At 40.4% G+C, this 288,358-nt stretch overlaps 6 protein-coding genes and 1 long non-coding RNA gene across 35 annotated transcripts; 5 read left to right on the top strand and 2 right to left on the bottom strand.

Moving 5' to 3' along the window:
• The first annotated feature begins 22,078 nt into the window (after positions 1-22,078).
• On the top strand, positions 22,079-33,452 carry HIKESHI (heat shock protein nuclear import factor hikeshi). Of its 8 annotated transcripts, none has more exons than XM_030042613.1 (6): positions 22,079-22,197; positions 22,620-22,728; positions 22,984-23,221; positions 28,538-28,689; positions 31,220-31,338; positions 33,219-33,452. In XM_030042613.1, the coding sequence occupies exons 3-6, from the start codon at positions 23,071-23,073 to the stop codon at positions 33,271-33,273; spliced, it is 477 nt and encodes a 158-aa protein (XP_029898473.1). In that variant the 5' UTR covers positions 22,079-22,197; positions 22,620-22,728; positions 22,984-23,070; the 3' UTR covers positions 33,274-33,452. The 8 variants fall into 8 exon arrangements, with proteins under 8 accessions (XP_029898473.1, XP_029898479.1, XP_029898478.1 ...); XM_030042619.1 differs by having other exon boundaries at positions 22,080-22,197; positions 23,039-23,221; XM_030042614.1 differs by having other exon boundaries at positions 22,083-22,193.
• A 10,527-nt stretch (positions 33,453-43,979) lies between these two features.
• EED (embryonic ectoderm development) lies at positions 43,980-62,651 on the bottom strand. 2 transcript variants are annotated; one of them, XM_030042919.2, is made up of 12 exons: positions 62,491-62,651; positions 59,548-59,700; positions 54,051-54,143; positions 51,926-51,991; positions 51,052-51,177; positions 50,852-50,933; positions 49,158-49,249; positions 48,035-48,168; positions 46,808-46,913; positions 45,865-46,023; positions 45,342-45,415; positions 43,980-44,305 (listed from the first exon to the last, which is right to left on the bottom strand). In XM_030042919.2, exons 1-12 carry the CDS (start codon positions 62,611-62,613, stop codon positions 44,179-44,181), a joined length of 1,335 nt encoding a protein of 444 aa, XP_029898779.1. In that variant the 5' UTR covers positions 62,614-62,651; the 3' UTR covers positions 43,980-44,178. The 2 variants fall into 2 exon arrangements, with proteins under 2 accessions (XP_029898779.1, XP_029898780.1); XM_030042920.2 differs by lacking the exons at positions 49,158-49,249; positions 50,852-50,933.
• A 2,218-nt stretch (positions 62,652-64,869) lies between these two features.
• On the top strand, positions 64,870-74,648 carry LOC121232454. The gene is made up of 3 exons (XR_005930909.1): positions 64,870-64,960; positions 68,528-68,653; positions 72,829-74,648. It is a non-coding gene; the product is annotated as an uncharacterized LOC121232454 (long non-coding RNA).
• A 39,912-nt stretch (positions 74,649-114,560) lies between these two features.
• PICALM (phosphatidylinositol binding clathrin assembly protein) lies at positions 114,561-184,050 on the top strand. 12 transcript variants are annotated; one of them, XM_030043173.2, is made up of 24 exons: positions 114,561-114,924; positions 143,117-143,259; positions 145,494-145,569; positions 146,838-146,940; positions 148,910-149,003; positions 149,528-149,639; positions 151,040-151,146; positions 152,353-152,394; positions 153,075-153,160; positions 154,274-154,397; positions 154,734-154,870; positions 157,241-157,341; positions 162,299-162,448; positions 163,915-164,019; positions 164,368-164,448; positions 167,092-167,199; positions 168,130-168,261; positions 168,349-168,379; positions 169,219-169,318; positions 170,901-170,924; positions 172,971-173,030; positions 175,225-175,329; positions 181,565-181,667; positions 182,611-184,050. In XM_030043173.2, the coding sequence occupies exons 1-23, from the start codon at positions 114,795-114,797 to the stop codon at positions 181,655-181,657; spliced, it is 2,244 nt and encodes a 747-aa protein (XP_029899033.1). In that variant the 5' UTR covers positions 114,561-114,794; the 3' UTR covers positions 181,658-181,667; positions 182,611-184,050. The 12 variants fall into 12 exon arrangements, 11 of the variants coding, with proteins under 11 accessions (XP_029899033.1, XP_029899034.1, XP_029899037.1 ...); XM_030043174.2 differs by lacking the exon at positions 170,901-170,924; XM_030043177.2 differs by lacking the exon at positions 163,915-164,019 and having other exon boundaries at positions 114,562-114,924.
• A 289-nt stretch (positions 184,051-184,339) lies between these two features.
• CCDC83 (coiled-coil domain containing 83) lies at positions 184,340-219,005 on the bottom strand. Of its 6 annotated transcripts, XM_041118576.1 has the most exons (13): positions 218,789-219,005; positions 217,647-217,673; positions 207,491-207,605; positions 204,499-204,583; positions 202,407-202,575; positions 201,538-201,705; positions 198,675-198,766; positions 197,410-197,478; positions 194,804-194,925; positions 193,671-193,756; positions 192,001-192,185; positions 189,995-190,171; positions 184,340-184,701 (listed from the first exon to the last, which is right to left on the bottom strand). In XM_041118576.1, exons 3-13 carry the CDS (start codon positions 207,571-207,573, stop codon positions 184,669-184,671), a joined length of 1,269 nt encoding a protein of 422 aa, XP_040974510.1. In that variant the 5' UTR covers positions 207,574-207,605; positions 217,647-217,673; positions 218,789-219,005; the 3' UTR covers positions 184,340-184,668. The 6 variants fall into 6 exon arrangements, with proteins under 6 accessions (XP_040974510.1, XP_040974509.1, XP_029899045.1 ...); XM_041118575.1 differs by lacking the exons at positions 217,647-217,673; positions 218,789-219,005 and adding an exon at positions 210,716-210,878; XM_030043185.2 differs by lacking the exons at positions 217,647-217,673; positions 218,789-219,005 and adding an exon at positions 208,806-210,289.
• Positions 219,006-219,215: 210 nt separating this feature from the next.
• Positions 219,216-282,104, top strand: SYTL2 (synaptotagmin like 2). Of its 5 annotated transcripts, XM_030043171.1 has the most exons (21): positions 219,216-219,334; positions 229,629-229,633; positions 234,294-234,741; positions 247,649-247,797; positions 250,984-251,116; positions 257,395-257,467; positions 258,050-258,149; positions 259,194-260,075; positions 260,821-260,892; positions 265,970-266,071; positions 267,058-267,111; positions 268,347-268,394; positions 269,512-269,606; positions 273,190-273,309; positions 274,308-274,477; positions 275,059-275,161; positions 275,581-275,751; positions 276,911-276,989; positions 277,960-278,059; positions 278,818-279,023; positions 280,044-282,104. In XM_030043171.1, exons 3-21 carry the CDS (start codon positions 234,641-234,643, stop codon positions 280,187-280,189), a joined length of 2,904 nt encoding a protein of 967 aa, XP_029899031.1. In that variant the 5' UTR covers positions 219,216-219,334; positions 229,629-229,633; positions 234,294-234,640; the 3' UTR covers positions 280,190-282,104. The 5 variants fall into 5 exon arrangements, with proteins under 5 accessions (XP_029899031.1, XP_029899030.1, XP_029899026.1 ...); XM_030043170.1 differs by lacking the exon at positions 229,629-229,633 and having other exon boundaries at positions 219,223-219,334; XM_030043166.1 differs by lacking the exons at positions 219,216-219,334; positions 229,629-229,633; positions 234,294-234,741; ... (4 more) ...; positions 259,194-260,075; positions 260,821-260,892 and adding an exon at positions 260,903-264,489.
• Positions 282,105-282,363: 259 nt separating this feature from the next.
• CCDC89 (coiled-coil domain containing 89) lies at positions 282,364-287,041 on the top strand. Its single transcript, XM_030043189.1, has 2 exons — positions 282,364-284,060; positions 285,318-287,041. Exons 1-2 carry the CDS (start codon positions 283,963-283,965, stop codon positions 286,390-286,392), a joined length of 1,173 nt encoding a protein of 390 aa, XP_029899049.1. The 5' UTR covers positions 282,364-283,962; the 3' UTR covers positions 286,393-287,041.
• Positions 287,042-288,358: the final 1,317 nt, after the last annotated feature.

The raw sequence follows: 288,358 nt of genomic DNA, 5'->3' as shown, positions 1-288,358 counted from the left end.
AGCAGATCAACAGTTTGGAGCATTTGCAGATGCCCCTTCACCTGATAATGCACATGCCCTTTCCAGGCTCTTCCGTTATGGACAATGCCTTCTACCCAAGCTGACTCACTGTCTGGCAATGATATTTCCATAAGACACCATTTTCACAATAACTGAGAAACTTACCATGCATTTATCCTCACAGCTCCTTGCTGAGGTACAGAAATAGAACTAGTCCCAACTTTACAGAGAGAGAAAGGTAGAATGAGGCTAAATAATCTGATCGAAGTCCTAAAGGAAATGAATGAGAAGTGGAATTTTAATAGAGCTGGGTTTGTTCAGTCTCAGGAAGGAAGGCAAAAGGGAGATGTTATTGCTGTCTACAGCTACCTAATGGAAAGGTGTAGAGATGCTGGAGCCAGACATTTCTCATAGGTGCACAGTGATAAGACAAGAGTCAATGGACCCAGGTAGAAACATGAAAAAACACAACTAGATACAAGGAAAAACATTTCACCAGGCAGTGGTCAAGCACTGGAATAGGGGGCCAGAGAGGTTGCTGAATCTCCATCCTCCATTTTGAGATTCAAGTCTCAAAATGGATAAAACCCTGAGCAACCTGACATGGGTAAGAAGGAGTTCGGACTAGGTCACCTTCAGAGATGCCTACCAACCTACTTGATTCTGTGCGTGGCAGAGCAAGGACGGGGACCCAGCAACCCTGTGTTACAGACCAATGGGGTCTGTCACCCACCAGACATCACTTCCCTGCGCACAGGGATCACGAGGCTTCCTGAAACATTAGTAGTCATTATTTCAAAGGGTATTACACTAAGTTACTAATGGGTTAGTGCAATATTTGAGATCTTTCTAGAGTTAAATTCAACTGTAAACCTACCAGCAAAACCCTCAAAGTCATGTAGGTCTAGATTTGAACTGCATTATGTGAGAAAGAAGAGATATACTGAACTAATAAGAAGTATTAGCACTTTAAAGAAATGAGCACAAGAATACTACCTCACACGGTTTGGGGAAATTCTTGCAATTCATCATAATTTGGATGCCAAATTCCTTAAGATAAATGGTTGTCTTACGTGTGAAGTGTATTTACCTACACAATCAACTTGTGGAAACTACCATACTGTTCACTTTGTATTGCTGAACTTCCACACACAGCTCTGTATTTCCCTTACCTACTATCACAGTTTATAAACTCAGATTTACACGAGCTTCTCAAGATCTACAAGGAACTTGACCTGAGAAGCAATTCTGCTGTGCTCAGTAAAAACGTTCTCAGGTGGCTCCTCTGTAGGATTCGTGCTCCACTTAGATAGACTGAGGGATATGGTTTAGTGGTGGACTTGACAGTGTTAAGTTTACAGTTGGACTCGATGATCTTAAAAGTCTTTCCAACCTAAATGATTCTATGATTCTATGATTCTGACCTATACATAATCCCTACAAGTCTCTGAAACCTCATACAGTGTAAATACAAGAAACGGCATTTTTCCTAGTCATTTTCATTGGAAAATAGACAATGTAAAAACACAGGATTTTATGGCAGTTTCCTAGTCCCCAGATGACTTGCAATTGTTACCCACATCTATAAAAAAGCAAACATTAGAAGCATCAGGCATCAGGGAACAGTCTTGTATGACTGAAACCACGTAACTCCCTTGACTCCAGCTGACCCATGCCAGGGTTGTATCCAGAGAGATCTGCATCCAAATATCTCAGCACATTGTCGGTTAGGCCACTCTCTAATGTCCTTACAAATGGTTGATTGAACTTCAGAGTGAAAAATAAAAGAAAATTTCTAAGCTGAAATCAAATGTTGGCTCAGAAATTTCCAAAGGGGATTTCCAGTAACGGAACCGAAGCATCTGTGAGGTTATTTGACCAACAGCTAATCACGTTAAAGAAAGACCCAGGGAAGACCAGAACAACAAGAGGGGGAGGACTCCCAGTAACCACTGAATCACCTACTCTGAGCCTTCCAGAGAAGAAGGATTAGACCTGGTGTGAAACCCTCTAAGACAAGTCAGCCAAAAAAACCTCTCTCCCCGGAAAGCTGAGCGAACTGAAAGGGGTTGTTGCCTAAAGCAGGGTAGGACTTACTACGAGAGACATGGGGATGGAGCAGAGAAAATTTGAGGACCGTGTAAAATTTACTAGAGGACATTTTAAGCGGACTGTGGAAAGGTACAAAACTTACTATGGGATGTTTAGAGGAAAGATCAAAGGTGGGGAAAGGAAGGGAACGAGGTGGATCAGAAAGGAGCAAGTGTGTAAAAACAGAGGAAAGAGGGGACACAAAGGGCCAGCTGCATGAAAAGCAATTGCTGGTCAGTATTTTGATCCAATCCCCACACCTGATCCCAGCAATGTCACAGCTAAACTCTCTTCTTAACGAGCTGTGTGAATGTGCTCCCTGTTCCCCGTGTGTGCATGATCCACTAGCAAACTTCAAGTTCGCCGGTCCTAGCTGATGTCTGCCAGCCACGAGCTTGAGGGGCTTTTTGGTCTGGGTGCCAGCAACTGGAGGAGGTCAGGCTCTGAGGGACACTACCTGACAGACTGAATGTCCGTACTGTGAGCGTGTGTTCGCGTGCGCATGTGTGTTTGCAACATCCCGGCGCTCAGACTCGCTGCCAGCTGGATCTCAGGACCCGGCCCGTCTCTAGCAGACGAGGAAGGCAAATCCCTTGAATCCCAACATCTACATGATCTCTGACAGCATCATTTCTATGCTAGCTCTTCCTTCAGCTTACATCGCCCTCACACACGCACAAAAGTGCGCCCTTTTTTTGCACTCTTCAGAAGCCCTGCAGAAGAGTCCCTAGATGCGAAAGACCTTTTGCAGCTGCAGTGGGTTGGCATCCAAGGGATTCCAAAATCCACTGGCTGTGCAACCTGCAGCCATCGGGAACCCAGAGGGTGGGGAAACTGCCTGGCGCATGTGCCTACGCTCTAGGAAACTGGGCTGCTATCCTGTTTGTGGGTGTTACAACAGCTAGGGATACAAGCAATAGTGCACCAGTTGAAATGAATGCATGTCTCGATATTTTAGCCCTGATGAGCCTTACCTCTGTGTTGGTCCAGTCTAAAATGTGAGTGGACACTGGTGATCTAACTGGTGATCTAAAACAGAAAGCAAGGGCTACACAGGGTTGAGTGCAGTCTGCCATCCTAATTCTTCCTCATGGCCTGTGTTACCTTCTGTACACTCAATGAGATTTGGATTTTCTGGATTCTTTCCCTAAATGTGCCACAAACTTTGTGACATCTTGACTCAAACACTTGCAGCCTGATACAAAGCTCACTGCAGCGAATGGAAATCCTTTTGTGTCTCACTTTTCCACTTGCAAAATGAAGATAATAGCTCAGATTTATCTCATCGATAGTCTTACCTGTATAAACTTGTCAAAGATCATGAGGAGATAAGAATCACGGAGCTACAAGTGCACAAATAAAATTAGTTATAGAGATGTGCATATTCATACTATCCTATAGAACCAATGAATCAAAAGCTGGGTAGAAGGGGACCAGCTTTCCTAAGAAAAAAGGAAAAAAAAAAAAAAATTCTGCTCAGGGAACAACTCACAGTAACTTTTCACACAAAAAAATTGCAGGACAGCATTCCACCAACGTCCTTATCAAAATAATGGGGAACTATCTATCCAAGTTTTCTATTGCAAAAAAAGCACCCAGTATAGCAGATCCACAAGGACACTGGAATGCAGCACTGAAGTTAAAATGAATAGCTTAATTACCTGCCATAATTTATTGGACATAGACAACTGGTTCCATGGATCTCCAAAATTAATTCATGATGACCTTGAAACGAAGAAACTGTGTGAAGGACTGTCAGACTTCCTTTTTTTTTCTCCACAGACAAATTTCCAAAAGTTTTCAGAATTCGTTAAACATTTTTTCATGATAGAAGAGGAGATAGTCCATCTCAGAGCCTCCAGATGTCCTATCTGATGCCCATCTGTTTAGGAGAGCACATGATCCATGTTCACACCCTTTTATCCCTCTTTGAGGATCACAATTAAATTACATAGGTTCACCATATAAAAGGTATTAAAAGACACTAGTGTTTCAGCCTAATTCACTTAGCTGGAGATGTCTACTGCTTAGATCTCTGTTACCTGAGCTAGTCATCCTGGGTTAGCTTTGTAACAGGTGGAAAGAAACAGGCGCTTTATCTTTGTGGGGTATCACATCCTATAGCAAATATCTAGAATAGCTCAGATGAAAGCACATATTTCCTTCCATTAGCTGTAAAGACAGTCCAGTCTACTGAGTCCAGTGACTCAGTCAATATCTGCATTTGGTCATCGTGATGGATCCCATGCAGTTGCCCCAGCATTCACAGATGTCTCTGATGGACCTGGTAACGAACTCACACCTCCCAGGACCCAGCTGTGTAATGTTAGCTCACTCCTAACTTCAGAAGAGAAAACTTTCAGAAGAGAAAACAGTGCTGACTCCTGTGATGTTTCAAGATGCCGTACTTTCCTACTGAAACAAAGTCACTTCCCTTTTGAAATAGCTGGGAACCCAACAGGCAGAAAAATCCACGGAAGAAACATCATGACAGAGAGAAATCTTTTTAAAGAGATACCCATCTGCTAAATGGGTTCTGGAGGAGACCTAGTCCTTCTGAATACTTTTTTTCCTCTAGTCTGTTGTCTGAGAGGAATTTTAACTAGGGTTTCCGCATTTCAGAGCTTGATAGTATGAGAAAATTGCCCAGGAAAGCTATTCTGGAGCACAGGGGCAGGGGAGTCACATCACTAAGGAGGTGGAAAGAAGCAGTGCCACTACTGCATTTTGTTGCAGTTTTCTGACCCTCTGTAAATACAGGCCAGTCAAAATACACAGGTGGATGATTGCTCTTCTACACTATCTTCCCTTGTGGATTCCTTATTCCAAAATAAAAGTTTCTATTCCTGAAAATTGATTCTGTTCTGGGAGCAAACTAAGTATCTGCAATGAAATAATTTTCACCCTGAAATAGGAGTATCCCCATAGTGATCTACTCCAGGACTGTTCCAGTGGGAGAACTGTTCTGCTCAGGTTCCCCATTCAGCCATTTTCCACTGTGTCTGTGCTGAAAAACCTCCCCCCTTTCAAATGAAAGCTGAATAGGATTCTCCAATTGCTGTCTAAATCTTGCTCTTTCCCCAGTGATTCTGCCAGCAAGGAAAACAGACAAATGGTCTGTGATTACATTGGTCACACTTTTCGTATTTTTGTACCTGTCCTCGTTCATATGCAGCCTTCTCAGAGATGCAGCATCCTTCTCATCTGTTAAAGATTTTCCCTCGATGCCAATGGAGCTTTAGCGATTTGCATCACTTAAGGATCTGCCTATCTGTATTTTGCATGGGTCAAAATAGTAAGAGAATAAGTCTGAAATTAGTCAGTATTTTTCCTGTGCCCAAGTGAGATGATAGTTTGAAAACTCCCCTGGCTGTGGGCTCAGTGAGATCTGAACAGTTGCCCTTGCAATGGATAAACACTTTCAAGGGAATCATCTCTCTGAGGGGATCCTTCCTTAAATTATTTCTGTCGATTCTTAATAGCTCGGGCACATCACAGCACTTGCATAATAAGCCTTCTCTGACTTGAGTGTGTCACGTCCATGCAGGGATCAGCAGGCTCGTCCAGTCTGGGCTCCTGCATAACGATCATCTCCTGGAGAAGTTTCTTTAGTAAGTCCAGTATTCACGGCTGAGCTGCAGCATTGCCTGCAGAGAAGTATAAAATCTTGCTTTAAAGACTTCCATAGAAATGATCTAACACAGCCCCTAGCAAGGTATTCCCGTAACTACGCATTAAAAACATGTGCCTTATTTCTCCAAAATGTTTCTTGTGTAATGTTTGGCTGTATTGGGTACAGACCATGACCAAGGCACAAACAAATTAGCTTTATACCGCTACACGGTGTTCTGACTTTCCCTACAGTAGTTTCCTCATACGAATATCAATTTTTCACTGAATCTCCTGTATCAGCATTCCTAGAATTGGCTTAGCTTTACATTTCTCTCCCAATCCCTTGCTATAAATAGCTAAGTCTCATATATCATTTAAGGAGAATAAAACATTACTCCTTGCATTCATTTCTTTGATTTTACAGCCTTGCTTGTATGTTAATCAAACGCATAAAGTGCTGAGGTGCATAGGTGCCAAGTAAAAGTCAATATTTTACCATGAACCTCATTTATCTACATTAGCCTGAAACAAGGTAGATCTGTAAATTTGGAAGTTATTGAATTTAATGACAAAGATCAATTACAACATCTTTGACACGACAGGGATTTGTCAGATTAGGGGGAAAAAGCATCACTTCTTCCTAAGGGAGCTTATAAATGCTGGCTGGGTGGGACTGTCCATCTCTTCTAGTGGACTGATGCATGCAAATGTTTAAATAATATTAGTTGTATTTGAAATACAGACCCACAGTTTAAAAGGAGTGTAAAACAGACTAAGTTATAGTGAGCTCTCTGAGGGATTGCTCAGCAGGATTGGCTGGATTACAAGAAAAAAGAACTAGAAAGTGTCTTCATGGAAGAGATCCACAATTTGGCTGCAAAACTGAAAGCAATTCTGAACTCAGGCTGCTTTTTTCTGTGTCCAGTACACAAATACCAACCAAACTGTTTTATGAGCACCGTGGTACTGCGGACTGTTCATCACAAAGCTCCCCAGAAGCACAAGCACTGCTTTTCTGAAGGAAGCTTGGGAAAACATGGACAATAACCTCCCCTGATGGTAACTGCCACATCTCACTGAAGTCAGTCTCTAGAGACATATAACAAACACTTCCTACCCATCCTTCAGCCCTATGCCCTTTCTCCAGCATTGGGTAGGAAGCATTAGTCTGTCCAAGTTGCTAATACACCATTCACCTGGTAAGATGATGGTGTTTGCTAGCGGCCACTTACAGCTTGGCCTGACTGGAATGCAGGTAAGGTTTCCAAAGGAAAAAGGATTTTTTTCCCCCTACTGATTTTCCAGACCTCCATCCAAGGGTTGCTGGGTAGCATCACAGCCTTTGAACTTACCAGGAATTAAAAAAGTTCAACAGGTCTCAGGATTGGCCATGTATCTCAATATGGTTTTCCAAATCCTGGAAGCCAAGGCTAACTGCATTCTTAATGCATATTTTTAGTTAGCAGATAGGCAGAGATTAGTTATTATGGATCAAGTCTTTAAACATGCAAATCCTGTAACCCTAATAGAACTTCATGAGACTGCTTACACAAGGAAGGGCTACAAGGTTGTATTCTGTACTTTCACTGGAAAGTCTTAAGTAACTACCCCTCAAAAAAGCAAGGTCCCTTGTTAAGAAAAGTTCTTTCAGGTTGAAACTTTTTTTTTAAAGTTTGAGGGGTTCTAAAATGAACCCCTACAACACAGGTCACTTTGCCTTCCTTTACATTTATCTTATTAAACAGCCCAAACCACCCAACAACCAACTCAGCTTGAGATGGCCTAGAGCATGCAGCTCAGACGTTGATTCTTCTACATGGAGGAATCTCACTCAAAGTTTTTAAAAGTACTGCTGCTTCTCACCAACTGCTCGTACATGAAGGCCTTGGATTCAGCCTCTCATCCCACATTTCGGCTTGCAAAGATAGCAGTACATGTATTGTGTAGCATCGATCTATTAGCATGATAATGAGAGTAAGTGCTTTTTTCAGTTACATCTGCCCTTCCTGGAGGTATTCCAGCCCACATGAATAGCAACCTCCGATCCTGAATCCAGGTGCGCCTTGGCTCAAGCTGACACTGATCTCACTCCCATTGTATCTAGTGAGATGAAAGTGAACAAAAACCACTTGGCCAGTTTTGAAATGCAACAGGAGCTTCTGGACATTCGGGTTAGCTCCACCAAGAGAGCAGCTGTCTGCAGTCACGAGTGAAGACGGTAAAAACAGTAGCAGGAGGGATGTCAGCAAAGCTGAGGATTCAAAGCACAGCCAAATGACCATGCAGAGAGGTTCTCCATTCTGTCTGGGGAAGCAAAAAATAGTCAAGTATGATGAAGAGTTACTACAGTTTCTAAAAGCAGGAATTAACAACCCATGCGGTTCACTACTAACTGTACATTGACAAGGCTTAGTCCGCTCCATACGCAGCAAGCCAGCAAGCTGGCATGTGTCAGTTGAGACATACAGCTGTCATGGTCTACGTGACTGCATGCTGTAAAGTGAAACACAGGGAGGTTATCTTCTCATCTGGGACAGAATGAGCTCAGAAATGGTCAGCTATGTTGTCTCAATGTCAAGCTGTACCAGACCAAGAGAGGCGAAGTCAACCACCTGCAGTCCTGTGAACAAACCCTCAAGATCAGTTCACACCCCACTTTCAAGTAGCTGCAGGTTCCTCCCACCTTCTCCCAGCTCCAACAGTGAACACAGTCATCCTGGTGTAGAATTTCTTATTCATTCTTTTCTTTTCAGACCTGAAAGAAAAACATGGGCAATTTTGCCCACTGAATAGCAACACCAACAGCACACAAGATGGAAACCCCCTGCTCCTAGAGAAGCAGTTTTCTTCACTGAGAAAGAGCCATGCTGTGCCCATCTTTGATGTATCTAAGCATCTCAGGCATCTAAGATCTGCTGGCTCATGTGAATACTCCTATCGGGGGAGCATCATGGCCTTGCCTTCATCAGAAGCTGAGTAACGGCATTTAATGAGCTGTACATGACAGGACAGTGCAAACAACAACTAAGGGTGAGGAGCCTTGGTGTGCGCTGCAGTCCAACAAGTGATAGGACAACAACACCTGAAGCTGCAGTGTCACATTGTCCGGTGTTTCTTTTACCCACTGACATGTTTTATTCACAATGTGTCCAGTTAGCAGAGATCTAATATTGAATCTGTATAAACTATTCCAGCTTATTTTGCCCAAAACGGTTTGGGGAATGCTTATCAGGCAACCTAAAGAAGCAAAAAGCTTTAACAGGAGGAGTGATGAACATCTACGGTTGGGCAGAAGACATAACCTATGGAGCTAGCACAACTGGACCTAGAAAACTATGTTTGGACAATAGCTTTGGTGTCATCCATCAAAAAAGTCCAGAGAATTATGTCTTGCTTATGATATAAATCAATCCAAACTTTCTCCTTAAGCAGTTGTATGCTAGTTTCTTTTTATTCACATATACAGGAAGGAGGCAAAGCAACTTTAGATGAAATAGAATTAAACTGATGTTAGTAAGTTTGGGGAAGCCAGACTTGGCTGTTTGAAGTGTTTAAGAAAAGCCGTGCTTAGAGAGACACTCAGACAATGTAGGTCTCAAATGGGGTTGTGTAACTTAGAGGATTTTACATAAACAAATAGAAATGTCTTCAAAAAATCCTTACATAGTCATCTACAAAAAATAATTTTGCTGTGAAGTTGATTTTAAATTCTAAATGCAGATGGCAAATTAAGCACTGGGATAGAATACCCAGAAAAGGTTGGTTTGTTTGTAACCCAGACCTTGGGGTGGGAGGGGGGACACGTATCTCTGTGTGTGTGTGGCAAGAGGGGGACTGACGCTTCTTGGGATTAGCTGCAGAAAGGTGTCTGGAATTCTACTGACATTCCGTAAGGGTCTAGCACTATGGTTTATCTGTTGTATTACTAGTTTGATCCTGAATGTATAGTTCACCGGTTACCAGTTAATTACATGTCATTACTACATTTATAAACTGTTTCATCCCGATTATGGTTTAAACTGAACAGAGCAATTTTTCCCCTGAGATACAATCAGAGCCAGTCTCAACTTCTGACATGAACAGTTTGGTTTTAATAGGCCAAACCCTGGTATTTTATCACCATCTGCTGGAGATAAAGTGTCATTCACTTAAAAAATGTAAATTCAGCCTCAGCCCTAAAACTTTTGACTTCACGGACAAAATAATCCTATCCATAAAGATTCAAAGATCTTAAAGGCAGCAAGGACGTGCGAGACCCCTGTGGAACTCAGGTCCCAAAGACTCATCTGAGGAACAGACAGAAATTACATGATCTCCTACATTCTCCTACAATTAATCTGTTCTGTCATTCCTAAATCTTTCACTGAACCATAGTCAGGTGCTGACAGATACTGCTGTCATGACAAAGGCTTCAAGGTTGTTGGTAAGTGAAATAAAATTCACAGCACAGACACCGATTTCCTCTCTATCACTGGAAAATAAAAGATCCCGCAAGGGCAGTAAGCCAGGCATTTTTTCACCACTATAAGGCCAGTGATCACCTCTTTCAGTTGCCCAGAGCATCTTAAAACTGTTTCTCAAACCTCAAAAAAGCAGCACTACTGAAAAGTAAACTATATTCTCCCTCCTTCCCACCCCTTGCTGCAACCTAATGCCCTTATGGCTTCCCCCAGTCCCACTATTCCTCCTTTCCTCTCTTGTACCTCCTCTCACACCTAAACACCAGCCCCGAGACCAGCAGAAATGATTGGATTTATCCCACTTAAACTTCAATGTAACTGCAGCTCTCAGTTAGAAGGCTGTACCACCAAGATGTCTTCTGTAGTTTACTGGCAACCAAGATGCTCTTCCAGAGGAAAATTTCTGTCTTGGAAGAGCCAGTATTTAGAAAGAACAGAAAGAAACCATGTTTTTAATTTAGGTACTTCCTTCAGGTTGTTAAGTTAGATGAGAAGGCGTCGGTACTCCCTTCTTGGCTTGGTGCTTATCCTAGAGGCAGCTACAGAGGAACCTCTGCAGCCTCCAGCGAGACCTGTTCAGCATGGATGGAGTCTGTGGTGATATCTAAATTTCTCCTGAGCATGTACAAACTGGGATTCTTCAAATATTTCTTACATAGATACAGGTGAGCTTATTTTCTCAGCATAATTTCTGACTCAAGGCTACCTGCCACCAAATTGCAAGTCCCTCCTTTAAAATATGAGGGAATTAGGGCTTCTGAAAGAACAGGTCATCCAATTTTTTTATTTTTTTTCTTTTAGCTTGAGCAAAACAATGTGGTGTTTGGCCCATGTCTTGGAAACAAATGAAATATTCTGGTTGAAACTTTCACATGTAAAAAAAAATAACCTAAGGCAGGCACTCAGTGAAAAGAACTTTAGTCCTAACAGTTAAAGTGTGGAAAAGTTGAGAAGCAGCCAAGGAAAGGTTATGATAATGGCAAATTATAATGCAAATTAAAACCTTTTAATATAAAACAGTGCCACCAATTGCACCTGTGTTCACTGTCTCTGGATTTTGATTGCTTTACACAGTTATTTGAACAGACCCAAAAGAACATAGCTAGTCTGCAGTTAAGTTGGGCACTTTGGCTCTTTTTTCCAGTCTCCAAGTAAATACTCAACCTCTGCAGATTTATCTGGTAATTTTTCCTGATCACTATTTCTGTAAACAAAATGTTCACTGGCCCCTAAAGGGTGAAGATTAATACCACTTGGTCAACAGCACTGAGGAAAGCAGCGACACAACAAATACAAGCCACTGCCCAGCAGAAAGACAATTAAAATCTCTTTCTGAAATGACCTTAGAGTCACTGACCCCGAACCATTCCATGTCGCATTCCTGCATGCTCCATTTAGCCTTGTTCTTCTTCTATCCCGTGAGGCAGCTCCTTCTTCACCGTTACATAATTGCATCCTTCCTATCACATATTTTCATTACCCCAAATGCCCTCAGCCCTATTACCTCCTGGCACCAGGGTGTCTCTACGCCAAGAAGCAGAGCTCTGAGATACATCAGCTACATCGAGGAATCAATTCTTGAAACATCGCAGGCCTGTTAAGTCAGGGGAACCGGTCAAGAGTCCATTCTTCAATAACATCTGACCTCACGTGGCCATCAAAGGCAGCTTTACCACCTTCCTGAAATGGGAGAGACACCCAACTGTGGGTAGATCTGGCTAGTGCCTATCTGACTGCTGACAGCTAGAACTGGCTACAGACTGCTCCTCTGCAGTGAATCTGGGGGAAAGAGACCACGGGCAGCTTGCTCAGCCTAGATCCGGTAGATAAATAGTCAGGCAGTTGCAGCTGCCCGAAGCACTGTGAACACTAAGAAGAAATTGTCCCCGGTTCCCTCCTCACTTGTAGAGCAGCAGAGGGGAAAAAATCTCTGTCCTTGGAAAAGCAGATGCAAGGCCCCAACTTCCTTGCGATCAAGAAATGACAAGAACGATCAAAAATATGGAACAACTTCTGCACAATAAATTACTACATAGGCTAGGACTCCTCTGGTTGGAAAACATGCGAGTAAAAAGGGATGTGACATAGGTTCACAAACTCATTAATGGCCTGGAGACTAGACTGACAGCAGAAAAATACACTGGCAAACCAAGAAAAAAAGGTATTCAGAGAAGGAGGAAAGGAGACCTACAAAAAAACCTACCACACCGGTCTTTTACAAGCTGTTGTTGCTTTTGCAACTGTGACTAATTTGAAAAGACCAACCTCGAAATACAAGAAAATTATTCTTTATTCAGGAAAAAAGTTACTTTTCACAGCTCTTGCTCATCCAGCATCCACACCTCACCGCGCCCACGTTCAGATACCTGTAGACGCTACTGGTCTGTGTGTTCAGGCAGGATCCCAGTACGTATTCTGGCACACCACCCACCATTGTATGGGTGAGGTTTTGTATAGGTCTGGACTCAACTTGCCTGGGGTTTCTTCCTCTTACTCATGCCTTTGCCTCACCCAGGAACAATTACCTTCTTCTCAGAGGTTCTCTACACGTAACTGTTTCCTGCGTTGTGCCGCTATCTGTTAATATCGAATGGGAAATACCTTCACTTATTGCACACAGGGAACACTCCTGCTCTGTATGACCTTCTTTTACCCAAATGGCACTAAGCCACGGATCTTAGTAGGGGTTCAAGTGGAGAGCAAAGTACATTCTAGGGCAACATCACAGCCGGGCTGAGATTAGCTTTTGGCAGGGGGAACAGCAACAGCTCTGCTGCTGTCCTTGCATGGAAAGCTCAACAAGTTTTAGGCAAATACTAAAGAATTATGTTTAAATTAAAAATTTAAATTAAATAAAAAAAAATAAAACTCATGCCTCAGCAAGAGTGCATGAGAGCCCTGCTGAGATCCGGCCCGCAAGATGGGGTTGCCCTGCACCTTTTAGACATGGTGTAATCTCAGAGGTCTGTAGCAAATTGGCAATGTGAGATGAGCTCTTGCCTAATTAGCAGATTTCTCGTTGTGCCTCAGTGACTGCACTGCAGAGCCTGGCCACCCTCCACTAATTTGCAACATCTCAAGCTTTAAAACACTTTCTTTCATTCCAGTTGATCAGGGCCAGCTGGAAAAGCACCTGCCAAGCAGAGAACTCACTTGTAAAGGTTCACATCCAAAATGAGGCCTGGGACTTGGGCAGTTCTGCACTACTGCCTCAACACTTCTCACACCTGGGCTTCTTACTAAATCCAAGAGGTGAATCAGACAGAAATACTTATTCCGTTTTGCCCATACAAATGACAGTGGGCTAGCACCAGGATTTTTAATAGATCTTGCTTTCATAATTCCCACACATAAACACATTGCAAGGCACAGGTTGGTTACTCCATCTGGTAGCAGGCACGAGGGTCTTTATTTTGTATTTTTTAAGTTTTCAGTATTTGGAAAGGCAGTGCCACCCTTTGCTAACAACTCTACTACCGCAAAGCGGGCAACAAAAGCAACCCTGGGACCTTCCCCAGTGACAGGCCTCTACCATGAACCACAGGTGCAGCGCCCTGCGCCTGCCAAGGCTGTGGTGGAGGGCTGAGGACCCTGCCCAACAGCAGAATCTGTCCACCAGAGCTGAGCCTGGCTGCAGGAAGGACCCCAACGTTTCCTACAGGGATGGGTCTAATCACAGATTTCTGAGCCCAGAGCAGCACCCTGGCACAGTAAAAAGGGGGAAGTTTTATAGAGCTTTGTAAACTAACTACTACAGCAGGTATGATTAAACTGAAGCATGAATGAAAATACCTGTGAAAACACCAGAAGAAACAGCAGAAAAAGATTTAAAAGAATGGCTTCTATAGAAAGCGCAGAACACTTCCCAGTCAAATTGAGGAATGATTTATTTCCATCTAGCCCAGACAGCCTGTGCTCTGTCACCCAGGAGAGGACAAACAACGAAGCACAGGAGCTTCCCTTGACCAAAAGAACTTCGGTGCGGTTTAACAATTATTGCACTAACTTGGGAGAGAACTGCCCCATGAACAGAGATTGAAACTCAATCCTTGTGTCCTGAGCTGTCCTTTCTCACCCCTCCAAAGCTTACACTCTACCCACTCAGTATTTTATTTCCTGTCAAGAGAAGGTGAATATCAATTGAAAATTTGAAATCTGTTTTATTTAAACATAATTATCACAGCAATCCTACAGAATATATCTTTATACAAAAAGGTCATTGTTGATCAGCAGTGATAAATAGCAATAAGGCATATTATTGATCATATTATTACAGCATTGCAAATTCAAAGAATGACCTAATTCCTTGCAAGGGAAAATATAAGAGGTAATGTGCAGGATCTAGGGTTGTATTAGTATCTTATATTATATTCTCCACTTCAGCCTTGTTCATATCTCATTTACATAACCTGCAATACCTATACCTTTTTGCACTTGTTCTGTAGGTGGATCTTCCCCGGAGCAGCGAGGAATTTAAAAGAAAGATGTTAAGTTTTAGGTTTTAGGAGAAAGGCAGAGAAATACCACATGCTGATTTCAACCCGTACATCTTTATTCTGCTTCATATGAAGTTTCAGTGGTCCCTGTAGCAGGATACAGGCCCCTTGTGTCCAAGCCAACAATAAGGTAACATTTGCTGCTAAATCACCTTGAGGCTAAACAAGACAGAAGCTGAGACCATTGCCTAAGCAGGTACCAAACCTGCTTTCCATGCTCTGAGAGAGGAAAGACAACCTACCCAATTTGAAAAGGCAGAATGCAACACTTGATACTGACAGAGAAGCCTGTAGCCATCAGCTGCCTGTAACTGTTCTGTGTTTTTCAAGAACCACATGAACAGGAAGGATGTCTGTCTCCAAAGCCTGCTGATGTCCCGTGAGGGATGCTGCAAAGGTTCTTTCACCAAAGCAAGCTGCTTAGAAGGAAGGAAGGGGTTTGGAGGAGAGGGGAATCTTTATCATAATTTATGGAGATTTACCAGATGAACAGCTTCTCTTCATCTCCCTGTTCATTTTCTTCCTCTGCTTTCTGCTTGATTTCATCCCACGTCTAGATTGCATTAACATGGATCTATCATAATGAAGCCTAGCTAAAACAGAAAGGAAAAAGACTCTCTCATACCTTGGCTCAGAACACTCCTACTTCTGCCTGCCCACAACCCATGGGGTGGAGGAACATATACACCTTCTAATTTGAACCCACAAACATAACTTCAGAATGAGTTTCTCGGATGCATTTGGGCAGAAGTCCCTAGAGTGAGAGTCTAATTCAGGTGATCCCTGTGTCTCAAGCAACCAGAGGAATCTGTATCATTCTCCAAAGCCCAGCAGTTTTCACTCCTGGCACTTCTGATGGGTTTCTGCCACCCTACTTTTCCAGTGCCAAGTGGGTCAAGTGCATGCACACTTACTTATCCAGTATCCTCACCACCAATCTTGTTCCTTTCTCATTCGTTCCCATGGAAGAACAGAAAGTATTATTTTTCTTCTCCCTGTTTCATGGCACTTCTCACTTTCCCAGGCATTTCACTGACTTCTTTTTCTCAATCACATACTTGTGAAATAGGAGTGCTGACTTAGCTTCATCACTTGCAATTTTCTGTACAGCAGTTCAGTCTGTAGGGCAATTAGATGAAGATACTGCCCTGGCTCTAACCTCTCTCAAACACTTTGAAAACACAGCAGTCAAGAAGCTAGTGATGAAAACAGCTAGCCAGCCATCCAGCCCACATGGTCTATTTTGGCTTCATAAAGCCCAAACTAATTATTCCACCAGCCATGGACACTTCCATAACAGTGGGATAACCCTAATCATCTCCATACAGTTTTCATAGCAATGTCACTGTTTGATTACGCTTTCTCTCCAGTTTCCACTTGGCGATCCCTGTATCCTTCTGATATCACTCAGAACATCATAAACTACATGAGGTGACTGTCATCTGCATAGCAAAAATCAGAAAATGAACCCTACAGTGCGTTTTGGCAGGTCACACAAAATGAACCTAACAACTCTTTCTGGCCATGGACTCTACCTTGGGCTCACTGCTAACTGGCTAATTGCTGCTTCTCTAGAAAGAGCCTAGAAATTTGGCCTGTGGACAAATATGCCTTACTTGAGCAGAAGACCCACTTTGCAAGGTTTCTTTGCCTGTTATGTGGATTCTGAGAAATAACTCTAGAGCTGTGACAAAGAAATTACCAGGAATTTTTTTTTTCTTTTCAAAAACAGTTCTAAACAAAGGATCTCGGTTCAATACATATTATTCTTTCTTGTCAGCTAAGCAAGCTTCTCATCATACAACCATACTCCCTTCCTTTTCTCTTTTTCTGCCAGCATTTCCATCTATTTTGCAAGTAAAAAAATAATAATGCATTTTAGGTGGAGGTGTAAACACAGAAAATACCACTGAACAGCCTGAAAGTCATTTAAGTAGAGTATATCCATTTTCTGGACAGCCCACCTGGAGCCTCCTGCCAGAGGATGTCTGCCTGTCCAAACGAACTCTCTCTCTCTCACACAAGCATAAAGGCGCAGTGTTACCCTCCACTGTTTCCTCAGGAGGCTCCTCTAACTAAGGACTCTCTTCTCTTGATTTTCTCCCTTGGTCCTTCCTTCATCTCTTTCTTAAGCCTCTAGCTCACCTTGGCTTATTCTAGGCAGAAATTAGATTGAGGGTCTGTCATCATGCAGTACCAGAGCATAGTGACGTTTGTACCCCCGTGATCTGAACAGGGCAATTTGTACCCGCAACTTTAAGCTTAGGATGAGTTTCAGCTATGATCATTGTTTGCACAGAGGCACTTAAGAGTTAGGGTTTCATCCAAGTTATTTCTACGTGTTAAATAATCGGAAGAAGGAGCACCAAGCCCTAGAGCTCAGTGATTTATGCTCTTGGCACCTTCGGTGGATTAATGCCACTGTCCTTCTTCAGGCCCTTTGAGGAGATAGCAACCTTGGTTTTGAGACTACTGCAACGTGCCTACCAGTCTGTCCTTCACTACACGAAGGAAGAAAACATCCTGCCTCTTTTTATCCACTGATTCCTTCAGGCCGTGGAAGAGCCGTTTGTTCGTTTTTTTTTTTTTTCTCCTGCAGGTTTCTTATCAGCCATTTCCTCCTTCTCAAACAGCTGCGACGAGTCACTCTCAACCAGTGGCACTGTCTCAGGCCTCACCTCAACCCGCACTAAAACCACATGGCTTTACCCAGTTCCCCTCACCAAGATGCTCTGGTGCCGCCCGCTTCTCTCCCTTTAGCTTGAAGCAGAGTGGTTATTAAACTTCCCCTCGGCACCAGTCAGCACTCTGGAACCAGAAGGCTCTCGCACCCCTTCCTCAGACGGAAAGGCGGTCTCACCCGCACATGGCGGCGGCCCCCTCACAAACGCCCTCAGGCGTCGCTGCCACCAGGCTCAACCCTGAGGAAGAACACGAGGCAGCAACGATACAAGAAGCATTGGTCGCCACGGCTGGTTTTTTTCATTTTTATGTAAATATGGCTTTTCCGTCACGTAGATGCTCTTGCGTATGACCGGTTGGCATAAGCCAAGCTGCCCCGCTCGGTATTCAGCGTTATTCCCGCTGGCGTCGGGCACAAACAAGTTGCTGCACCCGCTGTCCCTGCGGCAGGCCGCCGTAATTTCGAGAGAGGGACGTCTCCTGCACCGGGTGCAGGGTGGGTCTGGGGCAAGGTGAACCCCCCTCCCGCCGCTTTCGGGCACCAGGTTTCCACAGGTGGGTCGGGCACCTCGTCTCCGTCAGTCGTCTCTTCGCCAGGGGCAGGTCTCGTGGGTTTAAAACACAAGTTGCCTGCCTTCGTTGAGTGTTGGAGGTCCCTTAGAGGGAGTAGTCAGGCAAAATCTGACCATTTCACCTCACTCCCAAAGCTGGTAACGCCATTAGTGTGTTAGTTTTTAACTTGAATGTGGTAACTGATCTTGCCAGGAGTATAATGAGATCACTTCTCTGGTGAACTGCTCCATGGATATGACAGCAGTGATAAACAGGCAGGAGAAGGGTCTTGGTGTGGTCCGTAAACAAGTGCAGGCCCTGCTAGCACCAAATTAAAAAAGATACTAAAAGGCCTGCAAATCCTGAGGGCTGCCTCTCTGCTTGAGCCTCGGCTGCCAACCTGGAGTTGGCCAATTAAAACAACCTTAATCTTTCTTGAGCAAAATGTCCCGTGGTGGTAGTAGTTAGTAGTAGTGGTGGTGGTGGTGCTTGTGAGTGCCGTTTTCCCAAGGCATCCAGTGAAGAGAGCAATCATCCGACCCCAATGAAAATCTCTTTTTTTCTCCCAGGTTTGGAGCACGGATCAGGAGCCCTCGCTCCCCTCCTGAGAGTGAGCTCTGAGCCAGCATCTCCGCTGAAGCAGCAGGTGTTCCACCTCTACACTTCACGTGAAACACCTAGAAGTTCACCTTTACACTTTGTGTAGGTGATGGCAAAAGTTGGCTTCCAGCTTCTGCTGCAAGCATTGGATAGTCTTCAAAGCTTAAATATCTGACGGGCTGCTTTCAGCACGAGCAAGGCTTGAAGGTACAAAGCATATACCTAGAAAAGAAGTAATGGGCATCTATTACACATGGAAAAAAATGCATTAGAGCCATAGCATTCTTTTGAAAAGCTTGTCATTAACTTAAATATCTGCAATGATGCTACTCATTTGGGCTTTTAAACTTAAACTTTCTTAAACAAAGAATCAGTCTTTTTTTTAAATGAAGGAGAAGGCAGTATGGCACCTCTTTTTTACAGAGATTAGTATCTGTGAATAGTGCCTTTGAGGTAGTCCATGCATGTGTGATTAACTCGTTGATTAATGGACAAAGTTTTGAAGAATTACATTGTATAAATGGATTGTTACTTTCCATTTTATTTCTTTTCTGATCCTCCTGAGTGACTAGGTCATTGCCGACCATAATCATGTGGGAGCTCTGGGCTTCTGTATCTGCTTAATTAATCCTGTTCAGAAAAGACATTGCATAAACGTGAACTACAGACTGTATTTTCCCTTAGAGGAAGTCCTCATCAATGTCTCCCTGTTAATTCTCTCCTGGTTCATTAATCTTGTTCTCTGTTGTATGTTGTGACCCAGCTACCACAGGAGGGACGTCGAGAATCATACAGAATCACTTTGTGATAGGTTGCTGCCTTGGGGAATCAGAGTAATGCGTTCAAACCACCTCAGACTGAGGAGAGCCTAGAAACCGTATCTCCTATTTCTGAACAAGTGTGCTCCCCTGCAGGCTGCTGGACTGGCTTTCTTGCCTTCCGTCCTTTCTTCCCTTACTCAGTCACACCACCCCTCAGGAGGATGTTCAACCCGAGAAGTGCCCTCAGCATGTTGAATCCCAGACAAATAAAGGCATTACTACTATATAGGGCCATTCAGACTCCTCCCTGCACGTAGGTGTTTCTGTTCATGGGCTCCAGGCAGAGCAGTAAATCCTCCTGGAAAGGCTGACCTTGTGCAATCATTAAAGAGACATGGGAATGCCAGCAGAGTCAGTTACCTCTCTGCGTAGCCTAAGGAGCTTGGAGATCAGCTTAGGGCTTTGGATACCTGATCTCTGACCCTTCTGTTTACGCACTAGTGTTCTTGTGCTAGGCTCCTTCTGGAATGTATGAACCTATTTCATAGCCTTCATCCAGGAGGAGCTAATACTTCAACTGCCATTTTCATGGTGACCTTCCTACTGGTGTCAAAATGAAGTCAGGAGACATTACTCAGATATAGTAACCACTGGTTTCACCAATTCCAACTGATTCCCCACTTCAGTTTAACCATACGCTGCTCAGTTTTCAGTGCTTAGCCAATGCATTTATTAATTGGAACGCGTACCAAGGACGTCTTCTTGCTGTCTGGATTTTCTGACTGCAAGGGTAATGAATGACTACTTGAAGAAATTTCAACTAGTATTCTTCCAAGCAGAACATGTTCAAAATATTTTCTGATCAACGAGAGATGCATTTGCTATTTCTGGGATTTCCTCATTAACTCTGCATATTCTAAAGTGTAAAATCAAACTGAACCTAATGCTTATATAAAGGTTTGCCTTTATTTCTCAAAGCTAAGGGAAGGATATGGGATAGAGGTGGGATACCTTTACCTTTTAAATGGAAGTTCATGTCAAAGTTGATGAAAAATTGCTTTCAAGGCTTTTGAAGCTGCTTTAGCCTCCTTCAGTTAAATCAAATTTGGTAAGGTCTAGCTTTAAAACTTGTGCGGTAAATGGAGTCAGCAACAACGTGTGCTGAAACCGCCCCGTGGAAATCCCCTGTTTTCAGTTGCTTATTTCTTTAACTAGACATTAGCACTTTGGAGGAAAAAGAAGCATTGTGGTATCTGTTGTATTGTAGTTGTTTGTGGCATGTCTTTCAAAAATACCTAAAACTGGGGGGTGGGGAATAAAGGTTGGGATTTGGGATTTACGGAATTGTGTGAGAAATGCTGCCAGGAAAAAATACAGGTAGCAGGAAGGCAGTGGAAAAAATGAGATTCCCAAGATGGAGACTGAAAGGGATGGCAGAAAGACAGAGGCTAAAAGAAGGGATAAGAAAGGGATAGCTGTGAGTAACTGAGAAAGATGAGGAGCCCAGGAAGGGTCCTGGAAGCAGACTCTGGATGGACAAAGCAGCTGGAAATGGTTGTGGACAGAGGTTAACAAGACACTGCGGGGTGACAGTCTTAGGAAAATAGGGGAGGACCGGACAGACAAACTGAAAGTGTGCCGAGACTTCCCAGGACAGCAGGTGGGTCTGCAGGGGGAACCTGGGGCAGAGGCAGAAGAGGGGACTGAGCCCAAGGGGAGTGAGCAGATGTTTCCACCCACTAGAAGGTTCTTCCTTTTAATCTGGCGCAGAGCACACGCTCTGACGCGTATCACCTCTTAGCTGCGCAAATGCCTGTGAAACGCCAAAGCAGGTTTCTGGCCGCCTTCCACTGCCACGTGGCACTGAAGTTTTAAAGTCTCCTGTTGCTGTCACGACCTTTCCCCGGTTTTGCAGGAGTTGGAAGACGTGGAGAGGCACCGGCAGGCAGAACGGGACGATGGCATAGCGAAGACTGTCTTTGCGTTTGCCCCTGGAAAACGAGGCTTGTTTGTGCCTCTGCGTTCACAGGTGACGTTAACCAGGCCATCGGGCTGTCTCGCAGGCGTCTGCGGAAGGTTTGGTGTCTCCTTGGAAATCTCGCCGGTGGAAGCTGCTACCGAAGTCAGGAGGGTTGTGCTCCGGGCACCAAGCGCAGTCTGATGGTCGGTGCTCTGACACGGCACCGAAGATCAGAGTAAGCACACGCGGCGCGTCCTCTTCTTCTTCTTCGGCGTGAACCTCCAGCACCGGAGCGGCGTCTGCGGGGACGAACCCGAGTCTCTCGGTAATGCAGCGTCATAGTCTGTTACAGCAGCTCTCTCTCGAGACACTTGGTGTGCGACAGCGCGTTTAAGCAGGCAGTTTTCCTGAGTAGCTTTTCCATTCTTTCTCTTTTATTTCTGAATGCAGACTGTACTGGCTCCCAATTGCTTTGGCCAGTTTTGTCTGGCTTTAAACACTTTGGGTGTAGGCCTTTTACTTCCGTAGCAAGACTGACTTTAATTTCTAGGTACGGAAGGTGCCAAATTGCCTCTGCTCTTCCGTGCCCGGAGGAAACGGGTCACGTTTTAACCCCGACGAGAGAGGGAGGGACGTCAGCCTCGGCGGCGTGACGCGCTCTCCGCCGTCCCCCCCCCCCCCCCGTTACGTTCCCTGGGTGCGGTGACGCGAACTACATCTCCCGTCACGCCCCGCTCCGCCCCGCGCAGCGCCCCGCCCCGCCTCGCCGCGCGTTGCACCACGGGAGTTGTAGTCCACTCGCGCCTCCCCCTCCCCGCCGGGCCGCGCTCCGGAAGTGACTCGACGGCTGCGGGGTGAAGGGGTGGGCGGGGTGCGCGTTGAACTTCCGGGAGACGGCGCTCATGGAGGCTGCGGAGCAGGGAAGCGTCTGAGGGGGTTCGGCGGCCGCCGCCATGTTCGGCTGCCTGGTGGCGGGCAGGCTGGTGAGCGCTGCCCGGGCCGCGGGCGCGGCCCTCGACCCGCCGGGGGCCCGGGGTGGAGCTGCCGCAGGGCCCGCCTTTGCCCTCAGCTGGGCTCCGCTTGGCGTTGGCCCCGGGCAGAGGGGAGCTCGCCGTCCTCGTCACGGCTGCCCGGCGGCCCGGCTGGCCGCTGCCCCTCGTCCCCGGAGGCGGCTGCGTTGTAGAGCCTCGCTGCCTGGAGGCGGTTGCCGTGCCCTCTGTTAACGGAGAGGTTTGGGCTGCTCGGAGACGAGCTGCGAGCTTGAAAGAAGCTTTTTAAGGCTAGATCGTGCGTTGGCTGCAAGGATGTGGCGTCTCGGGTAAAGAGGAGGGTATCTTTTTGCTCTGGCGTTTAGCCATCCTTCCGCTGCCTGTCTCAAGGTCTATTGTATTTCCTATGTGAACAGGTTTCCATCATCCTGGGGTTGTGCCAGCCAGGTGGTCAACAGGCACTGCTTGTAGACTTGGCAACCTCTTCTGCACCCTATTTTGCTCCTACACACATGGGGAGTGAAGGTATTCTGCTCCTGTAGTCCTGGGTGGGATATCGGTTTGGTGCAGGTAGAACGAGACTGTTGTGCCTTTTTAGTAACATTTTTTGCAGTTGTTCTTCTGCTGTGTTTGACTTTTATCTGGCTGTTTGCTATTTAGGTTAGTATGTTCCTCACTTCTTGTTATGTTCCACTTTAGGTGTATTTCTGTAAAAGGAAATTCACAGTTACGTTCAAAGATGAAAACCAATAATACTAATAAAGGTTCTGTTCTCTTTAGGTACAAGCAGTGCCCCAACAAGTGGCTGAAGATAAATTTGTATTTGATTTACCAGACTATGAAAATATCAACCATGTAGTGGTCTTCATGCTGGGAACTATACCATTTCCAGAAGGAATGGGAGGATCTGTCTATTTTTGTTATCCGGACCAGAGTGGGATGGCAGTGTGGCAGCTGCTAGGGTTTGTCACTAATGAGAAGCCAAGCGCCATCTTCAAAATTTCTGGTCTAAAATCTGGTAAGACTGGTAAAACGTAACGGTCAGTTAAACAGATGTGTTCCTGCATGCATAAGGGGATAAATGTTTGAGGGTGGTTTTGAACAAAAAGCTACTTGAAAAGGCAGACCACCGTGTGTTTTCAGATAGTCCCGAGCAGACGTGGTACTAGAAGCAGTCTGTCAGCTTCGTGGACATCTGTATGTTAATGTTCCTACTGAAATTTCTCACTCATCTTCTCTTGTACGTGGTGTTGATCTGGAAATTCCTTTGAGCAGGCTTGGCATGTGTTCCAGTGCTTCTGCATAGAGAACCTGAGGAAGAATGACCCTGTAACTTCCCTAGCATGGTTTTTAGGCATTTGTCTAGACATGCCTGCAGTGTTTTCCTTCAGCTTCCACTGTTAAGCTGCTGTATTCTTTGTAGCACAGAGACAGGTTTTGTGATGAGTAAAGTCTGACGCAGTGATTTCGGACAGCTAGCCGCTTCCCTTTCAGGTGCGTTGCACTATATAATTGTCCAGTAGAGGGGGTCGTCATGGGAAAGCAGCTTTCCAGATGTTTTAGTATTTTTGAAATAGACCTGAGTCAGAGAATTGTGACTCATGTGGGAGCCAGGGAATGCTGGTGCTACCTGAAGTAGGTGTGGGTGTGTCTCCCTAAATATATGGGAGTTTTGCCATGCGTATTATAAAAATGATGAAGCGCCCCAATGTGTATTGGTGTACACCTTTGTCTTATTAAAGGGACAGATATGTCAGTCAAGCAGCTTAAACTGTTATGGTGATAAAGTAATACACACCTTTTATAGGCTTCAGTGTAGTCTACAGCCTTAGCTTGAATCTCTATTTAGGTAATTGTTGAGGTTGCTGTGATAAAATGTATTAATTCATAACGTGGCATGCTTGCTTTTGAATCCATCCTGGATGGCAGTGTGACATGAGATAAGGGCTCTCAAGGTGCAGAGCAAAATGAATTCTGATCATATATGTTCCTCAAAAATTTGGGCTTTCTTCAGAAGAGAGAACAGCCACAGGAAGGGTTGGCGGGGGGGGGGTGGAGCGTGCTTTTGTATATTCCAAAGTAGTGTTGTTAGTGAAACAGTAAAGTGTATCGTCGGTTCTTTTGCCATATGTTTCTTATGCTTGAAAGACTTACCATATTACATATGCTTTCAGACAGCTTTGTAGGAAAACACATTTTCAGATGCTTTTTGCATGATTAGCCATAATGCCCACGTAAGGGCTGCTCTCAAGGAAGAATTCTGTGACATGCTGTGCTTGATCCATACAACAGAGACCTCCACAGATACCTGATATTGTTTTCTACAGCTTATCTCTGACTGTAGAGTCAGTATAAGCTACACAGCCTTAGTGTCCATGTCCATAAACAATTCTTTGGTGGAGAAGACAATAAGGCTGTAGAAAGGGGACACCAGCAAGGGATTACAGAGAGCTGGAATCATTGAGAGACATTACTGACTGTTGAAATCTGTGTTTTGGGTTTAATCCCTTGTTGAGAGGAACAAATTTGTGTCCCTGTTTGTCAGCTCCCTGTGAAGCTGTGGTTGTAGCAGAGTTTCTTGCTGTGTGAAGAAGAGGACCAGCATGTTTCTTATGTGGACATGAGTGGCCAGCTGGAGTGTCATAATGTTTTATTACGCAGACTTTGGGAAAGGTTTAATGTATCATTTGTAACTTTTATGTTTATGGTGTATGACGTGCCCTGGAACTGTACAGGTTTTGTGTTGCGTATAACTTGCCCACGTTGCACATTGTTGTAAGGACTGGTTGGCTGTTAAATACAGTATCTGGGGATGTGGTATTAGACTTCTGGACTATGAAGGTCAAGTAAAATGGCATTGCCCCAGTTTTTTTTGTTTGTTTCTCTCCTTCCTGTCCCATGCTCACTTGGGAAAGCCGATGCGGGTGAACATTGCCGTGTTTCCATGTGGGATACCAGAAGGTTATCTCAATAGGTGAACTAAAAGGGGAAATCGCTTTTGTGGAATACAGTCCTCGTGAAAGTGATTTGTGGAGTAGCTACTAAATTATGGACCTGGACACTTTTTCCTTGACTACAGGTGCTATTTAAACTCAGGTAACCTTCTTTGAATAAGAGTTTTCCAGATTAGGTCTTGAAGGTGTCTCACAGGCACCTGGTCATAGTACCCTCTAAAAGATTCCTTTAGAGCTCCTTTATAATCAGGAAAAGTTTGTTGAATTGTATTTCTTAGTAGTCTCGGTACAAACTTAATATATCTAAAAGCAAGCTTTTCTGTTGTTCTCCTTGCTAACTTTTAACTGTTCTTAAAAGCTATGCTGTGAGGCTAGAAATATAAGTGCTTGTGTAGTTTGTGGCATTTTTGTGTTTGGTGGTTGTTGTTGTTGATGTTTTGACCCCTTGATTTAGTGAGGGAAGTCTTGCATCTGCTGACATTGATTGTAAGTCTAGCAGTCAAAGGCCTGAAGTGTTCAGCATTATTACATGTTTGTTTTTGAGAATTAACTATCATGTAAGATGGTGTCTGGCTTTGCAATAAGCATTAAATTTGAGTTGGTTTTTTTTTCCTCTTCAGATGCAATCTGCATGTTTGCTGGAAATAAGACTATACAATCACCACCCCCAACCCCACCCCCTGCCCCAAATTGGTAGTTAGATTTCGTGCTAAAAGCTGAATAATGTGTGTTTGTGAGGTTTTGGGGTTTTCTGGTCATTTCCCCATCCCCCAGCGGGATGACAGTCAATGTGTATTCTTTCAGTCTCTTACTGTTCCCATTTCTGGATTTTTCATTACAGGTGAAATGTTTAACAGCCTGTAGTCAAGGCAGAATAGAATATTTCTGGCTTTAACAAAGATGAGTGGCTTCTTTAGTGCCAAGAGGAATAAAGTAGCAATATACCTTTGTGAACGAGGCTGTGTTGATCTCTTGAAATTGTGCAATTTCTGCACTTGTGTAATAAGCTACAGCTGTAATCACATGTTGTAGTAAGATCCCTTGGTGCCTGTTGGAGCCACACTAGTAGTATTCATTCATTAAGGTCACTGGCATTCCTAATGGAATTGCTGTGAGCTTTATTACTCAACAGAAGGAATTGTGGTCAGGTCTCATGGTATGACCAAAGAGTTCAAGGTTTTTGCATAAAAAAGGGGCTCAAAAATACTCCTTGCCTTGAAATTGTAAGGTTTTTTTATTTTTCACTTGTGCCTGAAAGCGTGGTAGAAATAGAAAACAAACCTTGGGCTGGGATTTTGCACCCTTACTGGGAGTACGTTGACAAGTGGGATAAAAGTTACAGGATAGCCTTTTCTGTTACAGACTTCTGCTGCTGCGCTGCATGCAATGATGTCTGTGATGCTGTTTTCCACTTAAAATATACCCTCTAATATAATGTCTGCATTTGAGGCATACACATGGGTAAGGTTTTTGACATGGTTGGGCTGAAAGGTAATAAGGGCTTGCTATCTTGATTCAAGGGTTCAATGAAAGGGTGGAAAAAATATTTTTCTGATTGCAGTTGCTCTGGTGTGACATAGTACGTTATGACATGGGACTCTGTGGGAGTGTAGGGTCTGAATGTGAAAGCCTGGGCTTGTATTTCAGTACCGATTAGCATACTGTGTTCTCCGTGTTTGTAAGATTTGGAGAGTTAATTGTAGGAGCCAAGGACTGAAAATGTGGAGTGTAATTCAGTTGGTCTAAAGATGGCAGGGGATGCTTTTCTCTCACCCTTTTAGACAGATCTCTCTCAAAGAGAGTGGTTCCATGGGAGTGCATGCAAAGTGACAGAAGGGATGTATTTTATTATTGAGATCATGAGTGTCTTTCTAAAGTAGTGATATATTCTGATGGAGCCTGTTGCTTGAGGATGTTCTATTTTTATTGTAAATGTCAGCTTCTTGGGTGAAGACATTACAAGATGTAAAATTTCTAGCAGCTCTGTTGCTATTGGGTTTTTTACTAATGAAATTGTGTGATATTTGGTTTCTAATAGCTTTTCTCTTTCTTTCTTAATACTTTAAATTTTACCTTTATCAAGCAAGCATGTATCTACAGTAAAGGTTGAGATCATACAGCAGTGGCATTTCTCAGAAGAGCTCCTAAATAGCACTTCAGAATAGAATATTTCTGACTTTAACGAAGCTGAGTGGCTTCTTTAGTGCCAAGAGGAATAATTCACACGGTCAAGTTTCTGAGATCTTCAGTCTTAAGCCTGAGTTAAACTTCTCAAACTTGTGCTGGTTTTGCTGGCTAAGTTTTTGACCATGGAACTAAGTCAAATGGTGCTTTAGACTTTAGTTAGACTTTCTTGCAACTCAGTATGGTGTTGACTGCTCTGTAGGACAGCTCTTGATTAGCTTTGCTTTCTCCTGCTAGTAAGAGGCTAGAGTGCTACTGAAACATCACTTCTGTGTTAAGAGGGTACTTGTCTATTGTGTTCGCTCAAAGTTAGGTGGAGTATTAGTATTTGTTTACTAATAGCATTGTGGTGCCCCAGACCTTTTTCCTGTATTTTCCTTTACAGATGCTGACAAAGAGGAGTGCATGATTTAAGTGACTCTAGGTGTCTGTCATTGTTTGCAGAGACCCTAGCTGAAGCTGGGAGTGAAAGTGCTGGTTAATACTCAGCTGAGAAAGGTCAGAAGTGATGGCAGAGGGATGGGATGATGCCTGTATGAGTGGTATGCAATTAGGGACTGTTTTTCTGCCCAATTCATTTTTTTTCTTTGTGGCTCCTGCAAAGTCAGGTGCCTTTCTGTTCCATGGCTGTTTCTTTGACCTTTGCTGCTGTTGGTGGCTTTGAGCAATTCAGATGAGACCTGGGGCTGCCCAGCCCTCCACAGGGATAGCTTTGAGTCAGAGTGATCTTGAAGTAATGTTCTGTTTTTCAGCACGCAAACAGGTTCACAAGCGCCTGGTTTGAATGAGTGAATCAAACGATTCTGCAGCAGTGCTTCGTGTTTCCTGTTTATCTGCAGTTGTTACAATGTGAATTAAAGTCGTGGTTCCTAAAGGGAAAGGTTCTGCTGTCTTTTACTCACAGATCGTATTCCCTGTTGAATCCGTTTACTTCTTAGGGAGCTTTAAAATTGTTTTTCCTATTTTTTTAGAAACTTGCTTGATCTGCTGTGTGTTTTTAAATGTACTGTTTCATCTGTTGTGCTTGTGTGTACTTGTGCCTGTGCTTGGACTGTGATTTTTCTGTATCTCTGAGATAGGGAGAGCTCTCTGGTGGGAGTTGAGGAATACCTTGTACAGAAGAAGCACAGTAATTTAAGTAACACAGTCTTTACATGTGTGCCAAATCTAATGTGTGCTGTTTGTGGTGCTTTCAGGGAAGGGAAGTCAACATCCCTTTGGTGCCATGAACCTCCCTCAGACGCCAACGGTGGCCCAGATTGGAATCTCAGTGGAACTGCTGGAGAACCTGGCCCAGCAGACTCCTGTCGCGAGTGCTGCTGTGTCATCAGTAGATTCATTCACAGAGGTAGCTTGGACATCCTGTTTTCGGAAATTCTCTGTACTACTAAAGTCTTAAGAATTAAGCCTCTAAAGAACTAATTAAAAAAAAGCTGCTATGGGTAGGGCTATAGGATTGTAACCAACCTAATTGTTGTCATATCATTTGGCTGGATGCCTTGCTATTTTGAAATAACTTTTTCTTACACTGGAAAACTATGACTCCTGTAAAGGATTGGATTTTGCATGCTCAGTGGAATCAGGCCAATAGACTCACTTGTCTTGATGTCACTCTACTGTAAAAATATTTATGATGCTTTCTTATAGGAACAGCTATGGCTGAATGCATGTAAGAGACAGTGGATCTTTGGTGATTTGTAGGTGCTGGAACTCCAGTGCATAGACTTACAGAGATGGTCAAAAATGACTCAAAAGTCAAGGCAGACACGGGCATGGGTGCAGATAGATATGCAGGGGTACCACTGACCCTTGAGAAATCCTTCTGATGTAGTTTTGCCGAACTACAGAATCATGCCCTCTCCCACAGAAGGATGTATTTGTTTTTTTTCCAGTTCTTTCCTTGTGGACCAGGCCTTGGGCTGCAACGCTTGCCATTTTTTACCCAGCCTGTCTGTTAGTTTGAACCTCTGGAAATCCTCAGCCAGCACTGGCAGTCAGTTGGTCATTTAACAGCAGTTCAAGGCAAGCTAGATCTGCATGGCAGGTCTTGATTTCCTTATCACTGATGGCTCTGGCATTATCTTTTAACATTTCAGCAGTTGGTGAGGCTTTTCTTGAGGCTTTTTTTTTTTCTTGCTCGCTTTCCTTACAGATGCTTGCTGAGGTAGATTGGTAATTGAACAGTAATCCTGATAATGTACCTGATGTCCTTTGACAGTTTGTACACATAATAGCTCCAAATAGGTAAGGTCTCTTGGAGAAAGTTATCATGACTAGGAGTTGACCAACAGCTATTTTTGTATAGTACGGTTAATTGAGCCTTTCTGGAGTTGTTAGGGGAAATGACATCTAAATATTTCTGACTCCACCAATTTTTATAATAGCACTAGTTAAGTCATGAGGTAATAATGTGCTGCTTGAGGTCATTTGCAGGGTGGCTGGTGGATTTTTCTGGCAATAGTATTTAAAGTAGAAAACCACCTCATGATTGCACAACATTTTTACAAATGTTATTTCCAGTTAGGTGAATTTTTCTATTAAAAAGGAGTAGCATCTTAACTGAAATTGTATATTGCTTTCAAGGGATGCAGCTGAGCCAAAGGCTGAATTAATAGTTATTCCTGTAGAGAAAATGTATAAAGTCATAGCTGAAAGAAACCTTTGAGGGAGTAGGTAGTAGAGGAAGGGGATATGACTGGGAGCATGTTTGTGAATGCTAATGGCTTTTATTTAATACTTGACATCATCTCTTTGGAAATGCTACGTTATAGCAGTGAAAGTATTTTTTTAAAGGCAAAATCATCTGTTGCTCTAAGTTAAGGGGTTGCTCTCCCACTACATTTTTAGTAAGTTTTATGGAGCTTTATGGTTGTGTGTGTATATTTTTTTTTTATACATATAGTTACATTACAAAGAAGTTGTATGGAAAAAAGTGGGACAAAACCACAGAGCTTTGTATGTGAGTGGGGTGAGACTGAGGGTAGGCTCCTGGGTTCTAGGACATCAGTTCTTCCAATCCTTATGTCAGAGCAGGTGGAAGGAAGCACAAGAGTGTGCATATATCGCACCAGGTTCTGTTTTCCTTCATCATTTCACTGTCTATGAAAATAGTTTGTTCTCCCACCAAAACAATGCATACTTTTTTAAAAATAAAAAGAATAGGGGAAAGAAGGAGGTACCATAGGCTTAGGTATTTGTAGACTGGCTGGGAATGTTCTACAGCTTCATTCTCTGCACACAGGGCTTGCTACTTCTTGGCTTCTCTTTCACTCTTTTACTTCCTTATTCCTACAGTTTAGGAGTTTCCTATGCATCTTTTTCATGTTTTCCCCAGCAAGATCTTGTGGCAGAGGATACCAGGGTAGCAGCTCTTCTGTGGTGAAAACTAAAGGAAATTTTCCTGTCGCTGGAGTCGTGACGAGTTGTAACGAGGCAGACTGGAGACTTTTCAGCTGGTTTAACAACTAGTGTTTTCCTATGAGCTGGAATGGCAGCTTTGACCTGGTCTACAGTACTTCTGATGGTTTAATTTGGAGGAGAGGGACAGCTCTTGTCACTGCATCACTTTGTCACAAAAGGAAAATGTTCTTCCCAAAGCTGTTTATCCAATTAGATGAAATTGGGCAGGGAGAGGGCAAGCGAAGGTTCTGAAAATGATTTCTGGATGCTGGATGGATATCAGGGCAAGACCAAGAGTTTTGATCGATTTTAAAATGGACATCTCTGGACCTACTATATCCACTTCCCCACTGTGTTTTAGATGATAATGCTAATTTTACTTCATGTAGGAGTTGTATATCTGTTAAACTTTCGCACAAAAATTCAAATTGAAAAAATAACTTACTTAAAATGTCTTTTTTTTTTTTTTTAAATTTCAGTTCACTCAGAAGATGTTGGATAACTTCTATAACTTTGCTTCCTCATTTGCTGTTACTCAGGCACAGATGACCCCAAATCCTTCTGAAGCTTTTATTCCTGCAAATGTAGTTCTGAAATGGTAATGGCAATGATCTCTAGTAACAAGTGTTCTTTTTTCTAGGCGTTAAACCAGCTGATTTCTAAGTATTGAACTACTGTCATGCTCTTCAGTGAGATGATGCAAAAATGTTTAGAAGTGTTTGTTGTTGTTTATCTCAAGTATAGATAAGGTCTATCCACTGTCTTTATTTGTCAGCATCTTCATATCAGCTTTTTATTAGAAAAGTGCTATAGAGCATATGAAATTTTTTTGCTTCTAGAAATGCCACCCTTGACATATGTGGATTTGCACTGTGTTGCTGATTATGCAAATGCTCTGGAGTCAGGGGAAGACAGAACACGCTCATACTTGTCAATTTGTGCTTACTTGTTATGCTTGGTCTCTTCCTAGACATAGTTCCAGCAGTTGCTTAAGGATGTGGGAGAGGTGGAGAAATCATGTTCCTAGTTGAACTGGTTCTGTCACCAGACCCTTAAGCACAAATACAAAAGTCTCTGAGAGTTGTTTTCTAGGGACTGGTTTAAGATATAACTGTCTATGGGGATAGCCTGTGTAGTCTGGAGATAAATTGTCAACTGCAGGCAGTCCTTTAGGAAGTCTGAAAAATAATTCCCTGTAGTTTATCAGTTTAGCCCTTTTTAACCTCTACAGTATTAACCTAAACCCTTTTCAAAACAGTATTTTTGGCGCTCTGAATACAGTTTTATCGTTAGCACAGATCTCATGAATATGCAGGCAGTTAACGTAAGCGATATTTTTGGGGGGACTTGTAATTTGTAACTTGATGCAGATCTCTTCTGTTTAGAAGGTAACTCTACACATGCCATGAACATGTGTGGGTAAGGTCTCTGATGAGAGAAACCACAGGGAAGGCAGGCTAAAGCAGCAGGGCAATGGCTGGTCATTGCCTGGATGATGCTGAATTTGCTTGTTTGTGGTTTGTTTGTGGTTTGCTTGTTTCTGTGAGTATGGAAAGTGAAATTAGGACAGCATGTGTGCATATGTGATTCCATTATGTGGTAGAGAATTAGTTTTCCTCATTAGATTTTACTAAAACATTACTGTATATAAAATATGTGGAAGTTAGAATTATTTGGTGAGGGTGGAAGAATAATGGGGACTACTGTGTCTCAAGGTTTCTATTAGAACTACAAGGCAAATCGATGCATAGCCTTGAGTGCAGAATTGCCTGCAGTCCCCTCTGCCTTACCTGTGAGCAGGTTACACGTCGCCTGCTAGGAAGCGATTCTGGATTGGAGGCTGTGGTCTCTGTGCAAGCCTGCTCGAGAATGTCAAGCTTGCCTCGCTCACATCCACTGTCCCGTGAACTGAGAAGTGCTAAGCTGGCTCTGTGCATCCTAGATGGAGCAGCACCGAAGGGGTAGTACAGGGACAGCTGAACTGGATTCAGAAGCTGTGGTGTTACCTTGTTTTTCCCAGTATTACAGTGTATCCTGAATGGCACCAGACTTTCTTGGTCTGGTTTTGCTGGGGTTTCTTCTGTGAGATACGTGGCCTGATTACTAGGATGATGGGCAGCCTCAGACTCACGCTTCCACCTGCCTGAACTTTGATTTCCTAGCCCAAAAAATGTTATGCACAAAATAGCCACTTTAATTCACTTACAATTTTACTAAGCTTGAATGAGCATCCTCTGGGATACCACTTTAATGAAATACATATTGTTGTTGAAATACACCAGTCTCGCTGTGAATATTCTTGATATGGAATCAAAAAGGAGGACTTTGGATTTACTCCCTGGTGTGGAGTGGATGTAATTTATCGTGTTCTCTGCATAGACTGAATTATTTGTATCATTTTTGAAGCCATTTTATTTGCAGCAACTTTGGGGTTTTGATTGTTTGTTTTTTGTTTGTTTTTTTTTTTTTTTCCCCTAGGTATGAGAACTTCCAGAGACGTCTGACACAGAACCCTCTCTTCTGGAAAACATAAGCTTAAATTGTGTCATTTGAAGTGCTTTCTAAACAGTGTGACCTGAAAGATGCAGCAAGTAACTCCACTGAAGAATTTGAGGGGAGAAAAAAAAACCAAAACGATTAGTCTGAATAGACAAACTTGTAACTTTTGTATTACTCTTGAAAATTATTTAAAATTAAAATCCGTGAAAACTACTTGCCTACGCATTGGGTTTTTTTAATTGAAGTACTTGGCTGCAACAAGAAATCAGTGTTCCATGTGCATGCATAGAAATATCCTTTTGAAACTGCATTTAAAGTGGAAGAAATTACAAGATGAAAAATGGCAGCACAGTTTCATACTTGTGTGATGTTTCAGGGTGTTTAGTTGTAGACAAAATAAATGTAGTTTTTCCTTCTTTACCTCATTCTGAAGGGTGATTGGGTGACTGAGAGTATGCTGGTGGTTTTCCTGCTGGTACTTACGCTGTAAGTTCTTTTACTTTGTGCACAACCAATATTCCTGTCCCTAGCTCTCATATATGGTACAATAGTATTTCCCTCTTTTTGGTGTGAAGACATGATTGAGCTTGATCTCGGGGTACCTGTCTTTAATTCTCCTGTATGAAAGTGTAATGAAGAGAAATCTTTGGGGACTCTTTCCCTGCTGCAAGTCAAATAGCTTTGAAATGGCTATTACAGGCAATTCAGAGTTGTATATTTGTACTTTGCAGCCCCAGACTGTTCAGTGAAGTGAGAGCTGCTAAATTACTGACTGTGGAGTTATTTGATGAATTTGTCTTTCTCTTCAGCTTTCTCTAATTATGGTATGAAGAATGATGTGGAGGAGGAGAAAAATAAGCATAATGGTTCTTAGTATCTGAAAGACTTCTTCCATGAGGAAAATGTTGGGGTGTGCCACAAATCAGATTTTTCTGTAAGTGTACAGAAAAAAACAAGTCCAGCTGTAGCTATAATCAAAAGATCAATGCTGTCAGAGTTTCCTCTGTTCCCCTCTAGCTGAAGGGTGTTTGCACTACTTTTATGTCAAACCCTTGTCTGTGTTCCTTTTTCCTTTTCCACTTTTAGAGTGTCAGAATAGTTGGGCTGGGGATATTCGCTGTTCTTATGAAGGAGCTATGTATGGGACAGAACGATTGTTTGCCTGTTCAGAGACCCATATTTCAACTGTCCAATGTTGTCAGAAAGACTCTTAACCTTGACCATGCTAGAAGAATTTATCCCAGTAAGAAGACAGAGTAAAATATTGTTTCCCTTTGAAACAGATGTGGGATGTCTGATAATGCTGTCTAGGAGTGGTCACTGGCCCCAAAAGCTGTCACGCTTGCTCATAAATTCATGGGATTTTGAAGTGGTCTGTGTAATTCTCAGGAGTTCTTCTCTTTTGCTTCTTAATTGGAAATGTTTGACAGGGCATGCTAAGTCTCTCAAGCCCTCAGTGCCTGCAGAGGCAGAGTGGGCAGAGTTACGATGGCTTTATCATGGCACTCGAGAAGACCACCCTGTAGCAAGGCATTGCCTGCGGGCCTGAACGCTGCTGAAACTTGACTGCAATTAGTGTCTTTGCTCCTCTTGCATTGCTTAATATATTCTACACCAGCTGTCCCATTGGACTATGCCACCATAGCCTTGGAGACATCAAATCCCTGTGACACTGTGGAAAGCTGTGTAAGTGAGACCGTGATGCATCTCTGTTGCTGCATCTTGAATAGACTGAATGTTGATTTTGTTTTCCTGGACATGGGTGTCCTTTTTATGAGGCAAAAGCCAAAATGAGGTTTTATGAAAAATTTCTTCTTAGCCTGGATGCAATGGGAAACTTTAAAGAAGTTGTTAGCAATGTAAGTCTTGCTGGTTTAGCCATGCTACTTACAGTATTTCAGGCTGAATCTCGAAGGCCTGTTGAACTGGTGGCCCCTGGCATGCTGTGATTTGTCTGACCACTTGGCCTAGACGTTATGTGCAGTAATAGAGGCGCTCTGTAGATTTATTCTCTTGTCATCAATTGTCTTGATGACATGTAAGATCCAAAGAAGAGCTGTGTTGGGTCAAATGAAGGATCGATCCAGCCCAGTGTCCTGTCCCTGAAGGCTTAGGAAAGGGTAGGAGAACCAGTGATGGTGGCACTCGCCCTTAACGGCTAAGTGGGAAAGCAGTTCGGTGCCTGGCTGAAGGATTTGCCCAAAGCCCTGGAAGAAGCTGTGCTTGCCTCCACTGGGTTCTCTGTTGGTCAGGAATTTGTCTCCTGGTTGAAGCTGTTGAGCGTCACCCTTGCAGAAAGCCTAGCACTATTAGTACCCAGGAGCAGTTCGTAGCAGGAGTATCTCTGCTTGTTGTAAGGAGGGGCTATAGTTAACCGAAGAGAGCTTCGCTGGAGAGCTTTGGTGAGGCAGCTGCTTCTTTTAGCAGTTGAAAGGTTTGCTGTCTTCGTTAGCGACGTGGTTGTTGCCTTGGAATCATCTCACCTGTCTCTGTCCCTGTTGCAGAGGAAGAAAGGGATGATGAATTGGGTCATTCCCCGGGGAGAAACTGGAGCACCTGACCTCCTGTTTCCCAGGTGAGTAAGGCTGCTTTTGTCTTGCCTTGACTGATGATGTGAGAGCCTCTCGGCTCCTGTTGGGTAGCACTGCATCACTAGGATTTTTCTGCCTCTCTTGAGGTTGAGGAAAAATTCACAGGACCCTCCATACTTATTCTTGCTTGGGTTGGAAGATGTACATCTTCACTTGAAGTAATATAGAGCAATCACTTGATTGCTTTTTATGTCATCAATCATGCTAAATCATCGTCATTCGTTAGAATTTGTGGAGCATAGAGAATAATATGGGCAACATCTTCAAGTTTCACCTGCTTTTTCCTCTTTCCTTTGAGTGAGACTATGAAAAGACAGGAAAACTACAGGGGAAATTAAGAAACGTTCCTGTGCAGAATTTCACACTGAATTCTACATTCTACGGAACTATATGTGATAGAAGATGGGATCCATGTATGTCGTGTTTGTGAAATTCCCATGCCTTTTGTGAGAATTAAGTGAAGAAATTGTATCTTAAATGCCCTCTTCAGGAGTGTGGGAGAAGTGATTTCTTGGCAAACAGGAAGCCTGTTTGTAGGGGGATGTGTCCCAACACTGCAAAGGAGCTCCGTTCGTGACCCCAGTGATGGAATTCCCTCTTTACAGATGCTGTGATATTAGTTAGGGAGGGTATGTACCCAAGTGAAGGGGCGGGCGAGATTAAAATTCAAAGTGCTCTTGGCATATCGGAGAGCAAAAGGTCTCCAGGTACACTTGGGATAAGGGGTGATGGATGGTCTGCATTCGGAGCAAGGAGGATTTGCGTTGTTAGACTCAACTTCCTAGCAGTAAGGATTAGGGAGACCTTAGAAGATGCGGCCAGAGCTCCTCCAGGCACTGGAGTCCCTTCCCAGGTAACTGGGTTTCCTACTAAAGCCTTCGAGGCTGTGGAAGGCAATGGACTGCAGACTACTTGTAAGATATGTCTGTGGCAGGATGAGGGCATTCATGAAAGCTGCAGAGAGAACGTGGCGTCCTTCATGCAAACTGGTGTTGTCGTCCTTTCTGCAGCCTGCAGTGTAACGCTGAACGTGGAGAATTTTTTCTTAAATCCCTCTGCGAAAGACCCACTAAATCTCCCAAGGAGAAGAAGCAGAGAGATTATTTTAAGGAGATTGACAACAGGAAAGGTAATGTGAGAGCAGACTCCTGAGAACACCATGTTTCTTTTTGTCCTTCTTTCTAGGTGCCTATGGCAAATGTTAAAAGGCCCCAGCGTGGCACAGGGTACAGATCCATCTGTTGTGAATCTGCTCTCCCTGGTGAATCGCAGGTGAAAACTGTTCTTTCCTTTTCGAAGTTGGTTTATGCACCAGGGAGTAAACATTTAGGGAGATCCTTCAGGATGCCGAATACCAAATTCTGCCAATAGTGGTGGTGTTTCTCTCATGGAGCCTATTTGATTTCTTCTGAGGAGAAACATCATCTGGAGATGGTTGTAGAAAAGGTTCACCACCTGAGCCAAAAAAGAACTTCACTTTTCAATCTGGGAATTCCAGCCCTTTTTCTTTTTTAATTGGTCATGAACTTCCCCAGAAGAATGTCTGTGGGCTGAATATATCAGCAACTTGAATTTGTGCAGGCAGGGTCAGTACTGAGATCCTAGACTCTATGAAATAAAATTGCTCCTCCAAAAGAGAGTCTGCTAGGTCTCCAGCATCTCCCAACCAACTCTTCACAACAGGGACTAGATAAAGCAGGGAAAAAACAGTATCACCAGGAGTAATACTGATTTGCAGGAACAAGTTGGACAAGTTCCAGTGTTCGAAAGGGCCTAAGAATAGGACAGATGGGGAATTAATAGTCTTAGTTGTTTTTATGACCTGACTGAGCATGTCTGCATGTCATTCTCATGTGATTCCTCACCAAGATGCTGTTTTAAGAGTGGTGGTATTTCATGCTCACAGGGGTTCTCCCAGCTTTTCCTTGCAGTGGTCCTGTGAAAGTAAGGGCAGTTGATATGAAGGAAGGACCAAGGGAGAAAAATCAAGAGGAGAGTCCTCAGGTGACCCTCCTGAGGACACGGTGGAGCCCGACACTGTGCCCTTGTACTTGTGTGAGAGACAGACTGTCACTCTGCTGCTCTGTCTTCTCTCGTGGCTGTAGTAGCAAACTGCTGCTGTTCTGACCTGGTCAAGACTGCGTTCTGGTTATTCCGTGGGATTCCTGTTTGGGTTTCAGGAAGCCAGACTAGACCATGCGGGTGGGATGGCTAAGTCTCTCCAGCACGAGCTTTGTGACTGCTCTTGCCCTGGCTCCAGTCTTTAAGGCTGTAAATGAATATATGTAATCATATGCATTTTGAATAATTCAGCAGTGTGTATTAAGAACTTGTCCCAGCGCTGTAGCCACTGTGGATTCCAGGAGGTGTTGTCTCTGAGCTTAGTGAATACGGTACACGCTTGAGACCATCACTGTAAATTACTTTCCTCTTCTTTCCCACCTGCTGTGGCTGAGCTTGCAGATGGAAAACCTGCAGAAGGAAGACTCCGTGCCCCTTCAAATTGTATCGGAGAGGTGCCTTTCAGAACTGCTATGAAAGTAAGAGCTCATTAATTTCTATGGGTTGTTTGTTTGGACTGCCAACTGTGCTTCTCAGGCATAAGTGTGTTTTCTTTCTCATCTGCGAAGTGTATGATTATGGTGGGTTACTGCTGAATTTCACTGGCTGTGTGAGATCTGGTAATACAATCACCACGTAGGATGCTTGAGGCAACAGGCATTTAGTTTATCTACAGAAATTTAATGTAAGAAAACTCCAGGGTCTTAGAGCAGCAGGTTTTTTGTCATTCCTATTTCTGCCTGATTAATTTGGGATTTGTCTTCAGGCTGCTAATCATCTTTCCCTGTGGATTCACCATCCTTATGAGGAAAGCTCAGAGACAGTCAGGCAGAGGAAAGGAGCAGAGCCAAAAAGACGGGAGAGGAATGGGCGGACGGACACTCCTGCGGCGACGGCCCGTACCTTGCTAGAGTTGTGGTTACAAGACAGGTCACCAGCCTCGGGTCCGGGCCGCTGAGGGGCTGCGCGGACCCGCGGGAGCTGCAGCACGGGCTGTGCTGCAGGGAGAACAGCCCGCTCTTGCTTGCTCTTCTGCACCAGCCGACTGACGAGCCTTACGTGCTTCAGCAGTTGCTGTATTTTCTACCTTATCCAGCTTTTGTTCCATATGGTTTGTCCCGAGAGATATCAAAACAGTCTTTACTATTTCTTTGTGATGAAAGGGATAACAAAGATTTCTTGGTCTGCTTGCTAGAACAGAGAAGCATTTCCTTGTTGAGGAATGGAATAAACCTCTTGCTGCATTTTCCTGTTTCAGGATGAATAAAATGTTTTAGTGTCTTTTCTCTCCATCTTTCAGATGGGAGATCCTGGGAAGGGATTAGAGTTTGTGCTATGTCTTCATGATTGAACAGCCAAACGCTTCAACATATCTACAGTTCTTTAACATATCTATCTCTATAGATATGTTAATCTCCCACCAATACTTAAGAGTGGTTTAAAATGGGAGGATTATTTAGAAATAGTTCAGGAATAAGCCTAAGGAGAAACAGAAAGATACAATGCATATACCAATCTATCCTGCCTTTTACAAATATATTGATTTTTTTTTTTTTCCCCACACAAAATAAAGAAGTCATTCCCCTGGGTACTTCCAGAAATGTAATAACTTTAATAATAACAACCTATATGTAATACAAATTATTTTGTAACAGTCCTCCTATGTTGAAAGTATTTTTCCCCTTGTGCTGTTCCCTGTTTCTTGCTAGTAGGAGTTCAGGTCTCTTAAACCCCCCCTAAAACAAACAAAAAGACTGTGTCCTGCTCATTAGGCTTTGAGGTTGAAAATGCCCTGCCATGGCAGACTCAGAACCATCACAGAAATACTCATCTCCCTCTGTTTTGGGACATTTTCCCAATCATTTTTCTTCCCAAGTCAATGATGTGACTTGTTAGTCAAAGTGGGGATTCTTTTCACAAGGGCCCTATCTGTTTCTGGGTCTGCCCTCACCTCAGCACCACACCCAGAGGCAAATTTAGAAATACAGGAGGCAACAAGTGCATATACTGCTACTGGTTTGTGCTGAAACAGATGGAAAATGCATGAAAAGTAGTCAGTTTTAAATTATGCAGGGTTGGGGGGTTTTTTTTTGTAGTTTTGTTTTTAAAAAGAATTACAATAATGAAATGAACCAACTATTTTTCTGGCACACAGATCATGCTGACAGTTAAGCATTCTCAGGCGAGCCTGAAGCCTTCCTTGCAGCACTCGAAGTAGTACTTTTCTGGACTTTCAGCCATGGCACACGAGCTCCCTGACATAATCAGTGGTGAAAAAAACCCAGGAGAGCATGAAACACACCAAAAAAAACCATGCACTCCTACATGTACAAGGAAGGGCAAATTCAATCCACATTTGCATTAAATTCTTTGGCTTAAAATTAGAAGCATCAAGAACCACCCGACTTAAAATTACATTGTAGTAACATTATTTTTTTTTAAATTCAGTCACCACCAGATGGAGCAAAACCCCAGCAAACAGGGCCTTCATCTCTAGGGAAGAAAGACCCTTCTAAGTGAACTGCTGATTTAACACTCAGGAACCAGTTTTCTACTTCCACGTGCACTACAAACTTTCTTACTGACTCTGGGCAAAGCCTCTGCCTAAAAATTAGGATTGTAGTCCAAGCCAATCATTTAGCCAATTTCTAAGTCTTTGAAAGTTGGTGGAGAAAGACAAGGACCTGCAGGTACTACTTCTCTCTCTTTTTTTTTTTTTTATTTTTTGATGAAAGATTAATCTCCTTTTTTTTTTTCTTTTTTTGATAAAAGATTAATCTCTTTGGAGAGATACTCAGCATGCAATAGATGGAGGAAACAGTGCCATTCAAATTTTGTTGTGCTCTTCACGCAGAGTTCACACAGAACAGACATCTGCAATGCTTGCGGTCTCCTGAAATGGTTTCCTGGCTGTACTGCAACTGTCCAACAGGAGATTGGAGCCAGGCAGAGCCTGACTTTACCTCTCCCTCCTCTGCCTTTTGCTGAGATGGGAAACAGAAGGAGCCGATTACGGAATTTGCCAAAGAACAGAACTACAGGTGGCTTGCAGACAATGGCAAAGAAGCAGTTAATGTCTTTTGGGATATTTTTGCTAGGTTTCTCCAATACTAGGGTCAAACCATGCTGCTTTTGCTGAAGGACTTGAGCACTGGAGCTCTTAAGGTATGTTACAGGAAAGTATATATTAAAAGGTTAAAAGGTTTTGGAGAATATTAAACTCTTTAAATTCTTTTGCAATGATTATAACTCTACTAGCTCTCTATCCTCCAGAAGACACCCAATAAAAATAATCTGATTTTTCCCCCGTTTTTAGTCTAGAACTAGGCAACCCTACAAAGAAAACACCCCAATGAAATAAATACACAACTTTCACATTCACTTGAGCTTTATGGGTCTGAATGGTGACAAGGTTTTTTCACTTGTGGTGCATATTCAAGCTATTATTAACCCTATGAGCAGATAGGGCTGGCTGGCTGTTGTAAAGTAGAATTTTTTCTTCCCTGTGGCTTGTTCCAGCTTTACTTTTGCAAGTTCACATTGTCTAGTTCTTCCCTTCATTGACACCCTGAATCTGATTTCAGCTCCCTCCAGGTTTCTCAGGGCAAACCTGCTGGAACATTTGTCTGCATTTTAAGAGAACAGTCTTCAGCACACTGATAAGGTAATACAAAAGTTAAAGCTGACCCTAATTGTGTTAGGCCTCTCTCTAGTCAAGCACCACCCTTCCTTTCCTTCCTGTCAGAGCAGTTCATTTGTCAGAACGTACCACTTAACATACCAAAAAAACCAACCGTGGCTGAATAATCCCTGCTGCTTTTGTGCCCCGCTTCATTCTCAACCCTGGATGTGGGAAAACACAGAAGACGTAGTCCAATGGCATGCTACTGTAAAGCATTTGCAAAGGCTAAATGACACCAGCCTCCAACCCAAGTGTTCTCAATATAGTTTAGCTCATCTGATCAAAGCTCTTTCCTCGAAGGCTGGAGGAAGCCTGAGCACTCCCACTGCCTTTTTGGAGTGCTCTCCCAACCACATCCCACCCCACAAGTTTTCAGACTCTGCCAACCCCACATCCTTTCCACAAAATGAACTGAGGTGCACAGGCCATCGCTGTTGCGTAGACGCTGCTTCGTACAGTGCCAGCAGTTCTGCAGATGCAGTAGGACTAGAGGTTAAAAACTACCTCCAAGCTCCAGTCTCACCTGTTGTCTTCTCCTCTAGCTAATTTGGGTTCAACTCCACCAGTATTTCAGTCTCCTCTCTCCAACACTCAGGCTTGTGCCTGGTTCTGCCCGACTCTGGTTTTACACTTGGCTTCCTGATCATGTCCCCATGACCACTCAGTCAAGGGCACCCCTTCCGAGAGTGAGCACCCCAGCCACTTGGCTTGTGCAAGAAAAAGGTCCAGAATCCAGCTCAGCTGAACACTGGTTTTAGACAGACCTGTGCTACAACGGTACTACCCCACCTCCCCTGTACTAAAGACAAGGATTTAAAAAAGAAAAAAAGAAAAAAAAATAATCATACATTACAGACTAAGACTTGTAAACTACTTGCCAGTTCCAGACTTCATTTTTTTTGCAGGCTCCCAAGGACACAAATCAAAACTGACTTAGTCCTATTACTTCAAACTGAACAGGTAGTTTATCTAAACAGATCATTTACAAGCTTCCCAAACTTTAACAAACAGGAAGAAGCAATATCCCAAATTATAAAAGGCAGATATTCACTTAAGAAGGCAGTAGCAGACAGGACTACTTAAATACTGATGAAAAAAGCACTATTAATGTTGCAAATGATAGTTCACTTGAAAAGAATTTGTTAGGATATTACATAAATACAAGTAATATGTTATGGTGAAGGATAAGAAGAGCACAGTAGGAAAAAAAGTATGTAAACAGCTCAGCTTCAGTAAATGTTATTAACCTTCTTCCTCATCCAGGTACATACAGCTATCATGCAATGTCTTGGACCACTTCCAGAATACAAACACTAACTTTTCAGCTATAGGCTGACAAGATATACACAAGTGTTTTGAACACAAATTATCACCGTTAATGATGTCTGCCATCTATTATAGCCTGAGAGAGTTGGGGTTGTTCAGCCTGGAGAAGAGAAGGCTCCGGGGAGACCTTATAGCAGCCTTCCAGTACCTAAAGGGGGCCTACAGGAAAGATGGGGAGGGATTTTTTACAAGGGCATGTAGTGACAGGACGAGGGGTAATGGCTTTAAACTGAAAGAGGGCAGGTTTAGATCACATGGAAGGAAGAAGTTCTTCACTGTGAGGGTGGTGAGGCACTGGCACAGGTTGCCCAGAGAAGCTGTGGGATGCCCCATCCCTGGCAGTGTTCAAGGCCAGGTTGGACGGGGCTTTGAGCAACCTGGTCTAGTGGAAGGTGTCCCTGCCCATGGCAGGGGGGTTGGACTAGATGACTTTTAAGGCCCCTTCTAACCCAAACCATTCTGTGATTCTAACATCCATTTTTCCCCTTTCATTTTTATTAATTGTACATATTTTAAACCAATACTATTTCATATAGGTTTTAGAATTCATTATTCCTAGGGCAAGTAAAACATTGATGAGGCTATTTGGGGATACTGACAATAGAGGCAATTAAAACACATTTCCAGTAACCGACTTTGATTTAAAGATAAACGTAGTAACTAAACAGCCTGAATCCAAAGAGTAGAGCAATGGGATACACTAAAGAAAAGAAAAAAAAAAAAGCCAGTAAAGTTTTTTCCCCCCTAATCAGTAACAAAAATAGTGAAAAGCACATCCAATTTGAGATTATTAAAACTTAATCAATTTCAATGGGCAACTAACTTAAGGAATGAGTTCAAAATTTTTAGCAATGAGTTAACATTTATTTATACTATATTCTTAAGTGTAGTATTTCCTTTGTGTGGTCCCTGGATAATATTCAACAGCTTCATTAGGTTTTCAGTCAAAAAGGCACAAATACAACCACAAGCATACACATACCAAACTTCCAGCAAGTTACTGTATACTGCAAAGCAATTTCATAGGCCATAAGTTAAAATGTATTGTGGGAAATAATTAAAATGGACAATTCAGAAAACTTTACAAAAATACTTCTTTTTATTAAAAGCAGCAATTTCAAGCAGAACAATACACAGAATGTAAACATCACTAAGTTCAGCTCCAGCCTGCTGAACCTTCGAGAAAGTCTACACTAAATGCATCTACCATACTAGCAAGTTAACAGACTATATTATAATTTGAAAATATATTTTCTACTTTGAATTAAGAAAAAGTAATTTATCGTAGTCTGTCCCAGCGCCAGATACTGGCATCATCACACACAGCTATAAGGATACTACTATCCCTGCTAAAACTGGTTTGTCGAATGGCAGCGACACATTTAGGATGAGTGAGAGTCGTACACCTATAAATAAAAGAAAATTATTGAGCTGCGACGTTAAATCTGCACTTGCTACTACATTATGGAGCGCTGTTGCACCAACCTCTTACTTATGTGACCTAGGAGGAATTGAAGGGCAACAGGATTATGCCCTTCATGGTGTACTTTGTATTCCAAATGTGGACTTGGGAAAGCAGTAATTTCCTGTTCACCCACTGCCATTTCTCATCCTCCCAGTTTTCACTGAAGCACTAATTGAAAGCTTATTGAATCACATTATTTAGGACTTCATCAGTGTTCTTTCCCAGTGGTTAGGAATAAAATATCATAATTGGGTGATTAAAGACTGCAGCATTTTCAGGAACTTTGTATATCTATGTATATATATATATATATACACACACACACATATATTTTTAATACATATAAGCTATGTAAAAGTATAATTATATAGTGTATATACAAATATAATGCATATATTATATACATAGTGTATATATGTTTTATACACGTAATGGAGGAGGGTTGGGGAAGGGATGGGGGGTGTGGAGGTTTTTTGCATTTATATGTTTTTATATATATATGTGTAAGACACACAGTGAAATTGCCTGGCCACACAGGTGAGGAACTGGAAAGCCATACTGTTTTCTCCACATTGTGCTCATAGCTAACCTTTATACTCTCATTACTTTAGTCCTTTCACCTATTTCTCCTTTGTCATGTGCTACACCCACCTAGCGCATCTTATCTTAATTGCTCTGTAAATTTTCCACCTAAATAGTTTGTAAGCTCTTTGAGGAACAAATTGTCTTTTACTGTATCTACATATGGTACCCAGCACAATCTGATTGGGGCCTCTCGGCACTACTGTAATATAAATAATAAATCAGTAAAAAATAATAAATGTTAACCTTCAGGGGCTCAGAATGTTTATTTACCTAGTAGTTAAAACGGAAAATGACTACTACTGTTAAAGAATTTCTATAGTTATCAGTAAAGGAAAAAGGGAAATACCCCAACTCCCTGTCTTAAAAATAAAAGATAAAAAAAAAGTACTCACTTGGCTTTATGAGGATCCTCTATTTCTAAATCCCAGACGTAAAGTTTGCCAACCTGATTGCCCAGAGCAAGCATCTTTGAAAGAAAGCAGAGGATATAGAAGTTTTAAAATACTATCTCAAAAAAATGGAAGCCAGAATTTTATAAAGGCTCTATAGCTGGTAAGTTGTATGTGAATGTTTGAACATGACTGACTTAATGAGTTTGTTGGAGGGACTAGAAATTATATAAAACTTGCCTCCTTTCTTCCACTTTATTATCCATCTCTGCAGATGGGGGAGGAAGATATCAATAAACATACCCTTGATGGAAAATAAGTATTTATTCAGTGGAACTTTTTCCACCAGGCAGAACCCAGAATGAAAATCTGGAGCTCCTCCAGTTTCATATAAAGCCCCTTGCAGCAAATAATTCTGCTTCTCAAACATCACATCACATGAACCAAGACTTCCTATGCCCATAAATATTGAATCAATGGAAAGTTACGCACCTTCAAATACAGCAAAGTAAAAGCTCACACATACCTTTTGCCAGAAATCCATTGAAAACCTCATGTACCATATATCACACTGGCTGTAATCAAATCTCCCAAGTATGGTCACATTTGACTCACTGGGCTTGATTTTATCTATATCATCTTCCATTTTGCCAGGTTTCCAGCACACAATGGCATTTTCACAAGACTGGGGGGAAACAATGAAAAAAAATCACCTATATATACAATTTATACTGCACATTCACAACTATAAGTATAACCAAACATTTCTTCTCACTGCTTTCCCAATTACATTAAAAAAAGTACAGTGGAAAATCTCACCTCTGTCCTTAGATCACAGCCACATCACCAACAATACATCGCTGCCCATCGCTGGGAGCCTGCTGCCCTCGCAGCTTTGCCGAGCAACAGGACTGCAGGAGCCCTCCCTCACCCGCTTCAGAGGAAGTCAGCCAGATGTGCTCAAACGCACTTTCATGAGCAGTTTAAATTAACCTCAGTTTGAGGATTGTTCACCCAATCCCTTCGACCAACAGGACTGCGCATGCACCAATTTCTGGCAATGGGGCAGTTGGACCACATAATTTTATACATGCAAGCAAATGTTACTACTGTACACAACACATTAATCAAAGTTACTCCATTACGGGAACCCTCTTTTCTCCCTTTAGCAGCAGGACCCCTCATCAGTAGCTATATACTCTCTTTCTGTACATTCCATGCAGATTCTGGTTAGCTGGTATACCTGTACTTTTGGCAGAGGTACAGCCGTAGTAATAATTTTACTTTTTAAGTACAAGCTGCTGATCCACACATCCTTACAGTTGACAAAGTTCACAAAACACTCCATAAAACCACTTGACACAGCATAGCAATTTAACCTAAAACCCCATGCTAGTAAAACGTCTATTGTTTAAGATCCTCAAAACAAGCAAATAAGAGTAACGCAGCTGAAAAAGCTGCAACATTACCTTGGAAAGAATTAGATCTCCCAACCATCGTACACAGTCAACATAGTTTCTATGTATGTCTCTTGTAGAAAAGTCAGGAAAGTGTATTTTCTGGGAAATAAAAGGCCTATGGAGAAAATTGCCAAGTGAGGTTCAGAGAAACACAGAAGCACAAGTCTAATTTTTAATGGCCGGTTTTAACATCTTGAAGTTAGAAGGACAAGCCTGTCTTTTTTAACAGTTATACAACAAAGTAGATTTTGTATGACTTTTTTTTTTTTTTTTTTAATAATGGGAACAGACCGTTTTCATCCTCATTCCTAATGAAATAACTAGTTTCCCATGTACAAGTATCTGCAGAGACAGCGCTGAGCAAAACCACTCCTTCAGACGCTGAATACAGCTCCTGTTGCCAAATACTTCAAGAACCAATTAAAGCTCAGTTTTCCTGATGCTGCGTCTACAACATCTAAATTGTTACATCGAAATGCACACTATAAAAAAAAAAAAATCATAATTTTAAAAAAGCATGCTAAAAAAGCATCATTTAATATTTGGTAACACTACCAAAAAAAGTGAGAGTATTTTCACAGCTAGTCTCATTGCTGAACATGTTCAGTGTGTTTTAGACTCTTCAATTCTCTCAATGGTCTAACTCGAAGTTAAGATTAAAAAGTTGCGGAACTTCATAAAGGAGGATTTATCTATCATGTATCTAATTGCTATGTTTACTTGACAATTGACTCATATCTGAGGTCAGAGAATGATGAAAATTAAGGTTATTACCGTGTAAACAGTTTTGTCCCCACCCCAAAGTCAAGTAACAGATACAATAATAATAACTACTCAATATAAAACTATTTCCTACATTTAATTACACAGATTTGATTCCTTCCTAGAAATTTTGAGGTGAGAGAAAGAAAAGCCATTGACACCTTGAAACATGGTGAAATACAAGCTTTAATTAAGAATGTAGAAATAATAATCCCAGACATTTTCTAGTCAAGCAGATAAGAAATAATTAAGATATCTAAAAATAAAAGTGTCAGGAGTTTAAATCTGAATTCAATAAAATTCTACTGAAGCAAACATCAATAAGACACATCTTCTAGAGAGATTCAGTACCGGCACAATCCCCAGGTCACTCGCTATCCCCAAGAACTCCCAATTTGGATATGAATTAACCTGGGCCATTGATAAGAATATTCATGTTTTGCAAAGACAGCCAAGAAGATGAAGACTACGTACCTGTTGGTTTTATTTGGGTTGTACTCGTAAGACTCTTTGATGGCATTTATCATTCTCTTGGAATTAATTCTCCAGAGTTTTAGAGAGTGATCCATCCCACAGGACATGATTTTTTCACCAAGAAGATCATAATCCTATGTATATGAAATAATTTTGAGGACCCCCAGCCTAAGCTGCATTATATCAACTCAGATTTTACTCCATCATTTCCATCAAAACAGCATTTTTGGCTTAGAGAATGCAATAAAACTGTGTATTTCAAATAGAAAAATACTAATAACTTAATCCTGCTCACTGTAAAGAAGCACAGTATCTTAATTATATTTACTCTCTCTCAAGAAAGAGAGGCATATTCAACAGCACTGACAGACAATGAATCTATTGCTAGTGCTCCCCCCTCACTAAATTCCCTAGGTTTCATTTTATGGAGCAACTTTGGCAGAATTCCAGGGCTACAACATGGGTGATGACTATTCAGAACCAACTTTGGCAGAATTCCAGAGCTACAACATGGGTGATGACTATTCAGAACCACAAGAGAATAATAGTGTCAGGTTTCATATAGATGCACCCCTCACCTTTCAGGTCACACAACAGGAATGGAAAAAGTTCTTAAGAGCAGTGTATTAGAAGTCAACTATTGTAGTTGCTATTTGCTGGGTACCAGCAGTGCTGGTCTGTCTGTTCACAGCCACTGAAAAGCAGCATAACTCACCTGAAATAACTTACTTCCTTCACTACCATGTCTCTCAAAGCTTATTTGTTCTTGCTGCTTTGGCTTGATAAGACCTCAAGAACTTAAAAAGTGGGACCATCGTGAAAACTTTTTACTCTTTCTAGCCCCACTGAGCTGTTTTGTTTGCTTCTAGGCTGCACTGTGAGAAAACTAGCTACTGAAAGACACAGAAAGTGAACACCTGTCCTGTATATTGAGAGGTGGCCAGATCAATCAAACCACCTTAGATTTAAACTTGTCTATCCCCTTAAAACAGTATTTATGCACTTCAGGTTTTTTTTAAGTAGGTATAATATCAAAACAGTGCACAAGAGGATAAAAAGTTGCATATTGTAGGCTTACTACCCTTTGTAAATCTAAATCACTGCCCCACAGTCTTCCACTTACTGCACTTAACACCTCATCCCTGTGCCCTTCTACTCCTCCAAATATTGCAACCAGCGTGTCTGTCTGGATGTTCCACAGTCTCAATGCATGATCTATAAAGAACAAATAAAATTACATGCTGCTTTTTATATGTACATATGAATAATATATTTCAGCTTAACTAATTTCAATAACAGGTGTTCATGTAAACATCAGAAAGGCACTTAATTCTTCTTCACTTGTAAGAAACAACGGAACTGCATTAACTAAAATTGCCATTACAACTAAACTGTTGTTAGAGGACTTCTGTAATTGAGAAAGTGTGCCCACCCCCCTCCCCTAGGGACAGCTTCTAACAAAAATATACTTGGATCTTTAGATCATCCGAAAAGCAAAGAAGAGTCTAATCTTGGATAAGTGTGCTTTCATTCAGCCTTATCTCAAAAATAATTGTATATATCAAAAATTCTAGAATTCCTTTCAGCCATTCTTACATCAGCATTCAGAGAAGTTTTGATTTTCCTTTTTTTTTTTTTTTTAATCTTTAAAATATTATTCTTTATGAACCACTGACTGTAGCGATGGAAGAAACTGTTTCTATAAACAATATGTACTCCAAAGCCAATCGGACTAATCCACTTACTTAAAGTTTTAACAATTTCTAATGAAGAACTTCTACTGTATTTCCCATTTGGAAATGGGAACCTCTAGTGTATTTCTCTTTTGGATTCCACAAGTACACTGCACTGAATTACAGCAACATCAACTGAAAAGCCACACAGTCTAAAATATTTTCCTCTTTTCCTACTCATCTCTCAGCCAAGCAGTTCTGAGACTCCAATATTCTCCTGCCTCATGCCCTCTCAGAGGATAGCACCTGGTCCAGAGATTGCACATTAAAACTTGTAGTACTATGGCTCATGTCAGAATGTTATTAAAAAGAGAACCTAAAAATATATATATAATATATACAGAACTCAAAGAAATTCAATGTTACAGACCCACAGCACAAACTTGACAGCTGCAAGAATCACAGAGGTTCCCAACTCCTATTCTTGTGTAGCTTCATCAGTAATACCAAATAGGCTAAAGTCAAGTCTCCTCATGTTAACGTTTCCAACTCGAGCATTCCTGAAGGCTTGCTCTTGCGGCAGATCAAATATTCCCTTACTTAACAAAATAGTCAAGATTAGGAAGTTGTGACTGTTTAGACGTTCTGGACAAGCCCATAAGGCACCATACCAAAAACTCACTTCTCCCTTCGCTAATATGCTTTTTACACAAAGTCCAGTTAAAGTCAGAGCTGCTCCTGAGCGATAGAGAATCGAAGTTTTCCCCGTGAACACAACGGTGAATGCTGTCTGCGACATTAAGACATCCCCACTAGATGGCAACATGATTCAACAACTGAAAATAATTTAACTCGACTGTTGGAAAGGAAAGAGCAACGCCAATGCTCACGTTTCTTCTTTCCTAAAAGCAGCACTGTTCACAATCCCTTTGCACCACAGGTGGAGTTATGTTTATTGTAGGCCATGGATTTAATATGTACAAGATATATAGCCATAAAAGAGCAAGATTTGCTCTAGACTTTCAAGGTAAACTTTTCCAGTGCCATTCATAAAAAATTCATGAGGTTTTGGCCATTTTCAAGACCAAAATCCAATCCAAAGTATCCTGATTTAAACAAAAACAAAAGAGGTTTTTTTCCTCACCTTTGCTTACAGATAAAAGGAGATTTGGATCTCTTGGATGGAATTTCAGTTCATTGATTGCATTTCCATGGCCCACGTAGTGCTGGGATAGAATTCAGAGACCAAGTTATCATTTCCCCTCATGTTTACAGGTATTTAGAAGACATAAGTTTCATGCCTTACTGAAATGCAAGCTGTATCTCTAAGTTTGGAGCACTCACCTTTATGCACTGCATTGTAATAGGATTAATTATCCTAATAATACCCCTGGACCCTGCCACAGCCAGAAGAGGATGGCTTGTATTGCTATCATATGTCCACGCACAGGTATAGAAATTCTCATCTGCCTACAACATCTCACATTAAGGAACATAGAAGAAACAGATTTTTTTTTTAAAAAATGTGGGTTTGTTTGGTTTTGGTTTTTTTTCCACTTAAAATGCTATTTTATGCAAGGTCCCAGGAGTCTCTGCTAGACCCAATAACAAAAAGATACGTATTTGATAATACATCTGCAAATACAAGCAACATCACCTTTTCTATAGATGTCAGTTTCCCCACTTCTGTTCCTTAGCATACAAAGAACACCTTTTTTCTCTCGGCATCACTTTTCAACCTCTTTCTCCAAATCATCCCAAGACTGGGAATAAAATGAGGATGAATCAAGACTGAGTTCACAAGTTACTGACTTGTGTACTGCAGATGATCAGTACAAGTTATTACCACTTCAGACCATGAAACATTATTCTTAGGCTTTAAACCCAGTTCCAATTCACAGGGAAATGGAGACCACTGTAAAGCAGTGAATGTAAAACATTACACAAATATTAGCATTGGGAAAATGAAACAGATGGAATATCAGTTTTCCAATATTTTAATACAGCATGGACCATGAGTCTGCATTTTTAATACTTTTTCAATAGGAGGGTCTCTAGGATGTGGGAAAGTGCTAAGACTTGGACCTAACATAAGGAATGTGCCACACGAGCAAAGTATTAAATCACAGACAAAACCTTCATATGCTTTTTCCTACAAAGGCTCTTCGTTTTTGATAAACAGGAAGCAAACAAGTGGCTTTTTAACTTAAAAGGATACATCAGCATCCACATAGGACTGCAACAGACGGATTTCACCTTGGGAATGACATTCATATAAAGTAACCTGGAGGGGGGGAAGAAAAAAAAAAAAAAAAAAAGTAGGAGCAATTGCTGCTTACTTGTGTATTTCAGAAGGAAATCACATGCACCTGTGTATTCACTTCCTGATGGGGAGAGGTAGTGTGCCTTTATGGTTCAGATCTCATCTATCATGTTTGTTTCTAACAGGTGGAAATGGTTTGATAAAAGAATGCTCACAGCAGTTTCAGTAAAGTACCACTCCAGGACTTGTCAGCAGTCCTTCCCAGATATTTAAATCTATTATTTGAATAGTCTTAGTAAGATTAAACTCTATTTGGAATTACTTACTGCAGCCATCTGTATTGGGTTTGTGTGGCAAGGTTTTGGTAGCAGGGGGGCAACAGGCGTGGCTTCTGTGAGAAGCTGCTAGAAGCTTCCCCCATGTCCGACAGAGCCAATGCCAGCCGGCTCCAAGACGGACCCGCCGCTGGCCAAGGCCGAGCCCATCAGTGATGGTGGTAGTGCCTCTGGGAGAACAGAGTTAAGAAGGGGAAAAAAATTGCGCAGCAGCAGCCAGAAGAGAGGAGTGAGAATATGTGAAAGCAACAACCCTGCAGCCCCCCAGGTCAGTGCAGAAGGAGGGGACGAGGTGCTCCAGGCGCCGGAGCAGAGATTCCCCTGCAGCCCGTGGGGAAGACCATGGTGAGGCAGGCTGTCCCCCTGCAGCCCAGGGAGGTCCACGGGGGAGCAGATCTCCACCTGCAGCCCGGGGAGGACCCCACGCCAGAGCAGGGGGATGCCCGAAGGAAGCTGGGATCCGTGGGAAGCCCACGCTGGAGCAGGCTCCTGGCAGGACCTGTGGCCCCGTGGAGAGAGAGAGGAGCCCACGCTGGAGCAGGTTTTCTGGCAGGACTTGTGACCCTGCAGGGGTCCCATGCTGGAGCAGTCTGTGCCTGAAGGACTGCAGCCCGGGGAAGGGACCCACGCTGGAGCAGTTCGTGAAGAACTGCAGCCTGTGGGAAGGACCCATGTTGGAGAAGTTCGTGGAGGACTGTCTCCCATGGGAGGGACCCCACGCTGGAGCAGGGGAAGAGTAAGGAGTCCTCCCCCTGAGGAGGAAGGAGCGGCAGAGACAACGTCTGATGAACTGACCCCAACCTCCATTCCCCATCACTCTACACTGCTTGGGGGGGAGGTAGAGAATTCGGGAGTGAAGTTGAGCCTGGGAAGAAGGGAGGTGTGGGGGGAAGGTGTTTTCAGATTTAGTTTTTATTTCTCATTACCCTACTCTGGTTTGATTGGTAATAAATTTAACTATTTTCCCCAAGTCTAGTCTGTTTTGCCCATGACAGTAATTGCTGAGTGATCTCTCCTTGTCCTTACCTCAACCCACAAGCCTTTCATTGTATTTTCTCTCCCCTGTCCAGCTGAGGAGGGGAGTGATAGAGTGGCTTTAGTGGGCACCTGGAGTCCAGCCAGGATCAGCCCACCACACCATCTCTAACATGACTTCGTCTTTTAATGAGTCATTGATACCTTGTTTAATCTTACTTTAGCATTCTTGGTAACTGCCAGGTGGAACAAACCTGGAAATTAAAGGCTTCTTGTTTATTCACAACACTTGCATAGAATGCACTTCAGGAGTTATTTTCAAGACTGAAATGACATAGATCCTTGTTCAGAAAAAGCCTGTAAATTCATTCCACACAGGCCATTAGTTTAGCTAGTGAGCAGCGTGGCATTATTGCAGACATTTCTCATCCCATTTTAGCACATATGACCTTTTGGAAACAATAACATCTAAGAGTAATTTTAGCGAGAAGATACATTTATGCACCTCTCTTCCTTACCCCACATTTATATTACCAAAGGATTTTTTTTCTTTAATATATAGGCTAATTCCCAAATAGCTGACACATGACTTCATAAAACAATCCAGAGGATGCAACTCTCCCAGATAACAGATGCTACATACTTCAGAAATAAAACTTTCCATATGAAGTATCCTGTGTCTGTACTAAACACAGGTAAAGGGGTTTGTTAAAAAAAGAATGCAAGCAGAACCACACAGAAGGGCTTATGGTTAAAAACAGATTACTCACCCTGTTGCTGCCTACAGTAGCAAAAACAAGAGGATCACCTTCTTTACTGTGCCAGTTAAACTGGACTCCAAACAATGGCTGACCATGGTCCTCCTGGAGATGTAAAGTAAGATTAGAGACAAAAAAAAACAAAACCCACAGGCATATTATTTCTGTGAAATTCAGCTGTGGTGGTAAATAGTTTAATTGATATGTTTTCCTCCTCAAACTACTGGGTTTGCATCTAGTATACGTTCAGATAGTGAACAGTTAAAAAGAACAGTTTTGTAACATCACATTTTAACTTGGCTGTCTTAAGGGAGGTCAAATGAACATTCTGACACTCCCCCCTTTTCTTCCCCCACCAAGCTTTTAAAAAAGTGAAGGAGAAGAACTTCTGTCTCACAGTTATGGCCAGAAGCTGGCAGAACTCCTGACTTGTATTTGCAGCTCTACTACTTTGTTTTGCAATTTTCAGCAAGGCAACCTCTGCATCTAAGGCCACATCTATATGCATTTTACATTGTTCTAACTACTTCCACACAAGGGTTTACAACTTTACAGAGGAGAATTATCAGGACACAGAATTATACTGGTATAAGGGTGGAGAAGGGTCACATTTAACTATTACAGCACAGTTAGTTCTTGCAACTCTATCACAGACATGACAAACTCTCTCCAGCATGTCACAATACCGCTACAAAGTTCACGTCCACAAAGTGTTTTCGGATCGCCTTCACAAACAGTTACCAGAGAAATGCCAAGTATTATTTTTATACAGCTTACATCAGTTTAATAGAGAAAAAAAAGAAGCAAATATGTTTATGAATATGGTGGTGCTTGTTAATAATTGATAACAGTATTTTGGCCTGTCCTGACAGGATGTTTTCAGTAAGAATAATGTTCATTAAAGTGCCTCCCCACAGGGGACTGTCTGGGACAGTGCAGGCAGGAAGGAAGTGTCTCATGACGGCTGTTAAGCAGCCTTCAAATGGCAGTGCTTCTCAGAAACAACATGAGAAATATTAGCCCTGGCAGCTCTGGCCTATCCAAGAACCAAAGAATAAATTTGAGGAGGGGGTGTGGGTGGGGAGTCCAACACTACTCAGAAAAAGAAAAGTAAGGAAGTCTGGAAGAATTTAAAATAGCATTATTTACTGAGAAAGGCAGTATCTGTTATTAACAGAAATAGCTAGAAGAGCTAGAAAAAGAAGGGAGAAAATCTTTCAGAGATGAAGGCCCTCCTGCACTTCTTTAAGAGAGGTAACAACTTTCAAAGTTGAATACAGATTAAAAAGAATAGTTAAAAGTTTAGCCCGAAGTATTACCCACCATAACATGAAAGAACAGACTAATAGCTTTATGTGATGAGGGATATGGGATATTAGCAAAGGAAAAAGTAGCATGGTTATTAGTGACCCCAGGACAGAAGGAAAAAGCAAGTATTCAGCATCTGTAAAGCATTATAGTTTAATTAGAGATTAAGAATGAAGAAAACTGTATGCCGTAAAATTGCATACACAAAGCCATGATTTTTAGTGTCCAATAAAGTTATGAATTTTACTTTCTAGGCTTATATTTTGAGTGTTTTTAAGTCTTCCTTGAAAAGAATGGCTGAGAGGTCAAATATAGAATACAAAAAAAAAATTCCACTAATAATTAGTTGGTTTTGAATTTCTGTGTGAAAGAGTTCATGCCGGTGAATACTGAGGGCTTTTGACATACCGCATGAAGATAGCACAGGTAAAATGCATGGATTCTTACTCCTTTATTACAGAGATATATTAGCAGGTTTCAAGTTTGTTTTTCTGGAATAACCTTGTTCTCTGTCATGTGCACCGTTTCTGATAAATTTAGTGAAATGGAAAAAAAATTAAGAGGAAGAAGCTTTTCCCCTTCAGGATAGGATATTTTTCCAGCATAAGTTGAGATAAGTTTGTGATTTTCTAGGTAGGACCCAGACTAGGGTGATACGTAGTAAGTAGAGGGATACAACAGAGGGCTATACTGTTTCTATATTTCTATATTTGGGTACATACCTGAAGTACTTAGTAAGCTTTTTCAAAGACAACCTATTTCCCTGGAAAAATTACTCTGCGAGACAAATGTCTTTAGACTACTTGCATCATCTGCACTACATTCCCCACGTCAAGTGCTACAACCTCCAAGAACCTGACTGTACACATTGCAGTCCTTCCGGTGTTTAATGGATAAAGGAGTCAGGCAGAGGCTCTTGCAGGAAGTCACTTGGGTATCTGCAGAAGTTATGTTCACTTAATTTAAACTACTGTCATCCTCACTGGTCAGAGACAGCACATAGCTATTTTGATAATACTTGTCCACCCTAATTTTTGACCCAAGTTCTAAACAATGAAGCAGGTTTTTAAAAACATTACGGTTTATGTGCTGCACATTATGGTTATTCTGACATGCCAAGTATGTCATGCAAATCTGACCACTAGTTTGTACAGACAGAAGAGTGACCCAGATGCTGGTCCAAAAGTAGACTTGTGAAATGCCATCTTGACCCTGGTATGAAAAAAGGGCACAAACCCCGAAGTACTCAGGTTCCTCATGCACCAGAGAAAGAAGGCAGAGGAGAAAATAGACCTACAAGTGTTACAAAAGCAAATAAATAAATAATCAATGGTTAGTTCTGCCCTTACTCACTCAACGTCAACTCAGGTTCAGTCAGAGAATAAGACTAGACCTGTTTTTAGACTGAACGCAGTGAAGTAAATACTATGCCAACACAAAAAATAATCACCTGCAACTACAGGAAGACATTTTAATATGCTGTCACCCACACTGCCAGCGGGGAACCAACTGACCACACATGCATTTCCAGTTCCAGAAGTGGAAGCAAGCCATTATTGGTAGTGGTTTTAGTTACCTCTCCTTCACCCATCAACAAGCTAGAGTCTTGCATGTGGTTGGTTACCAATTCCCAGCTCAGGGGACAGCGAGTAGAAGCTGAGTGACAACACTGGACTGCTAACAACCACTGAGCCACACCCTAAGCAAGAGCAAAGGATAGGGCAAATAATAGTATTGTTTTAAAGGGAGAACATCAACACAGAACACACACAGTCCTTTCCTGAAAGATCTACACGCAAAACACGTATGGATCTGTGAGGATGGGCATCTGTTAGCTGTATATGCTCATTTACAAACTACATTTCCATTCAGCCCATAGAGAGCAAAGACTTCTCAGTGTACCTTATAGCAACACAGTACTACAAAAAGGAAAAAAAAAAAAAAAAAAAAAAAGAGGCAGTTTTTTATTTCCTGTCATTTTCCAAGTTATATTTTTGTTTCCCTGATGCTTAAATTTCACCCAAAATAACTTCCACAGTAGTGTTTAAAAAGCATATTTAGCAAGCACTGAGTTTTTCAGGCTGAATCATAACCATTTAACATTCAAAGCAGACAGTAATGGCCATATTTCTTTGTTTCCCCAAGGGGAAAAAAGTAAAAAGCAAAATAAGAGGGAAAAACAAGAGTAGGAAAGTGGAAAAACACATAATTTATACATTCCTAAAGAATATTAAAATTAATTTCCATGTCTTTAAATCATGTCAACTCTTCATTAATTTCAGTACATGCACCTTACAGCATAGTTCAAAGACATATAAACTATGGGATATGTAACGTGATATCCACAGAGTCACAAGTGTCTTTCTGAACCCATATACAACATTCAATAGAGTTTATCTCCACAGTATCTGCAAAATTAGTATGGAAGAACAGGAAAAAGAAAAGAGAGGCTTCCTCAAACATGAAGTAAAAAGGAGTTACCAAATTTGGCTGCTACCTAGTCTTTGTACTAACATGCTCGTTTATTATTATTAGCATTAATTTTAGTTCCAAGAGAAATGGGAAAAAGAAGATAATAAAAATACCCCACTTAGCTGAAATGCTACATTTACTCCCTCACAGCTTGACTCCACTTGCACAGGAATCTGTTCCCAGGCCCTGATCCAAATCCACAGAAGTCAGGGATTGCTTAACTTCATACGGTGGTCTTTTGGGTGACCCCATATTGGGGCCTGGGTTGAAGTTGGGGTGAGGGAATATTCTGTTTTCCCAGAAGACACTTGAAAAGTACTAACCCCTTTGGAATATTTGATCTGCAGATAGAAAACCAATATGCTTAGAAAAACTCAGAACTTGTTAAACATTTGGGTTCTGAAAGGCCTGCGCCTGTGTTTGAAGTATGACTTGAAGCCACAAAAGGCACTATCTGCAGGGGCGATTCATGCAAATCACAGGAACAGCTGCCTACCTAGGTGAAAATGAAAGAACTTCCTTTCCTCCTACACCCTGAAGGGACTGGAAATAATTTTTATACTTCAAAAAACACAATAAGATCAACTTGTTTTCCAGATACTTTTGTCAGTATAACTTCCTATCACAATTTCTCCAGTGGCAAAGGTCATTTAGGAGGTTTCCATGCTCCAAATCTCTCATAACCTCCCGCTCTGCTACCCCAGCATTTCAGTGAGGCAGTCTGAAGCCAAAGTTCGGAAACAGCTACATCAGCACAGCTCAACTGTTAAGTGTGGAGGAATAACAAAAACCTCTCAAAGCAATTCTGCAGAAAATAATATCCACTATGGAGCTGCACACATCCTCTTGATAACTAAATATAAAGTTTAGCAAAACTCCCGTCTTGTTCCAGACGCAATCTTTTCTTTATTTAGAAATCTTGTAAAAATCAATCAGATAGCATATTTACAGCTTTTACCACATAAATATCCCACACAAGGCTGAGGAATGAAAGAAACAACATCCTGACAGTGTAAAAGAATCAAAAACAAAATTCATTCAGTTCACCATAGTGTGTCACCAGTGCCGATGAAAACAATAATACCCTAAAACACAAGAACAGGGAGTGAAGACCATGAATCCACATCCCTTAATACCATCAGGTATTATGTGGGAAGATAAATATGACCTAGATCTGGTGCATAATCACAACACTCACGATAAATTAAGGAAATTGCACTATATAGCATTTATGACAATTGCCAGAGGACAGAAAACACCTGATCTGGTAAGTGTGAGGAAAAAGCTATTTCAGGATTGTTGGGTTGTTTTGTTTGGGGTTTTTTTTAAATACATTTCAATGAGTAGAAAAATCTGTACAGGTTCTGTGCTTTGCATCAAGTTGTCACAGGTTTTGTTTTATTTGTATTTGTTTATCCAGTTTCTTATCTCAAGCAACTACAGCTTCAATTAAACATATAAGTATAACACATCACACACAACTTTGCAAACCTGCACAAAAACTGGGTTAATTGCAGCACTACCTACTGTTTCCTATTTCTGAGTATCCTTTCTCTTCAAAACTTCAGCTATTCCAAATAAGAAAGGTACTTTCTTCAAATGACCACGGAACATAATTGTATACAGATATTTAAAAATATCTACCTTGACACTGTCTCACAGTCAACATCAACATCACTGTCAGCAAGTGGTACCCAGCGTTCCCATGTTGAAGCTTACACACACCTACCTTTAGGCTATTTACACATTTGAAGGAATATTTGCACTTCTTTGACTTCCATTTTCCTTTCCCCCAGCTTTTTCTTCCTGGTGCATTAGGAGTGTTTGTTGGTGTGTCAGGGCGTTCGGTGTTAGTACCGCTTTCAATACTAACAGCATCATCCTGAAAACATGCAAATTATATAGAATGTAATAAAGATATCATTAACTGCTGTACAAATTCAACTAATTTTGCAGCACTTGGCCTTTTCACTTTTCCTTCTCCTCCATAAGAACAGAAGATCTCTGAGGACTTGGTGTTATTTAGATTCACGTATTTAAATCTATTACTAACATAACAGCATTCCTCCCTAGAAACAGAACATGAGTCACATGAGGACTAATCCAAGAGGGAGAGACGTGAACTATGATCTAGTGAAGTTTCCTCAGAATACCGGTAGCTGCTCTTAAGAAAATGTCGAAAGATAAAGTGGTTGCTTTCCCTAGAAAACATCTTTGACGTAGACGAAATGAGTAATTCTGAAGTAGTGAAGGAAGAAGTTGTTTGTGTAAAAACATTATGCTTAGCCATACCAAGAATCTAACCGTTCTGAGACTTCTTCAGTACGCCCTCAGCAGCATCAGGCACAGCACAGTCCTGCAGTAAGTCAGTACTGCCACTAGAAGAGGAAGTCCCACATCTCCCTCCTGCTTTTTCCTACAGATACTTGCTTCAACTAAAAGCTAAGTTAAAAAACAAACAAAAAAATTAGTTTGCTGTCTGATCAGCTAACTAATCCAACTGGCCCTCCAACTGTCAGCAGCCAAAGCTAAGGTAAGGATGAGGAGAACTGAAAAAAAAAAAAAAAAGGGGGGGTGTGCAAAACAACCCTCCCAGTCGCTGAGCAGTTTTAGATCAGCTTTGGACAATTAACAGAAACTACAATTTCATATGCAGTCTGACTGCAGGACACTACTCAAAAGGACATTTCTATTCCCTGCATCACCCATCACAGCGCACCTCAACTTTACCTGCATCATAACCGTCAACCCTGTGCTTCCATATAAGTTCAGCTTGTTAAAAATCAACTGTTTGGGTTGGTTTTTTTTTCTGGCCAGGTAGTCTGTTCACTTTCTATCAGAGTAGTGGGGGGGAAAGAACTCATCCCAAGGCAATGTGATTTCTACAGCTGAATTGAGGGAGACAGAGGCAGGCAAGAGCCTGTCACTAGAGGAGATTAAGTGTAACATGAAGCTGCATCAGGAACTCCACTAGGAATACAGAATAAGGTCAACTATAAACATTAATACACCAATTCCCACCAAACATTTATTCTTTGTCCCAGTTTCATATCTGTATCATCCGAAGCTGGTAGAGGTGTACTGGTCTTTGTTTGCCCAACAACTCTGAAAATCAGGACATTGAGAGGAGAAAAAGGAAGAAAGACAACACGCAAGCCTGTAAGCCAACTGCCCAAACCTGGAGCGATTCCCTTCACGTTGCACCCCTAAAAGAGCCAACCCTCCCCTAATATGCATAACCCAGTTTAACAATTTTTTACATTTTCCAGTTTCTTCTCCTTCACCCTAAGAAATTTCAGAGCTTGCCAAAGTCTTGTCTCCGAAGCGTACTTGCTAGCCAGAGTCGTAATACTTCACAAGACTGAAGTTTTCTCTGGACTAGTTAGATATTGTCAATATAAGAACATCAGGTACCTGGTATGATGCAACTACACGGGGTATCTGCAGCTACAACGTAACTGACAAACTTTCACCCAGGATACTGGTGGAACAAAACGCACCCTTTCTCCAAATCAACGCTTCATGCCAACTTCAAACCCAACTCCCGTCTTTCAGGAGTTGTGAAGTCCAGTCACAAACTCTTGTAAAGGGAGTCCTTTCACCACTGAGACGGGTCACATTTTCAGTAACCAGACAGCCCACATCCACGGTCACTGATAGCCTACAACGGACACCAAAGCAAACCTGAACGCCTTTGTCACCAAATTACACTTGGATTCACAAATGCTGCTGAGCAGTAAAAAAATTCAGTGGCAGTGGTGCGGAGCACCTTGAACCTGCCTGTTGTCTCACAAGCAGCACTTCCACAGGTTGTGGGAGATGTGGTCCAGATCCCTCACTTTCTGGATAAATGCTCTAACCAGAAGAAAACCCACACTGCATGAAGCTAACACCCCTCCACTCAGGAACTACATGACTGCTAGATACCTTAGATTAAACTTATGTTTCAAGTATAAAGCTATTCTGTATCAATCACATTACCTTTGTTCTGAACACTAGATTTCAGCCTAACTTAGAGATTACAGTGCTCGTGCCCCGCTGCCGCCTTCTGCTGACAGAAGCTTCCGAGCACCATCATTCACTATCATTCATATTCCTCATTCACCCAAGGGCTGCAGACATAAATTTATGCTGCATGTTACTCTGCAAAGTGACGGTGAGGGCACACGACGCAAGACTGCGAGAAAAGATGGAAAAATCCTGCTCTTCTGCAGCAGAAAATAAAGTCTGACATCCTGAAGCTGACTTCGACACAGAGCCCGGGCCTCAAATTCTCCCTCACCCACGTGGAGGAAAAGCGAGTGCCTCCCAGACCCACGCTGCTCTCTCTCACGCCGCCGCCTCCCTTCCAGCGGCCCGCCAGCCTCCAGCACCGGCCACCGAGCCGAGGCGGGCGGGCTGACACCCTCCTCTCCCGCCCGGGATGCGCCCACGCCCCGCCGGGCTCGGACGGGGACCCCGGGCCGCGGGACAGCCTGAGGGGGCCGGCCCGGGAGGTCTGTCTCCTCACAGCGGGGACCGGAGGGCGGGCGGGGGCGGCGGCCCCCCCTCGCCTCAGCGCTCCCGCCCGCCCGCCCGCCCCCGGCGTGAGGCCCCGCTCCCGCCTCACCGCCCCACGCCCCCCCCCCCGCCCCCCCGGCTCCAGCCGCCTCACTCCCCCGCCCGGCCTCACGTTCTCGTCGCCGGACAGGTCCCCGGGGTTACTGTTCTCGTCGCTGCTCAGCTTCTGCTTCTTCGCCGGCATCTCTCCCGCCGATGCCGCCGCCGCCGCCGGGGCTTCTCCCCGCTCAGACATCTTCCCCGCCCCCCAACCCCGCCACGCAGCCGCAAAGCGCGGACGGGGAGGTCGAAACGCCTGCCGTAAAGCAGCCCCCGCGCCCCGTTCCCCGGGCGGGGGCCGGCGAGCTGCCACACTGCTGAAAAAGCGCTCTTCCCGCGCCCGGCGGCGCGCGGCGCCTCAGGGGGGGGCCGCCGCCGGCTGAGGGGACGGCGCGGCCCCCGCTCGCCTCGGCGGGGCCGGGCGTCAATTTAACCCGTCTTTTAACAGCTGGTGGCACTTTATACCGCTGCTGGTAGCGCGGCCGCGCCAGGCAGGGCTAGCCGAGGACGGGTGTGAGGTAGAAACGAGCGGTCCCTGTCGCCACGGGTGTCAACGGTCCCGCTGCCCGTCTTCCCGCGGTTGCCGAGCGGCGTTTCGTGCGCCTAAAGGGGTTTTTTGTGTTGTTGTTGTTCTCCTCTTGCTCTGCAAAAGTCCTTTAGTCTGAAAACGGTGTTTCCGGAGAGGGGAGATGGGCTCTGCTCTGCTGCCTGCTCCTGTACACCCTGGCAAGTTCCTGCTACAACTACAAATGAAATAACTGCGGTTGCCAGATTTGTATTTATTTATTTCAGAAACCACAGGTCCCAGAGTCATAATAATTATGCACAGTAAAAAAACTTCTACCAAAGGGGAAAAGTAATCTGCCCGCAGGTACAGCGTCTTATCTGCTTTTCTTGTAGGGGCAGAAACCAGTCTTTCCTCCCTGAGGGAGACATTCCAGTCTCAAAAAGCCATTGCTTTGGGAGCAGTGACAGAGGTGAGCCATGCCCTGTATGTAAAACTTAATCTCACATAACCTCCAGAGATGAAGAGGAAGAGATATGCTTAAAATGCTGCATGTACTCTAGTGTTTTTAGCAATAAACTGTCTCTCTTTTCATCTGCAGAACTGTAGGCTCCAGTGAAGCATTGCATAATATATAGCAAAAGGTTGTAGCTTACAATTAATAAAAGCTCTGCTCGGGTCTGTGCTGTAAGATCAAGGTTGTGATAAAAGTGTTTGTGGGAAAATATACAAAGAAAGAACAGGCTTGTTTTTAAAATATGGCAGGATGTTTTTAGACTGGCATCTTAATTAAGACTAAATCATGACCGTGCTGCAGATCTGTTGAAAGAAGGGCAGGCACAAAGTTTTCAGAGGTGAGGGTTTTTAACTTCTCCCCGTGGGTGCCCTTGAGCTACTGGAGAGAAGACAGCTCCCCTTCATTTCGCAGCTGTCAGCTGACATCCTCCAGATGGCCAGCTACACATTCAACTCCACCGCGTTTCACTGGCTCATCCAAAACATAGGGAAAGTGAAAGCCTCAGCTAGCCTGTGCTTCTTGGCCTGCATGCAGGAAAGTTCCCCACCCACACCCAGAATCAACCCGTTCAGTCACCGCCACCAGCTTACTAAGCCCAGACTGGTCTATGCCTTCGCCTATCTTCTGGATGCTAGAGGACTTCCTTCTCCAGGTGACAATCCTGCTGGTTTCTCTAGACAGTTCTTAGTCTAAACCACTTGCCTTTTTTTGCTTTCTCAGAAGACATGAAAGGCTGGTACACCAGGGGAGCCGAGTTTCCAAAAGCCACAGTACACTTCATCAAGCTTTATTTGAAGAATTAGTCATGTGGTTAAACACAAGCTTGAAAGTTCAGAGAATTTGCTTCAATTTGTGCTCTGCTGAGATTCTCTTTGGAAAACCTCCATGCTTTTCTGTACCTCAGTTTCTTGACTGTATTATGGGAGAAGCATTTCTTACATCCCAGGGGGGTATTATGAAAAAATACATATGTTACAGTTCATGATTTGTTTAATTAGTATGATACTGCTATATAAATACCATACATACATTAACTAGGAAGTAGTAGGGCCCTTGACTTAGTGTGTAGAGGAAAATGGGAGAACAATAAAATATTTTTTAAAAATCTGCAGTCAGCTTCAAGTAACAATGATTTAGTGGTATTTTAAAAGCACATGGTGGGTACTTGGGAGGGCTAGATTAGATATATATATAGGAGGATTTTGCCAAATGTGAGTTGTCATAAGATTGCAATAGTAAATGTCAGAAAAAAAAAAGAATTTCTGGAATGCCTTGAAGACATGGGGTCTTAAGAGATGAGCTGGTTTCGAGTTTTTTTTTCCTGAATATATCGGGAATAATATCCCAGAATATTTCTGGATCATTCAGGGACATTGAAATACTTTTTATATATGTGGGTTGAAAGTAAATCACTCTCACTCATTTCGTTCATTCTCTTCAAGGCACACTTATTCACAGAATCATGGGATCATGTAGATTGGAAGGGACTTGCGAAGTCATCACCTCTAACCCCTGCTCAAAGTAGGGCCAGTTAAAGCTGGTTCCTCAAGGCCTCGTTGAGTCCAGTTTTGAATACCTTCAATACAAGAGATTTTGCAGCCACTGTGGTCCCCTGTTTTCAGTGTTTGACTACCCTTATGGTAACCTTTTTTTCCTTTGTAATGAGTCAGAAATTCCCATGCTTCAGTTTGTGTCCCTCGCCCCTCATCCTCCCCTCTCATCCTTTCCCCATGTGCCTGTTTTCTCTACATCCTTTCATTAGGCAGCTGTAGACAGCAATCAGCTCCCTTCTTATCTTTCTCTTAAGGCTGAACAGACCCAGTTCGTTCAGGTTCTCTTCATACATCATGAGCTCCAGTCCCCTGACCAGCCTGGTGGCTCTCTGCTGGGCTTAATCCAGCATATCAATCTATTTCTTGTACTGGGGAGCTCAAAACTGGTCACTTGTAAGGTATGGTCTCACAAGTGCCAAATAGAGGTGAAGATCCACTTCCCTTAACTTACTGGCTACACTCTTGCTAGAAGCAGCCTTGTGTGTGGTCAACCTTCTTTGCCGCAAGGGCACTCTCCTGACTCGTGTTCCACTCGCTGTACACCAGGACCTCCGAGTCTTTTTCCACTAGGCTCCTTTGTTGACTCCTAACCTTTACTGTTGCATAAAGCTATTTCTCCCCCAGTGCAGGACTTTGCATTTGCCTTTGTTGAACTGCATGAAGTTCCTATGAATCCATTCCACCAACCTGTCTAGGACACTCTGCATAGAAGCCCTGATCTCCAGCTTATCAATCATTAACCCCCAGTTTAGTATTGTCTGCAAATTTGCTGTGATTGCGCCCCATCGCATCATCCAGGTTATCAGTAAAGGACATGAAACAGTACTGGCCCCAGTAGCAATCCCTGAGGGATGCCAGTAGTAACCTGCAGCCAGTTGGACTTTGTACCACTGGCTCTTTGAGCCAATGGCTAAGCCAACTTTCCACCTGCCTTGTAGTCCACTTGCCCAGCTGTATTTCAGCAATTTGACTGTAAAAGTACTATGGGAAAACATGTCAAAAGCTTTGTAAAACGTTTACAGCATCCACAGCTCCCATTTTGTCCACACAGCCAGTGATGTCATTGTAGAAAGCAATCAATTTGACCTGGTAAATACATGCTGGCTGTTCGCAATTACCTTCTTCTTCATGTGCTTGGATGTGGCTTCCAGGAGGATTTGCTCTGTCACCTTCCCAGGGACTAAGGTTAGGCAGACTGGCCTGTCGTTCCCTGGATCTTTCTCCTTGCCCTCCTTGAAGACAGGTGTGACCTTTACCCATCTCCAGTCATCAGGAACCTCCCCAGATCTCCGTAACCTTTCAAAGATGATAGAGAGTGGCCTCACAATGACATTGGCCAGCTCCTCCAGCAGCCTTTTCTGCATCCCATCTGGTCTTGTGGACTTGTGTATGTCCAGTTGGCTTCAGTGTTCCCTAGCTGCTGTGCCGGGTACTGCTTCACTCCCACAGACTGCTACTAGGCTTGGGGAATTGAGAAGCCTAAGGGCAGACCATATCAGTGAAAACCATGGCAAAAAAAGCAATGAGTACCTCAGCCTTTTCCATGTCCTTTGTCACTGTGTCCCCTGCTCCATGGAGCAGTGGACCCATATTTTCCTCAGCCTTCCTTTTGCTGCCAGTGTGCCTACCGAAGCCTTTCCTGTTAACCTTCACCTCCCTGTCTGGTTTCAACTCCAGCTGAGCTTTGGCTTTCCTCACACCAGCCCTGCATGCTCAAGCAATGTCTCTCTATTCCTCCTGGGCAGCCCATCTGTGCTTCCATTTTTTGTACGCTTCCTTTTTGTGTTGGAGCTCAGCTGGGAGTCCCTTGTACATCCATGCTGGCCTCCTGCCATAGTTGCTTGATTTTCTGCGCATCAGAACGGACTGCTCTTTTTCTTAGAGGAGGTTCTCCGTGAAGATTAACCAGCTGCCCCTGGGCCCCATGCCCTCTAGGGCAGTCTCCCATTGGATCCTGCCAAGATGATTCCCGAGTAAGCCGAAATCTGCTTTCTTGAAGTCCAGGGTTGTGATTCTACTACTTACCTTGCTCATTTCTCTCAAGATTTTCAACTCTACAGTCTTGTGTTTGCTGCAGCCAAGACTGCACCTTCACATCTTCAACCAGTTCTTTCTTGTTTGCAGCAGGTCCAGCAGGACATCTCCCCTGGCATCTTTCTTCCTTGATATGCTTCAGGTAGTCTATATAAAACAGAAGGACCTCCACCCTCCTGCATTCTTCTGGTGCTGATTTTGGCAATCGGCTGGTCGAGGCAGCCCAGTACTTTTTTTTTTTTTCTCCAAGAGTAGGCAGTAAAGGATATTTAAGAAAGAATGTAAGAAATAGAGGTGGTTTAAAGAATTAGCTCAGGGTTTCTCAACTGTCTAGGTAACACTGAATTTTGCCATCCTAAATGTGAAGGGGCTGTGCTGTGCTGGGAAAGGAGGATACTTCAAATAGAGAGCTAGTGGGCAGACAGATCAAGGAGCAGAGCCCTGGAAAACTAAGCTTGTTGTTCCCACTGCCACAGGGAGCATGGAAAAGGCTGGAGGGGTATTCTCCCCAGGCAGTATCTGTTGCCCTCAAACCTCTCCCATTACTCAGTGGAGCACCTATGAGTCTGAGTTTTTAGAGCTCCGGCATTTACAGTGGGGCCCTGGCCTTTGGGCTGCCCCTGATACCGTGCTGCCTTAGGTCACGGTTATTTTACCTGTGTACAGAGAGAGCCCTGCACCTAAGTTACCTGAGGCTGGCATCTGCTATATAAAAAGTGTTCCTTCTTATTGATATTAACTGTTTTCTATGTGTGTACAGGTCAGAATTGCTGAATTAACTGGAAAAAGTAATTTTTTAAATTCTGTTAGCTCAATGGGAAGACATAGCCATGGCAACTGAGGTGGATTCTGTTCTGCTTCATGTATTGTCAAGAGCCCTGTCAGTTAACCTCCAATTACAGAGGCTGCTTTACTAGTATTTCTATTAAGAATCTGAAAACACAGCCGGATTTTCAGAACACCAGTTGAGTTTGTAAGTCTGACAGCTAACGTCGTAGGTTTTGCCTTATGAAAACAGCAAATTTAGAAACCAATGAAAAAGCATTAACACAGAAACCCATAGCATCCCTTCTGCATAATGGGAATGCAACAGCCAGAAAAGGCTGCAGTCTTTTTTCCCCTCTCACTTTTGAAAGATTAATGGGTCAAACCTTTAGCTGACTCATGCTCTGAAAGCAAGGAACAGCTCACACATTTAAATCTTGCCGCAGAAGTTCAGGATGATATGGATAAAAATCACATATTTTATCCATCAGCTAGAGCTAACAACCTGCATAAAAATGGAAGGTGTATCTGAATCAGAAGGTGAGACAGCTGAGGTGATCTAACAACACTACTGAAGGAAGGATATCCAAACCTTCTCCATGTTCCCAGTTCTGGTTTTCCACCACTTCTCTTCCATGGATTCTGCTTTTCAAAAGGCTGTCAATAAGCCAGTTCATTTTTACTAACCCAGAAGAAAACTGATCAAGCACGAAGTAACTTGCTCTTTTCTGTTTAGCTAATGAACAAGACCAGACTTCTGCAAACTCTCTGATGACCACCAGAACTGGTGCAAGGGAAGGCTGGAAGTTGCAGCCAGGAGTGAAGGATGGCTGAGAAACAAGATCTCATCCTGATGGTAGTGGTGAGTTACAGCTCAGCAATCTCCTGAAATCTCCCTGTGTGCCAGTTTAGTTTGTGGTTTGTCTTCAAGGGTGAAAGAGTTCGACCCAGGGTGTAGGACAGTCTGTGCCTCTCCAACAACTCTGCTGCTGTGATGAGAGAGGGGCAACAATGTGCAGTTAGCATCAGTAAAGCCTACACTCAGTCTGTGGTTTCATGGTCAGCAACAGCGCTGCTCAGGCAGTCCCATCCCACCCCATCCATCTAATTTCTTCTGCTTCCACCTGCCCTCCTGTTCTCTGCCAGGGAGTGATTTATATAGCTGTGTAATGAATCACACAGGTCAAACGATCTGGTAGAAGAAAACAAATATTTCTCCATTTTGCCTAGTTGTATTAGATCAGTTCCCTTGTTTGTTCACGATGTAGCTACACAAACAGTTCTGCTGGCGCAGTGCAGGGAGTGGCACATGGACAATTGGTGGGAAGAGAGGGAGGTCGGAGGAAAAAAGCCAGAATTACTTAAGCCAGAATCGTCACCAAAGAAATCCTCATGGACCCACAGCTCATGTGAACAGAGCCTTTAGTCTAGTTTAAAGTGACCTTTCTTCCAGAATAGCTTGTTCTGTGTGTGAAGGAGCTCTCACTGAACCAGCAAGGCACACTTACAGTTTTTGAAGCATATTTCCAAAGGGACTTTAGACCCCAGTTTATGGAAGAAATGTGGGGATCTGCAGCCCCACACTGGCTCTGTGACAAAGTCCAAAAACAACGCAACCTCCATCATCAACAGGAATTCAGCTGCTGGTGTAGCAGATATGCCTGTATCAGCAGCAATTAAAAATGTCCTAAATGCTCAGGGTTGATGTCCATCCTTTTGGCCATCCCAGCACTTGTTCCTAGAAGTACGAATGGTTAAGTACTAAATCTATCTCCGTAGCATCAAAGAATCTGAAAGGCCAGTGTAAGAAACTAATGTTCAGATAAACTGTATTTCACTTGCCCTGTCTGTATAGTGAACAGAAGTATGTGCAGCTACCTCCCTAGAATTTTCTCCACAGATTCCCAAAAAACACTGCAAGGATGATCCCCACCATGATTTGCATTCAACTTGGGAAAGATGCAACAGGTCAGGACCACCCAGGGAAGACCCATGCCCTCTTGGCACCTCTTGGGCAGGCTACCCTTGGCCTGGCTCCCTCCTTAACACCAGGGAATCCTCTTAAATAAACAAACCTGTTACACAGCCAGTCCATGGGGAAGTCCGTACAGACTCAGGCCTTGCACTGCATTGTCTGTTCTGTGTGAGCATCACTCATCAAAGGAGCAGCTAATGCAAAAAATATATGGATAATTGAATACAATTTTGCAAAATGTGGCTTTTGTCTTTTTCTGTTTGTATGTAACTTTTGCCTTTTTTCCCATGCCCCACCCTAGTTTTTCTATGTAATTTACCATGACAATACACTTTCCCTTAAATATTTTTCTATTGAAATAGCCACACACAATGCTTAGCCCAAAATATTTTCCACTGAAACACACACAGCCATGATGACTGTGTTGGCACTATCTTCAGGAGCTACTCACAGTGCTAAAATATCAGTGCAATGATTAGCTGCAACAAAATCTGATGATTTAGAAATGCCTTAGAGACCTACTTATTCTTTCTAATTCAGGCTTTCTTTAGCTGCATGGTGCAGGAATTGTTTTCTGGGAAAAATGGTCTGACACCTAAGGTTAAGCTATATTTAAATAAATGGGTTATTCTTTCAGCTCATATTTCAGTTTAATTTTTCAGTAGTTGTACTGGAAAAACTCCAAAATAACTGTGAAGCCTCATAACAGGGTGTAGGCACAGATTTGCCAGCAGCTCTAAGGGGGCAACAGTCCACACTAGCAGCTGCTGGAGCAGCTCCTATGTCCTACCACCTCATGACTTTGCTGTTGCTCTTTCTTCTCCCAAGAGCCCCACTCCCCAGGATCTACCTGTCTCTGTGGTGACTGGCAGCTTTCTATTCCTGAACCATTCCTCTGGTCACAGCAGTTCCTGTAAACTTGTTAACTCTCTACAAAGAGGAAAGTCTTGGGTATTACTGGCTTTTCTTCCCACTTAGAGTATGGTTTCACCCTATTCCAATCCAATGCAACCACCGTTCCACTGTCACTCTCCCTCCTGCCTCAGCCATGTGTTCCCTCCCCTCCATTACACATGATGGCAAACCCATCTGTTAAACCCATGAATTTAAACTGCATGGAACTGCACTGATGCTGCAAAGATAGTCTAAGACTGTTGTTGCTAAAGCAAGGGGGCTGTCAGGGATTCCTGCCTTCGACGCCTTTCCCCTGTTGCACATAGCATGTGGGGGGGACAAGTTCACCTGCACAAAGATTTATTAGTGGGGTTCATAGCTGAGGGCATACATTGAATCTAATAGTGAAATAAAGTAAAGAGAGAGAAATTGAGAATGAGAAGGGAAAGGGAGAACTCTTCTAAGTGAGCAGGTGAGAAAAAAGTGAGGGGGGGGTGTCCCAGAAACCATCCTCTCCTGGGCTCTTCTCCAGGGCTCCCCCGTAGCGCTTTTGCCATAGTAATGGTACAATGTTTATTGGGACCCACCCAAATGCTATTGGTTGTAACCACTTACGTTGCAGGTGCTGCACGCTGGATGGTTGTTAAGCTTTATGCCCCCTGTAATGTGAACTAAAAGCTACAACCAAAGGGTAGGAAAAGGGGGGAAGAAGGGGTGATTCTCACACTGGTGGCAATCGCTTCCCATGAGAACCTGCCGAGAACTCTATCGGGGGTTTGCAGGTGCAAGGTCGTAAGAATAACAGCATGAGAACAACAGCATGAGAAAAACAAGGGAAAGGTACTGCCCAGACGCTCTGGGAAACATTGCCAAGGCAGCTGGGGTGAGAGGACATGGAGCTGGGGCTGGAAAGCAGGTACGGAGTTGCAGATGGAAGGCCCTTAGCGATACAGAAGGCTAAGGCACCTAAGGCACTGGTGCAGCAGCCCCAGGACACACTGCTGGTACTTGCTGTGTCCTTTCTATCAGTCACGCAGCAACACACTGAGGTAGTGGAAGGCATAATAAAGGAGAATCTTTTCTGGGCCAAAACATCACTTTAGCTAGATGAAAGCCAGGCAGGAACCTACTTTTTTAGGGACCTCTCTCCTATGTCCAACATCTGTCTTGAGCCAACAGTACTGACTGTTTAGGTATGCAGTCAGCCAGATCAGGGATCCGATCAGATTGAAAATTAACCAAGCCAAAAAGAATAGAGTAGTTCTAAGTACTACACCCAGCGCCAGAGAGAAGACAAGAGCAGAGAGGTGCACGGGACCATTTCTCTGAGCAACAGCAAGGGCTAAGTTTTTCTTAAGCGCGTTGTGAGCATACACTTCCAGCTACACTTTCCTGTCCTCTTCCTTGTGTGGGCACAAGCTCCACGGTGACCTGGTTCAGGGCATGCTCTAGCCGTGAGCTATACTTCTTCTCTTTGTGCTGTTTTAGTTTTCCCCCAACCTGGCTTACCACTTGGCTACACAAGTAGTTGTGTTGGCCTGACAGAAGAGGCTGTGCAGGGGTAAGAGCAAGTGCCAAAGGGAAGGTAGGGAACAGAATACATAAGCTGATGCTGCTTTTAAAAATAACAGGTTAAACCATAGCCCAACATGGCTTTGCGCCATTTTTCCACTTGAAGACCTTAAAAGGTTTGGAAATGACAAACTTGGTCTGTATCTGTGTTGGGTACTACCAGACTAGCACAGTGCTGTTGCAATTGTGTTGTACTGTTCCTTGCTGCCATCCTTTATTGGTATAGCAGCATTACCAAGTGGGACTCTCCCTCGTTAAGTCTTTTTCAATCTAGTCACTAATAATTTAGCTGTTGGAATGGAAAATGGGCACATTCCACATGGAAATGACAGAGGTGGGAGGGGACTGAAAATACACTGGGGTATGGGATTAGAATTCCAAAAGCTCTTTGCATATTTCTAAAAGGGTCTGAAAATAGCTTTTTAGTGGGGATAAATTCGAGATACTACACTTAGGCAGAAACGTTCAGCTGCACGAGCATGGGACAGAAAACACACAAGTAAGGACCAGGTTTCAGGAAGGAGGCTGAGGGGATTATAACAGATAGAGTTGAATAATGTCAGCTATTGCAGCTAAGGTCTCATCTGTTTATCCAGTTCCAGGCACTACACTTCAAGAACAATATGAGTCAGCTGGAGAGTGTCCAGAGAAGAACCAGCAGGAATGATGAGAGGGTTGAAACCATGACCTGCAATGGAAAAATGGAACAAACTGGAACTTCTTACCCTAAACAACAGAAATCTGAGAAGAGATATGATAATAGACATGAAAGAAATGAACGGCCATTGAAAAGAAGAAATAATTTATTTTCTATAGGACAAAAAGCAATGGGCTTTAATTACAGTAAAGAGGATTCAGTTTACGTATCAGAAACTATACGAATAGATAATGAATAGGAATAGATTGCTGTGCAGGATGGTATATGGAGACTTTAAGGTTAGAGAAATGTCAGTCAGGAATATTTTAGGCATAACTGATCCTATATAAGGCCAATGAGGTCAATGACCTCTTGAGTTTGCTTCTATACAGGCATGTTCCAGGTGCAGGGCAGACAAGAAGGAAGCACAAAATTAACAGGGATTAGTAGACAATACAGTAGTCAACAGATTACATAGCAGCAGAATCAGGGGAAAGTCTCATTGGCCTGTTTCCTTTACCTTTAGTGCCATGGTAAGATTTGAGCTCAAGGTAGCTACATATTTCTGCTAATCCTTGAGAAACTAAAAGTTATTGTTTCTGTAGTGAGTATGTTGGCTTATTGCTGGGAAGTGGTTTATAAAGTTGGCTGGTAGAAAAATATTGACTGCAAAAACTGTGGAGCCTTCAGATCCTTTCTGCGTACTATGCCCTATACTTGGCTGTTTGCTGTGACTCTCACGGATGAAAACAGTGTTGTAAAACAATGATAGGAATAGCCTTCTTATTTTTTTAGTTCAGCCTCAAACTGAAGGCCTGCTTTTAAATTGTGTAGCCAAGTGCACAGACAGTCCAAGCGCATACATGCTAACCATTCCTAATCATGGTTTCACGTAAATAGTCAGATGGCAGGCAGGCATCCAGCTTTGTGCATGCGAAGCAGCTGCAGAGCTGCATGCTGAATTTCAGGCTGAGCATCAGGCACTTCGCATCTACTCTTCTCCCACCTGGTACCACTCATTTGCCATTGGGCTGCACATTACCCACGCTGCTGGCTATGGATCGACTCTTAACACCTTAACTACATCTAAAGGAGATGTTAAATGGATGGAAATGACACTCCAGAGGGTACCAGAAATGTTTACAACCTTTAACTATATATTGTCTGTTGTTCGACTATATTTGGTGGAAGTCATCAGGGCCAGATCCAGCTATGAGCAAGAGAATCCCTTAGCCCGCTTCCTTCAGGATTATTATCAAAAGACAACCACAGAAAACCCTTTTAAGAAAATAAATTGGGTTTCTTGTAATAAAATAAAGATATTTGTATACTTGTAATCTTGTCAGATACCTATCTGAGATATAGACAGCAAGATCACTGTCACTAGTTTCTGACTAGCTATGGACAACTTGCTTTTTTCACTTCCATGTCTAAAACTGAAGGAAATAATAATGCTGATTTCTTTGTTAATTGACTTTGGACCCTATTGAGGGAAAGTGCTCTTTTAAGAGCTGCTTTATTATTTTCAGGAGAAAAAAAATCAGATTTTTAAGGACTCAGAGAGCTTTTGAGATGACTTGCTGAGAAAAATTGCAGCTCTAAGACTGCATGAAAAGCTTGTTATTCAGCCTTCATTCACATGTAGCATCTGTTGTATCTAACTAAATTTGCTTCTTTCTACTTACCTTTCACTTGGTACTAAAGCATACTTCTTTCTCCTGTAATTTGTAGTTCTGCTTTTATATAACACAACCTGAATTAGATGCAAAGAATGTTGAATTGGAGGTAATCATAGCTAAGGGGCTTCAGGGAGGTAATCATAGCTAAGGGGCTTCAGATAGAGACAGGCTGACCTCAGAGGAGGGTTCAGCAGAAGTAGGATGCTGTCCTGGACACTAGGTCATCAGGAGCTGCAATATTCCAGCCAAAACATTGCCACTGACAAGGAAAGCGTATGAACGTATACCCTAACCTGTTCCATAGTGGAGCTCGATAGCTGTTCCATTTCCACTTCTCAGACTTTTAAGAATAGAAGGGGTATTATATCATTCAGCTTGACCTCCTGTTCCATAAGCACAACAGAATTTTACTGAGTGAGTTAGTGTTGAGCCCAAAATCTCATGTTTATTAAAAGTATTTTCCACAAAGACATCCAGTCCTGAGCTGAAGACTTGAAGAAATGGAAAATCTACTGCTTCCCGTGGTAGTCTGTTCCACTGGTTAATCACTCTCACAGTTGAACAATTGTGCCTTACTTCTCATGTGAAATTTGCCTGGCTCCAGCTCTTACCATCTCTTCTTGCTATGTCTCTCTCCGCTAAAATGAAGACACATGGTATTTCTTCCCTGTAAGAATAGATTTTGTTATCAAGCCACCTAGCAGTCTGTCTCTGGTTTTTTATTTTTTTAAAGATAAAACACACAGGCTCTTTAAGGGTAGAAACCAGCATGCATATTGTAAACAGCTATGACCGCAGGAGTACTTGCTGCAAGTACCCTGTGTACCCAGCCCATCAAACCTCTTGCCATCTTCCTCCCCCGGAGGTTCCTGTCCCCTGTCTGCTGGCAGACCTGTCTCTCAGTCCCCAGTAGTTGGGTTTCCTTAACTCCTGTAGCAGTAAGTGTCCTGGCTCACTGTGACTGAACGGGGCAGCTCTACTGGCAGATCTCGGGCGATAGCACCGTTTGGTGGGAGGACGCGGGGGACCAGCAGCTAGCACAGCTGGGCACCGGAAAGGGTCTCCATCCACAGCCATGGGGCTCTGACCCACAGTGGTTGTCCAACTCTGGTCACAATTCTGTGACAATTTAAGCCAGTCTAATTGCCACAGCCCCGATGAGTCCCTGGCTATACGATCCCGTCTTGTTCCTAGTGCCAACTCTCATGCTCATATGACCCTCGATGACCCACTCCAAGGCAATAAATCAGCAGAAAGCTTTCACGTTTTTTCCACCTGAAGTAGTTTCCTACCACTTTGGTGCCCAGAACCAGCTCATCAAGGGACTGGACAATTTCCAGTGTCAACACAATGGAGGACATTGAAATCTGTGTTCATATTATAGGTGTCAGCCCCCACAGCCGTTTTTAATCTGCCTGTGACCGTGAGTCACAACCCTAAGTTTCTCTGACCTCATAGCGAAACGCCACAGTTCAACACCATTCTCACAATTCATCCGTAGAGCTAAAACCACCTCAAAGCTGACCATTCTATTTATAAAGTCAAGTTTCAATACAATACAGACACATGGAAGAGGTAATATTAGGACTGAATTTTCAAATTGTTTTTGGAGGAGCCCTGCCTACATCTTGGACTACACACTACAAAGAAAACTGGAGGTCAGCATATTTTCGAGGTCCCTGAAGATACCCACTGGAATGCAGCCACTTTGTTAAAGACCTGAACAGGAGGCCAGAGGTTTAGGGAGAAGGTCCCAGTTAGCAACCTTGACTAAATCTTCAGCAGCTGCACATCAGGATAATGTATAGGCCTCTGCCGAACAGCATTATTTTACTCTTGGCTCAACAATGAGATGTTTAAATACTGGAAAAGAAAAGAATGACTGCTTTGTTTTGGCTTAAGATTTGTAACAATGGTGATCATCTAATCTAGCCTTTGTTTTCTTTTACCCAGGGAATGGCACTTCACAGTTAAAGAAGGTGTAATATCTTAACGATACTCGTGCTCGTACACAGGTTCCCATGGCAGCTGAACAGGCACCGGCCGTCAGGCTGCTGGTCACGATCGTCTGTCTTCCCCTTGTGCATGTTCATTTCATAGGCACTATAGTTTTGATTCATAGCAATTTGTAAAGTAATAAATTCCTTACCAAAAGCTGGTGACACATCCTCCAGAAGGAGAAGTCTCAAAAGCTTTTGAGTAAAGAATATAATCCACGTATCTCTGTTTTCTAACATAATCCCAGGGATTATTATGGTTTACATTGGCATGGCTTTATTTTTTAAATAGATGTTGGAGTACAGCCAGCTGACACAAACAATCAAAACAGAGTTATCTACCTTGTTTCCAGGTTGAAGAAGTGTGTCCAGTACTAAAACCAGAATGTACTTTGCTTTACAATTTCACAGTAATTAAAGATATGGATGACTTTAAATGCATATGCACACGCTGTTATTATATATACAGCATTTCCGCACCTTCTCAGCTGTAATTACATGCCGTAGTTCTATCAAAGAGTTTAACATTGTGCTGAGTTTGCAAAGACAAAAAGGCTAGAAGGAAATCGAGAACTCCCAGCAAATTCTGCCTTCAGTGGGAGCCTTTTTTTGCATCGAGAGTGTACCATTTCGGAGATGTCTGAAGACAAAGGTTTTATTACACGCATTTTTCCCATGTAATAGCTACAGCACAAGACACTTCAAGTGTCACTGTAGTGAGAGGGAGGATCTGAAGGTCTTTTACAAAAAAATTACAAACACTGCATCAAGATTAAGCAGATCCCACTATCTCATCCTGTTGACAATCAAAGCCAAACAAGGTTATTCAATATAGATGTCTAAATTTTTCTGACATCATCTTTAACCAGGATGCCCACCAAAGTGTTGGTGCTTGCATAGGAATTATCATACTGGACCTGAATTGTGATCTCTTTACTTAAGTATCCCCTCCTTGGTAAAGGCCAGATCCTATGAAACCAGGTGCATGAATACTTGCAGTTAGTGGTTTCTCCCTGACAGTATCACTTACAGTTCAGCTACATTCATGCCATGGAATTTTAGGGTTTATATCTCTTCCATACCATAATTCGATCTCTATTCCTTTAAGTGGGGATGTTTGCATTTTTCGTGAAAATAGTCAGAAAATACTCACAACAAATTCAGAAAATACTTTCTTCAGCCCAGCTAATCTCTCACCCTAATACCTTGTAAGTCAGTGGAGGTCGTGTAGTATTTGAAATAATATTTCCCTCCTTCCTTTCACGCTCACCACTATTCTGTTTCAGTGAATGGCTTCTTGTGAAAAGCACATGAATAGAAGAATCCCAATGTGCCTCTTTTAAGCATTCATTTCATGCATTTCATCATAGTCTCCCCTCGTTGTCCCGTTTCTAAAATTAAGTTTCAGCATTTTTCCTTTAATACCCATGGTTTTCCATTCTTACATGATTTTTTTACTGCCCATCTCTCAACCTTTTTCTTTCAGCTATATTCTTTATTTGACACAGTGGCCAAGCTGAGCACATTATTCTAGAATATCCCTTCAGAAAGTCTTTGCTCTGTCTCCAGGTCTCCCCTTCCTTAAATAATACTGACTAGTCTGCAGGTTTTGCCTCCCTACTTCTCACCTCTTTTCCAGCTCAGTAATGAACATTCACAAATCCATGGACACCACTCCAAACAAGGAACATAATACGAGTAGCCCCCAGATGGCAATTTTACAGATAATAATACAAGTTGTTTTTCTTATTACGTAACCAAGAGTTTAATTTGGGTAGAAAATGCTTTATTGATGTCTGGTTTATGATGCTCTTCCTTTGGAAGAGTCATGGCAAGTAAAAAGAGCATTCGTACTCTCATTTAATCTTTCTCACCAGAACAGATGTGGGGACAGCTTTGCTTCTGGCATTTATGACAGAGTAGGTGACACTGTCCCCATCATCACTTCCAGGTCTGTATAACGTTATTACAGCAAAAGTGCAAGTACGTAGTAGGAGACCAAGCTGTGAGGACTGGGATGTCTCCTGCCATTCAGCAGTGTGGCAAGGCTGTGCTGAGTAGTGCGGCTTCTACTCTGAACTCTTGGCTACTCAGTGTTAACTCTTGGCCGTGATCAACGTGGGTGGAGTAAGTACTGATTTCTCCCATCTCTGGCCTGTGATGGTATTTTACTCCTCTCAGATAGCTTAGTTATTCCTTGTAAAGAACTTGTTCAAAGGCTCACTCAAGTCCAACTCTCTGTGATCTGATTCTTCCCCTCTCCCTATTTCATTGATGGATTCAGAGTACTATAATGTAAGGGTGAGACATAAATTTCCTTTTCAAAAGATGTGTAAGGATTGTCATATTTTCATCATCTCTCTAGTTTATCATTCCATTTTGAATTGTAGCTTAACCGGTATTCCAGGCACCGAAGCATGGCTTTGCTACTAGCTGTGTACATCAGCTGCCCACGTTCTTTCTGAATAGTAGGCAGTGTTAGTCTGTGACCCGTTACCTTCCTCCAGATTCAGCTGTGACACTGGAAGAAGTTCACTCTCAAATGATGTTCTTCACTGCCTCTCTTCCGTGGATTCCTGACCCCTCATATCTGTCAGCTGAGTTGTTTTTGTAAACACTTCTAAACCCATCTCTGGCAAAGTGACCTAGAATGTGAAAATGAATTATTTAAACTTTCTAAGCCAAGTTGGCTGCTTTTCACTTAAATGGGTTAGGAAGCATTCCCACTGCCTCACCCGAAGAAACCCATGGAGTTGATATTTTAAAAAAAGGAAGAAAGAATAGCAGCCTTGGTGGGGAGACACAGTGACACAGGCAGAAGTGGTCACTTCTTCCACCAACAGCTGGCTCTGGAAGAGAACATCTGTCTATAGACTCTGGCAGATGGGCTGTTGGCCTGCGGAGCCTAAGACAGTAAGGTCTGTGGCTGGGACTGAGAGAAGAAACCCCAGGAGACCCAGGGTGGCGAGTTAAAAGTAGACTTACAGGACTCGAGGGCAGTGGCCCACATGTACCTGCCAGATACTTGTCCTGGAACATACACAAGGAGAGGGAAGTTAGCTGCTAGGTAAAGGAGGCAATTTGATCTGCTTAGCGTTTGGAGGGCTCTGCAGCGGAAAAGTTTCAGGGACCTTTAGCCCTTTGAAGAGCTTTTTCCTTTGCTCTTACACAGGAATGATCTAGAGGTGACACTGAATTGGTATTACCCTACTGATTAGCACAGGGACTCTCAGTTCTCAGCTGGGAGGATGTAGCCCTGGGGAACATTCACAACTAGGCAAAATAAGTGCTTTCTAACTTCGCACATTGCTGGGTAGAACACTTATAGCCACAATACATCACTTTGACCAATACTTAAAGATGATTCTATGAAAAATTAGACACGTACACGCATTCCAAGGCTATCCAGACTTACCATTGGCAAGGCCAAAATAGATTTTTGGAAAGAACATAAAACATTGTGCTTCAGATTTAAACCTAGTAGCTGGTCTATCAATATGACTTTCATATGGGATGCATTTTTCTACTTCTGCTTTCTGCAGGGCATCTTCTCCAGAAAAATGATAATGGATAAGATCAGGAACATCTCTACTATACAGATTTGCAAGTATGGATCAGCACTTACTAGAGGATGCTCTACACCATGCTCATCTGCATGATATAGACAAACATTCAGGAGGAGAGTGTGAGCTAGAGGAGCTTGATCTAAGTCCAACTAGGACGTGCTACTAAAGCAACCATGGGGCTGACAATGCCTCTGTTTTACACCTAAGAAAGCAGTGAAAGGTTAAATGAAGCACATATTGCTGATGCTCCTTTTCAGAGACCAATATTGGAGTTTCCAGACACAAAATAAACATAAATTCCCCTGTCCTTTCAACACTAAAACACTGGATGAGCATTCACAAGCATGCTATATAGTTTTATTGGCACCTTATTGGATCTTAAACACTTTCAAAGCTCTACAATGACTATCCACGGTTTTTGAGTCATGCTACCGTTTATTCTACACTCCCATAACTTCCTTAGTCTTTGCTAATAACCTCATTTTTCTCCCATTCTCTGCCATTTCCCAGCATGCTTTGTGAAGAAAACTGATGCTAAAAAATAACCTAATTTCTTTGCACTGTCTTCTCATCCTTTACCATTCCACTCACTCCCTGACTGCACCATGAACAGGATTCACAGGCAACTTACCATCATTACATTTCCTATACATCCTATGCAAAACATCATGTGTATAGGTTGGAAAGCTAAACAGATGCCAGATGGAAGGTTGTCCTGATTCCTTCCTCCTGTGAAATCATTCTGTACCCTGTTCTGTGGGACAAAATAGCATGTGATTATGTAAATAAAGATGTAATCCTAACATACATGCTATAGTTGAACAACTAGTACCCTTATTCCTTAGGTTTTCAGGGAAGAAGAAAGAAATAAATATATTACATGTAGAACCATCGTGAATCTTGACCCACCTGCTTGAATGCTCAGGCTGCTTGGACTATAAGGACAAATGATATTTATTGGCAGTACAAAGAGGTAATTGTCCCATAGCAACTGTCAGCATACATACTCTGTGCTGGAACACAGTTACTCAAGTATTTTCAGGTATTTTCAGGCAATTTAGATGGGATTCATTGCCCCCAGTGCCCTGTGTCCATAGCAGAGATGTCTCTGTCTCAGCTAATCACCTTGGGGTTCAAGTGCAACCAGTGGAGGAGGCAGCACCATTCATCTACTCTGGTTTAGACATTTACTTTAGGATGGGGAGATTTCTGTCCTATGTGTTTTGCTAAGAATGTAGTAAAGCGATGCAATACAGTCCAAGACTATTAATCTTACAATTGAAAAAGAAATAAAAAAGATTAGGTTAACTCAGGGCTTAATATTACAGTCTTTAGTTCTTCTCAGACCACATTCATACCTGATGTGAATAGGCCCCTGTTGAGCGGATCCTATTAAATAAAGTCTGGAATTTTCAAGTGTAAATTGAAAAAGATTTGCTTTGAAACAGTGCTGTGTTACATAGAAAGGTGACTAATTTCACAGTGCTGCACAGACACTGCATCAGATCAAGACACTGGTGAAGAGAAGTGCCAGTGCCTGGAATTGTAATAGAGAAAGTCGTGTGCAGATGTTACCAGAATGTCAGGATCAACAGATTTGAAGCAGCAGCAATCACTGCAGTCAAATGACTAACATCAGACAAGTTTACTGCCTCTCCTAAAAGTACTTGTGTGGATGGTGAAACACCAAGCTGAAGATTAGGTCCTCGTCCACAGACAAAATAATGAGTAGAGCACAAGTTGCTGCTGCTGAGCACAAAAGGGAGTTAGAAAAACTATTAAGCATATCTCTTGTCCTTGAGAAAAAGAGGTTTATTTCCATTCCACCAGGTATTCTCCTCCCTTTTTTTTTTTTTGAGAACTGATATTCTTGCATCTGGAGCCCTTTCTTTATCAGAATAAAACATTTTTGCCCATCTGCAAAAGCTTTTGGGCATCATGCCAGATCAACAGCATTTCCCAACGTATAAGGCATGTTTAGCAGAGAGGAGAAAACGGTTATGCAGAGGCACAGGGCACACAAGACAAGGCAAAGCTGTTGAGGTGCCTACAAAAGGCTTGGCAGAGTTCAGCGGGAACGCTGACTGGTTGCACTGAGCTGGAGCTTGTAAGGATTTCTATTCTTGATGAAACCCCTATAGCCATCTATATCCATTTCTGAGCGGCTCCGTTCAGCCACAGCCTGCATTGACAGATGCTTTAACCCTAGAGCAGGCACAGATAGATGTTTAATGGTGACAGGCACCTGAGCTAGTTCCCTGATAAACTGTTGTTGCCTTCTGACAGGGCTCAGTTTTCATACATTTGGGCAAAACAAGTTCAGTGAATACATAGTTCTCACCTCTCAAAGGTAGTTGCATTATTAATTACTGCTGTGTAGTAGTTTAATACTTCCACCTATTATCTCCTCACCTAGATTTCACTGGAGATAAACCAGAAATGAGACACCACACCAAAAAAAAGACCTGAAGAAACTGCAGCTCTGTAAATGACACCCTAGTTTCAAACATGAGGGTTGTTTGAGGGTAGGACAGGAGATCTAGAAGGACTTTTTCGAAGCAGGATATTTATCTCATAAGACTGTAATCACAGCTGTAACTGCTCTGTGTGGGTTCCAGGCTAGGATGGCACTTGTTAGCCGCTCCGTAAAATCAGTGGTTTTCTTTCTGTTCTGAAGGAATTCCTTATGAGGTGTTTAAATACCTCTTTCAAGAACTCCATCGGCTTAAGCACAATAGCATCCTTTGGTAAAAATAATCCTTAGATTACTGATGTAGCAATGATTGTCTTCTTTCTAGACTAAATGTAGTGGTATCTCAGGGCTTGGCTGTATATTACACCTTTCCTGGTGCGTTTTATCTGTTTCTTGTTTCTGTGGCATGAGAGATGTTAGACTATTTTGTATACATTATATTTTGGACATATTTGGGACATAAGAAGGGCTTATATTCTGGAAAGTTGTCTAATTTTTCAGGTTATACCAGCTGGTCTAATAAAAAAAATTGCCAATAAACCTTGTCTCACCAATACCCAGCTGAAGTGTAACCCTTTCTGTTTGAGCAACAGATGGTAGAAACCTGCTGCAGCCTGGAAGTTTTCTGCCTCCCTTGGGCATATTCAAAAAGGTAGTGATTTTTTTTCCTAAAATGTGGTAATTTACAGACACAAACAAAATAAAAGAATTCTACCAAAAAAGCGCATGCTTGCAACAGTGTGTTGGCTGCAGAACCTAGCTGAAGTTTTTCAACTAAAAGCATGAAAGAATCAAAACCAGAAGAATGAAGAATTTATAACAAAGGAAGCCCAGTGGCAGTGTTTATGAAAGAGGACAGTGGAAATCTCCACAGGGAAGTTTTTGTGACAAGTTATTTACCCCTGATTTTTCAAAATTTGTTTATCTGACAGTTATTATTTACTCATTGTACTATGGTGGCTCGGGAGCAGTTGAGCTTAGCAATGTATACACATGGGCAAATAACTTTACAATCTAAATCCAAGACAAAAGACAACAGACCTATATGGAGAGTGAGGAAACGATGCAACTGCGTTAGTCAGCAAGACAGCATGTATTGCCAAGTATTTTCTAGGCATCAGGGCCAAGGAGAGCTACGAGGAGGAATCTGAAGGAGAACAATGAACGGGGCTGATTGATAGTTATTTAATGGGAATAGTTTTTTCTGAAAACGTGGCAAATATGAGACAGAAGCAGGAGCCACTCTCTCAGTATGGATGATAGGAAGAGATAGGAAGGAAAAGTTGTGGACCTCAGGGAAGGTGAAGAGATACAGCTGAGGTTTGATGAACACAGAAGGAGAAGCCAGTAAAATAGTATAGATGCGGCTACGCATATAATATATGGATTGTGCAGAATAACTGCGTAGTTAGAGTTATCCATATTCTGAGTAAAGTTATCATGAGTTTCATACTCTTATGTAGTTTGATTGCAGACAATTTCCCCAGCTTGTTCATGAAAAAGTCCTAAAGCTTGCACAGAATTTTTGCCTGTGAGATGCATAGGAAAGACTTTATCCTAGAGGAACCTAAACAATTGAGACAGTCTGTATTTAAATAAATTCAAAAGAACTCAAAGAAGTCAAAACTGATACCCAGCATATGGGTCTGACTGACAAGCAAGATCATGGTACAGTACACGGTGATTGAGAAAGCGATAAACAGGTTTTGGTAGCGAAGGCTGAAATGTCTGCCTTAGTTAGATGGAGTATAAACCCACTACGCATCTGCAAAAGATGTCAAATCAGGGTGAGATTTTACTTTGAACAGAATGTTACGGCTCGGACGTCACTACAACATGTATGTATACATCTGAGCCAATCAATCACCCAAGCTCCCTTTATAGACAGTGAAGATCTATTAAGTGTTTTTTAGGGCAAAATCCATTTCATCCAGGCTAAATATCTGACACAGACCGGTTCTGAATAAAAAGGTCCCTAACCTTGGTCCCTGAAAATGCCTGTTTCTCTCCACTGACTACAAAAGGCAATTCAGATGGCTAGTTTAGCTGTAGACATCTATGCTACAGATGCCTAATGTTAGGTGAGATGACTCTCAAACCTCCAGGCAGATGTGGAGCAGAACTGGAATTCTCCAGAAAAGAACTGGTAGATTAATATACATGTGAGCGTGAGGCTTCCCAGAGATAAAGTGCAAAGAGAAGAAAAGTCTGTATGTTTTTGTGTATATGTGCTGCTCGTCAATCTATCACATATAAAATTGTTGCTTTCAGAAAGAATGGAGAAGTTCCTGCTCTGGATGGAGGCTCACACTGCATTGCACACTGGCTATACTAGCATAAGGAAAGCAACAAAGTGATTTCCCTGATGATTACAGTTAAGCCGAGTTCCAAGAATACTGTCTGTGTATCCAGCAAACTCTCTTGGACATGTACATTTCCTTTGGCTCTGAAGTACTAGGGCTACAAAATACCATATAAGTGCATGAAAAGTCCAGAGTTTTTTCCTTGAAAAGAATGCTTTCGTTGTTGTAAAGCTGAGTGCAGACATTAATATACATCTCTTTTACTGCTGGCAAGGACAGGTGGCCGTTCTGTGTACATGGCACATCTGCAAATAAAGCAGATCTGGCATGCAATTTTAAGTTCTCTCTTATTTCCCACCCAGATATCTCACAGCTGTGAATGAAGGGTATTTGGAGATAGGCATGTTTTTAAAATAGTAACTTTGATAAAGAAAGCCAAAGCTCAACATTTGAATTAGAATCTCACCACTGCAATAAACTGAATTGTGCCAGGATGAATCCTTTGAATGGATAAATAAGAATTGTGTGGAAAAATAAAACAATAAATGCTGTGAGGTAATAAATCTAAAGTCTTTGGTTGCATGGTAAATCACTGTATTGTGCCTATATGCAGGGAGAGGATGAAAACACTTTGTGACTTTTGGCCTCTAGAAGTAAATAAAGATTCATAAATTACGAGCAAAGGGGAGAAATAAGAAAAAGAGAATTTGTAGCTGCACTAATTCCTGTGGTTAGAAAGTATTTGGATAATGATGGGATATCAATAATAACCAGGAAGCAGAACAACAAACAACATAAAATAGCAAACTCAAAGGCAGTCAGCCCAGAGTTTTCCATCAAAGTCAGCTCAGGGGAAAAAAAAAAAAAAAAAAGCAGATTTTAAATAACTATGGTGGGTGAACTCACCACTGTGTTTCTGCAGGCTGATGACATGATGACTGCTGTGATTTCAAGGTGATGTAAAACCAGAGCAGCACACTGTTGACATGGACCCATTGTTTCATACCAGCGGAAATGCTGTTAACGGGACAGGTCCTGACTGATTCAGACCAGAATCTGTGATTGGAATTAGCCAACCGAAGCCGATTATTTGATCCTAGTGGAGACCTTTTAGTCCTCTAGCTTCCCCAGGCTGTAGATAAATCAAGCGTCAGGTAGCTGATACGGTGAAGGGCCAGAGCAAAGAGTGGCATGCGGAGGCTGTAATGAAATTCCTGAAGTCCATCAAATTTCTCCTTGGGCGGAGACAATACAGGACCAATTTATATATAAGTCCTGTGGGATCTATCCTGTAAGGTCATAAGCCTAAATTTGTGCAGACGACAGTGCGGAGCCAGGGTGAAGCAGTATGCTACAGCAATTGAATGTGCAGGTCATGTATCTGCAGCGGGGATGGCAACACATGATAATGCAGAAGGAGACAACGGATGGTAACTGGGCAAGAGATCCCTTGCGCCAAGACTCATGTCGATGATGTCACACCCTTGGCAGAGCTTTGTAAGTACTCTCAAATGCCTGTTTGGAGATGCAGACCACAGCTTTGGCCTGAGTTGCCTTCTGTTCCACTGAGTTATGAAAATGGCCTCAGGAAAGAGGTGTCCCCTGGCAAAATCTCCTGTCGCAGCACACTGGCTGCCCATCTCCACCCAAAGGGTGCTGTATAGCAGTAGCCCTGCCTACATCACATCCCTTCTCGAAATTGTTGAAACAGAAAAACTCCATGTACTTACAAATTATTTTATTTATTCTGTTAGAATAGCAGATTCCCTTGTTGCTTACGTTTTAATACCCATCTATGAATTTGAAAAAGTCATAGCAATTTGCCCCTACATGAAAAACTACCAAGCAGGGTTTTCTTTCCAGTCATCTCTGCCCCTTGTCCGAAGCTTGAAGACATTGGATTCGATACAGCATTATTATTTAATGATGTATTCTCCTGTATCAAGGCCATTAGCAGATTATGTAAGTACCTAAATGAAGCTCATGAGCACTCCTAACATCTTACTGAATTAACATTCAGTTAAATTTATGCTAAACTGTGTTAAACTGCAGAAGCCCAGCATCAGAAATAGGAACCCCTGGTTCCTCCTGTGCGTACTAGGAAAGCGCTAGGTCCCTTTCAGAAAGGAAATCTAAATTCATCCTGAGCATCATTTGGACGTCTGAGTCAAAGGTTTAGTAACATGTCTAGCCAAGCCACAGAACGTTTTCACATCTGGATGTGTCCCATTTGCTAAACTGCTTCAGTCTGTGAACAATTCCAAAATACACTCGGCTTTATTATTGTAAAAGAATGTAAAGTTATATAACCAAACGTGAAAGCACATATTGTGGAATATTTCAGAAAGAACAACATGTTAAAACTGCACTTTTAAAACAAGGTTTGAATTTAACGGAGAAAATGGCCTCAACTGGTCTGCATATGTCAATAGTTTACTTTACGTAATCGGCTGAAGGCAGAGCAGACTGCCAGGAGAACTGCTTTTAAAATTAAAATCACACCGGTGGAATGGGAGTAGCTTTCTAACCTTCAGAGCAGAGATGGGCCTAAGCCGCAAATGTCAGATCTGGGTTGTTCAAAAGCTTGAAGCACTTAGATCCTGGGGTATTGCCCCAGTACAGCTTTGAAGCAGATTTAGAAGTTATCCTCAAGGAATTATGGCTCTGTCTCTCTTTACAGTATACAAAGAAATCCTGAAAGGTTATAAAAATAAGATCTTGGGATGAGGTGGATTTTCTATGAAATATTAGCAATATCAAGGCTGACTTTGTCCTGGTTTTATTGAATGCCTTCTTAGGCTCTGAAAAGTATCCTGAGTGCTTCTTCATCCTTTACTTCTAAGTTGAGGGCTGCCAAAATATCAACAAAGCTCATTCCAGGCCCAGATATGTAGCTGTGTTAGGAGGGAGATTGTGGTACCGTGGAGAAATGCCAGCCCAGACCTTTCAGAGACCTTTTGGAAAGGCCTTTAACTTGCCCATATCTCAGATTCCTGCCTATAAAAAAGAGAAGTAGTCTTCCACCTTAGAACAGTACTGGGGGAATATGTGAGAAATATGTCTTTGCTTGCAAAAGGCACCACTTACTGACAAGACATCGTGGTAGAGAAAAGGTGTTAAAGATTTTCATACTCAGGCATAAGCACCAGGTTTAATATAAAAGAGAGGAGTAGACACCAGAGAGGACTCCTTTTTAATTCTTTGAGGTTTCTTTTATGTATCATAAAGATGGACCATCTGTAAGCTGTCTGTTTCTCTGGAGTTTTTATTATGCTGCAGAATTGCCTTTTTTTTTCTTTTTAATTTGGAGTTTAATAGTTCATCAGCTAATTGTGGTCCTCTCTGTCACTTTCTAGGCTTGACGAAAAGAACCCTTGTTTCCTGGATGAAGAACGGACAACTAACAATCCCCAGGATAACACCGCTCCCCATTTCTGCACTGCTATTATCTAAGGAGGATACCAGCATGCTTAATAAACCGTGGGCAAACTCTGCCTCCTAGATATGCAGCTTCCCTTAGATGCATTGAAGAGTATGAATGTGGTTCTCTTTGTGCAGATCTCTCTCTCTGGTTGCATTTCAGTAGCAGGCAGTCTCTGTGGTGGGAAACACAGCGGCCTTTCCCATTCTGTGCCACCAGGATTACACAAAGGAAGGGAAGTGAGGAATACGTCATCCAACTGAAACTACAGAGAAAATTCAGGAAGAAAGAAAAACATCTGAGTTGGAATGTAGCCACGTCTCAGAGGTTAACACCCTACTTCTGTGAAAAGTGCCATAGTCGTAATGACAAAAAAGTGGTCAAGGCCTCATGTTTCATTCAAAGGAAGGTTTTTCAATACAATTTCCATTTTAAAAAAATCAAAATTCAGAGCAATGCAGTTCTTTCTAGGCACACTAAAGTTATGGGTAAAATGCGCAACAAATAGGATACCTTTTTTGGTTAGGAAATCTTTAAAAATGTGGCATGTGTCAGAATCCAGTGAGTACATCAATTAATAATTCTCAGCCTATGGTTTATTTGTGAATCATTTGTTTGCATACTTTGAATTATGTGAATAATTCATGAATACATGAATTACTCATGTTGTGTGGCCGATTGCTTAAGGCTTTGTCTTCACTGCAAAAGGGATCTGTTCTTCACTTGGAGGTACCTGGGCCAGACCAGCTTTGATCCCCTCAGCTGCATTTCTCCTTGTGTTTGCAGAGATAGAAACCACTGTGCCTTGCTTCCATTAGGATTTATACTGGGATAGCCAGCTGGAGAAAGACAGCTATTTTAATGGAAAAAACCACTGGGCTTATGTTTGTTTTTTGTTTGCTTTGCAGCGAACATGTCATTTTTGTCCAAGACATTGTTTCAGCTCCCTAATTGAATGACGGAAATTTTTAAAGCAGAACAATGAAATGGCATTCTTCTGAAAAAAAAAAATCTGGTTGTCATCCAACTATTTGCAAATAATTCTGATTGCAGAAGCCAGAGTAAAACAAACTCATTAAAGTATTTGTGAATACATTTGGTATTTTTCAATAGATTCTGCTTACTACCACACTTAGGCATTGCTCTGCACAGAGAAGGGAATCCTATTTCCTGTCCAGCAACACCAGTTTCTCACCCATTTGATCCTACTCAGTAAATAAAGTCATGCACCATAGCAGCTCAGCCTTCCTCCCTCTTATGCTCCATGAAGCTTTAAACTCATTCTGATAAGAAACAAGATATCTGGAGGTAAGCAAGAGGCCCAGCTAAATATATAACTGAATTAAAAGCTCACTTTTTGAATGCCTTTCTTGTTATTTAAGGTCTGCTTGTCAAGTGAGGTGACATTCAGCATTGAGCTGGATCTCAGAATCTCAGCCTTAGTCATTTCTGCTTAATGCAATAACCTCTTGAATGAAATAGTTTATTTCCTGGCAAAGGGCTTAACAGAGAAATTAGACTGTGCTCTGGCATGGCACTTAAATTGGCTTCCAGAAAGCTTGTGATTATCTTCTGAAGCTGGCTGAGCCAAGAGTCTGTTCTTTATCACTGCTTCTTGGTCTGTTCTCTCCTTTTCATACCAGTTCCGCACAGAACTTCAAGCTAATGATTGGGACTGCTTGGGAAACTGCTCTAATTTGGTTCAGGACATCACTTCTAATTTTTTTGGAGCTTCATTTTGCTGATGCAGCCTGTGTCTTGTGCATATGTAGGAACCTTGATCATCATCTTCTGAAAAAATGACTCAAGCTCTTAACCAACTGCTAATAATCTCAGTTATTATCGATTATTCTTGCACCCATCTTTCCTTTCACCCATCTACTGCTCCACCCACTTACTCTTCCAAAGTCAACGTGCTGAACTTCACAATTTTCTTCTAGTCTAACACCCACTGAAGTCAATGGAAAGATTAATATTGACTTCAGTGTCTCTAGGTTATGGTCTAGGTCTAGAAGGACATTTTCAAGTTATGATACTCATCATAGCTTAAGTCATAAGTGCTTACCTCCAGGAGTGTAATTCACCATGCTAAGTAGGCACTTACTTAAAAAATAGAATTATCTTTTTCAGCTTCTGCAAAGAGAATTGTGTCTCATTCCAAGTAGATAGGTACCATTATCATCGGTCGAGGACACACTAATATCTCAACAGAGAAGCCAATATTCAACCAGTGTATTAGTGAAATTATCTTCTCTCTCTGAAAGGTTGTCCCTCCAGAAAAAGACTGGAACATGTGGGATGGAAGAGCTGTTAAAGCTTCCATTACTGCTGTTTATGCAATTCTTGTTTTTAATAATGTCCAAGAAGACACATTATTCTGTAAACATAAGCTTATCAGATGGACAGTCTGACCATGTAAAAGAGAAAACCACTTTCATTATCAATAGAATAAATCAATCACAAAGGACCATAGAATGACTTTCTTCTGTCTTTGAGACATACCCTCTATAGGTAAAGTGGTAGGTCATCTCCCCACCATTCATTTTTTAGTCTATTAGTTTGGAAATTCCCACAAACTCACAGACAATGCCAGGCAGTATGAAGTCTGTGACAGACATTCCCATGTAGGGAAGTGGGACTGCAAGTGTGAAACATTTTTCAGTGTGCTGCTGGCCAGTCTTGAAATCATTACAACTTGCAGTCTAGAAGTGAGTCACTAGGAGGTGAAAAACTTCAGATCCCTTTTTACTAATCCCTTGAGCTGATCAGGCCCTTTCCTCTCTTGGGCATGAATGAAAAAATTAATTTTCCAGACTGCTTAAAACAACATCTCCATCTAAGTATTTTTGCATATGTGGGCAAAACATGCAAAACCATTAAAGCAACAACAGAAAAGTCCAGGGAACGTGAGCTATTTTAAAGTGACCAAATGTCACAGAGGATCCTTCTTGAAACTTAGGCACTTTGCTGGAGAAAAAGACCCTTTCCATGGTTTGTTCCATCATCCTGGAGAACTAAGTCTACAACAGGAATACAAAACTGTTTAATTTTGGAGAGTGATCAAAAGTAGGAAGAAGCTCATAGAAACAACTTTTGCTCTATTGACTAACAACGGGATATTGAGTTAAGGGAAGAAAAATGCAGGAACCACTGCTTGCATGGTGCCATAAGAAAGGTGCTTCAACCCTGATCTGAACTGCTGGCAACTCCCAAGAAGTTTAGGTGTAGTTGGTCAGCACCAGGTTCCAAAGCTGAAGTCTACAGAGAAGTTACTGGCAGTGTGCAGGGAACTTGCTCTCCTCTCCCTTGCTTTCCAGCCACTAAATTGCTTTAAAGGAGAACCTAAAAATACAGAAAATGCTTCCTGATAAATATTTTTCCACGTACACCATTTCTGTACTTGTCATAGGGCTGTTATGAGAGTGAAATGTTCTACCCGCCACTCTCTCTGCTAAGAAGCCCAGCACATAATGACTCCGTTTGAGAGCCGGGAATTTGAATGTCAGTACATCCAAAGCAGAGGAAACCCAAAGAACTTCATAGCTCTAACAGGGATGTGGAAAAGCTTCCTGGTTTAAAAAAGTAATAATAATAATAAAAAAGCCTGTGAAAACTGGTAACTCCACATTTACGCCTGGTGTTATGTGATCCTTCCTCCCTTTGAGTTACAGTGGATACCTTGTTCCACCTTCAGAAAACATCCGGCTCAGTGGAAGGAGGATGTTTGTTCTGTTCTTCTGAAGAAGTTTGAAGCACAGCCCAGTCTGGGGCCCCGATGAAAGGATTCATGATGCCACACTCCCTTGAGGAGATTTTGAAGGAATCTAATTTGCTGTGAGATACAAATGAAACCGTTTACTTGAACAGGTTTTTCCCTTTTGTGTGTAATGCAATCCTCCTTTTAAGCTGGTGGATTCCTGTCGTCCAGTTTTGCTGAGGCACACACTGACCTGTTGTGCATATCCAGTTATAAGGTTTAAAAATACTGAGTGCTCTGACTAGCATGGCTGGGTTATTTGCAATTACAAATTACCAGAATTTTCAAATTTGCTGGCCAAATTTTTGGCCCTAGCAACATGTTTCTCAGCTGATAATCGAGGTCACCCGGATATTTTTAAGGCTGATGTCATTCTTTGTTTCTTTATGATGACCGCAGAAGGTATAAAAAGAGTTTCTGTCTGTCTGTTTTACATTTATCCTGGAAAAGAGATTGGAGAACTTGCAAGAGTCTTATATAAAGTAACCAAAAAATTAATCTTAACAGGACAAAGTATTTTGTCCACTGTTTAAAGCATAGAATTTTCATTTATTTCTGTTGTTGTTACCCATTAACTCCAATTTCTGGCACATACCCTGAAGAAAAACATACCTGTTCAAGATCCCATGCCTTATATTTATTTAGCAGAAACTGCTGAAAAATTCTCTGCTGAAACAAAGGAGAAAGCTGATTTCCAGATTTTTAACAGACAAACAACAATCAAACAAATTCCCAGACAAGAAGATTGTGATGCCTCTAAAAATACACAAGTGAAACCATGTCTGTCTCAGATGCCTGGTTCTTATATTGTTAAAACCAGGGCAGTTTATCTTCCTACACTGCACCACTGTGAGAAGATCTGTGGTGCTGTGTGCATCAAATTCCCCTGAAACTGCAATCTTGTCCTCTTTATCTAATAACTGGCCAACTGGGGCCATGCTTGGCTGCTATTGACATCAATGATTCTACTGAAGCGACTAAATAAACAGTTAAATGCCAGAAGCGCTCACCCACAGAAAAGCATCCCTACGGTCAGAATTACTTTAGTTTTACAGTAGCAGAAACGGAGTCAGACACTTGCTCCACATCATTCTCATCCATGCTAATGACAAGTTCACTGAAGATGGCAGCTTCTGCCTCTAAATGCAGGATGGAAATAAAACAAAAATTTTGCCTTCCAAGGTTTTTTCAGACTACATATTTGGCTTCCAGTGCTGGTCCTTATGTCTGTACTCCACTCTGGTGAGACCCCACCTGCAGTTCTGCGTCCAGGTCTGGGGTCCTCAGCACAGAAAAGACATGGACCTGTTGGAGCGGGTCCAGAGGAGGGACACAAAGATGATCAGAGGGCTGGAGCACCTCTCCTGTGAAGACAGGCTGAGAGAGTTGGGGTTGTTCAGCCTGGAGAAGAGAAGGCTCTGGGGAGACCTTACTGCAGCCTTTAGGCTTAAAGGGGGCTTATAAGAAAGATGGGGACAAACTTTTTAGTAGGCCCTGTAGCAATAGGACAAGGGGTGATGGTTTTAAACTAAAAGAGGGGAGATTCAGACTATATATAAGGAAAAAAGTGTTTACAATGAGAGTGGTGAAACACTGGTACATGTTGCCCAGAGAGGTGGTAGATGCCACATCCCTGGACACATTCAAGGTCAGGCTGGACGGGGCTCTGAGCAACCTGATCTGGTTGAAGATGTCCCTGCCCGTGGCAGGGGGGTTGGACTGGATGATCTTTAAAGGTCCCTTCCAACCCAAACCATTCTGTGATTCTAAGATTCTATGATTCTATGATCTGTTCAGTAGATGCCAAACCCACTGCTTAGAAAAAGTCAAACTGTTGCCATGCTCTGCCAGTACAGCCTGCTCCTGTAAAGCCACTTCGGAGCGAACTTGTATCTACCACAGAGCTAGAAAGGCTTAAAAGCATTTTTATCAGTCAGGCTTCTTGTTTGTTAAGTAGCAAACGAAGTGGATCAGATTGTTTCAGTTCCAGCTCCAGCGGGTACAGCTGCTATTTGATCTTGGCATGTTCCTTTCAAGCCTCGCTGTGTGAAAGTGGTGACATTTTTATTTGTTTATTTGCAAAAAGTCCTTGTGAACATATCCACTGCTCCATTTGGGGGTAATTTCATGGTGTTCAAATGACTTTTAGTTTTTAATCCTTCTCTTGCTCCCACACGGGAAGCTACAGAAAACTGTTTTCACTTCTGACATCTCAAGCAGGAACAGTCCACATCTGGGTTTGACTTCTTTTGACGACATTCAAGAAATTCCATTGCTAGAGGAGTTCTGCAAAGAAATACAAGGAGACAAAATCATCATTACATAATGCCTTGGTCTGGATGTCTTGGACCAGGGAAGCTAGCCAGAAATACTGTCTTTGTTATATGTGACGGACTCAGACCCCTTGAGCTCCACTGATTTTTGGACCGACAGGGGTGACACAGGTGTGCCTCCTCTAAAAATCTCAACCCCAAGAGCAACTACAGCCAGTCTGGCCTCTAGCATAAATTAAAGCAAACTCAGTGAGACATCAGCTCTACTGCTCATTACTCCAGCAATACAACCTTACAAGCAAATTTCAAATTTGCCTTTAAAAGAGTATTTATAAAGAGCATAATGTTGTCCAAGTGGTGTAAGAACACCTTGAAATAGCCTCTATGCATTATATAGGATGAAAGCAACTGATTAGATACCCTACATAAACATGCTCTTGGCTTTGTGGTTTATCCATTACAGCACTAAAAAAATGCTGTGTGAAAATTCACTTTAAACATTTCATTAACCTTCTTAACTCTGACCCAGCATGATGATACATGCTGAGAAACTAACAATATATTTTACATAGCAAATATATGTCTCTGTCCCAGTAGTTTATGAGCACAGAATAAATAAACGTGGATTTTCCAGTTGTACCAGCTGAGGAAATTAAAGACCCTCCTCAGTAAAGCACTTTTAGCATCTCGTTAATTTGAATAGCTCCCAGGGAAAGCTCTAAGCAAAATAAATGACCCCTTCCCTTAACAAGAAGTTAGGGGCAGCAAATAAGCAAATTTGCATATGGGAAATACTTATTCACCAGCACTAAATGTTTCCTGTTCAAATTAGCAACAGAGAAGAATCTTAAGTTTCTATAGTGTTTTACTGAGGAGCTAGGAAGTTAATGGGAGAAGATACTACTCATGTGTACCTCAGAAAATAGGCTAAAGCCAGCACTGATAATTCTGCTGAAGTACTCGCATGTTCTATATTAAATGGGCTTTTATTTGCTTGTTTAAATTAATATCTGAATAAGATAGGTCTGAGGAGGGTGCAGGATTAATGCAGGTGGATTCTAGTAATACACCTTTGCTGGGTCTTTTAAAAAATATATATAGCAACTATAAGGGCAAAGATTAACTTTGCCAAGATTTTCAGAAGTGTCTATGATTTTTTGTACTACCCATTTACATTGTGACAACTGAAAAGGGCTCAATTTCACAGCTGAGGAGCACAATTTTTCCAAAAACAGGCTTTCTGAGATATTTCAAGGAGGCTGCTTGGATATTAAAGATGTTAGTGCATTCAGATCATCAGTATCTTTGGACAATGTTAGCCACAAGGGAACCAGCTTCTTAATAATGTTGCAAGTTGTGTGAGATAACCAGCTTGGCTTTACTTTTCTGGCTAGCTCATAATGCAGCCCCTTCTGAGAAAAGCAATGAAAAGAGTTTGCTTGAAGTATTGCAAGAGGCTGTACCATTAGGGAAGCAGAAAAATCTTATATTCCTCTCACTGTGTGACAAAATCCAACCAAAAATGCTCAGATGTCCTCTTTAAGTGACCTAAGAGAAGCTACCTCACCATTTTGGCAGCCATCCAGAGTATGCATTTTATGTCCAAAGTTGGGGAAAAAAAGGCCATAGAGGCAAATGATTTTTCAGGAAGATTGACACAAAAAAAAGCAGTTGGAGTATTTTTAAGAGAAGCAAATATTTCACACAGGTTTACTTTCAAAGGCCTGGCTGTGGCTTTTGTTTAGTTTCTTTTGTACTTGGCTAGATCCCAGTGTACGATTTGCAGAACATGATCTGCCTTTCCTGTACCTATGGGTTTTTTGGTAGCTCAGGATTAGCATCTGTTAAAAGCCGCATCTTGGAGATCTCAAGGCAGCACATTCAACTGCACTTGCCAATACCTTATGTTAACAAGATCAGTAGCAGTGTGGGGGTTATACGACCCGGGCAATAGCTCATCTTGGGCACCTCATCAGTCATTAGCAGTCACTGTAAAAGCAATAGGTTTCCAACGGTGACTGAAGGTGGATATCAAATGTAATAGCAGCCAGAATTAAGTGTTTTTAGATTGGGGGGCTTTTGTTTAAACAGCTGTTTAGATGACATAAGACTGGCCCATTGCAAATAGGTAGCTCTTTCACATGGAGCACTGCACATACAAATAATACCATAAAGTAAACCTAGAAAAGTAAGTTCTGTCTTTCTCAATTGCATGGGTGCCCCAGTGCATGTTGGCTGCCCTATTCCAGTGATGCACTGCAGCCACAAATCTACTGGGATGCCCGATGTGATATAAACAGCACAAGGTAGCAAGAACGTGCTGGTAAATCTGACTCAGAAAAAGAGGGCACACACGCATGTATAAGGGATGTGAGGACAGTCTGTAGCTTGGTTTAAGAGCCGTGCATTTAAATCTGCAGAGAAAGCATGTGACGCAGAGTTGTGTAAGGAGTTTGAAACTCCGCTATCACTATATCACTGCCATTCCATCTGTGTCAGCAGGAGCATCCCACTGCACTAGACAGAGAGTCTGGCCTTGGTGGGGAGAGAGGTGGAGGAGAGAAGAAGGACAAAGCTGAGAATGGAGTGCAGAGATGAAGAAAATGTCTTCATGTCACCTCCACCTCTGGCTTTTATTTGAGCATTGTCTTTATCCCCCTTCCTGCATCCCACAAAAGCTTCATATTGTGCTGTCAGCAAGAGAACTGTTCTACGCTGAATATCCAGCCTAAATCACACAAAGGCTGAGAGCTCCTCAAAGACTTCCTACAGTTCCTATGTGACACTGAACAGCCAAGCTCTTTAGGCCACTCTCCACTGTCTCTTCCACTGCAAGAGCATGGGGCCATCGGGTGAAGCTAGGAGAGGCCAGGTGTGGAACAAACAAAAGGACATGGCTCTTCATTCAACAGTTTGGCCACCGTCCCTTTTGTCTCTGTGTTTTAGGGACAGGAATTAGCCCAACTCTGAAACAACTTCAAAGCCCTCCCTCAGAGACGAACGAAAACAAGCCTCACAGTCTTGGGGATCAGTCAAGCTTAATCCTTCTGTTTGTTAACACAACAGGCTGACTTGGCCAAGGCCAGAAGGAGGTGGGTGAGGAGGTCCCACAACGTGGTGGGGTCTTAGTTGGGACAAGTGTAAATAAAAAGGTAAGGAAAAAAGTGCAGCCTCAGGAAGAGATTCTGGGGGAGCAGAAAGAGGGAACGCAGCCTAGAAAACTTGATCTAAATGTGTGTTAGGCCTCACCTTGCAAAAAAGGCCTAAGTTAAGAAACATCTTGAGCTGCTCTCTGAATATATTTGTGTCATAGAACCATAGAATCACAGACTGGTTTGGGTTGGAAGGCACCTTAAAGATAATTTAGTTCCAACCCCCCTGCCATGGGCAGGGACACCTTCCACTAGACCAGGTTGCTCAAAGCCCCATCCAACCTGGCCTTGAATGCTTCCAGGGATGGGGCAGCCACAACTTCTCTCTGGGCAACCTCTTCCAGTCCCTCACCACCCTTATCGTAAAAAAATTCACTGCTTGAGTGGGAATTTTCCTTTTTATGTCCATTTTGATCAGAGGGATTACAACAGAATATAAACCAGAAGACTGGATACGAGCCTAACTAGGATCAGTGAACAAGAAAATATGAAGAGAAGAAGAAATCTCACTCTCAGGACAGAACATTTTGGCTAATGATTCCCCTGGATATAGGAAGTGAAGGCACAGAGATACACGAATGGTGACTGGACTTTCTTTGCATGTGTTTTCAACAGAGCTTGGCACTGTTACCAGTACAGTTTTGGTAGTGCAGAGAAGTCAGGGATCGTGGCCACAGGGCTGCCAGTGCTGTATATCCAGCAGGCCTTAGCTCTCAAGTCCACAATGCACACAAGAAACAAGAAGAGACAATAAACAGATGGGGAGACTTTAAAAGAAAATGGTAGGTTAAGGAGGGAACACCTATCTGTCTTATCCGTGACATTTAGAAGACATCTATCACCCTGTTTTCTAAACCCCAAACCAAATTACAGAATTGCAGAGTTCAGAGGAACCACATATTTCTCTCTGCTCCTCTGGAATGACAGCGGTAGGTGAACTGAGTGTTAAACAGATGATGGATAGAGGCATCTCCTTCCTTTTCTGGAAATTGGAGTCATTACTGAGATAGACGGCTGGATGGAGGAAGACCAGTTTGTGGCATAAACTTAAGTGCAAGAACACAGATTTTTTGCCAGGCACCAGCTGTTTTGGAGACTCATTCGGATGATTTTTAAGTACAGGAGTTGCTTCATCTTACACAGAATTCATAATTCTCTTGGGGAATCCTATCCAGCTCCCCCAAGGAATGCCTTGTCCTAAGGGAGAGGGGAAGATACCTATCACTATGACATTCACCCACTAGTATATAGTCTTCCGATTAAATTAGAGGCCCTGTTTTGGCCCCCTGTGCTTAGATTACATATCTTGTTCACTGGGAGTTACGGTCTTTGCAAATGCATTCCAAATTCTGCTTGATTTAATCAGCGTAATTTTTTCTTTCCTAATGGATTGGCCTTTCCCTCTGTGAGCCAGGAACATTTCGCTGCAGCAAGAGCAAGGAGGGCTCGCTGGTGTCACAGCAAACCTTCCACCATCCTGCTGTTCACGGTGTTTGTTCCCCGCTCCTTTACCAGCAGCTCCTCCTCTCAAGGTCCACTTCAGTTCAGTGAACTTTGCAAGAAGCCCTGTCACTTCTTACGGCCACCTCGCTGCCCCTGTAAATACAGGCTCCTCATAGCCCTGTGTCACCTACTGGCTGCCTCCTGTCTCTGCAGTGACAAACTGCAACCTTCAGCTCAGACTGATGGAAAATTTATACCATCACAAAACTCCCTCTTACCTCCCTTTGTCATGCCCAGGACCTCACAGAGACCTGACCTCCAAAGGTTATGACAGAGCTCTTTTAACAGGCTCCAAGGAATGGCAGGAGTTTGCCCCAGACCTGCCCCCACATCCTGACTTTCCTCCCCAACCTTCAGCCAAATTTTAATAAATTTGGCTCTTTTCCAAGAATGGAAACAAAGGAGAGAATATCACCTTTAATCTCCATGTCTTGCTTTCCCTACTAGTAAAAGAAGGATAATAAAACACATTTGCACACCTCTGAGGGGTGTTGTGACGGATAAATTAGTCTGTATTCTGTAATTGCTCAAAATGTTATAATGAAAAGTGTGAGCAGCATGTGAAAAAGGGATCACCTTCAGAGCCCAAGTGATGCTGAGCTGAAGCCTTACAGAAAGAGCCATTTTAAGAACAGCAGCACTGTATACTGAGCTCACTCTTAATGCTGATGAAACCATTGTATTGAGGAAAGTGAGAAAAAGCCACCACCTGTAGGAAATGCCATCCACATAGGCCTAAAGCTCTTCCTTTGCTCAGAAGGAAAATGACTAGTTGTAGAGGTGCAAGCAGTGCCTACCTGACATGACTTTTGAGGTGTAAGCAGGTATCAGGAAACCTGTTGTACTGCTATTACACAGCACAAACCCTGCGCTTGGTCTACAACCAGATGTGAACAAGTCTGTGGGACTATGCAAAGGACATTAAAAGAGGCACTATCAGCAGCCCAGATCTTAAAACATCATGACTCAGATTTCATTACCATGAAATTTGCTTAAAAAGCTCTACATTTCCTATAGGCAGCAATTGTGGAGAGGGGTTCCCCTTCCTTGTAACTTCCGAGCCCTGAACTCATAAGTCCTTTCTTTGCAACTCTGAACACTAGAAACCTTCCAAAGAAATAAACAGAAGTTGAATTTCTCCTGTAACCGCTCAATTCCAGAAGCTGGGGTTTAATGTAAAATGCAAAGAATTATAAATGTCAACAGCAGAGCTAACAGCTTGGCAAAGTAACCTCTGTTCTTGGCAAAGGCTTCCTACAGGTGGCAAGTTTGGGCACTGGTCTGTCTGCTTCTCGTAACGCACAGAAAGGGGCAGGTTGAGGGAAGGACACCTGTCACAACTTGATCCCTTGCCTCTATGCAGTGAGGACTACTGCTAAGGTATAAAGGCTACATAGATTTGTACTGATTTGCTGAGCAAGTGACTTCAGAAATAGGTATGGCTTCTATCTGTCCTCACATTTTTGAGTCATTAGCCAGCAAGGCTGTGGCTCAGTTGCTTTCCTGCTACATGAACGGCAATATTTACAGCACCCAGAAATAGACTGAGGAGGCAAGACACCCAATCAGTCTGAAAGCCAAAGAGCTTAGCCGGTACCATAATTATGTTTTAAAATACCTGCAGTCACATCTGGAGAGCAAAGCAGGATATGTATTCTCCTCCCCCTTCCTCCTCCTTTCCATGTGAAAGGTATGGTGCTATGATGCACTGTCCGAGGGCTAAGGTCATGTTTGCTTTGATCTGATAACGAATTGTATAATAATAGCTGGTTGGCATTCAAGAAAAAAACTGCTTGTTTTAACTTGTGGTTTATCATCAGAAGTGGAAACAAGGATTACTTCTTTTCAGGGACATGCCAAATGAAGGACAATTTGCAGGAACAAAATTCCAGACAACCGGTCCCCTCTGCAGCAACAACACAATAAACCCCAGCTTTTAATATAGCTTCCAGCTACCTCTTGTACAGGAAATTTTGACAGTTGTGAGGTGGCATGGGCTTGAAACCCAGCAAGTCCCAGGATCTATTCTTACTTCTGCTACAGGCTTGCTCTGCAACTCTTTATTAGTTTCCAGAGAGGAACTGAAGAGTTCAGTCTTACTTAAAATAAATTCCAGGGCATATCACCTTTGGCAAGCTTCTGTATGGAGATAATAGTGTTTACTCCTTAGCTTTACAAGGGTATTGAGGCTGTTATTACAACTGTAGTACTTTGACCATGTAAATGCTACGTTGTCATAATTTTCTCTCCTTCGCTCTGTTATGTCTAAAACAGGACTTCGAGATTTATAGGTTTCTCGGTCATCCTTCTTTCCTGGGTGTCAAAGACATCAAGAAATCATGCTCGCCTGTGACAAAAGCTTGTGAGTCAATATTAAATACAGCTGAGGCTTTGACTCCCTTTTGGAGCTTGTTATTACATCACTAGAAGAAAAGGTAATGTGTCTAGAAGCCATAGATCAAGGATGCGTAATTTATCACCTGCTCTGTGGGTACCGATGGCACTCACAGAATCGTCTTCTTGGAAAAGCTGGCCCTCTGACACCATTGAGTTTCTTTATTTCAGAATCAATATTATCAACAAACCATTATTTCCTCCTTCAGAGGCAGATTTTTGCTGCAAATAAATATGCTTCAAATTCTGTCATCTTCAGAACTGTAACTCACATTTTATTGCTTGGAATAAAAATGCTATTTTCAACATTAATATCTTAACTAAGTCAAAGCGTACATTTACCTACGAACTATCTCCAATGCCAGTACAGAACTCCTATACAGCCCCTTGGATATGGGCAGAAATTCTGATATATAAAACACTCATTCAATTAAAAGGTCACTTAAGAATTCTGGGTTTTAAATGCTTCAACTCTTTCTTGCTATTTGAAACCCTCTAAAGCCTCAAATGAAGATCTCTGTCTTTCTTCCTGAGCAGAAGTCCTGTTGCCTTGCTTAGTCATTTTGAACGGCTGAATTCTCACCATTTTATTTAGGAACGGGGAGAAAAGCAGTGGAGTATTCTGTTTCGCATTTGTTAAATACATAAATGAGATGATCAGCCGCAGGGGACTGGGAAGGGAGGAGGGCTGGAAGATAAATCACAGTGGAAATTCAGTAACTGTATTTCTCTTTTAAAATAGCCTTGCAATAGTTTCAAAAGATGTTATTTATAGAGCACCACATGCAATAACAGTTTAACAGGCAAGGCAGACAGAAGGTTTCAGTCCCAAAGCGTGGTTCAATATTCAGCCACTGGACTGCCAAAGACCACTTGCACAATTTTCATGTCCCTGAACTCCCACTCTTGCCTGCATGTTCCCACCTCTCATTGCCTTTACTCTGTGCTGACACACTTTGGAGCCACACCACAAATTGGATCAGGAAACTCTGATCCAACTGAAAAAGTAACTCTGCAAAAAAGGGCCAGCAATATTTTTTGGTCACCCAGCAGCACAAATGCTGCATGCACAAGGGCAGCACGTGAGGAAGGGATGGCCATAGAGGGAGGAGGAGAGGAGTGTCACAGTGTCTGCTCAGGCCACCAGCAATGCCAACAGGCTGATTATTAAACTAGTCCCCTGGTGCCTCCACACCGATGGTCTGAGGACAGGCTTCACTTTGGACATGGTGAGTCATTCCCTTCACTAAATGGCACTATTCACAGCAAAGAAAGCCTAAGGTTGTCCCCAGTTCTTGTGATCTTTGTGGGAGCCTGGAGTCATGTTACCCATGTGAGAATCTCAGCATCCCTTTGGAAAGGTCAGTTTAACTTGAATCTCTCCTGGCTGTAGAGGAAAAAAGCGTGAAAGTCAGATCCTTACAGCTCAAAACGCTGAAAGCAGAGAGAAGACTCTCACACCCATAACAGCAAAAACTTAGTGACTCCATAACCCATGCTACACCAAATGTATGGCTTTTATTTGATTATTTTTTACTAGCTATTTTGTTTGCTGTTCATTAACGGAAAAGCAGCTTTCAATGCAACCTACTTCAAAAAGTGAGTCCCAAGAGGACAGCAGCAGAGTGTAGATCAGGATTGGGGGCAGAAGAAGGCCGAGGGGCAAACAGATTTGGGAGGAAGGTAAGGGGAGAGAGGGAAGGAAGAGAAGGGCATAGGAAGCAAGGACAAGATGGAAGAAATGTCAGGAGGGAGACAGAGGAGACCTAAAGGTACATTTACTCCATACAGTGAATGAACTAGCTGGGTTGCAGTACATACTGCAGGTATTCTAGCTCAGCAATCCATCTCATTACTACACCTACCTGCTCAGTAGGCTGCTATAGCATGCTCTGTAGGTGTAGCCTGAATTGTATTGGCCTTGCAAAGAAAAATAAAGACCTCTGGGAAGATGCAGGAGGCGAGGGGAGACCAAAGGCAGGCCTTTAAACTGGGGGAGAAGATAATAGCTGACTGAGCAGATGAGATACATGGATTTTATGGCTGGTTTCAGCTAGATTATGGGGAACAAGAGAGAGTTTGGGAGGGTCATTAGAAATTTTTTTTCCTGTGTTTTGTCATGCATGGGCCACCCAGCTATCATAGCTAGATACTCACATGTTCTGACCAATGGTACTTTTTAATTAAATAGTAGGTTGCTTCAGCATGATGCTGTGCAAGCTTCAGTTTCAATCATCAAAGCTTTTTCTGTTCCTGTGCTACAGCAAATGCCCTCGCAGCTTCTTAGGGCTCGGATAAGTGTCAGCACAGTTCTAAGGCAGAGCATGTGATTCCTGAGACTTGTGTCTTGCATGGGATCAAAGTTGTGTCAAAAGCCCTGTACATGGGAAATCCTCTTCATAATTAACATTTATATAACGACTCCTTTACTGGCCAAACACATGTTTACATTTCTCCAGTCTGTTTTTTTAAGAGACAGCGCTGGCCAGAAGTTTTTGCAAGAGCACTGGAATTAGGTCTTTGTTTTCAGTTATGCTCCAGCTACCCATGAGATGTTTAGCAAGTCTCTAAGGCAACAAATGCTCCCACACATCCCTTTGTTCACGAAAGAACCTGGATGCATTATGCTTTTCTTGAGAGTACGTATCAGGGAGAAGTGACACAGAGCTTGTGGGGTGACTGAGCCATCCTACCTCCTCCCACCAATGGGATATGGGGGTTGGGGTAGAAAAGAGATCTGGGGATCTTTGAGGAAGGATGCCCAACAAATGCTTCTCACCTAAAGACGTTACAGATCTGTGGAGTGTGCTGCAAAGTGAATCGGTGGCTCTGACTTGAGGAAAGGCAAGATTTCTACCTCACCCTCTAGTCTTCAGGGCCTGTCTTGTCTTTGTGCCTCCTGTCTTGGTGCTCATTGTCTGTAAAACGGATGGGCTATAATAATCGTCACTCACTGTCACTATCAGATACATCTTATAGACAGTCTGATGGGTATAATCATCAAAGTCTCAAAAAGATGGAAGCTGGTACAAGAGTAAGATGTGGTCCAGTTGGCTTTTGAGTAGCTCCTCTTCTGATTGCAAGGTCCCCTTCAATCTGGCTCACAGCCCCAGAACTATCGAAACGATTTAATTTTGGCTATAACCACAACCTCACTCAGGGCTGCTACAACCTCATGAAGGGTCAGAAGCCCAAATTTGGGAACTATTGCCTAAGAGTGCTCATGTTCTATTGTGGTTTCTGAAGGATAGTTTTTTTAACAGGCAAACCATCTGTGCAGGGGAAAGTCAGTCCTATGAAACGATGAGCTGTCCTTTCTAGGAAACAAAATGATCTGGATTAGAGAAACACCAAGAGACATGTTCCGTGATGCAATTTTGATGAGTTCTTCAGGTAACTGTTTCTTCTAAAGCTGTGAAATGTCACGTCTCGGAATGAGGCAATCTTCATAATTAATTTCTTGAAAAAATAATAGTAAGCATTTCTAAAGACAGAAAAGGCCAGTAAATGGAAATTTGGCAGCTGTCTGCACATAGCCCTCTAGTATAGGGGACAGTGTTGCTCCCAAACTGAGTTGGGCTGTGTACAGAGAAATGAATGGTGAGAGCAGCTGCCCCATGCACTAATTTATTGAACATCCTTCATAACCTTACTGGCAGGAGTTCAAATTGCAATTTAGAGGAGTAAAACTTTGCAGGGAGGGTTGCAATGCCCCTCCTCAAGGAACTTCTCTGGATTCAGTCCTCACTGCTTCAGGAAGAATCATTTTTACCTTTTTCTAACAGGACTGGTTTTAAGCCTGCAGCTGATTTCATCAGTGGCTTTCTTACTGGACTTTTTGTAAGTTTTTCATGACTCTTGAGAGTATCTTTGCTTAAGGATGTGTGTTTGAGAATGACAGAATTTTGCCCTTAAATTTGCACAAGAAAGTATCTGCTTAGTAAGATGCTGCAGTTCCATCATGCATAGGCAGGGACTACATCTAAGCTAGATGTTGTAAGCACTAATAAGATGTTCACTCAGTTGATGTTTGTTCCTGTTTAATAAACAATTTATCCCATGTTAATATAATACCTCTAACCTCACTGAAACCCATCGTATGCAACTGGGCACACAGAAATTAAAAAGTGGTGGCTTTTAACATCTTAACATTTGAAAATATTCACTCAAGTTGAAACACCTTGCAATTTCATTTGCGATAAAAGACTGGATTCCCAAGTAAACAAAACTATTCATAGGGGATGATGTTACTCTGTGTCAGTAAGAATGCCAGGGTTTGGCAAAAGGAGATTACTGATTTCAATATGTAAGTAGTTTTCCTCAAAATCTTCATGTCACTGATAATCACTTTCTCTAGATTTTGTTTCTTTCAGTAGTCCACAACTTTAAAACTGTGTCTTCTGTTCTGTTAAAATATGTGGACTAATCTCTGGTAAACCACCATATTTGATTTAGTTGAATATGCTTTAATAACATTTTCGGTTACCATAGTTAGTTCATGTGCCAAGTATTACATTTTTTCATTCCCCACAAAATCAGGACAAACTGTACGTCTCCTGCTGTGTCCGAAGCCGATTTGGCTAACTTTCAGCTATGCTAATTAAAGAATACAGCAATCCTATTTTTATCTGATTTTAAAATACTACAGATACACTGCTGGCAATTTTACTTGTTTTGATGCAAAATTAGTTAATTGCACAAAAAGTTCAGTAGTTTGTTTTCTGCTATTCATTTTCACATCCATGCACAGACCCATGCTCAGATACATGCCATAATGCTAAGAGATGTCAAACAATTACAAAGATTTATCAAATCCACTTTCAGGATAAGGCTTAAGAATATAGATTTGGATAACTTCAGTAAACAGAATGTCATGGAACAGAGGAGAAGGTAAAAGAAAGAGAATAGCTATACCAAGGTTTAAAGAGCTTTACTGAACAGAACTTCCTACAATACCCAAAAGTTCTGTTTTGAAAAGGATGTTTCTAATGTTTCTGAACACTTTGTTTAACCATTTAAAAATATTTACTAAATAATATTTATAAGCATTAAGCACTCCAGCCAACAGACTTTAAAATATTATGGACCTAAAAAAAATGATTGATATAATGTCCCAAGAGTAAAAGGGTTTTGTTAATTTGAAAATAAAAGTGTTCAGATCAGGCAGGCACTAAATTTGCAGTACCAACTCCCTCCTCCTCACCTACACAATTCATTTCTATACTGCATTGATATTGCTGGCCATACTCTTAGCTTACAGGGACAAAACCTATTCTGTTTGAAGTCGGTGGGCATTTTGCCATAGATTCAATAGGAACAGAATTTGGCATCTGAAAGCATGCTGCATGTGCTGAAATGTGGACCTGCAAAGTATTTGATCTGTGGTTTTACCTGCCTACACTACTGTTTTCGTTGCAGCTGTTCTTAGTTAAGTGTTCTTTTAGGCATCTGATCTTGCAGATCAACAAGCTGTTGCACAAACTACTTACCTTCTCCTATTTCCTCCAACTGGGTTATGTAATCTGAATCAGTTCAATGCATCTGATACTCATTTTTGCTCTTTATCTTTCGCTGTTTTGTAGGTTGTGAGGGCTAAAAACCACAGGTGCACAGAATGTTCATCAGCATCTTACTTTTGCAGGTCTTCCTAGGTTTCAGCTGCTGTTCCAATGCACAAAGTCTTTAGCAACGAACAGGCTCTTGGAGAATGTTAAAAGTGAATACCAACACATGCAGGGTTAGTGTTTGACTTGAGAATATCCCAGTGCAATTTGAGAGACTATAATCCTTTCTTTTGGATCATTATTCCTGCTTTATTCCTCCAGTAGCAAGCACTGCCAACATGTCTGGCTTTCCAATGAAAAGGGACACTGTATGAAAAGGCAAGGGAGGGCTTAACTGATTAGTGAAAGCACACAGAAGAAGTGGTCCAAAGAGAAGAATTGGATAGGTGGATGCATTAGAAATGAGATACAGATCATCTACCACTCTTCGCTCCTGCATTCAGATAAAAATGACGAGTAAAAATTCCGGTGATTTTGTGATCTGTGGAAAGCGAGTTTGTTGGCCTGCAGCCAGTTGCCAGTGGAAAGGTCCACATCACACAACTTCCAACACAGTAGGCGTCTTCTGATCTGAAGTCACAGAAGTTTGTTGCCAGATTCACTTGTAGCTTTAAACCGATATGGATTTACCAGGAGGCTACCAAGGAAATTTTAGCCTTATTGTAGCCCCTCTCCCACTCCACTGCTGTAGCGCTGGCAATTCGCTTGTTCCCAGCGTATCGCCTCATCCTCTCTCTGGCACCTCAACCCCATCTGCAAGCGGTGGGGAGTTGGAGAGAAGGCACAACCTGAGGCAGAACTGTGAGTATGTATTCTCCTGCATTTGGCCCTCCAATGTGGGTTCTCCCCGAGGCTGACGAGCTGGCGGAAAGGTGGGTGCCTGACATATGGTTGTGAAGGGAGTGCTGTGTCCCTGCCATTCACATCTGGCCTGCATCTGTCCCTGGCCTCAGTGGAGGAAACAAGCAGAACATATAATCCAATCACTTCTAGACAGGGGTCGTGGCTGAAGCACATTATCAAGACAAGCCTGCACCACTGCTACTCAGAAAGTATTGCTTTCTGAGCTCTAAGAAATAAAACTAGGAAACATGGGGTGACAGAGAAGGTGATAACGGTCACTCCAATATTTCTTGTAATTCTTTGCTTCTCAGATCCTGAAAAACAAAGCAATTTTAAATACCCAGTTCTTTTCTTTTTTTATGCATTTCTTCCATTTCAGTGAATGGAAAGCAGTTTCATTTATGTACTTGTGTGTACTGGAACGAATTAGGACAAATCCTCTATTGATTTTAAGATTCAGAATAGCTTATACACCATCAGAAAGTTGGGAGGCATTTAGTTAATACCCTTTTCAGTGCAGCAGTTTGATTTAACCAGCATGAAGTCTGCCCACGTGTAAATGCAGTCACTGACCCCTGAAGCACAGAGCCAAACACTGATAGCCTGACTCACTCCAGTGGGCAAGATTCAGATCTCACCTAAAGACCAGGGAGTGAGACCTACCTATACAAGGCTTGAAACCACCTCATTGGCATAAATGGATTTATTCATTTGAGGAAGGGAACCAGGATTTACTTTTGCTGCACAGACCCGGTCGTGAGAATACTTTTCACACATAGGTTTTCTTTTGGGTGAGAAGCCCCATTCAAGTCAGCATTGGCAGGACTGGACCCAGCTATTTACTCTCTATAGTTGGCATTGCCAGCATCAACATTTTTGTTTCAGCTCCACATCAAAATTCATGTGGGTGTAAAGCTTTCCCAGACACAGAGCATGAGCACATGAGCTTCAACATTAATGAGGGAATCTATTAAGCTCTGCTGCACGTATGTGTGTGCAAGAGTGTGAGCATAAGTACCAATTATAGCTTGGCAGCAGGTTGAAGTGGCTGTTCCATTCGTACCCTGCATTTTTGTTTGCTTATAACTTTCCTGAAAAATACTCCTTTGGGGCTGAAGCGTGTTATGCTTGCTTTTGGCTCAAAGGTGACTGACGAAAATTATAGGAGCCGCTTCTGAGCTACAGGAACCCAAAAGGAATGCAGTTCCTCCTGCACTCACCCTGCTGGCTTGGTGCTTGTGAACTGGCAGGGAAGTGAAATGAATGACAGTGCCCTCTCAGAAGTGCCCAGAGAAGGATTCTTATCAAATGCTATCTCCTGCCAAGTCTCACGAACACTGCCAGCCTGGAATGATGGGGAGAAGTATTTGGCAGCAAGGCCCTAGGTTTTCGAGATGAAACTAGGGGGAAGGGATGGAGACAGTATCACTAGCTGGGACCGGGCCACTTGTTTTTCCTGCATGAAAGATGGTCTCCAGAAATTTTAGGGAAGTGCATTGGTGCACTTATCATGCTGGTAAGGCTGTGTTGCAAGGTTTGTTTTTCCCCTTGGAGCATCCGAGTGAGTAACCGTGAGAATGCCCACTGCCGAGGAAGGATGTGTAAAAAAAAGTCCTTAGGAAAGAGCAGCGGGAGTGCATTAGGAATGCTTGCTGATGGGCAATGCACGGCAGACACAGGGGACAGCGTACCTCTCACTCTTCAGAGGTGTCAGCGTTTGACACATCCACTGGAAAGTGCGAACAAAATGTGAGGGAGCTTGTTTCCTTTCTATCTCACACACGAAAAGACATTTGTTACACACATTTGTCGGTCAGGTAGCAATCCTGGTTTTGAAGGCATTTGCTTATAGCATTAATGACACGATCAATTTTGCAATGTGCAAGTTTCATGTCAGGGCAAGAAGAGAAAGGTGTTATAACACACAACAGAATTCAGAAGCATCACATTTGTTTTCCACCTCTACTTAGATCTTCTCATATGGCACGGGAGCTCCTACCCAGATATCCTACTCCTAAGTGAATGCAGTAAAATTAGTTCTGATTGCTCCCCTCCTGTGAAACGGTACTGACTCACTTTTCTCCCTTCCTACCTGCTTTTCGCATGTCAAATTTACGTTAGCTCTCAGGCAGCTGCTTTCTTCCTTGACAAAGGCAGCTTCCTTTTGGGGGACAGAACAGCAAGGGACACCAACTACTAGTTAACTGGAGCTGCGTGACAAGGTGACACAAGCTGCAGAGCTCAAAATACTATGTATGAGGAAGGATGTTGCATATTGGTCTTACATAGAGAGGCACAAAAGAGGAAATGTGAGAGGAACAAAAGAAACGTCAAAGCTGTCACCATTCCCACAAAGAGGAAAGAGAATTAAAAAAGACATGTCTGATTCAATGTGGATTTGAGGAAGTTGGCTTTGTCTGCAAGGACAAGATTTGGACAAGATGTGAGGACAGTGAGGAGCTAGAATAAAAGCAAGTCCCGTAAGAGGAATGCAGAGCAATAGGTGATTTCAGCAGGAACATTCTGGATAGGCTCAAGGTGGGTATTTAGATGGAAGAGGGTGGTGTATTTGAGGCAGGAATGAACTGAGCATGGAATAATGATCATTAGGAAAGGAAGGAGCTGAGTACTCAAAGTTTGAAGGATCAGAAACATAATTTCATATAAATTGGATACAAGAGAAGCAAAAGTAAAATCTGGCGGGTCATCATGTTACGTGTGGGCAAGAGGAATGTTGGAGGTGTAAACAAGCACATCTGGAGTAGTGGAAAAGGCTATCAATTAAAAAAGTATCCCAACTCCCTCGTGTGTTGCGGCTATTTTCGCGATATTCCAGCAGTCCTCAATGGTCATGCCGCCTCCTCCCCTGCCCTGTAATCTGGCCACTTTGCATACCTCTGCTGGCTGCCTGATCGCGTCGGCAGCATGAATGAGTAATGAAAACCACACTCCTGGGCTACTTTATTTCACTGTGCCACTAACAAGTGTTACTTTGACCGTAACTTTTCTATGTCCCAGTTTATCTTCTTAGAGGTGTTACAAGAACAGATTAATTATTGTCCATAAAATTATTTGATGAAGTTGCTATGGTGATGCAAATTATATTGAATTCTTATTGTAGTCAAGCTGGAGTATGACTCTAAATGTCTTTCATAGAAAAGCAACATTGGGTTAATCTTTGCTAAACTCTTTGAAAATGGTTTTGAAACTATTATACTGCAGTTAAATGGGCAGAGTTCTACTAGGCTGGGCAAAATTAGGCTGCTCAGAAATGCATCAATAACCTTAGGTTGCTGTATACAGTCAGTGAGCGGCCTGGTTTTAGCCATGCAGCTGCTCTGGAGTTCTACATTGCCAGAGGTGCACGAGAAATGAACCATATATTCCTAAGAGGCTGTGGACACAGGCTTATGTCATAGCTAGCTACACTGGGGAAGCCAAAGAGCTGGTGTTTTCTGTTTCCTACAGTCTATTCTACATGTCTCTAACTCAAACAGATGCTAAATTCCTGGGGCTGACATCAAATCCACCTTTCCTTAAAAGCTGGGGAAAACACTATAACCCTTAACAGCAAATGAAACTATGGTGATCCTTGAAATGGGTCATGGGAAACATCTGGATTGTAACATGTTGCCAAATCATTTATAGAACACTGAAAGAGTGTTTCCCAACCTTATTCAGGTGGCTTCACTGCCTCTGGTTTTCCTCCCCATTGCCTCCTTGCCCCATCACTGTCCCTCTTACCATTCCCTTCAGCAGTTCCATCGGCCCAGCCCTATTTTGAATTTTTTGCCTCTCTGCAACTTTTCTTCATCAGCCCCCTTCGCTTCCCAGATTATGGTTGCTGGGGTTTTTTTGTTGTTATTTCCAGATACGCCCTCAAATCCTTGGTAATGAGCCTGCTACAGTTTATTAGTGTGTGCTTAGCTTTGTGCCCCAGCAGTTTTGTGCCCCAGAAGGGCTGATTTCTAATAGACCTGAAATTCAGCCAAAACACCTGTTTTAAATCTGAAGCTACATCTGATTAATGGTGCCCCCCGAACCCATAGCTTTTCTAATCGTTTGCAGTAGTATGAAGCATGGAGGAAGGGCATGGATGCCTGCAGCACTGTGAACACCAAAGCACCCAGTCAGATTGCAGGCATTACAGTGGGACAGGCACCACACAAGAGTAGAAATGACACTGTTGCAAGAAAGTGATATACATAATAAATTACAGCGGTCATGCCGAGACAAGGTTTTCAGCGCTATACAATACAGATGGGGAGAAACAGCCCTGTCAGCTTGTCTGTCCTTCCAGGATAGCTGGATGCCAGTGAAACACCGACACTTTTGGAAGCTTGTGAATGCAAGATACAGCATTTTTGCAGGAGCGGGATCCAGACTCTGGGATAACTTTTCACAAGGGAAAAGAATGTTGTTTAGGTTTGCCAGTTCGCTAAATATAGGACTCCTATCTTTGTATTAGTTTCTCTTCAGATACGTACTCCTTTCTCCTTTCATTCTCAAGCACACCCAGGCACACAAACAACAAATGAGTTATAAACTAATCAAACTTGTTTTCTTCAGGTTGGAAAGGAAAAGAGATAATATTTTGATTTCAACTTCCAAATCTTTGGGAGGTGCTCAGATATTATCTATCACAGCGCTTCAAGCTCCTCACAGTAATGGTATCAAGTGGCTCCCAAGCAATTAAAAAGCAACAAACAACTAAAAAAAATACATTTTCCCATCGCTTCTCTCTCCCATTTCTGCTTATGAACAAAAACAACGAGCAGAATGTTTAACTGTGGGGTAAAACCATGAGGTTTCTGTGCGTATGAAAAGCTGTAAAAAGGCTAAATTTATTTTTGGTTTTGGACCTCTAAGACCAAGGCCACTTTTTGTCCCCTTAGGAATGAGATATTTTGTCCAAATCTGGTCTCAGTGACTTCTAGAGTCGCAGCCTTCCTCTGTTTGGATAGTTTCACTGTTCCTGGAGAAAGTGATGGGCATAATCTGAGAAGAACTGAGGGAGCCTAAATTACTTAGGCCAACTCCATGGAACTTCTCCAAATAGCAACTTGAAGTGGGGTGTTGAAATCCTGGTCCTAGCTGAAGTTAGCATAAAAAATACCAGCAGTGTCAAAATTATATATCTCTGATTTACAGTATAATTTGGAATCAATACAAAAAGATGATGTATTCACAGCAATATGTGTTGCTGTATCAATAGCCTATAGCAGTCTCAGTGTTTTCACAGTGCAAAGCTTTGTGCTAAAGCTGTCTTATCTCAGAGTCCGCTGCTGTATACATCAGTGATTTATTTCCCCAGCATGGATGTTCGGGACTCCAGAAGCAGTTCAGAAGGAGCCAAGAAATACAAACACGACAGTATCTTCAAAGAGCCTGGCATTATGAAGGAAGCAAGTTCTACATGTGCAAGCGCTCCTTCTACACGCAGCAATGGCATTATTTGGGTTCAGCTTTCACCAGATGTCCTTCCTCTAACACCGTTTTTCCTTATGCATTATAAACAGATAATCCTACTTATATATCCTGTCAAGCAGACAGAGTCGAGTATTATTTGTATACTGCTTCTGTTGAAGTTGCCTAATAAATATTTCAGTGGCTTCATGGATGAGGGACAGTTCCAAGACAACTTCTCAGGAGACACTTCTGGGAGAGGAAGAACATTTGTCTGCTGGAATCCTGTGGTTTCGCTGTATTATTCGCTGCCGTGCGTTTGGGAAGGAGGAGAAGAGCCCTGTTGTAACAAGTAATGAAAGTTGCAGATAGCTGGGAGGCTGTGACTGCACTTCGGCAGTGCAGGCGGGAGGTAACGACTCCAGGAGCTGTTCCTCGTTGTCTGCCACTGAGTCTGGGTCGTACAGGTACCAGGCTTACAGAGGGCACGTTAAGGGACAGTTAGCTAACTTTTATGAACAGAAACTTTAAGTAACTTCGTACAAAATCCTAAGAAGCCAAGGACAGAGCCACCGACTAAGTCCAAGAGCATCCTGAGAAGCATTTAGCTGAGTAGCAGAACAGTGGGAGGCTAATCACGAAAGACCTGAAAACCACCATTTTTTTTTATGCTTGCTGCGATGTACGTTTGGGGAATTTTTGGCAAGCTTCCAAATAAAAGTAACTCTGAGGAGAAGCAAAGATCGCAGCAACCGCGCGGCTCCAAACTCCTCGTTGCCCCTGACCGGACTGTTCCTTTACGCTTCACATTGCCTAAGGCGACACTGAAGGAGTTCCCACAAAACCCTCCAAGCTAAGAAATACAAAAAAAATTCCTTCGGGGGTGGTGGGGGAAGACACCCCACTTGCTGCACGAGATTTTTTACACAGCGCCTCGACCCGCCCCGCTGAACCCAAACAGGGGCCCACCAGCCCTCCCCACTCACTCACCCACCCACCCACCGCTGCCTGCCCACGGGGAAGGGATATCCCTCCCTCAGCTTTTGGCGGGCCGTGCCTGCCCTGCTCCCCTCAGGAGACCGACCTCTCACCGACACCCCCCCACCCCCGGCCCGCCACACCCGCGCGGGGGCTCGCGCGCGGCACCACGTGACGCTCCCCCCCCCGCCCGTCCCCCCCAGCTCGCCGCCGCCTTGTTACACGGCGGAGCTTCCCGCGGGGCGCGTGTCACGTGGGGCGGGGCGCCGGGGATCACGTGATGCGGGGCGGCCCGGCAAGATCCGAGGAGGAGCTCCGCCGCCGCCATTTTCCTTGCGGCGCCCAGTGTGTGTCCCCCTGTCCCCGGCCGAGCGGAAGGCGCGCAGGGGGGAGGGGACGGCGGCTGGGGGAGGGGGGGCGGGAGGAGGAGGAGGAGGAGGAGGAGGAGGGGTCCCTGCTCGGGTGACAGGTCCGTCCCTGAGGGCGGAGCGGGGGCCGCCTGCGGCACGGCGGGGTGAGGAGTCCGTGCAGCTCCGTCCCCCGGCTAGTCCTCCCGTCCCGGCCCCTGAGGAAGGAGCGGAGCCGCTCTCGGTTCCAGCGCCGCCAGCAAACCGCCATGTCCGGCCAAAGCCTCACCGACCGCATCACGGCGGCGCAGCACAGCGTGACCGGCTCGGCGGTCTCGAAAACCGTCTGCAAGGCCACGACCCACGAGGTCATGGGGCCCAAGAAAAAGCACCTGGACTGTGAGTACCGGGGAGGGATGGCGGACGGAGGGCTCTCCCCGCGCGTCCCGCCGGGCTCCCCCCTCTCCCGGGGTCCTGTGGAGCGGGGTGCCCGCTGTGGGGCTGCCTGCTTTCCCACCGGCCTCGCAGGGACGGGAAGCCTCGTCGGGCGGAGGAGCTCTGTGTGTTTCAGCATAGGACGTTCTCATGGAGGGGGGGGGGCGTAGGATCGGGGACGTGGCGATGGAGAGCTTGGGAGAGGCTGTTCGGTGTATCTGCTCTCCAGAAGGGGCCTTATTAGCTCTTCCATATGCACAGGGCCCTGGGGAGTGCGAGCTGCTGAAGGACAGGACTTGCCCCATACCTCTTCTTTGGAGGGAGAGAGAGCCACGAAGGCCAAGCAGAGGAATGGGGTGTAATTTCCTTACTAATTGATCTCATTTGTGTTTTGCTACGGCAGCACTCCCCCGTTCTGTAGAGGAGGTGCAGGAGTTTTAAGAAGGAATAGCTGATCAATTGCCTTAATTCTTTCCCAAATAGTCTACTAGAAAAAAAAAAAAATTGCTTCTCCGTCATTCTGGTGACTCTTCCACGTAGAATAATGTGTGAAATGAGTGCTTGAGGGGCTAATCTCTCTCAGTAGGGGTGTTGTTCTTAATCTTACCTTTTTAGTATGTCTCCTTTGCTTGGGAAGATGGGCCTAAGAGGACTTCTTCAGACCTTCAGTACCTGAGCTTAACATCCCATACAGAGTCTGGCCTTTTCTCAGCTTCTATTAAAAATAGATCCAAGGTGGGAAGGCTTAAAAGGTTTTCTATGAACTGAGTTCCATCCAAGTGATTGTGAAGAGAATGATGAGCACTGAAGTTCCTATTAGTGTGTCTCCCACTAAGCTGTAAGGTCACAAGACTGAGGATGTTCTTGGCTTGAACGCCTGATTATCTTGCATCTATTTATTCTAGGCCTTTTAAAGACCCTCCTCTCCACACACCCCCCACCCCCTTTCACTTCCCCCAATATGTGATGAAAGACACTGGAGAGAGTTGCGTGGCTATGCCTTCTGTATGTGTGCTTTCTCCTTTCCTCCCACCCACGTCTGTGAGGAGAAGGTTGGGTCTTCATGTGTCTTGAATTTGTGCCTTCTGAGTCGCTCTGTGTCCAAATGAAAAGACCAGATGATAGTACTAAGATTAATTGTACTGTAGTTATTTCTTCTTTCCACCAAAACATGTCTGACTTAAAGGTTTAATAAATTCTTGTTCTGTGAGCACCCGAGAGGGATGTGATCAATTTTTTAGGGTAGCCCCAGAACAGCTGCCTCGGTTTCTTTCTGGTATTGCCTCATCCATTTCATCTTTTGCCTGAAGACTGAGTAGTAACTGAGTGGCTTTGTTATTTTTGGTCAGCCCAGGGTGTCAGAAGGCTGAGGAAATCTTTGGGCTTTAAGTAACTGAGTCTCAGGTAGAGAAAACACCTTGTCATATGGCTTATGTCTGAAGTCGTGATGTTACTGGATTTTGCAGAACAGAAGGGATGCTTTCTGGAAAAAAAAAAACTTTGTCAGGTTTATCCTGGAATAGTGCTAAAAGTACAGTTTCAGTAATAGCGTATTTAGTAGCTGAATTATTTCACGGTATAAGCTTTATGAAAAAGAACATCAAACTGACCAGACAATTGCTGTTCAGACTGGCATGTATACAAGGGTGATGTTCTGAACATGGTTGCTAGGGGACATCCTGACGGAGACCTATAGGATGCTGCTGTAGGAGGGTGCTTGAACTTCCTTAGAAAGCTATCTGGTAGCTGCTGGATGAGGAGACCATTTCTGTATTTCCCTTGTCTACTCTAGGCTGTCAAAAGTCCCAGTTCCTGCCTCTTTCTCAGATAATTCTTTTATCAGAGCAAAGCAAACTTGGGTTTTTCATTAGTTTTACTACTAGTGCCTTTTTTTTTTTTTTTTTTTTTTTTTTAGTGATTAAAATAGATCATGGGTAGATAAGTTTTGTATGCTGCCTGTAATATGTTTGTTAGGAGTCTGTGTTCCTGGCATCAGGAAATGACACACAGTTTCATATTTTGAAAATTTTCTTTGTTCATACCATTTATAGTTGTATGTTTAAAAATGAATGCTTTTTGTACAAGCTGCGACTCAAGGCCCACCTCTGAGTTATTTGCACATCTCTTCCTTTTGCAACAAACAGTTTAACGACTAGGTAGGTCCTGTGAACTGACATCTCACTGTAAATGACAATTAATATACCAGTCTTCATAGGTGGCATGCTTCTTAAATATTTTCCTAATTAGTCTTTATTGTGATAATGACAGTTAAAACTTACTTTGTTAAAGGTTGTGTCCTGGACTAGTTGATAAGCTGAGGTTTTAAATACTGTCCTGGAATAAAGTCTGAGTTTTGTAGCATTTTCTGTGACCATGACATACATTCTTGTTAATGTGGTATTTGTATCACTTGTACAGATCTCAGTATCTCTGACTGTCCTGTTTCTGAAATTCTTTCTTTATTAAGCTTGAGCCATCGTGAACACATTTAAGTAGCTCAGTCTCACGTTAACTCCTACAAATGGGGAAAAATCCAATATAAGTATCCATGCACATAATTATTCCTACCCTTATTTATCTTGTTCTTGACTGTCTATGGAGTTCCAAAACTGAAGTGCTTCCCTTCCTAGGTTTGTATATTCCCTCTGTATTTCCCTCTGTGACTGTTACCTTAATAATCAAAGAATGTAAAAAGGCATTCTTAGCCCATAACGATAAAAATATAATCTACTCCAAAGAACGTTCTTTCTCTCCTGTTACAAAGCTTAGTTGCTTGTTGGGTTTGAGGGAGAAAGAATTACAATTCTAATTTACAAGTGGGCATGGCTTATGATAGGTAGCAACAATCATCTTAGTCATATACTTTCACTCGGGACATGCTTTTTCTCCTGTTTTGGAGGTCCAGTCTTACAGCTGGGGTAAGGATTCTCTGTTCTGTAATCTAGGTGCTGCTTTTGTAATGATGGATTACTTGTTTTACAGTAATCAGGCAGGTTTAATAGTCTTGAAACCCTCAAAGCATAGTTCGTGAAATTTCTTTTACAGAAAACCTAGTTTCACTAGGACTTTGTCCTAGTTTTCACACCTCTCTGAGCACTGATAGCTCAAAACCGGTTTGTGGGTTTAACTTGTACACTGAGATTTATACAACCCGTTCTTTAGTGTTTAGCTTTTGGTTGCTGTGTTCAGTACTGTATAGTGATGCTGAGACCAAGTACTTTAGGTTGTTTGGATGTAAAGGTGTTGGAACACTTGTTGCCAGGTTTTGCTCTTTTTTTTTTACATGATTCTAACACAGGGCGGGGGAGTGTGTGTGCTTGCATATGTATGTATGGTGGATAATTCATATTGGGAAAACCAGAAGATACACAGTTAATGCCAAGTAGGAAGTTCACTAGGTCGGTGCAGTGAAACTGCTGTAGCAGTGATATCAGTAGCGTAAAAAAGTTTGTGTACATATGCATGTTGGTGGAGTGTAGTTAAAACAGCTTTGATGCGAAACACATTTAGGGTTGGGTTCTTGAATGAATATGGCATAGTAACCCTATCTGCTTGTAGCTAATGGAGTAGCGCTCTTTAAAGGAGAATGTGGATGGATGGCTTGGAAGGAAGTTGCAATGCTGTAATTATCCATTCTTAACAGGAAATCTCTCTATAGTTATGCCAGAGTGTAACTTCCTTGACTATTTGTTGTGAAGAAAAATCTGTATTTTCAAGGAAGACGCTAAACCAGCACCCTGCCCTGTGTTGTGTAGTTGTTTGTGAGAAGCTATGTAAGTGAAAGTAAACTTAACTGAGCTTGTTGGGAACTTATTTCCCATGTCCCTAGTGTCAGTATTTTTGGTTTTGTCTAGAGGCTACTACCAGTACAAATAAAAGTCCAGCCAAAGACTTGCTTTATGTCTGTGCTGGGAACAGCTTCTATTTCCAAATGAGACAGTTTGCAGAGGGTATCTTCCAGAACTGAGGGACAAGGATCATTGCTGTTCCTTGTATCTCAGAAGAGATTTGTAGTTAAGTGTTTTAAGTGCTTGCTTGCCTTTACATACTGAAGTGTAAGTGGGTTGTTTCAGTGATGTGTGGTGAGTTAACTCCTGGTGTCTGTGGATACTACTGTGTTCTCCAGTAGAAATAGATTATTCATGTTCCTTTTATGGTATTGTAGGACTTCACCAAATTCATATTTTCTTTCTGGTTTTGGCAGGATTACCTGAAGTTTCTTGTGGCTTTGCTTCCCATTTTATAGTTGACTTACATTTCTGGAGGCAATCCATTGTTATTTTTGCTTAGAACTGTTCTGTGTAACTGTAATTGTTCAAATATAGATAATTGCATTATTACAACTGTCTTTTGAAGCATTCTTTTTTCTCTCTGAGTTCTTCCATGATTGCTTTATCATTTCTTCCTTAGCCAACTTTTCCTAACTTTTTAAGTGGAATTCCTTTGGAATATTTTTTTGTGCCTTTTAGTAGAGTACGAGAACTATCATACTCCTCTGGACTGCCAGAGGGCCAATTTTCTACCACAGCTGCTCATTTGCAGAAAGAATAGCCATTTAGTTCTGCAGCTGTTGTTTTATTTTACTTAGCCTGAAGCAGTATTCTACTTCGGATGAAGTAAGAGGCAGGAACTAAGGAGGAGAAGCTGTAGAACACCTGCAATCAGCTTACTGTGTGTCTTCGTACTGCCATTGTTTCCCATCAGCTGTGGTTATTCAGGTGTCATGTAACTTTGGGCTATAGCTCTAGTCGTGATTTTTTAATTTTATTTTTTTTTTAATGGTGCAGCCATCTCTTATGTCTTTAAAAAGTGATGCTTGGAAGAGGCATTCTTTTGCAGTTCAGCCTGTGACCTAATGATCTATTTCAGTCTTCAGTTCCTAATCCTAAAATCAGTTTTTGATCTGTAGATGTGAAAGTTTTAAGCTGTTCCTAGTGACCTGGCTCACAAAGTAATACTAGTTTGCATAATAATACAAAAGATATGACTTATGCAACATGAAATTTAAAGCTTCCCTTTTTTGCTTTGTGTATGTTGCCTTACGTAAAGTCCATGATCTGTGAACTACTGATGATGGTACAACACTGGGAAAGTTCACTTAGAAAATGTTACGGACATCTTGCTCTCCCTGGAAAATACAACACATTTTCTGAAGCAGAGATACCTTTTGTATTTGAAAGCTTAATTTTTTTTAACAGCCTTCATAAATATAAGTTTCTCAGTATTTTTAAAATCTTTTCACTCATTAATTCTCAAACATCAATTACTTCTTTAAAAATATCCTACTGGTCTACTACCAGTCAGCTATGCACACTCTTATTTTCAGAAGCTGTTCCTCAAGCATGTTAGAAGAAATCAGGTAAGTATTGTAAATGACTTGTTTATAAAATCTTGAGGTCCTGTAGTGGGACAATTATTAAACATTTCCAAATAGTTCATAATACAAGTCTAAAGCAATAATCTTGTGTATGTGTTCTTAGTTCTGGGTATCTTAGCAAACTCTTCTACTGAAGCAATAAAAACTTTGGTTTGTGTCAAACAACTGGGTTTTTTGTCCATCAGTATGTGAGTTTAACCATTTAGATTTCCTGCTGGTTGAAGTCTTAATGCTGGAAGTATTTGTAATTTGGAGCTGAATGTTATCTTGCAGAGGCTTAGGTAGGAGAGAGATTTTATTACTGATTATGTCTGCACTGGATTAGAAGTAAACAAGAAATAACTGACCAAAAAGCTGCAATCAAGTGGAAAGGAAAGAAGCTGATGTTGGTATAAAATTGTTGGTTTTGATATTTTCTTGCTCTTCTAGCAGTTTTCTCCATTGTGAAATGTGATTGTGAGCAGGCAGGATACAAACTTTTATTAACTATGTATCCTTCAAAACTCAAAGGAGGTAGAAATACTATTGTACTTTGTATTTCACCCCTAGTTTTACATCAGAGCTTTATCTATTAGCTCGTAGTTTCTAAACCTCAAAATAATGTTAGTAAATTCAGTGCTAACTTGTGGTACTCTCAAGTCTACTGATGGCGAATCCAAGTTATGAGTAATATGTGACAAATCGGGTATTGAGATTTGAGAAATTAGGGAACTAAGCTGTATTTAACTGTGTGAAAATAACTTAATGAAGTTAAGCGTTTCATAAAGACTTAACAAATACGCTGGATTTTCCGATTGTGACTAAACATCTCCTGTGCTATTTTGCTAAAGGAGCTTTATTTAAGTAATGCTTATCTGGATCATTTGAAATATTAAACATGAGTCAATTAGGCTTTTATAAGTTTTACCTCAAAACAGAGGGTGTAAAATAACAAGATATACACCAAAATTTAGCTTGGGAGTATCAATTCCTAGCATGAAGCATAAGAAAATTTACTGGAATGAACAGTGTTAGCATGAAGGGAAATCCTGTGGTTTTATTTTATTCATGTCGTGACATATACATGGTCTATAAAATAAAAAATACAAAAGGTGGGTTTTATATTCATTCTGAGCTCTCCTGTATAATTGCCTTCAGACCTACACTAATTTACTGAGGATGAGCTCTCCACATCAACCCTTTCTTTCTCCCTTTCTCCTGAAAAGAAACTTTTGAAATCTTCAGTTAATGTTCTTTATTGCTTCCTGCCAAGCAAGCAGTCCTTCAGACACAACATCCGTATGCTCTAGCAGCAGTGCCATTCTAGCAGCAGTGATTCTTTTGCTTATGTAGGAAGTGATAAATTTGCACGGGTTAAAACTGCTCTGGTATTTCGCATATTTACTCTAAATATGGTACTTGCAGTAGCATGTAGCTCTGCTAATCCAGTTGCCAGCTGTGTACTGTGACATCAAGAGTATCTCTATTGTTTGTAACCTTTGTCAATTTTTAACAGTTAATTTAATACAATTTAAAGCACAAATTATGAATCCTTAATAACGCTGTTTCCTAGTGAAATATTTAGTGTATAAAAAAAGTTTTTCCACGTTAATAGCTTGTAAAAGCTGATTTTTTTTTTTTTTTAAATGCTGTTGGATAAGGTGATAATGAAATTCATATCACTCCTCAATTAGTTTTGTTCAAAAAAACCCCAACATACAAAACCAACCCACTGGTATTCAGCTGCATGGCATAAGTTTCTAAAGTTACAATAGTGAAGTGGATTTCAAGACCCAGAATGGATAACATACAAAGTTTTAAACTAAACTCAGGTTACAAACAGAAGTAAACAAGTTTTAAATATTGGGGATTTTATTTTTTTTAGATTTTTCTATGCCTTTAATCTGGCAGTAAATCCATTCAGAGCAGCTCTGTGATTTGTTGCTTTATCTGCCAAATCAGAAGATTGGGTTTCTTGGCTATCAAAACATAGAAGTAGGTGTCTTCATGTTCTTTGGCGTTGTTACGGGCTGCTTGTAACTTGCTTTGCTGTTGGCAATGTTTGGATTCTTCTGGGATGGATAATGAGCTGTAATGTGATATGGCAATGTTTCTGTACCTGTCTCCTGCTTTTCAGGTGTGTGCTTTTTGTTTTGGGTTTGATTTTGTTATGCAGTGTTGTGTCCCACTTCCCCCCTTCTCCCCATGTGTTCAGAAATCACATCAGCATTTTACCTACATTTGTTTGCAGTTGCACTTGGTCTTTTTGGCTGGTATCTCTGTTCTTGGTGACAAATAGGTCGATAATTAATTGGAAATCGGGCCACACTTGAATTTGATTTATCCCCTTCCCCCCTCCCCAGTATTGCCATCATAGTTGCAGCCATCATTGCAACCTATTTCAAACTTTATGAATTTTTCTGATCCACAACTCTGTATTCTTGACCTGACCTCATTTTTGATGTGAAATGTTAAAAGTTGTTTAAACTACTGTGATGGTTATACCACCATACTGAGAATGGTGGTGTAGTTCGATTAGATTTAATTCTGTCCCTTTTTCTATTTGCCAGAGCCCATTGGTGTTCATAATTCAGCAAATACATTGTTATGAAGAGATTAAAAATAACTTCCATTTCAAAATCAGTCTGTTAGGAATATTTACTTCATTATGTACAGCAGCTACCTACAGCTGTAGTTCACAAAGCAATTCTTCATTTCTGTATTGTTGTAAAGCTAGTTTCATAGAGTCTAGCTTACTCATGAAATGCCTTCATCCTTTTCTGTCTTACAAGGGGTACTTGAGTTTAATATTTACGTAAGTGATTGTGTCAGTTTGTAAGTTTTAGGGGTGAAATTCAGGTGTTTTACTTGCAATTACTTTTTATTCATCATGAGCTACAACTAGTACTGTTCAAATCAGAGTTACAGATAAACAGGAAAAAATGCCTTTCTGAACAATGTCCTTGTGTTTTTTTTCTCCTCTTGACAACCAAGTTTGTTTACTATTTAGAAACACACTGTAATCCTTAGGTAGATTTTAATTTAGAATTAATTCTCAGGGTGACAGTCCATGTCACTTTGCTTTCATTGATATAGACATGCTCTAATTATCTGGTTTTTATTCAAATTACTGAATTTGAATTTATTACCCTTATAATAAAATTTTCTGTAATATATTAATAACCTGTGTTAAATTCAATAAGAGCTATTTCTCCCTGGAGTGCTTCCATTTCAGTCACGAATGTCACAGTACAGCATTGCAGAATAAAACTTAGAGTATGAAAAATATATGTGAAGTGGATTTTAATCATAGGAATGAAAGAAAAGTTAATGGAAACCAAATATGAACACTTTTGCATTCCTGGGCTGTAGTTATTTACAACAAGGATATGAAATGCATAGTAAGTTGCTGCCTTTGATTAGCTGTCTGATGGAGAAGCTCAAGATGCACAACTCCTGGCAGTAAACGGTTTGAAACACAGGGACTAGCGCACTACTCTGTGGGAAATGATGGTCTGCATACAGACTTTTATTTTTAAGTTCTTGATAGTTAATAGAGAGCCATCTCAAACTTTCTTCTAGATCTGTTCAGTTGGAATACATTGCCACAACAGTAGCATTATTAAGCCTATCAAATGTAATTAAAGCTAAAAAATAAATGAAGTAAATTTCCTAGCAAATTACTTTCCATTAAAAATACGGAATATGTGAAGTTTGTTTCAGTGATGAATTTGGCATGTGAGTGGATGGAAATCTAGAGAAGCTTTTGTGTTAGTTCTCAAATACCGGGGAACAGCACAGTTAGTTCAACCTCTGATGTTTGGAATTGCATTGTTACAAATTTGAAGCTCTTACATTTCCAGGGGCTGATTTTCTGTTTTGTTTTGTTGTTTGTTTCTTGCTTTTTGTTTATACACAGTTATTTTGTGAGGAGACTTTCTCCAGATTTAATTATCTGTAAGTAAAATACAGTGCATTAGAGGAGATACTTTTGTCCTTATTTTAAACTGTTAATGAGGAGCCTCCGTAGACAGGAATGTGGTCAGCCTCTTGGTATGTAGTAGGGCTGACACAGGATGTTATAACACCTAGTTTTACTGTAGCTCCATATTCTTTTTAGCTCTCTGAGGTTTTAACCAGTGAACAAATCTTACTTGGAAGCAAATGGAATAACTATATTTTGCATTGTTAGAGCTTTTCTTTATGAAACAATTTCATTTTAAAGATAGACTCTGGTTGAAGTAATCTTTCCTTTTACTGAGGACCAAAAGGCAGATGTTATTTACTTCTGCTCTTGGCTTTAGTTTATCTTAGAGGCTGTTTGTGATAGGGACATGTCTTTGTGCATGGTAAATACAGAAATTCCTGTCTGAAAGCTGTGGGATATGGAATTCTTTCTGTGTACAACTTCCCTTACCAGTCCAGTTTCAAACTTAAGGGTTTAAAGCTCCATGTTTGCTCTAAAACTCTGTGAAACTTGATAACCACATGGTCACTAATAAAGTCCTCACGAATGATGTCTAAAACTGGGGGATGAGGGGAGGAGCTGATCTGGATTTATGGAATTCAGACATAACAGCGTTGTTGCAAGCGGGTGGGTTCCCCTTTGTAAGGTCCTTTGCTTTATCTACTGAAAATCAGTAAAGCTTAATATATGGTGCTGGAAAATAAAACTTTGTTCTCACTCTTCATGCTCAGTGAAGACCATTCCTGCTTCACCCTAACCTGTCTCACAGTATATTTTAAAACTTTTAGTCTGAGCAGCTTTAACATGGGCTGTAAAGGATGGTTTTGAACCTTTAGCTATTGTGCCCTTGCAAAAGGGTGCTATTCAAATGTGCGTTGAAGCTGTACTTGGGATGAGCCAGGATGAGTTTTGTTTCCTCAGGGAGCTCCAAATATCTCATGGGAGATGTTATTCTGAATTGAAGAAGGAAGTAAAAGCTAAATTAGGCAGGCATTTCCAACATTTCTATTAATAGCATGGAGGATTTTAGCTGTTCCTTTACTTGACTGCCTTCCTTCATAGGAGAGCTGCACGCTTACAGTACGTGAGTGTCAGTTGAAACAGTTTTATGATGATACCTGAGTGTTGATGGGGGACAGAGGTGATTTTTTTTTTTCTTTGAGCACAGGTGCTCTGTTTTATTCAGTTTGCTAACAGTTCATGTCAAAATCTGATCCTGTATTGGCCAAAAGAAAAGGTATGAAAGTGGCTGTCAGTGATAAATCTCCTTTAACGAGTTCACCTACTTTGAAAGTGCAAAATGTGAAATAGGTGGTATGGAATTGATGGAGCCTGCATTAAAATGGCTGCAAGAAGTACTCTTGATCCAGGTATCTTGAACTTCAGTTGCTTAAAAAAAAAGTGTTAATTTAGAAAGTAGTGATACTTCTTTAACCAAAATTACTAGAATTTTGCACGTCACCAAATATGTTAGCATGGAAGGAGCAGCTTCATGTTTTTTGTTATGCTTCTTTCTCCTGTTCCTGCTGGGAAAAATGGAAGATTAGTCCCACTTAGGAGTAGACAGAAGCCATATAGAGATGGCTTGTATGTAGATGGCCTTTCACATAAAGAAGTCACTTGTGAGATTTAGGGGAAAGAGCAATAGAAAGAAAGCAACACAATTTCACAATTTTATGTCTAGAATTAATTTCAGACTTTATGCTATCATCTCAGTCCCCATGCTTTGTTACAAAGCCGACTATTTTTCTTTCAGTTTTTCAGCATAAAGATAAATCTCAGACACATTCTGCAAAACTGTGTATTCAAACTGTTTTGTATAACATCAGGGAGTACAAAACTTAGCCTGTTTGATCTCTGAGATACTAGCCCAAGTACCCAACTGTGTAAACCTGTGCTGTGTGATTTTTCTGCCAGTCACTTTGTAGAAGGTTGGTGTTTGATTTTCATTGAATGATAAATATTTGAAGTTTGAGGATTAGCTGCTTTGCACATTCAGATCATTTGTCAAGAATTTTTTTTTTCTTTAAGAAAACACACTGTATGATATAATAGGCAAATAATTTAAATTGCTTTCCTCCTTGGTCTGTTAACTGAGATTTAGTAAGGAAAGTTTTGCAGCAAGCTTTGGGCAAGTGTTTTTGTTGCCCCTGCATTGTCAGTGGAGAAAGAACTCTTATGGTAAAATCTTGAGGGTTATTATTTTGGGGTTGACCAGCTTCTTTTATAGAAACTGCAGGAAAAAAAAAAAGTATTCCTCAGCAAAACTCCCTCATGAAATCTGTATTTTGTTTTGTTGCTTACTAGCAGTGTGATTTTCTTAATTTTTGCCTTGTTTTCCCCACTTTTCCCCTTTTTCCACTTTTGTTGGACTACTTATGTCATGGTTTATAAGCTTTTAAATCAGAACTACAATTTTCTTTAAGACCTGTTAAGCTCTGTTTAGTCAGCTAAAACAGTAAGCAATCATCTGAGAGGGCACTGCTGTAGTTATTTCCTGAGAGATCAACAAAAAAAGTAAGATATGCAGATTTTCCACACAAAATAGGAAATATGGCATAGCTGGATTATAGCATGATGTGTGTAAAGTTTATTCATACCTTGAATCTAATCAATGCTAGAATCTCTTGACAGTACAGCTTATTTTGTACAACAAACTAGCATGAACCTGTGACAAAAGAAGGCATTATTTCCATAAAAGTATGTGTCTGTAATTTTTTTTTTTTTTTTTTTTTTTTTTTTGCCAGTAGTTAACCAGGCAGCCCTTTACTGTAGGTGAAGCTGTAGAGGATGGTATCTGCCAAGGAATATGTCCTACCAAGCATTTAAATATTTTTACCATTACATTGAATTTATTGTCCTATATAATTTCTGGTTTGCTGAGGACACCAGTACACTTAGTGTGCTGCAGGCATTACACAGTCTGGGAGGCTGCATAGTAGAAGATGTGTTTTGGCATGAGTGCTTTCCAGAAACTGGAAGACCTTTGATGTCGAGAAGGTCATAGTCTGACCAGAAAGCTTTGCTGTATGGAGGTGGATATACACATCTTCATCTGCAGTTTCAGCACTGATGGAGGTAGGCAAATACAGAGGCATAACTCCTTTAACTCAAATACATGTTTCCTGACAGCTCCCAAACGGATTCAGGAAAAATGTGCTATTCTCGCTCTGAATTAGATTCTGTTTAGAAGGAAATCTAATTTCCAAAGTCTTATTTTAAAATGGGAGAGAATAACCTCTTCACAAATAGGTTACCTCCTGACTCTTCTGGTAACATGTTCACACAGTCTTCCACATCACTTTATTCTAAAAGATGCACCAAATGGTGCTGTTCAAAGGGAAAAAATGTGAATTACATGCGTGTGATTAGTTCTAAAATAACAAAGAGCAGGAGAACTTTTTGGCTTGAAAATCTGTTTAGTGAGATGTGGTGGTAGGAGGTCAGGCTTGCGCTAACGCTTGATCGTGGTTTCACTATGCTATAGAGTGATGGTACACATTTGCTGCAAACATCTAAGAAACACCTAAATTACACTTGTGTGAATACTTTGTATATTCAGAAGATACATATATTTAGAAACTGTGCTAGAGGTGTTTACTGACAAAATATGCTGTTCATGATGTCAGGTGTGTTGTCTCTGTTTTTCTGTAATGCAGGATTAAGGAAGTCACATATGGTGGAAGGCAGCATAGGTACTTTGGCTGCCTTTGGGTATACTTTTTAACAGGTTTGATCTGAATCCCATATGGACCAGGTGAGCTCTGGCACTGGAAGCTTTGAAGACAGGCCATTTAGCTATATTACAAATGCTGGCATTGACGACTATGTGACTTAATCCCACAAATTGAGATCAGGAGTTCTTTGCAGAATTGAGGAGGGTTAGATACTGAAGTGAACCATAGTTATGTTAAAGGCTGACCTTTTTGAAAAAATAAAAGTCGTCTTGCTGCAAAACAACTGTAGAGTTGTGCTCATTGAGGATTTTTTGTTCTGCAGTGTCTGCTGTTGACAAAATGGTTTCTCTGTTCCGGTAGGCTGGGCTACAATAATGTGCAAGCTGCTAGGTAAGGGCTTTTGTGTTAGTACTTTGCATGAGTCTAGGAGGTATTCCAGAGCAATCTGCAAGGATTGGTTGCGTGCTGTTGGCAGTACAACAGCAGCCTTTACACGTGTTTCACAAGTCTTGTTTTCAACACATGTCCATTAGCGCAACTTCTTTTTATTGTATGGAGGTGTAATAGCTACAGAGTATTTGCAGACTAAGTTCCTTTGGAGCAGAAGGAAAGGGCTGTAAGTGCGTACAGTAACCAAAAATTTACAGTATGCAAAGGCAGATGGCTTGGGCACTATTCATGTCGGAGAGAAAGATAGAGAACAGCGTGATAACATATTCAATGTGTACGTGGTGGTGAGGAGACCTGAGGTTTAATAACTTTGGCATCACATACTGATCTCTCTCAGCTACCTATAAACCATGTTATGAGCCTTCTCTATGCGCCTTAAGGTAAAATCAAAGGATAAACTTGCAGGTATGCAGACTGTTTGCTTAAAATGCCTTCATGTTTGTAGTAGGAGATAAAAGTAGTGTTAAACCTATACAATTTTCAAAGTAGTTAGTCTTCATCAAAATAGAAATGTTCCAGCTAATGCAGTTCATTGTGCTTCCATCCATCCACTGTGTATGACTGTCCACACTATAAATATTATATTGGATACTTAAATATTTATTATAATATTTAATATAGTAATTAATATTATACTCTACTATATTAAATTTAAATATTTATTTCAATATTGAATCAGATGGCTGTCATTCAAAATCAAAGCCTGCCCAGCCACCTGTCCTAATGTATTCTCTAACAGCGCTGCTTATACAGAACTCTTAAGATATGTACCTGCTTTCTAGCTCGTCAGAACCTAAAAAAGTGGATGCATCCTCAAGTGTTTGCAGTTATGCACTCTGAAAATACTGACTTAATGTTGAACAAATAACTATTCATAATTTTATTCATGAATGCATTGAAGCTAGCACATGATCAGTGAAAAAGAATATTTGTTTCTCCCTGGTTTAAATAGGCCAATGAGTTAAATAGTCAGGTTGAATGTACTGCTTATGCAAGAATTGTCATGTTAGTTGGCCGATACAGGCATTTTTCGTTCTCGTAATCAAGAATCACTTTTAGAATATGATTCATAGGCTCATTATTAAGCATGTTTGTAAAGATAGGATCAAGATTCTAAGTTTACAGATACTTTTCAGTGGGAATAATGTGCTAGTGTATGTGTGGGAGCTAATACTTATTTTGGACTAGATTTTGTGATAAAATGCTTTTAAAAGGTAGTGTAGGAATTGAATGTAGAGCAAAAGCATTCAGTAGTTTTAGCATTTCTTGCGTATTTCTCAGCCTTAGGGTGCTGAAGCAGTAGTTGATTTGTCTTGTTTAGAGGAAGAACTTAAGGTCTTTTCTTAAGAGTAATGCAATATCGATAAAACTTAGAACTCTGCAAGGATAATGCTTTATCAGAAAAAAAATACTTGAATATCTGAAAACCTGTCATAAGAAGTCTTACTTAAATTTGAGCGGGAAAAAATCTTACAAGTAATCTTATACATCCATCTCTTCTTTATATGAAATACAGTCAATTAGAAGTTCACAAACTTTTTGAAAATTACAAACAATGTATGCATACATGGTGTGCAGGGAAAAAAGTTTGACAACAGTGTTTGGCAGAAAATTTTTTATCTTTATGACCTGGATCATTCATGCTGGTAGGTCTCCCCCTAGTTTAAACTTGTTAAACTTGGCATACATGTTTCAGTTAAATAATAGTGTTGCATGTGGGAGATTATAATTTTTGAGAGGTCTTTCAAACTGCTTCCATGGTATGTAGAAGGAGAGCAATGTTATCACTTCGAAGTATGAAAAGATTCAAAGTCAGGCTTTCACATCCTCAGCCAAAACAGTTCTAATAAGCCATGGATTATTTGGTGTAGGCTGAGCTAACAGAAACCTCCGCTGGTATGAGCATTAGTTGGGAATGGCTGTTCACATTTTGTGCCCAGTATAGGCTGTGGCTCCTTTTCTTTGGACATTTTAGCTTGTATTCATTGAGCATGACTTCACCATATATAAACAACACCACTATGTATGTGTGCTTAAAAACTATCTCTGTGTGGTGGATTTGTAATAAAAATGTCTATTTTTGTACTGAAAAGAGCTTATAACTCATTCTTTAAAATAACATACTAAGAAAGCTGTGATGAAAAAACCAATACCAGCAAAAATCCCTAGTGGAGACGTAGTTCATTGTGTCAAAACACTTCTTTTGCAGAAAGATTTGGAATCACTGATGGTCATTCATCTAAAGAATTTTTTTGCCAGTATGCTGCATCCACTCCAGAGATCCATAACCTTTAATATCATAATAATTAACTTAAAAACATGCCTGTCTAACAGGGGAGAAAATGATACTGAGATGGCTCAAACATCAACAGGCCTTTTTTCTTTAAGCTTTGCAAGAGATAATTGTGACCAGGTATTTAGTACAGTTACTGTTTACAAGAGGAAAGGAATGCTTTTTTTTTTTTCTTTCTTCTTTCCTCCCAGAAAACTACGCTGAGGAATATTTACTTACGTTAGTTGAATAAAATTGGCAGGACCTGGTAAATATCTTCTGAAATGAAATTTCTGATTCTAGCTTAAATAATTACTTAAATTTTTGGCATCTGTCTCTAAGAAAATGTGAATACTGGAGAACAGCAGACAAAAAGGAATTGTAGGGAGAAGAGAGGACCTGGAAAATTAATCTTTAGAAAGATAACATCTTTCAGATGCTTTGTATTGATTAATATTTTAAGATTTTAACAAAGATAGTTCTCTCCCATTACAACAACTGATCTTGATGGGTGCAGGTAACAAACGTGGGGTTTTTGTGTGTTTTTTTCTGCATGACTCTAACTAGTGCATGGGAGAATCAATATAGGCTGCTTGCATCACTTTGCCATCAAATTGGAGGATACTTAAAGTGGAGAATATGTCCATATCTGGTTCTAATGATGCATTTTTATTAATAACCGTTATGTTGGAATATACCACGTGTTAACAGAGAATAGCATTGTGCTGGGAAAGTTTGCAGCTGGTCTTCAGACCAAGCTTAGAAGACAAAGTTACACTGATAAATTGGAGTAGTACTCCATGAATGCTTTTAAGTGCAAAGTTCTAAATGGGTAAGGAAGGTGACAAAGTTGAGTGTATAAAAGAATTATCTGGAAGTGTGGCAGCACTACAAGAGGCTTTGGCTCATTTAATTTTCATTATAAACCACCAATGTGAGGCTGCAGGAAAGATGGGCGTCCTTCCGTATGTCTATAGAAGATTGCATTATGGGACAAAGTTGTTTCCATTATATTTGGTGCTGAGGAGCTTCAGTATCCAGCTTGGGGCACTATATTTAAAAAAAAAAAAAACAAACAAAAAAATATTAGTGAAACTGTAGAGAATCCAGAGGAGATCAGCTGAATTAAGATGACTGGAAAGTTAGGAAACATCGAAAGAAAAATATTTCATTAAGGAAGTAGATTACAGACAACAGTGTTTTTCCATTGTGTTGATGGCTTTTATGCAGAATTATTCTATAACTCAGTGATCCTAAGTATGTATAACTTATTTTATTCATTCTGCTATGATGATCTGGTAATTCAGGTTATTTTCTTAAATTGAGCTTAACAGAATACCAGCAACTTCTCTTGTCTGGAAGTGTAACATGATGATGCTTGCAGGGTGAATGGAACAGCTTAAAATTGTCATTTTTTCCAAGGAGAAATGTATCTGATTAGATAAGCAGATAAGAGGAAGGATTGTGGTGTTGGTATATTCAGTTTCTAAACTGCTCTAACTTGTTTATGTGCCATCATTGTACACTTAACATTTGTGTAATTGTGCCTGTAACTGTTTCTGGATTAATGAGACAAATGTAGTTGAAGTTAGAGTATTGTATTTACAGTATGTGGCTGGAGCTGTTGAGACAAAATTAAGTAGTATTTTAATGTTAGCCTTTAAAGCATCATGGGGGTACTCAGCAAGTTTAAGAAATTATTTGGGAAGCAGTGTTCTGCTATGTCTTGAGAAATTGATTTTGTAAAGGTAGCTTAGCCAGACTTGTCATTTCCGCAGTATTTGTAACTATGGAAAACTTTGAATAATCATTGTTAATCGTGGCTCAAAATGGTAATTTGGCACCTACCTTTATGTGGGAATTAAGATGAAAAATTAAAAAAAAAAAACAAAAACCAAACCAAGTTGTTTGTCAGTGTGACTTACCTATTGGTTTGAGTTATGCTTCCCTTATTTTTAACTTCTTTTACTGTTTCATTTATTGATGCTTTGTTTGCTGATGAGTTTTGATAGTTACTCAGAGAAGTTTTCGTTGAAGTGGTTGCTCAGCTGAACCCGTTTTTACTTGTATTTTTCACAGAAAGTATTGTAGTAATTTTTTACAGTTCTCAAACATAAGAAGTAAAGGTTAGTCAAAGAGTTGCTGTAAGAGTAAATCTAGACAGTTAGAGGTACCTGAGGCAATACTGCTGAGTTCACAGGGTTACTGTTGGAGATTTAAAGTAGTTTCTAAGAATTGCAATTAGAAATTGCAGTTTTAGGTAGGAAAGAGAACATGATAGTCTTATTTGAATTCAAAGAAAAAGACAAGATGCAGCTTGATGAAATGAAAATATAAATTGTTGGCTGTAGAACAAGTTATTCTACATTACATTAAACCTGCTTTCTGCCTTTTTTATCCTGCTTATCTAATATAAGTAAGATTAAATCACATTCCTTTTTAAACATGGAAAGCTCTGAACAGAGTGGGTCTTCTCAGATTTCTTTAACTCTTCCATAAATTATTTCCTGAGTCAGTGTATCTAGCTCTTAGAATAACGTTATATACAGAGGAAGAATTTTCAGCTGGAATTTTTATTGTTAATTATAACAAATGTGTGGTCCAGATTTCCTTGTCCCCCTCTCGAGGCGACTTGGGTGAAGCCACTGGGAAGTTTGCTGTAGAAAACTCCTTCTAGTAAAGCAGTTTGGTACAAGTGGGTTTATTCAGAAGAGAAACAAACCTAAATTTAGAACAAATACTGTTTATGGCATATTTTGTTTTAAACTGCAAATGTAGGTATTTTCTGGTAATTGTGAAAACATTTAAGTATCACTCAGTTTTCAAATACATGCTGGTTACATAATATTCTTCCATCAGATTAAATGTCATTTACTGGCTCAGACTGAAATTTAACATCATTTGCTTTTTCTAGCTTAATCACTTAAGTATGCCATTTGGGGTTTCTTTGTTTTGGCACAGGCTTCATTTGCAGTTACCAAACGTATCTGAGGAAGAAATAAATTTTTAAAAATTGACAATTTTGCATGTTTGAATTCATGTTCAAAACTACTTTGATTATTGTTTTTAGACAGATTGTTTGGTTCTTTAGTGAAAATTACTTATTTACATCCAGGGGCTTTCTAATCCTATTTTCCATGTTTGAATAAGGACATCACCTATGGAAGAGGTGGGAAATTATTTAGAAATTTACCATATGCATACATTAAGTTATTTTGGTTTAAAAAGTCAGTTGGAATGTGTAGAATCAGATTTGAATGTGTTAGGGTTCACTGTCATCAGAACTGTTAATCTGTAGAAGTAGATTTTAATACTTGATTTTACAGCCAATTTCTGTATTTTGTTCTTATTTTAGTATTTCTGATTTCTTGTGTTTTTTATAAGTGTCCAAAATGCTTTCGTGGCACAGCTAAATTCTCTAGTGTTTAAATATTGAAGAAGAGTACATGTTAAATGTTCTATAAGTGTTTTCAAGAGGTTTTGCTAGAGTTCATAAACTTTTCAAATAAAACTGGTATGTATTTGTGAAGTAATTTCAAGTTTTGGGGGGTTTTTTGAAACTGGATAAATTTAGAATAAGAAATACCATAAGTGCTTGTTACCTTCATAATCAGCTTGTCAAGGTGAGTGGAAAAAAATAACTCCCATAATCCAAAATACTTGTCATCAGCAGCCAGTTGAAAAACTCTTCTCCTTGATACTTTATATTGGATGTTTGAAAACAAGGGACTATCTTGACTTGTCTCCTATTCAAGGTAGGAAGATGATCTGTTACAGAAATTTGAAGAAAATAATGCAACTAGAAAAAGATCTAGTATAGAGAGATTAGGTAATTCTAATCTTTCATGTTAAACTTCACACAAACCACCCAGGCTAAAAAGAAATTCTTAGTTCAGCAAATGACAGAATAAAAACTGACCATGGAAAACTTTGTAGCTGCAATTCAGTTTCTGCTGCATTCGAGATTTGCTGTCAAATGTTCCGTTAGCTTAACTGGAGTGTCTGTTTGTTTGTTTGTTTTTTCCTCAATAACACCTATTTTCCCTATTGCGTAACACTTTTCCATGTCCTCCTGGAAAGGAAAGATGTGGCAGGCATGCGTGCCTTGCCAGAACCTGTGACGGGTCTATTTAAAGTCAACATGGGTACATAGATCATGTTAGCTGTTTTGGGGGGTAGGGGGAAGTAATCCCAAACCCGTAAAATTTCTTTAGAAATAGTAAATTAAACTTTACACCACCACTAGTGCTTGCTGTAAATGTATTCCTAACACAAAACCAAAGGAGGGAATTTTTTGTCTAGTGGCAAACTTCCTATCGGCATAATCCCGATCACTTCAGATTGTTAACCAATTTGGTGCAAATTTGCTGACTTCTGATCTTTGAAATTTTTCACCTAATTCTTAAAGACAGTTGACAGTGTTAGCTGCTGCTACACTGTGTCATCATGTAGGAAACAGTTGTGTCCCTGCTGACATTCTCATCCACCCCTTGGTAATGCCTTACCTGTGGAACTGTGCAACAGATGTTTATATTCAGCATTTCTGTTTCAGTTAAGATTGCTTACCAAATGAGGGGACACTTCACATTTGTTGCTCTGTTCCAGTGATCAAATATTTCTCTAGAGTGAGAAGTATTAACATAAGAAAATGAGACCCTAACAGTGGAAAGTGGTATAACTTGGGAGTTGTAAAGTATGAATTGAAATCTGTACAGCTAGAGAAGGGAATTGAACTTGAGCCTTAGCAGAGCAGACAGCTATATGGTGTGGTGGGGTTTTTTTTGCTTCAGCTGTTGGGTTAAGTGGAGACACCAGAATTTTCACCACTGTATGTGATTTTCAAAAGTGTAATGAAATGGAAGTGTTTCAGCTTTGAATGTTCTGTCTTTTGGAGAAACTGCTCCCCTAGAGGAAAAAATGATCCTGTATCAATAGCTTTTAAAATCTCAAGCACTGCATTAAAATCCATGTACTATGGCCATGTATGGCCATAGGTGAAAGGGGAAAAGATTGTTTGTAAGCAAATGCACACTCTTCAGTAGAATTATTTTAAGTGTAGAAAGTGTCCCATATTCCACCATTAATGATTAGCCACAAGTGTTCCCTCATGCAGGTAGAATGTCAGTCACTAGCATGTTATCTCTTCAGTTTGAAAGCTAATCCATGTGCTAAACGGATTGTGTTCTGTTGAACTCCTCTGTGTGGACGTAATTTCATAAGAATAATTACTCAACTCATTGAATAAATGTTTTATGTTTCCTTTTATATTTAAAAAAGAAATGGCTTTGCGATGTGTTTTGGCTTCAGTTATAAATTTACCAATTAGGTAAACTTGATCTGATGCATATTTGGCTTACACTTTGGATCCATCAATATGTATTTAAATTCTAATAATGATTTTTGGCTTTAATCCTGTTAAGAAAAGATGAAATGTTAAAGCAAATGAGAGCTTTCTGACAGCTTCATAGAGTTTGTTGGGTAACTTCACTTATGCTCCTGGTATGCTGAACTTCTGGTAGTTTGTATTTTAGGGTATTTAGATTATGATTATTCTGGAAGAGTAGGGTATTAAGAATTTTTCATGTTTCAAATTTTAATTTGTGTGTGATTAAATATGCATCCCTTTTATCATAGTATTTTTCCTTGTCTGGGCATTGAGTTTATCTGAAATAAAGCAGTATGTGCTATCTGAAAAGTGTGTAGTCTATTCAGAATGACCTTTAAGCTTTGACAATACCTTGTGGTAGGGCAGAGATATGTAACATGCAGATTTGCCCAAAGGTAATGATACAAAGAAATCAGCTGTTTGCTTAATTTAATAGGGTGGTATTTTAATAATCTTTAAAAAAAAAAAATCAAAGAACTATTCATATATAGGACTTGTTATTAGGCATAGCTGTGTAAATGTGTGTTTGTGGAAGATCACAGAATAAATTGGAGACTCCTGTTGAACCTGGAGCTAAGTATGTGCATATTCTGAATAAGTAAGCTCAGGCTGTTTAACATATGGTTTATTTGATTAATCATCTGTAGTGTCTTTTTTATGTTGATTTTATGTTGGCTTGGGAGAAATCATATATTTGTTTAATGTGGTGAAGGTATACATGCCTGTCTTTAATCATGCCTTGTACTTCTAGTGTTTGTTAGTCTCTGAAGTTAAAATAAACATTAAGGGAAATTTTGCCCCTTTTGTTGTTCAGATGGCCATTTCCATATTGAATCTTGCGCTAAGGTGCAGTCCTGCATTTGTGACACCAATTTCTGTGATCGTGGGTGAATGTCAAACACAGGCCTGATTCCTGTAAGAAGCTGTTTTGGGGGACACTAAGTTTTTGTTACAGTAGTACCTCTAGCAGGGATCAAAAGAAAACATGCCATCCGAGCAAAGCCACTCACGTATTAGATAGCTTCAGTGTGAAAACTAGATCATTTAAACAAGAGTCGTAGTGAAGTGATCTGCTTGTCTTGTGGAGCTCTTCTTTTTGAGCTCTGTTTTTTAATATCTTTTTAAAAATAAATAAATTGGACTAATTCTTACGAAGCAAACTTCTTGAGTTTCTGGCAGGGCCTGTGACTTATTTTATTTTCTAGTTGTAGTTAGTCTAAAAATTGTATATGAGCTGCTTCCCAGGATTGTAGTACTTGTTTCCTAATCATTTTCCAGTCAACTTCATAGAACTGCAATACGCACAAACATGTGTGAATGAAGAGCAAAGTGCTCTTATTCTGAAGATTTTTTTGGTCCTGTTTTAGACTAAATTTAGCCAATCTGGAAGCAACATATATTGCTGTATTTTCATTAATTTTTTTTTTCGTCAACACTGGGGTAATGAGCTCCTTCATTGCAACTGTTACTTGGAGATGCTGTTCCATGGATCACTCATTCTGCTGTAGCTTCCCAGTTTACGAAGGCAGTATGTAATCTAGAATAATTTAAATTCCCAAGTAATTCCCACATAAGTGTTTAAAAAAAACCCTTATTTTGCAGCAGTTTGTCCCGGGCAAGTTCAACTGCCTAATCTTACACCAGAATTGTCTTATGTTTTTAGTTGTTTTATCAAACATGAATTCAGATTCAATGAGATGTAGAAAATGGGTGCGTGACTTACTGGGCAAAGCAGTTCAGCATTTTCAGGCTTTTTGGTGTTTGGCCAAACCTTATTATATGAGGGGTTGATTTCATCTGAATTTCATCTGTATGAATATGTAAATAAAGAATTAACTAACTAGGATGTCATTTACCTTACTCTCCCTTTATGGTTTTGGGTTTGTTTTTTTGTTTTTTTTTACTGAAGAATGTAATGTATTTAACTCTTGGCACTGTATGTGCCTACTAATGTTGAATGATCGATTTTTCAATTGCCTGCTTACTGGATGGATACTGTAAGTTGCATTATAAAAAGAAACAACTGTCAGCATGTTGGAAAATATAACCGCTTATGTGCTCACTCTAGATAGCATCTTTGGTATAATAGATGAAAAAGCAATAGTTAGCAAGATGGGAATCTGTCATGGTTGCTTGACTTATTTTGGAGTAACTAGAGGTTTGGGCACGCTTTCTGGCCTGGAAGATCTGGTTCTTGTAAATGTTTTTAGGTTGATACTTACGGATAGAAACGTTGTTCAAAATAAGAGGTATAGCTAAACCATTGGAAATAATCAGTATGTGAAGTACATAATTCTGGCTTGCGTTCAGTTTATTGTTCAGGTTACTGCAAATGATACAGTCTGAGTTAGTGAAGCCTATTTTCACGCCAAATTTTTATAATCTTACTGCAAATTAATATGGGTAAGATTCTGGAAAGAAATTAATAAAAACATGTTCATCTTACTTGATGGTTCTTTTTGTGGGGAAATAAACTAGTTTTTCATAGCTTTGTCTTAGGAGGCTGCTTAGTACAGAATGAGGTTCTTCTGCACAAGGAGTCAGGTCACAGGCACATGTTGAAAGCACACGTGTTCTCTAGGATAATTTGTGGCAGATGCCTTTGATCTATTACCATCTAGCCTGACTGCCTCATGTTTGCTCTGGGTTAAGAATCATATAATCACTTACCATGGGTTGGCTAATCCACATCTACATACTTAGTGTGGAGTAGATGCTGTACTTCAAATGAGCATCATAGCCTTGTAGTAGCTGCTTTGTGTAGATGATCGCTGCTCGTTTCTTGGATATGAATCTTCAGTCTTGCTGCACTTTTACCCTACTTTCTGCCTTTGTACTTCTCTCACCTATAACTATCAATTGTGTAAAGCAATGAATCGTTTGATTCTCTTTCCTGTAATGAAGGCTGAACAGTTGTAAAGACTGTAGTTATCTTCGCTGGGAGTGCAAGTAACATTCTTTTTCTTACCCAGAGTATTATACAGTATTTTATTGTATGTTTTGTACTAGTGAACTTCAACAGGGTTAGGCAATACAGTTGCTTTTGTAGAGGTGCAGTTGCAAATCTTCAATGTTACTGAAACGTCTGTAGACCAGACCTTTGTTTGCAAAATCTTTGCTTTGTTGGAAAAAAGCCATAAACTCAAACAGAACTGAATTATGTGAAAGTCATTTAGTGGTAAAAATTTAAACTGTTATAACAAAAATAGAAGAAACTAAACCATATTTAAAAACAAACTAGAACTGTTTTTTAGGAAAGTCTAGTTTTGACATCTCTGCTGAAATTTGGTGTATGATTTTAGTGTAGGTAGGTAAATGGAGATTGTCAAAACACAAGTCTTATCAATCACTTAAATACGTCTAAGGTTTTGAAATATTCACAATTATACTCCTGTTGGACTATTCTTTTGGACTTAACTTACTTCGTAAGTCACTTGTTTGTTTTTGCCTGTCTCCATTTTCTCATTCTCTTTACATAGACTGTACGTAAAATTGTAGATTACTTTAGGTTGGAAGGGACCTCAGAAGGTCGTCTAATAAACCCCCTGCTTAAACCATGTCAAACTTTAAAAGACCTGGTTGCTTATGGGCTCTAGTGCCTGATCACTTTCACTGTGAAGATTTTTAATTTCTTAATCTGAAAAGAATTTCCCTTGTTGCAGCATGACTGCTGCCTCTCATCCTTCTGCTGTAAGCCTCCAAGAAACATCTGACTGAGAAGGTAGCGTTTATGTTCCCCCTCCTTGCCTTTAGCCTTCTGTTTTACAGATGGAATAAACCCACCTCCTTCAACTTGCTTCTTGTGCATCATGTGCTCTAAGCCCTGGCCATCCTGATGGCCTTTTTCTGGGCTGTCTCCAGCTATACCTGTGGATGTGACTCTGCATTCATTGCTGAGTAAGCTTCCCTCATACAACTGTCCCAGCCAGCTGCAAGCTTAACTTAAAATTCTTGTTAATTGCTGCCTTCTTTGAAACAATGATCAATGTTTATTATTTAATATCTGTAAGCTGTGTGTCTTATGCTGTGGAAGTTTTAGCAGCTTTTAGGTGGTTTGTACTTCCCAGGAGTTTCTTTTCAGCTATGAGGTGTTGTGGGCATTAATGCAGAAGGTCAATAAAGAGAGTGACTTTACTTTCTGTAGTATTGATGGGGGTAGTAAGCATTCAATCCTCCTCCTTCTCTCCTATGACAAGAAGATGGAAGATGAAACAGTCATCACGCTTTTACCAAGGGTTATCCTTTTTTGTTTGCTTGATTTCGTTTTTTGTTTGGTTGGGTTTTGTTCTTTTCTAAGGTTAAAGCTATTCCCCTTAGTGCTGTGCCCTTTGGTTATCTACCTGCCTGTGGTATTGCTCATACCATACCCAGTAACGAGCAGTCTTGAGATATGTTGCTTTGGGCACTTATGTTTCAAAATACATAGCTAGTATTTTCAAAGGTGGGTGTGAGACGAGTTGTGTAAAGTGTAGGATGTGAAAATAATTACATATTTGTTCCTCTCACTTAATGAAGGGTGTCTGTGGGAATAGAATAAAAAAGCAAGAACACTATATATGACAGTCTTTCTGAACAGGCAGTGCAGCAGTGTGGGACGCAGGGTACTGTCTTCTCTTCTGCTGTGTCTGTACTATGCTTCTTATGCTACGGTTAGCACAAAAATTGCTGATCTAATTTGGATTTAATTGTGCAAATATTTCTTTATCTAATTAGCATTGTCCATGCAAATACTTTCAAAGAAGCTTTTAGACAGATGTAACGTTTCTGAAATGTATATGATGTAGGCACTTTGGGGTATCAGGACATACCAGATTATTAAGCATCTGTGTTGTTCAACCTGCATTTTGTAGAGAAAGAAACTTCATGTTTTGCTAAACTTAGTTTGTAGTAACTGTGGTATCGCAGTGACTCTTTCCCTTGTTTGCATTTACAAATTTAATTCCTTTCATTCAAGGCTAGACTTGCCAGTGTTACTTCTGTTCTTGCCTATGTTCTCTCCCAGTTGGCTACTACTAGTTCTCCTTCTTAATGTGCCTGCCCTCTCCCCCCGCCCTCCCCCAAGTTCATTCGTATGCTTTTCACATAAACACTCATCAGTTCTGTGAGGGATGATTTTCTGCTGGGTTACAGAGCCTGTTTTCTTTTACACACTGCAAGAGATACCAAAACATGATTTGGAAGTCCAATGGCGTTTCAGAAAACATTTCTTCCAGCACAAAATATCATCTAGAATGGGAATAGTTTTTTTAGTAATTTTAGATGGTGGATTTTCAAGTGGCACCTCTTTCTTTGCTACTGTTGACTAGTTGGTAAATGTTGCATTTAAGAACAGAAGTTCTCGCTTTCTAATATGCATTTGCACCTCTTATACCAAAATGTATGACTTGACATCCTGTGATGCATATACCTTTGTGTTTAATGTGCGTACCTGCCAGATAGCCTTGCACAAAACTGCTTGTGTTATTACTTAGGTGGGAAGACCTGAAGATCAAGAAGCTGCAGGGCTTGGTTTTAATGATCCAGTTCAGAGCATGTCTCTTGCTGAGTAATATCCTAGCATTGTCTTAACAGCCCCAAATCATCATCCAATAATAGATAACCGTGACTTAAAAATGAGGTCATGAATGCCTGTAGTCATCAAGTCATCGCAGTTTTACTTGTAGATAAAGGAATGGCTAATCTCTCCATCTCATTACATTTTGAATGTGCAAATCATTTCCTGCTTGCTTCCTTTAATAATTAAACTTGTAAATAGCAGCTTTTTCAGTTCTGACCATGCTAGTTCTGAGTTTGTGGTAGCCATGCTTACCTGCTTCTGGGGCTGAAGGGGAGGGTCCTGTCTTTTAGGAGTCCTTCTTGGTGAATGATTGTTCATAGCAGGGTATAAAACTGTCTTCAAAGGTTAAACATTTCCCTTCAGATTAAACGGATGTTTACAGTTAAAACTCTAGTAGCCCATAGACAGGCAGGCATAGGGCTTAGTCAAGTCTTGATCCTTATTGAGCTATGGCCTTTGGCAGGGCTGGCAGTTTGAGTGAAAATTGCTGTTTTATTTTTGGGGTGGTAATAGTAGTAAAATGTCATCAGTACTATGTTGCATTAAGTTTAAGCTTCATATTGAATGCTAGCAAGCTGTGTTATATCACATTTGGATGTTAATATAGTTGCTTCTGTTGTTTTTATCACTGTAGCATCACGATCTTAAGTCATCTCTTCATCGCCATTTGGAAATAAGTTACTGGATTATTACATGTTATTATATTGGTTGTATTATAAGCATGGCTCCTCGTGGTTATACAGTTGTGACAGTAGCAAATCTAGAAGAAAGGGTAACTTTTTTTAACAACTATTTGGAGAGTCACTAGATCTTGTCTACTGGAAGTCCAGGTTGAGCAAAAATTGGATAGCTTCGTTTTAGCTAGCCAACCTGCTAACCATCTTTTCAGTTAACAACCCGCTTTATTGTAACTAAATTCATCTGTCAGCTTCTGTAGCTAGGGGCTCATTTTTTCACTTCACGTTTCCTGTGCCCTTTTGAAGGTGTTGATTGCATTGTATCAAGACTAAGCAGTATTTGAATCTTTTATTACTCACATTGAACTGATGTCTAGAAGGGTTTACTGGTCCATAAAGAGGCCAGAAATCTGAGATTTACAATTAATTCTAGTCCTAATCTTCCAGTAAAACTTGATTAAATGGTAGCATGTAAGAATTATTTTGCTATTAATGCTTTAGATGTTTGAAAGCTGGGAGTTGTTAGTCAGAGATAGCGTAAATTGTTATAATACTTGTGTTCCAGGACCTTCTAAGGCAACTGCAAAAGCAATTGAGGACCAGGAATCTTGGCAGTGAGCAGAGTGGATTTTGTATTACGAGGTTCTGGTAGACTAGTGCCATGGTGCTTTTCAAGAAATAATTTATTTTACTGGAAAGCCCCTCAGTTTTCATAGAAAATATTACTATATAAAATGAGTGTACTGATTTTTTTTTGGTATGTTATTAATTTTCCTTCACAGAACTCATAATAATAAAAATTTCTGTATTGCAGATTTAATCCAGTGCACAAATGAAATGAATGTGAACATCCCACAACTGGCAGACAGTTTGTTTGAAAGAACTACCAACAGTAGCTGGGTAGTGGTCTTCAAATCTCTCATCACAACCCATCATCTAATGGTGTATGGAAATGAGGTAATACAAAAAATGATACATCTGAGAACAGTTACAGCACTTCATTCCTATAAATGTCAGTTAAATGCTTTTACTAATTATCTTTGTAAGAAGATCTGTATTTTTACCTTTTTCTGTCTTAACTCTGCATGAACACAGGTCTCATTATATGTTTGTCTACTTAGTTTGTTTCTACTTTAAAGTTGGTAATTCTAGAATCAAAAGTCAGTGTCCTGAATGCTTGAGGTACCTCTTTCTGTGGTGTTATTCTAATAATAAGAAACAAACCAAACAAAACCAACAGAAATTATCTTGAATGGAATTCTGAAAGCTGAAAATGGAAGCATTTTTTGGTTCATGCTCTAGCTAATTCAGATGGTCTTTTCCCCCAGATAACGTGATTCTGAGCAGATTTCCACCATCACCCCTTAAACTTTTGCAGTGAAGGCAAATGTGTGCCTGTGAGCTGGCTTTGAGTATGAGCATCTAAGTAACACCAAATACTGTAGAACAATTAAACAAAACCCCAATTTAAACAAAAAGGAATAAGCAGCTTTTGTTCCACAACTTGAATTCCTGTGGGGCCTTATTTTTCGAGATGCCAAGCATAGCAGCAGCTTGAATTTTCTGCATTTTTAAAAAAACCAAACTATACTTTAAGGCTCTCTTAGAAAGTGTTTGTAAACATTCCTTTTTACTGCAAACAGTCAGTATAATGTAAGCTATATGAACTTTGGAATTAAGCTTTAGAAATATGAAATTTGGAATTAAGCTTTAGAAAATTACAAGTAGGATTTTGTGGAGAGGACCAAAACTTTTCATTTCAGGTTGCATTCAGAGTTCTTATAGGTCATGTAACTGCTTCCTCTGGCTGACTGGCTGTGTTGTGAAGGGTTTTAAGTTTTAAAAAAAATATATATATACTGGTTTCTCTTGCAGTTCAGCTATGGAGTATTTCTGGTCTTGGTGAAAATCTATACTTTGAAGCTAAGTAAGCCACAAGAGGGCAAACTTCTCATGTTGACTTTAAGCATTATCACTGGGATAATTGACACTTTCCAAAACAGGGTCTATACACTTTTTCTGTGCTTGCACTTTGAGTCATATAAATTTTAAACTGATACCAATACGCTTCACAGTAATTAAAGGTATTTCATGGGACCACTCTCTGAAATACTTTCCATTTAAGAATAAAACTGCCAAACATTTTGCTTGCCAAATGTGTTACAGAAGTAATGAGGGTAAGATCGCTGCTCAAGATGAAACTTTTCACAGCTAGAAGTAGTACTTGAACAATGAACATGGAAAGCGAGTGCTTATGAAAATGTCTAGAATTTTATAGAGAATCTGTAAATCCCTGTGTAAGACTGAAAAGTGTTTGGTCCTCCACCTTTTGCTTAATCATTTATAGCTAGGTACTGAGTGCTTTTACCCTTCTCCAGTGTTTTTTCTATGTAACCTATGTATTTATGCTAATGAAAAACATTCAGTAGTACATGTTACACTAATCAGAACTATTTTTTCCTCTGTCAAAATGTTATTACAAATGAAAGATTGGTATATTTTTGTAGCAGCTCTCTACACAGTGGTTCATAAGACAAAATTATTTTTCTTACTAAATAAGATGTGGTGCCAGTGATCTGAAATGTCTTTACAAAATGAAAATAGCATCATTCATTTTTCTGAAATGTAATTCAGAATTATGTGTAACTAATGACATGTACTAAGTGTGATACTGTGTTAACGTTTTATAGGGATTCTTATGTTTATTTAACATTTGATTTATAAGCAAACTAATTTTTATATCACCTTATTTTCATATTTAATCTAAGTACTATTAAAATTCTATGATGAGCAAAGATGCCTTGACTAATTGCTAAAATGAAATCAGCTGTTATAACATTGAAGTTAGTGAAACAATTGTGAGCATGTAAAATGAGAATGCATTGGCAGCGATTTTTTCAGGAGTTTACAGTTCCATATTCTGGCTTAAAATAACCAAGAGTCTTTCAGTCAGAGGCTTTCATGCAATATCTACGTGAATTTGATTTTGTTCACAGATTTTTACATAAAAAATAGCTAAATTTTCGAATGAAGCTAGTTACTGAGTTTTTGTAATAGTTTCCAGATTTGAAATGAGTCTTAAAGCACAAAAACTGAATTTCATAAGCTGGATTAAAAGAGTTTCTAGTACTGTTACCTCAGTTCCAGCTCATTGGTAATATAGTAAAAGAATTTATATTTTTCCTTTGTAGCGTTTTATCCAGTATCTGGCGTCCAGAAACACATTGTTTAATTTGAGCAATTTCCTAGACAAAAGTGGATTGCAAGGTAAGGTGTCTTTTTCATTACAAGTTAGTAGTGTGCTGGGGGACAGTAAATAGAACTTGGTAACGCTAATGGACTATGTAACTTAAGAAGTAATTTTTCTGTCTGTTTTACCCCAGACTGCATTTCTTAATTTAAAATGCTATTGTGGCATGGCAGAAGCTGTCTGCTGGAGGAATTTGTTGCATCTTTTAGGAAAGGCTTACTTATAAATGCTTCTAGCTTTCTTAGCTAAACAGATCTGACTTGGTATTCCTCCTAATTCTGAAGAGATTTCTCCATTTGGAGAGGTATATTTTGATTAGTAAGTTAAATTTCAAAAAATGCATCATATGTACATCAGATACAGCATGTCGGTGAGACAAGAACTGTGCCTAAAAAAATAAACAACTTTTTGGGAAATTGTTCGAAGACCATTCTGTCCATCTTTGAAACTAATTCTACAGGCAAATAAGTTTTTCTCTGGTTCAGATTTTTCAGCTGAAATACCCTTCCAAACTGTTACGCTGCTGTTCACTGCAGTTCTGATCATACATGTAGCTGTTATCTTTTTTTTTTTTTTTCTCCTGAGGTGGTTTCTTTACTTTCTGCATTACTTTTTATATAGCTGCTTCTAATTTTTGCCACAAGTGTACTACACCAGGCACACAGAGTGGTTGCCTGGGGACAGAAACCTTCTCAGTGATAACCAAGGGTCTACCAAATTACTTCATTTTATTGAGTCTGAACTTCCACGGTCTCAGGATAGATTATGAACAGATCTTTTTCTTATTCTGTATCCTTAGACTGACAGTTATAAAAATATTTCTTATTGCCACTGTCTTTAACATAGGAAAATTTCTATCATGTCTTAATGTTTCCTTCAATGCCTTCTTTTTTTCTCTAGTCAGTTTTAAATGGGAGAATGTGTTGTGGAATTGATGTTTGCATCTTTGTGAATGCATCATGTAATTTTTTTGATAGTAACTTATATTGTATGAGAGAACTTGTATAAAAATACTTTGTTTTGCTTTTGGAAGTAATTTCCTTAGGAAGTTAAGTGTAAACTTCTATGTAGTTCAGGTCTTCTAGATATTTGCAGTATTGTCTGTTTGATTTATGTGGTGAATACGATGACATATGTGGTTTGTTTTGTAACAGATTAACTATACAAAATCAGGCCAAAATGTAATGAAGCTGTCTTGTATTAGTATCTTGCACTTTATTTAGAGTAAGGTTCTTGATCTTTAATTGACTAGGTAAGTAATAAGCATCTGAAACTTGTTTTTTAGGTTATGACATGTCAACATTTATCAGACGGTATAGTAGATATCTGAATGAAAAGGCAGTTTCCTATAGACAAGTGGCTTTTGACTTCACAAAAGTAAAAAGAGGGTAAGGACTGTATTTTGCTTCTCTTATCTTGAGGTTTTGTCTTATGTCCTGCAATTCAAGTGGAAAATACCAATGTTGGCTCCAGCTTAGTACAGACAGTAATGTCTGCTTTTCTCAGTTGAGTATCTCCCATGACACTGAAAGGCTCAACTGCCCAGTTATGTATATTGCAAAAATATTTTACTTCAGTTGTTGTGATTTTACTTCTTTAAACATTAACAGTTCAATACGAAGAACTGAAAAATGGTATGCATCAAAGTAGTAGATGCTATTCTGAGTTTGTCTACAGCAATTAAAATTTTCCCTGGAAAGTGAGCTCCTTTAAGAGAAATTGGTTGTTTGAGAGTAGGTGCCTGTTTACATCTAAAATAACACAGTGCAGAGCACCAGTAGTTGGGTAAATTGCACGTTATAGCGCACGATGGAATTAAGCTGGAGATGTCTTCCATCGGGAAGGCTGGAGAGCATGTACTGGCCACGGTTGAAAATCTTTCCATCTTTGTCCATCAACTGTATATGCAGTGCTTTTTAAAGTTTAAAAATGTAATTTTAGTTTTATGTTTGGGCATCTTTTATCATCCGTACACAGGATAATTTATATTTATGCTAAAAACTTAATTCTTAACCCACAAAAATCTCAACTTAAAACTGTTAAATGAGTTACCTGCAACAGTGGGCTGTCTAATGATACCTTGCATTAGTATTACAAAGGCATTTGAAATTGGCCTGAGAACACTGTCCAGATCCCTTATACCTCCTTGCTAATACTGTGCAGTCCCATTTTGTTTTGAAATGTGATGGTAAAGTAAAAGGGGAATGCTTGGGCTCCTTTTGCTCTTTCTGCCTTTACAGATGATTGGAGTCCCAACAACACGGAATACTTAGCCTTTTCCACGCATAGGATGTGTGTGTGGTCAGGTGGCTGCAGGTACACTAGAGAGAGAGGCAGTTGTTTTATAATCAGGTGTTTTAGGCCCAGTGAGGTGAATTATTTAGTCCACAGCATATGCCTGGAGGTCCTTCTGTGAGCCAGCAGGAATAACTTCTCTGGTGGCAGCAATCTACATTTTCCACACCTCAGTTTTTCTCAGGGACTCTGCACCCAGGCCCTGCCACATTAAGTTTATTGCAGTTGCTGTTTGCTGTTAGCAGGGAGTATACAGCATGAGTGGAAAGAGCAGAAAGCTGGAAGCAGTGTGCTCCCCATTGCCTTCCAGCCTGGAGAACAGCCACAGCCTTTTCTGTGCAGATGCACTGTGAGATTTGCACTTGCAGGAAACATTTGGTTTGCTGTGTGCATGCTGATGAACTGCAAGGCTGTCTGATTTGTCTTACAGAAAGCAGTTGTTTCTTGTCACTGAGATGATTTAATCTCTTCCTCTGTTGTTCCTTTTCTTGGATATTTTTGGTCTTACTCTATTCAATCTGGACAATTAATAAACAACCAAATATTGGTAGTCAGCTATTAAAAGGAGGTGTCATGTAGTCTCTATAATCTTTCTGAAAAAGCTTGAACACATATTGCTACATTTGTTTATTCTTTCTTACTGCTTTTAGTTGAAAAGAAAATCATCCAAACTGACACAAAATAATAATCAGGTGATTGGAAAAAGCATAGATAAAAATTTGCTTCAGAAATAATCTTCAGAGCATTTTTTTTTTGGTTACCTGATGCATCATAGCTCTGCTATATTCCTGAGCACTATCAGTTTCATTTCCTCTGAATAAAAATTCATCTTGGATTCATATTTTGGCTAGAAAAAAGTTGTTGCTTTTGTACACTGCAGTTATTGTATTGTTGTATAGTTGTATTGGCTAGACAGCATTCCTAAACACCAAAATGCCTGCTTTGAATGGCAATGATTTAAATGTTTTCTCTCATGACCTGTTTTATTTTCTATGTTATGTTTCTCATTAACAATTGCCTTCAAACTTCAGGTGAAGAATTTTCTTTTGTTTTGCATAACAGGGCTGATGGAGTGATGAGAACAATGAGCACAGAAAAACTCCTAAAAACTGTACCAATTATACAAAATCAAATGGATGCACTTCTTGACTTCAATGTAAGTTTAGCAGCATGTGCGTGTCTTAACATACTATTGACTCTGTTGTACAAACATGCACAAGCCTGTAAAATAGGTCAAGATTAAAGGTCTTGAACTTGGTTCCATGTTACCTGCACAGCTTAAAGAGCACAAATTGTTTTGTTGACTGGTATACCCGCAAGAAATCAGAAAAAAAGAAATACAGTGCTCACTGGAGAGAATGCTTTGTGCTAAATTAGTGTTGTTTATTGTGTAGACTGTGTGCAAACAAGAATTGTTCATTTAAAAGTTGATTGTTTCTGCCCTCTGTCTTCTAGCTATATTATTTAGCATTAACATGAGTTAACAAAAATGTCTGCCAAAACAATTTGATTTAATTCTGTGCTGAGAGATCCTGCGTTGATTTGCTATGCTGCTACTTTCCACTAATAGCCAGTGAGATGATTGGAAAGCATGCCTTGGGATAGAGTACTGGAGTTCAACTAGGAGTTTTCCAATAAGGGATCAATTCAGTTATTAACTTTTTTTTCTGATTTTCCTAGGTCAATAGCAATGAACTTACAAATGGTGTAATTAATGCTGCCTTCATGCTCCTCTTCAAAGATGCCATTAGACTCTTTGCGGCATATAACGAAGGGATTATTAACCTCTTGGGTAAATATAACTGCCTTCTGCAATGTTAAACTTTGGGGAGGGAGCTCAGTAAACAATCACAAAGAGCTGCTCTTTTTTGAGAAGTTGAAATAGTCCTACTGTAAAACACCAAAATATTACTGTTATTTCCAACTCAGGTTTATTTCCAAGGTTTTTCTGTCCAATTGCATTTTCTATTGCATTGTATACAGGGATGGGTAAATTTCTGAAAGCAAAGCCCATTCAAGATTTTCTTCACTTAATTTTTTATTTTTTTTTTTCTTGGACTGCTTTGTGGGGTTTTTATGGTGTTTGCGGGGGGGGAGTTGTCTCATTGAACTGTGTGGCAAGCCTGAATCATGATACTGGGTTTTTTTTTGTTTGGGTGTGTTTTTTTTGTTTTTGTTTTTGTTTTTTGGTTTTTTTTTTTTAAGAAGCAAGATCAGGTTTTGTTTCTTTTTAAGTGGCAAAAGTTATGGTCAGTTACAAATTTGCAGTCACAGTATCTGGGATTGCTCGGCTATTGAAACTTTAATATTGCTTGGTTTTAATGATTGGTTGGCTTATGTTTCTAAAGCATATCTTATATTTTAAGGGGAATTACAAATTCCAGGTTCAGGCCCTTTCACTTGCACACACTGGAGATGCAGGGGAGCCTAAATTTGGAAAACAATTAAGTTGAAAGTAATCTGTTGATTTGCTTGATTTGGTTGTATTCTGTGATTGGATCAAGCTACCTGATTGCTGTTACTACCCAATCCTTGCAAAATGGAAAGCAAAATCCAGAATTAGTCAGTAAAGGACAGTCATGCTTCCAGTCTGAAGCCCCTGTCTACTTCTTTCCCTCAGTAAGATGAACTAGCATGCAGTTGCTTTCACTCATGGTTTGAGTGAAACTTAATATAGAAACAGGCCTTGAAAGTGCTATTTCAAGGAGGGTGGGACCCTCTCGCTTTCAGCACCAATGTTTTGTAATCATTTGTACCTCTCTGTAGACCACACCATAACAAGAGGCATTGGTCTGGCAGAGAACATCAAAATCTTGCCTGATTTGTGGCCACTGGAATAGAGCAGATGTTTAACTGCCAGATTGTAAAATTGTTTCCCCCTGCCAGAGGATTAATTTACATTTCTTTGGGTGACCTTTTTTTAAACTTGATCGTCCTCTTCAGGGTGGTTATGCTTTTGTGAGATCTAGTACCTGCAAGGTAAGGTGTAATTGCATACATGTGATCATTATGTCATGTTCCACAGAGCTTTTGTCATTTGGTGCAAGTTAAGCATAGTGACTTCTTTAGTTAACATAAGAAAACAAATCTGCAGGCAGTTTCTGTCTGTCTTGTTTTATATACTTTTGCTTTGCGTATCCTTTGCAGAATGCTTCATTTCTTATTTAATGCAAGTATTCTTACTGTTTATAGAAAAATACTTCGATATGAAAAAGAACCAGTGCAAAGAAGGCCTTGATATATATAAGAAGTTCCTCACTAGAATGACACGGATCTCGGAGTTCCTTAAAGTTGCAGAGGTAAACTTCAGTCAGCCAAACTTTGCCCTTTGTTTGAAACAGCTTATAAAGTGCTTATTTTCTCACAAAGCAGATACTTCTTCCTTCTAGCCTAATTGCAGGGTCATCTTGTCAGTCTCTACCCTGATGAGTTCATTTGAGGACTGTATTGAAAAACCCAACTACAGAATACTTACTGGTTTATCTTTTACTTAAGGAGGGTGTATAAATATGCATTTTAAAATTTCCTTGGTTACATAATAATTGTGAGCTTTCTTTGAAGAAGAGCCTTGCTTTAAACTAATAAAGTAGCTTCATGGTCATCTGCAGCTTTCTATGATTCTAGCTGTATTCTAGTATGAAACCCACAATTCTGCCATAAGTTTTAGATGAAATAACGGCTTCACAAATAAGAAATTGAGACAAGTAGATGAACATGTGATTATTTTTTTAAATATGTCTTAGCTTTAGGTGTGTTTGTAGAGGAAAAAGCAGTTACTTTGGAAAACGTTTTGTTTGTGGTTTTTTAGAATGTAGTCTGTTGCATTCTTGTTTCTGAAGCATTGCTGAATTGATGTCCTAGTATTATGGAATTCCTCAGTTGAGATGTGTGCTCCTGTTCTTGTTTTGCTTTCCTTCGTTATTCATATCTTTTTTAACAAAAAATTAAGCCGTAAAGCTTGGCTCACTGTCTGTCCTGACAGAATATCTCTATCGGAGATTCTACCTTCAGTTATCTTCAGTTCATAACACTATCAACTGAAGTTGAGTGTATTAATCTTTCTATTGTAACTATATATATACTGCTGCAGAACATCTTCAGTTTGATCTGCATTTTAGAAAACAGCTTCTTTACAAAACTTTGAAGGTGCTTTGTTCTAGAAAATATATGCTCTCTATCAGTAGGTCTGAGAAATTACCGCATAAATTGTGGGATAGGCAAAATTCTCTAGCCTTAAAATTCTGAAACACTTGATTCTTACTCTGTTTTATTTCTAAGGTTGTATCTGTTAAAATATCTCTAACATGCCTACTTCAAATGTGTATACGTTTAGCTGAAGAATTTATCATAACCAATCATTATAGAGTTCAGATTGTGGAGATTTAAAATGTATATGGACAGGTTTGTGCTTTTTACATGACTTCATCTTAATGTTGTTTGCTTTTTGAGCATCTCTGCCTTTAATAAAAACAAACAGGTTCTAAAGCTCATTTGTTTTATTACAGCAAGTTGGAATTGACAGAGGAGACATACCAGATCTCTCACAGGTAGATAAACCTATTGTGTGTTTGCCACTACATGCCTGTTTTGGGGTTGCATAATGAGAAAAACTTGGCATTATGGCATTCACTTATGCTTTCTTGCGTACATTGTCACCAAGTTATTGTGATTAAATCTAACCTCTGCCAGAGCCTGGCTTTTATATGCAGTGATCCTACTCTAAAATATTAGAGAACATTTCTGTCATACTCTAATTGAGTTTTAAGACGACCTTATTTCTATCATGCTTGAAGATGCAATTTATATCTGTGAGTTCACATAATGAAACTTTTACATGACATTATGAAGCTGTGGTTCTTAGCAAGCTTGCTTTTGGCTGTATGCCCATTTAAATAATTGTGAAGGCTTGCAGAGCGTGCACATAGAAATGACTTTAGGTACAATTTCCTTCTTAGTGTCTCTTGAAATACTGACTTCTTCTGCTTGCTGCTTCCTTGACATATTTCAGTACTTACTGGTGAGTCATTATGACAAAGTAATGTAGTGAGGAGAGTACATCACCTGATATTTTAAGTAATTAAATATGTACAGGATGCCAAGATGTGGTATAAGTATTCTGAGCTGTTGTACTAGTTGCCCAACAGTTGCATTCTCTGAAAGTCTTCTAACTACTGATTTGCTTCACCTTAGATGCTTCAAATCTGTTCCTGAATGTCTTTTTTTGCAGGCACCGAGTAGCCTTCTTGATGCTTTGGAGCAACATTTAGCTTCTCTAGAAGGGAAGAAAATCAAAGATTCCACAGCTGCAAGCAGGTGCTTATGCCCTTGTCCTTTTAAGCAATTGTTAAATTGAATGTTAACTCCATTATTTTCAATGCTGTTATAAACTAAGGTTTGTGTAGGCTATGTTGAAGACACTGTATTAGTAATGATAGAATAGCAAGTTATCATACCTTTTGCTGAGTACTTAAGACAGCTTATCCAGGTCAACAGAACTAGACTTTAAGGACCAAGGAGCTGCAAGCACTTGCTGTAGAATCCCTCATGCAGTAGTTATACTTTTAACATCTAATCTTGAACTTCTGAAAAGAAGCTAATTTTTTTTCATTTACTGCCTGCAAATATTCATTTTATGTTAATAATTAGACTTCTGTAAGGTGTGCAACATTTATTTAAAGTCCTTAGACTCTTAAATCTCAACTTTAATCCCTTTTTTTGTCAAAAGCAAGGAAATGCTTCCAGAAGTCCTTACATTAAGAATTACTTTTTAAAGTTGGGGATTAAAGCCATAATGTATATGTTCAAAAAATAAGGCAGTAACATTTTATGTGTTCTTTTTTTATGGTAGTGACAATATTAGGGCTTAGCAGCTAACAAAACGGTGCTTTTCAGAGTATTTCCTTTCTTTTGTATGATTACTTTAGTTTGTTTTAAAAATTAAGTATTTATTTTAAATCTTTTTGCACACTTAAACATGATGATAAATTGCAAACTTTTCCTCTGAGATATACTAGTTGCATTGATATTTTCTTAACGAAACCTGTTAAATTAGCAGCAATTTGAATTGGAGCCCAGATTATCAGAGATTCCTGTGTATCTACAAATAATGCCATCTTAGGCAAACAGGAGAAGAGCAAAGGCTTCAAACATGAATTCTGTGATGCAGTTTGGAGGGGAAACATTTAAGGGGAAAATTCCAAAATCCAGTGTGTAAGAGCAGATAGCATGATTTCTAGGCATTTTCATTTTGCAATTCATATGATGTATCTTATTTAAACTTATCACTTCCTATTGTACAGCGTAAGATATAACCAATGTTATAAAGAGTTCAGAAGGAGACTGGGTGGATACAAGCAAAGCGTTCTTTAGATGATCCTACCACGTCACCTATTAACAGCCAGCTTTTCTACTGTCCAATTACTTTAGGGCTACCACCCTTTCCAATGCAGTCTCTTCCCTTGCAAGCACTGGCCTGTCCCTCACAAAAGTTGATGAAAGGGAAAAACAAGCTGCATTAGAGGAAGAACAGGCTCGCTTAAAAGCTTTAAAGGTAAGCATACAGAATTTTTAATGGCAAACACTTTTCCTGTGTTCTTGTTGATAGCTTATTAGGATTCTTAAAGGAGCAAAGGGAAAAAAGAGCTATTAATACTGAACATGTATGGTTGGCAAAGCACTGGACGTAGAATCTGATGTAAATATATATACCGTACAACTTGTTAAAATAATTTCTGAAGGATTTGTGGCACCACTTACTCTTGTAAGTAGCTGACACTAGTGTGTGGAATAAATAAAAAGAATTCTTCAGTTCTGCTTTACTTACCTCCAAAGTCATATACACAAATGTTGTTTCAGGATTTCTTATGCCACCTCACTTTCCCAACAGGAGCAACGTCTAAAAGAACTTGCAAAGAAACCTCATACCTCTTTAACAACTGCAGCTTCTCCTGTGTCAACGGCAGCAGGAAGCATAATGACTACACCAGCCATTGATATTTTTTCTACCCCTAGCTCTTCAAACAGGTATGCTTAATGGTGTTGCTTCATTGTGAGATGCACTGCAGCTAGGGTTTCCTCTAAATTTCTACTGCAGAGTGTACATAGCAGAAGGTTGGTTGGGCGTAGAGTACATTAGTGATGTAATAAGAAATTATATTTTGGGTAAAGTTGATGGGAAAATAACCTATTGCCATAAATAACATAAAATGTGTGTTTTCATCGTCTGTTTGCAGAATATTTTCCGATATGAACCAACTGCTGACAGCCCTTGTACCTGTTCTTAGTTGGTGAGCCAGACAGTTGGAACTGTAAAACAGACATGCTTTGTCCCCAGAGAACCTTACAAGTTGGGAAAAGTCAAATAAAAATTCAGTTTGGGAGGTCATAAAGATAATATTGAATTTAATGTTGCATTTCTAGATCTTTAAAAGTAGAGTGGTAACAAATGTTCTTGCTAGATTTTCAGAAAAAGGAAAGCCTGAAACAGGGTTTGAAAGAAGAGAGGCAGGTTTTGCAGTCTTGAGTTGTATCTGGAACATCTCTATCTGCAAGGACTTGCAAAGATAGCGCAAGAGTACTCACTGCACGCTAATCCTGATCTTTGAGTAGCAGGAACTGTTGGTATGAGTAAGTGTGTGATCTTCATTCTGTAAATAGCAGTCAAATCAAGAAGTAGCAGAAGGTACATGCTTTTATCGTTACAGAAGGAAATAGCTCTCTGAAGGCATATTTTTGCTTTGAGTGTGATCCTAAACGTAAAGGATTACTTAGTAGTTCTGTTAGAGCTCACGTAAGAATCTACTGTTCTTTTAAAGTAGTCATCACTTTGACAGCCTTCTTTCCCCATTAGAAAGCTATTGTAGGAAATTATTTGACACCAAATATGGTGGAAAATAGCTGAATCGCATGTAAGGAGCTAGAAAATCTGTCAGTGTTAGTAACTGAAAGACTTCCTTGACAAAAGATTTTCTTTTAAATTGCTTTTTAGAGGCCAAAATATTTGAAATGGCCGTATGCTTTGAATTAGTAACTTGAATATCTGATCTTGCTTCTTAAGAGGTCTGAAACATAGAAACATCTGATAAAGCTTCTTCAAACAGCCAGAAAAGCTACATAGTGGAGACAAGAGCATTTTCTTCTAAAAAAACCAAATGCTAGTTTGTCTTCATGTTTAAATTCAGTTGCTGGCAGTATGACTGCTATGAGCAAAGAACAGATTTTACAGCAGGAGCTGCCATGAAGGGGATATGTTGGGTCATAAGTTCAGTTGCTTGCTATTACATGCAATGTGTCTGATTTAATCCCAATAATTAAGTTGAACAAGCTTTATCTTGAAAATTATCTTGGTTCTGCTGTTCATATTACAGGGCTGTGCCAGACCATGCAGCCTTTTAATAGGAGCAGTAGTGGCAAAATGTGATTTCAGTCACTGTTGAATGAAATAGTAAGAACTGAATGATACAAGTGATTGGATCAGCAAGAGAATATACAGAGATCTAGGATGCCGCTACTAGCCTTTAAACTCTTGTGTCAGTCTCATTTCAAAAGATGCTTGGATGCCACAGTAACGTGGCTTCCATCCATAGCAGCCATATGTGCAAATTTTGGTTCATTTTGTGTTCTAAAAAGTTCTGGGTGAACACCGGTGCTCCTTTTCTCCTTCCCCCGCCCCGACTAATTTAAAGTATAAAACTAACTCTCTGCAAGAGGATGAATTTTACTGTTCCTGTTTGACTCTTGAAATTACTGCAGCAGTTGTATTTAAGACTTCACTCTTCATTTCCATGTGATGTTCTTGGGTGTCAGTTTGGTTTTGAGTAGTCTAAAATGTGCATTTAAATGAGTTTTCATTCACATGATTGATGTGTGATCAGGTGTTTCAAGGCAGCTTATACTTTGCTTTCCCCAAAGTTCTGTAATAGCTCATAGATGTAAGCCAGTTTCTCAGCAGTGGTTGATAGTGGAAAGATACGAGTTGTGGAATTTAGATGTAATGTTTTGGTGCTGCAGCCCATTAGATTTCATTCTGTCAATCTGCTTTTGTCATACTGTAGGGCTTTCATGAGGTTATTTTAAATGCTGCTGAAGATTGCAGAACATAACATGCTCTAGTCCTGGTGTTGGACTGTGAGGAAGATGAGAAGTCTGGTTGTCTTTCTGTCTTAGCTTTGACAAAAGTCACTTGGCATAACATAGAACTTAGCTTGCTAAATTAACACTTCTACAGAACTGAAAATGTTAAGTTCACTAGACTTTCTGATTTTGGCTTACTTTATCCATTTTGTAACAACCATTCTGTAACAAAGTTTTCTGTACTGTTGACAGTCGCTAGCATTTGCCTTGTATTGAAAACCCTGATGTAGTTCAAACAGTTGTATTAATTTATCTTTGTAGCACTTCAAAGCTGCCAAATGATCTGCTTGATTTGCAGCCAACTTTTCATCCGTCTGTACATCCTATATCTGCTGCTCCACAAGTAGGAAGTACCTGGGGAGGTAAGAATTCTGAATGAGATTAAGGTTCTAATTGCTATGCCCTTGTTCCTGTACACGTTTCCCCTAGTCTGTGGCTGTTTCCTCTTTAAAGACAGAGATCTTGCAAAGACAAGCTACAAGTGGATGAAGGGAGCAGAAAAAGTCAAACCTGGGTATGGATTGAAATAATGTAGCAGCATGTAGTGATTACAAAGAATTTTGATACCAGAGTTCTTAGTAGCAAGGTTACTTTAATTGTTGACCAGCTCTGTCAGCCTCTTAACTGCTGTCTTCAAGAGTCACATAGCAAGCTACAGAAACGTAGCTGTGAGAAGTCAGTTCTGGGAAGATGTCTGCCACGTAGTCCATGTTGCATACTAGGAACTTGAATACGGAATGTTTTTAATACACATTTTAAATTTTGTCTAATGTTAAATTTGCAGATGATAATACAGCAGAACTTAGATGAGGCCTGAAAGGAGGCAGTTGTGACAACTATGCATAGAAGGCAAGAAAAGCCAGAGTTAGTTATTGAAAGCAAAATGAGGCACCGCTTGACAAATTCTCTGCTGTATTTCATTTAACTACAAAGGTAAATTACCAAAAAGCTGTGATTGGATCTCTTTAAGTGAAGAGATAAAATTTATAAGGAACTCTTCCCTCCTTAAATTTCATTCAGAACACCCACGTTATCATTCTGCCTGCTTGCTAGGATGGAGTAAATGAGATGTTAAATTGTCTTATTGATATAGGCAAGTCCTTAAACCAAGGAGGCAATCAAGAGCGTTTTAGAAAGTCATGAATGTTACTTCAAGATTAGTTTGAGTGTTAGAGCATTTAGTCATTTACTCAAAGCCGTTTTTCTCTTTGCTACTTTGCAGTGTTCCAGAATACTTCCGATATAGGTAACACATTGTCTGCTTACACCCTCAGTTATATTGGTGGAGGGTTAAAAATCTCATATAAAGATGTTTCTTTTTACTTTTCTACATATATAACACTTAATAAAATAGTAAACTCCTGAACTATGTGGCTATTTCCAGATTTTTTTTTTATAAATCAGATGCTTGCAAAAATGCTTTCTTTTATAATGTGAAAAATTGGGAATTGCTGCTTCAGAAAATTTTGTAGGCATCAGAATAACCCTTTTCTGAAATTTTACTTCACTTTCTTTTTATGAGCTATAGCTTTTCCTGAACACCTTTCTAGTTATCTAATATATCTTCATAATAAGCAGTGTATGTGTTCTACTTTCCTATTTACTTTTTGCTGTGTACTTTGCGTTTTGTGTGACTTCTCACATTTTTTCTGTAGGGAAATAACACACAATTTTGAGTGATGGAGACAATACTAATATGTGTGGTAGCTTCAAAAATAAATAAAAGCAGTTTACTAGTCCTTCAGTTTTGCTGAGCAGAGCATCTTTTGAGAAAGATACAGTGAGGAGTGTTTCGAGTTATGCATACGAATTTCAATGTTTAATAGGCTTAGAGTTTAGAAATGGACAAAAATCTTTTGGCTCATCTTGTTTGCTTTCTGGAAAATATGTTCTGTTTCAGCTTGTCCTATTTGTTTCATGGGTGAGAGACAAAAGGGGAAATTATCTTCCTCTCAAAGGTCACATCACAGTCTAGGATTTCTTTATTAACCTGAAAATTGAGCCTGAAAGTCTGTGTTTGTTCAATGTTGTGTTAGTCCTGGTAAGAGTCTTCAGTAATAGTCGCTGATATATCCGCTTACTATTGACACATTTCTAAATACTTCTAAGTTTTAATTAACTGCAAAGATTTTGGATTGTCTGCTAAAATTTTAGGCTAAAATTCTAGGATCACCATTTTTTGTGTTACCTTTCATCAAAAAAAAAAAAAAATCTCTTCAGCTTTACAGACATGAACACTCACTTCACATAGGTGAGGTAGATAAGAAGTGCTTTCCACATTTTACAGATGGGGAAATCAGAGCAATTAACTGACTTGTCTGAAGTCATACGGCAAGCCAGTGGCAGAGCCAAGAATGGAACCTGAACTATTTCCAGTCCTGTGCTCTAACCACTGCACGGCATCCCTCCCTTAGGTAATTTTCTGACATGATGATGTTTGTATTTGGTGTATATGGTGACTTTGAGAAGAATATCGATCCAGCTACAAGTTGCAATGGACTAAAATCAGTTACTGTTAAAAATTTTATGCAGCAGCTCTTAGGTGTGTAACAAAAAGATAAATTGTTACAAAGGCATTATATTTGGGTTACTGCTTTCGGCTTGTACTTCTAAAAATGTTAAAGCTAACCAGGTTAAAGTCTCCCAGAGAATGGGTTCTGTAATTGCATGTTTTCAAACTGTAAGAGATGCTACTGAAAAACCTTTGTCATTATTCTCTCGGGTAAAATAGTTACTTAAAGGTAGACGTTTGCAAAATTCAAATTGCTCTTTTAAATGCACCTGAACCATTAATGCCTAATGATAGCCTGAAGGTGCAGAGTGATTCCATTGACACAAACAGATGCCATGTGTATTCAGTTTTAAAAGCTGTTTTGGGTTTTAGAAGCATTGAGGTGTTGCTATCAGACAGCAATTTTTAAAATCTGAATGTGCAAAGATATAAATTACCCAAATGCAATTAATTTTCAGTTACCTTTGTCACTAGCATTGGCAAGTTGAAACTTGGACAAAATTGAACATGCTGGCTAGAATTAGAATGAGGCAGACGAGCGAAGAGTCTGAGAACAGATTACATTTCTGAGAAAGTCTTGATAATCTAAAGTTGTATTGCATTGTTTTACTAGTCCAAACACATGAAACTCCATATACAACCTTGGGATTTGGGAACAGAAAATAGTATGTAGTAACTTTCCTACTGAGTGCATGTGTAAAATAATTCCAGTGGACAGTAGTTTCAAACAAATATGATTAAAAACTTTTTGTCCTTTTTTAGCTTCTCTCATATTGTTTTATCTGAGCTGTTTATTGGGATTGTTCAGAGATCATTCCAGCTGTGTCTGGTTTATTTGCCAGCTATCAATTTGTACCTAAACTTCAGAAGCAATACAGATGTATCAGTGTGGAAATAATGAGTTTGACCTCCATGTTTGGATTTTTTCCGAATACAAGGAGAACCAATAGAATCAGAAGAATGTGAAGCAGCAACAGACAAAGCAAGCAGGGGCTGATTAAACGATAATCTGACCTGTTTTATTGTCACGTGTTCTACAGCTTCTAGAATATCATTCAAAGCGGGCAACAGTTTTAAGCAGTACCTGAAAGCAAGGACTCAGTTTCAGGTGACTGGCTGATTGGCATGTCCACAACTACATTAGGTGTTAATATTACTATCAAAAACGTATATAATACAAAGTTTTGTATTGCTGTTACATATGGCAAATATTTTATTAGCTAGTTCTGCTTATCCTTTATTCAGTGTTTGACACTGTCATTTTGCTGACTCAATGGTTTAGAAAAAAGGCTTTTTAAAGTGCTTTACTCATTCTTGCAACGTAGCCGATCAACTTGGGAGAGAAGTCGGGTCTTACTGAATAAGGTATCTTGAGCTTGCAGGAAATCAAAGCGTGTATTAAGCCTGCAAAGAATAATGCAGTTATGGTTTCAAAATTTCATTTTCTTTAGGACTTGCATGTGACTGAAATCTACATGTTATCAAGCTGTGTGGGATTTATAGCTACGAATCAGGAGGTCAGATTCAGGAAGAGAAAATAACTTACATTTTGAAGTTGCTGCACACATCATGGTACTATTTACAAGAGTTGTGGATAAATCTGTAATCTAACCAGGTTTTACCAAAAAAAAAAAAAAAAAAAAAAAAAAAAAAAAAAAAAAAGAGGCCAGAAACTGAAGTACTCAAGAAACCTCTCCTATAATTACTATTCAGACATTTCTCTGTAGTGGTTTTGCCTAGAACAGTAAGTTGCAGTTCTAGGCACCGTGATAAAATAAATAGGGCTAGGTGCAACTCTTGCTGATCTCACTAGTCAGTTCTTGAGTTTTCCGTCAAGGATTTGTGTGCTTTGAAGCCAGACAGCTAAACCACAGCTGCTCCTCTCAGCAAGTATTGTACCTGCCTTTCCTATCCTGTTTATCTGTTGGATCCTGGAGTACAGGAGTATTTTAGCTTGGCAATTGTATCCATCCTCAGGAAACCTCAAAACTCTCCTATATGCCTCAGGAGGTGACTTACGTAGATCCATGTTTCCTTCATTCCCCGGTATGGTCCAACAGTTTTTTAATAATGAACGTTTTCCTCGCCGCTGCTCACTGGCTGTTGTCCCTCAACGCAGAGCAGGTTTTTGCTTGCTTGCAGCTGATGGGGTATCTGCAACAAGCTTGTTGCTCCTGATGCCCCACGTAGTAAGGAAAATGCTTTTGTCCTGTACACTACGTTGGACTATTCATAGCTCTCAAATTTCATGATGCCCGGTAACAAAAAAAATCCATAAACACAGTTTGAAGAAGGAAAAGTACAGCTCCATTGTTTTTGTTTGTCCGGGTTTTTAAAGCTATCCTCAGGATGGTTTTACATTAAATCTTAAATCCTCATTTAGCACCTGGGGTTCTGTTATGCTAAGAGACAGTCTCTACTCCAGAGAATTTGTTGCAAGTGTCAGGACATGACTGAGAAGCAAAAAGTGATTGTCTTTAAAGAGGAATAACATACTAATTTTCTATATAAAACACACTGTGGAAGAAGCACACTTTATAAGACCAAGATGGTAGTATTATTAAAAAAAAAAAAAAAAAGTAAATGTGTAGCTGGTATCTGTAGTATTTTTCTTGAGCAGACAACTGATAATTCTGGACAATTTGAAAATTAAACAATTAGCTAGGTCATCCCAAGTTTAGAGATGTCAGGAGAAAACTAATACTTCCTGGACTCTTCTTAACTCTTACTCTCCTATAGCTAGGAAGCAGCATGTAACTAAATTCATCTCCCTTTTCTTCTTTCTCTTGCTCTCTGGAATTGAACAGATCCTTTTTCTGCTACTGTTGATAGTGTTGATGATGCCATTCCAAACCTAAATCCTTTCCTTACAAAAACTAACGATGCTGCTCATCTGTCTGTGTCTTCTGATGTATCTACTTTCACCAGTAGGACACCCACACATGAAATGTTTGTTGGTAAAGTACCATTTTAAACTAATTTCCTATTTCCTAAAAACTTTAACATTATTTCAGTTTCTAAAGTATATTTGTGGGGCCTTTCAGAAACTAAAAGATGGTCATTTGGGGCTGATTTTGTGCTATGTTAGAACTTGATTTAGTAATTGTGCCATGAAAATGGTGTTAAAATCCTTGCTTGGCTACCTAGATGCAATTCTACCTGATGTAAAGGAACTTAGTTATAGTTAAAGCAGTTGTTTGAGTGCGATTTTATACAAAGTCTTTTATGCTTAGGATTTTTAAGGTAAAATACTACGTATGCCTGAGAATGAAAAGAAAATGTTGCTACTCTGTTCCTCAGGCTGGAACATTCTTTGTAAACATAGGAACTTAATCTAATTTTTTTGGTAGTGGATGTTTTTCCCCCAGTCATGTTGGCATTAACAAAACTGGTAAAGCCATGCACGTTCTGGTGCATGATCTACTCAAACTGTTTACCTACGAGGCAATAAACTAATGACTCATCTTTTTAAACCTGTTGAAATCTTACTTTGGAGGTGATTTAGTATGGCTGTCATATTAGAAATCCTAACATTTCTGTTGGTACAGCTACATAGAAATTTGATTACTTTTCAATATGAAGAATTAAGTTGGCTTTCATAGACTAAAGATCAATTAATTACGTGTCAGTTCTGTTCATAAGCAAAGCTAGGTTTAAAGACAATCATGCTGCACCAACAGGGCTTTCTTTTTGCAGGTTGAACCCCACTAGAGTTAATCACGGAAGAATCCAGACTCTCATAACAGGGGGAACTTTGATATCTCTGATACTTGTTAACAGAGATAAAACAAAGGTGTCTCTTTAGAGACACTCATACCACCTATACTTTGTCACCTTAGCTAACTAGTTTCCTAGCTTGTATTTGGTTAGTGGAAAGAGAAAGCAAGATCTTCAAGCATGAGAACTCTTGCTGTGAACTGGTTCCCAGGGAGGATTAGTTGGCTGAGGCAGTAGTATACAAATACTTTAAGCTGGTACTACTGCGTAATAATCGGTCTTGCCCTCGTCTCCAATAAAATTTGTATGGTTCACGTGAATGTAGAATGATCATTTGAAATATAGCTTTTTTTTTTAGTAGGGTTATTATTCAATCAGATCTGTTTTCTCTGTATAATTTGTTCTGCAGTCATACAAAAAGTTGTGGCAGTGCAGGGCTGTGAACAAGGAGCCTGGTGGGGCTTTGTGGCACGTGCTGGTTTGTGTAGTATTCGTCACACGAGAGCCCTGAAGTCGCTCTAGATGGATGGCATTGATAAATTGCATTCCCTTCCAATGTCTCATTCTCTAAAGATACATCTAGAACCAAAGTGTGACCTCCTAACAGATTGATATGTGAAATGTAAATGCAGTTTTAGCTGTAGCACAAACAAGGTGCTACGATAATGTGAATGTGGATTTAAAATAACTCTTTCTGGTTCTTTAGATCATTACAATCCATTTACTGAACTAAATCCCTTTGTGGCAACCAAATATCCCTTTGTGGCAACCAAATATGAATCCACTATTGGGGTGTATCCTTATACTTCAGGTATAAGAAAAATGCCTTGATGCTTTTACACTCATTTCTTCAAAGGGTGTAAAACATGGCATTTGCTTGGAAAAAAAAAAAAAAGTATATATCTTAATATAGCTGTAACTTTGAAACCGTGCTTTCCCCTTTTGTGTTATAGATAATGTAAACTTGTTTCTCAGTGTATGTCTGATGTGTATTGATTCCATTCCATTGGTTCTATGTTATTAGAGTATATGTGGATTTATAGACTGACCTGAAATTAAATTTTTGAATAGCAGATAAACAGTATATCTTGGTTCTCTTTCTGTAACTCTTCCTCTTCTCCCTTCCTGGCTTTCTCTCTTGTGTGATATGCCTTATCAGATTCTTTTTGTGGTCCTCAAGCTTACCCTAATGCTTCTCATTTCCGCAATGAGCCTTCTTCTGTAGCTGGTCTATTTGGAGGTAGGTAATGGGATACAGCCTAACCACAAACACAGAAATATGAATGTGTTGTGTGCCTAGAACTAGTAGGTATGTTATTGGCTACAGAAGTGCATTATTATAGTGGCTCCAACTTTTATTCGTGTGCTTGTGCTAGGTGTGTTGTCACAAATGGTATATATTTTTTCCAGTTTGTGCTAAACTAAGGCTTATTTATCCTAAACATGAAATGAGTATCTCCCCATTTCAGGATCTCTTGTAGTTTATATGTTGCTACATACCACACAAAAGACTTCCATGTTACAAATATCTTCTCATCTTGCCCTCCCTGATTCCTTTCAAGATAAAGGGATTGGGATGTTCTTGCTGCTTATGGCATTTTTGTTGATATATTACTCTTAAACAGTGCACTAAACTAGTACAAAGCTTTGCAAGAGAACGTGAGAAAGAGGTATCCACTGCATTAAATTACTGTCTAATCATTTGTGCAGCTGGGTAATGTCTGTATAGTAACCCAGTACTGATGCTGGTTCTGGAATACCATCCTGACAGTTGCTAGATGGGCTGTGGGTTGTGACAGATGATAATCTATCTAAACCAGATTGAAAAGGGAGTGTTAAACACTGTTGCTATGCAAGGTTTAGGAATACCTTCAATAAATTGTTTGTGGAAGAGTTAATTCTTAAAAGCACCACAAAGTCACGTTTTGGTTTAGTGTCTTTGAATAGATATTAGCTAGAATCATTTAAGGAAAGGTTAAATACTATGTAAGACTCGGTTCCCTTTGTTCTATATACAAAAAGGAGGATGATTAGTTTCTGTCAAGTCTTGTTGGTTTATTCCCTCAAAGGAGCTCCGTTAAAAATACTGACCTTTGCACCTTTCAAAACATCCATGTTAGACAAAATGCCTTGGGCTGGTGGCTGATACCAGGAGTAGGATTTGATCTTTTTCAGAGGCTGATTCAAAGAAGTCCTATGTATTGTTGTGTCTTCTAGCTAGTCTCATCTCGTTAGCTTCCTACAGCTTGAAACTTCCTAAAATGTGAGAGCAGGAAACTCAGCTTGTTTCAGTTAAGGCCATTTTCTAAAGAAAACTATGAGCTATTGTAAGTCAAGTTTTCTATTGGTACAGGCACGGTTTTAAGAGTTGCAGGACATCCCATCAAAGGAATTCCTATCTGCAGTTCAGAGTCTCTGAAATGGCTTGTTACAACTTGACGGTATACTTGTCATAAAGATACTCATTTTGGTTTGTTGTTTGTTTACTCCCTATCTTTTCCCACATTACTGCTTCCCATGTTTTGCTGTATGCTGTTTTCTTTGATTTGTTTTTAATGAAAAGTACATTGTTTGAATTCTTAGAGACGGATGCATTTGAGTTATGAGTTGTGTAAGGCAACTTTAAGACAAATAGGAAGAACAAGTAATCCAAACTTCTGTGAAGTTTATGTTCAAGGATAGCATCCTATAGTTGTTAATTTTTTAAGCGAAATGTGACTTATTTCAGGAAAACAGTAAGATTGACATGAGGTGCTGTCTTAGCAAGCTAAAGGAAATCCAAGAAGTATTCTTGGTCAGTTATTTCTGCTCACTGCGAAGTTTTACCACTGAACTATTTGTAATCCTTTTCTTTTATTTCTCTGTATCATCAAAATTTCTGTTAGAATCCAGAAGAGTTAGTTTTCAAGATGGCATTGCATTTTTATGGTGCTTTTCATATGAAGTAATAATTACTTCTGTAATTGCCTGAATATCAAGATGATACACATGCACGCTTGTGTGTGTGATCATATATAACATTAAAAACCACAATTTTAGAAAGAAATTAGTATTCATTTCCATATTACTGAACTATCAACTTAATACTGCTGAACATCATACGCAATGCTTTGTACTGCAATAAATTTTCACAGTATTGGAAAAAAATTGTGTATTTGGAGAACACTGCTTTACAGATACATAGGAGGCAAATGGAGTAAGTTCAGACAGGAATAGGAGTTGAAACTTGGCTTTAACTCCCTGTATCTTGCCATAATTACTGGAAACTTACCAGCAAAACGTGGTCACCTGCAAAATGTGTGTCCAAAAATAACTAAGTGATATAGAAATTATTAGTATTAAGAGTGTCTAATCAAAGACATTACTAATCAGACATCTTGGGATGGTTTGGATCTTACTCCACTTGTATCTAAGAGAACTGCTCAGCTAACACAAAATATGGAGGGAATAATCTTCAGGCAGGTGATCTTGAAAGAGATGCTGTACCCAGCCAGCTTCTTTTCCTGGAGAAGCATGGTGATTAGTTGCTGAATAATTTTTTTTGCAAGTATTTGGTAAAAGAATAAGGAAGATGTGAATAGTTAGTCCAGAGATTCAGCAACTGGGGGGAGGAGGAGTGTCTTTTATGGCCTGTCTGTCCAGTTTTTGGGACAAAGCCATTTTTGGGGGGGAGTAACTTCAGTTACTCTTCAGTAAACTGCTTCCAGCTCTCTCTCTCACATGCTTCTTGGTGTCAGGGTGTAATCTGGACCTTTGAGGTATTCCTAGTCTTTCTGTGGTACTTAAATAATCTACATATTTATTTGATTTGTCTTGCATAAAGAAGGTGGATTCAAGGGAAATGCTGTATAAAAACATTCAACTTCTTTCTTTTTCCCCACAGGGTTCACTCCATCTCCTGTTGCTCAGCCACAGCCATCAGCTGGCCTTAATGTTGACTTTGAGTCTGTGTTTGGAAACAAATCTTCTAGTGTTGTCCTAGATTCTGGTGGTAAGACACTTACTAAAATAGATGACATATGTTCTTTAACTTTTTTTATTCTTGAGATATAAATCTCTTAATCTGTATTTACTTACACTGCTGTGACAGTGTTCCAGCTGAAGAAAAGAAAGCTGACTTTAAAAGGTCAATAGCAGCATTCTTCATCCAGTTTTTCTTTATTAGTCAAATAATTTTTCCTTACATACTATTTCTATGTGGACCCTGCTGAAAAGTTTACATTGATTTCCTTCGCTTAAATATTTTGTGCATTAAAATTTCATACAGTGAACAGCGTTCACTTTTACATGCTGTCAACTGAAATTAAGTCTGTATTTGTAGAGTGTGGCTGGAAGAGGTAAAGTTGCATCTTAATTTTATATATCTGTGCAACACATTCTTGGCACTTCTTTGCCTACATGCTACTCCTTTGATATTAAGATTAATTCAGAAATTGATAATTTATCAAAACATACACAGCTAATTTGGATTGTAGTTAGTACTCATTCTGCTCTTTTGAGCATCTGGAAAGTAAATACTTTCTGGGCTTTTGATATTGGACTCTTGACATTGGATTCTTTTGGGGCAAACCAGTGGTCCGCTAAAAGCAAATACATATGTGTTTTTATAAGATTGAAATACTTTAGATATTTATTCTGTATTTTGTTTTACATTTTGATTGCTTTGCAGTCATTGTGAATCCATTCCATGTCAAATTGATGTCACATAGGTTAAACTAGTAAAGTGAAAACTCCCTTCTGTAGTAAATACCTCCTTTATCGAGAAGCATAAGAAGTTTTATCCTTCTTGTATAGTGTAGCATCACTAGTTTAAACTTTGTACTTCAGCCATTGTGTTGAACTTGCTGTCTTTAAGTGAATGTCATGACATTCACGGGAGGCCTGTGATTCAAATCACTTCTTTTATGTTTATCATTCCAAGGGTTTGATGAACTAGGTGGTCTCCTAAAACCAACAGTGGCCTCTCAAAACCAGAGTCTTCCAGTTGCCAAAGTACCACCTAACAAATTAGTGTCAGATGATCTGGATTCATCTTTAGCCAATCTTGTAGGCAGTAAGTATTAAACCACTAACATACAAATACTTATTTCATTCTTTTCAATGAATAGAATTTCAATAGTATCTTTCTACTTTGTGACAGATTTGGGCATTGGAAATGGAACTACTAAAAAGTGAGTATGCTTAATCAAAAGTGGAGCATTTTGATTTTTCTTGATAGTAAAATTTTATGAAAGTACAGGTTCAAACCTGTGCATAACAACATAATGTTAACCTTCAGAGCACGTTTGGGATTGTACTTTGTTTCTCATACAAGGTATAATGAATTGTTGAGAGCTGTTGGAAGGTGACTGTAGACTGAGTGATAGTGACAGTGAAAACAGCAGGCAAGGTGTCCTGTCACTGACTCCTTTCAGGCTTGTATATGTTTAGGAAAAGAGTTCATCAAAATGCTTCTTTGTAGCTGTAGGTAAACTTAGCACACCTTACAAATGAAATAGTTTGTGTGATCTGAGTGTGTGCAGAGCTGTATTAAAGATTGTGAAACTACAACCTCTGACCTGTGGTTGACCTTCAGACAAGTGAATTTTGAAGTGGGGCGTATTCTAGAATAGTGAACATCTGCTCTAGCAGCAAAGTTAAGAGTGTGATTAGCAAATTTCAGGCTGATCGGGACCATCTGTGCCAACTCTGAAATCATTCAGAAATCTAGTATGCAGTTGCTCCTAACTAAACTATCTTGACCCAAGGAAAGTCAGCTAGACTACCTTAGCTATACTGGGGAACTTGACTGAGATTAGATGAAGCTGAGGTGGCTCATGTTGAACATCTTACCTTACTCTTCCTAGCCAAAACAAGCTCTCATGACACCTTCTTATCAACTCCTTTGCTAAATGAGCTGCTTCACTAACAAAAGAAGCCGCACTTCCAAGAGGAAACGGTGTTTACCTGAGGGAGTTTTGTAAGAAAAATCCAATGTTTTCTAACAATTCTTAAAAAAATTTATTTGAAGTGATGTAAACTGGACTCAGCCAGGTGAAAAGAAACTAACAGGTGGTTCCAACTGGCAACCCAAGATTGCACCTACAACTGCGTGGAATGCTCCAACGTTGGTAAGCAAATACTCATTCTAAAATAGTGAGTTCCCTGCAACTTAGATATCCAGGCTGATGTATAACAGAGAAATTTGAAAGTAATCTTTAGTTGCAGTAAAAGGGTGGTAGAAAATTGAAGAAGTGGTCAATTTGAGATGTGTACTGATTGGGTTTGTTTTTCTTAGCTGTGCGGTTCTAGTGAATAGTTGGTGATGTGACATGTGCAGGTTTAGCATAAACTTCAGCAGTGTTTGACCAGCCTCTCTTACGGCAAGATAGCAGCCTTTGTGTTTCATTCAACTGACATAAAACTGAATTCGGGGGGGGGGGGGGGGGGGGGGGGGGGGGGTGGGGGGGGGGGGGGGGGGGGGGGGGGGGGCACTTTGCAGCCTAGAAAAGTGAAAGTGTGAAAAGTATCTTCTTCAGGTGCGCTGATATGTCCAGTATGTATAACATTACAACTCGGCCTGCTTGGGGGGTGAGAATGGGCCGAGAGATTAATCCTCTTGATACTTGTAGAGGTGTCTGTGCAATCACATGGGCTATAGCTTTCTTAATGTACGTAACTACTGCTTTCCTGCCCCAATGTGTGCAATTGTTTTTAACGCATGTCAATTTTGGTCATCAACTTCATAGCGTCTATTGTGGCAGGTAGTATTAGCAAGGATTTGGGGGTAGCATGTAGAACGAGGGCTCTTAATTAAATGTCCAAAAAAAAAAAAAAGAAAGTTAAGAGTTTACATGAGTAGTTTTCACAATGCTAACCGAACATCTTTGCATGTGAATCCTACTCGCCCTTTCACCAATGACCTGGAGAACTGTATGTGGACAGAACAGGTAACAAACTGCCCCAGACTTATTGCATCTGACTGTAATTGACTGGGGGAGGTTGAATCCACAGGGTAATAATGCAGCGTTGCGGATTTGGAAAGAGAGAGCTTGTCTCTCTGGATCCACCACCTCTTCCCTACTGGGTGTCCCTTATCAACTCACTGCAATTGTGTAGGGAGAATCGTTTGTGGACCTTACTGGAGGGTGCATAGATGTTGAAGAAACCGTAACTACTCAACTGCTTTAGGGACTGGTGGTTTGAGTTTACTTGTGTGCTTGAATCTGTTCAATAACTCATGCCTTGTATATACATGTTCTTGTGATAAGTCATTACATTTAACAGCTATTATTATTTAGAGATACTGTTGAGACACTTCTTTTCCTGTGAAACTGTTCTATTAACATAAAAATCTTGAAATGGAAATAATCTAGGGGGAAAAAAGTTTGTTTTCCTCTGCTGGTCTATTTATTGTGGAGTTGCTGCTGCTTGCTAAATCAATATGCCTTTGAAAATAAGGCTTTCTCGTCTTTGGAAAAAAGGCATATACCAAATAAATGGACTATGCAAAACAATTACAAACCTAATAACAATGACAGTATCACAGGTGTATGTTGTCTCAGTAAATGACTTGAATTACAAGAATGTGTTGGGGTAAACATTTAATGTATTTGTGAACTAAAATGCTATCTGTGTATATTCTGTTGTGTAAGTATTTGCTTCTAATCCAGTGTTATTGCATTATGTAATTGTTCTCCCTGGGAAATACAGAATGGCATGCATTTTCCACAATACGTAAGTGAAACAACCCACAGCCTTTTTGCAATCGACTGGCATGCTGATATTAACCACTGCTGTTGCAGAATCTCATAACCTTCTTGCTATTTACACATTTCTCATTTTAAAATCTTTGGTGTGCCAAAAATTGAGCTTTTCCTAGCATACACGAACTTCATAGGTGGTCTGCAGGCTCTTGACTCGAATGATGGCATGGGAAATACCAAGATTATTTTTCCTTGCTTTAAACTGTACCATTTGCTGCCAGAGAGCTGGGGTGTATGTCTGTGCTGCCTTCAATGCACTTGGTGAATTTTGAATGAAGATAAAAATGTTTGTGTTTGAATAACTGCATGAAACCTCACGGGCTTCTGTTATACTTGGCACTTTATCCACGTTTATGGTAGATCTTGATTTTTTTTTTTTAATTTTTTTTTTTTTTAGTGGGGAGAGACCAATATGTCATTAATGCTCATATGAAAAAAGAAAATCCATGCTGACAGTTTACAAAGGGCAAGCAATAACCTGTGCTTGCTGTCTGAGGAATGCAGTCTTTCATTTCAAAGTATTTTTTCCTTTATGTCAACAGTGATATTGGTCTTTCCCTGTATTCTGTTTTTATTGCAGGGTAACTCTGTAACTAAAGGATGGTAGGTCCATACTTGAGCACTCAAAAATAAATTTAGTCAGCATGTTTATATGTGTGGTTACACAAGCAAAACAAAAAAGTAGTAATTTTCAGGATAGCTTTGCCAGCTGTGTGAAATATATGGATAGTACACAGTCCAGGTAATTCTCGACTGGGGAAATCTGTTCTGATGGCGATTGAAATGCCAGCAATACTGGCTACTATCTATGAAAAGGCAGCTGATACCTTAGAACTGAATTCAGAAGCGGCTTTGCTGATGTCCTATTCATGATATTACAATTTATCTGCTTTAATTAATCCAGTATTATTAATATTTTGTCACTTTCCTCTTTTCTGTATGAATAATCTCTGTGTACCAAGAAATGCATATGGTCTTTGTCTTGTCAGTAATCCCCACAGCGAGAGCATGAAAATTAGACTGGCTTTTCTTAAAGGAGAGACTAACAGGAGGTGGAGTGGACAGACAGCAAGTTATGTGTTTATTTATAAACACCAATTTGTAGTCTGGAAAAAAACCTTTTTTTGTCCTTGTAAGAGTTAATACTGATTTAGAAAGTGGATAATGAAACTGTAGAGCAAAGAATATGGTTAGGATATGAAGAACTGTCTTTAATATATTTTCCTTTCTAAGAGTTATCAGCTGTTTTTCAACCTATACGTTGCCAAGTTGTTTACAGAGTGTAGCTTCACCCCAGGTTTTGTCTTGTTGACAGCAATCTGACTGTAACTTCGTAAAAGTTAACTTAGGTTAAGGGTAATATAAACATATCTGCAAAGTACTAAGAGGACTTTTAACCTGTTCAAAGTCACTGTACTAAGTGGGTGAGTGAGAGGGAATGCAAGTTGGATATTTATGTTAGAGTCGAATTTATATTGAAGCACGATAGGAGAATCCCCATAGCCTGTAAATCCTGGCTAAAGAGAAGAGAATTCCTGTAATGTCGGCAGAAGCAATGGTAATTTGGTCTTTCAGTCTTTAAAATTCTTTCTTAAGACTCCTTGTGCACCATTACTTCTGATATTGAAATATAAGTATATACTTCATGGGATTAAAAAAATGCTTCTGCTTCCTGAATTTTCTCTCTCAAACTTGTCTGTCTCATACTGTGTTCTTTAAAGAGGATGCTGAGAGAATGGTAGCTTGCAGTTTAGTTTAGTCAGCCAGAATCCTAATAGGTTAAAAGCAAATATGTAACTATAGATTTGCCTAGAAGATCGCCTGGAAAACAATACCTAAGCTAAAGTTTCTATCTGAAATAATTTGGATACACTCTTAACACGAGACTGCAAACCCTATTTATTCTGTGCTATATTCATAGTAAGCTAAGTGCTGCAGTTGACCCTTAGAAAGCAATGCCTTACCAGTACGCAGCTGATCTCTTCTCCTCTCAGTTCACCACTGTTTTTCACACCAGGCACCACCTGTAATGGCATATCCTGCCACAACGCCAACAGGAATGATGGGCTATGGGATGGTGAGTGGAACTCCTGCAACTCTAAGAAGTCAGATGCTGTGTGTCATTTGATTGCTTATGGTTTGGTAGCAGTTGTCTTTCTGAACTATTTTACTGAAGACTGAATTTCAGCTTCTATTGGTTTATTCTTCACCGAATCATTAAGTCCTATTTTCTGAACTGCTTCAGTGGTTTTTGTCTGAAATTGTCTGCCCTTTCCTACATAACTTGGTTTTTCATAAACTTTTTAAAATTAAGACATTGTCTATTCTCGGTGGGCTTTATTGGCGTAGAAATAAGTGTATCATAGATAGCTACATTGACAACAGGAATGTTTTATCGGTGAAGTGAAACCTTCCTTAAATACTTGCTCCCAACCTCAGCAAAAGGTATCTGTAATGATCAATGCCACAAAACTGCAAGTTTGTGACACTGCCGTGTGTTGTGGTGTTGGTTGAGAATCAAATCTCTTGGTGACACACCAGTCCCAGAAGACTTTCAACATAAACCTGACCTTGCCGCTTGTTGCTCTGAGAAGTTGTTCAAATTTTTCTTCTTATCTCAACTTTTAGAATATTTCTGTAATGATACACCTCAACTCTTTATTAGTACGGTTTTCATGTAGTACAGCTTTGCTGGGTGAATAAAAGGAGAGAGAACTTCCTTAGAACAGTTATTCTGCTAAATGGCTCACAGATTAGTAGAGTAAAAAAGCTAAATGTTTCATCATATAATCAAATTAGATTAATGATTTGTAACTGCTATATGCTCCGTAAGTGAACTGCAGTAGTGGCCAGCTGTGTTCTTGAGGGTGTTTTTGGGAGAGTATCCTGTTCCCCATTACCCATCCATGAACTCCTGTAGTATGTTCTTGGGCAAAGTCACAGTTAAACTACCGTTAGTGTTGATTCAAACTTGATCCGCACAACTTTGCACTGATGGTACTGGAAGCATTTTCTTAGTTATTTTGACTCAGCAGCTGGGGAAGGTAACATATTTAGTGTAAAGAAAGTAATCTTGCATGTTTCGTAAAGCAACTTTCATTATGGGGTTTAAATGCCAATGTGAAATGGAAACTGGAGTTGATAGGAGCCACAGCTCTGTTATCCTGAGTTGCTGTTACTTGTTCAAAAGCGTGCAACGTCTGAGCAGGCGGGTGAGATGGGCCATTACGGGATGACCACCAGGCTTTATAACACATCCTGAAAACTCTCCTGGCTCATTCAGACTTTACTCAGGACATTTCCTGCTAGGAATCTCTGAAACGTTGACCCATTTTACAGCCCTTGTGTTTCATTTTTCCTAAAAGCAGTAGTAGGTACCATAGTTCTGAGCGTGGCCATTTCTAAGCGGCAGTCTAGTAGCAGGCTTTTCCCTTGGTGAGGGCGTACTGGGACGGGCAGTTTCGTTAGTTCCTTTGCACTCCCTGGCTGCTGGTTCCTGTGCCTTCGTTGTGCCAGCAGTTGTTTTTAACTTACTTTTTTGTAGGGTGTTTTTATCAGGGTCAGTTTCTTGAATGGGTTCGCCATGGGATTGTCCAAACAGCTGGTTGGCACGATAGGAGGAGTACCAGGATTAGTCAAGGAAAAGCTGCTTGGAGTGGGGATTGCTTTAGTGGGGCTGCTGCTGGGTACCAACGCAAGCCTGAGAGGAGTGCCAAAAGCAGCGCCGGAGTGGGCATCTATGTAAAGCAAATAAAACCTGGCTTCTAAGACCATTAATATATGTTAAACTCTTAATTTGGCTCGGCCAGAGTGTCAGTAACACTGTAGACTTTGATTGCATAATGACTTAACATTAGCTGTACATACAGTTCTCAGTTTTCAATTTTTATTGAACTCTGTCAGCTCTGCGTTGATATCTGTAAAACTGTTCTCGTGCTTTCAAAGGCAGACAGGGAAGTGTTGTCAGACCTCAGTTTTGGAAGCAAGAGGACCAGCACAAATGCTTGTGCTTAAACAAGTATTTTAGTGTTTCACATCTTTGCAGCAGGAGATTAAATGGGCTCAGTTGTTATTGAGAGTATTCCTTGAAAAGACTCTGATGTTCCTTTGTAGTAACCTTTATTTGCACAATATTGTAGAAAGACCTTGTATGACTGCATTTATCAAATAAGACCAAGACTTTTCACCCATTTACCATTTTCTTTTCTCTCCTTAAATACTTGCAATGTATTAATGCTATATGTGATTTGATGTTGTCTGGATTTTTTTAGCCATCACAGATGGGAGCCATACCAGTAATGACACAGCCAACTTTAATATACAGTCAGCCAGTCATGAGACCACCAAACCCTTTTGGCCCTGTACCGGGAGCACAGGTGTGTATATTCAAAATCATTGGTGTTAGGAACAAATCACAGCTGGGTCAGTTTCTTTAAAAGTATTTTAATATTTTTTTGTGTTGGACAAATGTGTTGCACAAGCGCAGTAGTTCGTGTAAGGATTGCTTCATAGCTTCTTATATCCAGGTTGGCAGCATCAAGTCTGTTTTACAGAAGCAAAGAGGATAGTGTTTTAAGGCATTGGTTTTTTTCTGGGAGCGTGTTTGAGATGATCCTCAACACTTTAGCGAAAGGATAAGAACAGCTAATGTCTGTGCCGTTTGCTGAAGAGAGGCTTCTTTCCCAAAGTTTGCGTTCTCTGCTGTTTTATCTCCAAGTGTGGCTTTGTGAGATTGTGCTATTACAGCTTTTTCCTAAGTGTATGTGGCAGTTCTTTGCCCTGTTACACTTAACAGTATTAGATTATAAAGTAACCAAGACTGGCAGTAGCTGTAAACTTTTTTTTTTTTCAGTGTAAGCTGCATGCTTATATGACAGCATTTTGCAGGGGACAAACAGGGTGTATGTAGCCTTTTAAGTCTATGAATGTTATAGATGGGTTTGAAAAGAATATGGTGTCAAACCTGGTGAAACTTCAAGCCAACACCTGGTTGTTAGCACTGACCACTCAGCGGGAGGCACATGGCACCTTCATCTAGTTTTCGCCATTGTATTCTCCGAAGGTCTTTTTATTCCTCCGTGTTTTTGCAGAAGACAGTATTTACAGCATAGTGAACATAATAGCTATACAAGTCTACCTGGCCTTTCCCTGTTAAGTAAGGTGTTATGTTAAATGGAGTGTTCCTTAAATTGCCTGCTTTTCTGCTTCTTGTGATATGTTGTGTTCATTACCTAACGTACTGGAATAAGAGTGTGCTGAAGGGTTACTCTGATGAACATTAAGACCTGACTTTATCAATACTGGAGTTAAATATGAACCTTTTATTGTTTGTTTTGCAGACTTCAGTCACTGGGAAGTTCCTATCTGAACTCACTTTTTTAACCCAATAGCCATCTGAAGATACGGGGGTTTTTTTGCAGTAGGAAAAACATTAAAAAACAATAGGAGGGAGGGGGGTTGGACAACATAGAACACCTTCATCCTATTTTCAGAAAATATTGAGATCATTAAGACTGTGTTTGTAAACTGTAGTCAGAGGCAGAGCCAAGTTTAGTTGGCAGATTGGAACCCCAGCATTAACACCATATTTTTACTTACTAGTCAAATGTGTCTTTGTCAGAGTTGACACTGTACATCATGGCTCTATTAGGAACATGTAATATATTGGGACTGTGTCTTGATCTTACTATAAAGAGCTTTGTCTTTGCAGGTGACTTGTTTAAAAACATGCATGTATAACTTCATTTAGGTATACGTTGGTGTATGTGTTTGGGTTTGGGACTAGAGTGTGGAGAGAAAAGAACTCAGCAGTAGGTTGGAAGGGAAAAGACCCTCAAACCTTTTCCAATGCTTGAATCTGATCCTTTAACAGGAGAGGCTATGCTGTGTGCTGCCAGTGGGCAGTATGTCTACTGTCTTCCTCAAAATAGAGCCTTGTGGATAGATCTTTAAAATTTTTGTTTTAAAGGCTTTATCTGAAAGAGGTGCTGTTAGATTTTTTTTTAGCTAGAAATGCAGTTTTCAGTTGACTTTCTTCTGGACTTCTGAGAGCTGCTTTGCACATTCACTGTCACTTAAGACAAGTGATACGGTATCTTGTACATGGGTTTTATGCTATTTCAAGGGGGAAAAAAATGTGTTTATGACACTACTTAAATAGAGAACAAGTTAAAGGATTCCCAAGGATAAAAGGCTTTTTCTGCAATTACCAAAACATCAATTTTGAAATGTCCCTTTTAAAAAAAAATAAATAAATCTGCCTACCTGCCTAATTCAGTTATAAACAGGTAGGTAGGTCTGAATGCTAGGCGAGCCTTTCTGCTTTGTTTGACATTTCAGGGCTTGGTCTAGGTTGAATCCCAGCTGGCTGTCATAACAGGAGAAAGCGGAATTAGTCACAAGTGAGGTGTGTAGAGCTGTATTTATTGTGCTTATCTGACATGTTTGGCTCCTGTGAGAATTAATTTGAAAGAAAACACACCCTTTGAACTGGCATTTGCTGTGTGACCAGGAAGGATTTTCCCCAAGACACACAGTCTGCGTTGCTTGCAGGTGTTGAATTTTCAGAAGTCTGGCATCAATAAAGCAACTTAAATGAAACAAAAGCTGCATGTGAGAGCTGCTTCCCTGTGTACGGCAGAGATGGCATTTACTAACGTGTAGCCACAGAGGGGAATTACAGTATTATTACACTAAATTTACTGTATGCTTAGTCTTGAGGTTCTTCTGAGAGCTCTCTGTTTAGGTTTAGTTAATACTCCTGTTGTGCCAGAAATAGAAAGAGGAAAATAAAGAAATAAAAATGTGTGTTCTTGGGGTAAGTTAACAAATCTTAAAGAATGAATAAGGGTTATCTGAAAGGCACACAAGTCAAACTGCCTACAGCCCAGGTGGATCACTCTAAACACCATTACTCTGATACAGGTTTTGTCCATGGTGTCATCACAACTGCCGAAAACTAAGTTGTTTTTCATGTTTACGTTTAAAGCACCAAATTCTATCACTTACCTCTAGTGTGCTGATAGATCTTGGTTGCTGTCTGCAGTTAAAGAAATTTGAAGGTACTTAAAAGCATAATGACAGATATGAAGTTGTTGCTGAAAAATTATATTGCCAAGTTGTAGTGTGGTGGGAACTCCTCCTACTTCGCACACCAACTGGTAAAATAGGCAGCCCAGTGTTGTCCAGTTTCTTTATAATTTAAACTGGTGTTCCTAACTTGATACTCTTAAGGATTTGTCTTAAATATACTTTTCCTACCTCCAGACATACCTATTTTGCTTCTGTTTCAAGTGTTCTGTTTACATGCATGCAACTTTATTTCTAATTGCTACCAAAAGCAAGGGTAGTTTGGTTTTTTTAAGGGCAAAATAATTTGAAACAATTGAGAATGAGACTAGAACAGTTGCTTCTTTTCTAGGTGTAGAAGATATTTGTAGTTTTAAAAGAAACTAGTGTGTGCTTTTGTTGGAAATTGCTTACCTTGCATTATAGTCAGTATTTCTTCCTTGAGAAAGAAAGTAATAGTTTTCATCATGATAAAATAGCAGGCTTTCCTCACTGCAAAATATTATATTGTGCTACCCAGAACAGTGAGAATGGTCAGAGTTGCGTGATTAAATTTTACCTGGGGGTGGGGGGAGAGTGTGTGTGTGTGTGTGTATGAGGAAGGGACAGGCTAAATCAATGGTCCAAACAAGGTTAAAGAGTAGCCAGGGTGATGGCAGACATGATGCAGTACAGCAAATGCAGAATATTTCAGACAAGCCAGATCCGAATGATGCACGGTTAGCTGGAATATAACTACCCATTGTAAGACCTGAGTGTTGTAGTGCACAACAGCAGTGCTTGAATGTTCACCACCACCAAAAACGTTATCGTGTTGGCTAATACAAAATGGTACAATACTGACAAATCAGTGGTATGCCTTTTAAGTGTTACGTATTCTGGTCTGATTACCCCAAAAATGACATAGCCTTAGGAGGGGAAGCAGCTGGGTAGCGAAAATTTTACGATTTAAAATAGAATAAAGAAATTACTCAGCCTACTGCTAGCATCTGTGTGAATTGTAACAGGGCAGTTGTTAACGTCACTGAATTGTACAGAAAAAGTAGTAGGAGTGATCGCCTGGTGGTGATAAAGAATAGGTAAATGTGCAAATGAGTAAGTTGGGTTTGTGGGGGTTTTTTTGACTGTGGTTTTGTTTTGATTTTTGGTTTGGTTTTCTTTTTTTGAAACTGGAAGAACAGGGTATGAAGTTCAGGACAGACTTGTGCCAGAAAGTAGACTTTACAGGTGTTCCTTTTGGCATATTATTCCTAAAATGTATGCTAAACCAGCTTGACAGACTTGTTTAATGAGAAATCAGTATTAAGCTAAGGATGGGAATCAGCACAGCACTCGCTTATGGATGGGTTCTTCTGTGTTACTGGGACTCTGGGGAGTTTATGTCTTTGTTGGAAGCAGTAAGAAGTGACAACTGCTGTTGGAGGTGAGACTGAGCTTTGGGTCTGATCCAGCACAGTACGCTGCATTTCAGATCATGCAAGCGCTGGGCAGTAAGGAGGCTAAATCCACAGTTCTAGACATTATTAGTGCTAGAGAAACTGATGGCCAGCGCTGTTGTTTTAAATGCTTCTCCTTAGAAACTGCTAAGGTAGGTTCTGGTTTTCAGGTATATTTATAAGCAGTATTCTGGGTAGATGCAATGTAGGAAACTGTCTAACTGTACTTTCCACATTTTTTTTTTTTGGCCTCCTTTTTAATAATTAGAGGAATCTCATTAAAATACGTATTTACTGTTAAGGTACTGTGTCTTGTCTGAATTTGGCTGTGGCATCTAGGAAGCATCATCATCAAGTTTTTCCCCAGTATTTAACCTGAACAGGCTTTCTGAAATTTCACCACTCTTTCTGGTTACATGCTGATGTTGCACAAATGACAGAGCTCTAAACCTACCAGTCTTCCACACTGCTTTCAAACTGGGACATTACTTTGGACTTGATATCAATTGGAGATTTGCCAACTCAATTTCACAGGACTTCTAATATGTGACTTCAAGCCATTTGACCATGAAGAGGAAGAATGTCTCATGAAATCAAGTCGCAGCAGGCGTGCCTTGCTGAAGTTATGACTGTTGGACTTTATCATTAGTCTGGCTCAAATCCTGGAGAGTGGTGGGGTGTGTTGAGCTACGGCTTTCCAAAGGGAAGAACCGAGTTTAAAAGGGGAACTTCTGACATCCTGAAACTGCTTCTCAAGCACTTCCCATTCTGTCTCATGACTCTCCCATAATCTGTTTATGGGGACTGGATTCGAGTGCCCCATTGGGAGTGGGGTTTTGGGAGGGAGATAAAGATTCCAACCCAGACAGAGGGGACTGATCCTGAAAGAACTCCTTCTCCTCATGTGGTTTCTGAGATAGACATTAATGTGAAAAACTTAAATTTGCAATGGCAATATTTACACTCTGGGCACTTCTGCAAGCAGTTCCCATAAGCATGTTCCCTGTCATGCGTAGGTTGGCAGGCATTCAGTATTTCCAAAGGAAATACGTCTTCATACATTTTTTTGCAATGGGTATGAAGTGCAAGTATGCAGTGGCGATTAGTGACTCAATTACGAGTAAACTGTTAAAAGTGATGGAACCTGAAATGGAGAAAGCTGACTTTTACTTGTAACTGCAAAAACATGCAAGTTCTATGAGGAGGGAAGGCAAATGGAATTTAATAAAGCACCATTTATAACTGGGAAAGCACTAACAAAGAAGGAAAACAGCTAAAAAAAAAAAATAAATCAACCAATAGCAGATAATCCTGCAATTACAGCCTGCAGATTATTGGTCCCTTCCAGCAGCAGCAGCTGGAATGCCAATATTAGCTACTTGTAAATTATGTGCTTTATATGGCTGGATTTGTCGTGTGGTGCTTTAAATACATGGCTATAGGACGTGATTTTTGTTAGTATAGATAGTATAGACTACTGGTCTCAGTCTTCAGTTCTCACCTAAAATGGCAGCAGTTAACAAACTCTCATCTATTGTATTTTTTTTTCTAGCCCCAGAATGTATCCCATGTTCTCCTTTTAGGCCCCAACGTGACAATTATCTGTTGTCTGCTCTCCAGCTTCTTTTTATACACATGCTATTTTGAGAGGAAAAGATGCTGAGAGCTGTTTCTTCTGGAGAAGGCACCTGGCAAGCTGCCATGCTCTGGCCAGACCCCCAGTCCCGTCTCTCCCTGCCAGTACGTAGTTTTGCCAGTAAAGCGGGGAGAGTGCTAACCTGTTTCACGGGAGTGTCAGGCTTCATGTTTTGTATCATCTTTTGAAGAAAGCCGCTGTGAAAGTGTGAGGTTATCTGCTTATTTGGCAAATGCCAATTGAAGTTTCCTTTCTGGAGGGTCACGTCCAGCTTGTTTCTGCATTACACCAACCATTGAAGAGGCTTTCTGTTTTCCATATGACCAAACACCTTGTTTTAATAGTTGATTTCTGCCAAGTTTGCCTCTTAACCTTCCCTTGTCCTTTCATTACACGTTCAGCTTTCATATTCTGTCATTCTGAGACCTTTTTTTCTTTTTCTTTCCCTTTCTCTGTCGTCTTTCCTACTAGCTGTCTGCAGCATCCAGCCCTTCCAGTCAGAGTCCTCACAGAGCCTCAGGAAAGGATCCCTTTGCAGAGCTCTCTCTCCAGGATTTCTTGTAGAACAACTTAGGTATTGTCCATTATTCTGGGGAGATGCTGGTTTTTGTGATACAGAACAAAATTAAAGTTCTAATTCAAGTTTTATTAACATGACTAGAACTGTTTCTGAAGAAAATAAAAACAAGTCATGTTGAGTTGGAAGCATTGTGGAAGTGACTTGGAAACTCGGTATACTTAACTGCAGCGGTTTAAAGGCCCGATCAAGCCCATTCGAAATAAAGTTTGATAGTTCCCGTCTGAACCGCAAGAGCCAGCACACGTGGTACTTGCTGCAGTTAGGGAGAAGGAACTGGCACTACCTGGTATTTACCGTTTCATCAGGAAAATGTTCAGGGTTCCTGGTTAGCAGCAAACACCTGACTGCTGGTGCACTTCACCAGATTGCTTGACCAAAGAGTTCACTTTATGCAGAAGGAGGTACTCGTTTCATGTGTGCGAGGGTTAAATTTTGGTACAGATGTGCACTGGAATTCTGTTCTTTTTCATCAATCAGGGGCAGGTGGGAATTGAATACTAAAATGAGTGAAAACATGAAAAAATTCCAGAACGCCTAGCGTAAAGAAAGAGTAGGCTTTATTGCACACAGCATCTGCTTTTCTTTGTGCACTTCCTCTGGTTCAGCATGAAAAATGACCGTGAGTTTTCTTCATAATGATGTTGATCTGTGTTACGCTGCCACTGGTGACAATGTTGCATGGATAAGTAGGGTCTTTTTATTGTTGGATAAGCCAGCTTAATGGAAAGAGATGTTCCAAAGGCTGGTGTAGTTGGAAAAACATCCTGATGGGTTGTGGTTGTTTTCTGGCCCTGGTAAAATTTTTATTTCTGTTCAAAACTTCAGATCTTGGGGTAGTTTGGGCATTTGAAGAATGGAAACTTTTGGAGAAAGCACAGGTTTTTAGTGAAGTCCTCCTTCTGTTGGATGTTAACATGAGGGTTTTTAATCTTTCCAGATTCAGTTTATGTAACTGTGTTAGATGGAAGAGAAAGGAACGTTTCCAAAAAGATGTAAACCCTCACTTCCAGGAAAAAATGAACTTCAGTCTCTCAAACTCTCCTCTTCCGTTAAGTGATGCAGTGAAATGATGAAGACCAATGAAGGAACCTGGGACAACTCCATAAGAAAACATCAATATACAATACAAAGCCAAGAATTGCCATGAATTAAGACTAAGATCTACTTTTTGTCCTGGTGACTAACACGTCAATACTTTCAGCTTCTAATAATATCCATAATTGGTAACATATGAAGAGAAGCCTTTATTCTGGAAATTGAGATTGGTGTTTGGAAATGCTGTCTGGAATGGAGGTGTGTCCTTTACCGTAACTCGAAACAAGACTTTGGGCAGGGGAGGGTCAAATCCTAACTCTTAATTCTGCAGTTACCTTTTCTTCAGTCCTCACAAATGTAGGCACAGCAGTAATGGAAATTAACTTTTTTTAAAAATTATATATTCAGTTTGCAGTAGACATTCCTTATGTATTATTGTTTGTATTTATTTATGATTATCAATTTAACATTAATATTGTATCAAAAACCTCCTTATAAAAATGAGTATGGATGTATACAGTATGTCTGATTTTTATCCACAAAGAATGAATCTGATTCAGAATGCTTTTCAGCTGACATACAGAGCACTAAATATTTTAAAGGTCTGAATCTAATGAATTCTCAGTATATATGGGAATTAGGGAAGAGCTGTAAAATGCATTAATCCTTATAGTCAATTCTGTGCCTAGGATTTTGCAAGGGAACAGTTAACTGACTAGAAGAAGCACTACATTTTTAATTCAGCATTAGTGCATTGGGAAGGAACTTTATTGCTTTGTGCTTGGCATGTCATTATTTTTACATTTGACATTATAAGGCCTTTCCAAAATGAATGTGAGGAATTGCTTTCACTTTAAGACTTTCCTTCTTTTCTGTAAAAAACCTGAGGTGTTGTGTGTTGGGTGGGGAAAGCCTTTTCATTTGGCTAGTGCCATGTTTATGATCCTGTACCTTTCAAAGTAAAAAAGGGGAAGTAGCTTCCTTACATATGTCTAGTGGGTATTTAGTTAACGAAGAATTAAAGTAGCACTGTTGATCGGTGCTCTGTGTAAATACATCATAACTTTTGGGTGGAGTGGGGCCTTCAGAAGGATAGTCAATGATATGAAAGCAATTCTGTACATGAATTAAGCATACTTGCTGCATTGTCTCTGCAGATTCTATTTTTGTTTAAAATATTAAAATGTATGTTAGCAAAAATGGGTGGATTTTCAAATAAAATGCAGCTTCCACAGAACTTTTGTTACGGTATGAAAGTCTGAGGTGCTTCTTTTCTTTTTGCTGCTTAAAATGTGCACTGATAATTGCTTTGTTTACTTAATAAAATACCAAATGTATTTCATACGTGCATATTGTATTACAGGAAGTGCAGCACTGAATCTGTGAATGACGTGATCTATACAACATCTTCCTGCTGGTGCTGTAGTAGACGGCCTTAGTTCTGCTATAATGATGGATTCCTTACTTAATGTGATATTTCATGATCTTCTAGTTTTTCAAAATATTCATGGCAATAAACTTGTACTGTTTATAACTGAGCAAGAAGCATAAATATGCCCCCCAAAGTTATTTAGGTATCTTCCCTAACCTTCCAGCAGAACATAATGCCGGAGGAGCTTTGAACAGTTTGCCGAGACTGTCATCTGCAATTAGACACTAGTTTTCATCACAGGGAGATTTGACACAAGTGGAACTTTCCTCTTCTCAACTATCTGAGGCTTGTCCCAAAGGTTGTACATCATAAAATGATCAGTACAGATCAGTAGATTTAAAATTTCTTTCTAAAAGCATGAATAAAAAAAACCCTGTTACTTGTGGAGTATATAATGCTCATGCCCAGATCTAGGGAGTTTCATATACAGCTTGCTTAAATCTTTACCTTCCTACAACTGAGGCCTTCAGCGTGGGACTGTACCACCAGCGAACAACTTCCTTTTAGTTTTTGCTTGCACTCAGAATATCAAAAACATGAATTGCCTGAATCGGGGGTCAGCTGGAAAAAAGGTGCATGTTTGTGTCCTATTAGCTGAATTGGTAGTCCAGAGCTTGTGTGAAAGGTAAAGGTAGACCTTCCTCCTCCTCGCCCAGTGTGCTGGGTTATGATAAAAACAGACAACAACCTCATTGTCTTTTTAGGTCTGTGATGCTCTCTGAACAGTGGTTTCAATCTCTGTTTTGAGGCTATTGACTGAGGATAGATCTGTTTGCTTAGTTTTTGCATCTTTTTGATCCCTTGGACCCTCTTTGTGGGGCTGTGGACTTGAGGTTGCAAATCATGCAGGTGTCAAAAATCCCCAAACAAACAAAACCACCTCTTCTGCAGGGATGACGAATTCATCTGTTACCCTTTGCTGCTCACTCATAGTTGCTCTGTGTTCTTTAACACAGCTGCTGTGCAGGTTAAACTTTCTTGTTGGAGGCCTTGCTAATAAACCTTGCTTTTGCCTTACTCTTCAGAGACAAACTGGCTTGAGAATTTTCCTGAGGATTATTTTCCCATTTACTTTTTTCCTAATAAGCATGTTTGCTGGAATAACGCTCAGTTGTAGCTTAATTTTAAAAGCATAGCTCATAGACATGTTTCCTTTCAATTACTGGCCATTTTCAATAAGGGGGGGGGGTATGAAAACCTGGTTCTCTTCAAAATTAAGTTCAAAGGCTATTTATTTAATCTAGAAGAGCAAACTCTGTCTAGGAAAGCTGCCTGCTCTTAGCAAGCCGTGGAGGCTGTAGTGCTTTGTTAGAGGGACGTGGTTCCTTTTAGAGCTTTGTGAAGGAAACCAGTGTGTCAGAATCATCACAATATTTTTGAATTTTTTTTTTATTCAGAAAATTGTGTAATTAAAACAACTGGATTTACCTCTGGAGACAATTACTATTGCCAGAACAAGAACCTGAACAGCTAGTCACTTCAGGTGTTTTCTAAAAGCCCAAATGTAGAATCTTCATCTGAAGCCAAATCTAAATTCTTTTGTGGCTTCTGTTCTTTGTTTCAAAGTCACAAACTGAACTGTTCTGTTTAGTAAATTGACACTGACAGTACCTCAGGAGACGTTTAAAAACCGTCTTTGCGTGACTTTACGTGACATCAGTTGGGCCATTCAACCAGCTACTGGAATAAGTCACAGACTCTCCCAGCTGCCAAACAGCCCTTCAGCAACAAAGGACAGGGTGAAACCCTGCATCTTTTATTAGACAAAAAGTGTCTGTTTTCAGAGCCTGGTATAAATTTTGTAGTGATATAAATGAATTGCAACTTGAAAGCCATGACAGTTGAGATAAAGATTGTGGCAGAAGAATGAGAATTGGGTGCCAAAAACACTGGGAAAGATAGGAGATGCTGATGGGAGCAGAAGATTGACAAGATAATGTGAGGGGTAGTGAAGAAATGTGCTGAATACAGAAGAAAAAGCAATGTTAATTGGAGCATATATGTAAACTAAATAAGAGCTTTCTCCTTAGCCTACTGGCAATGTTTTGACTCGACCTTTGCAGCTCGCTCACACTGCAGTGGACAGAGCAGAAACAGTCTTGACATATTTTGCTGAATTTGCCCAACAAGAACAATCTATGAGTTACTGAAGTTCTTCACGTTCAAACTGGAGAATGAAGGGACTTGGCCAATCAGTACCTACTAGTCCTGACTAGATCAGGAGAATGAGTGGGGAGGAAAGAACCCTGAGCAGGTTCCTCTGAAGGTGTAACGTTGCTGCCACGCACCTGGCACCCTTCTGTATCTGAAGGCTGAGTAAATACTATATCTGTTTCACTAGTGGGAGATGACTTGCCCAAGATAACAAATCAGTCTATGAGTTGAGTAAAACACATTTCTTATTTCTTTTGTTGCTTCTCTGCTGCTGAAATTTCCTGAGGCAAAGATCAAAAAGCCTTGGAACAACCAGCCCATGTCCTTAAAAGTTCTGTTGTGTGAGCTGGTAATGGTACTGAAAATGTGTTGGATGCAAGCATGTTGCTCTGGCTCTCCAGCAGCTGTGGTATACGAGGAGAGCTGGGGTTTGTTTTCATAGCAGGGCTCCCTGCTTCATTCGTGGTGGTAAGTAACTGCTGAACTTCCCCATGCCAGCTACAGCAACTGCCCAAGTATTGTTTTTCTAGAAAAGCATTATTTGATACAGTTTTAGCCTCTTGCTGCACTTCAATCACTGAAAGTGAGGAAAAGATCCAGCACTGTGTCAAATCCCAGTTTTCCATGGCTCAGTGGAGATGTTCTGTGGGCCACATACAGGAACAGTTGTTGGCATGTTTTTACCATGTCATATCCTAAAACAACGTAGTGTTTGTGGTAGTCTGCAGAACATGAGCTCTGAAGCGTAGTATTACAAAGAAACATCCTTACTTTTAGAGTGGGCTCAAAATCCAAGGGAAAGCCTTTTTCAGAGGAATATCCAGCTGCAAAACATCAGTGGCTTAAGACACTAATACCATTAGATTCTCTGTTCCTTGCTTGTCACTATAGTGTAACTTTTCAGTCCATTAGCTTCTGCCTTGACCTTATTCTGGCAAACTCCTTTTCACCCACAGAAGCAGAGCGTTTAATAACTTCTCTGTCAGAAAGCAGCCAAACAAGAACAAATGCTGCAGAACAAGTCTCCTACCCTCATTTCCCAAAACATGCAGGTCTGAGCCTGTGGAAAGATTGCCTTGTTACATAACCTAGCTGCATCGGAGGCTGCACACCTCTCAAAAACCAGACCAAAAGTTAGGTAAAGTAACCTACATTCCCCACAGCTCAGGCTGGGGAGTGATCATACTTGCACTGCCAGACTATAAAGCAATATAATCCAGTTGCTTGACTCTAGGGAAATTGCTCAGAGAGGGTTCAAACCAGCAGTGTGCTGAGGTAGGCAGCTCCTTTAATCACTTGAGTGGATAGGGGCTAGCAGTACACCCCACTGCATTGTGCTTTTCAGGCATTTGATGGATTGATGTTTCTCAGTTCCAGCTCATGGACTTCGGTTCTATTAAAATGGCTTTTATTACCACACACTTACATGCAACTTGGATGATGCTCATATTTCTTTAACTTTGAATTTCCAGTGAACACTTGTAAGGTGTTTTGGTTTTTTTTTTTCCTGTTGAAACTGCAAGTTTCTTGGAGTTGCGTGCCAGTTCAATACATAACTCCAGCTCAACCAAGGCTACGCTTGGATTATAGTTGTGGGGATGGACACTTTCCTGTATCTTGTAGCCTAACTAGTGCCCTATAGTTGTCTTGCAGAACAGAAACACAGTAAAAAGGTATTTCATAATGCTGGGAATTTAAAGGTGGCTCCTATAAGTTTTGTCCTAACTGGAGTAGTGAACCCTGACTCCCATTATTTAAGTAGGAGTTGGAAGCATTGGCCGTACTGCCAGAAAGTGGACTGATCAGCCCTCTGTTTTACAACATGTTGCTCATTTCTGAGAGGTTTTGCCAGTAACAAAATTATCAAATCCAGATGCCTCATTTGCTGAAGACCTAGCTTTCTCCGTGTAAAAGCCTCACACTGGCCTTAATGCTAATCCTATAGAAATCAAGGGGATTTGGGACACTTCACTAAATATGTTTTGCTACAGGCTGTTGCTTCTGGCTTGTGCAGGCTGCCTGTGGCTTGTACCCTAATTAGCATGTTTCAGATTTCTTTTTAACTCCCTCTCACCCACACAGGCATTTATGGTAAAAGGCTAAAGAGTGACTTGAAGAGGCGAAGTTTGTTTTTCCCAAGGTACAGGTTTATGTTGTCCTGCCATATGTCCTACACATGGTGGTATGCATTATGGTATAAGCAGAGGGAAGCCTAGAGATGGGCCCTACATTTACATCACCAGGAAATGTAAATGCCCTTTGGGGAGCGGTGGAAAGGAGAGGCCTTTCTTTAACTGAAAAGCTGTTCAGCATAAGCCACATTCTAATTCTGCAACTAAATGAAAAAGCTAAACTAATCACTCTGCAGAACTAATCTCTCTTTCAAGTAAGCCATTTCATGGGGCTTGCACTTCACTCAAAGAAAGCCAGTGTAGCCGAGGGGAGGCTTTTGTTGTGCTGAAAACGTTACCACCTCACAAGTACGGATCCCCATTCCCTCGACATTCGAGGACTAGGAGTCACCTCACTCTTTGTGGTAACTCAGTTGGGTTACAGCAGGGACACATCCAAACTCATTTAATTGTTTACTACATGGCAATGCAAGTGAGATTCAGTCTGAGATTAAGGCTCCTACCTTTACATGTCTGCTTGTGAGCCCAGTTTCTGAGGAGCTGTAGTCAGTGGAGCCCAGAGAACAAACAGTTCGACTCACCTGCAACTCAAGGAGACAGCTGCTGGGCAGGAATATCTGAGCTCGCTTGAAAAATGAAAAAAGTTTGCACTGAAGTATGGGATAGGATGAGACACTGCATAGATACGGGTTTAATCTTTTTAAAAAGCTTTATTCCAAACAGCTGATTAACCCATCAAGGGTTTAAATCAGATTATTCAATGCTTTTACAAGTTTCTAAATAGGAAATGCATAGGTCAGAAGCCTACTTGCACCTGTGGGAAGTAACTGCATTGTGTACTTCTGATAAGGTGTCCAGGACATGCAATGAGAGTGGAAAAAAAACCCACCGAATCAATGCACATGTTCATAGAGACTAGCCACAAACCAAAGGTATGGGGTTACACAATATATTTGGCCAATTAAAAAAAATATTTAAAAAAAAAATTAAGACTTTGATGATTTTTATGCTCTGGTTTTGGTTTTTCTTTTTCAATCAATTTTTGGTTATTTCAATATATTTAAGTAGGTGTTTTATGGAGACAAATAAAATGCATTCAAACATTCAATTTCTAGCAATAGTTGGATTATGCTTGGATAAATTAGATTCTGCTTTAACGTAATATTAAGTATTTTTTAACAGGCCTACATTTTATTGCAGCCTGCATTTACCCATTCAGTGTCTGATCAAGAGGGAATTCCACATTTGACAGACGGCAAGTGGGTACCACAAAACCTAAATATTAACTCATACCCTTTATTAGATATATGTGCAGCTAATTGGATTGGGGAGTCCAAAAAGTGCACAAGAGTTCTCACAGTGGTAAGTAAAGCAACCTTTCAATTAGCCATCTGCACACAGACATACCTCTCACTAAACTTACATGTGTAAATCATGATTAGGGCACTCAAAAATAGTTTCCACAAAGCCCAGTGCCACACACTCCTTGAAGAACAAAGCAGATATTTAATGAGCTAAGAATGTTACATTTCTATATTAACAGCACAGTTTGTCTACTTTTAACCAACCTTTTCTTTACATAAGGCCTTGATCATCTGAGCCGTGATGTGCCCCTCTGATTTACCAATAATACCATCTTCTTTGTGGCTCCTGCTTGGCATTCCTTCTGGTTCTTCATGAATGGGCATCGCTCTTCCAACCACACACATCAGCTTTGTCTCCAGAGGACCCAGTTTTAAGTATTCCTTGAGAAGAAAGAATATTTTTATTCTGCAATTACATCAAGAAGCAGCCATTCTTAAAAAAAAAAAACAAAAACCAGCAACTTTCCTTTTAAAAGCAACTGTAAAGATGCTGCCCTGGGGTTGCTATGTTTGGTAATGTCAGTGTTAATGGGCTTGGTTTACAAGCTAGCTCATCTTAGCAGGCTGCAGCCCTGCTGCCCTCTTCTTTTCCTGTGTGTTTTTACCAATAACACTTTCTCTGCAAACCAAATTCTGCTCCCAAGTTCAGTTCTGTGAGAATTAAACTAATCCAACAGCTCACTATTGCCAAAAGAGAGAGGTCCAAGTCCAGCCATGTGCTTCCACCACGCCTGTGCTGGCTCTGGCCTTCTCCAAACCTCTGAGTCAATTTGGTTGACTAACCCAACAGAAAACTAATTCAGGAAGAGAAAAAAAGGCAAGTTTTTCTGCTGGGTTAGCGAGTAAATCAGCTACAGAAAAGGCCGATGTGCACTACAGGTTCCCTAAGGGCAGAAACAGGACCATACAGCCAAAGCCAGGGAGAGGGAAGAAGAAATCCTACAGTGCAAGCTCTTGAATCACCTCTATTTAATAAATACTTTCATAATAGTTGCCAATGCAACTCCACTGTTCGCAATTGTACCTTCATTGTTACAAAGTACGTCAGCAGCACCTATGGCCCTCAGTGGGGTGGGCTCTGCAGTGCTAACAGCAGTAAGAAAGAACTGAAGCTACTATTCCTCTCCCAGGGCAACAACTGCAAGAAAACAAACACCCAGACAGATTTTTTTTGTTAAATGTTCAGCTTTTCTCTGTAATGACTCTTCAGGACAGAGCCACTCCTTAACTTAGTCTGATCAAGGCAACAGGATGATTTTTCTGAACACAAGTTGCAGGGTATTAATCAAACTAATGCCAAATTTCTAGAAAAAGACTTGTTGTTGAGATTTTGGGGGGATTTTAAGGTTTTTTTTAAAACTCATTATTGAGCAAGTTTGAATACAATATTCAAGAGTAAAGAAACGTTATGGAGAACTATCTTTACACAGCAAGCCTTGCAGCTTGCACCACGTGTACATCATCTTTAACTTGCAGTAGAAATCGATGATGTAGAGTAATATATTTTCTGAAAGTAATTATTTAGAAATGTATTCAAGTTTTCCTAACTCTAAAGTGTAGTATCAAAGACACCCAGGAAATATCTTTTTGCAACCTGGGACCGAGCATCTCCTGAAGCAGGTGCCACCACCTCTTTCAAGAACCACACAAACTCTGCCTATTTACACATAACCTGTACCTTTTCATTTTCTCAACCCCTGTATTTTGCACCCAGGAAGACACTCATCCTGGCTTTCCTTTGAAGGATTAAATGACTTGTTGATCCTTTAATGCTACTATGCAACATAAGTTCTAAAAGGACCAGCATGCAAGCAAACAAGAATCTGTGCAATACCACAGAAAACTGTCACCTGGTGACATTCAGAATTCTTTCTAGGGGGAATTTGACACTCACATATGCTGATTCCTCAGACACCTTTCAATTGCTAAAACAATGTGTCTCGTGCTATCAGAGATGCCCTAAGACATCCAAAACATCTATGTGGGCTGACCTGTATGACCGAACCTATGGCCCAGCATCTGAAGGACAGGGAGTGTCCTCACCATCTCCAGATGCCTATGATTAAGCATCTGAATTGTACACTAGGTGAAAGACACTGGAGTTTTTTCTGCCATAACACCACTGGGAATAGCACGCTCCTGGCAGTAGTTCATGCTCCACACTGAAATATGTTTGTGTCAGTGAAAGACTCAATTACTTTAACTCATACCTGGAAATCTTTTTCATCTTCATACAACAAGCTATCAAGAGTTAGAGTGAGAGACTTTTCCTGCAGCTCCTCATCACTGTCTTGAGGCTTCTTATTCTCTGTTTTAGACTGAATCTTTGCAAAGGTCTTGTTTTTCTGACAGGGGACTGTGGCACTTCTGAGGCTTTCATCTCCATCTGCTTTCGCTTTTTAAAGAGATGAACAATGATGTGTATGTAATTGTTAAGCTTTATGAAGATCAGAATTAGTATTCAGTATGAGTATTGCTTGCAAGCTTTAATGTGGCTTGGCCAGTGTGATGTAATGAACAGCTTGGTAAGGTTTTTAATTGGCAATCTGAGCCAAATGTTGATTTTGCTCACTGATTTTTCTGTTTATTTCTGTTTACAATTTCTGATCAAGGTCAGGGACTGAAATTGACTGGAAGTTAGAAGTAATGAGTCTGTGGAACTGGGCAGGGAAAAAAACTAACTTTCATCAGTTCAACTTAAATCCTATATGGCATGAATAGTTAAAAAAATAGGAAAGACAGCAAAACCAGGTAAAAACCTTTTCTATATCAATGTGTGTATATGTTCATATATACAAGTTGCTGAAACACAGCTAGTCCACTTATAAGTCCCCTGAAGAGCTCACATTTGCAGTTGACTCCCAGGATGATAGACAATTCTGGACATGGACTGCCAAGTTACATTTTTTGCCTGGGACAGTGACTTGACCCCAGCTTATTGGAACAAAACCTACTCCTCCCAGTAACTATTGTAAAGGTCTATCAAAGGTAATAGAGCTGAACTGTTCAAAGTAAACATATTTCTAATTCAGAAGTCTTAGTCAACATGTTTGCTGAAGCCTGATGGTTCCAGAAAGGCCTACCTATGGCTGGAACTGATCAGAACTTTCAACAGACTTGTTCACGTATTCGTAATTGTATGGCTTCAATTTTTGGAACTTACCTCTTCAATTTAGTTTTGTCCTTTTTTTCCCCTCTTTCTTCTACTCACACAAAGTGAGTACATAAAACTGAACTAAGGAATCCATACAAACCACCCTGAATAGATAAGCACCCTCATACAGTCCTAATGGTATATCCTTTTCCTGGGCACACCTACCAGAATAGATGGAGATTCAGCCCCAAATTCAGTACTGCTTACCAAGATTTTCAGTTCTGGCTAAGCTCCATGTAGCTTCATCTGCTCTTGCTAGGGATTTATTTATAATTTAATTCTGGTGTATCTCTGTGAGCTGAATGACTGTAAAGTGCATGTACACTTCAAGTGAAAGCCACTCTAGAGTTCAAAAGTGTCCTCTCAGGGACAAGGGATAATGAAGTTATGATGATATGAATCTATAAAGAACTGATTAAGATATGAATCATATCTTCATAAAAGATGGCCGATCCTGTTAACCACATTCCAGACTAGCTCTATACGAGTAATTACATTCAACAATCTGAACACCAATTTCAATTTTAAAACTGTATTACAGGTAGAGTGTGGGTTTGTCTTCGTAACACAAACTACAGACTATCATTGCTGTGGTGGCTGCAATTAAGTGGGAAATTAAGAGTTCACCATGTCAAACAGGCAGTTTGATGAAAAACTTAAGAAATAAAAAGTATGTAAATGTTCAGTAACTTATCAGTTCTTATAAGCTGCTGGCATGTGCATTACCTGCATACTCTCTATACTCTACTTCTTTCATTTCATCCTTAGGAAATTCATCTTGCAAGCCAGCTGCCTGGGTAAGAAACAAATGCCTATGAAATTAAAAGATAAAGTGAAACTCATATTAGAGGTTTGAATTTTCTCTCTAAATTGTCCTGTGCAATATTTTGGGGTGAGGGGGAGGGCACCCTTTCTGAAAGCCATTTGCTGCTTAAACACAAATGCAGAATAGCGCAATGGTTTAAGAATGCAATGGAGGCAGCCAGGTAGCTTAGTGGCTAATAAGCTGCTCTTTTTTTATTCTTAGTGCCTAAGTTCAACTATGTCCATGAGACTAAAAGAAAACAAATGTTATAGTCTCCAGTCAGTCCAAGATTCAAACCACAGCTGGCAGCTCTCACTTAAAAGCAGTCCAAAAGTTTGGAGAGGAGAGAAAAACGGTCAGTACTTAAGACTTGGAACTTTTTTATGCAATATGGCTGAAATCACTGAGCTGGGACTGGAAAATTAAGATGGATCATTCCCATTGTTACATTGTGCTTTTGATACCATTAGTGTTGACATTTTGCAGCTAAATTAATCTTTCTCTAGGGAACAAGTTAAATAATTTCCATATATAAAAGAAACTAATACTACAGACACCTCTACAGACAGACCTATCCCAAGGCCTCTTAGAGACCTTACTCAGTACCAGGTCATCTGTTTCACTTGAGATTGCAAAACCCTGTATATCTGCATATTAATCTTCACATCCTTAAACATTTTGCCAACAGTAAAGGAAAAATCTATTACTCAGCACTTGGTCTGAGAAGCTGGGCCTGAGACAATTACAACAGAAAGAAACTATTTCCAAGCCCCAGTGGTATCCCCACTAAAAGAAGGTGTCACTAGGTCTTACAAGATTATTAAAGAACCCAGTTTCTTCCCTGAATTTTGGTATTTAGGAGGTTACAATATCACTGCCATCCTTCAGAGATACAAGTCCCACATATACTCAGTGAAATCCTGCCTCCCCTCAACTAGGAAACTACCTTGGCTTTATTGTGGGAGAGACCAAGTAGGTCTAGAGGCAGGAAAAGGCATTATCTTTGTAAAAAAAAAATTACATCATTTCTGAGTCTGTAAAGGCATCATTTTACCTGGGTACTCTCAGATTCTGAAGTTTGCCATCAATGAGTTTTGTCACTAAACCAACGTTTTCTTCTTCCAGGAGCTGAATAGAGGCTTTCAAATCACTTATTTCCTTTTGGTACATCTTAACCTTTTGACAATTAAAAAAAAAAAAAAAAAAAAAAGGCAAAGCATCATCTTAGAAAGACTATACCCATTTTGGAAACCTTTCATAGTAACTATCTTAATAGCACATACCTAGAAAGAATGCAGCTGTTATCAGCAAGACTATGCATTAGGTGGAGAAACACTGACACTTTTTTTATTTCAGGCAAAGGGAAGGCCTCTCTAGTTCTTTCGCACCTTTTTTAGAACCCTTTACTGGCACAACTCTGTCAATCACAGACACACCTTTGGACTATGCAGCCCTGATAGCAAAACCTTCTCCTGTAGCCAAACGGGTCTGGTAGACAGAAGCTCTGGATTTTTCTTTTTTGCTATCACATCAGAGCTTTGAGAGAGAAAAACCTTCTTTGTAGAGTTAAATTCAGGCTCTTGTTCAGCAAGTGTTGCTTTTCTAATTCCCGCCTATACACAAAACCTTCTTACCCAGAATTAGTGAAGCTTTTAGTCCAAGTTAGCCACGACATTGGTTAAATGTGATTCTACTTTCTTTTGGACTGGTAATTGCCCCATATTACCATGAAGTTATATTAACCAAATGATACCAGTTATTCAGTTCACACAATTCCTCTCACTTTTCCTGAAGTACAAACAAGTTCTTACCCCTTCACTGGGAAGTGGAATATACTATGGGATGGATACCTTCCCAGAAATCTTAGCCATAGGCACATGTTTAAAAGCAGTATCTAGTGGTCTAAATGCATCTGTTCTCACCAGAGCCAAATTAACCCAGCTATAATCATCCAAATTTGCAGTTAAAAACTAGTTCCCATTTCTCCCAGGGATTAAAAAAAGGTGAAAATGACAGGACATTAACCAGTAACAGGATGTGGCTTGGCACAGTGAGGTGATGCAGCTTTGCACCATCTTGGTGTGACACAGTAACCGTGGAAAAATGTGACTGAAGTCTCCAAACCTGTTCAAATTTGGAGGTAACTAGTTTAGGGCTGTTTTGGTAAGTCATTTTTCAGTTCAGTGGCCAAACTGAAAAAGTGATAAATTTTGAACTTGGACAAAACTGAAATTTTTGGTTCATCTCCCCCCCCAAAAATACTGGAAGAGTCTGCCAGCTACATATAAACATTAGCCTGAAAGAAAATATTTCATCTGTAGAAGAAAAGCAGAGAAAATGAATGGGTGAATTCACAGGACTGGAGAAGTTAGTGATAATCATTTTGTTTTCCACAATAATTCAAAGCACTAATTCATAACATAGGAAACTAATTCATAACATAGGAAATGTCTAGTTGAGAGGAAAGAAACCCAAATCCCTCAACTCTGAGGTGAGGGCCTGTCAGGACATAAGTGTACTCCAAAGCGGATCTCCCTTGTTGACACTGCCTGGTGTGTGTAAAATTTGTAAGTGTTCAGTGAGACAGGGAGATGGGAAAGGAATTAATACTCGTTGAGTGATAGGATGTATAGATTCGAGCTCCTGTTTGTTTATACAGATTAAAACATTAATTCTTTTCTATTGACCCCTACCTCATTGCCTCAGAAGCTGTGGTTTGGACACCCTCCCTGGAAAGTTAAAGATGTAGGCTCAGAGCTCTTTAAGGGGAAGAAGGAAAGCCATATCCCTGCATACTGGCAAGTATCTTAGACTAGTAAGTAAAATGGAGAAACCTCTGCCAGGTTTGTTGATGTGGCACTGAAAAATAGTAAGTTCATTTATTAATTTCCCAAAAAGTTTTGCTCAGTTCTAAACTGTGAGGTTGTAAAGGTGGGGAAGGGTATTTCCTCCCTCCAATCTCTTCCTTAGATTTGTTCACAACAAAAAACCTGTATTGATTGGAACAAACACAATCAAACTTTCACCATGGAAAAATCAGTTTCCTAAATTTGGCTCACAAAAAATTTTTTTCTTGACAAGAAAAGTTACAACTATCTAATATATAGCTCTAAATTGCCATTAAAGGACAGTATAAAAGCTATCAAGTAAACAATTACAACTATATACGATTTTGATTTTCCTCTCTTCAGTGTACTAATCTCCAGGGTTTCTTTATTATCTCCCATTCAAAGCTGTCTCAAGCCCTTTCTCCAAAAATGTTGCCAACATCCATATCCATTTTCTTTCAATATGGCAGCACTAGAACTTTAACGCAATTCAAAACTACACTTTTCAGATACATGGTTAAGCCTTTACACTGTATAGTATCCCAATCTCCATAGATGTAAATACTTAATTGTATGGAATATTGTAGTCCTCCATATAACTGCTTGGGCAGGAAAAAGGGTCCTTCATTTGTGAAAGCAGACATTGACCTTTTACCTTTATTCATCACATACACTGTTTGCTACTCAGGATTACAGATTAATTACAGGAAAATTGCTCTCCTTTTCCTATGAAAATCTTCAGAGGCCCATCACTGGAAACAGTTGTGACTGCAGGCCACGGTATTTCAAACCTGAACTACCATGATAAACTGTAAGCAAGTGATCCTCTTACCTCTTCTTTTAGCCATTCATTCTCTTCAATTTCTCTGCGACAGTTTTTGTCTAAGTATCTTACAGCATTCTGAGAAAACACAATTTAAGATCATCTCATCTTAAAGCAGGACTTTGACAGTGCTGCATACTATAAAGAAGAACCTTCTGCTGTTTAGCAGGAAATAATTAAGAAATATCCACACAACAGACTGTAGCATCCCAAGGGATTACAAGGGGATTTAGTCCACAAGGCCAGCTGTTTCTTCTCCATCATCCTGCCTAGTGCAGTTTACATGTCAAACAATTTAGCAATATTTTATAATTTCACGTATTAAAATAAGACATTTCCTTTTTGCCTATCAAGTTCTGCTATGTTCTCACTACTGCTCAAATCTTCCTGTTTTCAGAAAATCAAACCTTTAGCTATTAAAAAACCCAAGCAAAATCACAAATGAGGCAGTACTTACTGATCTATGACAAGTGACTTAAACATGTAGAGGTCTATGCTAATGAGCCAAGGCTACAATTTAATTATTGATGTCAGTAAGTAGAAAGGAACAACTGGGAGGGAAGATGCCCCTGCAGATCACCATAAACACAGTCTTTTGGATTATGTTCTCACATGACTGAAAATTCCAGCACTGAAGTCAGTGAATTTAAATACCTAATGGGCCCAACCAGTGATTTGTACTGAAGTGTGTTTTGCATTTTGTGACTGTAAGAAGCCATCACCATAAATACTTTGTAAATCATGTTTGCAAAACACAGCTGGCACAGATAACAACAACAACAACAAAAAATCTATGTATCAATAAGCCTAAAATTTACTGTAGACTGCACTATTTTGGCATTTTAAAAATGTTGTAGTTTACAAGTACAAAACAACTTTCCCCCCTCCCCCCAAATGATGTATATTTCCATGCAGACAATCTCTTAGTGTGTTATTGTTTTTTGAAGTCTATGCAAATGTCAAAATCAAGGTCACAGCAAAAGTGACATGTTCTTGAACAAGTCATATCAGTGCATGGTACCCCAGTTTCCCATACATCATTTGTAAAATGCCCTCACATCTACTCATTGTTAGTCTGATGTAAAAAACCAAAAGTACGTGTGTGTATAACAATAACCAATGCAATGTACAGTAAGAAGATTTACAGTTTGTTTTACTTTCAATTTATTACAAAAGATCCAAGTCTTAATTCAAGTTAAAATAATTATTAAAGCAGAGTACATGAATCCTAACTACAATGCAATTAGGACTTTTAAAAAAAGCAGAAGGAATACCTCAGGGGCCTGTTCCTTACTTAACTTCATGTGCCTCTCAACCAGTCTGTCATTTTCTTCTTTCACTGCTTTCAAAGCATTTGTATAATATTCTTCAAAACAAAAGAAGAAAATCAGAAATCATTATTTGACATCAATTTCTCCCAACAACAAATAGATAATTGGCATGTTGTTCCTAAACCGGAACTTTTCAGCCAGCATCACATGCATAGGTGCTCCACAGAAAAGGATTCAATTCTCCATATAAATTGTCCTCATAAATCCAAAGGACAGTAGTGTTAACTATAAAACTAGAAATCTGAAGTAGCTTACACATTTCTGTTGGCAACAACAACAGCTGAGCAATTCACTGCTAACTGAGCAGTGAGCTGAGGAATTCTCTGTTAAAATGTTGGTATCTTAACATTAAATTTGCCTCTATCAATAGCAGAGCTCCTGGAGTCATGCAAGAGATTTGCTTAGAAAACTTATTTTTTTAGATACAGAAGCATATTGGATCATCTTATGCCTATAGTATTGTTTTTCAGACAGTTATTATACAGAGCCTAATAAGTTTTCTGACTTACCTAAACTTTCCAGGGGGTTCTAATTTGACAACAGGACAAAATGGAGAATGTGGCAATTGCCTCAATGATTTGCTTTCATCATTACTTGTGGTCATTATGTAACAAGTTTGACTTATGTCAAAAAGAATTTGTTTGGCTTCAAGTTCTAGTCACTTGCTATTTAATTATTTAATCCTTCCCCTCAGTTGTTTTTGTGCCATTCTAAGTAGTCCACTGCCGCTTGGTATTTTCTCCTTTTGAAGGAATGAATTAGATTGTAGTAATTTTCTTTGAATGAAGGCACTTCATACTTGTTCCAGAGGCATGAAATTCAGCCTAGCTCTGCACTCATGTTGCAGATAGCCTATTGCTGATCTGGCTGTAAATGAGTATCTGGTCATGGACCCACTGTGGAGTCAAAGGCAGTCAAATATGAAAGGTGCATTAGTTGTGCATTAGTTCTTATTTTAACACTGTGGAAGCTGGCCTGCCTTAATCAATCCACCATCTAGACTTGGTAGAATGAAATGGAAGTACTTACACACTATAATTAATTCATCTTTTCATTCTTTCAGACAACTAAACAACCCGAGTTGTACTAGGAGAATGAAGAAAAGGAAGAACTGTTCAGACATACTTACTGTTTCTAAGGAGGCTATTTTCCCTAACTCTCACTGCAGCACTTTTCCCCACACCTCATGTAAGTGTATGGCACTCTCTTGCTTCCTCTCCCCTCCAGCAATTTTGTTTAAAATGTCATCTCCAGACCACATGAACTATGCCAGCATCAAGCCCTTCAGTGGTACCTACAGAGACAAAAACCTCTTCACCTATGCTTATTCCCTAAGCCTGTTACACACTTGAGAAGTGAACAAGCTCAATTTTCTGCCGCATCACTCTGGAAGCTTGTTAGATTTTTTTTTTTTTTTTTTTGGTAGGCTAGAAGACTGTACTCCCCAGCCACTTTATAAGTTTGATTTTAGGAAGTTGAGTAAAAGAATATGCTAGCATCCAGTACTGGCAGCATCATTTTGCAGTATGTTAATTAGGCAACTACTATATGTACCTCTGTAACAGTCTTTCTATAAATACACTTCCGTTTGACTGCAAATTTTTAGCTCTGTACCCTGTGACATGCAGGAGGTCAGACTGAATGTTCCTACTGGCTCATTCTGGCATTCTATATAAAAGCCCATTCTCTTTTTCATTTCATATTTCAGTAGCTGTATAACAAAATTTTGAATTGATTAAGAACATGGAAAATGCATAATGAAAAATATCAACCTCTCCTGAATACAGAGATGGATATCTGACAAGCTATCTGGCAATGTAGAAAACACAGTTCAGATCTTAATCGTGATAAAATATGTTTCAAGAGACAAAAAGATAGCTAGCTGGCTCTTATCCACGGTAGTTGATGCCTGGTAATGGTTGGCACAGAATATACAGAGACCCTTAGAGCAATGTCACTGCCTGTTACTACCAGCTGCTTGGCTGTGGTCATGCATACTGAGAGGGACTTAAAGGAAGAAAACCAGGACATCCTTCTCCCATTAGGAGCATGGGTTATGTAACAGCAAAGTATTCAAATGATTTTAAAATAATGCAGTAGTAAAGAAATCTTTGTAAGCACTCAGCACCAGAATACATAAGCTCTCAAATTAATTCCACTGTTGTGTCAGTTCCAGTTCCCAGTATTTATCTATGTCTGTACTGGCAGTTTTGCAGTACCTCATACACGAGACTATGCAACTAGGAAGCAAAGTTCAGACCACTGGCTAAACAGCTCCCTCTAGTTCTGCATTTGAACCAGTATGCTCAGTTCAAAAGACTGTTCCAAGAATAAGCTCATACTACTTTCCTGTCAAAGGAGTTTTCAACATGTGAAGTGCTTGTAGCATGATGAGAAGCAACAACAGCAGAGTCAACATTTTCAGGTATGACTGCTAACGGAGTCTTGTGTGTAGGTGACCTAAATACATGGAGATTTATTTTTAGAAAACCACTGTCCTTCTCAGTAACATTTTTTTTTTAAATGGGTTGCCTGTATTTTACAAGAAAGTAATCAGAAGACAAGCTTATCAGTTTCTTTAAGTGTTCATAATTTCTGTAACTTTATCAATTCCTTTAATAAAAGGACTTTCACGAGAGAGCAAGTTCTTCCATTTTATGGGATTATGCAGCCTAGTTTAGGTGCACCGTCTTGGAAAAGTTGATATAAATTACTTGATATCAAACAAAACTTATAATTTTATTAGTTCCCAGAAGTAATACAGAATGAGCTTGTAAGACTTGCATTACACTAGCTGTAAACTGACCTGTAGCGCTGTGAAAGTCATCTTTGACTTCCTTGATGTTTTTTTCCAGATTCATAATCTTGTTGGCCTGCGCTTTACTTCCTACATTTTTGTACTCCAACCAATAATCCCTCTCATCCCGCTTTACTGAAAGTCTTTTGTCAGTTTCTTCAATCTGGGAGTGCAGATCTATTAAAGTAAGAACATCAGAAGACAAATTCATTACCAATTTCTTGAACTGATAGTACATAATTCTTACAACTTCATTGAATTCTTTAATAAAGGCGCTTTGACTAGGAACGGAGAAAGAAGGGTGATTCTTCTACACTACAATACGTTACAACATGGTGCCCCACATAGTGTCAAGGGCCACCACCATCATTGCTGAAAACAGCTTGATCTTATTCTGCCAAGGAGAGACAACAGTTCTCACTGAAATGTTGTAACCAAAGACACATGTCTCCCATGGAGAACCTCAGGGATGGCAGCCAGAACTTTCAACAAAACTGGTCATTTTTGTTGCCATCAGTAATTTTTTTTTAATCTTCCAGTGGAGCCAGTGCATAGGGCTTTCATGAAGTTCAACTTAACAGAAAATATGAAGCCTCTGTACTTGCACAGTAATACACATCGCTTGGAAAGAACAAAACAGAGTCTTATAGAAACAGACCCTGTATATTAAAGACCCACATCTACTGAATTTTAACTCAATTAACAGGTTTACTTATAAGCCTTCCACAACCTCATACTAGGCTCAGCTTAATTTGGGGGAATAAAAGTATTATGCTTTTGATGGAACAAGGAAGTTTAATCTCTATTTAAAATGCAAAAAAAGTACTCAATCCCAACTGTGTAAACTGCAAACCACACTTCCATGAATCACAACATACCTTTCAGCAGTTGTTCTTTGTCCTTAGCATACTGCCATATTGCTTTCAGTGACTCTTCCACATCATCCCTAGTTACAACCTCCTTTTCATCTTGTTCTTTCTCCTCTTCTTCTATTTGTCTTAGTATGCGCCTGATGTGTGTCTGCTGTTCTTCCTTCAGAAGGTCATTCTGTGAAAGAACAACAGAAGATAAGGCATGTATTAAAACATTTTCAAATTAGTTTTCGAAGTTACAAACTTAAGTAGTGAAGAAAAGTAAAATATGACCTAGTGCCAGGATGCACCACAAAAACACTAGTTAAACAACTATTCTTCATATTCGAAAAGGATGGAGTGGAAGGGAGAGTTTGCAAGTCTCAGAAGTTTCTCAGTAACTTCAAGACCATTGCAAGGAAATGGGAGACAAATGACTGCTGTACTTGGTGCAGCACATGAATTGCCTGGAAATTTCATTGCCTGGAAAGAAAGTCCCTTGCAGGTCAATTTAATAACAATATTTATTTGCAGGAGTTCTTGACATCAACATTCTTCCTGACAATGTACCACCTTTATGTAGAAATGTTGTCAGACAATTCACTTGCATATAACCACAGTAGAGAGTTTTGTCAGAGCTGGAATTAGTTATACCTACTGACTCCACAACTGTGATTATATCCCCTTGCCATGACCCTCTCAAGTGACACTCAAAATATCTGAAATTACTAATTGTGTATTTTTTTGTGTGAAATTTTGTGTAATTTGCTCCCAAAGGATACCATAAAGGAGCAAATAACCATACCAGCCAAACTGTAACAGTAACTATGCAGTAGAGAGAGTCTCAAACATTCCCCGCTTCTAGAAGGATTAACTCTAAACCACTCAGAAACATTAAGTGGGAAACAAAGAATGAAGTTCAAAGAACTGTCAAAACATGGGTAAATTAAACAAATAGCACTTCAAGCATGCCCTGAAGTACCTTGCACAGTCCAAAATATGAAGGAGTCCTTGAGAGACCATGAACTAGCAGAAAACTGGGGGAATAACCATAAGGCTTCAGATGTCTGCAGAGAGAAGAGCCAAATGCCACTTCCACTGATAGTTAAGGCCACAAATGAAACACCATCCAGGCTTCAAGACTGAAAGGAACACCAAGGAAAGCTAAACACGATCCAGTTCAAAAGGGTTTTGAGTGATTTGAATTCATTTCATTAGGTGACTATATATATATCCACTTTCAAAGTTCACTGCTCTCAGTCATGAGATGCCATATTACAGTTCTTTATATACAGTTCTTTATATACAGTTCTTTATATACAGTTCTTTAAAGTGTCACTCAGGTGTGATCAGTAGTTACATAACCTTGTTCTAAAAATAACCCAACACAACTCTTAATCCACAAGAAGGTGAGTCTTCACCAAGCAGTGCTAAAAACTGCACCTAGACAATTGTGTGATGCTCTTTTTTCTTTGGTCAGTTTTCATTGTAACTAAGTTTGCAAGAATAACTAAACTCTCACAGAAACCTGTGCAATTCCATCACCTCAGAAGTGAATCGAAGGTGGTCAGCAAGTCTCAATACTTGGTTAGATCTACTAATCTACTAACTACTACTAACAAAAATGAAGTTAATACCGTTTATTCTTTGTGCGCTGAAATATTGAGGAATATTTGCAAGATTGTTTAAAAAGGCGTATCTGAACGTACTGCGGTAAAGTTACCTACTGAAAGGGGGCTTGCTGTCCTATGTTTGCTGCAGAGTGAGATTAAATACTTAGGCAGTTACTAAGGATCTCATGTGCACTGGAAAACACCTTCACTGAACTCACTTCACCTTACTGCTGTGTTCTATTCTGCAATGTTCTACTCCTGCAGCTCCTTTTTTTTGCACAGTTTTATTTAGGACATTTATGCTTTATGTCACATTTAAGTCAGATAACACTTAAACTTTTAGCACATAAAGCAACTCACTAACTCTAATTTCATTGACTGTAAGGAATTCACTGCAATGACTAGTTTTAGTGAAAGCAGCTTTAGGATTAAAAGAATAAAATTGAATCTGTGAGTTAAAATATCACATATAAAATGTGTTGGGAGAAGGATGCATGGTCACTCACTCTTTCATTATATTCTTTGTTCTTTTTTTCCACTTTTTTCAGATCAAACAAAACCCGATCAATTGCTGCTTCTTTTGTCTCAATTCTGTGAAGAAAGAGTAAAGAAAGAGACATTCTTACAAAAACAAGAGAGGAATGCTATTTAACCTAGATTAGATGTAAATACTACTGAAATGTTTATTTTCGTATCATATGCCTGACTGATTTTGGTAGATACCACTGTCCGCTTACTACACATAAAGAAATTATTTCCCTTACACATCTGGACCTTCGTGTTAGTTTGGATCTCATACTCCTACTGAGAAAACAGACTCCCTGATTAAACTGTTCCTTTGTAACCACTAGGGAGGATTAAGCTGGTTTATTCTTTCTGGATGTGGTTTAGCGGACCTGTTGCAGAGGTCTCTTCTAGGACAAGATTATTTGTGCTCCAGAAATATTACTCACCACTCACTATAGAGGAAGCTTAGGCAACACACTCAGACATAGGTCAGATAAATCCCAAACGGGAAAATTAAACGGGATTCAATTCTTCTGAAAATGTGGTTTGTTGAGCTTCATTAACTGCATTTGTACACCAAGAACTTGTTAGCCTTTAAGAAGTGCTAAGGGAATAGGGACTGCAGCCCAAGTAGTATCCTCTAAGTACATTTATACATTTTTGTCAAAGAACTAGCTCACTGCTTTCACAATTTTCATAGACTACTTGTCATCCTCTTTGCCATAGCTGTAAAATCAGTATTTTTTTCTGGTGTTCTCTCTTCAAGAATGAGAAACACTGCATTGCAAATGCTGCCTATTTGCAAAATTCTCTGTAATCTTTCCCTCTGCTCCTGGAATTCATTCATCATATAGCACAGTAGAGGCAAGTATTACAATTATTACAATATCTTTTACTGTTTCAACAGCTATTGTTCCTTGAGTTTTTGGTTTGGAGTTGTGGGGTGTTTTTTTTTTTTTTTTTTGCCCCTCCCTATTGCATTAAGTTGTTTTAAAATAAGATAATTTTTTCCTGGCTAAGTTTGGATCACTCAATCATGCAAATTGCAGGTTACTAGATTTGCATTCTCTGGTGTCAGTGTGCTCCAAAGTATTCTTCAGGTTTTCCATTAAGTACAAGGATAGTAGTTAGAAAGACTAGAACAGAGATATGGGGGTATGGTGGCTTGGCCACACAGCATGACCTCCTAAATTACCTGCCATTTTAAACCATTTCTGTATTTTGAATACTACTGCTGATCTTAATTTCTGCTACTTTAAGATTTTCCATGAAGTGGCAGTCTATATCCATCACTTTGTCAATGTCAAAAATGAATATGAGTAGAATTTGCTCTTTTGTCTGCTACATATTGGAACTTTTCTCTTTAGATTATTTTTCGATGGTATTTGTCAGATTAAAGCTACAAAACAGTGAGACTGATGATTCCTTTGATACTATTTTTCTCAACTCTGTATACTAGGTTTCATCTAGATGATTTAATCATCTAGAAACAACACTTCTCTCCAATACGATGACAGTTTTGTCAGTCATCTATAGGATGTTACTAGGGCAAGTAATTCACCGGATTGTTGTTCCTAACCAATCCTGAAACAGAAAACTGTACAGAAAAATGCAAAATAACACACTTGCTATGAACAGTAATCATTCTTCAACGTACAGAAGAAAAAGCAGGAATGGATGTTAAATAAATACTACACACTTGATAAATCCTAAAGCGGAACGTGACAGATATTCACTTGTATGATTATGCTGCTTTGTTCAATCAAGCGGTACAGAGAAGTTGTAGATTACAGACATGAAGATAAGAGAGGGAAAGAGAGAGCAAGAGGGAAAGAGAAGAGAGAAGGAGAAAGATAAAGACAGAAAGAAAAATACTTTTCTTCCCTTTTTCCCCTACTGTTGCCGTAGAAACTAAATATCCAGTACAGCACCCATTTCAGTGGAAGATTCTTCAGACAAATGAGTCATTTGCTTGGATATTTGAATATGCATGACAATAATTTTATCCAAAATTGGTGCGGTATTTTTCTCAGCCTAGTAATGGAGTTTGCTTATTTCTTAGCAAAATAGATGGGTTGATTTGTTGACTTTTTGGATGGTATTTATTTGTGATACGATTCAGGTAAATCTGGTCTGTTTCACTATGGAAACTTGTACTCTGTTCTTTGTAAAATGAAATAGAAAATCCCACATAAACCCTGTAAACTCCTATAGATGTCACTAGAAATACATGTGGTTGCTCTTCAGTTTGCTTACCTGCTTTTCATTTCTACACCAAGACACTACTCCTTGCTCCCTAAATGCTGATAATTGTTGAATATTGGATGCTGTTGAGGTTTCTCCCCTTCAATTTCTGCCTCTTTGATAAGTCACAGAGCTTAATTTTTCTCCTTTTAATCATCTACTCAAGAGATTGGAGATCAAATGAAATTTACTATTTTGTAACTACTTCAGATATTCCCCTCTTGGCTCTTATTTTTCTCTGCTTGATTTTAAGAGACCTTTAAGTTATCCTTCCGTTATTTTCAAAATAAAACACTTTCCTTTGTGCTCTGCTCTCAGCTGCGCCAAGGGAGCAAACAGTAGGTCTTGGGGTTCTGGCTAGTCGACTATATACCTCTGTGAACAACAAGGAATCCTAAAAAATACAGTCAAATGTGATCCTGCAACTTGAAAGTATGCTGATCAAAAGCTTGCTACTAGCAGACAAAAAAGGAGGGGTTCTTGTTTTTAATAAAACTCTTTTTCCCAAGTTATAACCCAACAGCTTAAAATGATTTCTGACCCACTTCAGTGCTTTCTTATAGGTATAGCTTTAAAAGTGTATATTTCCAAAATAGCCTTGAAAACCCAAAACAAGAAGACAAAAGAACAGTACACAACTGCCACAGTCAATCAGCTCAGGCTCTGAATTGGATAAGTTGTCTTTGTTATCTGCTTTATCCATTCACATATTCTGTATGAGTGAGAAGTTAAATATATTAAACCTACTGAAATTCTAGTAAGGCTTCTGGGAAAGCTGATTCAGGTTCTGTAAGTTGCTCTTCTGGTTTCTCCTCTTTCTTCTCTTCCATGATTTTTTTTGTACTTGTGCTAGATGTTAGATCTAAAGGGAGGAAAGGGCAAGTAGAAAAGAAGAAAAAAAAAAGAGAAATAAATGATTTACAAGATATCATATGTTCACTCACCTTTGTCACTTGTGACAAGTTCCTAACAGTTCTGAAATAAACAAACAAAAAAAAGTTGTTTTTTTGACAACAATAACCCTGCCCAGGGTAGCACTCAGGCCAGTGTTTTTGGGACATCCTGAAGTGTTGTCCTGATTAACGATACATTTGTGAACAGTGGCCTCTATCACTAGTTACTGCATCCCTTGCTGCGGGCTGTTTTACATTCTTGTAAATCAAACAAGCAGTTGTTCCTTTTCCAGTCCTTTGCCTCTGTTTCTTTATCAGGCTTGTTTTATCCAGTCCACTTGTTAATATGCATCTCTTTCCCTCTCCTTCTGTTCTCCTAGCACTATGAATATTTCCCTTTCACTGCAACTGTGATATCAGTTTTCATTGTCAGAGCTGGAACAAAACCACTCTCTGAACAGATATGCATGTCAGCAGTATTCCCTGGGCACGTTGTCACAACTGCCAACCTCAGAATTCAACTGACAATGAATAGTTCTGTAACAGAACTGGTAGCATATATTATATAAAATAAAAAAGTCACAAGAAAAGGGCACTTAAGAAGATTCCTCATTTTTGGCAGTCACATAATCAAATGCCAAAACCACATCAATTCATGTAACATAGGAGGTTGTATTACCGAATGAGTAGAAACATTTTATATAACCTGCTTTCATATTAAACTGCTTTTCTGAATTCTAACAATTATCATTCTAGTACCTAAAACTGATAACAATTTGTTCTGTGACTAAATACAGCAGGCTGGAGACTTTTCCTATTAAAATGAGCACAAGGAAACAGAAAAAAAAAAAAATCAGCAGAAAGCCACATAGCAAGCCTGGCAAATCAATGTAAAACCAAGGGAATGAAGTTAAACCAACTATTGACAGATGCACTCTAATCCATACGGCGCATGCCTTCTCACTGCATTCACCATACCCTGAAGCAAGGCTATGTCAGCTTTCTGTATACAAAATAACCTTCTGCCCTAGAGGAGGAGCTGATGCCTGCTGATGAAATGTGAGGGTGCTGAGGGCAGGCAGTGTGCTGTATATTGCAGAAAGGCATGTAAAAGAAATGTTCACTGTGTGGCAGCTCTGCAAGGTAAGTGAAAGAAAGTGTAAACACACCTTGGAGTCTATGTCCCCACACAGCTCCTTAGACCTTGGAATATCTTTTTCATAATGTTTTATGTAGAAGAATTTTAGTCCCACTCTGTTGAAAATCTGCTCATGAAGATTTTGTCTGTTCTGCTGCTGGAGACAAATTCACACTCATAGGGACAATTGTCTAGAGCTGTAAGTTACAATCTTTGCAACACCTGATTATTTATGTCGCAGATACAGCTAATTCCATTCACAGAAACCTGGAAAATTCTGAATTTCACCAGCAATATCTTGAACTTCCCTCCGAAATGTCCCATATCAAAGCTTTAATGGTTTTTACACATTAGTAAAATATTTCTATTGTGGAACTTCAATACAATCATGCCTGTGTCACAGTATCACCACATGACTGCAGTAAACCTTACTGACATTTCTTACCCAAGAAAAAAAAACCCACAACTTTTGTATCTGAGCATCCACTTGAGTCTGAAGCCGTATTGTCCTTAATATTCACGCATAACCTTTGCAGATACCAATTCAAGTTAAGCTTCTGTTTATTGATATACTATTTTTCACGAAACTTTTAAAAATCCTAGATACATGACTGTTGTAAAATTGAGATTTTTAAAAAAGTCCAAGTTAATTAAGAAAAAAATCTCACTGAGACAGGAATTTAGGTACTCAGCTCCCCTAGACCCCTTTGAAATTTCCAGCCTGAATGCACAAGTGCAGGATACATTTTTTAAGTATAAAAAAGAATCTGTCATCCTTCTTCAGTGCAGAATTAACTGGACTGGTATTGATTCCACTTTCATGTGAGCATTTATTTTACTGATTTTCTTCAGAAATGGAAGATCACTGCAGCAATCACTAACTTTTTTTTTTTTTTAAGTTATTTCTGTCTCGTCCACTAAACGGATAATGAAATCCCCTGCTTAAGACTGGATACAGACTGAAACGTTTTGAGCAACACTACTTTGAAAAGGTTTTGTTTTTTGGGGGGGAACTCCAGCCCCAGGTGAGCTCCAGTGTTATATTTATGAAATTCTTCCTGTGCAGGAAGCAACAAGAAAGACTCCAAGTTGTACAACAAGGTAAAAAAAACATACTATAACAGCAGATTTGCTGCATTTTGCAAACTATAGAAAATACACACACATAAGAGAGAAGGGAACATATTTAGGGGGACTAAGAATTGACTGCAGACTTTAAACCAGCAGGAAAACATTTGCAGAGGGCAAGATCTGTTTCTTCTCCCAAACAAATAAATTGCGAGGCTTAACTCTTGACATACCCCATTACTGCTACCAGCACTTTCTCAGTCAATAACTGCACTGCCGCTACATCCTTAGAAGAAGGAGGCAGATCCCAGGCGCTGCAGCCCAGCTGCTGTGACTTTCCAGACACCCCCTGCAGGGACCACCTGTTATGGCGGCTCCCCGCTCACACGAGCTCAATCGCTATCGTCAGGGCCATCCACACCAGCGCTTGCACTCACACCATTACCCCTGTATCTCAAGCAGCTGCATTATCAGCAGCCTCCGCTCCCTCAGTCCCCCTCAATAATTACCTCAGCACTCCGCAGCCACACCGTAGCCCCTTCCCAATCTCCACAGCAGGCTCACAAAGCCCTCGAACCCTTCCCGCGTGTCCCTTGCACGCATTCCCCGCTACCCCCCTTCATCCCCAGGCCCCTCAGTGGACGAAGCCGGGTCACCCCTCACAGCGGCCAGAGTCTCCCAGCCCGCAGCCACCAGACCCCGCTGGTACTGCCGCTCTGCGCCTCGCCCCCCTCCCCGCCACCAAAGAGTTCCCAACGTGGCCACCCTCTGAAGTGTCTCCCCTCACCCCGCCGCCGCCACCCACATCCAAGTGCCCCCTCACGGCCCTGGGCGCCTGCCTCCCCAAGGCCGAAACGGTCAGCCGGGACCTACCGCCCACCCCGGCGCCACCGCGACGCCGCCGGTCGCCAAGGCGAGGGGAGGCCCCGCCCCTCGGCGCGTTCCGAGGGGCAGCGGCGCCCTCTGGCGGCGTCTGCCGCCGGGGAAAAGCCCGCCAAAAGCGCCGCTCCGTCCCTCAGCGGGGGGAGCGCCCCGCAGCCCGGGCGTGAGGACGCCGTCGCTGGGGGGGGGCGGATGAGGCGACGCGCTTCCGAGCCTCCCCTGTAGGAAGAGTCAGGTGCAGTGACAGTGTATTTGCTTTGTGATTCCTGTACTGGCGGCCCACCTCAGGAAACGGGAAAAGCAAACGTTAACAACAGCACGGGGGGAATTTAAGTCCCGAGAGGGATTTCCGTGTGGCAAAGGTCAGGGGCTGGCCAGAGTTTCACCCAAATGGACACCTACGGTGGCAGCCTTAAAACCGTGAAGTAAAACCGCAGGTGTCTTCAAGAAAAAGAGCATTTCCAGGCCCCGCAGTGGTAGCTGCTGTGCCACACCGAGCGTGAGCTGGGCCCGCCGCGACTGCAGAGCTGCTTTCTCAGGAACAGGCCCCCTGAGCCGCCCAAGGCACTGAGACGGAGCCAGCTCCTCCACCGGCAGCCATACACGACTTACTGCCTGTAACCCTCTTTGCCCCCCACACCAGTGCTGTGCAAAAAGCCGTGCCCCAGCAGTGGGGACAGGGCGTAAGAAGATGGAAAGGAGAGCTGGAGGCTGATCCCGAACTGCTTCTGCTTCTCTCTTGATGGACAGCGGACCTCCATGGGTTTTGGGTGGGCTCTGTATGTCGTTCTCCTTCATAGGACATCGGTGCCTGAGGCGCATAACCCTGGGAGCCATACTCTACCACAGAAATAAATTGTGAATCACTATATTAAATGCCTTTGTCCTCATTCTTGGGCGAAATTCACATTTACCTACTTAATTCAGAGTTTTTGGCCAGTCCTGGGGGAGCTTACGTTATCCTGTAACAAGTCCTGTTTGACATACTACAGCAGTCTCTGTAATTAAGGCATATTCATTAAAGCAAGGACAAAACACTTTTAGCCCCATAGGCAGAGATCATAATTTGCAATGCATCTTTATTGAAGACAGTAGGAAGATGCTGTTTATGTTCATTCAGTGGCCCCACATAACTGTTCAGATGAGAAAGCAAAAAAAAAAAGAAATAAAAAACCCCAAATCATTAAAAACTAGTGACTTCTAATTTCCTTCTCCTATATTGTGGATTGAGTGATACTATTAGGACACAGTAGCCAGCTGACACATAAGCCAGGTACTGAATAGAAGGCAAGGAAGAAGAAAGAACAGCATCCTAAGTCAGCTGGCAAAGATAAACACAGCCTTGAACTTTGTACTTTGTAGCACAAGATCTTTACCTTGGACATATTTAAATACCACTATGTCAAAAAGTAACAGTGCTTAAACCTGACTGCTGGCAACCTTTGCCTTTTTCTATTCGCGTGGGCAGACAATACTTATATCTTTTAGAAAGTCTTGTCTTAGATCCAGAAAGAGAAAATATTATGATAAGTTTGAGTCCCTGTTTTGCAGGTTAACAGTGTTGCCAGGATCAGGCAGTGCTTTCAACTCTTCTTTGACCCTCTGTTATCAAGCTTGAACACAGGTGCCAGGAAGATCTGCTCCATAATCTTCCTGGAGCCTGAGATTAGGCTGACTGCTCTGTAGTTCCCTGGATCCTTCTTCTTGCCCTTGATAATGGGTGCGACATTTGCCTTTTAATGGTCATCAGGAACCAATACATACAATATATGTAATAGATATAACATATACATATGTAGAAACATATATGCATAAAGGAATTACCTAAAGGGAACTAGGAAGAGAAGATGGAGGAGAGAAATAGCTTAACATTTCAAGGAAGGAATTTTAAAACACCTCACACGTGCCCCTGAATCCATATCTGGTTCAGAATTGAACACTGATGAGCATGGGACTGCCATTTGAGACAGACCTGGGTGATAATGCAAGATGCTCTCACTGTACATACTTTACATAGGGACCTTTCCCCCCACTTCTTTTGATACAGTTCTGGAAAGGTGATCAAAAGGTGTAAATCTCGACTTCCAAGACTGGGAAAACTGTTCCTTCCCTCAAATGGGGGAAGATGAGTTTTGTGACAAGATTTACTCTTTGCTCTGCTATGTGGTCAGAAACTGGCTGGACTGTGAAGAAGTGGTGAGAGCTGCTGCTTCCATTGGCCCTTCAGCAGTAGCTGCAGTGTTGGAGTTCACCTGCCTTTCTGTGCAACGATGGCATGTCAGAAGTGCTTTGGGAGGAAGCAGCTTGTCTATGAAAATGTCTGGAGCTGGAAGGTGCTGCTAAAGAGCATGGAAATGCTGTGTGTGTGGATTCCACCTTGCCACCTCTGCCACGAGCTGGGCCTGGAGAATTCCTGCTGAGAACCAGCTGAATCCCATTGGCCTTTCAGTCAGAAGGGAAATACTCCCTATCCTATTGAGCAAATCCTTTTCCTCCAGAGGAACAAGGGAAATAATTCTTTTTGGGAAGAGGCAGCTTGTGTCTGGGGGATGCTGAGTTCAGTGAGGTTCAGTTGGAGCAAACTTCTCCTTTCCCCATCTGCAGATCAGCCAGGCCATCATCAGGGCTGTGGTGGCTATGATGGGCCTCCTTCTTCACAAAGAAGAGTTTCAAGGGCATGTATATGGCCAGATGTCCCAGCTGACAGAGTAGCATATGAGTCTTCTGAGGATACGTAGGTTAAAACTGCCCCTCCTCTTTTACATTGTCTCCTTGACTGGGGAAAGATGTCACCACCTTCTGCTGTCGTGCACTGCCTCTTCTCTCCCGTGCCCTGTCCCAAACCTCAGCCTGGGTATGAGAACGAACCCAGGGAAGGCTTTCAAACTTTCTCAAGTGTTGCTCTGCTTGGGAAGCCAGGGAAGGCATGACTGTTCTGACCTGGGATTTCACGGTTATTGACGCATCTTCCCGTGTCATTTCAGCCCTCCACTGACTGCAGGAAGACAAGCATCCTACTGCGCAGCAGGCAGCAGCTCAGGTCCTGAGGGACAACTGGGCAGACCTGCAAAACGTTCAGAGCAAGGAAGAAGCCATCAAAGAGCTCCTCCCACAGGAAAGTGAGGACTAGGAAGACCACACAGGCAAGGAAATAGCAACCAGGCCACAAAGAGTTGGCTGGCTCTATTACCACGGAGCCACTGCAATCAGCAGAGAAGAATAAAGCATTGTGTGTTGAACAGAACCCAGGGGTGTTTCTTTGGGACCCAGGGTCTCTTGGCAAGACCTTGTCTGGAGGTGCAGCCTTGGGCCACTTCTGGGAGTTTCAACTCTTGTTTTTTATGTTGCCTAACCCGCAGTGGGTTGTCCAAGAAGAGCCTGGGGAAGATCTGATGAGGGAAGCAGAATCCCTATTCCTTCTATTGCAAAGTACCCAAGAGGTGTTTGAATACTCCAGCAACCATTCAAAATCCTGTTTTGTTCTTTTTAAAACCTGCTTTTCTGTGAACCCTGAGATGGGGTGAAGGTGATGAGCTGTTCCTGGTGGAGAAACAAACAGCTCTGTCAATATTGAAGGAAGGATGAACCAAGGTGTTCTTCTCTCATGTGCTCCTCCTGAGCCATTCAGAAAGCCCAGTGAGAGTCTGAGAAGGCAGAGGTGGGACCTGGGAAGGGCTCTGAAAGGCATAGGACCTGGGAGCAAGGCAGAAACAGAGCACATAACTCCAGAAGTCCTGTATTGCACCGACAACATGTCCATCACAAGAAAGAATGTAAGACAGCAGAGTATTACTAGGGCCATTTTTGAACTGGGAAGTCCTGCTATATTCAATAAATATCAATATTGATAAAAGTGCAGGGGCAGTATGGGCCATTTGAGCAGCTGCCTATTTAAGTAACTACAGAAATTAAATTAAATCTTTTGCGAACACCCCCTAGGACTGGAGGAGAAGCTTTTGCTCTTTTGGGGCATTTCTTTCCAGAATTCTCAGCCTTGCACCCTGAGGGAAAGAAACACAGAAAGTGCAGATTGTGCCAAAAAAGAGGCAATGAAGAGAATGTGTTTTCCTTCTCAGTGACCTTCTAAGATGGGCTGCAGAAGGTGCTGCTCAAAGGAAAGCAAAGTTCACTTCAGAGAGCTGGTTCCTGTTCTGATTCCATCCCTAATGCTGAGTTTCCCACTGAGCTGTCCCACTGACTTGATAACTGGAAGATAAGTTCTCATGTATCTTTAAATATTTTTTTTCTTTTTTTTTTTTTTAACATTGGAAATCTGATAAGAGAGGGTAAAGCCACAGTGAGATTGGAAATTTCCATGCAAAGTGCCAGACCATTTTTTATGTATCACTAGTACATGATCAAGTTTAAAATGGCAAATTAACCTTTTTACAGATATGTGCATGTACAGGACTATTGTCACAGACTAAAACTACATATGGAAAGGACCAGAAAGCACCTACCATGAAAGCTTTAATGATAAAGGACTATCTAATTAAACATGAGATGGCATTTCTCATCAATTGCAAAGCAGAAACTATCTTGATCAGTCCTTGAGGAAAACTGCAGTTATTCATAGACTCCCTCTCACCTCCTAGAAATCATCAAACAGCAAATTAGGGCTTCATGTCTTTTTCTCGACTGGGCATTTGAGAGCAATCTCTAGCAATGCTGCATAATAGCTCAAATTTAAAGATGCCCTGGTCAGTGGCAGCAGGACTTACATTTGTCTCAGAGCAAAAGAGCAGGGAAACAATTAGGCCCTATTAATACACATTTGCTCTTTAAAGCCATCTCTTTCACGATCATCATTATCAAGGCAATCTCTTTCTTACCACAGAGAGCATCATATACAGCTAAATTACCCACACTGTTTCCTTTCACCGTTTACACCTTTGGTATACATTTTCTTGTCACATTTTAAAAGAATTTTTAAATTATTTTAAAAATATTTTTTAAGACTTACTTTTTAAAGATGTAAAGAAATGCCTTATGTTGGTAAGATGGCAGAGGATTTGCCTCTCCCATGTGACATGACCCAGCAAGGAGGTCAGTAATACCCCCATACACACACATGCTTGCAGAATAGAAAGCCACTCACCTCCACCCCACACCCCAGCCCTGCAAAAAAAAAAAAAAAGTTAGAAATTGAGTTTAATAGAAGACAGGACAGACAATGCTCAGCAGGCACAGGGCATGGGCAGACAAGCACACCAACCAGCCCCATTTATACATGACTGGGCCCTTTTATCCCCTTATCCCCGTTTTCTCACGCTTGTTCCTTTCCAAACCACCTTTATGCCTCCTTTTTCCCCACCTTTGGCTCATCCCCTGAATATCCCACAGGAGGTCTTGTGCAATCTGAAAATCCTCTTCCTTTGCATCCCATAATGTGTCTCACCCCCACAGGCAGTGATCCCCCCAGCGTGTAAGGTACTGAGGCTCCCCCAGGACAGCCCTGGAAGGGGCTGTGTCTCTGAAGGGGTTATTGGGGCTCCCCCACCTGCCCTTGTGCCTCTGTGCTCCTTCATGTATGTGAAGATGGACCTTTGGTGGGCTGATAGCTCCTGTGGTGGGCTTGGGAGCAGCCAGGCAGGGTATTTCTCAGGCTCCTCCACCCGCCATTGTTCCTCTGCCTTCCCTTGTGTATGTGGAGAAAAGCCTTTTATCGCATAACCTAAAAGTGCAGATAGTTTTAAAGGAAGAAAAAAACCTTGGGGCCCAGGAGCCAACTGAAGGATGCAAAGCAAGGGGTGATGTGGTCAAAGCCACCAGCCAGGGAAATACCCCTACAGCAATGAAATCAGCGGCATCTGAGTTAGCTGTGATTCGTGTTAGTTCTCATCAGGGAGTGGCTGAGTGTTCAAAGGAGGTCGAGATCCTGTCTGGATGAAGCTGGAGGAAGGAAAGCAGTATCAGGTGGATTTGCTTCACTGGAAGTTACTCTCTCTTCAACTAATACCTGCCGTTCTGTAAACACACTGAAGCACTCATTTATTTTTCCTTTAATGGGAGAAGATGGGATGACTTCCTTTCTGCTTTGGATAATGGCTAGAGAGAAAGATATGTTGAAAGAGGGGGTGTAGGAAGAAAGGTGATCCACTTTCTGAATCTGATAGGAATACCACAACACAAAGATACCTGCAGGTTTTTTTTCTTAAAGGTGTCGTAACACTTAGTGTTGTACTGCAATCAAAAACATGCTTATATCTTTTTATTGTTCCAAGAGAATAGCAACTCTATGACTTTGTACGGGGCAGACTAAGAGGAGGGTTGGTAGGGCCCATCCTTCTGTCACTAGCTTTGGTCCTCTTGGTGCTACCTTGAGAGTGCTGAGGCTCAACCCACATGAAAAACAGCCGCTCCATGCTTACACAAAAAACCAGCTTATTCAGATCTACACCAGTGCAGAGCAACTGTGGGGACAGGCTGTATACTGGCTGCAGACTCTTTCCATCTGAAGTTACTGAGGAATCAGTCTGAGGGTCCTTGCCATGCATGTCATTCAGGTATTTTCAGTATTGTAAACACTCAAGCTATGAACTGGCAACTGGTCTGAGCTGGGACAGCTCCTGCATACATAATACCACAGATTTCATTGGAATCCATTTCAAGAACAAATCACTAAACTGAATGTGAGTAGGAGAGAACACATGTATTTTAACAGATACAACACACACCCCATACACAGTTTTACGGCTGTCACTTGTCACAATGCTGGAGGCCTCTGCCACCTGGAGCTTCCTAGCAGCAAGAAGCTGCTTTTCCTAAGCTTGGGTCCAAAGTCCTTGATTAAAGGGTGAATTGGTTTGGGCAATGGGTAGAGCAGACCCATAAGTTCTGGCTCCCTCTGGCAGGGCCAAGCATACCCACACCTGCCAGCTGATCCAGCGTGTCTGGTCTAAAAAGACTCAGTTTTACTTACCCCTGCCTTCCTTCTTCTTTGGGACTGCTGTGAGAGGGGAAAAAAAGAGATACTTACACAACAGAAAAGTACGTTCTATGTACCAAGAGTGCCAAAAAGGGTCCCCACTTCTAATTAAAGAACCAAACGATGTTTCTTGATCTGCACTAAACAGGAGTTCAATGTGGGTTTGAATGGGTACAGCTTAGTATGCTGCATTAGGGTGAATAAACAGGATATGTGAATAAGAGATCTTTGAATGAAAATTACTGAGGGGAGAAGCCGACTTTTAAGCTTTCACAAGGTCTCCAATTCACTTTGATCCTTGTGAACTAAATGGAAACCTTATTAAAGGCTTATTAAGCCAGAATTTTACTGGATGGTGCATGAAGCATGCTCTCGTCCCTAATTTCATCATCGGGAAGGAAGAGCCACATATAAAATACATGATATTGAAAAGAAACGTAATTTACCAAACATTTACACCAATGCCATGTATACTAAATTTTCTCTAAAAAACATTAAATTGTTTCACCATATCAAAGTTTGAGTAGGAGGTGAAACATAAGGATTTATGGTTAGCAGAAAGCCAGTGCTGATGACCTAGGATTTGGGGAGTGATTCAGGCTGGGAACACAATGGGGAAGTCATTTAAAACTGGGCTTCTGCAAGTGAGACCGGAGGAAGCGGGCAGGCCGGCAGTCGTGGGGATGTGACTCATGGGCAGCCCACAAGGCACAGCAGGCCCCGCTCCTGGGCACTCCAGAGACCGAAATCCTCCAGCTGCCCCAAAACAGAATTGAAATATAAAGCAAGCTCCGTGAGAAGAACATGCATAACGGGAAAATACCACCACACCAGCTCTCCACGTGACAGGGGGTCGGTGCTGTCACTTTGCTCTCGGATGGACTCCAAGTTCAGAAATCACCTTGGTCCCTTGGCTGCTGAGCAAGGAGAAGGTCCTGCTGAAACATCCTATGAAATAGTGGCATGTGTATTTTGTGCCACTAATTAAACAGTGAAGCACTTACAGCGGCTTCCTGGACAAATAGATGACTGAAACCTCCGTTATCGCTGCCTGTATCTTTACTGCAAACAGGGGCGTATGTTCGCACCTCTGAGGTTGCCTATCACCAGGTAAAGTGAAATACTGATCGTTTTACCTCAAGGCAGCTAGTCAGGACAAGCTGATATTCCCCGCGTGGACTTTATGTGAAAGACCCTCTTTCCGCTGTGGAGCGAGCCTGCCTCCACAAGCCTCTGCCCTCTCAGATCCGTCCCCGAAGGCTCCTACCGCACCGAGGACCGAGTCTCACCGCTCCGCGCCGCTCCCTCAGAACGCCCTCTCGGTGCCACAGGTGACACGAACACGAGCGGGGCTCCGGCGGGGGCGGCGGAGGGCGGGCCCGAGGCGGGGGGGAACCGCCCCGCTCTGAGGGAGGCGGCGCCGCCATTGGCCCGGCGGCGGCGGAGGGCGGGCCCGAGGCGGTGGGGAGCCTCCCCGCTCTGAGGGAGACGGCGCCGCCATTGGCCCGGCGGCGGCGGAGGGCGGGCCCGAGGCTGAGGGAGGCGGTGCCGCCATTGGCCCGGCGGCGGCGGGCCGGGGCTGCCTCGCCTCGCCTCGCCTCGCCCACGCCGCCGCCTCCTCCTCCCTTCCCCTCAGACAAGCGGGGAGGCGGCGTGGGGCAGCGGCTGCCGGCCGGGACGAGGTAACTGAGGCTGTCTCCGACCGGAGGGAAGGGGCTGGGGCAGCCCGCGGAGGAGGGCGGCGGGGTCCTGCCGGGCTGAGGCGGCAGGGAGCTGCGCTGCCACCGGCCCGCTGGGGAAAGGGGAGGCTGCCCGGTGGGGTTTTGGGGGGTGGGAGTGTCTTGCTGATGGAGTGACTCAGAGGCCAAAAAAAGGCGTATAAGCCACCCGTGCCCGGAGTGCTGGAACGGCGTGAGGGTGAGTCTGTTGGCAGGTGAGGAGCCCCGACTCCAAGCTTTTCGGCAGCCGGGCTGCGCCGCGCTCGGGAGTGTTTTGGCCGTGATCGGCTTGCAGGGCCCGCTCGCCTGAGGATGGGGGAGATCTCACAGGTGGGTCCCCTGCCCAGCCCCTCTTAGTAAGGCCGGAGGGAAGGGCCGCCTCTCGGCGACTTTCCTCGGAACCCGTCTGGAGAGCCGGTGTGAGGAACGGCAGCCTCCCGCCTGCAAGGGGGGCCGTGCCCTGAGACATCCCTACTCTGCTGAAGGGAGCTCCTGTCTGGCGGCGAGAGCTGAGTAACTGTAAAAACTTACCTGCACCTAGCTTCTGTAGGGGCCTGTTTTATTAAAAGAACTCTCTTTATTTAAAGAGGGTGCTTAGATCTTAGTTGAGAAATGTTAATGACCCTTATGTAAATAGTAAACGCTTTCATTTCAAAACACTAAATTAATTGCATCTTCCACGCTGTCTCTGGAGTGACTTGCAGAGTTGGACCCGGCCCTAAAGTCTAATGCACTCAGTTGTGTCTTTCCTGTGTGAGCCGAAGGGTCTGTTTATATGATTGCCATTGCAGGATAAAGGTCACTTAAATCTGGGGACAGATTGTCAAGTGGCAAGACAAGTATTTCTGAACTCTCTCAAAAGTGTAAGGGGAGGGGACTTAAAACATGCTTGTAGGATGCTCGGAAAATAAACTTGATTTTCCTTTATAGACGAAGGAATCGGAGTGTTGCAACAAAATATTTGTGTGTTTACACAACCAGAGAATTGGAGATGTCTGTGATGGAGTGCTTAAAAGGCTGATGAATCAGACCACTTTACTAGACTGATATACATCAACAGTACAGATATCCAGTTATTATACCATCAGTCATTATCACTGTATTTTCCAAACAGTTCTTAACAATTGCATCTGTAAGTGGTAGTAAACCTAGGAGTCTACAGTGCCGTGGAGCTGATGTCCATAGTGCTCATGACTACAGTTCTTGATGGTCTTGGTTGCTGCGGTCATGGTAAAGTGCTTGAGAGCTGTTTGTCAAGAGAAGCTGGAATCAAAGTGAGCATTTTGTGATTTTCATAAATTACCATCTTTCTTTGCTTATTGTTAGTGTTTTATGCACCTTGCTGCCTCCCTGCAAGAAAAGGGGATGATTGCATCTGCCTTTGACATATTTCATATTATTTTGGGGAGTAAGACTCTACCCTAGTTTTGCTAGGCATCTTTCTTATGTCTGATGGAACCAGAATAATCCTGCAAAATAAATATCTTCTCTTTGTTCTGCAGGTTTATTTTGGTTTCACCTGACATCTTTCCTGCCCACTCTGTCCTTTGCTTTTATCTTGCAGATTTTACTATTTGGCTATGTTTTCCTGTGCACTGTTTGGGCAAGTATACTGCAAGTGTCTGTCCATTTGCACTTATGTGTTATTTATATACTTATGCATAGCTATGTTATAAAATACTGCTAGTAATGTTACAATGTTAGAAAATATTTATGCACTGTTACCGATTACCATATTTTAGTGTGCTTGTGTCTGTGTTTAAGGCAAGGAAATAATAAGCATCTTGCTTACTCTGCATCTACCTTATGGGTCCAGCTGACCTCTGCTTTGGCTGCAAAGCACATTCTTGAATTTTCTGAAGCTGTCATTGGACCTGTGTCATGTTAAAGGAAGTTTCCTTCCAGCATCTCTTGCAGCGCAAAATAATGTATTATCAGTTTCACTGTCAGACTCTTAAATTTCAGTGAAATAGGTCATCATGTTCTTGTTTACCAATGCTGACAAAGGCCAGAGTAAACAACACTCCATTGCCCCCCAAAATGGATGACAGAAAGGTGAATTTGTCTTTTCTCTAAAGCACTGGGTAGAGACCATGGACAAATATACTCTCTGGAGTAAAGTCCTTTTATTCTGCAGGAGACACTTGCCAGATTCCCAGGTAGAAGTATTGCTCCAATTTAGTACTTGGAGAAAACCTTTGCTGTTTGCACAGAAGGCGAGATTTTAACTGTTGCATCTAGGAAAAAAGCTTAACCAGGAAGCTAAACAGTGGGCTGAAGTCAAAGGAATTACTTGTTTTCTACCCTGTATTGTTTCCTGTGCTTGTGACAGAAAGGAACAGAACAGACTTCAGATAAAAACCTAGTAAGAAAACATTATTTGCAGGGAAACATGAAAGTAATTCATAGTCTCTCAATAGAAAAAAAAATGTTTAATTTTATTTTTCTTTAATTAAAAGTGATGGTTCTGCCCTATGGAAGCCAATCTTCATTCAATAGTGACTTGTTTTGAACCACAGTAAAGAATTTTTTTCTCTGCACAGAAAGTGCTCTTCATCCAGGATGGCTGACTAACAGATAACTGCTAAAAGCAGTAGGTAACCTTCTGGTGCTCAAAGTCCATCACCTGTTGCATTTAAAGTCGGCTTATTTAGGTTGCTCATAAGTCAATTTAAGGAGGGTCCTTAGTTTGGTCTTCCAGTGTCAGAACACTTACGCTTTACGGTATGTCAAGCCAGTGATGTTGCATGTGCTGTATTGGCAGTCTCCAGTTCTTTAGCTTATTTGGGCATAAAGTGAGTGACAACTGATTTTAGCAGACTTATTCATGCTTCATTCTTGTGGTAGAGAGTCATTCCAATTCACCTGGGTACAGCAACTAGCTGTGCTAGATTCTTACTTCATGGTATGAGGTTTCCTTGCTATATGTAACTTGACTCTGTTTATTGCACTGAGAGCAGCCACAGGAAGAGATATAATGTATGTGTGAGGAGAAAGAAAGGAATACTTCTCCCCTCTTCTTATTTTATAGCTCTTTATCTGGAGCTATTTCTGACCTGAATCCCACTCAGCATCCTGTGCATATACACTGAATTAATAAACAACTTGACAATTTTTTTCCTCCATCTTGCTATACTCCTTTTCCTCTGTAGTATAAATCTTCTAAAAGTAAATTTTTCTTTTCTTTTTCTCTTCCAGTCAAGGAAATCCTGCATTTTTGTTTCTATTTAAAAATGTGTGTGTAAAAATTAAAATAAAGGTAAGAACAAAGGAGATGCTTATTTGCAGAGTAACTAGCAGAACAATATCCTAGACTCATTACCAGATGCTTTTATTCTACAAAACGATCAAACTGAATATCGGTAAATTCCATATGAACTTGCCTGTCCAGTGTTACTAACAGTCTGATTCTGAATGACAGTGATTTACTTCTGTACAGGCTGGATGGACTACAGTTAGACTATGTAATCTCAGTCATGTAACTAGAGCTCCAGAGGTACATCAGTGTATTCAAGAACTCCTGGGTTAGAAATGGTTTTAGACTATCAGCTTTTTAGATCTTAAAATCTCCCCCATGCTGTTCTTCTCTACTGAATTTAAATGGCTTATGTGAGTCAAAACCAGCATTAAAATATAACATCAGTTATGAAAAATTAAGGGTGAGGTCCAAAAATAGTGTGTAAGTGCACTTTAGGCACTATAAGCAAAAGGTATGAGTCTAAGTCCTGAGCAGAAATCTGTCAAACAACCAGAAGTAGTGAGCCCTTGACCTTCTATTCTGGTCCTGCCCACACAAAATAGTTACGGTCTTTTTTTTTTTGACCATGCTGAATTTGCAGGTTGCCTATGTTCCACCTGGGTATTGCATGAGTATGTAGCTCTTTGAGTTGTGGGTTGGTTTTTTTTGTTGTTTGGGGTTTTTTTTGTTTTTGTTTTTTTTTCCTTTTTGCTCTTTTTTTAAAGCCTGGGATAATTTATGCTAGTGGCAATGTCATTAATTTTGTCTTGTTTCATTGTGATTACAGTACTTCTCTGGAGATTGAGACCTGGATTAAAAATTAATACCCTCGGGTTACTTTCCTGTTCCCTCTGCTCTGCTAGTACTGTACTGCTGTGTAGCCAGGAACGCAGGGCTGGCTGGATGAGGAGGGAAGTCAGGAGAGAGAGAGCGAGCTTGATTTGTGATGTGGTGGCCTGACTGAGAGAAAGTAGACCTGGGTTCCTGTTTCTGCTTGCAAGGTTGTGACATCACTTTAAACTCATGGTCATTCTGTGAGACGGGTAGTTTAATCCCTGGTAGTGCAACCCTAAGAAGTATTAAAAGTAAACCACGTGAAACCTTCAGAGACTGTCGTATATTTTGGTAAACAAAGGGATGTGAGTTTGAATCCTCTTGGGTTAAGTGGTTTTGGGGGCTCTGTTTTTGGCTGCTTCCTGGGTATGTGCTGTAGCCATTGTGCAAGACAGAGCTAACACCTTGCATAGCTATGCTCTTAAAGAGCGAGCCACTCCTGCAAAACTAAATACCTGTTCAAGGACAGGCATTACATTCCAAAACCTGGCCTCCCAAACTAAAATCCTGATTTTGCTACCTGTTCCTGAGAAACAATTTCAATCACAATCTTCTGCTCCTTCTTTCCCATCCCTGGGCTATTCAGCAGCATTTATAGGGCAAATCCCATTCATGCAGTGTGATTTGACATCATACCTCATCCAGTGCAACTGTAGGCTGCTACAGAAACTGTTCCCTGCTCCTCAGTTCGCATGTATAGCAACTGGGTTTAGCTCTCACTGTATCCCTTTTGGGTCCTTGCATCATAGCACTGACTCTGTGCCCAGAGCCAGCTACCTTGCTTTTTTCGTGCCTGAGTGCTCTGTTTGGATCTGGCCATAAGTATTCAGTGAAACTGGTACCAGTCAGCGAAAAGACTGGGTTTTGCATGATATAGCCCAGCCCAGCAGTGCAAACAATTTTGTGAGTGAAGTTTTCATGGCTGATAGACTTCCTGTTATTCTTGCAATTTAATATCACTATTAAGGAGGACTGACGCTGCTGCTTGCTGGTTTCAACTTAGCCAGAATGAACCTGCTAGCAGATGGAATATTCATATTATGGGGCTATCCATTAAAACGTCATTATGCACAGGAAGGTGAGTGATTTTCCTCTTAATAGGGAGGTACAGTAAGCTTTCTTAATGTATCTGTTAAAAACCCAACAATAACCCTGAAATAAAAACTTAATTGCAAAGGTTAAGTTAATTTTGGTGACTGAGATGAGACCCGATTCTGACTAGTCTATCTGCAGACTGTAGGCTAGCTTTTTTTAACCATTTTGATTTTTAACTTGTCTTGAAACTTTACCAAAGTGCTTTTTTCTCCCACCTCCCTCTTTAGCTTACTTATTGTTTCTACAACAGCAGGAGTCCTAAAGAACATTCTTTTTCCTCTGGCACCTGATTTCTGCTGGTAATTGGATTCTGTGTAAGGCCCGGTTTTCAGGTAGGTGTGTGCCTCAGTTACTGTAACAAGGACCGGATTAATTGACGCAAGCTTTCTTAGTAGCCTTAAGATTATATCAATTATTAAGTGGGTAATTTTAACCTTAACACAAGTGAGTGTCTAAGGTCAGTGGTTAGTCAGTCACCTCATGAGAAAGGACACCCAACGGGCTCGTTTTGTTTGCCGGCTCTTTGTGCATGTTAGTAATCAGTTAAACTGAGCTGTAGTTACAATGACAAGGTTGGTAAAGTAGGGGGGCTGCAGTGACAAATTAGAGTGATTTAGGTGAGTAAGGGATGATTTTGTTTCCCACAGCTACTTGTTCATACAGTTAATTATGTCTGAGAATGATGGAGTGCCTTTTGCGATGTTCTGCGTGATCTCAGTTTTGTGTTGGGTTACAGGCAAATGCTCTGGTGAAGCTGAGATCGGTGGCCTCCCTCAGGGGAGCCAAAGATGACGTAAGATGTTGCCCTCTTGATTTGGCAGTTTTGTGCTCAACCTGTACCACAAAGCTGTTCTGTGCACCCTCCTGCAGAGGAAATGCGCTACCACCAGTGACCTAAGCACTTGGCTGTGACAGTGCTTTAGAGCAGTTCAAAGTGATACATAAAAGGGGCAACCTATTAACCCATGGGTTCCTTAGTTATACAAACATAGCGGAGGAAAATCAGTCTGTCAGTGATGGTGGCTGTCCTTGCTCAAGTAGCTCATCACCTTGACTCAAATGAGGAGTGAGAGTGGGGACTCTTAAAGTCACAAGGATGCAAGAGATACTGACTAATGGATTCCCATAATGAGATAAAAATAATCAGAGAAGTCATGTGGACAGGCTTTGAAATAAACCTTTTTCAGAGTTTCTTCAGAAACTGTATACTTAAAAGTCTTCCAGTTGGTGTCCAAGACTGAAACTGCTCTCCAAAATGTCTTACTGTCAGCTCAACAGAATGAACATTAGTCTAAGTAAGTATTTGAATGCAAATCCATGTCTGCTATTTGTAACATCAATTTCTTTGCATCAGTGCTGCTAGCCCCTTAATAATGTCATCTTGTTAGAAAGCCTGCATTAGCCGAGAGTCAGGACTACAGAGTGACTGTGTAAACTGCTGCTCAGTTCTTCGCTTTCATATAGAAAACTATATCTAATCAAGATGCAGGAAGTGTGTCACTTGCCAGTAGCCACTGATAGGAGATACTTGCTAATTAGTCGCACATTTTTGCACGCTTCCATTCTTGAGTGGTACAATTTCCAGAACAGAGTACTAGCTAAAAAGTACTCAAGTACTTGCTGAATAGTATGAGAGCAAGGAAGCAGGGTAGAGGCAGGATAGTTCCCCTGAAGTCTCTAATATCTAAACTTGTCAACACCTCTACATTGGGAACATTGTAACTTTGATTTGCTTAAGGCTAAAATTTGCTAAAACCAAGAATAATATGTTTAACAACAGGGATTTTTATCAATTCCACAGCACTACTCTTTGACCATCCATATCAAGGGAATTAATGTAGAAAACATCCTACAAGTACAATGAAGACTTTGCCAACACCTGCCTGGGAAGAAAACAACATAAAGTACACCACTAGTTATATGATTTGCTGAGGGCTGTAACTGCTCACAGAATCTGGGATTTTTTTTAAGCAGTGTGTCAGATAAGCATATGTATGGTCAGGAGAGAACTTCCCCTAAAGGAATCAGTTTGCTTTCACTCTCTCTTAAATGTTTTAGTGTTCTACTTGAATCTGTTTTCAAACAAGGTGTAAAAATGCTCTCTTAAGCTGAATGCTGTGTGGGTCTAATGCCAATGCTGACATGAAGAATGAGAAAGTGACAATGGGAGCTTGATTCTTATGAGCCCCCCACACTTCTGCTTTTGGAGGGAGGCTAGTCCCTCTGCAAAGGGAGATGAGAATAATTGTTACACAATAGACAGTGCTCTACCTTCAGAGATCTAGAGGACTGAGTCACCTTCATTATTATGTTTCAAGTCCCTTACACTGAGAAAATATTCTTTGTGTTGTAACTCTCGACGAAAAGAATTAGCAACTAGAAGAACTACTAATTCAAACAATGTGCCTACTGGGGTTAAACCACAACAAAGTGCCAATGGTATTATGTGCAAGGAAATACAACTAGATTTGAAGAACCTCAGAATTTATAATGAGATATTGATGTTAACTTGCTGGAATCCCTGTAATTTTGAAGCTGCTTCAAAAAAATTTTTTTTGAGTAGTTTTATACTTATGGCAATCTGAAATAAATGGCATGGCATCTATAGTTAGTCTGACAAGCAGTGGTCACAGGGAAAAGAAAAATTTAGGTGTGTTTCCCTGAGGCTTCTCTTAAATTTCCAAATCTCTTATTCCAGAGACCACATCCTCTTGAAACCACTGGCCTAATGATTGTATACCATAATAGGTATAGAGATTGACATTCTTAGGCGCTGCTGCCAATATCCAAGCCTTATGAAAGAAATGGCAAGCTGCCATATGTGATTAGAGGGATTAGGCCACAACCAAAGCGAATTATTCTTTTCTCTTCCAATTTTCAGTTGTTAACTTTTATCTTCTTTGTTGTTAACATTTTGCTTTCTTGTTCAGAGTAAACTTTGTGTAATACAGAACAATTGCCTGTATAGTCCTCAAAGTGATGAAGGTTTTGACTTCTTAACAAACAAGAGTAGAATTAAATCACAGGCAGAGTTGTGTGGACCAGCAAAGTGGATGTTCCTGGAGAAAAGCAGAATTTTTCTCTGGTGCTTGTATTACTCTAGCTGTATTTCTTCCAGCTGGCTGAAGATCACTATATAAGGCTGTCAGTGAGAATATTTTAAGATTGCAAGTATTTTGCAGGTTAAAAACAACAGGATAATTTTGGTACTGTTGAAGAAGGGTAAGGTGTGAGCAAGGCTTGTTGTGTATATTTTTAATTTTTTTCCCCACTGTGGCTGTTTTGAGCAGTTATCTGGTCCTATAATTGCAGATAAGTAGATTATTTCCCTTAACTGTATTGTGATGAATATTGAACAGGGGAACACGTAGATTTATTACTGGAATAAAATGAAGCATCGCTATGTTTGTAAGAGCAACTTCAATGTTGCCTTATTATAGATATCCCCCACTTCTGCAAAGGTCCCTGTTCCACCAACACTCTCCACTTTACATCTAGCTAGATAAGAACTTCTCTACCTCCCACTGACTAAACATACATGTTGGCAAATACTGTTCTCTAAGTTAATCTCTGGGACTGTTGGAAATATGATACACTGTGTACACTTAGCTGTTATCATTTTGAAAATGCTGTGATAACACCTCTTGAAAGAGCAGCTGGATTGGCTACAGATATACATATCTTACTGGATGATCTCTTCCCTTCTGCCCTTTCAAGAATTAAAATGACAACACACCTTCTTGTGTTTGTTTTAAGTTCAGGTCCTTACCATTGCAGGCAACCATATTTAAAACTCTCTTGAATGATGACTTTAGTCCCTCTTGAAAGTTAATAGCTTTTCTTTCTCCACTGCTCAAACTGAAATCCATAATCCTCTGATCTTCTGCACAAGTATATTCATGACCATCTTAAACTATTTGCACTTGTGCCAGCACTGGCATTTAGCTTAATTAGCTGTTCTCCCTTCATGGCATTTGCCTCACGTATTTACAGAAAAATTATATTCTCTAAGCCTAGGATGGTGCTGAATTACCTGTGACTGTACTGCTTAACTGTCAGTGGAGAATCAAATTTGTTCAGGAGAGTGTGATGATTTGTTTTTGTTGTTGTAAAGCTGTAGCTTGTAGGACTCAGTCAGAGGTACCATTATTGCTTAAGGTGACCTCCCAGGGTGGTAGGGGTCAACTCCGCAAAGCTCTTATTGCTGTTGGTGTTCTTCTTGGCTTCCTTGCTTCAAAATAAAGGTTTGCTATTTCCTGAGCATGGGTGCAGGCCAAACTTAGTTACTTTTCTTCTGACAATGAATTTCTGTGCAGATGGAAATTGTTATATTACACAATTCCATTTATCTGTCTTCCTCAGCTTCCTGTTGCCTTATGTCTGGACTTCCAACTCATCCTCGTTGCTAGCGCTGATATGTTGCAGCAGTGGAGAAATAAAGTTAGGAAAATGTGTAGCTTTCAAATGCATAAACCCAAACCCTCTCATTTTTAAGAGCCAATAGGTTACTTGTAACTGAACACTTTATAGGCTGAAGATGTATACAGATGAGACTTGCTGATTAGCCAGGCCTGCAGGAGCTGAAGGAGTTGGCACAAACAGGGGTGTGAAAGCAGCCAAAAGTGTAGGATTGGCTGTCACCTTTTTCCTCTTGTTAGAAGGCATTGGCTTCGAGACAGATTCTCTAGAGCAAAGCTCTAGCAGCTTAGGTCTACTGTACAAAGAGCACTTGAAAAGTAATTTTGCAATGTAAACTTAGGACATTATGAGGGTTCTGCAGGCAAAAGTAAATCTTGTTGATTTGGATGGAACAGCTGACTTGGGTTTTGCTGTTTGTTTTCTGATCCTGTTGATGAATTTAATGTCAGCCATGGCAAACTACTCCAACGTCTTCTTGCCTCTCCCTCATTACATCCCATATGTATACACAGAGTAAAAATTTCAAAATCTAAACTATGATTGTTGTACCTCTTAATATGATATCTCATAGTGTTTGGAATGCAGTATTCAAATTAAGATTCCCCTTTTGTATTTGGGAAAAAGCAGTGGGGGGCGCAAACAGAGGTTTCTGTAGGGTAAACAAGTTTGCAGACAAGGTTATATTTCTATTATGACTTCTGTTCTAGAAAAATGTAAAGCCTTACTTAAAGGAATTGAGGTGTATAACTGCTTGAGAGGTGCTAAGAAATTTTATAAGTTAAAATTTTTGGATGAGTGCCTCGCCTAAAGCATTTGGAAGTTGTGAGTGGCTTAAGAGTGTGTGTATGAAACTATATTTTGGGTCTTTTTTCTGTTTCTTTTGTTGCCAAAACATAGAAGCTTTCATGCATGAGTCACATAAAACATAATTTCAGAGTCCTGTTTATTACAGGGATTAGAAGTCTTCTATGAAAGGGAAGATTTTTGTGTGGTTTCACTTGAATTTAAGGTTTAAGAAAAAAATCATGCCAAATATCCCAAGACTCACAAACGTTGGTCTACAGCACATGACAGCCTTTCTCCAGAAACCAGTCAACGTGGTATTTCTATTGATTTCCATGATTTATTCAGTCTGATATGGATCTTTCAGTCTTATTTGACACTTAGATCTGAAAACTTCCCGTTGAACTTGCAGTGGCACCAAACTGTTGAGACTGCTTGGTTCTTTTTGGCATGTATAGGGCTTTTAAGCGAAAAAATTGTCAAAAAAGAAATAAAAAGAATTAAGCTTGGGGTAGTGGTAGCGGGTTGCTTGAAGTGGAGGAAGGCATTGATTATTTTTTATTCTTTTTTAAATTTTAAAAATTTTTCTGATTAGCCTTAGGTCTTGTAACAGGTGCTATATTCTAATCCAGCAGTTTTTACTGTCTGTGCTTGGAATCAGTGCTAAAAATCTTTTGCAGAAAGCCAGCCTTGCAGTAACTTGTATCAGTGGGTCTCATGAGGTTGGCCGAGCACACCACCCACAGAAAGGGGTTTTCTTCTTGTTTGTGCAGAGACTAAGAACTGCTCTGCTTTCAGTTTGTGACTGGCATGGTTCCAGTGACTAAAGGCTTGTTATCATAGTGAAATGTGATACAATTTTCCCTGTATGGATGATACACATTAAAGGTGGGGGGGAGCACAGAACCCGACTGATTATTGCTAGTTTTTAAAACTGCTTATCCAGTGAGATCAGGGGCCAGTTTTTCAGGTATTCAGGCATGCCTTAACTGAAGTATTATATTGTTAGCTTTGCAAAGGAACGTAAAGGGTCTCAGCTGCACTACTCAGGCCTGGAGAAGCTTTTTATCATAGCTTAGGGTGGGATCAAAGCCAACTAATATGATACCATGTAAACCTGAATACAGGATGAATGCAGGTGGATACGAATTCATGTTGGATTGTCCTCTGAAGAGCTGGGAGGAGAATGTGCGTCAGTTAAGCCAGACATAGTATGTTAAACTTAGCAAAACACAGCTTTGTGAACTGTGGAACCCTGTCGTGTGATATCTACCAGGAAAAAAAGTGGTTAAGAGCCTGCCAGGGTAGGTGGTATCTTGCATCTGATTGAAAACAAAGTGGGAGTGCAACCTTAGCTGCAGAAACTGCTCTACAGAATGATGGTATCTGGCAAGTATAGTAGCAGTGCAGCTTGCTGTGAGCTCTCACAGCCTGTGTGGACGCTCAGCCCTTGCAAACTGTTGTTCAGCTGGGGAGAACTGAAGTTCTGCTTCCACTAGTTTTATTAATTTGAACACTGAGAGACATCGATGAAGCCTGCAGCTTGTTTTGTAAATGCTGTCCAACTATTTCTTTTAGATTTTTAAATTAATCTGATAGACAATATAATATTTCTTCCCTCAGCCTTCTTTAAACACAAAGACATGGTAGGATATCATTCCTATAACAGCTTTCTTACAGACTTTACTGACCCGAGGCAAGAAACTTGCCTGTTTTCCAAGAAAAATGCTTGATGATTCTAGTTCTGAGCTGTCCAGGTTTTGTGGTTGCAATGTAAGCTTCTGTGCCTGTTGGCAGCTGTGCACATGCTATACAGTCAGCATCCAGGGCTTTGGATTAGCACTGTGGATACTGACTGGTGTATCAGATGGTGTGAAAAGTTTCTACACGATAGTCAAAACAGATACCCATACCTGTTCATAAGCTGAAGGAGTACTGTTGTAGGTCCTCAACAAATTTAGGATTGTTAATGTTTGTTGGTAGCCCAATAGTAAGTACTTTTTACTTCTGCGTAATTATAAAACTGTCATTTTCTAAATATAAATAAAGTTACAGATGGCAGGTTGTTTGAGATACTGTTATATCAACCTTGTGGAACAGAATCCGAATGAGATTCATGGAGAAGATAAATACAGCAGCCAGACATAACCACATGCAGAAGGTTGTTGGGCATTGGGGTTGTTGGGGGAATAATCATTAACCTGGCTGCAGCTGCCTTCCACATCTGTAAGAATTGCTGTTCTCTTTAGAGATGAAGTTTCTCTTTGAGCAGTCCCAGTGCCAATATCTTGTTTTTAATCTCCTGGTTGAACTCTGTGGCCAAGTGTAATGACTCGTTTCATGATTTTAGTGCTCATTAGATCAATACAACATCAGCATCCTGTCTGCCAGTAGTGTCACAATGCAAGGGCCTAAGGCAGACACACAAAAACCTAAAGGGTTGTGATGGTAGCTGCCTAATAAAGAGACCTGTCCAATAACAATATCTGCTTCTGTCTCTCACCAGGTTTGTCACTGGGGTTGTTTCTAAGGCTTACATTAAATTCAAGCTATTTATTACTTTTTCTCTGGCTTCGTTGCATCCATGGTGCTATAACCCTGAGGCACTAAGAGGCTCTACTGTACATACAGCTGACCTCCCACCCTTGTTCCCCTGAGGTTTTTTGAAGGAGAGGTTTTTGTCTTTGACGGTTGGGATTGCCTTGTAAGTGAATAGTCCTCTGGTACCATGGCCTATGAAACAGAGGCAAAACAGCATTTTAAATTACTGCTTGTAAATGCAGTCTGGTTTGGATAAATCAATGAGGTTCACGTACCACATGACTTCTAATTCACATATTCAAGATGGTTATGTAGAAATTATTTCACATTTATTCATGTGTTCTGTAGGACAGTGACTGGGCCTACATGGGATTCCTGACATAATTATACACTATCAGTGGTAAAATGTTATAAGTAAAAATTAATTTATATCTTGTAAATTAAGTTGTATTGCAGCCTATGGACACCATAGATACCCTGACTTTCCTTCCCAAAGCAGGGGCTGGTATAAAGGAAAAGGAAATGACTCAAATGGTTCCCTTCCTCTTGAGCTCAGCGTAACTAGTCAGAACAACATAGCAGTTCTGACCATCCAGCAGCTAACAGCAGCTTCCAGAAAGTTTAAAAGGTTTACTGTAAGAAACTTGACTTTGCAAACCTAGTACCTGACCTTTCAGTGAGGAGTGTTGTATGTTTTGGGGGAAAGAGAATTTTGGTCAAAGGTCTGTTATAGAATTCCCATTTGAGGGGATCCTGAGGAAATAATCTCTTAAACCTGTTGCTTTTAGTTCTGAGTAGCATGTGAGAAGATTTTATGAGCAATACACATTTTTATTACAAATAAAAGACAAAGTCCTGCAGAAAGAGGCATTGCACCAATTTGGGAACATGCTCCCTAAGTCTTGAACTGGAGCATACAAATTCCTCTGACACATTCCCAGCCTCCTCCCATGTCACTGCTGCAACATGTTACATTTGGCAGGGTTCTGACAGCTTCCTCTGGAGTTTTCCTCCAGGGCTTGTGATGACTGCTGCCTTTCTCATTCCCTGAAAGGGGAAAGGAGGCTTTGAAGACTTGGAGTGGGAAGACAGGTGTGGAGGGCAAGGCACACAGTTTGGTAGGAGTGGAGTAGGGTCCAAAAGTTCAATGGCTTGTCCTAATGGGATGGTTCTTTTGTTCTGGTTTGGTTGGTGACTTGCCAAAAATGGTGTCCTAGAAATGTGCTAATGGTAAGTAAACCAGCATGGCAAGCTTGTGAGTTTTAGCCCAAGTGGTTGGTTTTTTTTCCTTTAAGTCTTGTGTTCCTGGAGTTCAGGTAATCTTTCTTTAAATAAACAAAATCCAACTTCTAGCGCTTGTGAAGGGAGTTCATGGATGTGATTCAAGTCTACACTGGCAGAAGGTGAACACTGCAGATACATGTTGGGCTGCCTCACTCTGTCTGCTGCTTTGCTGTGAATCAGGGCTGCAAGCAGCAATGGATTTTTCTTCTGACATATCTGGCTCTTGTCTATCTGTGTATTGATAGCCATAGACACAGATTTCTTGTGTGCTCTTGAATATAATGTCAATAGTTAGGACTACATGTTTTTGTGTTTTGTGGGTTTGTTTTTTTTTTTTTTTACTTTAAATGAATGTGTTATGTGTTCTTGATTTAGTTTTTGGTTTTGTGTTGTCCCCCGTCGTCGTGTCCCGTCCCCCCCCCCCCCCCCCCCAGTTGTTCTGCTGACTTAAAGGTCAACTCAAAATGCACTTATTTTGAAGTGTTGTCATTTGAATGACACTTGATTCTGTGTTTTAGGGTGTGAGTTGTCATATTGGAAAGGAATATATTTTCATGGCCACCTTGTTCAAGAGGCCTGTAAAACAGGTTTGACTCGAAGTGACCATTTGAACTTCACAAAGTAGTTTAATCACACTGAAAAACTTGTTTCTTTTAATTAAAAATGCATACATAATCTACTTCCCTGATCCCTGATATTACAGCTTGTTCTTCCTTGTCTCTCTTTTAGGGGATGTTTTGTTTGTTCTTAAACACTGGATATACTGGGTCAATGAACTGTTACTCCAGGAAGCAGAGCTGAGAGGACAAGCTGAGAAGACATCATTGTGATGGCAAGCAGGAATGCAACACTTTCCCAAAAGTCTTTCATCTAGAGAAGCATGCACATACTCTACTGCAAGAAAGCAACATTTGGGGTTCTTTAAGCCACTGACTGTAACGTGGTCCAGTTTTCTCAGTGCCTGCTGAAAAAGACTTCTCTTGTTCTATACCTTTAAAGTGGACTACAAGACTATCCTCCTCGGCAGGATTGAAGATCTTCCTGGACACTTTACCAGCCCCTACGCACACAACAAGATGATTGACCTAAGCTTCCTAACAGAGGAGGAACAAGAGGCAATAATGAAGGTGCTGCAACGGGATGCAGAGCTTAAAAGAGCTGAAGAAGAGAGAGTCAGGTAAGGGATCTAGCATCACATGTTGTCCTGGGAAGACCTACGCAGTTCATATACTGAGTTATTCAGAGCGCAGGAGTAGACAAAAGCAGTTGTTGCTGGGTGCCCCATATTCCACAGTATTGGAGATTTTTACTCTGGACTAGATTTAGTATAGTCCGTGGATGAAATGCCTCTACCACACAAACGATTAATTACTGGCCAAAAGACTAACTGTTGATTTGGACCCTTACAATTCCCTAAGGGGCCAAGCACACTTGGTACGCATCTGGCTTGATACGCATCTGGCTTGGTTTCCTCAGAAAAGGATTCAGTTTGCAAGTATCAAAACCTCTGCAACCTGAACTAATGCATAAGTGGGGTGATTTGATTCCAAAAGAGCACTAGTGCCCCAAACAAACAAAAAAGTCAGTATAGATGCAGTCAGCAATATGTCTGAATGATGAAGTTATACCTCAAACATGTAGAGCATTGGAGCTGCAGTCCAGAGGAGGTACCAACGGTATGCTCCATTGGCAAGAGAAGTCCTTGCAATCTGTGGCTAAAGCAGAAAATTGCTCCCTGTTTTCTTTGTGGTGTCACAGACAGAACAATGTGTTGCTATTATGGAGTGTTTTCTGTTCTGGGAGGTTTTCCTAGAGCTACTTTTAGCATAACTGCCATGAATAGAGATGTATGCATGGAAAGCAGCATTGCCCAGATGACCTGACTTTGAGAAAGCCATCTACACAGGTACAAATAGCAGTGGAATAGTGGTTTCAGCTAATATTGATAGCTATCTGCTCAGGAATGAAGATTTCAGTAGTCAGGCTTTTTTTTCCAGTGTGAAGGAAAGTATCCATTATAGGGTACGCAAAATGACAAGTGGCCGAATAATGGAAAACAGAGCCTTAGATGTTGAAAGGTCAAAGTACTGTAACACAAATAGATGCTTACAGGTCTCTGCTGAGGCAGGATTTTCTCTCATTGATTCAGTAATCTCTCGGATTCTTTCTCATTGTGAAGTTCATCATGAAGACATGTATTTCCTATTTACATGTTTTGAAATTATTCCAACCGTGATGCATCTGTGATGCTTCTCTTCTGCTGAGAAACATTTTTTAACAAATGCTCTCTGTGTAGGCATACCCTGAAGCAAATGAAACAGCAGCCTGCCACTTGCCCCAAGAGCAGTGTTCATCTTGCTGCGTAGGCTTGTGCAGCCTTGGGGTTGTTTGGTCAGCATGTGGTCAGCGCGTTGTTGAGTTATTCCTCTTGCTCCTTTAAGTGTAAGAGCAATAAAGGGCAAACCGGTAGCTTCTCCTGGTTAAAAAGGCTTTTCCTCTCAAGGCATTCGCTTCACTGAGGACTGAAGGTAAAATCATTACAGGCAATGTTCCCAATTGTTTTTTCCCACTATCTTAATGCAACCTGAGGAGATGTTTTCACCACATAAGTTTTGTCTCCTGCTTCAAAAAGCAGAAAATTGACTTTGCTGTAACAGAATGGGCATTTTCTTTTCTTTACTGTAGATAGAAGAATACTGACTTCAGTTTTGGAATGGTACAACAGTGCCAGGTCTGAAAGTGCTCAGGGAAAGTAATTGTAGGTGTGAGTTTGAAAACAGCATCTGGGAAGGGAACTTTTCCTGGAAACAGAAAATCAAAAAAGCTGCTCTCAGTAGTGGTCCGAAAAGGCTGTCAACAAGTATTTTTGTCTGTATAACTTTGCTTTTGCCATTTGTAATTCTAGTTCAGGAGGGTGTGGTAGAAAATGCAAGGGACTGCAGGTTGTAGCAGCCTGTAATCAGCATGTTTGTTTCTACAATAAAATGTCTCTTCTGGTTTCTGAATATTATAACTTCTGAGAAGCTGGAAGCTTACATCTGAAACTGATTTTTCTGCATAGATGTGGCACACGGAGCTTGCTTCTTATATATTATATATTAAAACAGTACCTGAATTATATCTCCAGCCAAGGAGATATAATATTTTAGTTTGAATTCTACAGCCTTTCACACCTGGAAGATTCCAAGAGCTGGGATTGAATGTCATAATACAAACATCACACCCTGACAAAGTGTTGTTTGTATATGTGTATAATGGAAGTCTTTTAATGTGATCTTTTTCCCTCTAGAAGAAATTCTGAGGTTTGAAGGGTGTTCTAATAATCTGTTCCATCTATGGAGTCTGTGTGCCGTGTTCCTGGAGTGTGTTCAAACTGGTAACGTGACAGAATCTTCTGTGAGCAACTTCCTAGTGGAATTTTACAAATCAGTGGATGAAGTCCCATCTCTGTTAACAGCTTCTAGTATTGCTTATCTGTAGTAAACCTGTGCTGATTAGACTGGCCCATGCAGCCACCTTAGGCAGTCTGCTTTAATTCTTGGTTTGTTGAGTGCTGTAATAGGTGTTTGCCCCATCCTGTGGCTCCTCTTCTGTTGGTCTGAATTGGGCTGATAGTTTTAGGAACAGCATCGTTTTGGGAACAGCATGCCTGCTTCCTACTTGACCTCTGCTGAGGTTTGTCCCAGAGGAAAGGGGATATTTATGTTTTCTTCTCATGGGCAAATGGGTGATGAAGAAATCTCAGATGACAAGAGGGTGTGATGCAAGGAAATCAAAAGACATTGCATCCTTTTTTTTTATTCCTAAGGCAAGAAGATGCCTCTCTTTGCTTCATTACCCCAGGAGCTGCTGCCAGCCCCTGAATGGCAGTGTTGCTCAGGAGGGGAAAACCGGTGTAAAATGGAAAAGCTGATTGACAGCTTGTCATGACTAGAAGCTGTTTTTCAGCTTATTGCTGACTGTTTTATTTTTTTGGGTTTTTTTTTTGTCCTTATTCCTGCCCAGGAATCTCTGATATACCCTGCTCCAGCTGGGTTTTGGGTATTGAACAAATGAGAGGGCTAAGCACATAACTGAATTTCCTGGCAGTAGCTTCAGCATAGCCCCTAACTCTTCTTTACAGTTGTGTAGTTCAGAATTAACACAGTTTTGGGCCCTTTCTGGAGACAGTAACGTGGAACAGAAATGTATCTGTCTGTGAAGTTCTGGGTTGTGGTTGGGTGACTCTTATGTGGTGGAGTGGCTGGCCCCTGGCACCAGCGTGTCTGAGGAAGAAAGCTGTTGTGGTCGCCTTTGCAAGAGGGTTCCCTGCTGTGGCTATCGGCCCTTCCCAGCAGTACCTCCTGGCAGTGCTCTTGCGGGCTGTGCTTCGGATTGTTTGCTCATTGTGTAAACTGAAGGAGGCTAATGATAGGGGAAATTCTGGTGTGGAGCTGTTTGTGTGGTGGGTGGTGACTGCTGTGCGCCAAACCCCTTTAATACATACATTGGTGTGGCATTGTGAAAAAGAGAGAAAGCTTCAGGGGTCTGATTCTGCTGGGTGCTACATACACTTAACCTTTCTCATGATGTTCAGTGAGACTGCGTGGCTGCTGAAACCCTAGTGTAAATGTGTGTGTGGGGGTTATTTTTTTTTTTAATTCTGGTCAGCTTTAACAGAAATCCTCTTCAGTCACTTTTTAAGGCAATTTTCCTTATATTGTAGACTGTCAGAAGGAAGGGGGTTTTCTGTGTGGGTTTTTTTGTTTGTGGTCTTCTTTTTTTTTTTTTTTTTTTTTTTTTTTTTTCCTTAGAACAGGATATATTTAAGGTATTGGGGTGAGCTGAATATTGGCATTGGGGGAACCGGACTTACTGCTGTAGTGTGAAAATGACATTCAGTTACTGTCACTAGAATACATTCTTAAAATCTTCATAAAATACTTTTCTGTTAGATGTAGCAGTTTTGAGGGTGTGCTTAACAGAGGCAAGGTTCTTGGTGCAGATAGTTTTGAACCTGGGTGCCAGTTCAAGTTTAAAGGCTGATTGAAGAGAGAAGAGTTTAGACATGCTGTCTTAGAGGTGCTGTCAAAGCTAACCTTCTCGTTTCTGAAAAGAATTACCCATTTTTCCTACTCTGTCTCCAGGGTATTTCTTCCAAATGTTCTAGAAATTTTCAAAATGTGTCCTCAGTATTCACTCGAGTGATTGTGGCAGGCTGGTAGTGTCTGCATAGTGAGGTAACTAGGGACCAATTATAACTTTATAATTTTGAAGTATGACTCTTTCTCATTGCCATACAATACCTAGGGACTCTTTCTAAAGCTCAATCTCTGCAAAAATGTTCATTTTACCAGTTCTCCACCCCTTTTTCTTATAAGCTCCCTAATATGTCATTTGCACTACTTCATGATAAAAGTTTGGGCATCTGTAAATGAATGGAAGAGTAACATGTGGAGGAGTTGTGGCTTACAGGCAAAGCAAGAACACAGTATGTTTGTATGTGCTCTACATTCTGTCCTGACCAGTAAACAGAATGGCACTTTGTATGTCTAACTGAGGTCTCTTAGGCTGGCCATCATCCCTTCTGATCCACACTGAATTTTGAAAGCTTGCTTGGGCTCTGGATGAGGGATGCCACAAATAACAATAACTTTCTCTAAATTTAGAGCTAAGGCTATGTTAAGATCCTGTCAGAGCATCCCTTCTAGCAACATGGGTCTGAGGTTCTTCTCAGGGTACTGATGTTATCCTTAAGCCTTGGTAGATTTAAATTAGTCTAGTAATAAGCAATTGCGGCTAATAAGAAAATAAAGCCTACAGTTCTTGTGGAGCTGATTTTAAAAACAGATTTAAAAAAACTAAACTCGCTTTGAGGCATATTTAATTCTTGTATTTTTAGGTCATATATTTGTGTCAACAAGGAGCTTGCTTACAATGTATGCAAAGGTTTTTAATCTGAAATTAACTCTACCCTTGGCATTAAAAAAAAAAATCTCTGTAGGTTGATTTATTTTAAGAGACTAAGAATTAGGTGGCTTGAACTCTTTAACTGAAAATTCAAACTGAGAGATCTTAGTATCTCCTCTTGTCAAACAGAATCTGCTCTCACAGTCTGCTCAGACGTATTATAGGAGAAATAGAAATTAATTGTTATTAATTGAAACTCATGCTATTTTTATAACTAGTTCTGAAGTCATATACCTGTGTCTAGTGGTCGTACCCGGGACTTCTGATTAACTTTCAACAGGCTTACTTGTTAATAAGTATAAGGTGCTGATGGTCATAAGTGTATACATGAGAATGTGTGCTTGGAGATTGCCTTCAGCCAAATCAGGGACATCCTGTAAACTCTTTCCTCGTGCCCTTAGTTGACTGATTTCTTTCTAGCTGGGTAGATCTGCTGGAGGAGGAAGCCCCATTACACTGTGAACAACCTGGAGTGCTCCCTCAAAGGAGCTTGGGGATAAGACTATGCTTGCCTGCTGCCCATACTTTTCTTCCTTCCTTTGCTTGGCTTTGTGCAGTGGTTGCATGACATGAAAGCAGCTCAGAGGCATTTCCCATTGCCAAAGACAGAGGGGATCCAGCATGGCAATTCAACAACAAGCTTTTTTCAAATAAATGAAACTTGGTCTTTTTTTTTTCCTTTTTTAGCTTTAGCAGTTTAAAAAAGATTATTATTATTTTTTTAAAAGCTTGGTTTAACGTGTTGATGGGGCAGGATTTCTGAGAAATTTGGCAGTAATCAAAGTATCAAGTGGCACTCACACTCACAGTTGCTGATTTCTCACGTATGTAAGTACCTAAATACACCCAGATGAGAATGTTCCTCTTTGGGCTGTAAGATGCACCTGTCCACATGGAAAAGGATAAGCTCATGTCTTCTGGATTAATTCCCCCATATGGATGTTGCTTAGCACCAAATGTGACTTTCCAAATGCAGTGACTGTTCAGGAAATAGAGCAATTTCATTCTCTAGCAAAGTGTGCATGCCATTATTTATCCTTTTTAACAAAGCCAACTGACATAAGAATGACTGTGGGTTTGGTGGAGAGGTTGGTTGTTGGTCTCCAGAGATATATTTAAAAAAAACCCCAACCAACAAAAAAAAAAAACAACAACAAAAAAACCAAAACAAAACAAACCCACCCTATTCTGAGCAAACTCCTTTTTTTGCCTAAGTCTCCATTTGTCACTAGACAGACAAAAAAATAAGAGTATATATATCCTCCAGAAAGCTTTTCTGCATCCTCTATGTTTTCTGCCAGGTTCATCAGAGCAAGGTAACAGTGAACTACCTTGGTCTCAGCCCTCCTTGTGAAGAGCCAGTAAGAAAAGCAGGACTGTTTTCATGTTAATCTGGTGAGACCCCTTAACTGGGGTTAAGGAAGTGACCCTACTTACTGGTCTTGGTAACAGACATGGCATCGGACTATACTGGTAACTGGGCTGATACCTTTTCTTCCGAATATTGATTGCTAACTGGTCTACTAGTAGCAGATGGATTATTTGACTGGATGATGCTTGTTTGGAACAGCTGGTGGAGCAGGGTGGGTGGAGCTTATTTTGTATGGTAGAAAAGTGTGCTTAAGGGAAAAAGTGGATACTAATAAGGTTTTTTAACCTCTAAATTGAGTACTCCCTCAGTAAGTATGGTTTTCCCTACAATACAAAAATGGTCTTGGTAAGACCTATCACATGTTTGTACCTGGGACTGTGTTGTGTTATTGTGTGCCAAATTGAAGCTTTTGTCTTCAGAGTAGATCAGTCTTGATTTGTAGCTTGCATGAAATCCTAAAATGCAATCTATTCTTAGCACAGCATGAATTTCTTGGAGATGCCCTTACTGGCAGTATGAAGAAAGCTATGATGCCGGCTCTTCTGCTCACTTACAGTTGCTTGTATGTGTCTTCTGGGTTGTCATTTGATCAGGGCTGGTTTTCTGCTTTATACAACCTACTTTTAAAGGTTAAAGTACTGGGAACACTGTGTTTAAGCAGAACCTGTGAGCGAATGCACATACTTTCTAGCAAACACTCCTCCCCAGATTCAGATCATCCTGTACTGCTGTCCAGGCTGACTCTAATACCAAAGGTGTATTGTCACAGGATAGCTGTTCCTTCATTGTGAAGGCTTTGTTGTTTGCTTGGGTGTTTTGGTTTTTGTTGTTGGTTTTTTTTTGTTTTTTTTTTTCCATGGCAGGTTTACTTGGGTTGTGTATGAAGAAGGAGGCGAGGCCATTGGGGAGCCTCTATGCAAATCCTTTAAAGCAAGCAGACAAACTAAACAGTGGAAGGCTGTTAGAGAAATGAAACAAGTGGAAGGTAATAGAAACTGTGAAGGCTGACAGACCTTGAAAGGCTCCTACCTCCTGTACTCTGTAACCTCAACAGTCTTGCTACAGATTTCCTGAATGGAATAAAGTTAAGTTTCCATGTAGTAAGAAATGCCTAAACAAATTTACATATTCTGTGTGTCTGCCTACAGAGTATCTAATTACATGATTTATAACATATTACTTGTAAAATGAAGCTTACTTCAAACTTGACAGTGCAGCTCCTAATAGGAGAAAAAGTCGGAGTGCTAACTGTAGGTGACATAGTAGAAAAGCATATAAAAATGAAGGACTCCATCTTCAGTGCAGAATGTATATATGGTTTAAATGAAATACAGGGACAACATGGCAGTCTGATGTCTCACGTGTGGCCGTCTTCTAGGAGAGAAATAATGTATAGCAGGGTTAACCTGGTCAGTGTGTTTCACAGATGCTTGCTCAGCACAGAGGTTGGGATTGTAGTTTTGGTTCCAGATTCTGGTGCATACCGTATTTCAATGGCAATGGAAGCTGCCTGCTTTCACTTCTTCGTCTCCAAAATCAATTGACTTGTCTCACACCTACAAGCATGTAACTCATTCATTCTAATGCTCCAGGCCTGGATGTGTCTGTCTTCCATTCTGACTTCAGAATAAATGTCAGTTTGTCTTGTTAGTCATCAAGACTTGTGCTGACTACAGCCTAGTTAGTTCTCCAAGAATCCAAAAGCAAGATACTAGCTGAGATTAATTCATCAGGGTATTGTTAGTAGGCCTAACGCACCCAGACTTCTGAATAGGCATAAAATGGAAGAATGTGCATGACTACAAACAGAACGAGATTGCCTTTTTCTCATGTCTCCACCTACTACCTACCCAAAACCTCACTATCCAAAGAGACCCCAAAGGCAAGAATTAAAGAGGTGTTGCTGATGAGGTATCATGATGACAAGGATGGGGAAAGGTTGCATAAACCCATTGGTTTGCTTTATTCTTCCTAGTATAGCCCTCAACCAGTATGAAATGATACTGCTTTATTGCTTAAAAAACAATCAAATAGTAACTGATTTTTATTAAAATCATGTGTGTGCAGCTACCATGCAAAAGGAATAATCCATATTCCCAACTTGGGACTGCCCATTACAAATGTTTTGGGTGTAGTTCTCTAACAAATGCCAGAACAGACTTTTTTCCTACGCCTTATCTAGATATGTGCAGACTAAAGAGGCATGCTCATGCAAAGTGGAATGTTTAAACAATTATTCCTTTTCCCTTGTAAAGCCTTTATGGCTGTTTCCCACTCTCAAAGAAGAAAAAAAAAAATCTAATCAGCAATTTTGACACTTATAATGCCTGGTCTAATATCCTTTTACTCCTGTTCTTGCATGAGTGATACTACAAAAAGTTTATCTTGTCTATGTTTGGAAGGTGAGCCAGAACTTAAATAATTTGTCATCTTTTTGTTGGTTTGGGGTTTATTGTTATGCTTGCAGCAAATAGAATTGAGGGTAAATTCCTCGAAAGTCTCTCTCCATCTACCTTCTCCACTCATTTGGTATTTCATTTGCAGGTGGGAGGTTTTGGAAGTGAATTTGTAGCTAAGGTAGTGGTATCAGGCTTTTAAAAGCCTTTATTTTGCCACCAGTCACTGGGATGCTTTTTTCATATGTTCAGAATAGGGTGTGTGAGACACTAATGAATCTGTCTCTCTTGGAGCCATAGACTCTGATTTAAATGCTTCTTAGTGTGCCACAAGAACTCTCAAAATGTACTGGCACCACACAGACTCTCCTGTCTGAAAAAGCTCAGTTTAAGCTGTCGATTGAGGAATAAGGCAATAAAAGAAGTTATTAAAATGTCAGTTGTCACATCTTGCAAATTCTGTGGTGGTTTGTAATACGGACTATGAATAAGAGGGGTACAGGGGAAGGAGTTAAGAGACACTGAGGAGGTGTAGCTGAAGTTTTAGATACATGTATGTATTGCTAGATACTGTTTTTACAAAAAAAGAAACAGAAATCATTATCACTTTGCCCTAACATGCAATAAGCTATTACACAAGCCTACAAAGCATAAGATAAACCATTCTGTATTTGCTGATAGGAAGGTAGACAGGGACTGATTATATCAGAGCAGATTTCCTGCCTTACAGTGGTACCATGTGATTTAGCCCACTATCAGATATTCTGGAGGTGGGGAGAAACAACCCAATTAATACATGTGTAGATTTTTTTGTTTGCCTGCAGAGTGCCAGACAGTTGCTTTGTATGCCCATTCATTGTAATTCTGCATGTACTTAATACCGAGTGGGATGAAGAATTTGTCATCTTGCCATCAAAAATGTTTCACCTAGGCATAGTGGAAAAATCATATTAAGTAATGGGAGAACTCAGGCTTATTTTAAAAGTGGATTTTAGAGTGAATTCCTTTTAACTATGTACCTTCATTTTGTTGAATTCAATGTTCCTGTGGAAGAAAAAGGCACTAGCTTTTTTATAACTTGAGGCCGTTTCACTTTGAAAACTGCAACATAGGCTAACTGGCATTTTAACAGACCACTGACTCCAGAATACATGCTTACATCATATGTAAAGCCATTATTGCATTTTCTTCTAATTGCAAACTTGGCAACTGAGCCTGCAATCTGAATCTTACTCTGGACGCCTACTAGTTCTTTGGTCACCGAGAGGAAAATAATGTAATGACAACTTGGTTAGCCTTTCTGTTGACTGGGGAGCTGGTGCGGAATCAACTGTTGGCTTCTGATCCTGTTGTGGTATGCTGGGAGGCGTACGTAGCAGTGGCAAAACATGGCTACAGTCTGATTTCTCCACAATTCCTTTCATGGTAAACCACAATCTAAATCTAATGCCTAGCAGTGAAACAGGCCCTCATAGTGCAAGCAGTTTAATATACTACTGCTAAGGCGGGCTAATAGCAGAGCTTGAGAATTCAAGTAGCATTGTAAAAAATTCTGATTTGTAACCTCAGCAGCTGTTTCTGCAACAAGTCTATGATGTGTTGGTGAACGCAGGCTTCTTAAAAGTTTTTTTCCCTGCGAAGACCTAGAACTAATTGTCTTTCTGATAATGGAAATCTGCTTCTTTATTTGTGACTGGGGAAAGCCTGGGAATAACTCTTAATATTTATGTGGCTCTTAGTTCCTCAAAAGATGGGACTGAGAGGCTAAATACTTCTCTTGAAGAGATGAGTAAGCCAAGCTAACAAAGGTCAAGTGCTATCAAGGTGAAAAGGTAAGGCAAAAGAAGTAGTTTAAGTCAGCTGCTGTGAGCTTCTGTCACGTCTTACCATATAATCCCTGTCAGCCAGACAAGCCATTTGTAAAGGAAGTACTGAGTAAATTGGGAGCATGTTTATACCTTTGTTAGCAAGCATAATTACCTCCTAAAGCCTAGAAGGCCTGTTGAGCTGGTGGAGTTAAGGTATACTAACTTCCATAGGCAGCAAGCCAGGGCTGGGAGCAAGGTGCCTGACATTCACTTCCAGCCAAAGTGACAGCTGCATTGGCCATAGGTGACATTTAGTGAGTCTAGAGCCATGACAAATCCATGGCTCTGTCCTGCTTATGTTATGTTAATTGCTCACAGATCTGAGAGTCCAACAAGCAGGTAAGTAGGCTGATACAGCTGAGAGCCCTGGGATCCTGTCCTCTTCTACAGTGATTTATTGGTCTGAGCTGATTTGTACAGCTCTCCTACCACACCCTAATTTCAGTGGTTGAATACAAAGGCAAAAAGGAGTGAGCGGTGTCTGGGGCAGAAGGGTTGGATCAAACAGGGTGAGGGCATTGAATACTTGTCCTGTGACTCAGTACCTTCCCACTAGAGAACCTCCCTTGCCATGTGTTATACTGCCCTGAAGCTCTAGCTGGGGTCAGCTGCCCTGCAGGCTGTACAAATAGCTGAAAAGCCAGTCCCTAGCCCTAAGGAGAATCTCTTCTGAGAAGACAAATAACACATGGGAAAGAAGGTGAAAGGGAGAAGCAATCACCTGTGTAAGAAGTTCTTGTGTGCCCTATTTCTACTATTCATACTGGCTGTGTTCATAAACTGGCTGAGCAATGAGGAGTTGGCTCATACCTGAGTTAATATATCTGCTTGAGGACAGAGGGAAGCTACTGCTGTGTTCCTGTTCCAACTTGGAAGATCTGCAGAATATGTAAAGTGCATATTTTGGCTCTTAGAAAAGCACAGAGTTATAAGCAAGAGAGAGGGCCAAATTTTAAATGGCCCAGTAATGCTATGGACTGTTGAATCTTGGCATTAAAAATGCCGATGGTGACCTCAGCTCCTGGCAGCCTCAACTGTGTGTAGCTGATTTGAGACAGAGAAGTTGTTTACACACCTTGGAGGGACTGGCTGTTGACAGTACTTTCAAAAAGAAGTTTAGGTATTCTAACATAGCTGGTGCATTCGAATAAGCTTTTTCATTTCTGGCCATACAAAGATGAAGAAGTTGAGTGATAGGTGAGAATGGTCTATCTTAGTGTGGGAGTTGGGACTGGCTCAGTGTCCTTTCTTTCCTATGAATGGCTGTCTGTACTTGACAGTCAAATCTGGAACCTATAATAAAAGGACTGTCATCATAGCTACTTGATTGCACTAGAAGTTCCTTCTAAACTCATGAACAATATAAAACTGGCAGGAACCTCCTTGGGTTGGACTAGATGACCTTTAAAGGTCCCTTCCAACCCAAACCATTCTATGATTGGCCATCAGGCTTGTGGAAGATAGCACCATCCCACAGAAATGTGGACTGTGTTTAGCCTTAAAGTCTCTAAGTAAGTTGATTTGTTTTGATTTCTCCCTTGGGCTCTGTTATTAGCTTGTTTGCTGAAGGAAAGGACTTAAATGGAGAAGGCAGACGAAGCCTGACTTGACTTTTTTGATTAAGTACTCTCTAAATCTGTGTAGTAACTTTCCTGGTCTGCAGGTTAGTCTCCAGGCCATGTATAAGTGTATGCCTAATGTGTTATACGCCTAAAGAGGAAAGAAAACAACCTTTCAAACTGCATGCAGCAACTCCTTATTCTGTTGAAGTGTGCTTCATAAAAGCAGGGTGACCCTGAAGCCTGAGATCAAATTATTAAAAATTTGCTTCATGGTATTTACAATGGATGCAGTTTATATAATGGATACACGTAGGTTAATAAACTGTAAAAATTTATTTTGTTGTTTCTTCCATTTGATGCTGTCTGCCTTTGTAACTCGTTGTATTCATATAAGGATTTTTGTGCAACCTATGGAAAAAATGGCACCATCTTTACAATGCACTTTTGGAATGTGTGTGTAAAAGTAGTGCCATGTGAACAGTCTGAAAAAGCATCTTCTGAGTGCCAAAACTGTCATGGACTTAATTTTGGCCCAGATTTCTTATGCTGCCCTGCTAGCTTATCTCAATTTTAACCTTGGAAAACTGGCCTCTGGAGGCAAGAAGTCAAGATCTGCAGTTACCAGAGACTTTTCCAGGGCTGTCTCTGCTCGAGCGTTTATCATAGCAAAGTTGGTTTTTTTGTTTTTTTTTTTTGTTTTGTTTTTTTTTTTGAAGAGTTACTTCAGCTGATGCTCTGAGGGTAATGGGGCTGAGGGTCTTCCCTCCCCAGCTCATTGTCATCCCTCATAATTAAATAAGGAGAGTAACAGGTCAGAAGATGAAAATAACAACTCCCTTCCCCAAAACAACAACAAAAAAAATCTGACTTTTATTGTATTCACACAGGTAAGTAGATTTTGTGTGTATCTCGCTTATTCATTTTTTCTCTTCCTCAGGCATTTACCAGAAAAAGTCAAAGATGATGTTCAGCTAAAGAATATGAGCGGGCAGTGGTTTTATGAAGCAAAGTCAAAGAGGCACAGAGATAAGATACATGGAGCAGATATTATTAGAGCATCCATGCGCCGGAAGCCTGCCACTCTTGGTAAGCATTTGGTTTGTATTTTATTTTGGAAAGTCTGGCCCTTACTTAACTAACCTCAGACACTGTTGCCTGTGAAATACAGGAAGAACATTGGTATTTCTACAAGCAGAAAATGATGCAAAAAAAGAGATTTCCCATATAGTTTACAGTGTAAGCTTTCCTCTCCCCCAATGCTATGTATTAAAGACAAAATTCTGTGTGATGACTGCTAAGGGGAGAGACTGGCTTGTGTTTATAGGTAGGACTAAAAGCCCTCTGCACTCTTGGACAGCATTCTCATTTCCGTTTTTGAGGCCCTGTGAGCTACCCTGGAATGTGCAAAGAATCAGAGATTGAGGAAATTGCTCTTTAGTATGGTTTTCCAAGATTTTGGGTGCTCACTTTGAGACCTCTGAGGCGTAGTGATAGGCATCATGAGCTAGAGGTAGTGGTTATAACTACTGAAATATATGTGCTGGGAGCTCTGGCAGCTAGAACTGGCATCCTGTGTCCATGTTAACTTTAAATGCCCCCACATAAATATTAGAAATGTTTGTTAAAGCCAGCTGTGTTCATGTGCCAGGTAACAGTTGCAGACATTAGTTTAGTAGTACAGATAGGTAGTAGTATATTGTGTGTAAACTGAGTAATGTTGACAAGCTTAGCGCTCACATGATAATAAATATTATATTCTGAAATTTTTATTTTAAAAAAATCAGAATGTGGGAAGATAATGCGTTGTATTGAACATCAGAAGTAAATATAACGTTTTGTCTGGAGAGAAACAAAACAAAAGAGAACATAAGAGCTGCGCTACTGGACCTGACCAAAAGCTCGTCTCCCCAGCACCCTGCCTCTGAGAGTGCCTGGCAGCATGTGTAGGCTCCAAGGCCAGGACCAGCCTGCAGCCAATTGCACCTCAGGCTTTTTTGAAATAGAGCCAGTATTTCTGGCTTATTTTTTCCCCATTAATTTGTTCAAGAAGTTCTTTAAGGACATGCCTCTTTAACATTCACCATGTCCTGTCTCAAGGCATTCTAAAATTAAGGTTTTCCACATCAGAAGTGACCATTTCCTTTTCTGGTTTCGAACTGATCACCATTAACATTAGCCCTGGGAGAGAAAGGTGAGACCGCACCTTGAGTACTGTGTTCAGTTTTGGCCCCCTCACTACAGGAAAGATATTGAGGTGCTGGAGCATGTCCAGCGAAGGGCAACCAAGTTGGTGAGGGGCCTGGAGCACAAGTCTTATGAGGAGCGGCTGAGGGACCTGGGGTTGTTTAGCCTGGAGAAGAGGAGGCTGAGGGGAGACCTTATCGCTCTCTACAACTGCCTGAAAGGAGGTTGTAGCCAGGTGGAGGTCGGTCTCTTCTGTCAGGTGGCTGGAGATAGGATAAGAGGAAATGGCCTGAAGTTGCGGCAGGGGAGGTTTAGATTGGATATTAGGAAAAATTTCTTTACCGAAAGGGTTGTCAGGCATTGGAACAGGCTGCCCAGGGAAGTAGTTGAGTCACCATCCCTGGAGGTATACAAAAAGTGCGTAGACAAGGCACTTCAGGACATGGTTTACTGGGCATGGTTGATGGTTGGACTCGATGATCTTGAAGGTCTTTTCCAACCTAAATGATTCTATGAAAGTGAGCAGTTGATCTATATTCACAAAACCATATATCATATAGCATATAGGATTTTACAGACTTCTATTATAAATCTTTCAGCATCTGACTTTCTAATCTGAAGAGTCCTGGTCTATTTTGTCATTCTTTGTTCAGAAAGTGATCTTTTTCTTAGAGAAATTGACCCCCATCCCCTCTTAATCTCCTCTAGTTCTACTAAGTCCTTTTGACTTAGAAGGGCAAGACTCTTATTATTATTACCAGATTGTACTGAAATTTGCAGTCTTTATTTTTTTAAGTTCTATTAAGGGATTTTGCTGTGTGCTAGTGAAGCAAGGAAGGTACTTCTCCCAATACTGTGGATGGACTACAGCTTGCCACTTTTTATAGGTTTTGTAACTACAATTTAGCCTTGTTTTCCTGTGTCTAATCCTGCAATGTTACACCTTCTGAATTCCTATATTCCCAGAGAAGAGTTTGGATAATGGCAGTTAAGTCAGTTTGAGATTACTGTGTGATGGTTTGGGGTTTTTAAGTTAACAAGAAAAGGCCGGAAACAGAAAAGAATGCAAAAATTCACAGGTGGCTAGTGCAGCATGTTTGTGGGTTTGGCTGGTTTTGGACTTGAAAGTTATGAAAACCGGCTGTAAAATTCTAGCTAAATTTTACAGTAACTTAAAGGAAAGTACTTAAAGCCATATTATCTTAAAGGAAGGTTAATTACTCCCAATCTTATGACTTGAACAAAGGGGCATACTGGTTCATTCAGAACACTGTGCAATTGCTTGGTTTCAATAACTCGTTAGATGTGAAGATATTTTTGCTTGCAGTTATGGATAGCAAAAGTGAGAATAAAAATTTTGCTTATTTTTGCACACTAAGAAATTCTTAATTTCTAAACTGTTGGAGGAGTGCAAAAAGCAGTAGAGGAAATAATGTAAATTAATGTTTTGACTCTGAAGGGACTGATCAGAATAGGATTCTGTCCCACCCCAAAAAGAAATGCAAATGTATTTGCATTTGCTGAATGAGGTGGGGCTTTTTGTTTCTTTTTGTTTGGTTGGGGTTTTTTATACTTGCCTTCTTAACTTCTTGTGCTAATTCTATCCATAAAGGATCAGCCACCTGCTTAAATCAGAATTATGACCAACTTCCAGTTTACTGCTGTAGGAAGGGAATAATTGATTTGATTAACTGAACTTCAATATATTTTCAGTTTCTTGTGGTTTAATTGCTTTTGTTTCCTCAGGACACCAAGGCTGAATTTTCGATGTTTGTCTAGCTGCAAGAACTACAGGATCAGTCTTTACCAGGGCTGTTGTAGAAAACTTCTCCATTTAGGATCACTTTAAGGTCTAAAGCAGATGTACCTGGAATAGTATAGAGTGAAGTATTCAGAGCAGTATGTGACATTTCTAGTAGCATTAAAAAAATTATTCTTCAGAAGGCACCAGGTCTGCTTCTGTACAAAATTAAAGTATAGTGGACTTTTGAAACAGCTGTAAGACTGAATGCAAGTACTTTTATTTGTTTCTTAAGAAATCCTGTATGAACACATGGGATACAACAATATTCTTGTTTCATGTTTTAGCTGAAGTGAGTCAGAACAAATCAAACAAAGCAAAGAACAGCTGGGTGAGCAATGTTAATAAAGAAGTCTTCGTGCCGCCAGAACTACATGGCATTGTGGAACATCAAGAAGAAGAACTGAAATCTGGTTCAAGGTAAGCTGTCTGTTTAATCACACTTAATATGTATATATTAGGACTGGTGAAACTTGTGAGCTGTAAGTTCCATCCAAAATATTGTACTTGCCTTTCATTTCAAAGGTCATCAAATGTTTCCTCAGAATTGCCCAAGGAATCTGTGCAAGGTTGACAAATAGTTGTGCATTGTTAATTGTTCTGCATTCAAATGCAGAACAATCTTTGCTTTACCTCTTCAAGTAAAAAGTTGTCAACGGTGTATAGAATGGTCCCACACATGTTCTCATGTCACAGTTTAGTCTGGCTCCCAGAAGTTAGACCAGGACTTTCTGGTTAGAATGCTTGGCCATGATCAGTCCTCTGCAGTTACTAATAGGGGGACAATAACCTCTGCATCTCTTCATTCAGTCACTTAATGAGATCAGACTATTGATTCAGCCTGAATTTTAAGCTTGGATCATAAGAAGAATCAGAGACTGAGAAATTGTGCTTTAGAATTTTCCAGATTTTTGGGTGCACAGTTTAAGACCTCTGAGACTTTTTAAGGAGACCAAATGTATTTTGGGTAGAAAGAAACAGAATCTTTGGATACTTGCAGAAAGTAAGTCAGATTCTACCAAGAAAAATAAATGTCTTTCTGGAAGGGAGAGGCTACCACTCAGAGTAAGGCAAGACAATCAGCTTGGATATGCCTGAATGGCTATAGTTGTTGCAGGAAAGTTGGATGATAAGTAGTTTCTGAACTACAGAGGATTTTGTGTAAAATCACTCTATCTCAAGTCTGTAAACATCCCAAACAGCTCCATTTTGCTTTGAAATATCCTGAGTTGATTTCCGAGAGAGAGACATGTCTTCTCTTTAAAATACCTACATGTAGTAATTCATTGGCTGTGTGAAAAGCTTTCAAAAAGGCTGCATTTGAAAAGGAAAGTGCTGATCTCAGCTAGGGTGACAGCAGGTGGAAATGAAATGTCTTTAAATGGCCAGATTCCTCAATACCATTGAGGAAACAAGAACCAGCGTGTAACACAAATAGCTATTATTTGTGCTTTCAGTGAACAGAGTGAGGTAAGAGCTAGAGTTACTTCTCAGGATGACTGTTTTACTTCTGGTTGCGCCATTGATAAGTTCTGTAACCTTTCACTTTCTTGTCCAAGTCCTTCTCTGTATGTCATCTGTTTTTTCTTTGCAGCAAGGCTTGTCTCTTACTATGCATTTGTACAGTATCTAGTAGCAGTTGAATCTTTCACTTTCGTGGTCTGCAAACTGGGCATGCACGTTGGCGATGAATGGCACCAAAGGTTGGTGTAAGTCTTAACAACTCTGGCTTGCATTACTGGTCTGTCTTACCCTCTACACATCATTATCAGTGAACTCAAGGGAGTATTTGTCTTACCCGCATCTGAAATCATGCTGAAAAAGGTCAAATAAACTACTTTGTTACAGACTTCCCAAAAAATGAAGTTGCACAGTAAGGATGATAAAGGTTGCTTATCACAAGAGCAAGCTTTGCTTCCCCCTGCACCCCCAAGCTGGCTGATAATGCTGACAGTTAGTGGTTACTGACTATAGTTTTTTTTACAGGAGGCTTTTACCTTCAGGAGATTTTTATCGGGTTATTTCTTTATGGATAGCACAAGACATGCTGCTGTTTAATATATCTTTTAGAATATTTTGCATGTCATTTTGCACATCAGGAAAAGATGATGGTACTTTAAAAGTACAGCCTTATAATGTTATTCTTACCGTTACAACTCCACAAATTGGTTGTGATTGATAAAGAGTAATACATTTCATAAACTGCCAGGGCAGTCTTTTTGAAAATATATAACATAACGAGGTTCAAGAACATGTAGACAATTGTTTGGAACATGACCAACTTGATAGTGGTCTTTAACTTGAGGTGATTTGCTGACTTATTTCAGGTCATAGCCATGTGAAGCTTGATAACTATTGTCCGGGACCTTCTCCTGCCCTTTGCTCCAACTTGTGCCAGAAATTAATCAGCATGCATGCCTTGTTCATGTGTGCTCATACTCTCACCAATAGCTCAAGATCTTCCCTCTAAAGCAAACTCACACAGTCCAGGATTTGGGAGACGGTTAGAAGTGGACCTTAGGAAGTGATCTATAAGATGTGGGCTGGGTGCTTACTTGCATTTACTTTGCATAAATACTTGATTAGATGTCTCAGATTATTTGCTTCTAAAATGTCAAAAGCTGAAGCAAGCAAACATGGCAGGACTATGTGCAATTCATTGCTTGTGATTTCAATATGTGTTTATTTCACTATGACTGAGATTAGTCTACACAACATTGCATGTGGGAAATTGCAGGAGGAGCCATATGTTTTTAAAATACCCCTCCTTTCTGTTCTCTTGATACTAGACTTTGAAAGAAAATGGTCTGACATGACTGCGGGCCTGTCTCTAATGGCAGCAGCTGATCCAGAATTGAGGGGAAACACAATGCTGGGGAAGAAATAATCCCAGCAGATGGGGTGGGAATGGAAAACCTAGACACTACAAACATTTAATTTGGCTGTTAGGATAGCAGAGCTGCGAGGAATTAATAGACTTTTCCCCTTGCAATGCATAGTCTCAACAGGGCTAGATCTAAGAGGATGAAACAGAGTATCATTCTGGAGTTTAGGATTATATAAGGTGAGTTCACAGCTTCTAGTGTCCAAATGCTACAGGTGGTTCAAGCACTCAGACTTTTAAAACTTTTTAAAGTGCTACTTTCAGGGTGGGTTTGTGGGAGTTGTGGGTTTTAGGGTTTTGGGTCTTTTTTTCTCCTTCTTCCTCTATGAGTGGGCTTCAGGCCAGCACTGGCTTGCAAGCTTTGCATAAACTGAACAGCTGCTAACCTGAGGATTGGGACCAGAAGATATGTGATGACAAATTACCCAGACTCTTTTTGTTCTGGATCTTATTCTTAAACCAGAACAATTCTTACTGAATGTGAAGAAAGTTCAGTTCTGGTAGATCTGAACTGCTGTTGAGTCAGGGTGCTGCTATATGAGGTGGAACAGAAATCAGCCCACAACTATATTCTTAAAATTAGCATAGTGATCTTCATCCCCATACCCCAAATATATAAATTCAGTAATGAAGCTATGAACAATTTTTTTCTTGGGCATTATATCACTGTGGTACTTTCCTTGCATACCGGAGCCTTTACAGGCCAGGTGTGTGAAGTGTCTTTGAAGGTGTAACCTTGCACAGAAGGAGTTTTCATAGGGTGACTAAGACTGTCAATATTACCTCTGTTCAGTGATACCATCTGTCTATATGCTGACTCTTAAAAAAGGGCAATGTTAAAGGGGTTTTATCTTTCAAATTACGGCTTGTAGGTTGTTTTCTTCCCTAGGCTAGAAAATATTCTTAGTCTACATTGAACAGGTAACAGGTGTGGGTCCTAGAGTTCTGCAAGGTGAAAATTTGCACAAAAGCCCTAATTCTTAAAATCCATGTAACTTTTCTGGTATAATAGGGGTGCTGGGATACCTAGATAAAACATTTTTATGGAGTACTGTTAAATCACACTAACTTTACTCACACCAGATTCTCTGCCCTTCAGGATGAGCCCAGGAAAGCTTATGTTTTTGAACCGGAGGCCATTTCTGAGTAGATTGTATTGACGATGCCTGGAAATCTATAACCCCTTTCTCCAGCTTTGCTCCTGCCTTTGTCTTGTTGCCCCTTGGTTCCTGTCCAGTGCTGTCCAGTCTGTGTGGAGTTTGGGCCTTCATTGTGGTTCTCAGTGCTTTGCTTTGCTTTGCTGAGTTGCAGTGCAGGAATTTTTTAATCTGGGTGTGTTTATCACTTTGGCTTTAGACACTTTCTTGGATTAGCCTTCTGAATGCAGCATATCTGGAAACTGTTTGTTCAGTTTTCCCATCTGTATGGGTTGAGGGTAGACTCGTATTTTCAGACTTAGTTATAGGATCCTGGGTGTGGTTTTTTCTCTACTTTACGTGTTTAGAGCAGGGGTTTCAGCATGTAATGCCAATTTAACAACTATTTAATTATTCTATGGTAACTCTGAAGTAGCATTGCATTAAAATATTGTGGGATTGTGTGTTCAATGAGACTTAAAGTTACCTCCCCACCTGTAAAAACTGCAGATTGAGGAATATCTTACCAGTGTCTTGCAGCCCAGGGTACATAACAGTATTTTCCTTGTTTAAAATGAGTGAAGGGTTGAAACATTCATGACCTAGACCTTAAAAAAAAAAAAAAAAAAAAAAAAGGCATGTTTGTCCTGTCGGGTAGTAGATGTTGTAGATGAGACACAAAGTGCAGGAACACACAGGTGCTCATAAAAACAAAACCACAAACTCCAGTGCTTCTGAAGGCAAGCACACAAACTCCGGTTCAGCAGAACAAAGTTTCTTTAAATATATGTATTTTCAGACTTTATAAAAAAAAATAAAAATATTAGAACTAAGGTTAAAAACTGTAATGTGGAATGATATTTTTTGAAAAGAAATTAATAAAAGTTTCAATATTGAGCTCTTTGAGAACTAGAAAATTGGGGGTTTTATTTAGGATCAGAGAAGAATAAAAAGAACAATAACAATGTTATACCTGGTGTGTGCATATAAAAGGGTCCTGCAGTTAGTCTTGAAATATAAGAACAGTTTATTTTTTCACCCATGAGATAGTTTCCATTACAAGATCAGCTCATACCTTAAGTTTATATCACTGTGCATGGTGGTATATTTCTTAAAGGTAGCGTTGAACCAAAAGAGCAAGGAAGAGATATAGAAGTTTATAGTTCAGATTACAACGGGTATTTTTTGTCCTAGCCTTATGTTCAGGCTGCTCATTACTGTATCATCTTATCTTCTCCATAATGATGTTTCTCCACCTGTAAAATGGGAGTGATGTCAATTCTCAGAGACACTTAGCAGTCCAGAGGCTGGTAGCCTCTCAAAGGTGGCTGCCAGACTTTTTTTCTAAACTTTGAGGTTAGCTGTACTGCACCCTGGAGAAGATGGGAAAGTTGTTCTCCCTTCAGCAGGGCAGACTGTTGCTGGTTACGTGGTTGGAGAATTCTTTGTCCATGTGAGGAGGCAACTCCTGTTTGAAACTGAAACTTGATGAGAGCTGGAAGCTGTTTTCTTGTCCTGAGATACCACATCTGCCCTCAAAAGTGTTGTCTCCTGGCTCTGCTACTTACAATTCAATATCTGAAAGTCTTTTCACCCATACCAAAGGTAGTTGACCAAAGAAATATTCAGTATTGGAATCTCATTGCACAGCTATATTGGAAAAAACATAAGAGTTGCTTTTCTTCCTAGCCTGAGGTCATATTTCTTACCTGGAGAATATTCATCTTTCCTGCCTTGTACTGTTTCCCCCATCCCCAAAATCATAAGCATGTAAGCTGGTTGATGCCAGCATTTTCTATATAAAGTTAAGATACTGAATGTGGTTGTTATATGAAGACCATATTTAAATCCACATCTAACTCCCATCTTCAAAAACCAAATGCTTTTTCATATCTGAGATGTTTAGATAAACTCAAATTATAAAAATCAGATTGTTTTGAAAAAAAAACCCTTGCATCATTCTGCAAATAGATAAAATATTTCTTGATATAATGTAGGAGTTGTCTCGTCTAGCTGTTTTAATTTCTCCTTACCTGGGACATACTTAATCAGGATCACAAGTAATAACTAACTTCACTTATGCTATCAAACCACAGATTTCATAGATCTTAATTGAAAGAATAGCTTTATAAGCTGTACCTCTGAGGGGATGCGTTGTCATCTGTGGCATATCACATCTTTGCTATAGTGGTGATGGGGTTCCTCTGATTTTTTTTTTTTTTTAAATTTTTTTTTTTTTTGACTTGGATACTTTGCTAAAATCTGATAAAAATAGAGTTTTGCACTTTCCTCCACTTTGATTTCAGTTCTAGAGGTATAAATGTAGGACAAGGATGGAGACAGCAACACCGATATTGTTTGGAGAGTGGCTATGATTATATAAAGCTTTCTCAAAAATCTAAAAGATATCAAAAATATGGTTTCTGTCATGTCAAGTGGAAGTTGTATTGAATTCACTAACAAGCAAAGAAATTTTTGCAAGGAAACAAAGCTGCAAGAATATCTCCTTGCTATGGATAGGAGAAGGTTTGCTTCTAAATCTGATAAGAAGAGACTAAATAGAAAACTGCCAAGAGATTATATTTGAGTATGTATAAATGAATCTTTGTTTTGCTTTTTCAAAAAGGCTTAAAGTAATGACCTGTTTGTTGAAGTTGTTATATGCTTTTTCTTTGCAGTTCTAAAACAATAACTTCTATGTTAGACAAACCAGAGGAAAGACCTATGAAGGCAGCAGTCTCACCAGTAAAGGTATGACTGGTTTTGAATATAGCAGAAGTTTTCTTTTACATTTTGTGTGTTTCTTTGCTTCAGTGGTAAAGATGAATATAGATTTGAGGAAGAAAGATAATAAATTGGAAAAAATGAGTATTTTTTGTTTTGGAGGGAGATAATGGAAACTGCTAAAAGTTCAGCGCTAAAGTGCTGTTACGGCTATCATCAGTGGCTGTCTGTGCTTGACATTATTTCCAACCTCTTCAGCCACTGAAAAGAATTGTCCTGCTGCGTTCCAGTATCTCTAAAGTCACAGAATTAGAGAAAATTATTTAACTTGCAACAACTGGGATTTTCAAGTGTCTTTAAGTGGTGGTTTATCTCTGCTGTTGGTGACTTCAAAAAGTGCAAGATGAGACTATCACTAGCACTTTTGATAGTTCCCTGGTTCATATTGTTTAGGTTTTTTGTCATGTATCCAATTTAAGAAGCATGCTTTCAGACTCTTTGACAGGGTAGTGAGGCAGAGGAAATCACTGCACTTTCATTTATTTTGTGAAGACTGTACTGATTTAACAATTTGACTGCAATTATAATGTTCATTCCTTTTTTTTTTAGCAAAGGAGAAATCCATTTAATTCCACTGCATCAGGTGATAACTTGAACAGTGGGGAATCAGGAAACAGACCAGCCACTCTACCTCAGCTATCAAAGGAGGGTAAATATACTTATTTAGCATATGACTGTGAATTTCTTGGGGGTTTATATGGAAATTATTTTTACTTTCATTGCTTCTTTTTGTAAGATATCAAAACCTGTTTTATCTTAACTACTTGGATTTATCAACTAGTTCATTTCAAATCCCATGTAAAGCGTGAATATACTCAGGAAATGGCTGTTTATGCGAGTAAAAGGGTTTTGCTTCCTTTCCTTTTACTCACAGTTCTAGTCAATATTAAGCACTGCATGTGAGAGGGCTGTTTGTCCTGAGTTGCTGTTAAGAGAACAGAGGAATTTCCTTGAATTTGGCATAGCTGTCTTTATGACCTTCCAGTCATTGCTGCTATTGGCTCAAAGGAAGCCTAACTCTTTGATCTTTATTTTTTTCCTTTGTTTTCTCAGTCCTGTTTATTTTCGAATCCTCCCTTTCCCGCAGTATTCTCTGCAGGCAAGCAGATGAGTGATGATACATCACAATACAGGCATTTGAAGTTGTAATTTACAGGCTCATATGTGGAGATTACTCTCCTGTCTCTGTTATGAAGCTTGCTAACAGGAAAAAGGAAGACTTGCACATTAGGAATAAAAAAAATTTTCATCTCCCTACCAGGAGATCATTTCTGCATTTTACGTCGTTCCATATGAATGTGGAAATAGCCTGTTTCCATTTCTGCAGGTTGCTGTTTATGTTCTGAACCTGAAGAGGTGTATGCGTGTTCAAAAGCTGCCCTTCCCTGCAAACTTCATCCCTTGCAGGAGTAAAGCTGAGCAAAAATTTTATGTGCTCTCTATCTTCAGAATCATCAAATAGTTAATATTTCTAGAATAAGAAATAACTGCAGGATTTTCATCTGCTAAAAATTCCTGTTACATACAAATGAAATCAACACCTTTATTGAATTTCTGCCTGTGTTTTACTGCAGATGTTTTTAATAAACCAATATAATCACTGCATTCTAGATCTGCACTGTGTCACACCCCTCTGTTTGTGCAGATGAATGTCATGTAACCTCATGATTTCTTCTATATATATGTCTTACAGAAATTTTGTCACTCTCAGAAGAGAGCCAACCTCAACCAAACTTAGAAAATGATGAATCAGAGAAACATAAGATGCCTTCTGTAGAACCAACCGATGAATCACAGAAGGGACTAGTTAAGCGTCCAGTCCCAAAAGCTAGAAAATTAATTCACAAAGCAACAGATCCTGTGTCACAAAGAGAAGACTTTGTTCCAAAACCAGCCAAACGGACCGAGAAGATTAATGGCATTGGTAACCCACCCAGGGGCATTCTGAAACGCAGTTCAAGTTCAAGTTCCACTGACTCAGAAGTTCGTGTTAGTCAGATGTTAGATGTTCAGAAAAAGAATGGTATTCCTACTGCAACTATTTTTGAAGGAGAAGCTGAGAAGAACTCTTTTACTGAAGAAGCGGAAGACTCCACACAAATTTCACTGGAAAAACTAAAACAAGTGAGGTTCTCATCTAGCACAGGTAAAGGAGAACCTCTGCAAAGCCCACAGCTACACCATCATAGGGAAACAGGACAGTTTGATTTGTTAGAATCTGATGAAATAGAGAGTAGTGGAAATGATGCTATTAGATCAGATTCATCTGGGAATAAGCAAATTTCTGCTGTAAAGCCTTTGGGAACCTGTTCATCAGCTTTACAAATAAAAACAATAGATGGCTTACAAGAAGATACATTGGCATCTGGCCCTTGTGACACTAATAGGTCAGTCTTCCTGGTTAATGAAACCTTGCAGACAAAGACAGTTACTCCTAAGAAACTTGAAACTCCACAGAAGACTTCCAGCAATATCCAGCCAAATAGCAATAATGAACTGAGTGTTGATGAGACATGTGAAAATAAATCCAACCAGCTCTTGAGCCATGAATCAAAGTCACACAAAAACTTTACTGGTAAGAGACTAATGGGGGTGAAGAACAGAATGCAATAGCATATAGCACATATTTATTAATGTTTGAATCACTTGTATCTAAGAATTAACAACTAGGAAACAGAAATAGTAGGAATGTGCTACATAATGCAGAATTAAATTCTAAATCACTTTTTTGTATTTTAATGCTGCAATGTGGTCAATATTTTTTAGGTGATCTTCTATAGGTATTCTTAAGAATTAACAATCAGATCAGAGCCTGGATAGGCACCTTTATTGCGGATGATGAAGGTGAAGTGATGGTATTTGGATAAAATTCCTGTCATAAGGCCTGGTAGATCTGTCTGCACAGGAACTGAAGGATTAGAATTTTTGGTGTACTGCTGTCAACTGTCCTTGGTAGTAATCAAATTGTGACTTTGGGATTTGTTCATGGAACTAAACACAAATATGCTGGGTTGTCCCCCCTGCCTGGCCCTCTCTTCAATGTAGCCATTTCCTTTACAATGGGGATAACTAATCTTATCTGCTCGCACCCTCAAAAGTAATATGATTAATTTTCCAGTAGGATATCTCAGTGCAGGAATTTATTTTTTACTCTATTGCCTGCAGTATGGTTCTTTCCAAAAGCACAAGGACAGAGAACGCTTTTCTCTGCTAATAATTAAAAAAAAAAAAAACCAACAGGGAGATTTTTCAAGACAGATCAGACATTTGTAGAGTTGTGTGTCTGATTCCTAAGTCTGATAAGTTTGTTTATGTTGTAGATGAACATCAGCTTTCTGCTAAGACAGAAGCACATGAGGTGTTGAATACCAATTCTACAAGTCTTCAACAAGGTAAGCCTGATCTTGTTGAGGAGCAAGATGTTAAAATCACTTTCAAGCCTGAAAAACATGCTGATGAACTCATGAAAGTGGCCGATGAATCTGTATCAAAAGTTTTAGATTGGATTAAAAGAAGTTCTGGTACTGAAGATAAGAAACATGTATCAGCCAGATCCCAAGGCTGGGAACCCAAAGAGGAAGTGGACTTCTCATCCAGAAAAGCAGTTCTTCCTACAGAACACAGTGGGCCTAGCATGGATGGAAAAACAAAAGTTAGAAAAGAGTTATCCTTTGCAAAGGTTAAACAATGGAATAGTATTTCACCTACATCATTTATTTCAGAAGATACACAGCTGATAAAAGAGAGGGTGAAAGGGGAAGAGAATGAGGAGCAAAATGACAAACCACTAACTGAATTTGACTCTACAAGAGTTGAAGAAAGAGAACATGGTCAGGAAATCAAGCAACAAAATAAAAAATCAAATTTATTGGAAAATCAAGAACACAAGCTACCAGTTCAGAAATGTGAATCAGAGAAGGCAATACGAGAAAAAAGAAGAATAACAGAGATCAGAGCATTCTGGGAAAGGGATAAAACTATCCCCAGTCACGGAGAGAACAAAGTTAATATCAATACTAATGTATCAGGAGGCAGTGCTCTGAAAAGTCTCAGAGAAAGTGACAAAATAAAACCAACTGCGGTATACCTACCTAATGAATTGGATGATCCAAGCAAGAATATTTTAAGAAGTGTTGAAGTAAGTTGTGCAAGCCAGGCTTCAAGAAATGAACATCAAAACTCTTCTGAGTTTGGACCAGGCCATGCAGTTGAAAAAGTAGAAAGAACACTTCCATCTGATGGTAAAGTTCATGAATATAGAGAATTGCCAAAAGCCAGTAACTTGCAGCCAAGAGTTGGTGCCACTTCAGCTTCCCTAGAAAACAAAGACAAAGATGAGAAAGAAACACTTAAAGGAAAAGTTGTTACTTCTTCCCAGCAGAAGCCCAGGTTCCAGATTTTGTCTTTAAAAGAAAAACTGAATGAAAAGTTCAAGAATCAAATTTCAGATCCTTCACAGTTCCAGAGTTTGAGAAACTTCTGGGATACTGGAGTTAAATTGCAGAATAGCATTGATAGGGGAGATATTTCTTTGCCAAATACTAGTTCAATAACTTACGAAAGAAAGTCAAGGGAAGATAAAGGCAGAGATAATATGAGCAAGCAAGAGTTAATTCAACAACAAACCCAAACATCTGAGAGAGAAAAACCACAGAAATTAGATTCTATGGTATGTGAACTGCCTCCAGGATCACCTACCCTGAAAGGTCTGAATGTGGCACACACGAAAAATACATGCTCTGTCCAGCTGGAAGGAAAAACAGTTATCTCAAAACCCCAGGAAAAGATGGTTCTTCCAGAGCAAGAAGTTAAAGAATGTATAGAAAAAAGTATTGTTTCATCAGAACATCATGTTTCCTTGCAGTTTCTCCAGTCACCTCGTGATAAAGATGCTTTAAAGGAGACAGCAGTAGATGATTGTCTATGTTTACCTGTAGAAAAAGTGGAGAACAAGACTACTCCATTAGATGTCAGTCTCCCTAAAGAGGAAACTGCAGAAACTGTGGATAAGGTCGCTCTACCTAAAGCTAAGCTTGATGTATTCAAATTAGGCCTAAAGAAGTTAGAAAAGGAAGCCTCTGAGACATCATCTAGCTTGAACCTAAAAGAAAACATTTTGAAAGAGCCAGATCAGTCCAGGGTCTTTGAAAGAACAGTAGAACAGAGTCATGACGTTTCTCCTGCTGATCAAAAAGAAGAAATAAGCAAAAGCACAGGAAAAATGAATGTGGCATCAACAGATGAGCATGAAAACAAAAAAAGCCTCAGGAAAATGTTTAGGGAATTTGAACCTTTCTGTCTACAACATCAGGCAGCAGACAAGGATGATACTCTTGAGGGTTCTCGGAGGCCTCAAGCTGGTTTGCAGAACCTGCTCAGAGAAACCTTTGTGTATCAACCTTCTGAATATACAAGGATGGGAATGAAAACATCCAATGACGTGAATAGTATATCACAAACTAATTGTAGTATAGAATCAACATGCCAAGAAGATACTGGTCAGCCTGAAGAGGTCAATGAGACCGCAGAAAAGTCTGTTGCCCCATCCAAGGTCAGCAGCTTGAATTCTGCTTTAGAGAAGCTGATGAAGGAAGCTTCTGAAACACCACCTCCTAAACCAAAACGTGCCATTAGCACAGTACAGAGAACTGCTGAGATGGATTTTAAAAGCATGACCTATGAGCATGATAGAGAGTTGCCACAGGAAATCAGTGAGACCATAGAAAAGTCTGTTGCCCCATCCAAGGTCAGTGGCTTGAGTTCTGCTTTAGAGAAGCTGATGAAGGAGGCTTCTGAAATGCCACCTCCTAAACCGAAACGTGCCACTAGCACAGTACAGAGAACTGCTGAGATGGAATTTAAAAGCATGACCTATGAGCTTGATAGAGAGTTGCCACAGGAAATCAGTGAGACCATAGAAAAGTCTGTTGCTCCATCCAAGGTCAGTGGCTTGAGTTCTGCTTTAGAGAAGCTGTTGGAAGAGGCCTCTGAAACACCACCTCCTAAACCAAAACGTGCTGACAGCACAGTACAGAGAACTGCTGAGGTGGAAGTTAAAAGCACAACCTATGAGCATGATGGAGAGTTGCCACAGGAGATAAGTGAGACCATAGAAAGATCTGTACTGTCCAAAGCTGAATATGAAGTATCTGATGTTAATTTGCTGAAGCTACCAAAGGAGATCTCTGAAACACCAGCTTCTGTGGTGGAAAATGCGGATAAGAAAATACAAAGTAAAATACAGACTAGTCAAAGTTTGCATGCTCCACATCAACAAGAGAGAGATCCTCCTCAAGAAATACAAGAAACAATAGAAAAAACTTCTGTTTCAAATATTGCAAAATTCACTGAATTCAGTAGTTCTTTAGAACAGCTTCTTCAAGAAGCATCTGAAACTTCATCTCCAATATCCAAAGAGTTACATAAACCAGAAAAGTTTGGGGATCATACATTTCCATCACAAAAAGAGACTCTATTCATGACAATGTCACAGCCGTATAGTGCTTTAAGTAGCTATCATACACAGATGAAGATAGCTGTCAAAGGGGGGGCTCCAGAACAAAATATCAAAGCTTCATTAAATGATCCTGCAGTAAATGAAATTGAAGCTTCTGATCTTCCTAGAAGAAATGGAGGTATTAATAAAACAGAAAAGAGAAGCATGGCTCCAGTTGATCTTCTTCCCTTGGAAGGAGAGACCAATATGATTGCAATCAAGCCATTCAAGATAAATGAAAAAGGAAGGAGAGATGAAAGCACATCCTTGGATGCCTCTGAAAAGAATTCAGAATTTAAAGCACTGTTGAAATTCAGAAGAGCAAGCACACCACTTAAAGATGAGAGCATCTCCCCCCAGCCAGAAGGAACTCAACTCTGCCTAAGGTCTCAGCATGACGATAATGATGAAGAGGAAGGGGACAGCTCAAATTTGGGATCCAAGTTTTCAGATGAAAACTCTGAGTCCTACTCTGGAACCAGAAGTTCAACTTGTGAGCTGTTTGATTTCTAAAATTCATGGTGCTGGGTTGTTAAACACGGCTACAATTTCTTTTGGTAGCCAACTAGAAATAAGTTAACCAAAAGTCTGTGTGATGCTTATTTCTTAATTGAATGCTTTGGATATTTGTTTGGGAAAGATGGGAAGAACTAATTAAGTCCTTTAATTGGAAAGTGTTTGACAAAAAAATGCTACATTTGGGTAAGCCCCTTCAATAAGGGGAGTTTAGCAGCATGAATCAATCGTATCAGTCTTCATGATTTACCCTTTTCTTCCTCCCCTGTGATACATCCTTCAAATTAATAACATTGTAACACTCAAAATCTGGTATTTCTTTTAAATATCCTGGATTAAAAGAGGGAAAAAAAAAATATCAGTGACTGACTGAGTTCATTCTTTAGTTTGACCAGCTAGTCTTCAAAGGTAAATATTTATGAGTGGAATGGCTGGATATAAAGACAAAACCAATACTCTGTGCTATTTCATTTAGCATTGCTGCCTGTTGCACTAGAAAGTGGCCATATAAATGAAATGGTCTATTTACAAGGATTCTTATTAATTGGTTGAATGGCAGCTCTAGTCAATGTATAGAATGTGATTAGTCATCAAAGAACTTATGGTAGAGGAGATAATTTAACCTTTTTAATCTGTTCCTGAGAGACTGGGGATGTTTTCTTCACCTGGAGAATCTGAGAAATCTGTGAAGTTTCCAGGGCCTGCCAATTTACTCTTGAGCCTGTTTTGAAAGTGAGATTCCAATGAAAGTCAGTGAAAACCCAAAACAAATGAGGAATAATGAAATATAATTTTTTTTAACCCATAATTTCAGGCAGCAACACTGTAAAGCCTGGTTGGTTAGCTGATGGAGGGGAAAGTAAGGGAGGGAGGAGAGAAGGTCTTAAAGGTTTCTGAAGGATCTAGGTCTGTCTTGATTCTGCCCTTGGAGGCAACTGCATAATTTCAGGTATCCAAATATCTCCACAGCTGGGGATTTTTTTTGTGGTTGTTACTCAAGTATTGAAACAGAATTACTTTCACTGGGGAATAAATATAAGGGGCAAATTTACACAGAGGAAAAAACTAAAGCTATTAACTTTTTTGTGCTGATTCATAACAAGATGGTTACAAAATGGCTTATGTCTGAGTTTATCCTATATTGTTCTTAGACAGTTAAGTGCCATAATTGCCTGAGCCCCCCTTATTAGTCAGTACAGACAGAGATAACTACGCAGGCAAATCAGCCAACCTGCCTCTCTCCCCTGACAGCTGAGAGAACTTAGAGCAAATGGACATTTAAAATTAGGCATTTGTTTTGTTTATTTTGGATTTATTTTGTGTTTTCATTGAATGTTCACTGTCTTTGCTAACAGTCAAAATAGATTCTTATGAGAAATCCATGGCTGGTTTTTTAGTGACTTGCTTAAAATGGCATGTCTGTGTGTGCAGTGTTCATGTGTTTTGTCTCGTAACAGGTTCAGAAGAAGAATTAAACCCTGTTTTGATGGCTTTGAAAAGGAGTGCAGATAGGAAAATGGCTTCCAAAAGTCTAGAGGACATTTCATCAGCCACCTCAAGTAAGCACAAAGCTTGTGTGTGTCTCCCATGACCCCAGTTTGGCTTAAATGTGTTCATGCTGGTCTTCTATACAGCTTTGCCAAGTAGTGTTTTTGTCTTTGTTTCTCAATAAGCCATATGGATCTTGAACTGTACAACTGAATTCTTTTCTCATACATTTTACTTTTCAGTTCTTTGTGTTAATTTTGAAACAACACTGGTCTATGAAGCAGACATCTTCCAAAAATGCGCTATGTTAATCAGTGATGAACTGTTTCTTGGATAGTTTTTCAATAGTGAAAGTATTGGCAACCACCCAAATCAGTAATGAGCAACAACTGCCATTATCTCCTGGCTGCTTGCTTGGGTCAAATTAGTAGACAGTGCAAGTATGAAAAAATCATCTTAGTTTAGTAGTGTTTCACCTGTGTGTTCTAGCAGTTAATATACCAAACTCACTTTAAGAGAATACAGTGAGACAAGATTGTACTTAAAATTCATTCCTGACTTCCCTCTGTAGCCTCTTAGGATTTTTTTTTTTTAAATTATTATTCCTGTCTCACTTCATCCTGGCCCTGAGTTTTCATGCTTATCTCACGTCTAATGGTTATCTCTAATGGGGAAGACATAAACTGAACTTACATTTCTAAATGGAAGTGTGGAGGTGTAGATTTTGAAAGATGTTGGCTATTGTTGACAAATTACTGTTCTAATACTACTTATGCTACTGCTTGCTTCTAACGAGTTTCTAGGTTTTAGGTATGCACTAACATTGTTGCAACAGCACACTAATAGAAACTGTGTCAACATGAGACTGCTGCTTGGATGTAGGCTTGAAGTAGTGTGTGAAGTAGAAAGCATCTCTTGAATTTAACCATTCCCATGGCTCTGCTGGTTTATTTGTTTTTTTGGTCCTCATTACTTTTAATTCTGTGATTACCACTGTCATCCATTTTATCATACTGAACAGCAAAATTTCTAACTGTGTTACTTTTCTCCTGCACAGATAAAGGAAAAATAAATAATCCAAAGGAAGAATTAGCTCTTAGTGCTGAAGATGGTAAATATCTTTTGTGTCTGCATGGAAGTTTATTGTTTTTTCAATGGCCTCTGTTTGCTAGTGAAGGACTTTTTTAAGCCAAGAATTGTATTGTGCTTTTAGATTTGATTAACTTCAGCATGACTGAAATGCTTTTGTAGAATTTTGTTGTGTTGTTTTATTCTTAAAGAATATACCTATGTTGTGTCCTGCTATATCTGCAGAAACTCTGTGCCACCTATCAGTGTATTATTTTGGCCTTTGGTCATTCAGCCTATGAAACAGTTACTGAAATCATTGAGAGCTTTGAACATCAGCTCAGTTGAAAGGCTTGGCCTGAGTAAATATTGAATTTGTCTGTTAATTTGTTGTTTTATAAGATGCAAGATGACTTTTGCTAGTGCAAAACATGCTTCAGAATACATCAGTTGAAAAGGAACATCTCTTACAATCCCTGTCTCAATCCAGCAAAGTAGAATTACTCTAAGCAATAGATGAACTGCTAGATCAGCTACTGTTGATGTTATCAGTCCATTAGTGCATTACAGATGCCTTACTGTTAAATTTTTCCATATACCTTTAGAAATTCCAAATCTAAGCAAAATAAAAGCAAACCTGCTCCAGGAACATGTCAAGATGAACACTGAATATGCTGGAATATAACACACAATTCTTTTATTTGCTGCATTGGAGCACTACAGTTTTAAAAAATATTTGTGCACAGTTGCATTTATTGTCATGTTTTAGATGCTTTAAAGCATTTTGCATGTTAGTGGCCTATAGTATAAATAGAATGATCATAGCGTAATAGGATGCATGCAATGTCCAGTAAATTAACAAGACTTAAGTACTTTGCTTTCAAATGGAGACCCCTACTGAAAGCATGTTTTACATTCAGTATGGAATGTGTAGACACTTACCTGAAAAGGGTGGGGGGTGTTTGAGTTAAATTTATTAAGAATGAAGGGTTTTTTTAAAAAAAAAGACAAACAGCCAAACTGATAGCTGTATAGACAGAATAAGGCAAGTTCTTTTGAAAATACTATTCATCTTTTTGCTTTGCCTATCTTATACACTCATGTTACCTTTGTTATCATCCAGCTCCTCAAAGGAGGACAGCGATGCAAAACACAGAACCATATGGGGTCTGGGGAAGTCAAAAACTTCCCACATATAAAATATATATTGATGCTATTTATAACATTGCAAAGCTGTTTGTGCTACTGAATGACTGTTGTCAATACTGCACTGAGCAGGTCTGAAACCTGATCAGCATCAAGAGAGGAATGAAAATACAGCAGGAAGTGAGTAACAGGATTCTTCCAGCAGACAATGGAGCGACTTCTCCACTGATATTTAAACTAATACATTGAAAATCCTTTTTTATTTAACAACTAACAAGTTATACATCTGGACTAGATACTTGCTCAATGGGAAAACTTCATCTAACTGCATACTGACAATAACCAATACGTAGAGCACTATTTGAGCTTCAACAGCAAAAGCTCTGCAAAAGCTTAACTCATGCCTTGCAAACAATCCCGTCGTGTGCAGTGTTTCATTTTATGCAATAGATAATGTGCCCCTGTAGCTGGCTGTTTGTTGCCAAGTAATTCTGTCATACGTTATTCAGTATTGGAGCATTTCACAATGTGTATCCAGTCCAAAGATATAGAGCTTTAGTGCATTATTAAATATAAGTATGGTTAGAGCATAATTGTGGGCTTACTGCAAACTGGATTTTTGCAAGGCTAGCTTGTGCAATTAAGCTTTGTATAGAGCATAGAACTGAACTTCAGTAGAGGTATACAAAAGTTGGAGAGATGAGCTGCAAAAAAGTGCATCATTAATGAGATATGCATCTTATAATTAACTAGGAATAGTTGAAACTTCCTTGTTCAGGTCTAAAAATTGCTTGATTTACATAAATGTTCCTATTGCAATTAATTAGGCTGAGTAAATAAAAGAACAGAGTTTGGCTTGTACTTCTTACCAAGATCCTTAGGATGACTCTAATGTCAATGATGGTGTGGTTACTGCATAAGTGCACTTATTCTTGCTCTGGGAAGAAAGTCTAGAAGGTAAAATGAAAATGTTTTCTTCACCACATTTGATCAGAATTTGCTTGCAGCACCCAGGCTTGTATGTCATGTCAGCAATGTAAACATTTTTGCTCCTGCCAAAGTTCTTTGGTCAGTGTTATAGGAGATGTCAAAGTAGATTATCCTTCCTAATGATAGCTTCTCTGGGTCCTATATGGGGGGGCGGCAGGCAGGAAATCTTGCATCCAAGTTGTAAACTGGTTGTGCACGTGCATGTATTTCATCAAAGTTGCTTGTTTCTAACCATGTCCTCTTACGGAATATCACTGTTTTGATGTACAAATGTATTTTTGAAGCCTTTTGAATTGCTGCTCTTCAGTTTCCACAGTGCCTCCACAGCCTGATAAGCTGTTTTCCAATCCTGAAAAACTCAAAGGACTGAGCAAGTCAGTACCATCATTCCTACAGGAAGAGGTACGTTCCATCTCTGAAATACTCTACCTAAACCTTTTGATTACTGTGGCATTTTGTGTTTGTCAAGTAGTGCTTTCGAAGGTCTGCTAAGCCAGTTTACTGGCTTATTACAGTTGGACCATGGCATGGAATTGAGGTTGTGGTGTAACATTCAGGAGATGATCCTGAACAATCTGTGGCTAATTAACCTTTCAGAAACTTTAGTCCAGTAACTAGTGGTTTATTCTACTGTACAGCTCAACATACAGAGCATGTTTTATCTAGGAGATTGAAACATAGTGAATGCTTGCTGTTATTTCCAAAGGCAGTCTCTATCCTTAAACTAACAGGTCCTGTTTGCTCTTTAGAACATACATACGTGCATACATTTATTTTCTTCAGAGCCTAAAATCTAAAATAAGCGTGTAAGACCATAAGAAAGTCACCATCTGGTAACCCTTCTCACATGGGTATTAGCTTGGTGTTCTGCTTAGGGATGTAGGTTCAGGTACTAGGCTGTTAACTCCATGTAAGTGAAATTTCAGAACTTCCAACAACATACTGTGCCTCTGTAAGTCTGTTGTTATTGTTGTTGCCATCACCATCATGGTGTGGGCCTTGGTATAAGCTCTGAGGCCGTATTCAAATCTCCTAAAATGACACCAAAGTTTGAAAGTGATAAGGGATTTGAACTGCCTGGTCTATGACTCCCCAAACAGTCAGTAAATAGAGGAGTGGAGCCTGTGTTTAGACCAACCATGAATGTCCCACCATAAATGCCTAGAAGAGGTAGCTCCATTGGTCACATGGAACAGGCAGCTCTGGAGAATAGGAAATACCTCATCATTATTGAACTTGGATAACACGCTAGATTGTTTTTTTCTTTTTTCGAGTGCCATAGTATGAATGTGAATTTGTATGGCAAATGTGCATGCAAAACTCCCCCTCCCCCAAGCTGCTAGCAAATGGCGGTACAAACACCTGAGTCCTGTCAATGAAGGATGTGTATTAGCAGACCCAGTTGTAAATGGGACACAGGAATTTGGGGCATAGATATCACAAAAATACCCGTGTCTGTGTTATAAAATGAGGAATTGCTGCTTACCCTAGCCCTTATCACTGTAACTACAGCATAAGCATCAATATTTTGGATTATTTTTCTAAAAACACATGTCTAAAAGGACTGAAGAGTCAGAAACAGGTATATGCTGTGCCCTGTCTTACCCTACTTCCTCCTAAAGTCTGAAATAACCAAAATGTGATACAGGTTTGATTAATCTTACCTTAAGTGCAGAACTTAAAACCATTCAGTGTCTATGAATTACACCTCTTTGGTTAAAGATTCTCTAAAATTACAGCATCCTAATGCCCCTTCTGCTGAGAAGAATACGGAGGAAACTTTTCTAAGGCTGTTAACATTGCACCATGGATGGATCAAAAGATTAGCATTTCAAACCATTAGAGTTGGGATACCAAACAAGTCTGAAATGAGTATCTGGGCATCTAAAAACAACCAGTTACAGCCTCTGTAAGAAGCCAAGTAAAAAGCTTACTCATGTGGGTTTTGAATGGAACAGTCTGACAAATACTTGAAAGCCAGAGGACTATATGTAATCAATCTGGTCAGAGTAGAAAGGGTTTGGGGATAGTTCATAGTGATATTCTAAGAAATTGTCAGCACCTAAATCCGTTTATTCTGCCCCCCAAATTTATTTTTTAAATTGTGATTAGTCCCAATACCGTCTTTAGTTACCAAGCTCACAGCACAGCACATACAAGTCATATTGCGTGCATGCACACACAAACATATAGGGGGGTGTGTGTGTGTGTATATATATATATATATAAAATAAAGTGTATAGCTATAAAAATAGCATGTATGTATACCACATGCTGGTTCTGCCTTGGAGTTTATAATCACTGAAGTACCATCTGGCCAATATGAAGCATGAAACTAATGAATGGATAACATAAACCTGGTAGAAGTAACAGGTTAGGAATAAGCATTGTAGACACAATGTAGTCACAGTAGTATTAACACTCATTTCTGTGTACTAGTTCAGTTCTGGAATTATTTTAAAAATAATGAATTCTGATGATAACATACTTTCTAATTCAAGAAGAAATACAAAGAAGTCTGTCTCTTAGAGTACCAGTGTGTTTTCCTTCTGGTTAAAAGAGAACAACCTAAAAATTAAGGGTTCTTTACTTGTGAATAGTAACAATATCCTTATTTAACATTTGGAATTAACTTTAAAAAAAAAATAATAATCACAAGCATAATGCGTTCTGGAGGCATGCAGTCACCCCAGTGCTTAGTAATTCCTTGTCTCTGAACTTCCAGACATTCCACAAACCTCCATGAGAAGTACAGGGTTGAAAGTAAGCAGAACTGGATTCAGTCCTGTATGTCTTCTACTGACCCGCTGTGTGGACAGCAGCTAAAATGGTCTTAGGGAAGCCATATATCCTTCCTCTATCAGAGGGCTTAGGATTTTCCTGTCTTTCAAAGAGCCCATGTAACAGGACGGATTATCCACACTGCTTAACTGTTACTTCACTCCCTGGATTTCTTTTGGACAGTCCTGAATAGCTCTCTCCAAAACAATTTTTCTCTCAAGGAGCCTTCCCCTAGGTAGGATGGACATTAGTCAGTCCTTACCTTTGGCCTCTGAACTGGGGAACAGTCCTGGCCTGCTTTTACTTAGTAGTATAGACATAGCCAGAGAAGCTACAATCAACGGATCTGTATAAAGACTTCAAAATGCTTATATGCTAGATATTTATTTCTTAATGTCCATAGAAATTGTTGTTTACTCACCTTGCATCTGTTAGTAGAAGATCTATGACAGCAGTTCAAAACTGTGTAAGGGAGTGGGGGAAGGCTTGTAAATTGTTCACGGATGGAATACAACAGGGAGATGATGCTTTCTGTAACAGCTTGCACAGGAAGATGCCAAGGCACATGTGGGAAGTAAAGCATTGACTATTTAGTACAGTGATAGCATTGAGACAGAATGGGCTTGTAAGCACATAACCTGATAATGACCAGGTAAACCAAAACTGCATTTCCCTGATGGAAAAGCAGGGCCATGCTTGCCCTCTCGCAAGAAAGGCTTTTTGCAAAAGCCATGCACTGTATCCAGTGGTGTTCTACTCTGCATGTTACCTTGCAGCTAGCTGCCTTCAAGATAGAGGGTACAGAATTGATAGTATTTGCTATGTAACAAAAAGGGACTGGTAAGAGACCTGAGCATTACCCCTTGCATGAGATAGTGAAGTAGAGAAGTTGAGTTTAGTTGTCCCGATAAAGTTAACTTTGTACTTTTTCATTGCTATCTGAGATTTAAAACCAAAAAACAAACCTGGTTGCACTACTGCTTTAAAAAATTTTCAGTGTAGGCTTTCCATCAGAAAAATTCCCTTTCAACTTTTTTTGAAGTGCATGACCTAATTCAAGAAATATTAATTACAAGGGGATTTAAATTCAGGTTTTCACTGAGTCTCAGTCTGCATTAAAATTCTGTTTGTTTTTTTTCTTTTTTAATGTTCCTTGTGACTATAAAGAACCTATACAGACTTTCTTTCTGTGATGTTTTTGTAGAGTGATAACAGAGAGACAGATACAGCATCAGAAAGCAGTTATTCCCTTGGCAGAATCAAGAAGAGTCCCAGCTCTCTAACCACTCTTAGCGGCTCTTCTGGCATGGCCTCCTTATCCTCTGTATGTAAACCAAAGCCTTGTTTTAATGGCACTTTGCTTTTGCTAATCTCTCCAGTATTGTTTCGCTTCCCTTCTTATTCCTCTTATCTTTCTTCCCTTGGCATCTCTGTCTCCTTCCTTCCCTCTCTGTTATGTGAACCCTTGCATGGAATTGCCTAAAACAAATATGATAGAATTGGTTTTACTTTTTTTACTTTCTAGTACTGTATTGGAGCCTGTTCAAGTTTCCACTGTGCAGCATACTCTATAAACACTGAGCAAAGAGAAGGCTTTTACCCTAAGCTTACATTTGTAGCTGGAAATGAGGGACCGTTTATATAGAACAAGCATTTAGAAAAGGAGAAAGGGGGGAGAAGTAAGTGAAAGCAAGAGACAGTATTGGTATGTGGGGTGCGTAATTAAGTCAGTGAACTGGCAGACCAAAAGTCATTAGTTTATGTGGACTCCATGGGAAAAGTAGAATTTTGGGGAAGGATATTGAGATTAAAAAAAGATTGTATGTCCTTCTCTTTCTACATATGTAGTGTTTAATTTTTGGTGTTTTATTTAAGTACATAATTCAGCCATACAGACTTTTATCACTAAGCTTTTTGTTGGTATTTTCAGAAGGCTTGTTGTCCTAAACTGTTAGGCTCTGCTTTCTGCAAGGAAGAGCAGCTGAAGAGATATATAAGTAATATTTCAAGGATCTGATCACAGGCAATCTCCAGATCTACAGCATCCTATCTTTTTATTTCTTCTATCTCAATGCAATACACACATTCAAATTCTTTCGTAGAAAACTTGGCCTAGCACCTTTGATTTAGAAACAACTTTCTTTTGTTAATCTGCTTGCTGAGAAGCTTGTATAATAGTGTCTGTTACATTTTTTTATTACATCTGAAAGGACACAGTTGATTTCTTTACTGTCTGAATTCTGAGCATAACTTCTACCCTAATCTTGAAGTATCTGGTGAAATGCAATGACTGGAAAATTTTTCTCCTCTTGTATGATACAGGTGAGCGGAAGTCTAATGAGCATTTATAGTGCAGACTTCGGCGATGTTGATGTGAAGGGGAACATTCAGTTTGCTATTGATTATGTAGAACAGCTGAATGAGCTCCACATTTTTATTTGCCAGTGTAAAGACTTGGCAATGGCAGATGTTAAGCGACAGCGTTCAGACCCGTAAGTACAGAGAATATATTTATTTCTGAATGGAAGTTTTTCTTTTAATGTGAAAATGAAAACTGATGGTTTTTTCCAGTTTCTATAACCTGTTGGGGTAAACAACCCAATAAATAAATGAAGAGGCTATAACATGCTTTACGTGGTTTTCCACTCTGAACTGAATATAGAATTGTCACTATAAATCAGTACATATATTAACATGGGAAGGTGAAACTTCTAAGAATATGACATTCTCTTTTAAAATTCAACTTTCCAGATGGTAAATCCTCGCTTGATAAGTTTTCAATAGGATTAGAGCCTATAAACCTGATATCTAGGCATACTATAGTTATATATTCTGTATGTGTTGAGAAGACATTTCAACAGATTTCCCCCTGGTAGAAGGAGGTTAATGTCCCACTTTGGAAACTGTTACAATACTTCATCACTGCAGTTCCATTTCTTAAATATAACAATGTAACATAATGGCTAATTAAGTGGATTTCTTTTACTTTATAAGCAAATACTTGTGTATTTTGGAAGGGGAAGTTGGAAAGGGTGGGTTCTTTGCTCTTCTAACAAGCTTGTCTAAATTTTAGGTATGTAAAGACCTACCTGCTTCCGGAGAAGTACAAGCTGGGCAAACGGAAGACCTCTGTCAAAAAAAAAACTTTTAATCCAGTCTATAATGAAATACTGCGGGTATTTATCAAACTATTACTAGACATGAAATACTGCATGCATGAAGTATGAGGAATCTTAACTCTTAGGCACAGGTCTAGATGCTCTCGAAGGAGACGTTAGGATGAGATGGATTGCTCTGTAGAAGTATCTATGTCCTTCCATTGATAGGTTAACTCTACAGTGTACTCTGGATCCAGCATTGAGAAACCTGATTGTTGTATACTTATTGCAAACAAATACAAGCCAACTATGAGCTTAAGATGCTTGAAATAAAAAGTAAAACATGAAGAGAGTTTTGTTCTGAAATGAAGAAGTGAGCAGTTATGAATGTATAAACTCAGACATGCTTTTTTTGAACCTTGTCACTTTCAGACACAGCATTGATAAACACCCAGCTTGTTTTAATTTTTTTTTTTCTCATTTCTTCTTCCTCACAGTATAAAATTGAGAAGGGTCTCCTAAAGAACCAAAGCCTTAATATCTCTGTCTGGCACAATGATACCTTTGGGAGGAACAGCTTCCTTGGTGAAGTGGAGCTGGATTTAGGAACTTGGGACTGGAATGATAAATCCAACAAGCAGATGAATTGGTTTCCACTCAAGCCAAGGGTAGGTTACTAAGGGTGGGTTAGCTGTTTTGTGTTTTCCACTGTGTAAGTGCAAAACCAAGTCATTATTTATTTAGGCCTGGTCTTGTGTGTTCTGTGGCTTTTGTGTTGGTTATAATCATAAATACCTCTTTACTGGTAAATGGAACATACAGTTCTGAGGTTTCTATTAGTCTGGTAAGTAGCTAGCTATTATAGTAAGAAAAATTTTCTCATAGTCTAAGGAGCAGGAATTTCAAGGTATTTTTCATTTACGCCATGTTGCTGCAATAGATACCTGAAAGCACTTGTTCCCTGAATATGAAGTAAACCTCCTGAGAATACGGAGCAAGTGCAGCAACATTTTAATATCAGATGTAATTATGACTTCCATGTCTGTGTGCCTGTTGTTTGTTAATGGGTTTCAGCCAAAATCTAAACTTTTAGCTAAGCCACTGCCAGAGATTCTGGTTTCTTTTGTTGTTTTTCTCTTTTTTTTTTTTTCTTTTTTCTTTTTCTCCTTGAATTTACTTCTTTAGTTCATTCCAAAATTAGCTCAATCCAAAGTTTAATATTTTGTACAACAAACCAGGAATGTCATGGTAGTCTTTAGCACTAGTTTAATTCGACTGATTTTAAAAGTGCTCTGGGTAGATAAATGTAACCAAATGTTAACAGGTGCCATGTTCCATCTACAGATGGTCCATGACTCTCTATGAAGAAGTGACATATTCTTGTGCCTTTTTGCAAGATAACTGTTGTTGAGGCTGAGTTTTAGATTGTATTAAATGAGACAAAACGTTCCAATAGAAATGAGTTTATAAAAGTGCACTTTCTGTTGCACAAAGAGTAAGTTTCCTGATTGAAAGAGCAGATGTTCTAGTTTTAAATAAGTGCACAACAGTGGAAAAGTTGTGCCCTCAAAGCCTTTTGGCCTCTCCTGGGTCTTGTTTTCTGCTTTAGTGGAAGAGCTATATATCTGAGGCACTGTCAAGTGGTTAAACATACCCTAAAATCTCTCATGTCCTGTAATCTGACAGAAGACTAATGGGTAGGGAAACAAGAAAAAAATCTTGCCTCATATAGAAGTCAAGCCTGTTCCAGTGGAAAACTTTGTATGGTAAACTCTGTGCATGAACTGCAGGGTTTGAGATTTCTGGGTTTTTTTTCTTAAATTTCAGACTTCAACAATGGCTTTTAAACTAGAAAACAGAGGGGAGATGAAACTAGCCCTCCAGTATGTTCCACACCCTGTTGGAGGTATGAATTGCTTCTTTCTTTGGTTTTGTCAGGCCTTTGGGGTTTTTTTTTTTTTTTTTTTTTTTTTTTTGTTTTGTTTTGTTTTTTTTTTAAAAAAAAAAAAAGCTGTTTAATGTTTTTCAGCCAATTCAGACATCTTGTTCCAACATAAAAGTAGAACTTTTTTTTTTTTTTTTCTTTTTAGAGGATTAAGTCACCCCAGTCATGAATTCAGTTTAGGATCCAAAGGTTGCTTTAGGATCTTTTGTTGGTTTTAATGTTACTACAGAAGAAATTACCTCATTTTTATAATCTTAGATTTGTAAGATTCTGTATGTATCTGTATGTGTAACAAAAATCTGTTTTATCACTAACAGTTTTAGATAATATCAATCATCAGGCAGGTGCTGCGATTTTTCTAAACAAACAATGACAACACACTAAATTCAAGCACTATTAGAAGTAGAAAACAGCAGTAAGTATTTAGAATGCACCAATTTATAGCAGTACGATCTGTTTGGTTTAATCTTGCCTGGCAACTGATAACTGCCTGATCTGGCAGTGAAGCCAGGTCTTTAATCCAGCCAGCCAGTCAGTCAGTCAGTCAATAAGAATGAAATATATTAAGAGCACAAAGGAGCTTATTTGAAAGTACAAGAACCAGTAAATGCTAGCATCACATGGACTGAAGACAAGCAGATCTCTTTATCTAGGAGGCTTGGAAAGAGAAGACCAGTAGTACGTATTTGTTTAGTTGTAACAGAAGAAAAGGCGTTGTAGGAATACAGACATGATGTGATCTTGCAGTACTTTGATGGGATGAAGATTGTAGCGTCAAGAGTACAGAGAGGAATGCTAAATTAAGATGTGAGATAATGAGAGTCTAGGCCGAATATCACTTCCACAAATGGGCAGGAACTGCCACAGCACAGAAATTCCATTTAAAAGGGATCTACAAGGCTTAATCAGATGTTTTGGTTTATTTTTACAGGAAAGAAGACTCTCTCTACTGGTGAGGTCCACATCTGGGTGAAGGAATGCCATGACCTTCCTCCTCTAAGAGGCAACAGGCTCAACTCTTTTATTAAGTGGTAAGAACTGTGGTTGAAATCATCAAACATGGTGGCCTAATAATACGAATGTTGTGCTTTCTAATCTTATCTTCATTTTTCTACATTCAAATTAAAAACCACCTAATTACTTTCTAATTCTCCTTTATTGTAATGCAAATTGTCCTGCAGAGCTTACAACTTCAAGATGCTAAGTATATACCACCAAGTAAAACACACTGGGAGAACTTCTTCCGTAATCGCTACTCTTTCATTTTGTCTGCTCAGTTACTTGGTGGAAGGGCTAGTCAAAGTTGTGCCTGCTTTTATTTGCATTTAAACAAAGCATGTGTGTGCAAGAGTATGGTTTAGCTTAGCAAATTGTGGGAGGAGACAGAAGTGAGAAGCGTAGTTGTATATCTTCCTCCTTCCTTTCCACATACAGACTAAAAATGTAAAGAGACACTAATAACAAGATGGTTGGGAAATCTCTGGCAGCAACAAAAAGGTTTCAGTGTCATTAGTGATAATACAGCAAATAAACTCACTTGTGCCTCTTTCCCACCTGACTTCCCCTTCCCTTCCATCTTCTGAAGCACAAGGGTGGATACATGCTGCCAGTATTTCTTGGGAGGAACTGAGAACATGACCTTTGACTTCATCTCCATGATGCTAAAGCATCTTCAGTCACATTCTAACACGCAAAGGACAGTGTTAATCAGTAGGTTTTGTCTATTCAGTATGTTTAATGCAGGCTATACTATGCAAGTGCGAACTGACAATGCTTTTTCTTTCTGAAGTACCATTCTTCCAGATACTAGCAGAAAAAGTCGCCAGAAAACAAGAACAGTAGCAAAAACTACAAACCCAGTATTCAACCACACCATGGTCTATGATGGCTTTAGACCAGAAGATTTGAAAGAAGCCTGCATAGAACTTACAGTCTGGGATCACAACAAACTAGCCAACCACTTTCTGGGAGGTCTCAGGATAGGCCTTGGAACAGGTGCTGGACAATTAACACATTAGTCCTTAATTTACAAAATACAGTCTTTCCTTTTTTCCTCTTCCTTTCCGTTTCTTCTTTTTTTGCAAAGATCACTGAACAGTCTTTCAGTTATTTATTTACTGAAGAGTTTCATTCAGTAACTTACCTATTCTTCAGCACAGATGCTGAAATGTAAATAGTAGTAGTGTTATGAGGGTTAGGATGACTGACAACTAAGGAGAAATATTAGAAGTAAACCTTTGTCTGGCCATACATTTATCTGGTACTGTTTGAAGTACAAGAATATGCTATTCCTGCACCCAAAATCTTGATAACGTCTTACAAACTTACGCATGCAAAAATTAGGAATGTGGTATAAAGACAGTATTGGGTGGAGATAAAAGGATAGATCAGGAATGCATGATAAGATTTGAAGACATTGGATAGGAAAAATTACAAATGCAAACAAGTTTTTAGTATAAGGGCAATATAAGCTGTGCAAGTAGAAAACTTGTCTGTTTTCCCTGTCATTATATTTATCCCTCTCATTGTCCTCTCTGGCCTGAGGGAAGGATGTGTTTGGAGTCTTTTCAAGCAAATACAAGAAAAAAATTACTTTTCCCAAATTAACTTCTCACATGGTTCACCAGAATAACCTAAAACACAAATTAGGATAGTAAATCTCAATTTGAATTTTAGAGTACCCAAGGTTGTATTTCAGTACAAAATCAGCGTCCTGTTTTATTCTTAAACTCCTTCAGATGTTAATCACCCATACATCTTTCTCCTTGGGATCATGACAAAAAGACTAAGGATAACAAGGAAAAAAAGCCTGGAGAAAGATGACAAAGTTTCCCTGTGAAACTGTCATTAATTGTATTTGACAGAATTGTTCAAGTGTAAAACTGGATCTTCAAAGTACTAGGTCAGCTACCTGAGGAGGTGAAACGGTTTCAGAAGACAGGCAAATTTGATTGTCTGCTCTCAACTCTGCAGCATATTAAATAATTTTTCTCTTAAAACTGACATTTTTTCTAGGCAAAAGCTATGGAACTACAGTAGACTGGATGGATTCTACTTCAGATGAAACTGCCCTTTGGGAGAGGATGATGAACTCGCCGAACACATGGATAGAAGATACACTACCTCTCAGGATGCTAATGGTTGCAAAATTGACAAAATAAGGTGGCTTTTTAATTGCTAGTGTCAAAAGGAAACCTTGGTAATTAAATTAAAGGTGTGGGAGTGAAACTTGGAAGAGGAACACAGTAGCTCTTTTGACAGTCTCTGCTCCGTTGCTGTTCTGGTTTTGTGCTGTCAAATGTCACTTCGTATTTCAGTTAAACTTCTGCCTGCAGGTTACTATGTAAATTTAAGGGATTCTTTTATTTCTTAGTCACTGAAAATGACTTCAACAAAGAAGGCACTTGCAGAATTCAGTGGTAGAGGTAGCTGTGATACCTGGATGCTTGTGTTGCCTAACTGAAGCAGTGCTGATCCCTTAAATAATGTAAATTACCAGCAAAAAATTCAGAGCGAGTTAACTCTTTCTGTACACTTCTAGGATTGTTCATGAAGTGTTATTAATAAGACAGCAGCAGGTTGCATTTTGTTCGTGCTCATTAGTATGTGTTTGTATCCTCATTATGCCATGTCAGATCTCTCCAGTGAGGAATACGAGCATGAAGAATTTTTTTGAAAGTTCCTTTATTTGTAGTTGTACATTTCTAGGATATGAAAGTTGTTTCTGTAATGAAAGAAGCATTACATGAAGTGGTACTGTCCATGTCCTATTCTGCAAGGTGCAGAGGACTGTTAATTCCAATGTACTATAAACAAAATCAGGGTTATAAAAAGTTTGCTTATATATGCGTTAATCATCTTGCTAGTATACAATCCTTACTCTTAAATGCTGAAGGCATAGAGGTGAAACTTTTTTTATTCCAATGCTACTCTAAAGGATCTAAACATGCCAATTTTAGTGCTGACAAGTATGTTGGGTATTTATTCTGTAAAGTGTACTCCTCTGTACCTGTATCTATTAGCTTGGTTTTTTGCAAAAAGTAATTTATCTGTGCTTCAGCGCCACCGTTAGGAGAATGCTGGGATTATGGTGGTCTTGGTTTAGATAGCTTTGCAGCATAGGAAATCGGACTGGAATTTGTAACTTGTAGAAATGCATGCTACTAAAGAAAGATAAATGCATAAAATACAAAATGTATTAATTTTTTTTATTAAAGTCAGCCTATTAAAGCTAAATAGGAATTCAATGTTTATTAAAACCCAGTGTTTTATGTTAGCAATTCAGCATGCAATATAAAAAAATGCAGACAGAAAGCGTTTCTGAAAATAAATGCACATTTATTTTTTCCAACTGTGTAGGTCTAAAAGCTGGTGAAATCTTGCACCTCAGTTAGAGTACAGAGGAGAAGGGGGCTTTTCACAGCTCCAACTCAGTTGCTTAATTGAATCACAGAAATTTAAATGCTACTTGGTATTTATTATACACTATGAATGGAAAAAAGGAAAGGTGCTGTTCAACCTGCCAGGGAACCCACTTTCTCTTGTCAGTCTTGATCTCTTACTGCTTCAGGTGTTTTGGATGAGATTGGCAGCTGCTACAAATTCCACTTTCCCCAGATACATACAAAACATTTGTCTTGTATGACTAGGGAACAGCGTGTGTGTGACACTTCAGAACAATGTGTTTGTACTTAAATGGTACAGCACCTACTTTGCTTCTGTATTTTTAAATAGCCACTCCTGAAAGGGTGGTGATTCTGGAAAAGTGAAGAGGCACCTAGTTTATTTGTATTCACTGCCTATATGAATTCATTTTCACCTGAAAACATAGGCTGCTGTGAACATGACCTATAGTTTCATAGGATTAAAGTTTTTGTTGTTGTTGTATTTCCTCTGAAGCTGAAATACATTGCTATGTCAAAATAGCTTTGGGACTTCAGATGTAGGGATGGGGTCTTGAGGCTCTAGATTTGCAGGCAAGTGTCATGTAATCCGCTGTGTTCTACACTGTACAAAATTTTGGTAGTTAAACTTGAATGCCATCAAAATAAAATGTTTGGTTTGTGACAGTGTCAATCTCCTTGTCTTTTGGTCAAGTAGAGCATCTTCTGTCTCACTATTCTTGAACTGTCCTAGAGACAGACACAGCATTTTGTCATTATCTCAAAAGACACTGCTTACCGCCACACTAAATAGATCAAAACCCAGTTTCAATTTCAAAAAGCTACCTGAACGTAAGATTTACTTTTGCACTGCACTTGTAATTAATTAGTGTGATTAACTAATGACATAGCAGTATTATGTACTCATCTAGATTAATCAACAAACTCAGCCAAGTAACAGAAACAGGCCCTTTACTACAAAAATTAAGTGCTCCTCCCCAGTTTTTAATACCTTTCTTCAGCATGTGCAGCAAATGGAGACTATTATAGGTAAACCTGTAAGGATAATTGTCACCACACACAAAAGCGAGTCTTCCTCGTGCTTCCAAATGTACAGGAGGTCAGCAGAGGCAGTCACAGCAGAGTCTTTGAAAAGTACAGTAGCACTTAACAACACTAGATATTTACTAGATAGTTATTGTTATCACTGTTAGTCTGCCGTGGAGTCTGTATCAAGCTGTACATCTCCAAGTTAAAGATTTTCAGCAGAGCTTTAGCAGCTGTGCTTATCATCTCTTTACCGTTTTACTATTGTCATACACAAGAAAAGTCAAAGCTGTCCCGGTGAGATGAACTTCAGTAGAAGGGAAGATTACAAACCGAGCTGCTTTATCAGTGGAAAAAGTACTTTGATTACCCTATGCATGCTGTAGGATTTAATTATAGAGTAGAAACATTACAATTTCACCTCCTGCTAAAGGACATTATGTTGATTTATTAAAAAGTGCTTGAAGGTAATGGCTGCATCTAATCATGTAAACCAGCAGGAATGCTGTATTGAAAATATATAACTAAAGTCATGCAAAATTTACTTTTTAAAAAAGATTATTGGTATTTTTTGACATACCTCTGAATGCGGTTCACATAATAAATACAGCTTTGCACCAAATTCAGTCATTCCTAACTACAGTAGTATGTTCCAGATCGATAATACACTGATAGAGAAATGCAAGTTTATGAAGTTGATTAGGAGAAAAAGTTTCAAGAAACTAGTTTCTTTGCTCTACACTCAGAAGGAAAGGTTTTAGTCATCCATAACCAAAACTTTAAAGGTGCATAGTTGGTTACTCACTAAAGGGCAGTTTGATAAGTTAAGAGCTATGCTTTGATTCTTAATTCCAGTTCACCTTCATGACAAAGCAGCCATACTCCTAGAATGTCTTTGCATATATCCATCCTTGCCCAGAGAAGCAAAGGGGGGAAACACAACATTTTTTCCTTTTTTTTCTTCCTTTTTTTTTTTTTTCTCCTTCGCTGTGCATGCTTATCTTTGCTTTAGCCCGAAATGGGGTGGTTTTTTGGTACACGTATATGAAAGATCTGGTACTGCACCCTCCTTGTCTTGTTCACTTCAAATCCCTTACTGACATCACTCACTCCTCTTTGCTTTGTATCCTTTTCCAGTGGAGTCAGCAAAACCTGCACTGGCTTTTTCCTTCCAGCTGCATTTTTTTTTTCCCTTCCCTATGCTATCTGCCAGATTTTTCATTAACTGCTGAATAAAGTTGCAAGTTGTTTAGGGCAAGGGCTGCGTCTACTTACCGTAGACCTATACATGTTCTGAGAAGGTCAGAGCCTGCCATTGTGATCTCCTCTGGCACATGCGGGGCGCAAGCTGAATGAGGGGAGTTCTTCAAGCGTGTGGAAATCCTCTTCCCTCTACCAAATCTGAGTGCTTTTGAGAGTGTCAGCAGCGTTTGTTTGCTAAGAAACAGTCCCAGCTCTTTCAGCCACTCTGGTGGCACTGGCCCAGTTCCAAGCAGCCCTTAGGCATGAGTTCTGGAGTGACTGGTTTCAGCCTCTTATCACCACGGAGACAGAAACCCAGGGAGACAGCAGCAACAAACAGTCAGGGGAAAGAAAACACCTGGTAAGAAAGAACACATTTTTCTCCTCTTAAACCCTGTTCTTCATTGCGTTTCCACTGGACGGCCTAAACCTTTTTGTCCTCCCCCCTCTCCTCCATTACTTCCAAATATTTTGGCAGGACCCAAGGTAGCAACAGTGGTAGAGGAGCGCGGGGCTGTGGAGACAGAGGTAGCATCCCTGCCGACGGTCACTGCTGTGCAGCTCTGAAACTGCCCGTGCTTCACAGGCACTAATTCATTTTTGCTGCACGTTATTTTTTGTCCTTTCTTTAAGTTGGCTCGTTCCCATGCCCTATCTTTACCTCTAGTCAAAGCCCAGGAATTCACAAAAGCTGGTTATCAGCAGACTGTTTCACGCACAATGTAGTTTCAGGTCTGTTGTCTGAATGAAAAACTCGTAGATCAGTTTTAGGCTGACTTTTCATTTGTCTGGGTAGCATGCAGACACCCAGATTAGGCACCAATAATGATTTTGGTGCCAATGTAATATAAATATTTCCCTTATTTTTAACATGAGGAACCAGACTTTTAAAATTACGTGCCTAAAATAATCCAGCAAATCAGTGTCAAAACTCAAATGATGAACCATTTCTCCAGGCACCAAGTCTTTGTATCACAGTGCATTCACTACTTATTAGCATTGTATAGATCTTTTATTTTATTCATAAATCTCTAAGCATGGGATAAGGCTATTCAGTTATTTTTAATGAGCAATATACTATTAAAATCTTATGAATAAATTAGAAGTTTGATGTAACCCTCCATGTTTTACTTGCATTTATAATACCAGATCTGTAGCAGAAAATAAAGGCAGAGGAAAAGGATTGCTTAAGGAATTATTTACAGCTTTACCACTTACAAGCTTTTAACCTCAATATAATAGTACTTCTTGTAGCTACAACAACAGCGCTTTGAGAAGGAATAATTAGCAAAGCTAGTAATCAGCAAATGAATAGGCTTGCATAAATACTAAGCCTACATTCTTTGCTTTTGCATCAAGGAGCCTGGCACCCTTCTCATCAGTCCGCCTGACTTCGAAGCAGGCGAGGAGGGCTCCAGGACCGCGCGGGTTGCAGGCTGACATTGCTTTCGGGAAGTCCTGTCCCCACCGGCACTGGTTTCTCTGGACTTCCAGAGAAAATCCACCAGCTTAGTGCAGTGGTGTTGGCCACACAACCGTTGGGTACTGTTTAATTATGCTGAATGTCACTAAGAGAAGCAGTCACTATAAAATTTTGTCTCATCTTTGTGTGAGACAGGGGCTCCATGGCTCTGGATGAGAGAGAGGCAGGGATGGCCAACTCCACAAGTGATCCAGAGACGGGCAAAGACACGGAAGATCTGACAAAAGGCCTGGAGGACCTCCGTGAGAGCCCCGAAGAGGAGAAGAGTGAGAAGGCTCTGCTGCATTCACACCTAGAACAGCAGCATCACCTTATCTGTATACTGAAGAAAAAAGCAGACGATGCACACAAACGCTGCAGAGGCCTGGAGCAGCTCAACATGGAGCTGGAGAAACTGAGGACAGAGGATGCTGTGAAAATGAAAACCCAGACCCAACGGATTCAGCACTTGGAGGGGCGCATCATGGATCTGGCCAACAACCATGAAAAAATGATGCAGTTCAGGGACGAACACAGGAAACGGCATATGCAGCTGCAGGAGGAGAATAAGCGCCTGCGGCAGAACGAAGTGCTTTTCAGCCAGACTGTGAGGGAGAAGGAAGCTGAAGTCCTCCAGCTCGCTGCCCAGGCCAGAAAGCTCTCGCAGCAGTTAGACTCCCTGCAGGAGAAATGTGCTTACGAGAGTCGCAGAGCCCAGGAGCGAGAAAAGGAGCTGCTAGAAGCTCAGAGCCAGCAAGCAAGTGCCCACGCCTGGGAAGTCGATGCACTAAAAAACCAGCTGCAACGCCTACAGGAGGAGCACCAACAAACCGTGGCACAGGTGGAGCACGCAGAAAGTCAGCAGAGGGCTCAGGGCATCGAGCTGCAGGCCAGGCTGGAGAGGGTGAACGAGGAGAAAGAGCGACTACTGAACCTGGCCACGGAGAGGGGCAAAGCTCTGCAAGATAAGCAACAACGGGAAATTGAGCAGCTGGGGAAGAAGCTGGAGGCTGCAGAAAAAGCCAGGCAGAGAGCAGGGAAGCGCCTCATGAAAGAGGCAGCAGCAGTGGACAATGATCTGAAGGTCCAAGAGCTCCAACGACAGCTCGAAAGCAGCAAGCAGGCATACAACGAACTCTCGCTGCAGTTTGACGCTTACAGAAAGCACACTATGGATTTGCTGACTAAAGAAAAAGTGCTGAACATCAAACTCCGTCATTTTATTGCGTAACTGCAGCTTTCTGTTCTCGTCTCAGCAGGTGCTTCTACTGTAACACACCACTGCATTTTGTTCCTTTCCATGAGACCATCTTCTGATTTCTCTGTAATGTACTTACCATCTTAAAGACTCCTACAAGGATTGTTCTGTAGCCTTTTTTTTTTGTTACACTTTTACATAAGTAAAAGAGCTCTAGACTGTTAGATCTGAACAGGGATTGTTGAACTCATCAAACCTGTGACATGAAAGATGAGGGTGAGAAATGTAAAATATGAATTTGATTTATTTGATCCTAACCTCTGTGGTATCATAGATTTTCATTTTTTACAGTTAAAAGCACATTATTTTCCAAGACGGACCAAAGATCCAAACCTTAGCCTTTTATGTTTGATTCTCCCTTGAAGTTCAACAGAGGTTGGGCATGTAAGAGGCAACACCGAGTCTCCAGGACAGAAATCCCCCCTTGCAATGGCTACGTCCTGAACAGTCATGATTCAGGAACCCAACAGGTCAGAACAGTAATATCATACAACACCTGATGCTCAAGGAGATGATTGTGTACAGCTGTCTAGTAGTCTTGTGGGTTTCTACAGTTGTTTTAGTCTTATTTAATGTCATAGCATTATATATATCGCTGTTCAGCTCAAAATAAATTGAGAGGCCTCTGGGTGATTTCAGTAGTCTTTGAAACAGGTTGAGGCTCTAGATGTTCTGCCAGTTTAAGTCTGTTCTGGTTTTTAGGTGTTTTCTGTAGAGCAAATAGTAGTGATACACCCTTCCATTTTGTGTATGGCTGGCAATTTTTGACAAAAAAATACCTTTCCCTTCCCTGTCAGCACCGTGGGATACAGAGGCATCCCACTCTCTCTTGCCTCTCTCCCAGCCAAGGAGGAGGCTTTTGGCTGCTGCGTTTCAGCTTGTGATCTTTAACTAACTCTCCAACAAAAAAAACCCAGGATGGGCCAAATAGCATCCCCCACCTGGGCTGTAGGCAGCTGCCTTGAGAGCTCTCCAAGTTCTTTCACGTGCATGTATGTCATGGGATAACTTGACATTTTAGCTAGGTGTTTGGGTAGCTCTCAGTCCTGAGCATCTACAAAGCAGCAGTACCGTGTCAGACTTGGTATCTGTTGAGCCACGTACAGAAGTGGCCGGAAGATCCTCCAGCTTGCGGCCAGTTCATCTCAAGGACTTACTGAACCAGATGTGGTTTCTAAGCAAGTAGTAGCTGTCAACAGACTTGTTTTCTGAACTTCTCCGGACTCTCCTTGAACCCACACAAAGCCAGGTGAGAAGTATTGCTCCACTACCTGCTGCACGATGAACCACAGCCTTTCGTTTTGATCCTGGCTCCTGCAAGTGTCATTCCACGCCTGTTTTATGGTCTACAGCCTCCTACTTTTCAACCATCTTTTTCCCCCTGACACGCCCACCCCGCATGCACATTTAATTCATCTAAATGCAGGTATCTACAGTGCAAACACCAACTGACCCAGGCTACAAACTAGGCCCCCGGTCTGAGAGGAAGGAACATGGGAGGACTTCAGTCAGCTGCTCTGTTTTTATTAGTTGAAATGCAGCAAGGAGTGCCCGTTTCCCTCAGGTGACTGCCAGAGAGCCTAAAACCAGGTACCTGAGCGGTCTAAATTGGGGCTGGGGGCTGCCCACCCGCTCTGTGACAGAACAGCCCGGCGGCAAAGCCCCCCCAAAATACTGCAGCCCCCGGGGGCCATTCCCCTTCCCTTCCCTCGGTGGTGTGTGTGGGTGAGAGACATCCCCCCCTCACAACACTCACCCTCACACGCACTCATCCCCCCTCACAACACTCACCCTCACACGCACTCATCCCCCCTCACACACACTCACAGCCCCCTCACACAAACTCAACCCCCCCACACACAGCCCCCTCATACACACAGCCACTCACACGCTCACAGCCCTCCTCATACACACACTCCCCCCCACACACTGCCCCCAC

This window comes from Aquila chrysaetos, chromosome 19, assembly GCF_900496995.4.
Source record: "Aquila chrysaetos chrysaetos chromosome 19, bAquChr1.4, whole genome shotgun sequence".
Classification (NCBI taxonomy): domain Eukaryota; kingdom Metazoa; phylum Chordata; class Aves; order Accipitriformes; family Accipitridae; genus Aquila; species Aquila chrysaetos.
The sequence above is the reverse complement of the archived record's forward strand: the minus strand, read 5'-3'. Positions and strand labels throughout refer to the sequence as shown.

Excerpts from the sequence above, each read along its gene's own strand:
- EED (XM_030042919.2), bottom strand. The coding sequence starts at position 62,613 with ATGTCTGAGCGGGGAGAAGCCCCGGCGGCGGCGGCGGCATCGGCGGGA. Across the intron at positions 59,701-62,490 it reads ACCTGTCCGGCGACGAGAAC|GATGATGCTGTTAGTATTGA; the intron begins GTGAGGCCGGGC and ends GCATGTTTTCAG. Across the intron at positions 45,416-45,864 it reads CAATGGATTTCTGGCAAAAG|ATGCTTGCTCTGGGCAATCA; the intron begins GTATGTGTGAGC and ends TTTCTTTCAAAG.
- PICALM (XM_030043173.2), top strand. The coding sequence starts at position 114,795 with ATGTCCGGCCAAAGCCTCACCGACCGCATCACGGCGGCGCAGCACAGC. Across the intron at positions 149,004-149,527 it reads ATGCACTTCTTGACTTCAAT|GTCAATAGCAATGAACTTAC; the intron begins GTAAGTTTAGCA and ends TGATTTTCCTAG. Across the intron at positions 149,640-151,039 it reads AGGGATTATTAACCTCTTGG|AAAAATACTTCGATATGAAA; the intron begins GTAAATATAACT and ends TACTGTTTATAG.
- CCDC89 (XM_030043189.1), top strand. The coding sequence starts at position 283,963 with ATGAGTTCTGGAGTGACTGGTTTCAGCCTCTTATCACCACGGAGACAG. Across the intron at positions 284,061-285,317 it reads CAGGGGAAAGAAAACACCTG|GGGCTCCATGGCTCTGGATG; the intron begins GTAAGAAAGAAC and ends TGTGTGAGACAG.
- SYTL2 (XM_030043166.1), top strand. The coding sequence starts at position 260,964 with ATGAAAGTGGCCGATGAATCTGTATCAAAAGTTTTAGATTGGATTAAA. Across the intron at positions 266,072-267,057 it reads CATTTCATCAGCCACCTCAA|ATAAAGGAAAAATAAATAAT; the intron begins GTAAGCACAAAG and ends TCTCCTGCACAG. Across the intron at positions 274,478-275,058 it reads AAGCGACAGCGTTCAGACCC|GTATGTAAAGACCTACCTGC; the intron begins GTAAGTACAGAG and ends TCTAAATTTTAG.
- HIKESHI (XM_030042619.1), top strand. The coding sequence starts at position 22,168 with ATGTTCGGCTGCCTGGTGGCGGGCAGGCTG. Across the intron at positions 22,198-22,619 it reads GCCTGGTGGCGGGCAGGCTG|GTTTCCATCATCCTGGGGTT; the intron begins GTGAGCGCTGCC and ends CTATGTGAACAG. Across the intron at positions 22,729-23,038 it reads TACACACATGGGGAGTGAAG|ACTATGAAAATATCAACCAT; the intron begins GTATTCTGCTCC and ends TTGATTTACCAG.
- CCDC83 (XM_041118576.1), bottom strand. The coding sequence starts at position 207,573 with ATGGAAGAGAAGAAAGAGGAGAAACCAGAAGAGCAACTTACAGAACCT. Across the intron at positions 204,584-207,490 it reads GAAGCCTTACTAGAATTTCA|AATTGAGACAAAAGAAGCAG; the intron begins GTAGGTTTAATA and ends CTTTCTTCACAG. Across the intron at positions 194,926-197,409 it reads ATGAATGGCTAAAAGAAGAG|GTTAAGATGTACCAAAAGGA; the intron begins GTAAGAGGATCA and ends AATTGTCAAAAG.